We start from the raw sequence: 238268 nt of genomic DNA, 5'->3' as shown, positions 1-238268 counted from the left end.
CCAATCCTAGCTTCAGGAAGCTTCAAATGATATGGAGTTTAAGGGCCCCCACCTCAGTGTCTTTGTCTTGTGACTCACCCCCTCCTTCTCTCCAGCAGCTCCAATCCTAGCTTCAGGAAGCTTCAAATGATATGGAGTTTAAGGGTCCCCACCTCAGTGTCTTTGTCTTGTGACTCACCCCCTCCTTCTCTCCAGCAGCTCCAATCCTAGCTTCAGGAAGCTTCAAATGATATGGAGTTTAAGGGTCCCCACCTCAGTGTCTTTGTCTTGTGACTCACCCCCTCCTTCTCTCCAGCAGCTCCAATCCTAGCTTCAGGAAGCTTCAAATGATATGGAGTTTAAGGGCCCCCACCTCAGTGTCTTTGTCTTGTGACTCACCCCCTCCTTCTCTCCAGCAGCTCCAATCCTAGCTTCAGGAAGCTTCAAATGATATGGAGTTTAAGGGTCCCCACCTCAGTGTCTTTGTCTTGTGACTCACCCCCTCCTTCTCTCCAGCAGCTCCAATCCTAGCTTCAGGAAGCTTCAAATGATATGGAGTTTAAGGGCCCCCACCTCAGTGTCTTTGTCTTGTGACTCACCCCCTCCTTCTCTCCAGCAGCTCCAATCCTAGCTTCAGGAAGCTTCAAATGATATGGAGTTTAAGGGTCCCCACCTCAGTGTCTTTGTCTTGTGACTCACCCCCTCCTTCTCTCCAGCAGCTCCAATCCTAGCTTCAGGAAGCTTCAAATGATATGGAGTTTAAGGGTCCCCACCTCAGTGTCTTTGTCTTGTGACTCACCCCCTCCTTCTCTCCAGCAGCTCCAATCCTAGCTTCAGGAAGCTTCAAATGATATGGAGTTTAAGGGCCCCCACCTCAGTGTCTTTGTCTTGTGACTCACCCCCTCCTTCTCTCCAGCAGCTCCAATCCTAGCTTCAGGAAGCTTCAAATGATATGGAGTTTAAGGGTCCCCACCTCAGTGTCTTTGTCTTGTGACTCAACCCCTCCTTCTCTCCAGCAGCTCCAATCCTAGCTTCAGGAAGCTTCAAATGATATGGAGTTTAAGGGCCCCCACCTCAGTGTCTTTGTCTTGTGACTCACCCCCTCCTTCTCTCCAGCAGCTCCAATCCTAGCTTCAGGAAGCTTCAAATGATATGGAGTTTAAGGGTCCCCACCTCAGTTTAAGGGTCCCCACCTCAGTGTCTTTGTCTTGTGACTCACCCCCTCCTTCTCTCCAGCAGCTCCAATCCCAGCAGCTCCAATCCTAGCAGTCACATGAGGCCTGGGGGGAGACCCGGATTCCGTTTGCCGCCCTGCGCAAGCTGCGGAGGGAATCACCCCCGGTCCACCTGTCGGTTCAGGAACGTTGTTTGTTCACACTGCAACAAACTTGGGCACATCACACGAGTGTGCCGGAGCGAAGTCCCTGCCTCACGGCAGCCTCCTATGTACCGCCAACAGAAGCCCAACCCAGGGGCCTGGCGAAATCAAAAAGGGCGCCCAGAGAGAAATCCACAAGTGTTTACCCAGAGAGACACTTACCAAAGAGCTGAAAGGGCGTATTCCCAGAGAGATTATACACAAAGAGCTGAGAGAGCGTTCTACCAAGACGCTCAACGAGAGTATTTTCAGGATACAGATGCTGAGATAGAGTTGACCCAGAGAGAGGAATTGCGAACGTATCTCACCACAATAAGTCAGGTCCGCACCAAGCGACCTAAAAAGCTGAAAGTCACAGTCCTCTTGGAGGGCTCTCCTTGCGAGCTAGAAGTTGACACAGGATCGTCCCTGACGATCATTTCATGGGCCTCCATGAAAAAGGCTATCCCTAGCCTCAAAAAGAGCCAACTACGCGCACCAGACATCCTGCTACGAGACTACCAGGGGAACCGAGTCCCCATCGTGGGCCAAGGCACGTTCCGAATTCATTTCAAGGACATCGTAGCCCAGCTGCCCGTGACCATCGCCAGCGCTCCGTTACAGAACCTTCTAGGACTAGATTGGTTTGAAGCTTTGGGATTAGAAGTCACCGGAATCAACGCCGTGGAGAACAGCAGCGCTGAACAGATTTTTAAGGAGTTCGAGGATGTGTTCAGCCCCGGTCTTGGTAAGTATGTGGGTAAACCAATTTCATTCAATTTAGACCCCAAAGTGGCGCCAATCCGACTTAAACCGAGACGAGTGCCTTTTGCACTCCGCCCAAAAATAGATAAAGAGATAGATAAGTTAGTAGAACAAGGAATCCTTGAGCCGGTGGATCACGCGCGCTGGGAAACTCCCATTGTGACCCCAGTTAAACCAGACAGGTCCGCCCGCATCTGCGCGGACTATAAATGCACAATTAATGTCGCGCTACAACAAAGCGCATATCCTGTACCAGTGGTACAACACTTATTGCACTCGTTGGGGCCAGGAAAGATATTTGCTAAATTAGACATGGCACAAGCTTACCAGCAGTTGCCCGTGGATAGCGCCATGGAGGAGGCCCAAACTATAGTGACGCACAGAGGAGCATTCAAATGCAACCGGCTACAATTCGGTGTGAGTATTGCTCCAGGTCTGTTCCAGAGCGTCATGGAACGGCTTTTGCAAGGGATACCAGGGGTCGTCCCCTATTTCGACGACATCTTGGTATCCGCTGCAAACGAGGAGCAACTATTAAAAAGAGTCAGAACTGTTTTGGCCAGAATCAGAGAGAAGGGTCTCCGCCTCAAAAAAGAGAAATGCCAAATTAACGTGCCTAGCGTAGAATTCCTGGGATATAGAATCGATGGTCAGGGAATACACCCCACTTCAAAGAAAATTAAGGCGATCCAGGACGCCCCCACACCACGAAATCAGACCGAGTTGCAGGCCTTCCTCGGACTACTTAACTTCTACAGCGTTTTTCTGAGACAGAAGGCGACCGTTGCTGAGCCATTACATCGACTACTCCAGAGGAACGCAACATGGAGATGGGGACGATCCGAAGCAGCAGCTTTTACCGCAGTAAAGCGCCTGCTCACCACCGACTCGCTGCTAGTGCAATACAGCCAGACGCTACCGCTGGTATTGACCTGCGACGCATCCCCATTTGGAGTCGGCGCAGTCCTTAGCCACAGGATGCCAAACGGGAACGAAGCACCCATCGCTTTCTACTCCAGGACTCTTTCATCGGCCGAGAGGAATTACAGCCAGATGGACAGGGAAGCATTAGCTGCTGTAGCTGGAGTAAAACGTTTCCACGAATACCTCTACGGCCGCGATTCTGAACTGATTACAGATCATAAGCCGCTGTTGGGACTTTTGGCGGGAAACCGCCCCACACCAGTCTCCCTTTCTCCACGCATGACCAGGTGGACTGTTTTCCTGGCCGCGTACTCATACAAGTTAATCCATCGACCGGGCTCCACTCTAGGACATGCAGACGCACTCAGCCGTTGCCCACTTCTGGATCTCTTGCCAGACCCCACTCCCGAGGTACCAGTGTTGTTAATTGACTGTTTGGACTCAGGACCGGTTTCTTCCTGCGACGTTGCCAGATTCTCTGCTAGGGACACTATAATAAAGCAAGTTCAAACCTGGGTTTGGAGGGGGTGGCCGAAAGGAAACGTGGGCCCGGAATTCAAGCTATTTTGGGGGAAACGTGATGAGCTTTCAGTGTTGCAAGGTTGTTTATTGTGGGGGGATCGAGTTGTTATTCCTTATGCGTTACGTAGAAATGTATTAGAGGCATTACATGTGGGGCATCCGGGGATCGTTAGAATGAAGGCGTTAGCAAGAAGTTACGTTTGGTGGCCCAACATGGACAAAGAAATAGAGGAATGGGTGGCCACTTGTGATCCATGCCAGGAATCGAGACCAGCACCCCTGAAGCGCCTGCCACAGAATGGGAGAAGCCTAAAGCACCCTGGTCGCGAATACACATCGATTTCGCAGGGCCAGTCCAAGGTCAGACTTTCCTTATAGTTGTGGATGCATACTCCAAATGGCTAGAAGTAGTCCTAATGACTTCAACCACGGCAGAGGCAGTCATTAAGGTTCTACGGCGACTTTTCGCCACTCATGGCCTGCCCGACCTCCTGGTCTCCGATAATGGGCCCCAGTTCACGGCCATGCAATTTGAAACGTACTTAGCAGGTCAGGGAATTCGGCATGCCCTCGTCGCGCCATTCCATCCGGCATCAAACGGACAGGCGGAGAGAATGGTGCGATCCGCAAAAGAGGCCCTCGCTAGGATGGGTCCAGGTGATTGGCAAACACGCATTGACCATTACCTCCTAATTCAACATATTACCCCCAGCGCAACGACGGGTAGGAGCCCCGCTGAACTACTCATGGGCCGCCGTCTACGGTCTCACCTGGACCGTCTTCACCCAAATTACTCTGCCACATCGCCCCCAGACTCTACAAGCAAAATTCGGAATTTTAGCATAGGGGATTCAGTATACGCCCACAACTATGCAGGGGGAACATTGTGGATGCCGGCAAGGGTCATTGGCATCACGGGTCCACGATCATATCTGCTAGAGCTTGAAGATGGACGAAATTGGAAAAGGCACATCGATCAACTACGAGGTCGCCTGGCACACTCAGACCTGCGGGCTGACGAAAACTATCTGCCAGCACAAAGTCAGCCACTCGAGAGCCCCAACACAGAGAACCACGACACCTACGAGCCCAGGATAGAACAAGAGGTCGAAGGAGAAACCGAACAACGCCAAAGCAACGAAAGCCTGCACACCCCCGAACGCGAAGCAGAAAAAGCAACCGATCCTGAAACCACTCCAGATCAACCAGAACTGCGGCGTTCCACCCGTGTAAGGCAAACACCCACGTATCTTAAGGACTATGTAACTAACCGGAATGCTCCGTCTAAGAGGGGAGGGGTGTTAGATATTAGCATATATCGCAGCAAGTCTCCTCTCTGGTCCGCCGCTACAGCGGGAAACAGGTATCGTTCTGATTGGTCGAGAGGCGTACCCGATCCCTATAAAAGGGGAACCCTCCGGCCACAGAGCAAGCTGGATCACTACTACTACTAATAAAGAGCTGATAAGTCACTATGTGTCCGCAGTCTGTTCTCTAGTTGCCCGAATCTAACAAAAACCATAAATAATAAGTTCATTTTTTCTGTTTTACACAAAAAAGTCAATAAAGGGTTTCCAATCAACAATCAACAAATATACACCATCTTTTCTCTAATCAAAGAAATCAATTTAGCTATCTCAACCAGTTCTATCACCTTCACCAACCATTCCTCCATTATCTGTACTGCTGAATTTTCAAAATTTGTGCATACAGTAATCTTGATGCAGTTATACAAAAAACCATGTTCCATGATTTTCCCCCAACTATTTGTCCATTGGTTTGAAAAGAAAAATATCTGGTCTCAGTTGTGCATTAATCTTTAAAATCCTCTGAATTAGTACATGTATTTGAATCAATTTTTAAAGCTTTTTTACACATCCACCAAGCATGATCGAATGTCTCTTCTTGTTCACATTTCCAACATAAATTTGAAGTGTCTTTTATACATTTTAGACAATTTGTCTAGTGATATATTCCAATGGTTCATCATTTTATAATAATTCTCTTTAAGACAAGAATACAGTATAAATTTTGCTTCTTTCAACCACATTTTCCCATTGTTCCATCTAAAATATACTTTAGCCCACTTCATTCTTCCATTTGTTCTTCTATTTCAAATTTAATAAAATTCAAATTTCAAGCAATTGCATTTTAGCAATTGCATGTTCATTGTTTTAGCAATTGTTTATCATTTGCACACAATTCTGTTTCAAACTCAGCCTCATAGTGTCAAAGCCATAAATACTTTTGTCTATTTTAAATCTTTCTAATACCTATTGTTAAGAAAACAAGTGACAATGTTCCTCTGCATTAAGAGGAAATTATATTTGTCTTGATTTTACATTCTCTTTGACAAAAATCTTATGATAAATTAGCCATTTCTGTTGCCTTTTATTTCTTGTCTTGTTTATTAAATGCTTGGTGTGGGAGAACCACAAAGGTGTTTTCTGCACAACCTGGGTTTACAGTATATTTATTCCATATTTTTAGTATGGAATGTCTAACATAATGGTTTTTAAAATCCACATTAACCTTGACTTTTTCATACAGTAATGCTCATGCCACCCAAATGTCAGCTCATGTTCTTCTAATTCCCAAGAGCAGTACCATTCTTCCATCCAAAACAAACAGCGAAAAATAATCTATATTACTGAACTGTAATTGACTCTGGGATTTGTACTCTGAGTTATGTAGATGAAAGCAATGCACCACACACACGGTCACACAAACATTTGTTTTCATTACATTGCTATTTAGCAGGACTTAATAGAACTATTCCAAACAAACTCAGTTGGCAGTAAAAGGCTATTACATAGATGTCCGGGACTAAGATAGCTAAAATGTTTGTTCGGTCATAATGCTAATGCCATATGGTATCACTTCATAGCCTAATATGTAGTGTCTATGACTTGCAATGCATAGCTTATATGTAATAAAGCTATAAATTATAAGTTATTGTCAAAATGTCATATTCCATTACTTTAGACATATGCTACAATGTACTGGAACTTTATCTCATATTTTAATAATTGTTTCTATTCTGCTTTAAAGTGCACAAAAGAGAGTATGCTTTTTATTTAATTTAAAGCACTTGTATTAATGCCAAAACAGCTTGCCGTAATCTACATCCAACCCCTGGTATTTTTGGTGTCATCCTTTGCAAAGAAAGCTTGAAACAAAGCCAGTATCCTCTACATTCTCATAGAGTTTGCTACTCATGAAGCGTTAGTTTGCTATACATAAAGTGTTAGGTTGTGCTGTGATTCCTTGATATTACTGCACATAGTTAATAAGTGAATAATTATTGCATATAGTAGTTACATAATATTACAACTTTAAACTGGATCCAAAGTGTTTGTGCATGAACAAAAATATTCCCTGCAATGTAGAGAATGCATACAATTCTGGTGATTACCTTTGTGAAGCAATGCAAGCATTTTCAAAGGATGTGCAATATGTAAAGTCCATTGGAATGTAATGAAAAAAATAATCTTAAAATTGAAAATTCAGTTAATTTTATTAAGAAATGAATGGATTTGCCCCTACTTGGACTTATCTTTGTGTCATTTTAGCTGATACTAATAAAGTACTTTTGAAAAATGTCAATTATAAGAAAAAAACGTCTGATAAGTAATAAGAACTGTACATTTCTCAGCCAGTTAGCCTGTCTCTGCCCTTTATATATACAGTATGCTAAAATAAATTAAGATACAGAATTATTGCAATATAGTATATGTAATTGTTCTCATTCAGAGGTAGTTTGGGTTAGAAATAGGAAGTTGGGCTATATAACAAAAGAGCTTTGCAATTTTGGATTGCTTAAATGGCGAAATTGATTGAATGAAAGTCTGGTAACCAAGTTTCCTTATTTGTTTTTCATTACCTGGATGAGTGGTTTCATTTCCAGGGCTTTCATGGCTCTTGCAATTCAAAATTGCTGCACACCACCAAAGATCTGAAAAGAAATATTTCAAATCATTTGGGGGGGGGGGAATCAGGAATAGCTTATTATGAATATAGGAAATAATATCTTATCAAAGCTGTTCACCTTGTTCACTAGGAACTAGTGTCTGAGGAAGTGATTGTTGATCTTATTTATTTTATTTCAAAAGTAAAATCTTGTAAGGCAACCAGCCCAAATAAAGCAGCCATTAAGCTTGTCAAATGAAACTTAGATTGTTACGGTCTATTTATTATAATAGTTCAGATTTAAATGTTTCAGGCTGGATTAGAGCTGTATAACAAGGGAAATATGGAAGGCACTATCAGTTATATGCCAGGTAGCTTGCTATCAGTAATGGGGAAACTATATTCCAAATAGTTAAACAGATAGCCATGAGTTGTGGTGGCGCAATAGTTAGAATGCAGTATTGCAGGCTGATTTTGACCACTGCCAAGAGTTCAATCCTGATTGGCTCAAGATTGACTCGACCTTAACTACTAGATTAGATTTAAAACTTAAGGTACTTGTCCATCTAGGTCATCAGTGTAAATATTGGCAGATGATCATTCAAGATAATGTGGATATAGTAGACCTTGTTTTAAATATAAATCCAAATAAACAGAAACAAACATAAACAGAAATATCACAGTTTGAGAGAATTTACTATTGCAAGTAGATGCAGAGTAGTAGACTTTCTTTTCCTTTTCTCTCTTCTCCTCCCCCTCCTCTGGAATCTACTCTCCAGCCCATCTTTAGGCTGCATTATCTCTTGCTGGCCCCAGAAATCCCTAAGCCTCCGTTAGAAAACCTGACTGCTAATCCATCTTGGATCACATTACCCGCCTGTCCCTAGCCAGGCATTTGTTTATGTAAAAAAAAAAGGTTGTATACGAACAAGCCAAAATAAATTTATGAAACTGACAGCTACTAGAAATATACTTATCAATCCATCTCTGTTTAGCATTGAAAATGGAATAGCAGTTCACAGACATGGTTCCACTCAAGTCAGGCGAACCTACTGACTTTACCAAAACAGACCAAGCAGGTTTATAATCTCCTTCATGTGCACACAATACAGGAAGCAATGGCAGGGCGAGAAAGGTACATTCTACTCTTGAGTAACAAACAATAGTTATATATGAAACAACCCAAAATTCCCAGATCCAAACAGTAAACATCTGTCCTTGATTATAAAATATCCAATTGTATCCATTCCTTCCTCTTTCAGTGTTGCTCTTTTCTGCTACAGCAGAGGTGGTATTCAGCCAGTTCTGACCAGTTCTGGAGAACCGGTAGTGGAAATTTTGAGTAGTTCGGAGAATTGGTAAATGCCACCTCTGACTGGCCCCACCCCCATCTATTCTCTGCCTCCCAAGTCCCAGCTGATCATGAAGAAATGGGGATTTTACAATAACCTTCCCCTGCCATGCCCACCAAGTCATGCCCACCAAGCCACCTCATGCCCACCAAGCCACCTCATGCCCACCAAGCCACGCCCACAGAAACAGTAGAATTTTTTTTTAATCACACCACTGTGCTACAGCTAACTGCAATTTATGCCTGCTTTCATTGGTTCCTTCTTATTCTTAATTAAAAGTTTATACTTCCATAGTTTCTTTTTTTGGCAACTTAGATAGTTTTTATTCTAAGCAATGTATGGTATTTATTTTACCTATGTTGCCACTGATCCCTTTACTATTTTCAATTGTTTCCACTTTTTACTTATGTTCATTCTGTACTTCATATCTTCAATTCTAGCTAAGTCTAACTTATAACCATTTTTCTATAGAAATGGGAATGTAATGTCACTTGCATTCCTTTTCTCTTGTTAGTGTCATAATAAATGAAATAATTAGTAGATAGAATGCAGAAGAGTTGATGAGATCTAGGAAAAAATAGAGGATTAGGGAATCTATTTCTATGGAATCCTGAAGAGTAAGAAAAAAAGTTAGTTTTCATTATCATTTTTTTCACCTTTTTCTACCACCACCCCTACTCTGAAAGATTATTATAAAAATAATTTCAACTGTAGAGGAATATTTTAAGCAGCTAGACGCATGAAAGATATCGAGGCGAGGAGGCTCTAACTATGTACAATGATGACGTAAGAATGCATGGCAAACTTATAGTTTAAGCAAAAGATATGTGTACAATGATAAAGAGCTGTAAATTCATCATTTTTTCCATTGATAAAGTAAGGAATATCAAATGAAATAAATAGGGATTTGCAAGAGTGCATACAATTTTCTTGACAAAAACTGTTTGCATTAAAAGCAAGATGAAGTGCTAATAGGGTATATTTCTTTTCAACTGGAAATAGTTACATATTTCAGAGACATGTTTTCATCCCAAAGCACGTAACTCCTATTAACACTAATTGGAGTTACACATGCATACTGAAAGAAGATATATCTCTTTCCTTTTTAAGTCACTTACAAAATGCATTAGAGTATTGCCAGCTGCCTAAAGGATCATACTGCAATTGTGGTTCTAATGTTAGCAAAGCTATATCAAGTACTGTATACAAAAATAAGGCCATCTATGTGAACATTTAAAATAGAAAAAGTTTCCTTGATAGATAGCACAGAAAGATGATGCACATGCAAAATATTACTAATTTATCATTAACTTCAAACTTATTTGGTTATCATATGGACAAAATATTTCTCATTTGTTCTCCACAAACTTTTAAAAAACATTGCAGTGTGAATCTACTCATACATATATTGCAAAGTAGTTTATAAAACCCTACAGTTAATCTGCCTTATGTTTGCTAGTTTCAGTAATCATCTCACTTTTGCTTTTATGGTTTGCAAAGATTGCACTAGGAAACAAGGTGCTCAAATATATCCACCTTGCTATACTATTTCAATTTTCAGGAGATCAGCACTATGATTCAGGTCTTCAGAAAATGTTGGTTCTCCTCATTTCTAATTTCTCATGTAAGACTTTGGTTCTCCACAATTGCCAATTTCGGGTATGAATGTATCTATGACAACAAACAACTTGAAGCACTGGCACAGTGCTTTTTGAGGAAAACGTTAGATACCATCATCAGGAAAGAAAGCAAAGGTTGTAAATGACCACTGGAATAGTAAATTAGGAAATAACCATTATACACTTTCTACAAGTTATTCTAATACAATATAATATGCTGACAGTTTGATGGGCCATGTTATCCACTTATAATTGCATGATATAAATGAGTGTCATTTTCCTATTTTCAAATCCTGCAAAATGCAAAAATGCTGTAACTAAATATGGACACTTTTTTAGTAAATGGGAAAGTAGAAAGCTACATAGTAAGCTTCTAGGATTACTTGAAGGAAAAAACCAAGGGAGTGGCTTCTATGACCTATACAGACACTGGAGGCAACCCCCCTCCCACCTAAGTACAATTTAGGGCTTTATTTAACTAGAAAAATACAATTATGGGGAGTGGTATAAATAGGAAGGCAGTAGTAGTAGAGACAGCAGTGATGGCAGCAATTCCCCAGATTTTTGATTAACCATACCATCATGGCAACTACATTATGAACATACAAGTCCTCCATCGCAAAGATTTTATAATAGCATGCATGTCAGGCTTCCAAAATTGCAAATTACTTACTAGCCCAGAGAGAATACAATAAAAGGAAATTTAACATCAAAAATGTAGTATAGACTTCAGAAACATACCACATATATTTATCTATTTTTTATTAATTTCCATTTTACTGTTATATCCTGAATACTGAAAATTTCAAATGTATCACTCACTATGGTTAATTAGTAAAAATATGCAATTTAGCTCCTGAAGTAAAAAATGCATTTAGGTTTAAATGTTTAAAGACAGTGTGACTGTTTAAAGGTTTAAAGACAGTGTGACTGTTTGCTTGAGGCAGTAAGTTTGCATGTGTATGTGATAGACAGAGAGACACATAAAGTATGAAATCTATAAATGCCTAAAGCCTAATTTACGTGCTAAGCTTGTGAATGTGATCTTTTGAGGCATCTATAACTCTCTGCAGGAAACAGAAGGAGCTTCTCATCTTCCTAAAGTTTCTGCTGATGCAGTCAGTATGCAGCCTTGGATTAAAGCATCTCAGTATGTCTTCAATGAATTAGTAATTACCTCCAGCATTATCAACTGTAGAAAAAGCTTTTTATCTATCTAAATATAGATATGTATGTTAAATAAGAAAAGGCGAAAGCAAGGCTTTACACATAATGCACATCTGTTTGGCGCTGAGGGTAATATTACTCACAGAACTGTAAAAATGATATAAAACAAAATGAAAAACAACCATCTTCAGGGTACAAGATCTCAATTTTTTGACTTTAAAAGTCAACAAACTTCAGTTTCTGTCAAGCTTCCTTTGTACATGTCAAGTTTCATAATTTTAGGTAAGGTGTCATGACTCTATGTATGGAGATATTATTTTAAAACATCCACAAAGTCTTATACTGGCCCTACATATCATGTCATAGAGGTGTATCTTTGAAGAGGAAGATAAAATACAGAAAATAACATTGTTTTAATATTGTTTAGAAATTCCTAATAGAATGATTATATGAAAAACATTCTACTGTTTAATTTAAGAGCACTTGTTATGATGTGGGATATCAGTGCTGCTCATTTAATTGGGAAACAACATTTAGCAAAAAACTAATTCTTCTCCCTCCCCCTCCCCCAAATTACTCATCTCTTCTCCATCTTTCATCTACTTCCTGAAAACTGTCCTGGAAGGCTCCAAAACCACCACAGTAAATTCAGGAAAATCCAGATAGATTAGGAAGGTGATGCTGGCCATACAGCAAGAAGTCTGTGCAAGGTTAATTTTTTTCTGCATATATTAAGTTCTGCCTTGATACATGTGAAATGAACTACAAATACTCAGCTATGTCATAAGCCAAGATATTTAAATTAATAGTGCAGGATCCAGGGCTAAGTTAAGAAAAAGATATTGGGATAATTTCATACATTTTGCACATGAATGTCTGTATGTAAAAGAGGGTTGCTTGTCAGCTGAATAGAATTCAGGATCCTTCTGCAGTTTATATATGGAGCTTAAATCAACAGATAATTGTATTCTGTTTATACTGCATTTATTCACAGATAAAGAAAAATTCTGTTTGTGAAATGGGAGATTAAAATTAGAGTATCAACAAATAAAATGTAGTGGGAGAAACATTTTACTTTAGGTAGACTGACCGTGCAGTATCCTGTAATGTTACCTTGTGAAATATAACCATTTGACCTCACAATATCATTTTAGAGCAATCTGCATATTGTTTAATTGTTTTCATACATATATATTTCTTGAATGCCAAACATTTGAGGGGATTGAGTCCTATATCTTTTTGTAGTGAGTACAAACTACTCTGAATCTTAATGAGATTAATGGCATTCTACACACTAGAGGTGGGAAGAAGGGCCTTGAGTAGTACATATGGATTGAACACAGCATAATCAGTATGTTGATTGCCAATATTGTACTGACAATTATAATTACCTGTTGGGACCACAGACTTTCTGGAGACCTGAACCAGAAAGTCCATTAATAGTTTTCTTTTTCTTTTTGTTTAGTCCTATCAAGTCAAACTCCAGAGACTGTATTAATGTTTTCCCATCTCAGTCTATCCCTATTAATTTACAATACAGAACTCTTGCAAGGACATTCCAGTACCATTCCTAATATTGTCCATCTGAATCATTCATTGTCTTATTGTCCCAATTGTGGTCACTAAACAAGGACCACCTTTACCTCTGTTGAAAATTTCTAAATTGTTATTTTATGATCTTATCTTTAAATGTTCTCAAAACAGTCTTAACGCTTTTAATTCCTTGTGTCTCTACTGGCATTTTTGTATAATTATTCTTGAGTTGTCTTACTTTGACTGTAGTTTTTTAATTTTTCTAAAATGGTCTCTTTTCTTGATATGTCTTCATTTGTTGACAATCTTGATTGAGAAATCTTTCCTTTTCTTTCTTTATTTTTATTAAACCCGCCATTTTGTCACTGTATGCCCTTCTTTCTGTCCACGTCTTTCCCTGGTTATCATGACTGCTTCTTCTGAAAGCTATCTTGGTTTTCACACTGTCTCTTGTTTCTTTCCATAAAATCTCCATGTAAAAAAATGTATTGAATCTGTTCCTCCCACTGATTGTTATATCCTGGCTGTACATCTTCTAAGTTAAAACTTGCTGGTATAACAACCTTCTAGTTTTAAACCTGTAATTCACAGACTGTTTCACAACCTGCATCTGAAAGTTTCCTGGCTGACTGAATTGCTGTTTTCCATCTTCTGTTTCATATCACATTATAGACATTGTAGGAGGAGACCCACATTACTTCTATAAATATTTGTGTCTTCAAATCAGTCTTGACTCCTATTGACTACCTGACATGCCCCTGAAGTTTTCTTGGCAAAGTATTCATAGATGGTTTGCTAAAATGGTTATAATTATTTTTACCATCATAGTCCCCTAATCATGAGGGTTTCTAACTCATTTTCGTGCTAACATTTGAAAACAGCATTAGAACAAAATTTATATGGTCTTCTTAAGTTTGGGACTTTCCATCTTTAAAACAAGATGAACAAACAACATTGACAAAACACAGTTTTCCACACATTGTCCTATCTCCTATATTGTGAGCTGAAAAAAATAACATGGTTTGGAAAATACTGAAAGATCTTTAAATACTCCGGCAGTAACTGTTTAAGTGTTTCTAAACAAATATAAGTATGTTAAGTTGAGCCTGGTAAGTCTTGAGTCCTGTCAACTGCATGGACAGTATTTTTGGCAAGATTTTTCAAAAGTGGCCATATCTGTGTTTAACAGAAAAAGAATTTTTAAAAATCCTATTTTTGAAATCACAAAAATGGAAATAGGGATGATTGAATATACACTTAGATTATACATAATTCTAACACAAACAATTAGTATTTTGGGGGGGATTCAAAATACAGAAAGTGAGTGCCAATAGATACTAAGTGGCTGATAAATCAAAAACTAGAATTGATACCCTTTCCGAAAGCAAGAGATATAATATGAATAAAAAAAGAATCAATAGGTTTTTTGACTTATTTGAGGTTTGGAACTAGTAGGAGCATTAATTCCACCCCTCCTCATTAATACCAATCATAGGTTACAGTTCTTTCCCATAAATAATGTAGCAGGGCTATCTAGCAATCTGTGGAGACAGCAAAACCAGTTTAAGAGATTATTTTATAAATAGTCAAGTAATGCCAAAAGGTATTGTAAAACAAAAATTGGCATTGAGCCTTGTCTGACTACTAATTAATGAAATAAGTCTTTTTGTTAAAAAATATAATCCATAAAAGACCATTGTGATTACTAGTAGCCTTTGCAAATATTTTGTCAGAACATCCAGAGTCCTCTAAAAAGCTAATGTCCAAAATATATAATATCCGGTAATAACTGGGATTAATTTGTCTCAAAGAATTATAGACATAAAATGTAAAATATATCTGATTTGGAATGGATTATACTTCGAAAGAACTCTACGTTATCTATCTCATTAGCTCTTATCACAAATATTGAAGGGAATTATTTACAAGGGATTCGTGGAGGGTATTATACCCTTACATAAATTGCTAAAATTACTGAGAAACTGGATTGCTTCCTATTCCAGAATCTTTTCTAAAACCATTTTGAACACCTGGAATCTATTTTCTATATAGGAGTCTAATTTGGATTGGATGTTACTTTAATAGTACATCAAATTAAGATTACACTGTCATAGTTTGCACACTCTGTTAAATCTGTTCTTGATATTGGAATGTAGGTTGACATTTTTTAAATCTGTTAGATATTGTGTCATTCATGATTTGCTGGAATAGCTTGATTAGAACCTTAACTGATTCTTCCTTTGTTGCTTGCCATATTTCACTGGGTATTGCATTGGTTGCTGTAGCTTTCTGAGTTGGTAATGACTGGGGTACTTATCTAACTTCAGATTTTAGTGGTAAAGGTAAAGGTTCCCCTCGCACAGATGTGCTAGTTGTTCCCAACTCTAGGGGGCAGTGCTCATCTCCATTTCAAAGCCAAAGAGCCAGCGCTGAAGATGTCTCCATGGTCATGTGGCCAGCATGACTAAACACCAAAGGCACACGGAATGCTGTTACCTTCCCACCGAAAATGTGTGTTACATTTTCAATTTCTTTACAGATATTGGTGTAATACTTCTTAGTTATAGAGAAGCATAAATAGTTCTGGCTTTCCTGACATAATGTTATTTTCTAAATAAAGTTTATATTTATGCATATTCCATAGATGCTTCAACTTTAAGAATACTTTCTTTAAAATGTTATACTCTTAAATTTATACTTTCTCATTCGTCATGATTTCCATTGAATAAAAATATTTGCTATCCAGCTAGTAAGGTGTTCAATATATGTCATCTTAGAAGAGTAATTTATTCCTTCACTTAACATATGTACAAAATGATTCTTATATGAGGGGTAGATATGTGAGAAAGGAAAAAGAAACTACCATATCCACAACCCTTTCTTACATATTTTTAACAAACAAGGAAAAATGGTGAAGAACAAAAATTTAAAAGATCATAAAAGATAAACAAACACAGTAACAAAATTCAGTCTGAAAATACATCCTGAAAAATTAACAGAGTTGCCTTAAGATTATGGACAATATAATGGTAATGGACAAGGTTACTTGTAAAAAGTTCTAAAATGCTTTGTGAAGTATAATTCATATGTGTGACACACAAAAACAGTGAAAAAATATGTGATGAATACACAGCATTATCTATACCAGGGGTGTCCAAACTTGGGAACTTTAAGACTTGTGGACTTCAACTCCCAGAATTCCCCAGCCAGCATGGCTGGCTGGGGAATTCTGGGAGTTGAAGTCCACAAGTCTTAAAGTTCCCAAGTTTGGACACCCCTGATCTATACGCATAAACCCCAGTTCTTAATTGCTAAAAAGAAAAAGCATGCTATCTATAAAGGCGTCCAAACTTCTAATACAAAAATCCATATAATCACTAGATGTCAACAAAGTTCCAACAATACTATACATTAATCTTAAATTATAACGATACATATAATTTACTTGGGTTTGAGGAGATCTTCTGCATGTAGCTATCACCTATAAATTATGGTATTTGTAAGGTTCTGAGAATGGTATGAGAAATACATTTGGAAAAAGAAAACTATTATTATTTTCCATGACACACTTTCAGGAAAACATCATAGTTCTGTGCTATTGATTGTTGAATAGTGATACATTCCTCTAATGTGACTTTACTAAAACATATTCATTTATGTGCCTTTAGTAGAGTGGTGTGCATTTGGTATCACTACTATCCCAGCTGTACAAAAGCTGAGGCTATCACATAACAGTGGCAAGTCTCCAGGGAAGACGACATGCACAGCACCTGTTTATAAGTGTTTAGCTATTATTCATATTTACCTTCACCCTACTTTTGCTGCAGAACATATTCATGTCAGAGTCACTTCCTACCATGGCATCTCTAGATCCGTAAAAAAATATATTCTTGAATATCTTCTGTGGATATCTGAATTCATAATTCAAATGTATTCACTTTTATCGTTATCAACCCTCACCTTCTGGAGTTATATGATTCAGACATGATTTGATTTGAGATAGGAAGCAAGAGTACGTTTCCAGTTGAGTTTAGGCTTCAAGATTTGATGGCATAATTAATTCAATTTGAATTGCTTCAAGATTATATTTAAAAATATATATATCAGTAGGCTATTAATGGGAAAGTATCAGATGCCTGCAGCTGCCTCAGCACCTTATCTTAAAAGATTTCCCCTTTTAAGGGGAAATAGTAAGATGAGAAATACATAGCACATCAGCCTCTAAGTAATGCAGAATGAACCAATGCAGAAAATATCCTAGTTCACCTTAAAAGTTAAAAACTCTCAAAAACTTTTAAAAGCTTTCACATTTCTTTTCACTTTTTGGAGATGCCAGACATGCAGAGTACCCAGGACATGCATTTGTGGGAGTCTCTCTGAGTGTGGGGTTGTATTTTGCTGTCTCTCTCACTGGGTCTTCTGCAGACCCTGTAGACTGTTGGCATCGATTAGGCAGCTTACTCTTCTTGGGAATGGCCCTGTATCAGTGACTTTGATGAACTTCTGAGCTGAGATGTTTGACCTCTTCTGAATTGCATATGTCAGAATGATGGCTTGTTGGCAAGATACCCTTCAAGTTAGATAGTCGAAACAGGTTAGCACAGTGAGATACCAGACCATAGGGAAAGAGACTGGCGCAGCTAAATATTCCTGGAGAATCGTCACATTTATAGAAGTTACATCATTATATAATGTCTATAATATCCCCAGAAGGAAAAGAAAAAAAACAATAGAGTGCTTCACAACCACCTGATTCTTCTTCTTCTTCTTCTTCTTCTTCTTCTTCTTCTTCTTCTTCTTCTTCTTCTTCTTCTTCTTCTTCTTCTTCTTCTTCTTCTTCTTCTTCTTCTTCTTCTTCTCCTTCTCCTCCTCCTCCTCCTCCTCCTCCTCCTCCTCCTCCTCCTCCTCCTCCTCCACCACCACCACCACCACCACCACCACCTCCTCCTCCTCCTTCTCTTCCTCCTTTTTCTCCTCTTCTTGCATGCAGGGTCCGCTTACACCAATGCAATGCAGGTGATCTCTCTATTGATTTATGAATCTGCTGAGTGATGGGGTGATTTAATTGTAGCCTACTTGAATCAAAGCAGCCCTTCAAAGTTTTGCCAAGGTATATTGGCATTTGTGTTGATATCCTGTTTATTAGTAACATTTCTTAATTTTCATTATGAGTCATATCAAGTACAGTTTGTCAATATGTTGTCTTTTAGTTTATACTTTCCCAACAGATTAAGCCAAATAATCCATCATAAAGTCTCCTTCTAATGATTGCCATTCAGTTACAATGGAAGGGCTTTAAACTTACACTTTAAAAGAAATGGCTAACTACTGATTGGTGAACGAATAAACACTAATTCAGTAGCTGACTAGGTTCAGATGCAACTGTTAGATTTGAAATCAGGCTGAGAGCTAAAGATAAGATTAAATACGACATGATGATGAATTTGGGAATGATTAAAATAATACAACCCATAACTGTAAAATCAAATTGGATAGTAGTGGTTATGGGAAGATTTCCGTAACCAGGAAATATTCCCAAAGAATTAGGATAGCTGCATACAACAAGATTTATAAGTATGTGTGATCAGGTTTTACTGCATTAATACTAGAATACTTAATATGGAAGAATTGATGTAGTTCTGTTTATGAAGGGAATAAAAACCTGCATTATAGATATCATAGCTGATCCACGTCAACAGTTTTCAGTTACAATCTAATCCTTCTTGTTCAGCATAGATGAAATCCCAGCTGAATACACAATTGAGCCAGAATTCTGACAAATGCTTGTATTATATTATTCAGGGAATTTGAAGTATTTAATTAGATAATTCGGTTCTGAACAGAAAAACAGGAAGTCTCACTTGTTGAAATGTTTTCAGTATAAATGAATTAGAAATAAAGCTACATAAATTCCAAATCTGTTCTAATTGAGTAAAAAAAGTAGTCTAACATTTTACAGTGAAGAAAAAAAATTAACATAGAACTCAAGCAATTATTAACAAGGACAAAAAGAATATATGGTCTGACAGTTGATATTTATAATACTGTGGCGTAAAAGAAAAAATATGCCTTATTCCTATAAATTATTCTCTTTCATCAATAACATTTGTTGTTTTTCTTTACTTACAAAATTTAAATTGATAGTAGTGCAGAATTCTCAGCTTTCATATTTTTCCTATTATATTTATGATTTTTGTGGACTGTTTTATCCAGAATCCATATTATATGTAAAATGGCAAAGACTGGAAATGTATAACCCTTTGAAACTTCTGCAAGTACTGTAATAATAATATTTTACCTGATGCCATAAATCGAGTCTAGAGTTCCAGTGAAGATGAACATTCCCACAGTCCTGCATTGTTTTAGGAAGTCACAAATAATGACAACACAGAGTAACTTATTCCTTCCTGTTTTCTAACAGACAGTTCCTACAAACTACTTCTCATCATAGCTGACAACTATTATACCCCCTACTAGATCGCCTCATTTGAGGAGAGGAAACACAGAACTTTTGAGGTTATTCAATTACCAATAGTGTCAGGCAACAACCAACATTTTGTTCAGAACCCAATTTCAAAACCGCCCTGTGAGCTACCTTGCCCTTTGGTTGCCAGGTCTTGATAAGTTCCCAAAACATTTATCATTTCAATATCAATATTCATTATTCTAATCAAATATACTTGCCTCTTGTAATACTTGTTTGTGGCAATAAATCTGAACATTTTCCACATCTCAAGCCCATATAATGATAGATAATGCTTCATCTTATTCCTCTGGAAGTTGAGAGATCCAAAAACATCAGAATTCTGAATAAAAGAAATTGGAAACTGTCTTTGTAGAGAAAAGAAAATATATATACAAATTCTATAAAGTATCATTAGAACAATAAGAACAAGAAAGATTATTATTATTAATACACTACGTATATTTATTTGGACACAAATATCCTTGTTCTCAATAGGGATTATTTCTTTTAAAAGTTTAAAATGGTAGTTTAAAAAGAGCAATTATATTGTAGAAAAGAACGGCAGATCTATTATTTTAACAATTTTGGACAAGGATACATGTTTTCAGTAATAAAACTTCTATTAATTTAATGTACTGATTTTACAGACAAGTAAAATAAGAAGAATGGTCATGTTATCCTTTATAGAAAAGATATTTGATACCAGTAGGAAAAAAAATAAATTTCACTGTGCTTTGAAAAAGCCATAATCTTGATATGAACTGAATTATTCCTATATATGCCTACACAAATCTTTTTAATAATTACCTAATAGAATACTGAATCAATAAAAAACAAGGCCCACAAATTAAAAAGCTAAGATTTTTTTTAAAAAAACCTAAATTACAAAATTTTCTGATCCACAGAATGGTTCCTGCTTGCATCTCTGGGATATTAATTCCATAATGCTATAGAGAGACCCTATAACTACCAGCTTGAGATAATTCTGACCCTGATAGTGATATGATTAAAACACATGGAGGAGAATCATTTATATAAGAGGAATAAAAGTATTCTAGCCCAAACCATATCATTTTTATCTTTAAAATTTAAATTTTAAAAAGAATATAAACTTACAGCACAGATGGGCAGAATACTGGCCATAATTAACCTAGGTTGAAAGGAATCATTAAGTCAATTTAAAAAACTGAAGAAAATATAGGCCTTCTAACTTTTCACTAAACATCAACATGCCCTTGAATAATTTATGCGTAATAGGCATTTTTGCCTCTAATGAAATTATAAAGCTTTCCCGAATACTTGCCAGAGAAGATTCAATATTTTTTATGTTCAGTTGTTACAGTCAGTAAGTTATTTATTTATTAAATTTATTTGCCATCCATGTCATGCTTCAGGCAACTCTAAATGGCTTACATCAAGATAAATAGCATATAGTAACAATTATAAATATAAAATGGAATATCCTAAATTGGTAATACTGTAAAGGGATAGAATGGAAGGAAAAAGAAAGGACTGCAGATGAAATTAAGGAATACTGAAAAAACAAACATTTAGATATTTGAGAACGTATGTATGTATGTATGTATGTATGTATGTATGTATGTATGTATGTATGTATCAGTGGTGGGTTTCAAAAAAATTTTGGAACCTACTCTGTGGATGTGGCCTCCTTTGTGGGAGTGGCTTGCCGGCCATGTGACTGGGTGGGAGTGGCTTGCTGGCCATGTGACCGGGTGGGAGTGGCTTGCTGGCCAAGTTCAGAGAACACCAAAGGACCCCACAGTCCTCTCCCTCCTTATCTTTTTCCTTTTTGTCCTTCAACTTCTCCTCCTCCTCCTTTCCCCACAACCCCACTCCCTTCTAGCAGTGATGATGTTACTTAGTTTGGTAATGAAATGTCTGTAAGAATACCACCAAGCTCAGAAAGCAGCAAGGATCCCACTATCCCCACCTCCTCTTTCTCCCTTTCATTCTCCTTTTTGTCCTTTCAACTCCTTCCTCCCACAACCCCACTCCCTTCTAGCACTGATGATGTTACCTAGTTTGGTAATGAAATGTCTGTAAGAAAACCACCAAGCTCAGAAAGCAGCAGGGATCCCCTATCCCCCACCTCCTCTTTCTTCCTTTCATTCTCCTTTTTGTCCTTTCTACTCCTTCCCCCCCCCCCTTCTAGCACTTCACCAGCTCAGGCGCGACCGGAGAAGTTTCTCTTCTCAGAAATGTCTTCAGTGGAGCGGTGGCAGCCTGCGTCCCTTTCAGGAGCTCCACTGAGGAAACTTCTCCAGTCGCGCCCGAGCTGGTGGAGCAAAGGCAAGCGCCGTCCCATCACCAGGGAGACAGTGAGTGAGGTGAATCACGTGGTTGCTCAGATCACACGGGCGCAGCCCTACCGGAGAAGTTTCTCTTCTCAGAAATGTCTTCTCGGGCTGCGCCCGTGTGATCTGAGCAACCATGCGATTCATCTCACTCACTATCTCCCTGGCGACAGGACGGCACTTGCCTGTGCTCCACCAGCTCGGGCGCGACCGGAGAAGTTTCCTCAGTGGAGCTCCTGAAAGGGACGCAGGCTGCCACCGCTCCACTGAAGACATTTCTGAGAAGAGAAACTTCTCCAGTCGCGCCCGAGCTGGTGGAGCACAGGCAAGCACCATCCTGTGACAGGGGCGGGGCAAGAACTTACTTCCGGGTTCATTGACCAACAGGATCGTGCGATCCGGTGCGATCCGGCAGAAACCCACCACTGGTATGTATGTATGTATGTATGTATGTATGTATGTATGTATGTATGTATGTATGAATCTACTTGTGAATAAAGTTTTGTTTGTTTGGAATACTATATTAGAACAGAATGTATTAATACCAAAACAAAAATTTATTTATGATTGAAAAACTCTATATGTGTTTTCAGGCAAATCTCTTTCCATTCTGTTACAGATAGTCCTCATTCAGCAACCACTCCTTCAGCCACCGTTCAAAGTTACTATGGAACTAACAAGGGGACTTATGATAGTTCATCATAGATGTGACTATTGCAGCTTCCCCACAGTCACATGATCATGATTCAGGCACTTGGCAACTAGCTCCCAATTTTGATGATTGCAACATTGCAGAATCACATGATCACCATTGGCAACCTTCACTGCTGCCTTCCAACAAGAAAAGTCAGTGGGGAAGCAGAAAGAGGTTGCGAATGGTGATCATGTGACAATACGGGTTTTCCTAAACAGTAGCAATTTGGTCTGCAACAACTGCCATTGTAAGTCAACATGGTCACTTGATATTATACGTTGCAATGGAATTGCTTTTCTTTATTACCATCATTAACAACAACTTTAGGATTTATATATACTACCTGAAGCAACATCTGGTTCTGGAAATGTTTGATTTGCTACCTGAAGCAATACCTGGTTACGGACATATGGTTAGAGAAAAGTGTAAGAACTGTAGAAGCCAAATGCTGCCAAAATAAACATATCCCTATTCTTGTCCAGATGCTCTTACAATTTTCCATTTATGGTGCATGACTTCTTATTCCAATTAGCACATGGGGTTTTAGAATAATGGATGCATGAAATAGTTTCCATTCTGTTGGTATATACGCTTATGCTGAAATTTATCATCACCATCTTGAGCTCTGACATGAAAATATAAGGAATTTACAGTTGAATGGTTTCAAAATTCTTTTTTATTCAATAGTATCTACAGAGTATGCACAACGATCATTTAATCAGTTACTGAAATTCAACTGGAATGAAATACAACAACTGCTTCACAGTATATAGTGCCACCCTATATAGAAAAGGAAGTAAGAAAATACCATAACTAATTGAAATTGCAAGGAGGTAGGAAGAATGCAATCATCCCTTTTGGAATTTAGCCAGATTAACATTTTATACTTCTATGATGGGTCCCATAGGAATTTTGACAGCCTTGGATCTTGGTTTTACATCCCAGCCTATAGAAGCTCTAATATATAATGTTTGGCTTTGACTTATGAAAGAAGGACATGGAAGAGTTCACAAGTTCCTATACCATTTAGATTACTTCTTATCCAACAATACCAAAAGCACTTAGACATATAGCGCTTCACAGTGCTTTATAACTCTCTCTAAGTAGTGTACAGAGTCAGAATATTACCCCCAACAGTCTGCAGCCTCATTTTGCCAACTGTCTGTCACCAGGATAGTCTTTTGTTCTTTTCTGCATTATGCAAACAGCATTAAGGTCGACAAGGATTACAATACAAAAATTACAGATTTATTTGTTGTCTCATGCCTTTATGTTGAAAGACTGTTCAATAGCAAGTATAAGGTACAATACTGGGTATTTTGTGTTGTGATAACAGTAGTAGATAAATAGAAGCTACTCCCTAAAAGAGGTTTCATGTCTTTTCATTAGGAAAGGAAAGCACAATATTATATACACAAACAGGATGTACAAAAAGTCAGGTCCGTGGACAATTTATCATATAAATTACATTAAATATTGGAATTGGTTGCTATTTTGTTTTAAACACTTCCTTACTCTTTTGACGCATGACTCATTATACTAGCCTTAAATGCCACTGAGATTTCTATTTAATCAGCAAACATTCTGACCTTCACTAATGAACATTTTACTTGCTTAACTATTTGCATACAATATTATTATATTATTATAAAAAGCCAAGAAATATTTTTTTAAAAATTGCAAATATACAACTAATATGAGTTTAACATTTAAAATATTATGTAATTATTGTTAACTTCTCCTATATGAATTTAGAAAATGTATGGTTTTCCGCTCCATTAAATAATTGCCATATATGGTTTAATAAGTTAGAGCATGATTTAAAGGGGCTAAATAGGAACCAAATAGAACTGATAAAGGAAGAGATGATACAAGTAAAATAAAGAAGATATGAAAATATTTTGTTAAATTCTTCATCTGTACAGGGCAAAATATAATTCTATATACAGTTCAGAATCAAATTAAATTATTAAGTCCATAAAATCAAATACAACAAAAATTAGTTGTTTGTCATAATACATGAAAAAAATTGGAAGAAAACTGATCATTGGCATTTAGCTCAACATACATTTATTTCCTTTACCATAGTACAGTAGTATAGTATTACCAAACAAAACTATAACAAAATTATATATGTGCAGAAATAGTTTCTTTCAACAAAATTCAAGGATTGTTTGTCTAGAGAGACATTAGTATCTGAGAATGTGGATGCCAACTTACCAGCCCTTTTATTTTTCTTCTAAAACTGTTCGTTTGGAATAAGAAAGTATGCTGTCTAGAGAACATATTTCAGTGAAGCAAAAACTGGAATATCTTCTGTAATTTATAAAAAATTCCTGGATTAGATATTAAGAGACTGAATGAAGATTTTTTAAAAAAATGATTAATAAATATTACAGGTTTATGAGGGAAGACTTCCATAGGTTAGCATTTTGCCCCAAATCAAAAATAATAATATATCTGTTAAATTTCTGGTTACATCTATAGTAAGTTATTAATTCTTTTTCCTATCTATATTTATGGTAATTACTAAATTGCATGTATATATTAATTTGGAAACCACTGACATTATTCATATAGTTTTCCTAAATAAAAAACCTGATTATAGTTTTAAAAAACCTCATTTTTCCATAGTTTCTAGTGGATACTTAAAAGCATTCATTATACATTTTCTATTTGGTAATTCAATATGATAAATATTGATAAATAGTTACAAATACAAATACATACAGTCTTCAACTTATGACCATGCATTTAATTGCAGTTCAAAGTTATGATGGTGCTAAAAATCCCTGCAGTCACATGATCACAGTTTGGGTGCTTGGCAACAGGTTCACATTTATGATTTTCCATCATCCTTCAGTTACTGATCAATCTGTGACTTTCCAGCCAGCTTCCAACAAGCAAAATGAGGCGGGGGGAACTTAATTTGTTTAGTAATCATGTGATTTATTTAAGAAACATAGTAAAAATGATAATAAAATTGGTCAGGCGATGTGATGATTCCTTTAATGATCATATTGCTTGGCAACTAAAATTTCAGTCCCTATTCTGGTCATAAGTGAAGGACTACCTTGAACATACAATGTAATACAAGTATTTTTTGAAAAAAATAAAATACAAGTTGAGTATGATTTTAAATTTAAAGAAAACATTGAAAGCAATGCTTAACTTTTTAAATATGTACTTTTTATCATCTCCAAATTGTAGAATTTTCCAGAGTTTTCCCCTTTGCAAAGGGCAAGACCCCAGAAGAAAGAATCAATGGATCGGAAGCAATATGGATGAGAAAAGTTTAAATATGGATAAAGAGAGTGCCTACTTAAAACCTGTTAAGGTTCCTTCCCTTAGGAGTAGATAAATCTGTTTTTTGGGAAGATGCTACCTCATCAGTAAATTACTCAATTAAATATTTCAAAGCAGAAGTATTTGAAGAAGCATACTACTCAGAAAGGGCTATATTTTGGACTTAAGCTTCATTTTTCCAGTAATCCCTTTACTGGTATGATTCTTTTTGATAATTCTCCATCTTCTTAAAAAGTTAGAATCCAGGGTGGTTTATGCCAGTGTGGTTTTCCAACTAATTTGCCTTCTAGCCTTGGGCTTTCTAAAGCAAGAAGTGTTACCTGACAGTGGATGTTTGGTATAGCTTTTCAGGTAGAATAGGGCATTTCAGGCCACTGTAACTGGCAGTATATAACCAGGAGACTTTCCATGCCAGCAAACTATTTATTCATCGTTATTTGCCGGTATACTGGAGAGCTTTCTCTTTAGCCTGCTTTAAAGACTTGCCTATGCATTATTGGAGGGAAGAGAGAATCTATATCTATATATATAAAAGCCAAGTACCACTCACTCATCACGAAATCTCCAGAACTGTAAAGCCTACAAACTTGAAATTTGGCAAGTATGTTCCTCTTGACTTCTAGGGGCTTTTCGAAATGACCATCAGATCATTAATATTTCTTATACAGTAATTAACACACTCTGATGCTAAGGAGTTCTACCCCCCTCCCCACCTGAAAAGAACTCTGTTCCAACTGCCAACTGCCTTAAATTAACACGCTCTGATGCTAAGGAGTTAGATAATCTACTTCCCCTCCCCACCTGAAAAGAACTCTGTTCCAACTGCCAGTTGCTTCACATTCTGTTACCTCAATTCCAATGGCAGACATTCCATTCCTTCACTCAAGAGCAGTCTGGGGCTCCTTACAGTATTAAACATTAGTACTTCACCAAAATGTCTACACCTTCTACCTATGGAACTGCTTCCAAACTCAAGGTGGCAGGAGCGATATTCCCTTGCGTGTTTCAATTACCAACCACCACTGAGCCAATGGATTGTGAACCAAACTTATCCTGCATAGGCCAATCACATAGTTCTGTTGTGAAGCACGGGTATCCAGCTAGTATTGTACTATTCATTTTGCAAATTGAACTTGATTCTTTGGTTTGGAGGAAATTGAGCACCTAGCCCATGAGCTCCTTCAGTGCCCTATGTACAGTGATTTATAATCCATCCTTAAACTTTAATTGACCACCAGAAGTTCCCTTTTGCCTTGAGGACAATATCATTTGTTCCTTGCTGTCTGATCAGAACACTAACATCTCTGGGACAATTGCAGAATTTATCTCAGTTGCCATTGCTTTATGCAGGAAAGTGTCATAATTTTCATATTAATGTATAATTTCATTTTGTTCTTCTTAGTTTCTTACATTTTATTCCATTATTTGTGTCCCATTATATTCTTATTTCTAACTGACAAATATATGATTATACTTATACTGTAGTGGATAAAGAGTATGGCTTGAAGGAAGAAAAAAGATTGGCCACCAAAGCAATAATCAGATAAATAAAACTTGAGCTCAGAACAGGACAGTAATTTGTGAAAATAAATAGCCTCAGTGGTTTTTCCCCCATCACTCCCCAATTGTTATGAAGATAAAAGAGGGAGAAGTAACACAATCAGAAAGCAATAATAGCTGTTCTAATACAAATAGGTTCAAATTGCACATTATTTGTTTCTTAGCTGCTCTACCTGATAGGACTGACATATATATACATTTACATACACAAAATTTCATCTCTATATATATTTACATAATAATTTATTTCAGAATTTCAGTAATTTACTGTAATAGCACACTAAGTATGGATAGATATTAAAAGTAGAACGTTAAAAACAGAATTGCTAAAAAAAAATTTTTTTTAAGTAAAACACTAAAATTCTGCCTCTAAATTTACCAGTGAGCCAGTTTGATACAGTAGTTAAAACAAACAGGCTATAAACTGGGAGATTGTGAGTTCTAATCCCACCTTAAGCACAAAGCCAGGAGGGTGACTTTGGGCCAGTCACTCTGTCAGCCCTGGGAAACAGGGAATGGCAAACTCCTTTTGAAAAACATTGGCAAAAATACAGCAGGGACTTCTCCAGACAGTCGCCAGGAATCAAGACTTAATTAAAGGCATCTCCCACACTCCAAAAATTTTACCAGGCCAACTTTAACATGTTAATGTTTGTTTAGAAAAAAACTAAAACAATCACCATCCAACTATTTAAAAATCTCTCAACACATTCCAAGCAATGCTTTATGTATAGCTGGGGTTAACTGCTTGTGAATCATATGTTGTCAGTGCTGTATTTTGTCAATAGTTAAACAGGCTAAAAACTCCCCAAAGTAGGAAGTACATATAAATTTTGCTCTAATACTATTGTCATACATTGGCAGCAAAAGGAAGTATGGTGCTAGGAGAACATTATAAAATCCTGATACATAATTAAAGAGCACACTATTATTTTTCAATCCAGTATTCTTTAAAGTTGCTTATGGGTATTTTGGGGTGATGTCTGCCTCTTTCAAAGCCTAATTGTCTTTAGAGATGGCTAAATCTATTAACAGAAAAATGCTTTTAGTAGACCATATTAAACACAAAAACTAATAGATCAAACTACAAAGGACACTAGAGGAAGGAAAATTGGTGAAGGAATACAATGCATATCTAGGAAACATGCTTTTTGTGGTGTCAGTTCTCTGGAACACCATTCTCTTTCCATTGTTTTGGTCCCTAACCTGGATATGTTCAAGAGAACTCTGAAAACTTGACTTGTTTTCCAGGATTAGAATAGATGGCAGGTCCTGGGAGACTTTTTATGAATACTTTTCTTCTTCCATGTATGGTTTTTAAAAATTGTAGCATATCATTTTTATTGTATGCCATCCATAATCATTGTAGAATTGGATGGCTTATATATTTGAAAAATAAATAAATTCAGAGAACTTAATTTGTCTCTCAACTCCTCCTTAAAATTGAAGGAAGACAGACAGTATAGTTTCATTCCAGAAAAATTTATGCTAGAACCACAAACCTGTTTATTATCTCTTATACTGTATGTCTTATAAGGCTGTGCTTGAATGAGTAAAATGTTTTTCATTTCTGGGCACAAACAACAGAAATCCTATCAAAATATTTTGGTACAAGGGAGGAATGTTGGCCATTTAAAGCCATTCAAATAATTAAATCTAATATGACCATGTGTACTTCCAATCACTACAGTATTCTCTGGACAATTAAGTAAAAGCAACAGATTACAAAAATATGTGACTTACATTGTTTTATGTTTCTCTAATTCTCTAGGTATACTGAAGACCTATCAAAACAGATTAATAGGATTTGGGGCTTTTAAATTTCTAATAAACATTGGAAACAAATCAGCCCAATAGTTGTTACAAAAATTCATAAAATAATTCATGTCAGCTCTTCAAAATCTTTTTAGGTGGAGAGGCAAGGGTATCTCCCCATCTATGCTATACTAGAGGTTGTTCTTGGTTATCTATGGTAATTGGGACTGGGAACTCCATTGCTAAGTGATGAGGTTGTAAAGCATGATGTCACATGACTGCATCAACTTGAAACAGCAGTTCTGGCAATTCTAGCTATGGTCATTAGGCTATTTGCAAGGTCACAGCTTAGAGAATCGGTTGCATGTTCATTTGTCAGCACTATTGTAGCTTTGAATAGTTGCTGAATGAATGGATGTAAGCTGAGAACTACCTGCAAACCATTTTTAAATGGGAAAACTTTAAAAGGAAATAAAACAGAAATAAGAGTAGTATTTACCCTAAAAAATTTTTTGCACAGATATCATTTCAGAATGGTTAGTAATAATTAACTGATTATAATAGTCATCCATATGACTGAGAAATCCAAAAGATTGCCATGATTTTACTTTATTCTATGGTAGACTATACATATGTCAAATTGTAGTATTAGTATTTTCTTTAGGTACTACCAATGTTGTGAAATAATTATGTCAGAAATTACATTAGAAATCATGCAATGAATTTTTCCTGTAATCTTCTGATGATATATTACATACATTTAAAATTGTCAAGCAAATTATCACTGAAAATTGATAATTTGATTTTTATATACTATATCATAATAATAAAATATTCAGAGGCAAGTAAGACCTTTGCAAAATATTCTATTCCTTCTTTTAAATAAGTAACTCTGACTTCAAATCCATTTATTTGTGTGACAATTTTGATTTTCTTTTTTTACATTTTTAGTAAGTTGCTCTAGTATTACTTTATTTAATGGTAACACTATGCACAAATGCTGATCCTAAATATATCCATTGAACTCTAAGTGACTTCTATTTATAAATAGGATATATGAAGCTATTAAATCTTCCTTACAACAATCTATCCTATGCCAAAATAGTTGCTCTGATTTTTTTAATTTACAGCTGAAAGACTAGATACTCAGAAAGCAACTTAATAAAAATGGTACTGTACATTTGTTTTATAGTTTTCATCTTTACACATAATGCCAAGAAAAAGTGAATACTCTTGATTGGTACCTGGCTGAACAGCACAGCAAATGATTGGATGAGTTCAAATTAATGTGTATTAAATTGGGTTCTGGTAAATAGTTCTGGTTCTGGTTCTAAATTAGGAATACGTCCTATTCTAAACAGCATTCAAAATACAGTATTCTAAAAAGTTAAAACATTTTCAATTTGTACTTCCTATGTTCTTTGTCAGATAAAATGGACATCATTACTAACACTCATAATATGGCCAATCCAAACTGGATTACTGGAATGCTACACTCATTATCAGAGTTATGCTTCCTCATCATACATTATTTTGAATTATACACTCATTCCATTTTATCATTTATGGACACATAATTAAACCCTTGTTTTTTATCCTTTAAGTAAAATGTGAAGATTTAATTTTCATTCAGGCTTTAATCTGTAAAAATACTAAATTATTATACTTATGTTTGGTATTTCCTGCTGTACTACATGAGCCAAAAGTAACTTATAAACGTGTGTTTATATGAAATACCTGGATACTTTCTGGAGTTTCTGAGTTGCATCGTATGTTTTACCTGTAAAATGACTTGGGAATTAATTCCTAAGTCACAAAGTATGAGTGGGAAAATCATGCCAATAATGCTTTTCCTGCATGTATGAAGGAGAGAAGGAACAGCCAGCAAGTCTTCCTGGAAACCCAAGAGAATCTCTGGAATATACATTTGCAGATTGAAGAGATGTTTTGAGCCTCTCTGCTCTCCCACAGCAACTTTGGATCCAACTCAATGTAAGTGCAAGTGTCTTAGAAATTGATGGAAGGAAGTCATAGCTAGAAGCTGACCTTTGAGTTATTTGTTTGGTAGTTTTTTGTCCATTGAATCTCTCCATTTCTCATGGATAAATAAATCTTTATGAAGTTTTCTGCAATCGCTGGTGCTTTTCCTGATACAAATATTTTATCATATATATAACAGGCACAAATTAAAACAAAGGGTTAACTGCAGACCCTGCCACTTGTCTGATAAAGGCAAAGTATTACATTATTTACACAATTAATAGTTTCCCTGATGAAAAACAATGTATTTGTAATGGTTCACTCCCCAGGTTAATTTCTTTAAGTATGTTGTACATAAACAGCTTGGATTGGTTAACAGGGGTACTAGAAAATCTTATCTATCTATAAGTTATCTCCACCCACTGTTTAACTTAGAGGTTTACATGAATGCTAAGAGAAAAATAAGGTTTGCACAATGGCTATGTGTACTTCATTTGAAAAATGTAATTACATTTGTTTAACTTAAATGGATGCTTCAGAAACTCAGTGAATATATTACTGAATACTTGTATGCATGAATTAACAAACTCATCTTGGCTTGATTGTAACGATGCAGCTGTTATGTTTGTTCGTTCCAGTATTTCCGGAAATAATCTCCTACGTAAGTTACAATATCCAACTACTGTGCTTCTATTCTGTTCTAAGTGATGACTTAATAATGGTTCATAGTTGCATGACATTTCATTAACAACACTAGTTAAAATACTACGTATCTGCCAATAACATAATTAAAATGAATAGGCTCACTTTCATCGATAAAAAATGTTTACTGACATGCGTATTTCATAATACATTAATATTGGCTTAATTTGATTCATGGTACTTCCTTAAAAGCTTATATCAAAATGTGTTGTATTCAGTTCCAAAATAGTAGGCATTATATTGTGTATTATATATTATAAATTAAAATATTATCACAATATGATAATCAGAATGTCAGTTATATAATTAAGCACATAAAGCAATTAGTTTGGAGCCAGAGACTGCATAATAGGAACAGAAAGACACATCCACTGGCTCACAGCAGCCCTGCCAATTTTTTTAAAATTTCCCCATTCTGCTGTAGTTGCTCCCATGCTGTATAATCCCATATAAGAATATAAGAGTAATTAATGACAAGGGTAGGAAATCTTACTTGTGAGTATAAAATCCTATGGTTCCCATCCATTGGCATGAAAATTACAAGATACAAGCCTTATAATTATGAATGTTCAATCTGCATTTAGATTATGTGTAGAAAGATTCAAGGTTATTAGCTTCAGCCTCATCACTAGACTTTCAGTGTACGGTTTGCTCACATACATTTTTCTCAAAATACATGTGTGCACATTAACATTTACTTCTGCAGAATAAAATGGAGTGGGGGAATCACATTCATCCTGCAATGGTCTGATTCAGGCTGCTGATAGTAGTAGGTACATACATAAGTCCCATGCAAATGGAACCATGCAATATTAAAACAAAGGATTGTGTCTCCATATATTCACATTGAAAATCTGTAAGGTATGTAGGTAGTTGTCTGAATTTGATTTGGTCCAAGAAGCACTATTTTAATCTTGTGCTTCGTTTATACAACCTGTGAACGAACTTCCCCTTGACTGAATCAATAACAATGTGACAAGGGGAACTGAATGATCTTTCACTAATGGTGTGCATTCCCATTGCTTACAATAAGAGAATGTTATTGAAATGCTATTCTAATTGTAGGCAATCATTTTAACAACAGGAAACCCATCTGAGTAAGAAACAAAATGATCTTCTATTTTCCATCTCTAATTTATTTAGGGACTGCAACAATCTTGCTAATAGTATATCTATGCTAAACCATGTTTTAAAACAAATTATTCCTCTTTTCTCTTTATAATCTGTCACTTTTTCATACCATGAAGAGAATGTGAACATAATTGAAATGATCTCAAAGGTGTTTTTAAAGAAGCAACTGGATTTTCTTGTTTTTCTTTGAAGATGTTTCACTTCCCATACAAGAAGCTTCTTGGATGAGAAGCAAAACGTCTTCAAATAAAAACAAGAAAGTCCAGTTGCCTCTTAAAAAATAACCTTTGGGACAACCATGACTGGATGATTTAGAATCTCCACAGATATAATTGAAATTATTTTTCTTAGCCATATAGATATGTATATGCCTTGCCATTTATGCAGAGTCTACAATTAGTTCCTTTTAACATTAAGTTATTACTCTTTCCCAAAACTAGAACAACAGCAGCATTGAAATATATGCTATGTGGAATGCCTATTATTGTGTTATATTCTGAAAGCAAGTAAATGTCATATCAAAAATCAGAATGGATATTTGTTATTTTTAGAGCCTATTGCATGATTGATGTCAATATTTGTCAACTACACCAACATAGGTCCACAGTTATCCACAGCTTACAAAACACACACAAAAAATATTCAATAGCCACTAAGGTCAACCTTTTTTCATCTTGACATTCCATTCCATTTATACTTAACCCAGATAGATCTAGGGGAAAAACACTGCTTGTACTTTGTAACTCCTGCTTTGAATTGCTCTCTCTCTCTCTCTCTTCTCTTTTCATTTTAATTTACCTCTTGCCAAAGCCTCTCATCTCAGAGTTGTAGGTTCTTAGTATCTGTATACCATTTGTATACCAGCCACGTTTTCCAAGTTATCACTTTCCAAAGACTTTACAACAAAGTCAATTTGCATACATTAACATAAATCTTAACAGGAGGAATGGGAATAGAAGCCTTCTACTACTACAAAGTTTACTTCATGGAGGCAGACCTTTTTAAAATTATGGGAGGTGTGGTGTGGTGGAAGAAAGTGGATATGTTACCGTGAAAGACCTAAATTGGTGAATGTCGACTTTCACCGGTGAATATCAACACATACCAAATACGTCGGTGAAAGATCGAATATTTCATTACATTATTTTACATTCGGACCCTCACCGGTGTATGTCGACAATCACAGATATGCTCTGGTGGAGGTCGAAAAGAGAGGAGCCGAGGTGTCGAGAGGAGCCGACAAAGAGGCGACTGGCTGTCTCCCGCCAAATCCTTTGTTCTGCTAGGAGTCACGTGAAAGACCGAAATTGGTGAATGTCGACTTTCACCCCTTGGAGGTCGAAAAGAGAGGAGCCGAGGTGTCGAGAGGAGCCGACAAAGAGGCGACTGGCTGTCTCCCGCCAAATCCTTTGTTCTGCTGGGAGTCAGTCAGCTTTGTCCGTGTTATGCAACGTTTGATGGTGCGAGCAATGTTTTCTTAATTTTTTTACGACACCCTAATTTATAATCAATGGATACTGCAGTGAATCGTGATCTTTTTATTGAAAAGTTAAATGCATTAATTGCGGGGAAACGAGAAGACAATTGTTTTTATTTTTCTCAAGAAAAGTACTCTAAAATACTTTCTGAAGTGGTTTCTGCTAAAACTAAGTGCAATACACCTTTGGATTACAGACGATTAAAACGTTTTGATGTTTTAAAAATTAATGATGAAGAGAAGTTAATTGTACCATTAAAACAAGGAGAAACGAATATACAGTATTATGTTACCAATGAGGAATTGTTCAGTATACTATATGAAACTCACACCAGAATAGGCCACGGAGGAAGAACACGTATGCTTAAAGAATTGCAAGTTAAATACAAAAATATTACATATGAAGTTGTAATGTTGTATTTAAATTTATGCAAACAGTGTCAAATGAAACACAGTGCACCTAAGAAAGGTATTGTTGTGAAACCAACGGTCAGTTCTGAGTTAAACTCAAGATGTCAAGTTGATCTGATAGATCTGCAGTCAAACAGCAATGGCGAATATAAGTTCATAATGGTTTATCAAGATCATTTAACTAAGTTTGTCCAGCTACGACCTTTGAAAACTAAGAGAGCTGAAGAAGTAGCGTATCACGTTCTTTCAATATTTTTAACATTTGGTGCTCCAGCAATATTGCAATCAGTTAATGGTAGAGAATTCAGTAATCAAGTCATATCCGAACTATGTGCTATGTGGAAAGATGTTAAGATAGTTCATGGAAAGCCTCGTCACAGTTAAACACAAGGCTCAGTTGAAAGGGCCAATCAGGATATACAGAATATGCTATCTGCATGGATGAACGATAACGATACAAATAAATGGTCAGATGGTTTATCCTTTTTTTCAATTTGCCAAGAACACTACATACCACGAAGGAATACGCCAAAGTCCTTATGAAGCCAAGTTTGGCGTTAAGGCAAAAAGAGGCATAGCATCGTCTTTTTTGCCTAGCGAACAAATCGCAAATATTGAAACCGAAGAACAACTCGAAGAAATTGCCAATACTTGTGAAACCGAAAAACAGCTTGAAGAAACTGTTAATACTTCTGAAAAAAAATTGAGCGGTGGTCATACGGAAAACCATATTTCAAGGAAAAATATTGAAGAGGACCTGCATTCTACTACGTTTCCACATCAAGTTCTAACTGGAAAACACGAGTTAATTTCAATAAAAAGAGCGGCCTCGAAAGAGAATCTTCTACTGCAAGCAAACAAAATGTTACGCACCTCACAAAAACAATTTCCTCCTGCTCAAATTGGCGATAGTGTACGAATACAAGTCCCTGATGTCGACCGTGGTCGTACAGATAGCCGAAATGTGTTAGCGGTTGTTGTTGGGATAGAAGACTCCGACTTCTTTAAACTGGCAAATAAAAATGGTACCCTCAAGCAGCTTTACACACGTAACCAGTTCGTAATTTGTAAAGAAAAGTTACTTTCCATAAATGAGATTTCGGTTCAAGAAATTTCGCTGAGAGAAGCAGCTGCAGCTAATTCGAGAAGCGGCGGGCAAGGCTATACACGCTGTCATTGCAAAAGGAAGTGTTCCACAAATAAATGCAGTTGCAAAAGCAAGGGACTTCTGTGTAATTCAAAGTGTCGTAATAGTTTCAGTTGTTGCAATAAATAAGTTTTTAATCACATAATTGAATAAGTTTTTTTATTAATATTATTTTCTTTTCTTATTTAAAATGTACTGTTTGTTTTAAGTTCTTGGTCACTCCTCTCGCAAAGAGAGGTGAAAAAGTTACGTCACCCTTGTGATATTTTATCGCCACTGAAATACGGAGAAGAAAATATAAATCTCCGACATGTCCAACATTCACCATTAGTACTTGGTGAATGTCGACATTGGCCGGTGTAAGTCATAAATAAGGGTATTTAGCAAATATTTCGGACATACACCAAGCGACTATGTGAATGTTGATATTCACCGGTGAATGTCGACATTCTATAGATTTCGGTCTTTCACTGTAACAGATACACAGGCTACCTCTTAGTTACAGATATGCCCCAGTCCTTCCGCTGTCACATATCTTCTGGCATTTTTCCATTGAATAAGATTAAAATCTTTTCCCCATTTGTTGGAGCCATGTAACTGCTTCTCTGCCAGTACTTCAACTGTTTAAATTAAATTCAAGATCTTATTGTTCAGCTGGAAAAACAAACAAACAAAATTTGAAGAGATAAAACATCAGTTTAGGAGAGATTTTCTACTTTCTATTAGCCACTTTAGTCAGGCTAGCTGCAATTTCCTATACTACAAAAATTAGAGCCACACATTTCTATTTTGCTTTGTGTATATATTAACAATTTTTATGTAAATATACTTATTTAACAATTTGTGATTTGAAACATAAAGGTCTGGTCTGTTAAAAAGACAAACGCATCTTTCACACATTACCCTATGAAGCAATTGCATAACCAAAACGATATTATTACTTATTTATTAAAATATACCTCAAAATGAAATATATATGGCTTGCCTGAACACTTTCTCCACTATATAATTCAGTAACATTGTTTTTATTTTTAAACCTACATTTCAAATAAAAAGTATTGATATCAATTCTGTATTTATGCATTACAGGTCTGTCATATTTAAACCTCCTTTTTGACAAAATTTATTGTGAACCTATATCTTAAGACCTTTCATTTTTTGCATCTGTTTATTAATAACAGAAATAACTGCTTTGAGCAGGTGTGAAAACTTTTATCTGAGCCCTTGTAAAACCCTAATTCAGTTTCTTCTATAAAGAGTATAGAAGAGTTTCAAAAAGTATAACACAGAACACTTTTAAATATTTTAAATGTAATTGTCATTATTATGAATGTATATTAGTCATCCATAAAGTATACAAAACAAAACAGGGATTTTAAAAAAGAAATTGATTTTTTAAATAGATCCTACTGTCCACAAGCTAGAGTCAATAAGTTTAATTTGAGGTTTTATTTTTATAATGTACACTTGCTGAGCCAATGTTGCCATATTTTGACAGTAGAAATCTGGGCAATCCCTAGATGGCAGCAAAGAGAAGCATAAAATGATAGTGATAGTTTGGATTTTTCCAGATATGGTAGCCCTATGCTGAACTAATTGTTGCAGATGTAGTCTATAAAGTCTTCAGTCACACAACTGAGCAACATTTCCCTGCCAACTGTTGTATATCAGATTCACTGCAGAAAACCATGATAATTATAAAGTAGTAGTATCAAATTCCTAACAGTAACATATCTCCACATTAGTTAAGCTATTAATACGACAATCATGATTGAAATTGTATATTTATTTGAAAAAAGTGTTCGATGTCCCTTCCATGTCTGCTCAATAACATTTTTAAACACTAAGTGCATTGCTTGCAACTCTTGAAATAAAAGAAAAAAAATGGTAAAATAATTTTGAAGTTATTATAAATACTAATTAAATTTACCAATTATAGGCTCATTATAAAGAACTGGTATAGAATGATATCAGGCACCGTCTGCTCTAATGTTAAGATTAAAGAAAAGTCCTTTTCTGAGTGATATTTATAAATATTTATTCTTAGACTTGATCATTTAATTTACCTCAGTGACTTCAATTTTATACATAGGGAATCAAGGCATTAACATGCATTCAATATGGCTGCCCTGTAATTAAAAATAATTTAATGGTGATTAAAAAATTAAAAACAAATGCTCAGCTTTACAATTGCAGTAGAACGTGATTGACCAAAATTAATTGAAACGGTGGCTGTAGAAGTGATTTAAAAAAACAAAAGCCAAACAACTCACACCACAGCTTATTGTATAGGTGAATACAGTCGGTAAGGCTCGGCCATAGTTAATCCATCATTATAAAACAATCAGTGGAACAACTTGCCCCTAGTTGTGGGTGCTCTGACATTGAAGGTTTTTGAGACTGGACAACCATTTATTTTAAATGATGTAAGATTTCCTATTTGGCCAGGAGATTGGACTACTAAACCCTCAAAGTCCCTTCCAACTGGTAGATTATAATATGCAAATTGAATCACAAGCTCTGAGTGTCTGTGACGAGAGTGAAAAAACGACCAGTTGTTATGAATTCCAGATAAAGGGAATGAAAAAAACGGGATTTTCATTTGAATCCCTGGTTCAAGTTTGAGGTAAGCTTCTTTCATTCCATCCTGACTTTAAGTCATTACTAGTACTACAAGGCTGGTAAACTCTGTGCTACTAGTACGTCTGATCTATTGATCCCCAATTAAGGAAGGGATGAGGAACCAATGGTTCTCATCTTGCAAAACTTTTATTTTCCCAAGCCTGAGTCAACGCAGCCCAAACTCAAAAATATTGGGGTAGTGGTTCTTAAACTGTTTGAACCAGTTATAGTTAGTCTTCAATTTACAGCTACAACTGAGCCCAAAATTAATGTAGCTAAGTGAGGCAGCTGTTAAGCACGCTTTGCCCCACTTTACGACCTTTCTTGTCACCGTGAATCACTGCACTCGTTAAGTTAGTAACCCTGTTTAGTGAATCTGGCTTCCCTACTGATTTTGCTTGTCAGAAGGTTGCAAAAGGCGATCACATGACCCCAGGACACTATAACTGTCATAATAAATGAGTCAGTTGCCAAGCACTTGAATTTTGATCATGTGATTGTGGGGATGCTTAAGTGTGAAAAATGGTCCTAAGTCATTTTTTTTCAGTGCCATTGTAAATTTGAACAGTCACTAAATGAACTGTTGTAAGTGAAGGGCTACCTGTACTCCTTTTCCTATCTCCAACACTGGGATGTTCCTCCTAAGAAAAAAACAACAACTCGGTGTTTATCTTATTTCTTTATTCATTTGTTTACACAAGCGCCTCAGCAGGAGCAACAGTCCCAAAAAGGATCCTCAATTCAGAAACAAGCAATTTCAAACTGCTTCATCATCCCTTTAGGGTTATTACATCCAGTTTAAAAACTACTGTGACTGGAGTCAACCTTCAGAAATCATTGCTCTGCAGCATAAAAAGAAACTAACCTACATTCACAAGACTATGTTAGCCCAAAACTCATGGGGCAAAAACCTAACCACAAATTAACCACACAAGCCGAGTTTACACATATAATTGGCTTAGCTATACTGTCTGCTTCAAGAGAGTCTGATACTGACTCCTGGAATATTTGGCAGTTTTAAAATGTGTTTTCTTCAGAGCTCATTCAACCCTAAACCTGGATTATTAAGTGTCTTTAATTGAAACAATAGCTACTTTCTCTGGCTTGACCAATCCCCATCCCACTCCTTAAATCTTGGGAGACTTCAAAACTCCCACCACACCTTATTTTAGCGTTTTTGCCCCTAGCTTTCTGTCAAGACTTCAATCTGCAAAAAAAAAAAAAAAAAAAAAAGGTGGAAATTAATTTGGGAGATCTCCCCTCCCAGATCTGAGGTAAACTTATTTTATTCCATCCTGATAGTTACTACAAACTTGGCTATTAATGTGTCTGGTCTAGGTCAAATGCAATTTGTTCCACAGGTAGGCACCAATGCATTTTTTTTCTTTCCCGCTGTAATTATTTTTATACATAACTCAAGGCAGTACCTTAATACTAATTTAAAACTAATACAATCTCACATTATTATCCTGGGACACATATATTTGCCTTCATACCTAAGACTCCTTCCTCCTCCTATTTTCCCTATAACAAACACCTTATGAGATGAGTTGGGCTGAGAGGAGAGACTGGCCCAAAGACACCCAGCTGGGCTTTTATGCCTAAGGTTGGACTCGAACTCATGGTTTCCTGCTTTCTAGATCAACACCGTAACCACTACCCCCAAACTGATTCTTACAACCTTCTGGGAAAGAAAAAGGCAAAAAGGTGGATTCATCTATGGTTCTTTTTCATTGGAGTTTTCTCCAACTCTCCTTCCTGAATGCCTGCAAGGCAAGAAGCCTCTGGTTGCAGATGGGAGGGAAAATGGGATGCCTTGTCTAGCTACGGAAATTAGACAGGATGGATGCACACAACCAGTGGTGGGATTCAAATAATTTAACAACCGATTCTCTTTGATTTCTTCCAACAACCAGTTCACCAAACTGCTCAGAAAGTTAACAACCGGTTCTCCTCAAGTGGTGCGAACTGGCTGAATTCCACTACTGCACATGACCTTTTTTAAAAAAAGACTTTTTCTTGGGGAAATTGTTCCATGAAACAGCTTTCTCCTCGGTGTGAATTGGTAGGCTAGTTAGTCCACTTTTCTACATGAACCTATGAAGATTTCCTTTGGATAAATTTCCAACTTCTGGTAACTCAGCAGCAAATAAGTCTATTTAACACATAGAATAGCACCTGTATGTGCTTAATTGGTCCCTAAGTAGACCTAGTTTCACTGAGGCTTATTGTTGCAATGTATCTGACAGATTAACATGCACATTACAGAAACAGATTGCGCTTGTTCAGCATTTCTTAAACTTTTTGCTGGCAGAATTCCTTTCACTTTTAACACTTAGAGAGGACCTGCAAAAGAGCTTATTTGTATGTAATATATTTATCAACATATAAAGTTGACTCACTTGTAGAATATTGAATTGTGCAAAACATATTAAATCCCATTAGATATTAGCATATATATTTTTATGAAAAAACTATTGCTTAAAAATAATAAATAAGGAGAAGAGTGGATTGTTTTAAATTTTTGCAAATACCTTTTGTCAGATATTAATTGGGGAATAATTTTGATTTCAGAGACCCTTGAGACGGTCTTGGGGAATCACCAGGACCACACTAAAAATGCTGCTGCACAGTAGCCGAAAGCCTGGTTCACACATCCTGCTAATTTGTACTGATCGTATACCTTGGTTTTCATGAAATATTCTGCTAGTCTTTTTGAAACAATTGGACTGTGAAACTATTATGCCATTATGATGTTACCAAACGAAGATAATTATGTCCAAAATCTGTTTTTACACATACATATTTTATTCAAGAGTATCTTACAAAAAATAAAAAATTACATTGACTGTATTTTATATCAAAAAGTATGGCAAACAAGAGAAATATAAAATTATATATTTACCCATTTTGTGAACAATGCTTATGATGTAGAAATGCATATTATAGTTAACAGTTTCTCCTGTTATTTTTTACAAGGTTATCTATAAATAAAAATATGCAGCATTAAATACGTACGTCCAGCTGATATGAACTTGGAATATTCATATACAGAAAGTACAGGTTATTCTCAATATAATCTTCACATGAATTTCAAACCAAATTCTAATACAGTAAATATAGCCAAATACTAATTTTAAAAATATAAATGTCCATAGTATAATATGTAAAAGGGTGAAATATGGTTTTAAACAGTATTTTCCATTCCTTTCTAGTTACGGTGGTATTTTTGTTAAGAAATGAGTAAATGGACGACCATGGACACAGCTGTTATGTTGGGTTCCAAGTTGCTTCCTCATTCTGTTTATGGTATTCTGTACATCTTCTTCTGATAAATATAAAGGCAGTTTTCGAGATAATCGGACTGCTTCTCCCTGTGGAATGAAGAATATGTATACTAAGTGATGGTCACAATGTATTTCCAATATATTCTTATAGTACAGAGAAATTTGGCAAGTGGTGATCTTCTATTACACTATTATCTTTCTTTCCTAATTACACACAGGGACAAGACAAATTTTCACAAATAAATACAATCAAATTGACTCTGTCCTAACTCCAAACACAAATCCAAGAAATGAGACCATGCTTTGTGTTTCTTACATTGCCTCCATTGTAGAAGCTATAAGTTTTAAAATGCAGTTATATTATTTATATAGTTATATTATTTAGTTATATTATTCAAAATATGCATCTCATATAACAGCAAATTAATACTAGATAATACAAGAAATATTCCAATTATTTAAATTTAATTACTGCTTTTACTATAATTGTGTTACCCCTCAGGGAGCAATATCTTATAGTTAAGCATTAAGATGTGGAACAATCTTTTGAGAATACAACATTCTTACCTCCAAATAGTTTACCACTTTAAGAGATCTGCATTCACAGACTTCTTGTGCATTATTATTTATCACAGCACTTAGAATTTCCTTCAAATCTGATATACCATAATATGGCAGACAGCTGGTCATTCCTTCTATTTCCAGCTCACTTTCCACAGCTGAAGTACCTTACAGTAAAACAAATACATGATACATGGAATAACTGGATATAGTTTACATATTATTCTGATTTGTATATTGAAATAGGTATACTGCCAAGCAATGCCCTTAACAGCAGTCCTAAACATGTGATTATACTACAAACACACTTAAAATTTGCACAATACCTTAGAACAGGACAAAACACTATTTCTTTAACTAGTTTTAAAGTAAAGTTTTGCAAAACTTAGCATCTTGTCTGTCCCCACATGCATATATTGCTATGATGATTTTAAATTTCTTGTTATTGTAAATTTTAGTAGAAATTGAAAAGGTTTAAATTTGTTAATAAAACATGATTTAAAATTCAAAGATTAAATCATTTGTTAAATGATTCTCAGGCAGTGAGTGCTATTGTGATCTTAAAGAAAGAAGGTAATATGCAAGAAGTAAAGTAAGAAACCAAGATAGATACCTGGTATTATCCTTATCTTAAATCCATTTGCTACAAGCCTGGGATCCAACAAATAAGATGATCCATCAAATCTTGCACTTTCTCTAGACATACTGCGAAGCACTTCCATATAATGAGAATCACTAAAAAGGCTACAATAAAAAATTACATAAGATAGCATTCTTAAAAAAGAATTTTAAAAAGTATTCCAAAGGGGTATGTGTTAAGGATTGTATCACATTGTGTTTTATTTTTACACATATTTGCGGTTAGCTTATAATATTTGAATGAAATGTTACAAAAAGTCTATTACAGGTAGTCCTCGACTTACAGCCAATTGTTTAACAAAATTATGACAGTACTAAAACAACTGATTTATGACTAATTGTTGCACTTAACAATCCTCAGTGTCCCCATAATCATATATTAAAATTCAGGTACTTGGCAACTGGCATGTATTTATGACAGTTGAAGTGTCGCTGGGTCATATGATCACCATTTGCAATCTACTCAAGGGTTCAAACAACCAAAGTCAATGAGAGAAGCTTGATTTTTTTAACCAATGTGTGATTCATTTAATGACTGTGACAAAAGGGTTGTAAAATCAGGTGCAATTCAACAACCACACAGCTAAGCAACCGAAGTTTCTATCCCAATTGTGGTCGTAAGTTGAGGACTACCTTATAATGAAACCCCTATTTAGCAGATATCATTTAGCAGAGTACAGAAGCATTGAACACAATTTTACAATAATTACAATAATATCTAAAACCAGAGAAAGCAAAACAAGGAAAGAAACTAACCAATAGTTTGTTTAGAAGTCAAAAACAGAAGGCAGCAAGCTGTAGGCAAGTCTCTTGATTAAAGAAAAAACAAAGTTGCCTGCACTAGAGGGCAGTGGGGCTGACCAGTTCTTCATGGTTTTATCAAACTCACAAAAAACTTAGCAGCTAAGACCTGGTAGGTTATATTACCCCAGATATGTAAGGGCTATGGCTTTTTCAATGGCTTCAAGATGCTTGGTTGGAGAATTAGCTTAAGCCTTTCTTTCGTCTAACTGACAATGTAGGGACCCAAGATTTAGAGAGTGAAAATGATTTGGCTATAATTTATCCTTGAGCCTAGGAAGTCCGTTCCTAGGAAGACATCTGTGAGCTTGAGAATCTGTACTTCCTAACTTGTTTGATAAAGGCCTGACAGTGGGAGGCTATATTAATAAGAAGGCTTTCACCCAAACATAGCAAATACAGAAAACTATTAGAAGATGAAAGTTTGCTACCTCAATTTAGGCATATATGGAAAGTGAGATTCAAGAAAATTCAGGCAATTTCTGTTGACTCCAACAAAATCATACTAACTGAAGAGAACAAAAAAAAATGCATATAAAAGGTAAAACTACAAATGAAAGAACAAATCTAAACAAACTCTGAGAACGTCACATTTTTGCTAGAGCAGACGATGAAAGGATTGAAGTCGTGCCCTTTCAGCTTGGCACCGAGGAAAGAAAGGCTTCAGTCAAAAGATTTTTCTATCACTTGCTGAATGTGATTTATAGAGACCCCCAATAAAAGAACATGTACTCCCATCTCATACTACAACTATTTCACAGAACATGATCTGTTAGCGAACAAAGATAGGTCTTCTCCCTGACTTGGCACTATTAGTTAGCATTAGAGCTTGGGTTAAGTCAGGGGAATGCATCCAGGGCCTTTTTAATCCTGTTGTTGCTGCCAAAGGTTGGCATAATAGTACATGCTAGTGGTATCAGCCTCTCTGAAGACTTGAAGTATTTTCCTTAGGGTGAATGAAGCCTTCTAAGAATCAATGGAACAGTCTACAGTGTAAAATGTGACTTTTGCAAAGGTATACTTAGCTATTGAGGAGGGAATCACAACTGCTACAACAGTAGATTGAAATAAATATAAATAAATGGTGGATTTATTACATCTTGCAGTTAACCTCACAATACTTGATGTTTAGTGAGTTGCCTTCCCGTCCTCTGGCACTTTTGAATCTGCCTCAGATAGAGCTACTCCCCAAAAATCCAAGGCTGAGAAAGTATTCGCTTGTGAAAATGTGCTGGATCCAAAGGTCAGTGGGATGTTGTGCTGCAACAGCTAAATGAAACTGCCAGAAAATCCTGACAGAGATTCTTTTTAGGAGAGCAACCCCATGTTCCATGTGCTGAATGAACCATTTGTGACCTTCTGACATTTAAATCTTACAAGTAAAGTCAATGGGGAAGCCAGATTTACTTAACAACCATGATACTACCATAACAACTTCAATGATTCACTTTGCCACAACTGTGGTAAAAAAAGTGTCAAGTTTCCTAATGATGCCGTAAAGGTTGTAAAATGGGGCAAAACTCACTTAAGAAACGTCTCACCTAGCAACCTAAACTTTGGACTCAATTCTGATAGCAAGTCGAGAACTACGTGTAATGGGACTCTGTTCCTGTCCTAACTACAGATAGTAACACCATACACAATGCTGCTTAAAAATTTGAGAATTCTTTTGAATTTTCTAAAAGATTTTAAACTAGAGACCCCAATTAATCCAAAGCTACATAATTGTGTGTGGCAAAAGCATTTTAACCTTTAGTATTATCAGTGCAATTGAAGGGGAGATTAGAATCAGACTTTCCAATCAATGAAATGATAATTAAGTTTATGTTTAGAAGGTCCTTAAATTCCCTATCAAGGTCTGATCTTTACAATGCAAGGATGTAGATATGTCATGGCTTGAACAAACATTTCAGAGGATGACCAAAAAATATTGTGGTTTCTAAACTTTTCATGCCATTCATCTTTTTGGGGGGAGGGAGGGGGAGAATTGCTTTAAGCATTTTAGAGAAGCAACAGAATCATTTGAAAACTAACAACAAATAAATGTAATGGCATGAAAATAGCTCCTGTATGTTCTACAGTTAAGGGTAATTAACCTAAAACATTATGAAAATCAAACCATCCAGTTTATCTGGGAATCCTAATCAGTATTTAAAAAAGATATGCATTTCCTGAACTGCCATATAAATATAATTTTTAATTATATATTCATTTTAATTCATATTTTTTTAAATACAAACTTAATATTAAATGCCTTATAAGGACTGTTATTGTACTAACTATTTATGCCTGTTCTATACACCTAACTCTTTTGAATTTTATAATCCAAAATACATTTCATTACTAAATGGTTCTATTTTGGCTTGTTTACTTGTTTCATTTTATCATGAATACAAATTTAGAAAATAAAAATAAAAATAAAAACCTATGCTTTCCTGTTTATTTAAGATAGATATACTTCTAGAATGTCATTTTCACCTTACCTCTCAGTTAATGTAATAGGAGTGTCCAATTTCTCTATAGGAAGCTTATGATTTTCAATTAGCTTTTTGAAGAGAAGAGCTTCTTCTATTCTGTAAGGATTTAGCATCTCTATTTTTTCCTCAGAGGCAAGTATCCATGTATCAGGAAAATTCGGAAGGCGAATTAAGCAAGATTCCTCTTGATCTGCCTTTTTATGTTCAAGCCTTTGAAGTTTTTGTTTGAATGCATCCATGGAGAAAGGCAGTTGTACAGTTTTTATTGCTTGGTAATCATCATGCTTCTTTCTTATTTGCGAGTTAAAAAGTGTGTCCAATTTTTGCTGATTATTTAAGCAGTCTTTTAGCTTGATCTTGTGTCTTTTCTCTCTCTCCTTCGCTGATGTTTGTACATTCTGACACATAGCTTTTCTGCTTTGCCTGTTGTATCGTTCCAGATCTTTGCCAGCTTTTTCCTCATATCTTTCATAAAGAAAGAACAGAATATATGATTGTGTTAGAACAAAATATAACAAATACATAATGTATTGCTTTTCATTATGAAAAACAAATTTCCTGCTTCATTTTAATAGCTTTAGGTCTCATTAAGTCATTGTATTTTCAATAACAATATCTTTTTAATACAAATATGGGGACTATATTACAGCTACAGTTCAATTATTTGGATTCATTTATTTCTGTCAAAAAAATATATGTGTCAGCATTGCGTTCAGTAATAATGGATTTAGCCAACATTTCCCACAAGGAGTGAAGAGAACCAAAAACAAAATGGATCCCTCCACCTCCATATACAGACAATTGTTGTAGTCCTTGACTTTCAACAGTTTATTTAATGACTTTCAAAGTTACAATGACACTGAAAAATGAGACTTGTGACCATTTTTTAAAGTTATGGCCTTCGTAACAGCCCCATGATTATGTGATCAAAATTCAAATGCTTGGCAACTGGTTCATATTTATGACGGTTGCAGTTGTCATGTGATCATCTTTTGCAACCTTCTGACAAGCAAAGTCAGTGGGGAAGTCACATCCACTTAACAACTAGGTTATTGACTTATAAACTGCAGTGATTCACTTAACAACTGTGGCAAGACGGGTCATAAAATGGGGTAAAATTCACTTAACAAATGTCTCTAAATTTGATTTTAAGTTGGGACTACCTGCATTTTACATAAACGCAGAAATGAAGTAGGGCAAAAGGGAAAAATCCTTTTGCATGCATTAGTCCATTTGCAAATTGCTGGATGCATATTTTACCACATGCACAAAATAACTTTTCCTCAAAACATTAGCCTTTACTAGCACCTTGGGAGAGTTAGATCCAGAAAACCATGAAGTTTACTTCCTTCTTAAATGTTGACTTGTCATAAAACAAAGGTATTAAATTGAATTGTATTTGCAGCCACACTTATCAAAAACACATCTTACCAAACTCAAAGTATTTTTTTAGTTGTTGGATTTATATCTATAAATCCAACAACTGACAAGAATTAAGTTCAACAATCTTACTTCTTTTTTTCTTCCTCATTCAATGAGTTCCACACTGCTTCCATTTTCAGCAGTAGTTTTTCTGAGTTTAATTTGGAAATTTCACTCAATGACTCAGGAGAATAGTCTTGAACGAAAAGTTCGAATGCTGACATGGATTTCCTGATAACCTTATTGCTAATTAAGTCATAGGCTGTAATCTGACCCATTTTAGCCTTTATCACATTTGTTTTTTTAACAATTTGATTGTTACTTTCTTCTTGGAGTTTTGCTAAGCCACTCTTTTTCTTTTGAGTAGTTACTTCATCCATATTTGGAATTAAAATCTGAACAGGTTCCAGATTTTCTGCCCTGGAATTTTTAAATGCATTCCCCAGACTCCATTTATCAGCAGTGATTTCAGATGAATCTGCAGAGTTTTTGGCTCCTTCTTTTTCTTCTTGAAAACTGTAATTTCTTGAATCACTCTCCATGCTATTTTCACACTGAATATCTATTGAAGTATTATCATCTAGATTAAATATTTTCTTATTCTGTCGATCTTGACAAAGTACATTATTTGGTTGGTCATTCTGAAATTGATCATATCCAACTATTTCATTATCAGGTATTTCAATTTCAGTAGACATATCATGAGAATAATGATTATACATTCTTTGTTTGCCAACTAATCTGTTTTCCTGTACATTTGCTTTTTGTATGTCATTACTAAGTGAATATTGTGAAGTACTAGCAAGTGGATTTATTCTTGTACAAGATTTGCTTATAACTTCTTGTTCGGCTTCATTAATATCTTTTGAGGTATTGTTGGTTGTATTCATTTCATTAGATACAGAGCTATTTAATGGTCCATATAATGATATCAAACTCTCTTCAATAGCAAGACAGACAGATTCCTAAAAAATAAAAGAAATAATTCAATAAAAATATATTTCTTATTGTTGCAGAACATTATATCAGGCCACATTTTGGAATTTTGCTCTTCTTAAAATTCCAAGCAAATTAAAAGAACACAGTCAGAAACAATTATTTTCCAGAGTGAGTTTGCAGGATGGGCCAGAGATGGTATTATCATAGCCAATTGGCCTCGATACTGGGTTGAAGCTGAAGCCGTGCTTCTGGGCTTCTCTCCTCTGACTCCAGTTTCAATCCAGTCTGGCCAAAGAGAGGTTGTAATTCTTGACTCCTGAGCCGATTCGACTTTTTTCTGGACCATCCTCGACTCATCTTGCTTCCTTTTCACAAGGAGACCTTTCCTTCATCCATCACCAGTCCACAGATTTCCCACGTGGCACCTTCCCACGGTGCTACGGGCCCTTATGGCCGAGCCTTTTGAACCATTGGGGACAGTTAGCCGAAAGCTCCTCACTTGTAAGGTTGTGTTCCTGGTGGCTATCACCTCGGCTAGGCGAGTCTCGGAGCTGGGGGCTCTCTCCTCCAGGGAGGAGCTATGCACGTTCCATAATAACAGGGTAGTGCTATGCCTGGACCCCACTTTTCTGCCCAAGGTAAACTTGGTCTTCCACCAGGCGCAGGAGGTGGTTCTCCCGGACTTCTGCCCAGACCCGACCAGGGAGAGGGAGCATTGTTGGCACAGGTTAGATGTAAGAAGGGCCTTATGGATTTATCAAAGGCGGACAGTGGAGTTTTGTAGGTCTGAGACTCGATTTGTATCCTTCCAACCCTCGTCGCTAGGGAAGAGGGTTTCCCCGCCCACCATTAGCCGGTGGATCCGTCTGGCCATTGCTCTCGCCTAAGAGGCGCAGAACTTGCCGATTCCAGCTGGCATCATGGCCCACTCCACCAGGAGTGCGGCCATCTCGGCGGCCTGGGCCTCCCAGGCCCCTATAGAAGACATCTGCAGGGCAGCGACGTGGGCGCCCCCGTCGCCTTTCATCCAGCACTACAGGCTGGATGCCTTCGCATTTTCCAACGCAGCGTTCGGCTGCAGGGTCCTGCAACAGGTCTTGTCGGATCAGAGGGCCCACCTTTGGGACGAAACTTGGGTATGTCCCATCTCTGGCCCATCCTGCAAACTCACTCTGGAAAATGACAGTTGGTCTTACCTGAACTGTTATTTTAAGAGGTGTTTGCAGGATGGGCCAGTTCCCACCCTAGGTTAGATAGATAGTATTGGGGGGTGGAGGTGTCTCCTTTGTGACTTGTTTTAAGGATCTCGGGTGCACATACTGCATTGAAACTGGAGTCAGAGGAGAGGAGCCCAGAGGCGTGGCTTCAGCTTCAACCCAGTCTTTTTTTTTTTTTAAACAAAATTTTATTGGTTTTTTTAAAAAATAAACAAGGAAAGGGGTAGTGGAACAGGTTACAAATTTTGGCAGTTACATTGTGCAGGAAATGGACCCCCCCCCCAATCTCATAACTTTCATTTATTATACATTAGATTATTACTACTTAATAATATTTTGTCAGCATAGAAACTTTTACTTTATTTTTTTCCATGAAGGCCTGAGCCTCTGTGGTTGTATTAATTCTAACTCTCGTGTCCTCCCAGAATATTAGCATACCTTCCGGCATCAGCCATCTAAACCACACCACTTTCTGGTATAATTTCTTCGCTAATAGCGAATAGTTTTTTCTTTTATCTCTCACTTTCTTAGGGATCTGTTTCAGAATGGCTATTTCTCTATCCTGGTATTTTAGTGCTTGCCCCCTTTGTGCACTCAGAATCTCATCTCTTGTGGTCTTTCTAAGGAATTTAATGTGTACCTCCCTTGGAACGTTGTATGTTCTGGCATATGCTGAGTTTACTCTATAAACCAGGTCCATGTCCCACCCCATCTGTTGTTTGTCTTTTTTAATGTATTCAGCCAATAGGTTTGTCATAATATCCCTTAAATCTTCATCATCAGCCTCAATCACATTTTGAAATCTAAGATAAAATGACATTCTTTCAAATTCCATTTTTATCTGGTGGTTCTCAAGTTCTTGGTTCCCCTTCTGCACTCCCCTCACCTCCCCCATCATCTCAGCCGTCCCCTCCTCCAAAAGTTCCAATCTCTGTGAGTTCTGAATCGCCCGGTCTTGGTTCTCTCTAAGCTGTTCATTCATCTCTTTTAGTTGATTTTTTAAGTCCTCCTGCCCCTTTAAGAGTTGTTGAAACATCTGTTGAAAGTCCACCTCAGAAAGCTTAGGCTGAAGCAAAGAAGTTGAAGTCTGTTGTCCACTGGGGCTGGACGTTGAAGATGTTGGGGCGGAGACAGCATAACCCGGCTTCCCCGGTGGTGGTCTTTTAGATGGCATCGTAGTAAGCAGAGAGATCACAATGTCAGTACAGAGAAGAAACAATTAGGGAGGTAGACCACCAAGAGATGTTACGAGGCAGGGAGTCCAGGCAGATAGGGACCTTTCTGGATTCAGCTCCTGGCAATAGAGCAATAAAATCCTTTGTTCCAAGCCCAGGGTAAACTGTAGCAAGAGATTTATCTGAGTGTCACGGAGACAAAGACAAGATGCCAGAAGCTTCTGTGGGTGGAGTCAAGTTTCAGTGTCTGTGAAGACGATGGAAGTGTGCCATCTTGCCCTGCCAGCTCCGAGATCAGGAGGCAACAGACCAAAAGTTTTCAAAGTTTTCAGATCATCACCTCATTTTCACAACTGCAGTAAAAAATCTGCCTTTGCTATGAGCGTGATTTTGTTGCAAGGCTCCCCCCCCCCTCCTCTGGGGGCAGAGAGCAAAACCGTTTAAAGCCGCTTGTCCAAGGGGGGGGAAATCCCCCTCCCTCCAATCACACTTCCCCAAAACAAGTTGAAAGTTAGTTCTGAAAAAGCTGGCAATCCTTTTTTTTTCCAGTCAAGTAAAGGAATGGGGGGAGTTTCCACCTCACCGCACAGCAGCTGCGTCCTTCAGATCTTGCTTTTCTTCCAGCTGCCTCATCGTGAAGACGGCGCGGCGCCTCCCCTCTTGCCTCCCGGTGCCTAGGGCGATGCAGGGAGCCCCCCCGCCGCCGAAGGGGGTCCCCCACTACGCCGCCCCCTCGGCAGGAGCCCCTCCAGGGCGTCCTGTGCCCCCCGGATCAAGGGGGAGCCCACCAGGAGTGCGTGGGGCGAGCAGAGCCTGCCCGTCGTGATCCGCAGCCGGAACCGGAAGTCCAGCTTCAACCCAGTCTTGAGGCCAATTGGCTGTGATAATACCATCTCTGGCCCATCCTGCAAACACCTCTTAAAATAACAGTTCAGGTAAGACCAACTGTCATTTTACTGCATCACCATAGTAAAATCTCTAGTATCGAATTGCATATTATGAAAAAGAAAAAGACTTAAAGATTCTACCTTATTATGTACTAATACTTGAGATTTATCTGGTAGTAAATTGACATCCACAGCAGATGGAGGAATAGTAATGTTGAGAAAGAATATCGGGAACAAACGATTAAAATCCTTGTGTAATATGCTATAGTACTGTTGAACAAGCTAAAATATTCATAAAAAAGGATAAAATTACTCAATATTTTAAACTTTAAATTAAACACAATACCAAATTATTGCTAGAATCTAATGGATTACTTTTCATCAAAGAAACTATGTAGGGAATATTTCTTTTCTCTATGGAACCTTTCCTGTATAAAACTGCTCCAGAGGATCTTACAAAGTGCTATAGCAAATCTTTGCTTCTATGACACTGGATTCCATATTATACTGTTTATTTATATCTTTAAGTATATATAGAATGAATTATAGTCACATAACTAGGAAAGAAATAGCAGTTTTATTAGGTTGCAACTATATATGTATATATATATATATATATATATATATATATATATATATATATATATATATATATATATATATATATATATATATATATATATATATATATATATATATATATATATATATATATATATATATATATATATATATATATATATATATATATATATATCAGAGTTAATATGGGAACTTTTAATATTATCTTAGGTTAAAGAGGAGGAGGACCTAGGTAACTAATTTCAACAATTAAGAACTGTCATCTCTATCCCATGCTACAGTGGAATAAAATTCTAAAATTGAAGGGAATTTAGAAACAACTTGTGATATAGGTTTGCATTCTAAAGTACAAAGTTAAAACTTGAGTTCAAGTCTGGTATAGCTACTATTTAATTTAAACAATGTTTTGTAAATTGTAAAAATATGATTGAAAAGGCAGTACCTTGAGAATTTCTTTTTCATACACTGGTCGGCTATTTATAAAAATGTAACTTCTTTCTGAGTTCGAATGACCTGTCAAACCTCTATCTGAATCAGGCTTTGGAACAAAGCCATTGAAAGATATCTATAATGATAATGAATATATCACAAAATGATCATTAACTGAATCACATAGAACCTTTAACAAAAATCAAGTAATTTTGGTACATGTGATAAATTGGTAAATATTGGTATATAAATATATATGTAAATACAGTTTTTTCAATAATTTCCCATGTAATATTTTACTTTTCCATTATTACTTATAGAACACAGAATCAAATGGTTGGAAGGGACTTTGAAGAGACTTAATCCATCTATGCCAACTTTACTTTATTTGATCTGTTACTTATCTAATAATGAATTTATTTTGGCTCACTTCCTTAGTAGTTTCCTTTTTAAACAGCAGTGACAACAAAATAAGCCTTTTCTGTGTAATTTACTCAATATTAAGAATAAATACATACTTATATACTCATTATCCTATTCTCTTCAAGAACTTACAGGAAAGAAAGTTCTGGAATGGCCATCATAGCTGACAATATTTGAATGAACTAAAGATTAAGACTCTGAGAAGTTAAGAGAAAGTAATATAAATTTGGTTTATATGTTGTTACTTCTGGCAAACCTTTATGGACTTTCTCCCGACACCAGTACTGAAGATGACGCTTTGTGGATTTGTTTATAGAGAAGAGATGGGATATAGGAGGAAAAGTTTATTTGTAATATTAGAGGGGATGAAGAGTCACTAAATTTGTTATACTTGTAATGAAGTTTAGAAATCACTTTTGTATATATTTCTTTTCTAAATTGTATTTTACTTTTTTTCCTCCTCACTCTGTCTCTTTCATTCTCTTTTTTGCACCTTTTATTCTATTTTCTTCTCTTTTTAAAAGTTTAGTTTGTACTAGATTTTACTATTGTAAGCAAATTCTTAATAAAAGTACATTTTTTTTAAAAAAAGGTTGAGTTGCTGATAAATAAGTCCATTGCAACTATAATCAATAACCCTGACATCAATATCTGGGAAGATCCTGGAAGAGATAATCAACAGAAGTGAGGACACATATATCCATCCCATCAAGTCCAAAGAAAGTCCGGAATGGTATAGGATGGGTATGGGTCGTAGGCAAGAGATTGGACTAGAAAACCTCCAAAATCCCTTCCAAGTAGAATGTTATTCTACATTCTATGCAAATATAGAAGTAAAATAATTTAAAAAGTAAAAGGCTGATTTACTGAGAAATAAACCCACTGCAACTTCAATTATACCTAGGGGATGGGGGACGATCATAATTAGGAAGCATTCCTTCAGATGATTCGGATTCAAGCAATTTAAGAACTTAAAAATAATATAGTACAGCAGTGGCACAGATAGAAAAAATAAAGACAGTTTGATCTTTGGGATTATTCTGCTACCCTGTTTCCCCAAAAATAAGACCTCCCCAGATAATAAGCCCAATTGGGCTTTTGAGCGCATGCGCTAAAATAAGTCCCCCCCTGAAAATAAGCCCTCCCCAAAAATATTGCAACACAGCAGCAGCCATGAGGTGACCATACTCCTGCACCTCAAAAATAATAAGACCACCCCACTTAATTCAGCAGTCAAAAGAAAATAAGACCCTGTCTTATTTTCAGGGAAACACGGCACATTCTCTAGGGTATTTTTATATTAGTATTATTGAAATATGGATGTTTTAATGTTTATGTTATTGTCAAACCATTACTCAAAGACAACTCAAATGACAACAAATGATTAATATTAAATTGAAATAATACTGGGAATAAGTAATTTATGTAAAGGCTTAGAAACTTAACTCCAGATCTTCACGATGCTGCTGAAAAGGTACCATGTTCTTCATAATAGCAGGTCCCACTACTTCCATGAAAGCCATTTTATGATCTAGTACCCTGTTCTTCTGCCATATGATTGTCTGAAAGCCAAATTTATAACATTAAATTGAATGAATATACATATATATATATTTATGTGTGTGTGCGTGCATGTGTATGTATGTATGTACGTATGTATGTATGTATTGTGTCACAATTCGATTGTGGGTTCGATTCCCAGTAAGGATATGGCTAGCTGATGAGAGCTAAATAACTTGAAATAGATCTATACTAGTCTCCCTTTATTTATCAGCACAAATGCAATATGTGTGTGTGTGTGTGTGTGTGTGTGTTGCATTAGTGCTGATAAATAAAGGGAGACTAGTATAGATCTATTTCAAGCTATTTAGCTCTCATCAGCTAGCCATACCCTTACTGGGAATCGAACCTGGGCTGTATTATATATCAGGCAGTTGTATTAGCCACTAAGCCACAGGCTCTCCTCCTTTATCAGCTAAGCCAGGGAAATAGGTATGTATTGTTAGTTGATAAAGGAAGAGAGCCTGTGGCTTAGTGGCTAATGCAACTGCCTGATATGTAATACAGCCCAGATTCGATTCCCAGTAAGGGTATGGCTAGCTGATTAGAGCTAAATAGCTTGAAATAGATCTATACTAGTCTTTGTTACATTTGTGTTGTAACATTTGTTACAACACAAATGTAACAAAGGCAACATAAAAAAAATGGCTTTCTGCCTGGCTCCTAGGGTGAGCCGAAAGACAGAAAAGGGAAGCAGTATGCTCCCTCCCATATTTGGGCATACCAGGGGTTGTGACACAATACATACATACATACATACATACATACATACATACATACATACATACATGTGATATGGATATATATATATATATATATATAGATCTCACCTGCCGAAACGTTGCAAAGACAATCTCAACCTTACACGGGAAAAGACCCGAATACAACAAAACCAGCATACCTACACCCGTGAAAATCTACGAAAAAATAAATAAATATATATATATATATATATATATATATATATATATATATATATATATATATATATATATATATATATATATATATATATATATATATATATATATATATATATATATATATATATGATGTATGTATGTATGTATGTATGTATGTATGTATGTATGTGTTGTAATTGTACTGATAAATAAATAAAGGGAGACTAGGATAGTAAAAATAAAAATATGGTTTTCTGCCTGCATGGTCTTTGTGATAAGCCGAAGGACAGAAAGAGGGAGTAGTGACCTTCCTCCCATATTTAGTCATACCAGGGGTTGTAACACAAATACATATGTATGTATGTATGTATGTATGTATGTATGTATGTATGTATGTATGTATATGTATATGTGTGTGTATATATATATATATATATATATATATATATATATGTGTGTGTGTGTATATATATATATATATATATATGTATGTATGTATGTATGTACGTATATATATATATATATATATATATGTATGTATGTATGTATGTATGTATGTATGTATGTATTAGTGTTACAACCCCTGGTATGCCTAAATATGGGAGGAAGGTCACTACTCCCTCTTTCTGTCCTTCGGCTTCATCACAGAAGACCATGCAGGCAGAAAACCATATTTTTATTTTTAATGTTGCCTTTTATATTTGTGTTATATTTGTACTGATAAATAAATAAAGGGAGACTAGTATAGATTTATTTCATCAGCTAGCCATAGGTTGTAATACTAATACATACCTATTTCCCTGGCTCAACTGATAAGGAAGTGAGCCCGTGGCTTAGTGGCTAACACTCCTGCCTAAGATATTTACAGCCCGGGTTCAAGTCCCAGTAAGGGTATGGCTAGCTGATGAGAGCTAATTAGCTCGAAATAGATCTATACTAGTCTCCCTTTATTTATTTATCAGTACAAATATAACACAAATATAAAAGGCAACATTAAAAATAAAAATATGGTTTTCTGCCTGCATGGTCTTCTGTGATGAAGCCGAAGGACAGAAAGAGGGAGTAGTGACCTTCCTCCCATATTTAGGCATACCAGGGGTTGTAACACTAATACATACCTATTTCCCTGGCTCAACTGATAAGGAAGTGAGCCCATGGCTTAGTGGCTAACACTCCTGCCTAAGATATTTACAGCCCGGGTTCAAGTCCCAGTAAGGGTATGGCTAGCTGATGAGAGCTAATTAGCTCGAAATAGATCTATACTAGTGTCCCTTTATTTATTTATCAGTACAAATATAACACACACACACACACATATATATATATATATATGTGTGTGTGTGTGTGTGTGTGTGTGTGTGTGTGTATGTATGTATGTATGTATGTATGTATGTATGTTGTATTTGTACTGATAAATAAATAAAGGGACACTAGTATAGATCTATTTCGAGCTAATTAGCTCTCATCAGCTAGCCTGATATATTAGCATCAGCTAATATATATATATAGATTTTCACGGGTGTAGGTATGCTGGTCTTGTTGTATTCGGGTCTTTTCCCGTGTAAGATTGAGATTGTCTTGGCAACGTTTCGGCGATGTCTCACTTGCCATCTTCAGGCTGCTGTTTTCGACTCACATAAACACGAAGCCGAAAACACCAGCCTGAAGATGGCGAGTGCGACCTCGCCGAAATGTTGCTAAGACAATCTCAATCTTACACAGGAAAAGACCCGAATACAAGACCAGCATGTGTGTGTGTGTGTGTGTGTACACACAAGATCTACTCACAAACATAGTATGGAATGGCACACTTGTCCTGGGTTTTTAACATTCTGTTCCTAAACACATGTACTTTCTTTTGAGTACAACATATGCTGTTGGTCCTTTGGTATATATTGTGTAGCAACTGGGCTGTCTGTCTAGAGTTCCTTACCTATTTTGTTATCTAGTAACAGATTTTTAACAACTGGGACATCTACAAATACGCAATTGTATAACCCTTAAAACATCTACAATGATTTTGGCTTTTTGATTCACAAATACCATAAGTATGACTTGAGGAAGAAGTTAGTCAATACATTTATTACTTCAATACATTCATTACAAAACAGTAATTTTACAATTGGAAACCCAACAGTTGAATGTTAGTACTGCACACATGGTAAAATATATCTCACCTAATTCTAGTACTTTAATTACTACAGAATCCTAGTCATTTTCAAACTGAGATAAATGTTAGTATAAGAGTCCAGCAAAAAAAATTATACCAAATTATATCTTATTAATAAATTCATATGTTCAGTTCATATTAAACCAGGTTTACAATGCATAAAATAGACAGGGTTTACTGTATTTGTTTAAAGCATGGCATTCAAGTTACAATATGCAAAAAAAAAATCATTGTTCAGATTTATTGTAAATGTTTTATTATTTTTATAAAAGTATTTTCAAAAAAGTAAAATAATAAAACAGTCAAAATTAGCAGAATTGCATATATGCTGCTTTCAATTTTACTTCACTTCATGCATTTATTATAATCATTATATGGGAATAAAGAGAAAGAAAGTGGTAATTTGCAATTTTTGTACAAATCTGAATGAAATTTACATAGGATAGTTAATCAAGTTAAATTATTGTTGCGTATGTTATTGGCAACTCATGAATTCACTTGTAATAATTCATTAACAATAATTGTCATATACAGAAGAAACATTTACTTTTTTTCATGCTCAGAAATTCCCAATTCTAACACCTTTGAAATAGTACAGCAGTAATAATAAATACATACAAATCCAATATATCTACTTTCCAATCTATAGGGACTATTTAATCTGTCTATGACTGAAGTTAAACTAGCATGCAGATCATTATCAAGAAAGAAAGCTATAGGAAATCATGGAAAATTGACAGAAATATGGCAAGCAATAGAAAACGTTCAGTAAAAGATCTAACCAAGCTTTGCTAACAAATCTGTAGAATGACACAGTCTCCAAGGGAGTGGAAGAAGTAAATCAATATTCCAATACAGAAAAGAGAGACTTAGATAGGAGACAGAGTGAGCAAACTAATATACAATAGTCATAATTTCACACACATAATTTCGAACCATCGAATTAGAACCTTACATAGAAAAGGGGATGGCATATGTTCAAACTGACTTTAAAAAGAGCAAGGAAGAAAAAACATAATTGTCAATGCATGCTGCACAACTGAGATAGTCAAAGAATAAAAAAAATATGTCAATGTGTGCTTCATATTGAAAAGCCTTTGATTATGTTGATATCGAAAAGTCTTTGATTATGTTGATCATGTCATACTGAGGAACGTCCTTAGAAAAAATGAGAAAGCCGGAGCATCTCAGTGTTGTCCTTTGAAACCTATACATAAATCAGAAAGCCACAATAGAGCAGAACCCAGAAAAACAGACTGGATTCAGGTCAGAAAGGATTAAGAATAGACCATATACTCTTTTCTTATTCAATATATATGCAGAATACATACTGAGGGAATTTGGATTAAAAGAAGATGAATATGGTTTTAAATTGGAGGAAAAATAACCATATCAAATATCAATAGCCAATGCTATGCTGATGACACTATTCTAATAGTTGAAAATGCAAATGATTTGCAAGCTTTAGTAATGAAAGTCAAGGAATACAGTGAAAAAAATGGATTAACATTAAATATAAAGAAAATAACAGGCCCATAAACCAGTCTTAGAATTGACAGAAGTGGTAGCATCTGGGTTCTCCCTTTTAGGATTAAATATTAACAGAAAGGAACCAGCATTTAAGAAATACTCTGCAGATTAACACTTGATAGAATAGACATTAAGGCCTTAGAAAAGACATTCAGATGCTGAGATCAGGATCATGAAAGCAATGGTTTTCCCACGACATTATGGATGTGCAAGTTGGACTCCGAAGAAGAGGATAGAAATCATTTAGATGCTGGGAATGTTTTTTGAGAATACCATGGATAATCAAAACTCTCAAGTGGATCATCAAATAAATCAATTTCGAATTCTCATTCAAGCCTCAAATTAGCACACTTTGGACACATTATGCGAAGAGAATTTTTTTGAAGAAACCTACAGTGATGGAAGTGGTAGGAAACTGAATCAGAAGAGGATAATCACCAGCAGGGTAGATGGACTTCATTACGGGATCAATGGGTGCAACTATGGAAAATCTGAAGAATCAGATTGGAGAAAATCTATGTAGTTGTTAAGAGCTGACATCCAACTTTAGAACAATGAATGAATAAATGGATGGGTTTCAGAATCTCTGGATTTTCCTTCTATACCAGAGAACACCTACTAAATCAAACTGAATTGCAGTAAGGTTCCTGCATATGCAAAATCTCTTACATATAATGTGATTAATGCATCTTTAATTAATTAAGGATAGACGATTTACACACTTTAAAATTAAGATGTAATATAATTATGCCAGAAAGAAAATAATAAAGTCCTGCAATCTTGTAACAATGGAAACAATTGTTTGGGATAAAAATAATCATGGATTAAAAATCTTAATAATTAAACATTTCATTAAATTTAGTTTAATCATCTAGACTGCATGTAAATTAGGATGCATGTGATACAATTCACAGCGAGGAAAAGCAAGCAGGCCAACTGTAGAGCATGGCAACCTGCTAAATACAAAACAAATGCAGTTAATGTCCTAGGCATTTATATTTACTTTTTAATCCTAGATTGGTACCATTTCGAATTAAGATTCATAGTCTTATTGAATTTTTAATAAAGTACTTCAGTTTTTGATAAAGTACTATAGTACATTTATGATTTTTTCATTCTATCTCACAACAGGTTTCCTGAACTGTTTGATTTATAGCCTTGATTATACTCTGAAGATTATGCTATAAATACATTGTCACACCCACACCCACACCCACCGTATTTTCTAGGTCATATAAATCTGGGGATCATGATGAGCCAAGAATGAATCTGACTCTAGGCAGTATATTGACACTGCAAAAGTACGCTATCAAAATATACTATTACCTACAGTCCATCTTAGGTTTAGTGAAAGCTAGCCAAATATATCTTCCCTTCTCTCTGCTTCATTGAAGATTATAAGAACTGACAGTTTACAAAGTGGACCAGAACAGCCATGGGTATTAAGAATCGGGGGCATCTTCCCCAGGTAGAACCCATCCTCTGGCTCTTATTTAAATGTCCCCTGTCCATCACCACTTAGATGTAACATTAGATGTAACCCTAACCCTAACCCCAATCCTCCAGATATTTCATTACTCCTTAACAATGGCCTCTTGCTTCCTTTACTTGTGTGTGTCCTCCATCCCAAACACAAAACCCAGTCAACATGTGGGTAGGGGGTAGTAGCAGGACATGCAGTGCTTCAGTGCTCGCTTTCAGCATAAATGGGGCCCCAACCAAATTAAAATGAAATTTAATTAAGATTATGACTTAGGCCGCCCACTTTTATTACTGGAATATAGAGCCTAGTTCATCAAATGTTCAGTATACTCCTTGACCCTCTAAAACTTAAGTATTCCAGAAAATAAGTTATTTTCTGCATTCATTTTGTTTCAAAGGCAGTCCAGTGAATACTTCAATAGATAATCCAATAGATATTAACAACATCTGTGTACCATGCTAAAATATAAATCCTAATTTAGTTCATCAGAATTGAGAGCTGGTTTATTTGTTGGGGGAATCTACTAATCATAGTTCCTAGCTTGGATGAAACAGAAAGGATGCCTAAGCATAGCTTCCTAGTTTTCCTCACCGTTGACACAAAAATGGATCATATTTAAATGGGTATATTCATATTGTACAATTCTGATTTCCTGAACAGGTTCTTAATTTTTTTCCCTTGACACTAAGTAGAACATAGCCATTAAGGTTTTAATCCTAACCCAACTCAATTTGCAATGTACTTCAGAGTCAAAATATCTCACGTTTTTTTAATGTAAGTAAGTCACTTCTAGTCCAGATAGATTGCTTAAGAGGCCAGATCTAATCCACAGACTGCCAGATGGACATACCTGTTTAAAAGTTCTAATTTTAGAAACTTGTGTTAAAAATTTGAAAGCAGATGGGACCATGTATACCACTGAAAGCTAATGCCTAATGAAAAATAATACTATCATCAGGAGTTGTTTGGATCCATAGAAGCACTGCAAAGTACTTGTAAATTCCTAAGATGAATTCAGTGTCCTCAATTAACAAGCCACATTTAAAAAGTTGTTTCTTAGCATACCTTGTGTTACAAATCTCAAATCACAGCACAGAATGCTATCAATTGGGACAATAATAAATCCTTCTTGTCTGCAGGATTTGAAAATTAATTTTCCTACTGGATTTTCCCACTGTCAGTGCTAAGAACAGATTCTGCCTGGACTGGCAGACTCAGATTTCTCCTTGCTCATCTGAACCCTTCTTTTGAAAGGGGAGGTATTCTGGAGAAGCAGATGACAGAAAAGATTTGGACAGATGAGATGGCTAATGAAAGAGACCACTAGAGATCCAAAGTCTGAAGGAGTGCAGACTGCTGAGCCACTGTATGAATAATTCTAGCAAAGTTAAGCAAAAGCCAATCACATCCTACTAAAAATTAAGACTTCCCTTTTCCATAGCAGGGGAAGCAGAGTAAACAACATTGACATGAAAAAAGAATGAGATCCAGAAACTACAAATTGCAGGTCTCTTCTGTAAAAAGTTGTTTGTTTATTCTCATCTCACCCAGTCTCTCATAGCTTCCATATATTGAGTAAGGACCTCCACTCTATTATTGCAGGCAAAATCAATGGAAGAAGATTTCTAGCAGTTTCATATAGATGTTAAAATAATATGGATAGTCAACCTTGAGATACCTTATACTGGAACAACCATGACTATTCCTCTCCTGTAACTATGGACTAAAACTCTCTACTGAGAAATACCATAAAGAGCACATTCACTTCTTGTAACAGTCCAGAAGTAGTGGTGGGATCCTTCTGGTTTAACAACTGGTTTGGTAATCGTGTGATTCGTGTGTGTACACAGTTTTAACAAAACTTACCTTCCACGTTACTTCTGGGGAGTAACACAGCTGAGGTGTGGCAATCCGCTCTGCCGTGCAAATCACTGAGAGGATATAGGTAAATAAAGCGCAGGGGGGGGGGGGACCTGATCGTCGGAGCAATCCGGTTCGCTCCCCAGCTGATCATCAGAGGTACCAGTTTGTTTGAACCAGTCTGAAGTGGCTGAATCCCACCCCTGTCCAGAAGGATATCATTGCTGATGATATTTAACACTATTTGGAAATCTATCAGGTCTGAACTGAATTGGGAGGAATTAAGATACTCTGCTTCATCTAGGGCTCTCTATGCCCCACTACATTTCAAAAAAGGGCAGCCTGGGGACAGGAAAAAGTTATCTAACATAGTTGAATTCAGAAATAATTTTAGGAAAGAGTGTGAGCTGATGTCGCAATGATACAACATGTGATCTTGGAGCTCCAAGTTCGCAGTCAATATTTCTGCTACTGGACGGTCCTTTTGGTCCTAAACTGTCCTGAAGAGACAGTGATAGAGAAGAGTACGTCCTGCTGATCTCAGGGGCACCGCAAAGTCCCTAATTGACCCAGGAGAAGCTCTTTTTCCGATGGCAGAAACCCAGCTCTGAAGCTGCTGAAGTTGGGACAGTTCCAGAACGGAAAGAAAATGGAAGAGAAATTGTGTTGGTTTGGTGAGGAAATTTTATTATTAGAAAAGAGACTACCCAAAGAAAATTAAAACTAAATTAAAATTAAAAACAAAAGAAAACAAGCGGCGAAATTAAGCTACATTAGACTTAGTGTGTTATCCTTTTTTAAAATTTCTCTTTTTACGAATGGAAGTTCTGCAAATGTTTTCTATTTTTTAAATTGGAAGGCTCAATTTTTCTTCTTCTACTTTTTCTTCTTTATGTTTTCTATATATACTGGTGGATTGAAAATTTGTTTTTTTTTTTCTTTACAAAGTTTGATTGGATTTTTTCTCCATAAGTCTGCTATTTAAAGAGGGCTGTAACAGCAGAGAGAGAGAAAAGTAACATTGTCACTTTAAGGCTGGAGGCTTGGAAACATCGTTTTTTCTTTCTTCTCTTTGATTATTGGAGTTACACTTCGAAGCCTTTCAGTTTGTTTATTGAGAGTGATAGTGGAAAGAGCATGTGGAAAGAGCATGGATTGTTTACACAGGTGCTCTTTTGGAGTTTCTATTAGTAGCTGGACTGCAGTGAATATAAAGCTTTGACCTGAAAGACTATAATGAATTTGTTTGGAATACAATAAAAGCTTTGAATGCTATAGTGGCAGTGTTTATAAGCTGGAAGGATGGCGCAACATAAAAAAGAAACATTAATATTGCAAATGATTATGTTTAAAATTCATACAACATTAATAATTAGTCTACTAATCATAGTAGAGAAAATTGAGATGAGAATGGATGATGCAGAACAAAGAACAGCAAAAAGAGATGGAAAAATTGAAGACATTTATCAAAGGAAGAAAATTGAGGACAGAGTTCCAAAAATTGAAGGAAAAAAGGAACAAAGATATAAGAAAATTGTTGATACTGACAGCATACTGAGTGTGGTTGGAAATAGTAAGAGTGGACTATGGAAAGGGGAGATAGGTGAACTGGAACTCTACCTCAGACCTCAAAGTACAGAAGAAGAAAAAAGAAAATTTGATGGAAGTAAATCTTGAAACATCGGTGATAACCAAAGGTAAGTTGATGAAAGGAATAGATGGAGGGTTTCGAGTGCTCATAGGATATACAATGAGCAACAAGCTGCAAAAAGAAGTCCGTAAAAGACCTACTAAGAAAACAACCAGAATATTAATTCCACAAATGACACGAGATATAAAACTGCATAACTACTGGAAAGACACAGGTTGATGTAGTGGAAGTTTACAATAAAAAATAAGTCAAACTTAGTTAAATTTATAGTATATATATATATCCATATAAATGAGTAATAATGATAATAATACATATATAGGTACTAGTTTGAGGATATGAAATTTTATACAAACTGCAAATGAGGACTATGAGAGGAGATTTAAAAGTATTTGTTATTAAATAGAATCAGTTTTTATTTAGAATATGTTAGAAAGATGAAATGTTATTGGATGATTTTAGGAGGATTTAATGGAATGAATAGAGTTTTACTTCAAATTTAGGATATTTCATACAAAAGGATGTAGAAGCAATTTATAGTCAAATGAATGTTTAGTAATTATAATATTTTTTATATAATATACTGGACTGATGATATGAGAATTTGTTTCAAATGAGTTGATAATTTGTGATTTTACATACATTTGAAAGTGAAGACTATGGAAGTGATGCACAAAAACTTTACAACCAAACGACATGCTGTACGTGATTGAAGAAGGTTCTATGTGTTATGTATTGTCTGTCTTTGACCAAAAAGGAAAAATATTTTTCTTTTCTTTTTTAAAATCAAGAAATGATATGCAAAGATTTTTGGGTTTGTGGAAATATCACCCCAAGAAAATATAAATTAAGAGCTGGAAGAGACACCTGCAACAATAGAGAGGAGGAAGGGAAATGAGAGGAAAAGAAGAGAAGAGAGAGGTGAGGAGAGGAAGATGGAAGGGAGAAATAGAGAAGGAGAGAGGGCAGGAAGGGGAAGGGGTAGAGAGAAGTAGGGGAGAGGTAAGGGAAGAAGGAAGGGAAAGGAGGAAAGAAGAAAGTAGAGAAGGGAGGGAGGAAGAGAAAGGAGGAGATGAGAGGAGGGAAGGAAGATAGAGAGGAGGAGAGGAAGATGGAAGGGAGAAGGAGAGAGGGTAGGAATGGGAAGAGGAAGAGAGGAGGAGGGGAGAGGTAAGGGAAGAAGGAAGGAAGTAGAGAAGGAAGGGAGAGAGAAAAGGAAAGCAGAAAAAGGTGGTGTCAAAATAGGCGAGGGATGGTAAACAAAACAACCCGAATGGAATATTACAATTCTATAAATGGAATGACAAATGTATTAGAATTAAAATGTTTAAAAAAGAATAATAATTATGTGAATGTATATATAGAGAACAAAAAATAAAAAACTTTATTTTTTTAAAAAAAAGAACTTTAGGAGTAGATACATTATTGCTTCCATCAAGGTCAACAGTACCATTTCTTTTTGTAAAGAGGCACTTTTCATGTACTGTATCCAACTGCTTATCTCCTCCTAGTTACCAGAAGGAGCCAGAGAACATGGATCCACCCCACCCCCATCCCAAAACGTAGAGCTAATATTACAAAAAATCCTACTCATTTCCTTGGATTCCACAAATTGAAAACATTTTCAGATAACCTTGCAATATTTTCCCCCAAACCACTCACTATATTCTATCCAAGTGACATCCACTTTTGAGCTAAATACAAGTGATTTATTCACATGGAATCTCACAAATACGTTACAGCAGAGTGCAGAAGAACCATTCCACTTATTCTTCCTGAAAACATTCTGGGTAACCTTGAACAGAACAGTGCTGAATGAGAATTTGTAGATGCAAAACACACAGTAGAATAACCACTTTGTAGCTCTCATTACCATTGTATGTATGTATGTATGTATGTATGTATGTATGTATGTATGTATGTATGTATGTAAACTATTTGCACATCTCCCATATAAGGTGATTTTGGGCAGTGATAATTATATAACATACAGGTGTTAGTATGTCATGTCCCTCTGACCATATACAATCTTTGTCTTCTAATAGTCTACGCTCTAAGCAATTCTGTCACTTCACTTCTTGGAGTTTCCTGGCAAAGTATTAGGAAATATGTTGGCCTGCATGCTGTCCCTTTCCAGATAGCCAATCTAGCATTTTGTCTGAGGGAAGGAAGATGACAGAACATACCACTCATCACTCTCAAAGCTTCTGCCTCTAGGCATCATCTCTCTCCCTTTGCACCCAGCTACCAGTTAAGACTTCAAAAAGGCAGGTATTGTGTCTTGCGTCCTACAGAAGATGTCTCCAATATGATTTGTACATGATACAAATGCAATTCAAATTCAAATGGCCATTCTTGATCAGAGCCAGCAAGGAAATAACAAAGAGACAGGAATACTGTCTCTTGTCTTTTTCTATGTGAAAAAGAAAAATTGACTGCTATCCCAGTATAATGCTCAGCACCTAATATTTATGTAACCAAACACAGGAGTAGGCAAATACAAAAATAAAAAAAGCCTACAAATTTCTTTCTCGTGGTATTTGACAAAGATGTTTGCTCTTTCCCTCAGGATTTTAAAATAATTGATATGCCATGCAAGATCTGAAGAAACACATTTTCATATTTTACATTGAACCTACTACTATACGTGCAAGCAGCTAATATAATTTTCTGCTGTAAATGCTATGATGCCGTTTGAAAAAATGTGATGGATGAGAAACAAGATGAGTGAAGCAACTGGTAATAGGATACAAAAATGTCACCTTTAGGTCAACACTTCACATTCAACCTGTTGGGGAGTGGTGTTGTTACATTAAATATTTAACAGCTGGGAGACAGTAAGATGAGTTGGTCTCAGTCATTTCCTAGTAGACAGGTGTCCATCTTATCCACATACACTTACTAATCAATAAGATTTTTCTATGCTAGTAAGCAAGCTTCTTCTTTTCTTTTCACATAGATATGTGCTCCCATTTTTTTTATGCAAAACATTCCATTAACTATTTTAGTAGAGCCCAGTGGAAAGCAAGTAAAATCCTGGTATTTCCGACTTGTGTTAACATATCTACATGACATGAGAAATCCAGTTGTTATAGTTAGCCACAAGCTGCCATCTCAAATTACCGTATTTTTTGGAGTATAAGACACACCGGAATATAAGACGCACCCAGGTTTTGAAGAGGCAATTTTTTTAAAAAAGTAGGTAGGTAGATAGAGGGAGAGCGAAAAATACAGTAGATAGGGAGAGAGAGAGAGAGAGAGAGAGAGAGTAGATAGGTAGGTAGGTAGAGGGATAGAGAGAGAGAAATAGAAAGAGATAGAGAGAAATACAGTAGATAGGTAGGGAGAGAGAGAGAGTAGGTGGGTTGGTAAGTAGATGGATAGAGAGAGAAAAATAGAGAGAGAGAGAAATACAGTAGATAGGTAGGGGAGAGAGAGAGAGTAGGTAGGTAGGTAGGTAGGTAGAGGAATAGAGAGAGAAATAGGGAGAGAGAAATAAAGTAGATAGATAGGGGGAGAGAGAGTAGGTAGGTAGGTATATAAGTAGATAGAGGGAGAGGGGGGGAGAGAGAGAGAGAGAGAGAGGGAGGGGGGAGGGGGAGAGAAATACAGTAGGTAGGTAGAGAGAGTGTGTGTATAGTTAGGTAGGTAGGTAGGTAGGTATATAAAGGGATAGAGAGAGAGAGAAATACAGTAGAGAGAGTAGGTAGGTAGGTAGATGTTTCCAGGTGTATTTATCTATGTACTGGAGAAAGAAATCGCTGACAACCTGTAGCACCTAAAAACTCATCAACCACTCTAACTCAACAGCTTTCCCAAAGGGGAAAAAAGGGTTTGCACTCTGCAAACCTCCCCAAAACAGCCCATTTTTCGCAAAAACAGGCCCGTTTTTTTTCAAACAAAAGGCATGAATAGCCTTGGGGGGGGGGGGAGCTTGCAGAGTGCTCCTGGAGGGAGCAAAAAAGAGCAAAAAATGGCCCTTTTTCGTGAAAACAGGCCATTTTTTGTCAAAAAAAGCATGCATAGCCTTATGGAGGCTTATAGAGTGCTGCTGGGGGCTGGGAGGGGAGGCAAAAAACGGCCCATTTGTTGCTCATTTCTGCCCTCCCCAGCCCCCAGGAGCTGTCTGAAAGCCTCCATAAGGCTATGCACAGCCATTTTGGTGAAGAGGTGGGGCTTCAGGAGGAAAAAAAATGCTGTATTTGATGTATAAGACGCACCCAGATATTCAGCCTCTTTTTAGAGGAAAAAAGGTGTGTCTTATACTCCGAAAAATACGGTATATCATTTTAAAAGGAAAAAAAGTATGACAACTCAGTTGTATAAATAACCTTCCATAGGATCCCATTTTGGAATGGACTGAATTAAGCCAACATTAATCCTAATTTGCTTCACACTTACAAAATATAAGCAACAATTCTTGTATCACCCAATCAACCTTGCTATTGTTTCTAGTAATTTTAACTAATTTGAAATATTTAAAGTGGCAAAGGATTTGAAACTATTTCCGCCAAACTCAAATGGAAATTCAGATTCCTAGACGCCCCCTCCTTCACAGAGCAAAAAGCAGCTAAAATTTCCAGGTAGTGAAAATATAGTAGGATTTTTTTTACATTCATTAACAGGCAAGAAATAAACATCTAATACTCCCAATCCTTTCTGCTTCCAATTACAGAAACCTAAAAAAAAATCCATAATAAAAATGTAAGAAATGACCTTCCTGTGATCATTATATTATTCAGTTTGCTTTCAAGGAACATGATGATGAAAGAGGAAAAATATCTCTTTCTAACACAACCACACTGGCAGGAGTATCAACATTATCAGTATTCAAAGAATGTCTTGGCAGAATAAACCTTCACAAAAAGATGACACACAACCTAATCTAGGAAGTCAAAATAGCAATAGTTCAAGGGTTGTCTGTTCAGCAAACCATTATTTAATACAAAACAAAATTCTTTAGAAAAAAAATATAACTATCCCATGTTTCCAGGTTATAATATGATATGATAAAATAATATGAAAATATCAAGAATATTACTAAGAAAGCAAGCCAAGAGGCATTTTGTTAGTTTGTCAATCTATGGCAGGGATGTCAAACTTGTGGTGTCACAGCGGCATCACGTGACATATCGGGACTTCCCCCCCCCCGTCACTAAATTGGGTGTGGCCAGCACCTGAAGCATCTGGCCCCTGGGCCATGAGTTTGACAGTCTTTATCTATGGGGGAAAGGGGGGAGGGTATAAAAGCACACGCGGTGCTTTAAAAAGTTTTCAGAAATGAAATGAACAGGAATAGGGGTGAAGTTATGGAATAATATCAATCTAGTGACTTTTTGAATATCCTTGAGTTCTTAACCGTTCTTAATGTACTAGAGCAGTGATGGCGAACCTTTTTTGGCTCATGTGCCAAAAGCGGGGGAAGCGCAGGGGGGTAGTGCGTGGGTGTGCCACACCCATAATACTTTGTGCACGACCCCCGTGTGCATACATGCACGACCAGCACTCCCCCACATTTTTGGCATGCTTTTTTTGCCCTCCCCAGGCTCGAGGCTTTATAGGAGCCTGGGGAGGGCGAAAACAGCCCCCCCGCCCCCTGGAGCTTCCCTGAAGCCTCTGGAGGACGAAAAACCGGCCCTACGGGCAAACCGGAAGTTTGGGGATGGCCTTCCGGTTTGCTTGTAGGGCCGGTTTTAGCCCCCTGGAGCCTTCAGGGGCCTCCGGGGGGCTGCCCTGAAGGCTCTGGAGGGCAAAAAACAACTCTACAAGCAAACCGGAAGCGACTTTTGGATTGATCGTAGGGCTGGTTTTAGCCCTCCAGAGCATTCAAGAGACCTCAGGAGGCTTCCCTGAAGGCTCCTGAGGGCTAAAACCGGCCCTACGAGCAACCCAGATTCCAGTTTGCTTGTAGGATGGTTTTTTTGCCCTCCAGAGCTTTCAGAGAAGCCTCCTGAGGGCTCCTGAATGCTCTGGAGGGCTAAAACCAGCCCCACGAGCAAACAGGAAGTCAGCTGACAGGGCAAGCCTCATGTGCCCTGACAAATGGCTCCGCATGCCACCTGCGGCACACGTTCCAATCGGTTCGCCATCACGGCACTAGAGCGAAGGAAAAATTCCTACCAATTGTGATTACACCATGGTTATGCATTATTTCAATACATCTTAGAGAAAGAGGCTGGCCATAAGAGATCATATGTGATTTTTGGAATCAACCAATGACAACAACTATATTTCTCCAGTTTCCAATTACAGGGAATAGTAACATTTATGTATATTCTGGTTTTATTATCAATACAATGTTCCTAACATGTTTACAGAAAATACATATTTATTGTTAAGTCTACATATATCTCCAGAAACAATGACAGTGCCATAAACGCATCAGCCAAATTTCTATAGGACGTTACATATCTGATGAGATTCCAAGAGGATAAATATATGTTAATATGTCATAAATTAGTTTACCACATGATGTACCATGTAATGAAAGCATTATATGCAAAAATAAAGTTCAGACCCATTTTTAGAACAGTAGAACAAGATTCAAGGCAATAATAGTGTGCCATGCTCTATTCACTATTTATTTATTTACTTACCGTAGGAGATTTAGATGACTACCCAAGTCCCTAAGGGTGACTGATTATATTAAATAGTCAGCTATATTTTTTTATTGGTAATTTCATTAAAAATTACAAACTAAAAATACAAACTAAAAATAAAAGTCTTTTCTTATTCTTCTTTTGTTTCTTTTAAAAAAATCTTTATACTTACATTTAAAATTTCTTTCACTAAAGGACGAAGGGAACTCATGCATCTGTCAATACAAATATTCCTATTAGCTGAAAAGCAGCTTGTCCAGAGAGGAATTACAAAGAGTCAGTCTACTCGCTGGTTCTTTATTTCACTACAGTTGTCTCCACTTTTTAGCTAGTCAGCTATGTCCAATTCAACATTATACTCCCATCTATTCCATTCCCAAGCTCAACTATTTTTCCATTTTGCTGTTGTCAATTAGTAATCCATGTGTACTGCATATGTATACCGTATTTTTCACACTATAAGACGCACCCGACCATAAGATACACATAGAAGAAAAACAAGGAAAAAAATCTGCCTCTGCCTCCCAGCATCCATCCAGTATTCCTCTGACTAGCATCCTTGCAGCAAACAGCAAACAGCTTGGTCAGCTTCAGCACATTATCGCAGCCCCAGCAAGTGGCTCGTCAGGGCTCCCTCCATTGCACCCACCACCGGTCAACTGAGCAGAGCTGCCGCCAGCGGGAAATGCTGGAACCTTTGCTACCGAGCAACTGATTGGTGGTTGGATCGGCTTCCCGGAATACCCTGATCAGCTGTTCTAGGCGGCGGGGATTGCTGCCGCTGATCGCCACTTCCTAGAACAGCTGATTGGCAGTATTCCAGAAGGCCAATTCAAGCGCCGATCAATTGTTTGGCAGCAAAGACTCGTGCGTTCCCTGGCGGTGGCAAACGGTCGCAACGGCGAATGCTGCCGTCGCACCAACCCCCCTCCCCCCTGCTGCTATATTCGCTCTATAAGATGCACATACATTTCCACTCATTTTTTGGGTGAAAAAAGTGTGTCTTATAGTGCGAAAAATATGGCAATTATATAATGTATAATGTCCAATGAGTTGCCCCAGCATAATTTCATAATTTTCCCTAAATACTTTTGTACTTCTGCAATAGTGACTTATTACCCATTCCTATATTACACCAGTGCCTCAGTTTTGTTCATGATAATTCTGTGGCTACATACATGCCTGTATATCAGAAATTGAGAGATATGTTCATAGCATGTAAAACTTTGGATGGCTTTTGTGACACACGAATGAAAGAGTTTACAATAACATTCAAAAAGTAAACTTAATTCAAAGTTTCAAACATCCAAAGGCTTGATGTAGGAGATGGCGGCCAAATGTGTCATCAGTCATGAGTCCCTTCATGACCACAAGAGATCTAAGTCCAGCCCACCTTGAATTCCTTATCTACTGCCAAATTGCTTTGATCATTAGTTTAGATTCGTGTAGACAGCTTAATCTTGCAATAAATCTTTATATCCATCTGAACTGCCTGGATCTCCTGATTTCCCTCGGCGCTTGACACTTATAATACAATTTCAGATTCAGAAACATAACTGTAATATTTTGTCTAACATTATTCCCTTTCATTTCCAATTCCAATATTTCACTTTCTACATAAAGAAGATGGATTCAGGATTAGAATGTATACATACTAACAGATTTCCATGAGTCCTATATTGCAACTACAGACTTTATACCAACATAAACTTCTAATATACCAATTTCAAAAAACATTTAAAGGTTGTCCATGATCTCTAACATTCATACTACTCTAATTATTCATTTAGATGCCTAATTTCAGCCTTTTATAATATCCTATATCTTATCTAATAAGATCTATATCTTCTAATCTTCTATGCTATAAATGTATAGGTAAAGGTTAAGGTTCCCCTCGCACATATCTGCTAGTCATTCCCGAGTCTAGGGGACGGTGCTCATCTCCGTTTCAAAGCCGAAGAGCCAGCACTGTCCGAAGACGTCTCCATGATCATGTGGCTAGCATGACTAAACGCAGAAGGTGGTCCCTATTTTTCTACTTGCATTTTTACATGCTTTCAAACTGCTAGGTTGGCAGAAACTGGGATAAGTAATGGGAGCTCACTCCATTACGTGGCGCTAGGGATTTGAACTGCCGAACTGTCAACTTTTCAGATCGACAAGCTCAGCATCTTAGCCACTGTGTCCCATAAATGTATAGATGCACTCATGTATAAGTGTCACTTAATAAAGAAAAAAATGAAAAGCTAAGACAATTTCCTTCAAACTTTGGAAGAAAAAAAGCATATACAAGAATATATAAACCTGAGTAGTAGAACAAAAGAAAAATAAAATGTAAAGAGCAGTCTAAATGTGCTCTTACATATTCAAAACCTGTATATTTTATTCAGATCAGTTTATTTTATCTGTACAAAATGATGGTAGTAAAAATCATGGAATGCAAAAGTTAACCATAATAATTAAATGAATTTGTTAATTAAAAGTCTATTCTAGGTATTTATTTTTTTGTTCCAATTAGTGCCATAGCTAATGAGCGACCTCTTGTGTTAAAGTTTTAAAACTATGCTTTCAATAACCATATTAACAACGAAAAAAAAGGCAACAGGCTGAAATAAACAACTTTGCAACTTGTTAAAATAGTTTTGATCTTTTGCTCAGATCTGATTATTCATCACTTGTGAAAATATATCCAATTTCATTACACTACAATTCTCAATGGTTTGTTCAAATGCTGGTATTCCAAAATTATCTTCTCACTATTCTTGGGTTGCTCCTACAACATTGGCAAGAAACATTTTATTTCCTCCTTAACTGAAACCATTTTTTTTTTAAAAAAAGAATGCATTGGTGAAAATAGAAAAAATGCCTACAAATATAAGATTATGTTGTCTGGACCCATTTCAAGAAATTCAGGGGGAGGTGGGGGAAAAGAAAAAGAAGATGACCAAGCATTGCATGATAGCATATGTTACATACTTCCTAAAATTGTGGCCAAAATGTGCAATCTATGTTTTAGCTTTGATATTCAAGAACTATAAGTTTCTACCCAGTTGACTCTGAAAGCTATGAATACCTCTTATATTTTGACCCTAACTTGAGTCAAAGGTAAAAGTTATACCCCCCACAATGTAAAGAAATATTTGTCCTTTTTTTCCTTTAACTGTGTTCAGAGGCGTAATTTTTTTCTGCAGTATCATCTCAATGCCATGGAACTACACGAAACCAATTAGGGCCATGAACAAATCAGCTGAAGGTTAATAAACAATTTGACAGGGGACAGGGAGGTAACTTTCCATTGCAGCAAATATTTCTAAACAATTATGAATTGGATTTATTTAGTCCTAAGATTGCTTTAGCTCTTAGTAAACATACATCAACAATGTTCTTTCCAGGATCATATTTCTTTTTCATTAAAGAATATTATCTAAAATGTTCAAAAACTAAACATACATATAAACATATAAAAAATAAGTATTTTTTACAAGAGTAGGAACATGAATGTTTTAAATTTCATCTGCCCAATAGATGTCACTCTTGTCTTTAATTTAACCATGCAGAGATTGCGGCAGGGTTCTTTATTGAAAAGCAAAAGCAGATTTTGATTATGAGAAGCAGCAATTTAATAAATTTATTACCTTATTATGTGTAAACATTATCCTCAGTTCTGGTTTTATAATGCCATAGGCCATCAACAGCTTCTGAGTTTTTTTAATTTCTTCCTTACATTTCCTATCTGTAGAATAAAACTGTTTTCTTACAGGCAGATTCTTGAACAGCTTTTGAACTGTTACAGTTGTCCCTACCAAGAGGAGCAAAGGAGAAGAAAAGCAAAGAAAATTAACTTACAGAGACGCTCTTTCAATTATATTAATGTATCCTTCAAACTACATGATAAGTGCCTTTAATGACAGCATCTACAGATTTTGACCTTGGCTGCATCAATCGGTTCTGACAATAATTTAACCTTTTAGCTCTTTAAATTGAGAAATATCAAAGTAGTTGCAGTCAAGGTATACCAAAAACAGCTATGGTACTGCAGTGATTAGAATGCAGTATTGTACAGGCTAACTCTGCTCACTGTCAAGAGTTTGATCCTGATCGGCTCAAACCTTCCAAGGTCAGTAAAATGAGGACCCAGATTGGTGAGGGCAATCTGCTGACTCTGTAAAGCACTATGAAGCAACATACAAATCTAGGTTCTATTGCTAAAAGCTGTATTATATCAGCAAAGTTAAAAAACACAAGCAATAACAATGCAAATAAGCAGAGATTCTCAAATTTTGCAATCTACAAGTTATTAAAATTTCAAAGAAGACTGACCCTTTTCATCACTTTGATGCCATAAATTCTGAGATTTTCCCCTAACTAAAGTTAAACCCCTCAAGAAATGCAGTGGTTCTAGAATGTAAATGATGCTATAGAGCAGTGGTGGGCAACCTTTTTTTTCAACTGAGCCAAATCTCGCCAAAACCACGATTGAAATTTATTTTGAGAGCCACATTTTTAAAACCGAAAATACATAGGATGGTACACTGTTTTTAGTTTCAATAAACTCTGGCATTTGAAGCACGCAAGTCTTAAAGCTGTCAAGTTACAAGATCCTTGCATCCCTAACCCTTTAGGAAAAAAAACCCAAGGGGTCTTCAAACCTGACAGCTTTAAGACTTGTGGACTTCAACTCCCAGAATTCCTCCTCCAGTCATGTTGGCTCAGAAACTCTGGCATTGAAGCATGCAAGTCTTAAAGCTGTCAAGTTGCAAGACCCTTGCACCCCTAACCCTTTAGAAAAAAAACCCAGGGGTCTTCAAACCTGACAGCTTTAAGACTTGTGGACTTCAACTCCCAGAATTCCTCCTCCAGTCATGTTGGCTCAGGAACTCTGGCATTGAAGCATGCAAGTCTTAAAGCTGTCAAGTTGCAAGACCCTTGCACCCCTAACCCTTTAGGAAAAAAAAAAACCCAGGGTCTTCAAACCTGACAGCTTGAAGACTTGTGGACTTCAACTCCCAGAATTCTGAGAATTGAAGTCCACCAAGGGCATCAATCATATTAGCTCAGGGATCTGCAAAATTGGCTCTTAAGACTGGTGGACTTCAACTCCCAGAATTCTGAGAGTTGAAGTCCACCAAGGGCATCAATCATATTAGCCCAGGCAGGGATCTGCAAAATTGGCTCTTAAGACTGGTGGACTTCAACTCCCAGAATTCTGAGAATTGAAGTCCACCAGTCTTAAAACAGCCAACTTTGCAGACCTCTGTGTTAGCCCAAAGCCTGGCGCTGGGCGGGCCTTGCTCCCCCATTGGTGGAGCCCCAAGAAGCGAGGAGGGAGAAAAAGAGACGGAGGCAAGGAGCTTCTGCTTCCCCTGCAAAAATCTTATCAGGGAGCCGGCGGGCAGTAGCAAATTAGCTGATCACGCGGCGTGATCGGCTAATTTGCTACTGCCCGCCCGGCTCCCCGGTTAGATTTTTGCTGGGAGGAGGCGGGGGGGAAGCTCCTTAGCCTCTGTTTCTTTTTCTGCCTCCTCGCTTCTCGTCCCCGCCCGACTTCAGGATCCTCCCTAATCATTGTGGGTCGAAAAGAAAAAAGGGAAAGGGGCGCTTGTTTTGAAGTGCCCGAGAAGAGGGAGGGGAGCGGGCGCCCGGCACACAGAAGAGCCACATTAAAGTGTGTAAAGAGCCGCATGTGGCTCGCGAGCCGCGGCTTGCCGACCACTGCTATAGAGCACTGAACGCCAAGACAACTAGACACAAAAACAGTTTTTTCCCGAACATCATCACTCTGCTAAACAAATAATTCCCTCACCACTGTCAAACTATTCACTAAGGCTGCATTACTATTACTATTAGTCTTCTCATCGTTCCTATCACTCCATCTCCTCCCATTTATGACTGCAGGACAGTAACTTTGTGGCTTGCATCCTTACGATTTATATTTATATTGTTTTCTGATTGCTTATTTGTACCTTATGACTATCATTAAGTGTTGTACCTTAGGTACCTTCATTCTTGATGAATGTATTTTGTCTTTTTACATATGCACCAAAGACAAATTCCTTGTTTGTCCAATTACACTTGGCCAATAAAGAATTCTATTCTGTTCTGTTCTGTTCTATTCTATTCTGAGCTGTGTGGCATTTCTTGGTAATAAAAAGTTAGAAAATTTGGTTCTACTTGTTTTATTCAGAAAACTGAAAAACATAAGAAGAAATAGTCAGATATCGTTTTTAAGTATGGATCATGAAAGCATGAATACTGAACTATCAGCCTTGAGATCTCTTCCAACTCTACAATTTTGATTCCTACTTAAAATAATCATTTTTGTTATCTGAGACTAAGTCACTGAAACAATCAGAACTTGCTTTCCTCTTTTACACAACTTCAAGGGCACACCTGGTCCTTTGCTGTAGTTTTCCTTCTGCTGAAATTTTCATTGCAGAATCCCTCATGTCTAGAATTTTATATTTTATGAAGAGTTATACATATTGAATGTATATGAGTACACTTCATGAGTAAAATCTCAATTCGGTGTGTGTTTTAATTTTTCATGTCTGACTCATCTAGTTATTTTGAAAAATCACAATTTTGTTTATCTGTTCAAATTATAAAATGTTATCCAACTGTTGTTGTTATCTTATCTGAAGCAGAAAAATCACAAGTACTCATGTCCCTGAACTAATGCTCTAAAGATAAGAGGGACTAAAAGCCATACCTGTTCCAAGATGAGATGGCTTCTGAGAAATTATATGACCACTTCTATCAAAATTGTACTGGGTGCTAAAATCATCAGCAGCTGTCTTTGTTGTAATAGAAACCTAACAATAAAGAATCTAATGTCAAGTAAACAATTAGGAAAAGATATATGTACATTCTATTACCTATGTAATTCACACAAACCATGAGGAAGATAATTATTATTTATTAAACTTGTACGCTCCCCAAGTCTCATCAACTCTTTGCAGCTTACAATATCATGATAATCAACAATGATCGTTCCTAAAAATGTAAAAATCATTCAGAAAATTCTTAACAGATACATCTTCTGCACATGTAAATAACCTGGAAAGGACTTTGACACAGCGTCTCTTGATCTTTAGGAGAAAATAATACTTTGATGTTTCAAGTCAAATAATCCTCAAATCCTACACAAGATCTAATTGTTTTATGAGTCTTCTAGGAGCAGAAGCAATATGCTTCTAAATATCAACTTATAGAGAGCCAACAATCATTATTTATCTTATAAGAAATACAGTTTTCTGCCTCTGAATAAAGATCTTTTAATATTCCTCTTCTGTTTGGAACTGTACTGTGCTAAATTTATATACAAAGGTATTGCGAGATGGTTATGCAGATTGTAAATATAAAAAGCATTTTTATGTTTGCCTTGTCATACTTAGATGTACAATTCCATTTTTGTGCACTGCATTGTGTTTTGTTCATCTCAAATTTGAGAATGCCTTTGAAAATGAAGGGAATTGCAACACTGAAAACTATTCTAAAATCTGACATACAAAAGAGCATTCACAGCCTGTCCAAATACACCTAAAATACACCTTTAAAAAGTGTGTATTTTCGAAAAAATTATGTATCTTGGCTTGAGTAAATGGCTTAGCCAAAGCCTCTGTATTTATTTAAAAAGCCAACTTTCTATGTTGTATTTAGCTTGCTAAGCATTTGTTGTTTACTAGACGCTGCTGATGCCAATCCATCCTATTGTGTGTGGAATTTTAAGAGTGGAGGGAGTAATAATTTTTTTTTATGTTGATCTCATTTGGTTTGTTAAAACATTGGCACAAATGCACTTTGCCTATGATCATGTGCCCTATTGATGCAGTTCATGATGCAGTTGCTATTACCCATATTATTATTTTGGCCTCTTTGTGTGTTGATTTGTTTGGCTTGTTTGTTGACTTTTATCTCTTTTTGTCCCACTGCCCCTTCAAATACTGTCCTTTTTTTTAAGTAAACAAAGATTGTTCCTTTCTATTCTTTGCTGAATTTAAAAAAATATGAAAATATAGGTAGGGCATAATTGGTCTGAACAGAGCTGCTCTTTTCTTATTTCATTAAGGTTCAGCAAGACTCATGCAGCAGCTATGTGCAAACTGCTTTTGTTTTGGCAAGCATTTATCAAAGTGTCCCCCCCCCCAAAAAAAAACATGTTGAGTTGTAGAAAAATGGATAAGAAAAAAGGAAGGAAGGAAGGAAAGTCCAGTATATTGTGTGTATTGGGATTTTGTTCCTCCTTCAATTTCAGATAGCCTACCCTGAAAATAACTGAAAAAATATGGGAGATAAGCTGTGTGTTTTTTATTTTTAAAAATGACAAGATTTATTTCATATTTTCTCAATTAGCATCTGATCACTGCAGTCAGAATTCAGCAATGCCTTCTTCTCATGTTTTCTGCTTAACCATTGGGCAAACCCTGTATCCTCTTCATAAATTCACCCCCCCCCCCCAAAAAAAAGGTTAGGAGAATGGCATCAATAACTGGAGTTAAAACAGCTGAGATGGAAATGTGTGCGCTCAAGGTTCCTCCCTTTCATACATGTGTCGACTTTGAGGGGAGGGCTGTGACTATTATCTTGTCATTTTTTAAAAAACAATTTTTATTTGTGTTTAAACAAGGACAAACAAAGACACACACACAAAAAACCATCTTCCATTACAAATTGTAGAAAATGTGTCAGTTGGTTACAGTATTTCCATGCATCTCTTCCATAGTCACCACCTGCTTTTCATATCAAATCGCATATTTTAAATTCACCTATATTCATATCACAATTATAGCTCAACCTTAATTTGACTATAATTGTTTTTACGTCCTTTTATATATAATATTCAAAATCTAAAATAGGATTATATGATAACATTTCCATTAAATCATCCTAAAATCATCCAATCACAATACATCTTTATAACATATTCTAGATAAAGCTTTTAAACCTCCTGTCATAATCTCCATATATTGTTTATATAAAATTTCATATTATCAAATTAATATATCTATATGTATTGTTATCATTAATCATTATTTAACTATAGCTATTGTCGCTTCATTTTATACATACTACTAGTAAACTAAATTTAGCTTAATTTTTATTATACATTTTCATTGCATCAACCTGTATCCCTCCAGCAATAGTACGGTCTTATATCTCTTGCCATTTGTAGCATTAATGTTCTAGTTACTTTCTTAATAAATCTTGTATAAACCTCCTTTGGCAACATGCTGTTCCTTTCGTATCTCACAAAAGCTTGAAACCCAACACCTGCTCTTTCCATCAGCTTATCTTTGGTTATCACTAGTGCTTCTGTCAAGATTTCTCTCCTTATCTCTGTCAATTTCTCTCTCTTTTTCTGTGCTTTGAAGTTTGGGGTAGAGTTCCAATCCATACATCTCCCCTTTCCATATTCCGCTCTTGCCATTACCAACCACACTCACTTTGTTGTCAGTATCCACAGTTTTCTTATCTCTTTGCTCATTTTTTTCTTCCACCTTTTGAACTCTGTCCTCCACTTTCTTCATTTGGTATACATCCTCAGTTTCTCCATCAGATTTTTCTGTTTTGTATTTCATATTCTCCAAACTCTTTTCTGTCACAACTAATAGATTTTGAATTTCAAACTAATAATTTGCAATGTTACAGTTTCTTTTTCCTGCCGGGCCATTCTTTCAATTTTGCAGATACTGCCACTATAGAGTTCAAGGCTATTTTAATAAACTTTAAACAGGTTCATTTATTATCTTTCAAGTCAAAATGTTGTCTTCTCTCCAATAGCTAGTGATAGAACTTCCAAAAGGCACCTGTATAAACAACTTGTGCACTTCCTACTATCACTGTCAGTAAACAAGCTGAAAGAATTTTGAATCTCAAGTGATCAAAGAGAAAGAAGAAAAAACAATGTATCCAGCCTCCAGCCTCTAAGTGGCAGTGTAACTGCTTTTCCTCCTGCTGTTACAACCCTCTTTATAATCCTTCTTATTTTCTTCTTTATATTCCAAGCTTAAGAAAGAAAGAAAAACCCTTAAAGGAGATCAAAAACAATCCAATCAAATCAAGCATTATATAAAAAAGGAGAATTTTAATCCATAGGTATAAGCAAAAGTGAAAAAAAGAAGAAAAAATTAATCCATTCAGTTTAAAAAATAGGGAGCCCCTGCAAAAGTTCTATCCTTTAAAAAAAGAAGAAATTAGAAACTGGATAACACACTAAGTTCAATGCAGATCAATCTCGCCGCCTACAGTCTTTTGTCTTCAATCTTAACTTAATTTTTTTTCTTGGATAGTCTCTTCCTCTAATAATAAAATTTCCTCACCAATTTGACATACTTTCTCTTTCTGCTTTCTTCCCATTCCGGAGCTGTCCCAACTTCACCAGCTTCATTAGCTGCGTTTCTGTCGCCAGAAAAAAAGGTTATTCCTGGATCTTTCAGGGATTTTGCGGTATCCCTGAGATCAGCAGGGGATACCCTTCTCAATCGCCGTCTCTGCGGGACGGTTTAGGTCCAAATGGACCGTCCAGCGACAGGAATTCGATCTCAGAAGACCAAGATCGCACGTCGTGCCATCGTAACGTCAGCTCTCTTCTCCCTATCTTGTCATTTTTGAACACCCTCTACAGACACCGTACTTATAATATACAATAGCAGAGTTGGAAGGGACCTTGGAGGTCTTCTAGGCAGGAAACCCTATACCGTTTCAGACAAATGGCTATCCAACATCTTCTTAAAGACTTCCAGCATTGGGGCATTCACAACTTCTGGAGGCAAGCTGTTCCACTGATTAATTGTTCTGTCAGGAAGTTTTTCCTCAGTTCTAAGTTGCTTCTCTCCTTGCTTAGTTTCCACCCATTGCTTCTTGTTCTACCCTCAGGTGCCTTGGAAAATAGTTTGACTCCCTCTTCTTTGTGGCAACCCCTGAGATATTGGAACACTGCTAACATGTCTCCCCTAGTCCTTCTTTTCATTAAACTAGACATACCCAGTTCCTGAAACCGTTCTTCATATGTTTTAGTCTCCAGTCCCACTTAGAAAGAAGTGGGATTGTACATGCAAACCCCAGCAGATATGTTCTCCCAATAGACTATCTGTATTTTGGATACCTTAAAATCAAATGGGTTAATGTTTCACTTTTTCAGAACTGTAGCATTTGGGTTACAAAACAGACACAAAAGCCGGTAACTATATTAGCCTTTTACCTGTGATATGCTACACATGGAGCCCAGAGCTTCACCACGAAAACCATACGTGCTCAAACTTTCAAGGTCCTCAGAAGAACTTATTTTTGATGTGTAGTGCTTCATTGCCATCACAGGAACATCAATTGCCTTAATCCCATCACCATTATCTCGTACCTCAATCTTTTCAAAACCATAGTTCTCCTACATAAAGAAAACATTTATTAGTTTCAAGCTACAGAGAACATTTTATGGAGTTATTTGATTCCAAGAACACCTTTACAGAAAGTGCAATTACAATTAATAAGGGTCAATTCGGTTTTCTGAATCTGAAACTCTATCAATATTTATTATCAAGTAATTTATGTCAATTTCCCAACATAGGCAACTTTGGAATATCAGAGTGTCAATGGTTTGAACCCGCACCATCTTAGATAGAAAAACCCTGCATGTAAAATATGTGGGATCATGCTCTAATCTTTTTAAAATAGTGGACAGAATTCTTGAGGAATGGCGCATTCAATAACTTGTTTGAAGTTATTGAAGGAAACGATGCAGAATTACTGAATTAGCATAGTACAACTGCTTAATTCTAGAATAATGCTGCATTTAGATCCAAAGTGGGTGAAGGTAAGCATGGACACCCACATTGTGTTTGTCAAGAGTCATTATGAAGATGGTAATAGCAGATCTTATCTTGCTGCACTATTGCCACTTCCTTCACTCAAAAAACTACTTTGAGGGCTGATGTGGTTATTATGTAAATTCAGGAAAAGGTGTGCCTCCTTTAAGGAGTTGTTAAATGTACAATGAAGATGCCCATGGGTGATCAAAAGCACCTGTCTACTTCAGACACAAATATTGCACACATGTAGTTTATTCAAATATCTGACCATGGAACTCTTTAATTTGTATACATTATTCTCACACCTAAACCACACTATGTTTATTGAAGTTAATTTGAATCTCAAATGCAATTTCTGCTTGACAAACAGACTACAATGCCTAAATCAATTAAATGTTTGTCCTGCACCCCTCATCCACGACTGCAAACAGAAATAGAAACTATCAGCTCACAGTATATCCTTAAAGAGTGTTAAGGTTATAAAACTTTCAAAAATCCTCTTTACTCTGAATTACCGACTACTAAATATCTATACAAATTTAACCTGATTGTACATATTGTTCAAAATGAAAAACAAACAAGTAACATAGTAAACCTGTTTGTCATTAGAAGTCCAAAATCCATCTTTTCTTACTTTTATTTGTATTCTACATCAGTGTTTATACCGCAAATCAATCTCGTGTAAATACCTAATTTTATTTACCACATACACGCAAGTAAGATGAGAAGATGGATATTTTTAAATTAATTAATAAATACATAAGCATTTCCTTTGTTTCTCTTTTTGGAAGGATCTACTCCCTTGATCTATATTTAGACTCTAAATTCTCATGAAGTTCATGGAAATAGCTGCCTTATAAATAACTAGATAAAAAGACAACTGACAGCACTCATAATATATCTTTCAGAAAGATGGAGTCTCAGACTTCATTCCAGTATAGCTCGAGGTCCTGAATTAGAATTGAGCAAATTTAGGTTCAACTCCAGACTGTCTTCTGAAAAATCATTGGACCTTTCATGACTTCTCTCAAGACAACCTACTTCACAAAGTTGTTATCGTGAGAAGAAACCTGGAGGGGCAAATTCTACTCAATGCTGTACTATCCTTCTAGAGGTAAAGTGAACTGTAAATGACTTCTTTTCAAATTACAATTATCATCGTTCTATCATTGTATGCAACATTTTTAAAGAAAAGGACTACTGCCACTTAGTTCTGTTAAGTCAGGTTGGGGGAAATGAATATTGTAAAATATTTCTAAAATTTCATACCTCCCTCTGAAATCAATCTCTTTTTTTCTTTTGCAATTACAAAAGTCTTCAATTAAGAGTACAATAGAACCTCTGGTCACAAACCCTTCTGACCACAACCAAACTGGGTTCCAACCAAAAAATTCACAATTTTTTTCCTGTGGTCGATCTCCCCTTCTGCACCATTTTTTTTTGTAAGCGCCAAATTTCCAAAATTAGGTTTGGGTCACGACCAAATCGGGTTGCGACCAAAGTTATGGAACGAATTATGGTCGTGACCAGACATTCTACTATATTTAAGTGAAGCAAGTCCTAAAAAATTAATGTGTTTCTATATGTCATGTAGAAACATATTGAACAAATATTTTCAGTTAAAGCTACTCTCTGTCATTTTGATTAAATAGCTATTCCTAGATATTAAAAACAACCTTCTAAGTCAAAAGTATAAACAATGAATGTAGTTAATTTTTCTACATGAAAAGTAATATTTAACTATATGATTATTACCAGTAGAAGATAATATTTGCAGCTAAGGGTTGAATTGTGTGGTCCTTGGTACTCTCTGAGTTTGGTTGTTTTCTTACAGACATTTCATTACCAAACTAGGTCATGTTTTCTTGTAGATGTTTCATTACAAAATTAGGTAACATCAGATGTTACCATCAGATGTATATGTTGTTTATCTCTGAGGCTGATGTTTACTTTTTGGTTTACTTAGGATGTTGTGGAGTGCTTTAGTTGGTTTGTATACTATGGTTATGCCATGTGGTTGTAATAGTCTGTTGAGATGTTTTTGATACATGGCAGTGTTATCTTTATAACAGTTTATGTTGGTTGGGTTGTAGTGGTTGAGACATGACCAGCTGCCCTCTATCTGCCATAGAACACAATATTCTACAGAAAAGCCTCATTTACAACACAGATGATGCTAATACATTAGAATTCTATAGAGACTTAGAAGGAACATTTAAATCACAGGATGTTCCATAGAGATCTAAGACAGCATAAGACTGTCATACATCAGAAGAAGATGACAATAGAATCAACTCAAATCCAACATAGAAACTGGACAATCAGATCAAGAAAACTCTCAGTGACTTATCCAAAATGAGGAAATCACAAAAGGAGAACAATGGTTGATCAAAAGCAGTGGACCTGTCCTTCTGTGCCTCTATGGATACCTCAAAACACAGAAGCCACAAGTACTTCTCTGCCCTATTGTATTGTTACCAGAACTCCCAACCTACAATACTACTAAATTTACAAAATAGTTTGAACTTTTCACAGAGGGAGGCAAATACTCCATCAACTCCCACTAGAGTGTCTCCAAAGAATCAATAACCTGATAGATGAAGATGAAACCATGATCTCATTCAATGTCACAGTACTCTTTCTATTCAGAGATTTGGAATTAACAAAAGAATCCAAGAAGCACGTTACACAGCGCACCCGACCTAAATAAATTCACCAAGATTGAAATCCCAAAACCATGAACTTCATCAACTCTACTTGACTACATACGTTCAGTTAAATGAACAAATATGCCAACAAATCACCCACGGGGGTCACTGCTTTCATGATTCACAGCAGGGATTGTAAGAGACTCCTACAATCCATATATCATCATCACCATCATTGATTCTTTTTGTGTGAAGCCCACAGGGCAGTAAGCTTCTTCCAATGAAGAAGAAAAACCTAGTGCAGCGATGGCTAACCTTTTTTGCCTCGTGTGCCATGGGGGGGGAGCACAGGGGGGTTGTGCGTGGGCATGCTGCACCCATAAAGCAATGCACGACCCTCCCAGTGCGCATGCGAGGTGCTCCCCATTTTTTGCATCCTTTTTTCGCCCTCTCCAGGCTCCAGAGGCTTTATAGGAACCTGGGGAGGGTGAAAACAGCCTCCCCTGTCCCCCCCGGAGGCCCTCGGGAGGCTTAAGTGACCTTCAGAGGCTTCCCTGAAGCCTCCAGAGGGCTTAACAGACCCTACGAGCAAACCGGAAGTCCGTTCCCGAACTTCCGGTTTGCCCATAGGGCTGTTTTTTTGCGCTCCGGAGGCTTCAGGGAAGCTCCTGAAGCCCCCGGAGGGCCTCCGGGGGGTTCTTTTCGCCCTCCCCAGGCTCCTATAAAACCTCTTGAGCCTGGGGAGGCAGAAAAAGGGTTTCCCACCCTGTAAAACTCTGACCGCTACTGAAATAGCAAGTAGAAACCAAATCTGTATAGCACTTTTCTACATATAACCCAAAGTATGGATCTGATATGTAAATGACACCTTTGTCATAATTAAAAAAAAGAATAAATCAGAATGGAAACATGAAACTATCAATATCTCAGAAATTACCAACAGACTATTACAACCATATGACATCATTGTCGCATACAAACCAACTAAAGCCCTCCAAAACATCCCTGATAAACCAAATGACCTCAAAACAAAAACCAGGAACCATCTACAATAAACAGTGCAAGAACTATAATAGCTATTATGTAGGACAAACAAGCAGAAGATCACCAGAGCACATCCCTGAACACCAACTATAAGTCAGAAGACATGATGAAAACTAATTTCACAATATGTGGATAGCAGTGACGTGCGGTGAGGGTTATGGCTGGGGAGGCTGGTGACGTCATCAGGAAGGCGGGGAATGGGACCACGTGTGCAGCACACGTGGTCTCATTCTCCGCCTTCCTGAGTGAACATTAAGGGGACCGCGGCGTAGCATTGCTTCCTCCACCGGCACCAGTCCCTTCCGCCCCCCACTCCTTCAAGGTCTCCCACCAACCCAAAGCCCGATCCCCAGCTCCCTCGGGCAAGGTTTGAGCGGGGTGAATGGGAAAGCAACGAAAGGGGCTGCGCTTTCACCCCGCTCAAGCCTTGCCGCCTGCAGCCACCGCCCGCCCTCGCTGCCCCTTTCGTTGCTTGCCCGCCCGCCTCTAAGGCACGCCAAAGCCTCCTTCGTCCCCTCCCAGCGCGCGCCCTTTTTATTTCCCACGACACCCCCCCCATTTCGGGAAAGCTTTCCCCATTGCCTGGGGGGGTGAGGGGGGTGGCTCCTCTCCCCCCACTCCCTCCGTCCCTGCCTCTCTCCTCAGCCCCAAAGCTCCGTCCGCGCGACTCACTTCCAAGGTGGTGGCTGCTCCATCCCGCTCCGGCTCTGGAAGCGACCGAAGATCAGGCTGCGTCGCTCGCTCGCTCGCCGGACTGCTTCGGCGCCATTCTGGCTACCTCCGTCCATCCACGCCCGGGAGCTGTGGAGGCAGAAATGTTGTCGGCGCCTCCGGATGACGAACCAGTCGCTTGCTTTCGTCATCGGGAGGCCGACAACATTTCTGCCTCCGCAGCTCCCGGGCGCGGATGGCCGGAGGTAGCCAGAATGGCGCCGAGGCAGTCCGGTGGACGAGTGACCGAAGATCTCGCTGCCTCGCTCGCTCGTTCGCCCACCGGACTGCTTCGGCGCCATTCTGGCTACCTCCGTCCATCCGCGCCCGGGAGCTGTGGAGGCAGAAATGTTGTCGGCGCCTCCGGATGACGAACCAGTCGCTTGCTTTCATCATCGGGAGGCCGATAACATTTCTGCCTCTGCAGCTCCCGGGCGCGGATGGACAAAGGTAGCCAGAATGGCGCCAAAGCAGTCCGGCGGGCGAACGAGCGAGCGAGCGAGCGAGGCAGCGAGATCTTCGGTCACTCGTCCACCGGACTGCCTCGGCGCCATTCTGGCTACCTCCGTCCATCCGCGCCCGGGAGCTGCAGAGGCAGAAATGTTATCGGCCTCCCGATGACGAAAGCAAGCGACTGGTTCGTCATCCGGAGGCGCCGACAACATTTCTGCCTCCACAGCTCCCGGGCGCGGATGGACGGAGGTAGCCAGAATGGCGCCGAGGCAGTCCGGTGGACGAGTGACCGAAGATCTCGCTGCCTCGCTCGCTCGTTCGCCCGCCGGACTGCTTCGGCGCCATTCTGGCTACCTCCATCCATCCGCGCCCGGGAGCTGTGGAGGCAGAAATGTTGTCGGCCTCCCAATGACGAAAGCAAGTGACTGGTTCGTCATCCGGAGGCGCCGACAACATTTCTGCCTCCGCAGCTCCCGGGCACGGCCGGCCGGATGTATATAATATTATATATATATAGTATATAATATTATATACTATTATTCCATGAAGAGAGGTGAGGCCCTGCCTCCCTTGCCTCCACTGACCGCACGTCACTGGTGGATAGACTTTACCATTGTTTCAACTGGGAAACTGTGAGCATTCTAGACCAAGCCATGTCTAAAACCGCTAGAGAATTCCTGAAAATGTGGCACTTGGTCAAATCAGCCATCAAAAGGCACATAAAGGTAAACATCTACATACCATTCAAAAGAGATAATCAAAAAGCCAAAAAGGATGAAAAAAAAAAATCAAAGCACTCGTCACCAGCAACAATCTTCAGATAAACAGAGATTATCACCAAGATTAACACTATACCAACAATCAAGAAGTAAACAATCCTCCATATAGGAACTACAACTCAAACAAGCTAACATTAAACAACAGCCTAATTAAGAACACTCTCACCAACACAGAAAGGGCGAAGTCACTAATATATATAAAGAAAAGCAAACTCCCTTCAAGGACTGTTGCTGATACCTAGTTTGGGGATGAAATGTCTGCAAGAAAACAACCAGCTCAAAGAGCACCAATAATCCCACACTATGATTATGTATTCTTAAAAATGAAACATGAAATCAATAGGAAGCCCTATATAATTATATGCTTTAAAATCAAGAATGTATTTGTTAAAATTAGTATTTGCAAAACTGCTAGGTCAGGAGTGTCAAACTCAAGGCCCACAGCAGTGGTGGGATACGACTGGTACGCCCTGGTATGGGCAACTGGTGCCTGCTGGGAGCACCAGGTACTGTTCCGGTACGGTGCTCTGGAGGGCCCACCCGCCCGTGCTCCTTACCTGTATTTGAGCTGTTCGGGGCTTCTGTGCATGCGCACAGAGCGTAATGAGCAGCTGGAGTGTAGCGGGCGGTAAGTAAGCATGTACGTGCTGTGCTGCATGCGGTCATGTGGTGGATGCCCAGCCCCGTTGCACCGTACCAGCTGCACTGGGATCTGGAACCCACCACTGGCCCACAGCCACATTTGGCCTGCGGGTTGCTTAGATCTGGCCCGCAGGGCTGCTCTGGAAACAGTAAAGAATCAGCCCGCGGTGCCTCTGCCACTGGTGAGAGCTACTCACATTTTTAGTCAGTTTTACTTTCCAAGGAAATATGGTCTTCTCACCCATACTTTCATCCCAATTTTAGTCTTAAAAAAACTTACCAACTTAACATCAATACTGGTTGCATTAGCGTCCAAAGAATTCTCTACCAGTTCTTTAACCACACTGACAACTGATACAATGACTTGTGAACTAGAAAGAAGTCGAATAGTTTCTGCTGGTAGTTGTTTCATGTTTCGGCTTTCAGGAACGGTTTTCTAAAAAAGATAAAATCACAATTTAAGAGAGTATGATACTGTCTTTTTTAATTGTTCTCTTCTGTACAGAGTTGAAGATAAAAGCATAGTGCTATGTCAAATTACTGAGCAATAATTTGGTGCATTTTGCTGCCATTTTGCTGAGGAAACCTTTCACATCTGGAATTTATATGAGCAGTTTGATGTACCTGGTACAGCATCTTGCCATGTTATTTCAGGCTCATTTCAGATTCTTCATTCTGAGAAAGTGGATAGGATGACCAATGGATTGACTTCTGCTACATGTAGTTTACACCTGTATCCTCCCTGGCTGTTTCTGCAAGCACGTGTCTGTATGAGACGGTCTGAATGTAGGAGGTGGTCAGCATCTCTTTGAGAAAAGGAGGTCACTGCTCTTGCTCACCAGAGGCAGTGGTGAGCATCCTCCTGAAGAGCCCTCCTTGGATTTAGCCAGTTTAGAAACTTTCACCTGTTTTCCAACATTCTCATTGTAGTAAGGGTGCTAAGTGGCAAGATTGCAACTGCAGCATTCCTTAACATGGTTTATGTAGGTTCTTTTAGTCAGGGTTCAGGCCTGAGTTATAGATGGAAATACACTGGTGACTGTGGTGTATGGCCTTCATCAAGACTTGGGTGGGGAAGTCTATTCCTCCTGGACTTTTTACATAACATGCTGGTTTTCAGTATCTTTGACCATGTTGTCCTGCTACTGATCATCTTTATGAATTGGGAGAAAAAGACACTGTTTTGTCCACAGAGTGCTGCAAATTTTCCAATCCTTCTCCCTGTTATTCAGCATCTACAGGAAGCATTTGGAGAATGACCTACTGATTTAGGGTGAGGAATGATGTAATACCCAATTACACAACTCTGTCCCAGGCAAAGGTGGGGATGCAGAAGCCCTGGCCAGGTTTCTGTAAGATTAAAGACGTGAATGAGAAGAAACAAGTTGAGACTGAATCTCTGCAACATATACATATTGCTTATATAGAAACCAGCAAATGTTTTGCCTCTCCTATGGAGGGAATTACTTGCCCTGAAGGAGATGGGAATCCTTCTAACCCGCAACTATAGGTAGAGACTATGGTTACTTGGGGTATCTGTCCAGTTTTGGCTGGTTTTCTTATTGCATTTCTTCCTGGAACATGGGGCCCTGCCAGGAGTTACCCATGTTCCTACAAACTCTAAAATTAACCTCAATATGTTCTACTTGAAACTGCCTTTGAAGAATGACTGAAAGCTTCAGTTGGTGTAGAATGCAGACACCTGATAGGTGAGTCACTGGTGCCATCTAACATAGTTTGTATGAGTTCCCTGGCCTTCCACATAGAAATAAAAATGCTGGTTTTAACTTGGGAGAACCGTTTATGGCTTGGCACCTAGATCATGCAAAACTGCTTCGCTTTAGGTAGCACCACCATCTCTTCAATTTGCAAGAACATGATGATTTTCTGTGTATGCGCCATAATTGTGGACCACTTTATCCATGGAGATGCAGATATACTCTATTTAGCAGTATCTTAATCAAAACGCAACTTTAATTATTATTTAAAGGTTGATTGCTTATATGGGTGGTAATTATATTTGTTTTACATTTTAGATTTTTGCATAAAGGTAAATGCAAGTTTAGACCATATCAACAAGAGCATAATTTTGGAATTATAGCAAGTTCATCTACTTTCATTACACTCAACTTCAGCTATGTTTAGTTTACTTTAAGAAGGATTTCCAGAAACTGGAATGGATCCAGCCAACAAGAACGCTCAGGGATTAGAAAGTTGTATGAAGACAGATTAAAGAAGTTAGTAAATTTAGCCTTGATTGGGGGATACTGCAGCAAAATATCTGAAATATATCCTCTTAGAAGATGATCAGGACTTATTCACTCAAAATTTTAAACTTTTTCATTGGCTTTCCATAATTGAAATCCAGTATTAGAAATTTACTTAAGTCTAGATAGCATCTAATGAAAACCTATATGTAAATTATAGCAGCACAATTGTGCAACAACAGTCAAAATTTTCTTTCAGAAGCCTGAAAACTGCAGACTCTCCTCATTGCAGAAAGAAAGCTACGCTCTTACATCATATGGTTTATCTTCAAAGGCATTACTTCAGCTTTTAAAGAGAAAGCATGGTAGAGGCTTAGAAGAATGTTTGGAAGGCCGGTCACCAGATTCAAGGCTAAATTGCAAATAGTATTCTTAAAGAGAATAGTAAATGCATTGTTTTAGTATCTGTTATTCAAAAGCTTAGCTTTAATGCTAAACCACAGTCCAGCATTTTAAGAACAACCTACTTAGGCTCATGGTTCACATGGAGCAGCTGGCCTTCTTTGGACTAATCTGCCTAGCTGATGATGCTACAAGCTGCCCCCATTTGCAAACCATTCACAGGAACTGAATTACCCTCCTGGTGATCTCCAGACACTGCTCATGTACAGAGCTTGCAACAAACATCATGCAGGCACTACAAACGAGAACCCCTCCAAGCTCTGGAAAGAATGGAGAAAGGTAAAGAAAACTGCTTGTGCCATATGGCATGAGAAGAGTGACTTCCCCTCTTGGCAGTCAAACAAACTACGTGAAGAAGCCGAGGGGAATATCAAGACTGGACTGACCAGCAAAACTTGCCACAATCAAAGAGGAGGAACAAATATATTGTATAAGGGCAAATGTACAGAAAGAAAGAGCAGGAGGAAGAGCTTCGTGAGGAAAAGGATGATTATAGGAACCTAATCTCTCCACACCCTGCAATTCCCTTAAACTCAGCATCTCATTATTTCCAGTTTTGTTTTTATGCCGGATTATGAAGTTCTTTGAATCAAAGTACTGATTTGAAGGCTTTAATCCAGATCTAGTATTTTCTGAGTGCAACACACAGCTGCTTTACTGACTAGCGTAGCATAATGTCTTCAAGGAATGTTTTCAAGTGATTCTTCTGAGAAGCAGATCCAAAGAAGATTCTCATCTATGAGTAAAGTATTTCCCTAAGTAGTTGGCATAGGCCTAATATATGATTTAGCTTGTTGTGCAAACGCATCCTAACGTAATCTACAGTATTGGTATTCAGCCTGTGCCATATGCTACCTAGATAGAGATACCTTTAAAAAATAGCTTGGGAACTGGTAAGATGTTAAACCAAAAGCAAATACAGGTCAATCCTTGACTTACAACAGTTCATTTAGTGACCGTTCAAAGTTGTAACAGCATTGAAAAAATAATTTATGATCATTTTTCACATTTACAACCATTGCAACGTCCCCCGTTTACATGATCAAAATTGGCAATTGGTTCGCATTTATGACAGTTGCTATGTTCTGTGGTTATGCGATCACCTTTTGTACCGTTATGACAAGCAAAGTCAATGGGGAAGCCAGGATTCACTTAACAATCAGATTACTAACAACTGCAATGGTTCACTTAACAACTGTGGCAAGAAGGTTTGTAAAATGGACCAAAACTCACTTAACAAACGTCTCACTTAGCAACATGAATTTTGGACTCAATTGCAGTCGTAAGTCAAGGACTACTTGTATATTGTACCTGCTACATTGCTATGATTTCTGTGGTTCAATTTAAAGTGCTGTCATAAACCTTCAAGCTACTCAAGGGACCATGTAGAACCACTGCAAGTTTCCTGCCCTCTTAGACCAGCATTATAAACCTTATTTGGGTAGTTATCTGTGCAAGAAACTAAACTGAGTATCATATGAAACATGCTTTTTTTCTGGTGGGGTTGAAACTTTGCTTCAGCTGATATTTTAAGAATCCAATTATCCCAGACTTTCAAGCAAGCTCCAAAATTTAAACAATTACCTTAATTTATGGTTGATTTAGGACTCTACTGAGGCCTATGGTGTGGTTGATAGTGGCTGGTTTCAGTTTTCTGTTTGCACCATGGTTCTGTTGTGATAAACACAAGATTATCATATTCTTTGAAGTATTCTTTGCTTTTTTAAATCAACTTAATTGGCTGAACTGGAAAAGCAATTAAAAAAATAAATAGCTGGAAACACTAAAAATCTGGCTCAGGTAGAACTCAGTTGGTAGTGAATGAACAGGCATGGGCATGCAGAAGAATGTTATTTTCTTGGCTAATAATAAAGGAATGGTTTGCTATTATGTTTCAGGGATGCCTTTTCAACTTCTCAGTCCAATTGAAACATCTGGCGTTTCCTATCTAAATAGTAACATCCACCTCTACTTATGCCTTTCAGGCTTAAAGTCACTTACTATGATAATGCTAAAAAAGGCAAAATATCTTTAAACAAGCACAATGAAGTCAAGGTTATTGCCAAATAGAGTAATATAGGTAGGAATACATGGAAATAAATCCCAGAGTTCAGCAAGGCCCTCTGTTTTTACTAGGCTTTTTGTTCAGCAACTGTGTTAACGCTTCTTTTATAACCACAACCTCTTCCAAACTGAGATTTACAGTGAATTTTGGATTAGTCCCAAACCAAAACGCAACCTGTAAGCAGCTCTGCCCACCATCTATTCCACCTCATCGCAGCAATGCATTCCCGGTCTGTAACTCGCCCAACGCCAAAGAAGCCAGGCAGCCATTCAAGAAAAAAAGCAAATTCAAACAACGGGTATAAATACACACGGCTTGCACCGAGCAAACCGGAGAGAGAGGGAAAGAATTCAGCCTCGGGGGTGGGGGGTGTTTTTGTTCCTTGCTCCGGCTGGGCGGGGGGGGGGGGGAGAGAGAAAGGCTCGCCTGAGCCACGTGACCTCCCCAGGCCTATCGCACCGGGGCACCCACGAAGAGCGAGCGAGGCCTGAAAATAAAGCTTTGCCAGAAAAAAAAGGACCGGCCGAAAGCCCTACTGTACTTCCTCCTCCGGAGCGGTCAAAGGACTCTGGACGCCTCTCTTTTTCCGCCTCCTTCGGTACCTCGGTGCCCCAGCTTTCCCCGCCGCGTGCGCGCCTGATAAAGGGCGGGGCTAACCAGTGGCCCAAACTCCTCCCTCCCTTTTGCTTTACAGTGGAACACTTCAGAAGAAACCAGCGAAGGTTTGGGAAGCGGGCGGCTCGGCGCGGGATTGTTTCCCCGGTTAGCGAAAAGGTGCAGTAGAAAAAACGGGAGGCGGGAGGTGTGGGGTTCTTTCTGGGCAGTTGTGGACTACGGCCGGGTTCCTGGGCTAGTGCAACTGGTGTGCGTGGCGGGCGGCGGAAGGTGTGTTGCAGCGCAGGGACCAGCTGAAGACAAAGCGGTTGCGCTTGGATGGGGAAACAATGCCGTAGCTCGGCACCCTTGACGCGCAGACAGTCGGGCCTCTCTGCTTTCTGCTCGCCCCGAAGCAATAATAATAAATAAATAATAATTAATAATAATAACAATAAATAAGGAAGCAACATTGCTATCGGGTTTTTAAAAGCATGATTTAAGCTTCCGTTTGCCCGATTTCGCTTGCTTGGCGTTTTCCGAAAAGAGCGTGTGTGTGATATATATATGCCTTGTGGTGCTGGATTGTGCAGGAGGTGCAAAGAAATGAACGTGGACCATCTGAGACATCTGCTAATTTGTAATTTCTGACACAGGGGTCTTTTGTTTAGTTGTTAGGAGACCTTTCTAACCAGCGGCACAAAGAAAGAGCTGCTTTCTGATTTATCTATTCAATGGACTAAAGGTTAAATTCCATCTTAATTTTAACGCGGATTTTAAAAAAAAACTGTTGGGAGAGCTGTGTAGATTGCATCCAAATAATAAATATATATTGCTTAGAAAATTAAGGTCAAGTGATACACCTAAATTAATTAAAGAGGAAGGATATTTGCTGTTCACTTATTTTAGATTATCCTTGATTGTATACGTATCTCTCTAGTTGAATCCTGAACATACGGTATATGTTTTAGGTCTCTAATTGTGCACAGATTGTGCTGATCTTACCGTGACTGAATTACTGAACATGACTAATTTTCAAATAGTTGTAGGGTGAATTTTAGTGTAAATCTTGTGTATGTGGGTATGTGATTTATGTGTTATTCTTGTTTGCCTTGTGCATCATATTCCTTTAAAATATGATTTTTCTTTGTATTGGATGCTCATGTTAAAACATTCTAAATTGGTCCAATAGGATGGATATGAGGGTGTGTACCTACCACAGAGATAGGACTAGTTGAATAGCTTATGTTGCCTTCAGAAGTCAAAGAATATTCCTTAAGTTATCTGCTTGTAACCAGAATGATAAAAAAATACTATTTTCAAATAAAACAGGCAATGGAATCTTAACTGCCAATGTATTCAACCTAAGTGTATGTATGAGAGATGGTAGACAGGAGACAGGTAAGAAAATGAAATACATGTCAACTCATGAAAATATCTGGGTTGACTTGCAGTCAGTTGGTCAAAGCTGATGTAACTTTTCATATACAATTTTGGGGAACAGCTCTTCCCCCCCTTCTGCAATAGGTAACAGATCTAGCAATTGTTATTGACATGTAAGATGATATTTTCTACCCATAAAATTTTCTGTAAATAACTTTCCATTAAGCTGATTTAAAATAAGCAGTCTCTCTATTTTCAGATTGATGTCTAGGATTTGTTAATTGCTTTTTAGTGGTTTGTGCACCCAGTTATAAGTATTCCCGAATAAGAATTGGTTGTGTTTTTTTTTTAAACTTGAACAAATTCCTCTAGTATAGGAAAAAATAAATAAATGGAAAATTCTTTATTCTGTGGAAGGCTCTAAAAATGAGATTGTATTGATTGCAATTATATAAATGTCACTTGTATTAATTTTTTGATTGATATTTTTATTGCTATTTAGATTATGGGTGTCCAAACTTTTGGCTTGCCTAGGCCTCATTGAGTGAAGGGGAATTGTCATGAGCTGCATATAAAATATATAATACAAATGACATAATAATGTTAAAAGTATATGATCGCATGGGGCTTTGTTACCAGCTGTATATGATCTTATGGGGCTTTGTTATTAGCTTCCAGGCTGATAAGCAGTTGGGCACTGCTTTAGATTTTTTTTAAAAAAAAGTTAAATTGTTTCAAATTGTCTTACAGTGACTAATGTTGCTGGAACACAACATTTCAAATACTTTGTACTGTTAATAGGTAGGATGCTGAGTTATTCTTATGCAGCAGTTGATGACCTCTCCCAGTCTGACAGTGGTATGACTAACCCGGAAAAGCATACCTTACGATGCACATTTTCTTTTCCAATATTACTTTTCAGAATTAAAGCAAAAAAGATGAACGTTGGGGTTGCTCACAGTGAAGTCAATCCCAACACGAGGGTCATGAACAGTCGAGGAATGTGGCTCACATACACTCTTGGAGTTGGTTTGCTTCATATTGTCTTGCTCAGCATTCCTTTCTTCAGTGTTCCAGTGGCTTGGACCTTAACCAATATTATTCATAATTTGGTGAGCATCCTAAACTGCAGAATGCATATATCTGTCCATCTTAAGCAACTCTGGGTAGTTCCCAATTATAATAATCATTATGTTATAATAATTCTACAATTGCATGGTTGGTTGCACTGTCAACCAGATGTTTATATTGGATTTGGCATTTTTATCTACATATTGATTCCTTCCCAAGGACTGGGAAGGACCCGGGGTAGGCAGATGTGGTTTGATGGTATTAAAGATAATTGTTGAAGGAAGGAAGCTGTTCCAATTAAAGCTGCCATTTGCAATTGACTGATGTTGATTTTGTCAATGCTGATGGTATTCAAATGGTGCGTCGGATGTTTTGGAATTGCAGCCCAGGCGCCTATTAATATTGGTATTATCTTTGATTTCTTTTGTTATAATTATCATTTTAATGGTATACAATCATAATTATTAGAATAGATTGCATTCAAAAGAAACAATAGAACAAAACTAAGAAAACAAACTAGAGCACATTCCATCCAGCAGCCAGTACACAGCTAGAGGTCAACACCAGAAAAGTCAGTCGGGAAATAATAATTAAGGAACTGCCATGGAGGAAACCACACCACCAAAAACTGGCAGGACAAGCTATTCTATATAAACAGGCAGCAAATCCCACATTCACTTGATGATATTTATTTATTTTATTCATTCAATTTCTATAGGAGCCCAACTCAACCAAGTGATTCTTATATAGTTGGGTAGTGAAACATCTGCAAGCAAACAAGTAAGCTCAAAGAGCACCAAGAACTCCACAGTTCAATCCTGACCTGTATAGGTAGTCCGCAAATTATGTCCAAAATTGAGCCCAGAATTTCCATTCTTAAGCAAGACAGTTGTTTAGTGAGGTTTGCCCCATTTTACAACCTTTCTTGCCACAGTTGTTAAGTGAATCACTGCAGTCGTTAAGTTAGTAAGACAGTTGTAAAGTGAATCTGGCTTCCCCATTGATTGTGCTTGTCAGGAGGTCACAAAAGATGATCGCACGATCCCAGGACACTGCAACCGTCATAAATACGAACCAGTTGCCAAGCATCTGAATTTTGATCACGTAACTGAGATAGTCTGCAATGGTTGTAAGTGTGACAAACAGTCATAAGTCACTTTTTTCAGTGCTATTGTAGGTTCGAATGGTCACTAAATGAAGGGTTGTAAGTAGAGGATGACCTGTACCTAATATTACACTGTTATCTTCTAATTACAAGAGACCCACTTAGGTGTAGTGGCTAAGGTACTTGGGCTACAAATCAAGTATGAGTTTCAGTCCATCTGAAATAAGGTGACTTGGGCCAGTGACACTTTCTCAGCTCAAAGCTACCTTACACAGCTGTTATAAGGAAAACAGGAGAAGGGAGTCTACTTTGTGTTAGAAAAATTAAAGGTGGGATATAAATTTAAGAAATAAAATTATAGGAGTAGAAAGTTAATCAGATTTCCATTCTCAGTTATCAGTAGAAAATTTCCTGATGATTAAAGCATGAGTTTTGACCAAATGACCTGTTTTGGATTAAAATAGGATGGAGAGCCTATTAGGATGTTGTTTATCTACAGTTCCCAGTAGTCATAATACTAATATTAGGTAGTCATAATACAAATATCAGAATTAATGTCCATGTGAAAGATATTCATCTGTTGCAATCCTGTTGCATCTAGAAAGCCTTAAGTTTTCCACTCCTGAATTAGTGTATGAAACTTGGCACAAACATGCACCATATACTTAAGCATATATTTAATCATATTTCTCTGGCATTGGACCAATGGTACACAAATAATGAATGATTGGCAATTGTTTTAAAGTGAGGGGAGAAGCATATCTCTTAAAGTTTAAGTAGGTAACTACCCTGTAATGCCCCATTGTCTCTACATTTGATTGTGAAATCAGTCACTATATTTCAACTCTTTTTGTCACAGATTGAGTTTGAAAACTGTTCTCTCTCTGTATTTTCAGAAAACAGATGTACAAGTTCACATAAGCTTTGTTAGTCTTATGAAATCAAAACCAAGAATCATTGGCTTCATAGGATTTGTGTAGAGTTATTGCCTTATTTTCTAGCTTTAATGAAACAAGTTGCTAGGGTGGAGTAGAAGTAACTGAAATCTGGGCCAGAATAAAATGTCTAATTGGATTAATCTTTCTGTGGGCAACTTCATCTTAGTATTCTTGTTCAAATATTTATTAATCTAATGACAAATCACAGAACATATTTTAAAAGTCTGGTGCTTAATATTTCAGATCCTTCACTCAGATTTCATGTATAGTTAATAATGAAGCATGGCTAACTTTGGCTTTTGTTTTGGATGGGTTTGTTTGGCCTTTGCAGGGAATGTATGTATTTTTGCATGCAGTAAAAGGAACACCTTTTGAAACGCCTGACCAAGGTAAAGCAAGATTGCTGACACACTGGGAACAGCTGGATTATGGCGTACAGTTTACATCTTCACGAAAATTCTTCACAATCTCTCCGATAATTTTGTAAGTTTTGAAAATACTACACTGACTGTTCTAGCACTCTGCAGATTTAAAACAAATCTTTTATTTGGTGTGGCATTAATATTGCAGTGAGCGAATCAGTATCTAAACCCTGCAAATTATTTAGAATCAATACGTTCTATTATTCATGTATCTCTGAATTGGTATGCTTTTAAAAGGAAGAAAAATATGTTTCTGTAAACAGTACTTTGGAATTTTTATAATGGAAGTGTCAGTTTCATGCACAGTAATTTGCAGAGATATACAGAGAAGTACTTTATATTGCAGAATTGAAATAAGTAGGGTTTTTTTAACTGGCATTCATTCAAAACAAATATGACATTTCAAAAATAGTTTGCAGTTGTCTGTTGAATTCAAAATGCCACCGCCTAACCTTTCATTATTTTACAAATAAGATTTCTCCAATTAACTAAAACTTAATATAAATAATCAATGTTACATGTCTCAAATCAATGCTTTAAAAATAATAATTTTGCAACATTCCAGATACTGTATAGATATCTTTCAGCTAAGGTTCCTTAGTTATTATGCTATTTTCAAATAAATTTTCCCAGTATGACTTTCTGAAAAATCATATAAAAGAACAGCTTAATAGTGTTTGGTTGTTGGATACTGTTTTCAGTCATTCCGTCTTTTAGGCTGCACATAGATTCTTGCCTGTAAATATGCTTTTGTTATATTGTTTTTAAATACCAAAATAAGACAGTACACTCCTGCACTATCAAAGATTTAATGCTAAGATATTAACCTGACATCTTTGCTGGCTGCGATCGAGTCAGTGTTCTAGAAACAAATCATGTCCAGATCTTTTTGTTTTACATTTTTCTTTATATCCTAAAGTCTGTTACTATCAAACCTAGATGCCTGTAAATATGAGAATGCTTGCATGGTGAAATAGCCTGGTTGTTGGCTATGGTTATTATCATGAAATAAATTTTCTGTGGGGATAAGCATACAATTATTAGTAAAATATTCTTAAAATTGCAATCTGTACTCCAAAACTGCACCAGGTTATTTATTTTGTTTTATTTTCATACTACTCGGTCTCCAGTGGAGCTCTTGCAATTCACTGCATAAAATATTAGGAGTCAATTACCAACCTGTTTTCTCGAAGTACATTTCAATGCTGCAATTAAAACAGAAACTCTGAACTCTTTTGCTTCTTTCATAGAACATATATACTGTAGACTATACAGCCCTAGCATTTCATGAACATAGCTTTCTGCTGGGTGGGGCCAAAGCGAGCCAAAGATATCCAAAGCCTAGATAAGGGACAGAAGTGAAAAATCAAGGGACATTGGCAGCTACTAGGGAGAGAATAAAGGAAAGGTACTAAGAAAATGGAACAGGTGGGGTGAAAGGATTTGTTTGCAGAAGAGTGAGCTGTGACACACCTCAGTGCCTCAGCACTTCAACATTTGTTCTGCCTGGTGCAATCCAAAACATTCCATATTTTCCAGTAGAGTGGAGGGAGGGGTCACTGAAGGGTTATTACAGCCTGATTGGTCCATTTGACTGAGAGAAAACTTCTTAACCTTCGGCTTCTCCCGTTGGCTCCCAGTTTCCTCTCAGTCAACAAGGTCCAAAAGACTCAAATTTGGTTCCCAGTGATTGTGAGTACTATATTTAGAAAAATTAATTGGTTCAATTGGACACTTTAAATCAAACAAATTGCTTCGTAAAATAGAGCTGGCCCAATAGGACAAGCTATCGCAGTCCTAAATAGGCAGGGAAAGCAGCGCGGAGCAAAGCTCTTCCCACCTTACTCCCTGCGGGCTCTTTTCCCCCCCGACTGATTCCTGGTGACTCGGGCGTGCCGGGGGGCTTGCAGCTCATTTATCCTCCCCCGAAACATTTCCTTGCCTTGAAGCCGCAGCGCCGGCGGCCCTTTGCCGCGCGTGAAGACCGGCAGTCATTAAACGAGACCGCGCAGTCTCTACCGAGTCGGCGGTGCCCTCGGCGGCGGCGCGTGAACGAGACCGGAGCGCCAGCGGCTCTTGCCGGGCGTGAAGACCGGCGGAAGTAGCTAAAGGGCCGAGATCACTTGCCTTTTTAAACGGCGAGCCCTACAAGGTGCGGGGGAGGCAAGCGGCAGGCTCGGGCGCCATTTTAAACGGCCGCTCGAGAAGAAGACCAGCAAGCCTCAGCGGCGGCCATTTTGGACACGTGTTGGGCCTAGCCCTTCCACCCTCTACCGAGCCTCCGTCATTATTCAAAGCTCAAGTTGAGAGTTTCTCCCAGCAAGAGGCTTCTAGCTGCGACTGCTTCTTCTTCTATAATCATCAGAGCACGTGAGTGGGGCGATGGCAGCGAGATCTGAGGCAGTTCAAACCGCAACTCCCCAGGCCCAGGAAGATAAGTCAGGCCCCACTGCCCCAGCCAGGCCTCGTGTTTCTAGGCCTTCTGCGGAGGATCGCCCCTCCAGAGCCCTACAAAGGGATGAGCTTAGGCGTTCCAGGGCAATCGAGAAAGCGATTGAGAGGGCAGAAAAGAAGAAGGTCAGGGATCCCAGACCTAGATCTAGATCTCCCAGACCTGAGGCTCATAGTCATTCCCCTTCTGTCAACAGGGGGTTCAGACCTTCCTCTCCCTCTTCCTCTTCATCCAGATCTGTTAGGAGTGAAAAACGGGGGGCTTCTCCCCCTCCCCCAACTTCCCCTGGGACAGGGGGCTTGGATAGAAATGATCCTTTAGAGGGCCCCTCTGCAGGCCCCTCCCGTAGTAGGAGATCCCACAGGGATTCAATTCCTCATGACTATGATTCTGATTATGACGAGGAGGATCTAGAACACCTCCCTGAAAATCTAAAAAGATTAATTTCTGCAGCCATTTCCAGGGGAATAGCTCAAAGAGACAGACCTTCCCGGCATAATAGGATTACTCCGTTCAGCAGGGCCAGGTCTAGGAATTCTTCCCCCTCCCTCATGAGCGAGGTCTCTTCTAGGGGGGAGGCCGGTCGTCAAGACGACTGGGGTTTCTCTGAGGAAGAGGATGCGGCCACTGATCAGCCCACCTCTTCTAACTTATTCATTCAGGCCATGTTTAAACCCCTACTGAAGAAGGCTAGGAGAACCACCAAGGTGGGCACAGGGGACCCCACAGTGCCCCCGCCCAGGGACCCAGACATGGTGATGTTCTCAAACACGGCCACCAACAAGGAGGAGATCCCTGCTCCTCCTCTGTTCTTGGAGGTGGCCACCAGTCAGTGGGCCCGACCTTCGAATTTTTCCCCTCCTGGCAGCAATGATAGGCGGGCTTATAATATGGAGAAGGCCTTTTTACAGGCAATTCAACTTCCGGCTATAGACCAACCCATAGCTGCCCTGGTCTCATCCTCCCCGGTGGTCTCCGGGGATGCTGCGGACAAACTTAAGCCGGAGGATAAGAGGGCGGAGCTTACCCTGCGGAAAAATTATAAGGCTTCCGCTTGGGCAATGCGGGCGGCGGCTGCCGCCTCGTATTTTAATCGCACAACAGTGATGTGGCTCCGCCAACTCCAGGATCGTATCCCGATCCAGGATGATCGAATCCATCAAGATCTGACCAAAATTATGGCGGCCTGCCAGTATTCGGCCGACGCGACCTTGGATGCCATGCGTTTTGGCTCCAGCGCCTTGGCCACCTCTGTGGCCTCACGCCGGCTCCTTTGGCTTAGAAATTGGCAGATCGATAATAAAGCCAAATGGGATTTGATAGCTGCCCCCTTCACGGGTCCAAATTTGTTTGGGTCTGCCCTAGACCCAATTCTAGTGGAGAATAAGGAAAAGAAAAAGGTAATGCCTACTTCCACTAAGAAATCCGAGACACGCAGTCACCCATATCGCAGGCCTCCTTTCAGAAACTATGACAGGGACCAGGAGTCCCGTTTCCAACAGTACAGGCAGGATAGGCCATTCAATAGGCAAGGCTTCCAAGACCGCTCCAGATACCAGTCTCAGTCCAAGCGGCCTTTTCGCGGGGGGGGCGGCCGCCCCTTCCGCAGAGGGAAATGACTCAAATCCGAGTCATCCCATAGGCGGCCGCCTGGCATTATATGCGGACAAGTGGGACTAGATTACAACAGACGGTTGGGTCCGGGCGACCATTCGCCACGGCCTAAGGTTAGAGTTCCTCTCCTATCCCCCGAGGCGCTTCAAAGTTTTCTCCCCATCCCGGGATCCGGAACGCCGTCATCTCATGGACCTCGCCGTTTCACACCTTCTGGAAATCAGAGCGGTGGAGGTCGTTCCGGAAACGGAGAGGGGGCGGGGCTACTATTCAAATCTATTTGTAGTCCCGAAGGCCTCGGGGGGTTGGAGGGCTATTCTCGACCTGAAGCGCCTGAATCAGTATCTAGTTTACAGGCGCTTCAAGATGGCCTCCCTAAAATCAATCTTGCAGGGCATTCGAAAGGGGGATTACATGGCCTCGGTAGACCTGACGGAGGCCTACCTACACATCCCCATCCTTCGGTCTCACCGTCAATTTCTGAGATTTTCCCACAAAGGCAGACACTATCAGTACCGGGCCCTGCCATTCGGCCTGGCCTCGGCCCCTCGGACGTTCACCAAAGTCCTGGCGGCACTGGCCGCTTACCTGAGATCCATCCCAGTCAGGCTCCAGTGTTACCTGGACGACGTCTTAGTGCAGGCAGGGTCTCTTCCCAGGGCCAGGGCAGACCTCCAGCTGACCATCCAATGGCTCCAGACACTAGGCTTCTCAGTGAATTTCCCCAAGAGCCATCTATCCCCATCCAGACAGATTCTGCACCTAGGGACAGTGATAGATTCCCAGTCGGGGTGGGTCCGCCTGTCCCCAGACCGCTTAGACAGTCTGACGCAGTTGATCAGGTCAATCAGGACAAAAAGGTCCGTTTCCACCCTGACATTATCACGACTCCTGGGGAAGATGGTATCCTGCATAGGGATAGTTCCCTGGGCCCGCCTGCATCTGCGTCCCCTTCAGTGGGCCTTAATACCAGCCCAAAGGAGAATGATGAGCAACTCTCTACGACCGCTTCGCTTAACGTCGGAAGTGAGACGCTCGCTCAAGTGGTGGATGTCCCCAGCATTGCGACAGGGGGCCTCTATTTGGGAGCCGGAGAGAGTACAAGTCACGACGGACGCGAGCCTTTACGGCTGGGGGGCCGTGATGGGGTCCGACATGGCCCAGGGACGTTGGACTGCCTCGGACCTCAGACACAATATAAATTGGCTCGAACTCAAGGCCGCGAGACTGGCCCTCCAGACTTTCAACCGCCAGCTACAGGGGCGACATGTCCTACTACTTACGGACAATGTAGCGACAAAAGCTCATGTAAATCGGCAAGGCGGGACTCACTCCCGAGCCCTCTGGCGGGAGGCACAGACATTAGGCCTATGGGCGGAGAGACACTTGGCCTCCATTGCGGCAGAACATATTGCGGGGACGTCCAATCACCAGGCAGACTGGTTGAGCCGGGCGACTCTGGACAACGGCGAGTGGCAGCTAGATCCAGAGTTGTTTCGAAAGATCTGTCTCAGGTTCGGCAACCCCCTTGTGGACCTGTTTGCCTCCCCCAGCAACACGCAGCTGCCGAGATTTTTCACCAGATTCAAGACCCCAGCTGCAGAAGGAGCGGATGCTCTCAGGACCCGGTGGCCTCCGGGTCTCCTCTACGCCTTCCCTCCCCTTCCCCTCATTCCCAGAACCATTCGGAAGGTAGTCACAGAGAGGGCTTCCGTCATTCTGTTAGCCCCATATTGGCCGAGGAGACCATGGTTTGCGGACCTGGTCCAGCTCTCGGTCGTAGATCCCTGGAGAATTCCACCGGAAGAGGTAGTCTTGTATCAGGGGGTCTTAGTTCACCCAGAGCCGCAGTGGCTGCATCTGACCGCGTGGCTCTTGAGAGGGGATTGCTGAAACGGAGGAAGCTGTCATCGGGGGTCATAGCCACCTTAGAGGCAGCTAGGAAACCGTCCACAGTGAGGATCTATAACGCCACCTGGTCGGCCTTCGCGAAGTGGTGTAACCCCAGGGGGGTGGATCCAGCCAGGGCCACGGTTCCAGACGTTCTAGAATTTCTTCAAAAAGGATTAGAGGATGGGTTGTCCCATAATACCCTCAGGCGACAGGTAGCGGCCCTATCCACTATATTGGGAGGGGAGGGTCCCTCTACCCTCTCTCGCTCTCCGTTGGTGAAGAGGTTCCTTAAAGGGGCGGCCAACATCCGTCCGCCTCCGGTCCATAGGTTCCCTACATGGGACCTTACCATCGTCCTGAAGGCACTGACGGGGTCTCCCTTTGAACCGCTCAGGTCGGTTCACATGCGCCTCCTATCACTGAAGGTAGTATTTTTAGTGGCCATTACATCGGCCAGGCGTATCTCTGAGCTGGGGGCCCTTTCTGTTAGAAGCGACCTTTGCATGATCCACCAGGATAGGGTGGTATTGCGTTTAGATCCTTCGTTCATACCGAAGGTCAATACTCTTTTTCATAGGGCCCAGGAAATTGTCCTACCAAATTTTTGCCCCAATCCAACAAGGGAGAGAGAACAGGCGTGGCATCGGTTGGATGTACGCAGGGCCCTCCGTATTTATCTGAAACGGACGGAAGGCATTCGTAAGACCGAGGCGTTGTTTGTCTCGTTTCACCCAGGTTCCCTAGGCAATAAGGTCTCGTCTTCAACTATTGGGAGGTGGATCAGGTTGGCCATCGTTGAGGCCTATGGAGCCTCAGGCAAATCTCCCCCGTCGGGGATTACGGCTCACTCTACTCGTAGTGCGGCCTCCTCAGCGGCCTGGGCCACAAGGGCGCCCTTCGAGGACATCTGTCGCGCGGCCACCTGGGCCTCCCCTACTCCTTTCATAAGACACTACCGCCTGGACGCTTATGCCTCGGCTGAGGCATCCTTTGGGCGGAGGGTTCTCCAGCGGGTGGTGGCCGATCCTCCCCCTGAGACCCAGTCTCCCCTCCCTGGGACGTAGCGTGGGTATGTCCCTTCAGTGACCCCTCCCTCCACTCTACTGGAAAAAGAACGTTGGTCTTACCTGAACGTTTTTTTCGGGAGAGTGGAGGGAGGGGTCACTCTCCCTCCCTAGTTAGATAAGACAGGGTCTGGGAGGGGTAGGATCGGGTGGCCCGGGGCGGCTTTCCCTTGTCTTCTTACATCATGCAGACGCTGACCTGACATCGCGGAAACTGGGAGCCAACGGGAGAAGCCGAAGGTTAAGAAGTTTTCTCTCAGTCAAATGGACCAATCAGGCTGTAATAACCCTTCAGTGGCCCCTCCCTCCACTCTCCCGAAAAAAACGTTCAGGTAAGACCAACGTTCTTTTTGAGTGATTTTACCAAACTTTGGCAGAACCACTGGAATTTAGTGGTTTGATTGGGGTTGAAAACAACACCTTTCTCATTTTTTGTACACGCCTCAAAATATATTGCCACCAAAATGGGCAAATTGACTAATCCTTGCTCTAATACAAGCAACTAAGTGCAGGTAGTCCTCAACTTACAACCACAGTTGAGCCCAAAATTTGTGTTGCTAAGTGAGACAGTTGTTAAATAAGTTTTGCTGAATTTTATGAGCTTTCTTGCCACAATTGTTAAATGAATCACTACCATTGTTAAGATAGTAAGATGGTTATTAAGTGAATCTTGCTTCCCCATTGACTTTGCTTGCCAGAAGGTCACAAAAGGAGATCGTATCACTCCCAAGACATTGCAACTACCATCATAAATATGAACCAGTTGCCCACCATCCAAATTTTGATAATGTGACCTTGAGGATGCGGCAATGGTTGTAAGTGTGAGAAACAGGCATAAATCACTTTTTGCAGTGCTGTTGTAACATTGAACAGTCACTGAATGGTTGTAAATAAGCAAGGTTATTCCTAATCAGAGATGAAATTATTACTTATTACGTATTACTCAAATAAAAATATGTTTTTCTTTATTTCAAAATAACATATTTTGCTCTTCTTTACATTTTAACTTTTTATTCATGCTGATATTCTGTTTCTTTTTTTTTCTTTTCAATGCAGGTATTTCTTGGCAAGCTTCTACACCAAATACGACCCAACACATTTCATTCTGAACACCTCTTCTCTCTTGAGCGTGCTTATTCCTAAACTGCCACAACTGCATGGAGTTAGGATTTTTGGAATCAACAAATATTAAGCAGGAGATGGGCAGTGTGAGCATTCTGATCAAAATAAGCCCTGGTTTGATCCTAGTCCTTGACAGAAGGAACAACAGCCTGTACTATGTATTATTAGATAAGTTTCACATATCTTTGAAGACTCTAGTGCAAAGATGCTGATGCTGTTCTTTACAGGAGAATCAGAGACCATCAGAAGATCTACTGATCTTATAGACACATCTTTGGAGCACAGGTTTTTGTAAATAGCTGGGCAGGCCTAGCTCTCCTAAGGTAAACAGTGTGGACTGGAAATAGGCTGGAGTAACAAGAAGTGAAAAGGGATACGAATAATTGTATTGACTCATAGTTGTAATCTTTTACAAGTCAGCAACAATAAGGAAGGAGGGGAGGGAATAGCGCAATTCTTTGTTTTCCAGACTTCAATCAGTTATCATTTGGGGTCATTTGTTTGGCTACTTTTAGGGCACGATTTTCTACCCAGCTTGAGGTGTTATAAAGTTAATGAGTTGCTGTGATTTTCATGCCTTATCTATCCATGAGTCTTTTAATCAAGAGTGAATTTTCCAGTTTGAGATCTTTGAACTCTGGGGAATGTCATGTCAACTTTTCAGGGGTTTTATAAAGAATTAAATTAATTGATATCATACAACTTGTTTTCCAGTAGGTGGTTATTCTCATTCCACTGTATCTGAAAAAAACTTTCCTCATAAACAAAAGAAAATTCCTAATGTCAGAAACTAGCAGAAGCTACTAAATAAACTGGAATCTCTAATGTATTAGTTCACAATGAGAACTGTAATATGTTAGTAAAATTCTAGGAAAGGTAGTAATTCTGAACACAAGTTTTATGTGACAAGAATTTCAAACATCAAGCAGAGCATAACTTCTCATTGTGGAGCAGATTTGAAGATTTGGAAGAAATACTTTGGGCCTCATAGAAATCTTCATTTTCTTCACTTCACTTCATTTTACAGCAACCTGAATATTCGAAAGCAAGACTTTAAAAAAATGCCTCTGTTTTATGGAATCCGCTAATTAAATTTAATGTGACGTATAAGTGATCCATATGGGAGCAATATAGAAGGATGGACAACTTTCACAGATTATGGAGAAATACTGTGCTTGACTGAGTTCTGCTAAGGCTTTTTCCGGATTGTTTTCAAAGCATGCACAATCCAATCACTGTTTCCGCATCGGAAGGAACTTAGTAGGAATTCAATAGAGAGTTGTGTTTTATATCTAGCATTGTAGGTTTTGGAGCCTTTTAAGATCCTAGTTTCGGAAATGTTCAATCTTGCCTAATGTTGACAGCAGAAAAATAATGGGTTATTGAACATGATTAAACTAACCAGTAGTAGCTCTGCTTAGCTGCTTCTCTACCCACAAAGACCCTTGAAATTAGTGCAGTGGTGATTATGCCCTCCAAGTAAGAACTGGCTTCTTTCAGGTAATTACAGTTTCTCCCTGATCTTGCTTCTTGAAAAATATCTTTTTGAAATATTCATGTTTTATAATAATAAACTGAATGACTTTGAACTGATCATATGTATGAGTCACTGTAAGTATAGTTCACTGTGATAACAACACTCTGTACAAATTGCTGTTAAACTCTGTAAATAGAATTAGTGATAATGTAGGAATTGTATTTTATTAATTGTATGCAGAACTGAGTAAAAAGCCTTTTCAATAGTTACATAAGACATTGATGTGGTAGGTCCGACCCCCTGTCTACGGTAGTACCCGATTTCTATGCTTTACTTCAATTAAAATAACGTGTCCTGAAAAAAAATTGAATTTATTTTAAAATCGAATGATGAATTAATCATTTTATTCAATGAGATATTAAAGCAGGTTATTCAGCATGTAAGAAATACATCTAATCATGCTTGCCTCTTACAGGAGCTATGTATCTGAAATGCAGTTCCTTGCCTCTCATTTATTTTTGTTCCAAGCTCTGAATAATGAAATACTTTCTCAGTAAAAACTGAATTCTGCTAGCTCAAATTTAGCACTTATTGGGGTGATTGGATTATTACATAGCTGTGCATAATATAACTCCACTGAAGGTCTACTTATTTTTGGGTGACTTGCAATACCAAAGAACTAAAATTATCATGGAATCCATACCAGAGTTCTCCAGATATTGTTGAAGATGTTCATTAGGACTACAGTACCTAGTGCAGGGGTGTCAAGTTGGCGGCCCGCGGGCCGGATGCGTCACATGGAGGCCACGCCTACCCCAGCTCCACGAAGGGAAAAACATCACAAAATGTCATGTGATGGCAACATGATGTTACGGGTTTGACACCCGTGACTTAGTGCATCCCCTAGTACCGGGATGGCGAACCTATGGCACACGTGCCACAGGTGGCACACAGAGTAATTTGTCAGGACACGCAAGTGACTTCCGGTTTGCTCGTTGGGTCCTTTTTAGTCCTCCAGAGGCTTCAGGGAAGCGTCCTGAAGGTCCCTGAAGCCTCCGGGGAGGGGGAGGCTGTTTTCGCCCTCCCCAGGCTCCTATAAAGCCTCTGGAGCTTGGGGAGGGTGAAAAAAGCATGCAAAAGAAGGGGAGTGCCTCTCATACAGGGTTCGCTGTTGCATTATGGGTGTGGCACACCCACGCACGACCCCCCTGCCTCCCCCCCTTATGGCACGCGAGCCAAAAAAGGTTCACCATCACTGCCCTAGTATGTCATACCAGGACCTTGTGTTCTCTTTTACCCCATTGATACATCCTACTAATAGAACATTTTTATTAAGCTTGCTACGAAAATTCTGTCCTTTAGGCCAGGGTTCCCCAACTCCTGTAAAGGCTGTGGCTTGTTCAGAACCAGGCCACACAGGTGGCAGATGCATGCAGACACGCGCACAAAGCTCCCCTTGCACGAGTGGTAGCCACTTTCCCTTGTACACGAACCTTGTGTGAGTGGCAGCACTCTTGCGTTTGAGCGCAAAGTTCCCATCATTCATGTGTCCACCAGTCACAAATGTAGCTGCGCATGCTTGCATGCATCCACATGCCATTCACAAGGAACTCCCTTGCCCCCACCTCCCACGAGCAGCCAAGCCAGAAAGATTGGGGACCATTGCTTTAGACCATTATTTTACCTATAACTGAAACATGTCCAGACTCATAGCTCTTAACCAGTAATAACATAGTAAATCATCATATAATATTTAGATGTTTTAAAATATAGTCCTTTCTTGGATTAAAGGAATCATTGTTTTGAAGAATTTCCCACATTTTCTAGCTAACTTCTTAATAATTCCATAAATTTGCTTCAAGGTCCAGTCAGTGTCCCCACAGTCATGTAATCAAAATTCAAGAACTTGGCTACTAGAATATTTAGAATGGTTCTAATATCTTGGTGTAATGTGATCATAATTTCTGATGAATGCTTCTGACAAGCCAAGTCTATAAGGGATACCAGATTTGCTTGACTGCAGCGAAAAAGTCCAAAAATTGAATGTGAAATTACGTAATATTTGCATCACTTAGTGACAGAGGTTTCAGTTATGGCCGTAAGTTGAGGGCTATCTATAATATCTATCAATTATATCTGCAGCAGAAAAAACAATTTGGACATCAGATTTTAGCACAAGTGTGGACAATAATTCTAAAATAGTTTCATGTATAGTTGGTAGACATCAACAAAATTAAATTGTTATATTTTGAATAAAATATGAATATGAACCACCTTTGGTGGGAAGGTAACAGCATTCCGTGCGCCTTCAGCATTTAGTCATGCTGGCCACATGACCAGAGACGTCTTTGGACAGTGCTGGCTCTTAGGTTTTGAAACAGAGATGAGCGCCGCCCCCTAGTCGGAAACGACTAGCATATATATGCAAGGGGAACCTTTACCTTTTTACCTAAGGATTCAAAATCTAACTGGACAGGTTTATATGCTAGATGTTTTCACAGCAGTGCTCATTTGGAGCACTTAATGGTTATGTGGAAAGAAACCATGGGGCAGGGCAGCTTTATGGTTTATAAATCCTGTTATAAACCTTACCTCTATCAACCCAAATGGGTGTCACTTATTGAACAGACCAGTTTAATATATGAAGGTGCTGGAGACTCTAATCAGTTTGGATAACACAATGCATCATAAACCAATCAAGCTCATTTTGCCCTGTTACAGAAATTCAGCACACGTAACAGCTTAGTGAAAATTAAATTAAAATTAAATCACATAAATTTAAAAAAAAACATGTCAATTGGAGAAAGCATGGATCTGTAAGGCATTGGCCCACATGTGAAGATAGCTATAGTATAGAACAGTCTCTGATGCTGCATGTACACCAACCCAGCTGGCCCTTATTGTTGAAAACATTACAATAGCAGACCACTACAGAGTGGAAGGGGAAATCGAAGTTATCGCATCCACAACAAATCTACTTTGTGTGTCTTGGCTCCCCGGCCATTCAAAACAAAACAAAACATGCAAGCGTCGCCTATAATTATGCGTCGAAAACCGACTATGCGTGGAACCTCTCCATAACTGCCCATTATTATTTTTTTGTTATGGCTTCGTTCGAAAAGACGTATCTAATTCCATCAAAGGTAATCGTTAATTTTACTATGCCCTCTTCCTTCTCAAAACAAGCGTCCTATGAAATGCAAGCGATCTACGTTCACCAAACCGGAAATGTAGGGTGTTTGCCACTCTGAACCACCCTCTTTACCCTTGCCGCCTCTTCTGAAGCTGAGAGGTTGGGGGGGGGGGTTTCCATGGCTTGCTTTGTAATTCGATTGGCCCTCGTCCCTCACGTGACCATGGCTTTTCCGAGACTCGGGCCATCTCCCCCTCCGCACATCGCCGGGGCCGAAGGGAAAAAAATTCTTCCGTGGAGGCTGTACAATGGGCGGGTGCCCCAAGGGTGAGGTGATATGCGGCGGGCAGGGGGTGGGGGTGGAAAAGTGCATTCGGCCGAGAAAGCCTTCGGAAACGGAGCAAGTGCTTTTGATGTTAGGGATGCCCCTCTTGCTAATGTAAGCTTCTTCCGTAGAACGCCTCCGGAAAGAAAGCAGCTAACCTGAATGTAGGTTGAAATCCATAAGCCACGTGCTGGAGACTCTGCACTGCACTCTAGCATGTGCTTCCTATCTAGGTGCCTTTTTAAAATTTGTTTTAATAGGATGCAAAATAATTCAATCTCGGATGTGCTTTGCGGGGGAGGGATGGAGGCGTTTCCGAGGCAGCGTTCTTTCCGCGCTTCTTAAATAACAGCTGCTTGAGCGCATTCTCTACCCAGTATCATGCTAATTTCACTGCTTCCCACATAAACGCATCTTGAGATTGAATTGAATTGAATTCGTTGTTGGCCAAGTGTGATTGGACCCACAAGGAATTTGTCTTTGGTGCATATGTTCTCAGTGTACATAAAGAAAAATAAAATAGAATACATTCATCAAGAATCATGAGATACAACACTTAGTAATAGCCATAGGTTACTAATAAGTAATCAAATTATACTAGGAAACAAATGAAACAATATAAATTGTAAAGATACAAGCAGCATGGTTATAGTCATAAGTGGGAAGAGATAGGTATAGGAAAGAGAGAGGTAATAGGAAGGATGAGAAGAAGAATAGTAATACAGTCTTAGTAAATAGTTTGACAGTGTTGTGGGAATTAGTTGTTTAACAGTGATGGCATTCGGGGAAAAACTGTCCTTGTGTCTAGTTGTTCTGGTGTGCAGTGCCCTATAGTGTCATTTTGAGGGTAGAAGTTGAAACAATTTATGTCCAGGATGTGAGGGGTCTGTAGATATTTTCACAGACCTCTTTTTGGCTGTGCAGTGTACAGGTCCTCGAAGGCAGGTTGGTAGCAATTGTTTTTTCTGCAGTTCTAATTATCTGTTGAAGTCTGTGTCTGTCTTGTTTGGTTGCAGAGCCAAACCAGACAGTTATAGAGGTGCAGATGAGAGACTCAGTAATTCCTCTGTAGAAACTGAATCAGCAGCTTTTGGGGCAGTTTCTAAGCTTTCTGAGTTGGCACAGAAAAAAACATTCTTTGTTGTGCTTTAAAACATGTGGTTAAAAAAAGTAGAAATTGTATATACAAGAGAAAAGGGAAACCAAAGCAGAAACAAAAACTAATAATTGTACAAAAAGAACTGAGTGAAGAAAAAAAATATTCAACAGATATCTGAAAGATTGTTAACAGTAAGCTCATAACACATTTCCAGGGTTCACAGTATAGAGGTTGCCAATGAGAAGTGACTGTCATTAGATCAGGCCTTTGAAATGACCATCTTTATTTCATTATGGATTAGTGCACCCCCTGTTGAAGAAGAAAGTGCAATTTACTGCCTAAATTTATTGCCTAAATTAATATCATTCCGTGACTGAAGATAAATAATGTCATTTCCTCATCAGTAATCCTTAACTGTCCCGCAGGATCAATCAAAAATCACCATGCCCTGTAGAATAACAAGATCAGGCATTATGACGTTACAGTGCATGGGCAACACAACGGCTCTACTCTATCTTCTAAGGTTAGGGTTCTTCTAGTTTCAGTGCATACTATTGAACAGAGGTGGATACTCTGCAGAGCACATCAAATGTCCCTTTTCAAAGCACAGAGGCAGCCATATCCTCTAGATAGCTCACTGCTTTCCCAGGTGTGTATGTGGAGTACAAACAAGATTTCCACTGGGACTGTTAGTAAAGTGAAATGGCCGTACATGTTTATGTATCAGGTGATGGCCATAGTAATTACAACAACATTTCCAGAGAATGCAGAAACTTCAGCACTTGAAAGAAGATTCTTCATTCTTATCAAAGGAGCATGATGGCTCATTTGGTTAGGATGCTGGTTTGACAAGCAGCAAACCTGTGTTCAAGACCCAAGTGCTGCTATGGAGTGAGGTAAGCTTCCGTTCTTTGCTCCAGCTGCTGCTGGAGACATGAAAGGAGCTCCCAATTAGGCGTCCTCAAGACAATGGTGACGTCTCCAGTTATTTCAACCTGAAAATGCTCCAGTGCTTCTGAAACAAGTATGATGAGATTCTTATCAACACATTTCTCAGTGAGTGCCTGCCAATGTTATCAATAGTCATCAGGGGGAATAGTTTTATTAGACTTTAGCAATAAGAGTATTTACAAGACTAACCATTTTATTACCCCATGGGTTCTTTTAGAAGAATGTGAACTGAGATCCACAAACACATACGGATTTATTAGTATTTAAGACTTAGACCTAAATTTAGAATATAACTTTGACACTTTGAATGTACACTAATTGACATACATTAAAATGAAATTTCATTGCATACAGCTCTCAAAGGGTCTCCACCTCCAATATACACTACATAAACATGACAGAATAAACAAACAAATAAATACAAAATTATGCATATATTCACATATATGACACCGAGAAACAACACAGTTAGGATGCCATAAGACTGAGATTTCTTATAGCAATCGGACTTACACTTATAGACTCCTCCACAGTGCTTTTCCAGCATTCTCTGAGCGGTTTAAAATGTCAACATATTGTTGCCCCTCCCTCCCCCACACACACAATCTGGGTCCTCATTTTACTGACTATGGAAGGCTGAATTGACCTCAATCCCATGAGGATCAAACTCCAGACTGGGCAGAGTTCGCCTGCAATAGTGCCTTCTAATCACTTGCAACCAGGGTTCCTCCTTATAAGTTATAATTCTGCTACAATTCTTATATGATCTATTATTCTCTTCTGTAAATGAGAAAATGAGCTATTTATTTAAATGTACCTGTATTTTTTAGTTATTGTAGCCCAGAGAATAAGTTGCTTGAACCATTTTCACTTTTCATGTTGCTGTCATATCAGCTGCGGATTATATTAGCCCACTTATATTTATCCAGCTTAAAGAACACCTGACTCCTGAGCAACTCTTACAAATTAAAAAGCCCAGTAGGTATAAAAAGAAATAATAATCCTTGGAAGAACAGTACAGCCAACTATTGAGCCAAATTAGGGATTCCACAACCACCCTATTCCAAGGCCGGGAAGATCAACCATGTTTGTAGTTATTGCCCCACCATTGAGGTAGAAACTGCACAAATATAACTTATTCCAGAAAGCAGGCACTTCAACAGTGAAGGCAGACTTCCTGGGTCCTGAAAGATGACAGTTAATAGGACCCATAGCGCATACACCGTTTGATTGTAACAGGTGGGCTGAAACAGTAGGAGATGAGCAGTCCAACAGAGAACCCAGGTTGCATGAAAGGCTTTGAATTGCGCATTGGAGAGAAAAATTGCCCTTTAAATATTTAAATATAATATTTAAATATTAAAGTAGCTTGAGTGTAAGCTAAGAAGGCAGAAATAAAATTAGATGGGGGAAATATCAGAAAATAAATTGTTTATAGAATGAATAAAAATAATAGAAAGATTAGAAGTTACAGATATAAGGCATTTTTCTTTTATATATGTTTAAATAATATAATGAGGATTACTATTTGATTAATATGATAGAGATTATTAACAATGTTAGCGGGAATTGGATCAATATAAACAATATCTAGTTAAATTTGTTCAGATATAATAGAGAAACGTTTAGATTAAACAAGAAAGATACAGATGAAGATAGAGACAAAGATGAGGAGTTAGGCATTTTTTCTTTATGTATGTTTGAACAATACAATGAGGATTATCTAAATTTGATCAGTTAGAGATTACTAATACTGTTATTAGAAGAGATGATGTTAGGCATTCTCCTTTTATGTATGTTTAAATAATACAATGAGGATTCTATAAATTTGATAAATGTGATAGAGATTATTAACAATGTTAGTGTGAATTGGATGAATAGGAATGATACTTAGCCAAATTTGTTCATATATAATAGAGAAAGGTTTAGAATGAACAAGAAAGACATAGATGAAGGTAGCAATAAAGATGAGGAGTTAGGCATTTCTTGCTTATATATGTTTGAACATTGTAATGAGGATTATTTAAATTTGATAAATGTGATAGATATTACTAATACCATGATTGTGAATTGGATTAATATGAATGATACCCAGAACCAACCCTGTTCACACACAAAATGGATGTCTATTAGAAAGGCTTTGAATTGCACCTGGAGCAAAATACACTATATTGCCAAAAGTATTCGCACACCCATCCAAATAATCAGAATCAGGTGTTCCAATCACTTCCATGGCCATATAAAATCAAGTACCTAGGCATGCAGACTGTTTTTAACAAACATTTGTGAAAGAATGGGTCGCTCTCAGGAGCTCAGTGAATTCCAGCATGGAACTGTGATAGGATGCCACCTGTGCAACAAATCCAGTCGTGAAATTTCCTCGCTCCTAAATATTCCACAGTCAACTGTCGGGTGGATTATAAGAACGTGACTTGAATGTGCAGAAATGGACAAAATGACAATAGAACTAAAAGAAAGAGAAGAATTGGACTTCTCTAAAGTATGGAATAAAATGTACAAGTGGCTAGAATCAGAAGCCAAAACAGGAAATAGAGAATACAAATAGATGGAGATACAAATAATGAATATTACTATAAGTGTTAATATTATGCTTGCTACATCATAGGACAAGGTTATAGTGATAGGAAGGCAATGCAGAAGGGAGAATTATAAAAGCTAAGCCAGAAAGCCGATATTGAAAGCTGTACAATTACTCTATACTGTTACGTATGTTCTGTGTTTTGTCTTGTTTTATTGTGTTTTCTTTTTTCCTTGTTGTGTCGTCTTTACTGTTTTTAAAGATTAAAACATTCAATAAAAATTAATTTAAAAAAAAGAACGTGGAAGTGTTTGGGAACGACAGCAACTCAGCCACGAATTAGTAGGCCATGTAAACTCATCCAACATCAATGTGTGACCTCACATCTGCCCTTCTGGAAGAATGGTCAAAAATTCCCATAAACACACTCCTAAACCTTGTGGACAGCCTTCCCAGAAGAGCTGAAGCTGTTATAGCTGCAAAGGGTGAACTGACTTCATACTGAACCCTATGGATTAGGAATGGGATGTCTCTTATAGTAAGTTCATATGCGAGTAAAGGCAGGTGAGCAAATACTTTTGGCAATATAGTGTATGTTCCTATCACTGCCTGCACTGCATTCTGGCCAACTATAGCTTCTGTATGATTTCAAGGGAAGCCCCATATAGAGCAAGTACAAATATCTCATTGTGAGTGAGCAGGACATGAGTTCTTATCTGAAGGAACTCCTAATCCAAGAAAGCGCTACTAACACACTATCCATATATCCATGGATAGGTAAATATAGCTGATTGGTTTTGTCATAGTTAAATTTGAGTCTGTTCCTAAAGATGAAGAGGAATTTCACCTTTCAATACAATAAGACCCAAAACTAAAGAATGGCTTTACCAGAAGGAAGATCAAAGTTTTGGAATAGATCAGCCAGAACCCAATGGAAATCCGGTTGAATCCAATTGAAAATTTGTGGGCAGAGATGCCCTTGCAATCTGATAATTTGGGATCTTTACAAGGAAGAGCGGGCAAAGATTTAGCTGAGAGGCTCCTACCTAAAAGATTGGACGCTGTCCTAAAATCAAAAGGAACTTCAACAAAGTATTAATTTTGGGTGTGCATCTTTATGCAACCATATTATATGTTTCTTTTTCCCTACAAGCTTTTGATTTGTTTTTAAACTGAATTGTACAGCTTTAAATTCTGAAGTGATTTATTTTGGTCAGATTTTTTTTTTTTACACATTTCAGAAACCTCGAATTTTAGCAAGATGTATAGACTTTCTGTAACCACTGCACGCAAGAGTATTTTCTCTGTAGGATACCAAATATAAGTAGTCCTTGGGTTATGACCATTCATTCAGTGACTTTTCAAAGTTACAACGGTACTGAACAAATGATACTTAACAATGGGTCCTCATAGTTCTGGCCATTGCAGTGATTATGTAATTGTGATCTGGGCACTCAGTTTGCAATTATAATGTTTCACACATTAGTCATGTAATTGTCATTTCCGATGTTTCCCTATAGCTTTTTACAAGGTCATTGAAAAAGCCAGCAGGAAATCAGAAGTTGCTGTCCTCATTTAACAATTGCAGCTGGGGCTGCCAGAATAAACATCACTAACTGGTACGGTCACATGACGTCAGCTTTACGACCAAATTGCTTAGTGACAGTAATTTTGGTCCCAATTGCCATTATAAGCCCAGAACTATATGTACTGTTTAGGTGTAAGACAACTGTTATTTATGTATTAGATTTTTATAATGTGATCTATTTTAATTGCCCATCTCTTTCAGATCCCTTAATTCTGACATTACTTTATAATTAACTAAGGCAGCAAGTATACATAATACTCCTTCTGCCTCCTATTTTTCCCAGAAGAACCTGTAAGATGAGTTGGGCTGAGAGAGAGCGTGAGTGGCCCAAAACTACCCATCCAAATTTCATGTGTAAGGCAGAACTAGAACTCGTAGCCTCCTGTTTTCTAGCCTGGTGCCTTAACCACTAGCTCTCCAGTTAAATTTACATTAATTTGAAACATTGAAATCAGAAAAAAGGAGTTCTTTTATAATGTTTCTTGGGGCATTAGAAACTGTGAAGCATTGCTTAGTATACTTATATATTATTAGTCTATTGTTTTTTCTTTTTTTCTGCACTTATGATTATTTTTCAGGCTTGCAAGGGCAAATAGGTAAATGTTTTAAGAACCTGCTTGCTTACCATTACAGAGGGAAAGTAGCATTATGTTTTGTTTTGTTTAGGATATAGATAAATTTTAAAAACACATGGAACTGGTTTGTTTCCCTCCCTTCTTCCACATCCTCCTTTTTGTTCCACGTACCACATTTAGAGTAAACAGTATGACTCACAGAAAGTAGCTCTTTGAAGTTCATTTGTCACTTGAAAAAAATACAAACAAAAAGAACAATTAACAATATATATTTTAAAAATTGCATTAGTTGGATACATTATCCTAATCCTTTTTTCCTCTTGGTGTGGTAGCTTTTTGTTTACATATATCTCAGTTTTAAGCTATACATTAAACCTTGATTTTCCAGTACACCTACTTCTGGTTACCATTCTGTTCCTGTGCAGAATACATCATCTTGAAAAATATCAAAACTGGTTTTCATACAAATGGTCATTGCTTGTCCAATTCATTTGGAGGATATCAGGTTAAGAAGATTTTGTTGGAAAATGCTGTTAGTTATATAGCTAATAGTGTACACCAGGAGTGGCAAACTCATGGCCCATGGCTGGATACGTCATGCACTGGCCATGTCCACCCACGTTTTAGCGAAGGGGGAAAAAGTTGCAATACATCATGTGATGACAATGTAACGATGCGAGTTTGACACCTCTGGTGTACACTCATAGAAATGGTAATTCAGTGTTTTTTTAAAAGAAAAAAGCAACATATGGACATTAAAACAATTGAATAATGAGATTATGATCTAATTACCTTGTTTAAAACTAGTGAGGACAGGAAGCCTATGCTAAGATTGCTCAGAGTTTGCTCATACTCATTAAAACCATTGCGTTCCTGCCATGAAGAATCAGATATAATATTTCTAGCATGGATAATTCCTGTATTCACATTCAATTCTAATACTGTGTTTACAAATATTAATCTTCCAGTTTTTATGTTCATTATAATTGAAACCTGGCTTTAGTGGGAAACAGTTGTAAAACAAACCAATATTGATTTAAAAAATAATGCATTTGTTATTTCTCATAATTAAAATTAAGGTGCCCTGGGATTTCTGTGTAGTAGTGTGGTCATATGGAACAGAAACAAAATAAGATGGATTTGAACATGTTAAGCCAAAATGTGCTTTGGGATTAGGATATATTTTAAAAGGAATATTAAAGGGTTTTATTTATTTGTTTTGGAAATCTATAAATTGGGTGTCCCAAAGGTGCTTTTTCAAAAGGCAAGTGGACTTTCTTTGTTTTATTTGAAGGCATTTTGCTTCTCATCCAAGAAGCTTCTTCAGTTCTATAATGTCTTCAAGCAAAACAAAGAAAATCCAGTTGCCTTTTGAAAAAAATACCTTCTAGGATAACCATGACCTGGCTGGATGGCTGAGAACCTCCATAGACATATGAATTGGGTGGTGCTTGAAATCTAAATTATGTATACATATGCACCTATTGTGGATATCAAGGTTGGGGAGGCTGTATGACCTTTTTAAAAACTATCTTTCAGGACCATTGAATGTGAAAAGGATATATTGAGACAGTTAAATGGGTGCTGATTTCAAATACAGAATCAGCACAATTCAGTTGCTGGTCTACTGCTGAAATCCCCCCTTGTTGAATTTGCAATGTGTCAAAATCCAATTCTGTAAGCATAATTTTTTACATGACCATCTTAAAGCATAAAGACAATATATATACAATAATTCAGTAATAGTGTAATGGAAGTCACTATTGATTGTAACTGAACCCAAATTACCTGCAGCGGTCTTTGGATTTTCAGGTACTGTTGCGAAAATGAGAAATATGGAATTAAGCTATTTAATTCACTTTAATGGGAAACCACATGAGAAATACTATTTTATGTAGATTTCTTATTTCAAATTTTGTCTATCTTAGGAGACTCTGAAATGCAAAATGTGAATTCATAAAGCCTATTTGAAAACGATGGCTTTGACACAGGTAAAACACTGTATATTGAGTATTTTCAGTTATTTTAAAATGTTTACCTTATTCAGCTGATTTCAATGCTTAGTTTTTACATCTTATTGTAGATAGAAATATTTTCCATATGGATGACAGGTTTTATGTATAGGCTGCACTTCATGAAGGGCAGCCAACCCATTTTTTAAAAAAATTACAGAATTCATTCCAAATGTAAGGTTTACAAAACGGGCAAAGTTTGTATGGATTTTGTGTTATATTATTTGTTGCTGTAACAATAAGGGCTCCAGATATTCAATTCAATTTTTTGCAACACTAGCAATAGCAACCTATATTTACTGTATTTACTAGCAGGAAGAATTATATTCCAATAACAGATTAGCACACTTCTGAATGCAAGGAAATGACAGGAAAATGTTCCACAATTTTGAAGGAAGATACCTTGACTTCTGTTTAATGATTGGATTACAGGTAGTTTTTTACTTACAATCATAAGTGAGCCCAAAATTTATGTTGCTAAGCAAGCTAATTAAGTGAGTTTTGACCTATTTTACAAGATTTTTGTCACAGCTGTTAAGCAAATCACTGCGGTTATTAAATAAATCACATGGTTGTTAAATGACTCCAGCTTCCCCTAATGACTTTGTTTATCAGAGGCTATCTGGCAAGGTTCCATATGTATTTTAGTTCTAAGTTCATTCAAAACATTTAGCATACTATGTGTATGCTATTTATACCTGTTGTGGTATATCAGTCATACCTTCCCTCTAAATCAAAAACAAAAGAACTACTTTGTGATTTCATCATCAGTTTAAAATGTGTAGGAAACTGATTTTAGTAGATATTGTTCTAAAATTCATTTCTATAGTTTCTTTCTAGGGGTCCTTATTTTCTGAAATCTTTAACAGCGCCCAGTTTGGGAAGAACGTTGAAGAGTCCTATATGTTCTTGGAATAATTTAAGAAAGGTCTCCTTTCATGGTGGCAAATCTGTTTCTACTAAAATAGTTCTGGGAATAGAAACCAGCTGTGATGATACAGGAGCTGCTGTGGTGGATGAAACTGGTACCATTTTAGGAGAAGCATTACATTCTCAAACTGAAGTTCATTTAAAGTAAGTAATTCTTATTGTGGGTAAAAATATGTTTCAGTTGCTATAATTTGCCTAACTGTTGCTATTTGTGTGTGACTGTGTACTATATAAATATTGCCATTTTTATGTATTCTTTGCATTTTTTTCTGTTTTGGAAATCTGATCCTACTTTGCTTTAAAATTAGGACTTTGAGCTAGGAGTTTGAATCACTGACGCACTAAAGGCATCTAGAGAAAACATTTTATTACAACTTAATAAAAAACTGTAAAATTTGATTTTATGCTGCTAAAAATTGATTTTTAGAAAAGGAACATTACATGCTTGTAGAATCCTCCTTTGGGAGCAAGGAAGAAGTACAGTTAAGAAAATGAAAACTTACCAGTAAATGGAATATGAACTATTTCATATCATGTTTTATATCTCCATTCATAGATATCTGGAAAATGGCCCGTAGTTCATATTAGCAAATTATGTTAGGTTGCTGTCACCCTGTTTCTAGTTTTCTAGGCCATTCTCTAATGACCGATAATTAATCTCAAGCTTCATTGCTGTTAGGGAAACTATACAGGTAGTCCTCAACTTATGACCACAATTGAGCCCAAAATTTATATTGCTAAGTGAAAAATTAGTTAAGTGGGGTTTGCACCCTTTTATGACCTTTCTTGCCACATTTGTTAAGTAAATCACTGCAGTTGTTAAATTAATAATACAGTTGTTAAATGAATCTGGTTTCCCCATTGACTTTGCTTGTCAGAAGGTCGCAAAAAGGGATCACATGACCCCGAGACAATGAGACCGTCATAAATATGAGTCAGTTGTCAAGCATCCGAATGTAAATCATGTGACCATGGAGATGTTGCAACAGGCATAAGTGTGAAAAATGGTCATAAGACTCTTCCTTCATGGCTGTTGCAACTTTGAACAGTCACTAAATGAATTGTTGTAAGTTGAGGAGTACCTGTACTGGCAGTATTTGTCAGTAGTGTAAAGATAATATTGCAGAATATTAGAGACGGGGGGGGGGGGAGAGGGGAAGGTGACTGGCAGGACATCAATCCTTCTGCACTATTATTAAATGAAGCTGGGTCCTCATTTTTTACCGACCTCGGAAGGATGGAAGGCTGAGTCAACCTTGAGCCTGGTGAGATTTGAACTGCAGAATTGCAGGCAACTGGCAGTCAGCAGAAGTAGCCTACAATACTGCACTCTATGCCAACATATAAAACATGTTGATTTAATTACAATATTATTACATGTAAATTCTTATCAGTAATATATTAAGATGATATAGTATATAATATGATTATGTTATAAAATTATTAAAACCAGGCCTGTAGATTTCACATGGAGATGTGTATTTATAATTAGAACAGGTGGCATTATTCCCCCAGTAGCACAGCAGCTTCACCAAGAAAATATCGCAAGGGTAGTACAACATGCAGTCTCAGCCAGTGGCGTCAACATGGAGGATATCTCAGCTGTTGCAACAACTGTGATGCCAGGACTTGCATTATGCCTTGGAATTGGATTGAAATACAGTTTAGAACTGGTGAAGAAGCATCAGAAACCTTTTATCCCTATTCATCATATGGAAGCACATGCGCTCACTGTCCGACTGACGGATCTCGTCACATTTCCTTTTCTTGTCCTTTTACTCTCTGGGGGTCATTGTATACTGGCAGTAGCACAAGGAGTTTCAGATTTTCTTCTCCTTGGACAAACAAAGGACATCGCGCCAGGGGACATGCTTGACAAGGTGATTCATTTTAATATAGATTATTGACATATCAATATTTTTAAGATGAGATCTTTTGAGTAATAAACTCAAACATCCAAAAGTTGAGTAAGGCTGGTACACTGTCAGGGTGTTTGCAGTGTGACTTCTATTAGGACATAACCCAGGAGCAAAACACAGCACACTGAGACTTAGACATTTAACAGTGGTTTACATACAACATATACAGAAATATACATGGTAGCAAATACCTGACAAGTAATCAATCTTCTTCTTAACTATACGGAGAACTTAGCAATGGATACCAGACACAAGGAGAGAGATACACAAAGAGAGAGAGATACATCCTCTCATGGCTTCCTTTATATAGACAGCTTCTTAAAGCGGCAATACATCTGCTGACTCATCCTCATTTCTGGTCAGCTTTAAACCATCATTACCCTGATGTTTAAAGTGATGAAATTACTCTTCGTGTTCTCAATAATTTCTCACTTCTATAAGATTAAACATTATATTTTGGTGGCAACTTCTAGAGGTTTTCACATTTGGGGGTCCTCTGTATATGTATTGTTTTAAGCAGGTGTAGATTGCCCTTGGCTGCAATTGTTTCCCCAGCATCTTATTTCCACTCACTGATTTCTATTTCACCCTTTTAAAAAGCCCCACTTGAGTTCTGAAGGGAATTGATTTTGTTCCATTTTCTCAATAAACCTCTCCACCTCTAAAACATTCAGAAAACTGGCCGAAAAGCTCCATTTAATCTGGAAATGGCAGGGTAACATAAACCAAAGCCTGCAACGCCCATATAACACACAGGCAAACGGTTTGATTCCATCAGTGGCCTGAGTGATAAAATCGACATAAAACCCACAATACAATCTATCCCAGTGTTGGCGAATCTTTTCAGTACCGAGTGCCAAAACGGGAGCGTGCATGTGTGGCAGCACTGGAAACCAGAAGAAAAGCTCCCTGGCACGCATGTGCACGCCGGGAAGCTGGGCTTCCGATTTCCAGCATGCGTACCAGGGAACTGCTCTTTCAGTTTCTGGTATTCCCATGTGCGTGAAAACCAGCTGGCTGGCGCACACACGCACAGGAACCCAGAAAAACAACTGGCGACTGTTGGCGTGCTCGGAGAGATAGCTCTGCATGTCACTTTCGGCACGCTTGCTATAAGTTCGCCATCACAGATCTATCCATTTTTTTAAAAAAAAATGATTAATTTTATTGACATAAGTCAGCACAGTTCATTTATATATAAACTTATAAAGCATATTCATTTGTGCTGCAACATGAAAATCCACATCACTTATTTTGTCAAAACTACACGTTGGATAAGCTAATAAGAAAGATTGCTTTAAAAAATTAATGTAAACTTGAAATATTCCTTGAGTCTGTTGTACACAGATATATTTTTCTTTTCCTTTTTTTTTAAAGGTAGCTAGAAGTCTTTCCTTACATAATCATCCAGAGTGCTCTGGCATGACTGGTGGGAAAGCAATAGAAACCTTGGCTCAGCAGGGTAACATTCTGCGATACAAATTCACAATCCCCATGCAGCGATACCGTGATTGCACCTTCTCTTTTGGTGGTCTGCAAAGTGAAATCACTAGAAAGATTTCAAAAGAAGAAAAAACAGAAGGTATTTGCCCAAAGAGTCACAAACTGTATGGGTTTCAGTGGTGGGTTCCGGATTGCGTTGCAGCAACCAGTACAGTGCAACGGAGCCGGGCGTCCACCTCATGAACGCATGCAGTGTGCGCGTGCATACTTACCGCCTGTGATGCTCTGTGATGCCTCCGCGACGCTCCAGCTGCTCGGTGGAGCGTTGCACAGGCGTCGTACACTCTGCGCGGAAGCCCCGAAAACCTCAAATACTTGTAAAGAGCGCGGGCGGATGGGGGCCCCTCAGGAGCACCCTAGCAGAATGGTACCTGGTGCTCCCGGCAGGCAACGGTATGCCCGTACCGGGGAGTACCGGTTGTAATGCACCACTGGTGTGTTTTGTTGCATGTCTGCTTTGAAAAAAATCTTAAAGGTAAAGGTTTCCCTTGCACATATTTGCTAGGGGGGCAGTGCTTATCTTCATTTCAAAGCTGAAGAGGCAGCGCTGTCTGAAGATGTCTCCATGGTCATGTGGCCGGCATGACTAAATGCCAAAAGTGCACGGAACACTGTTACCTTCCCACCAAAGGTGGTCCTTATTTTTTCTACGTGCATTTTTACATGCTTTCAAACTGCTAGGTTGGCAGAAACTGGGACAAGTAACGGGAGCTCACTCCGTTAGGTAGCGCTAGGGATACGAACCGCTGAACTGCCGACCTTCTGATTGATAAGCTGAGCGTCTTAGCCACTGATCTTCTCTGATGGTAATTCCTGCAGGCCTTCAGGAAGGGCAACATCTCTCCTGTCTTCCGGACCTTGCCGCGGCAGCCCTGTATACCATGACTGTTCACATTGCTGAGCGAACCCATCGGGCTATTCTCTTTTGCAAAGAGAAAGGAATCATACCCCCAGGGAAAGAAACTTTGGTAAGTTCTGTGTGAAGGTTACACCTTTCATTATCTCAGATTCCAAGACTGACTACTTCTTGTTCGTGGAAAATAGTGAACTGGCCAAGGAACAGACTCCAAGTAACATCAGGATTTGCTACCATGAAGGAAGTAAAATATTTCAGGACTGAACTCTGCTTACAGTTGGGAGAAATTAGTTTGAAGAGGGACTGTGCCCACCTGTTTGGCTGCCAGATATTTCTTAATTGCATCCTGGGCATTATAGCCTTCCTCTCACTGCTCTGCATCCCTTGTTCACCAGCATTTATTGCTCGCACAGGAATATTGATTGAGAATTTTCATTTCTATTTTAGGTTCATTTTGGTATCAGGTATCTTTTTTTAAAAAAAAGCTCCTAATATAGAAAGTACCAGATTCGTTATGATATTTAAAAAAAAACCTTCCAGAGATTTTGTTTAAGAAATAACTTCTTTTCCACATGTTAAAACAAAATGAGCTTAATTCAGATTATCTGTTAGGAAGTTCTTATTTCAGAGGCTTCATTTCTCTTCTGGGGAAAAATTGTTTAATTTAAGCAATAAATCCTAATAAGACATCAGAATTTCATTTTTAATGTGTGCCAGTGTGATCACAGAAAAAAGCAACAATAAAGATTGTCCTACCCTACCCTACCCTACCCTATAGCAATAGAAACATCAATAGCACTTAGACTTATATACCCCTATATAGTGTTTTATAGCCCTCTCTAAGCGGTTTACAGAGTCAGCATATTGCAGCCAACAATCTGGGTCCTCATTTTACCCACCTTGGAAGGGTGGAAAGCTGAGACAACCTTGAGCCTGGTGAGATATGAACTGCCAAATTGCAGGCAGCCGGCAGGCAGCAGAAGTAGCTTGTAATACTGCACTTTAACCACTGCACCACCGTGGCTCATCCTATCCTGTCTTGTCCGGTGCTGTCCTATCCTAATATCCAAAGAATTTTAAACAGTCCAGCCATGGCTAGAGCGTCAAGTAAAGCATGGAGAATCACCCATGTTGTTGTATTGAGACTTTCAGGAGAGATGATAGTTTAAAGCAAAAGCTCATCAATTTTTTATCTGCTCCAAGAGGCTAATGTAATTGTGATTTACAGCTATTTGAAAAGACCATCACTGAACCAAGCATTATTGATTTGTGAAGCTTTGGGTATTTCCATCATCTGGGGTTTGATGAATTAGTACATTTAGCTCCATACTACAGTTATTAAAATACATAAAGTGAAGAGCATTTGGATTCCTCCTCAATAAAACACAACTACCTTCTGTGGAATCATGTATGTTGACAATAGAATTGTTCTTCATTTAAGAAAAAAAATCCAGACACATCTGCATATTTGAAAAGAAATTTAAAAAATTTAATTAGAAAAAGAATACTAATGTCTTGATCTCCAAGGAAATTTTGTAGGACTTTAACAGGACTGGATTAGAAATAGTAGTGTAATCCAAATGCAAGTAAAGGAGAATAGATCTCCGGACAATCCATGCTTCTAAGTAAATAAATAAATGGCTGAATTTTTTACATAATTGCCAAATCTCATAGCAGTTCAGCAGACTTGTCTCTCCAAGAGTATAAGTATTGTGGCAACTGAGTTTCCAACCCTGTGGTAATGAGGATTTACATTACAGCATAAAAGTTTATCTTTTTTCTCTATCATATTTAATTCTGAAAGACATGCACTAATAGACTATTTACTATTATGGGGCTTCTCTTCCAACTTTGTTTTCAGGTAGTTTCAGGAGGTGTCGCAAGTAACCAATATGTCCGTAGATCTCTGCAACGTCTAGCAGATGCTACTAATTTCACATTGGTGTGTCCACCTCCAAGGCTTTGCACTGACAATGGTGTTATGATTGCATGGTAAGGAAATATTTTTTTCACTTTTGAAGGAGATGCATTATTGCAAAATGTTATGATTTATTTCCAAAGCATATGTGCAAGTCATAACAAGTTTTATATGGGCAACATCATATACTCTTTGTGTGTGTGTGTATGTGTGTGTGTGTATATATGTTACTGTGAAAGTCCGAAATCTGGTGAATGTCGACATTCACCGGTAAATGAAAGTCCGAAATCTGGTGAATGTCGACATTCACCGGTGAATGTCGACATTCACATAGTCGCTTGGTGTATGTCCTTATCCTCTCGACACCCTTACCCTAATACCCTTACCCTAATACCTCGGCTCCTCGCTTCCTTTTAAGCGTCTTCTATTCGCGGACTTCTTTTTTTAAAAAACCTGCGATCCTGCGCGGTTAGAACGAGTAGTTTCCAGGACCGCGAATTGAAAAGCAAAAGTAAAGCGTTACGCTGACTCGTTATATATGTCACCGTGAAAGACCGAAATTGGTATGTGTCGACATTCACCGGTGAATGTCGACATTCACCGGTGAATGTCAACATTCACCAACATTCACCGGTGAATGTCGACATTCACCAATTTCGGTCTTTCACGGTGACATATATATAATATGTCTTTGGGGCACAGATAGTCCTTGAGATACAGCTGTAATGGAACTTGCCCATTATGGTCACATGTCATAACAGTGTTGTTATGAAATGTTTCACCAAACAACCCACCCCCCATCCCTGCTCTCTTCAATGAATCATTAAACTAACATGTGGTTTGTTAAGTGGAGTATGTGGTACACTCTGGTTGAGGAGACAGTTGTAAGCCTAGTACAGGCCCAGGCCCACCTGCCCTGGCCCTCCGAAGGCTTCCTACACCCTTGAGATGTCCATGCTTCACTTCTCCCTCTTTGGGTCCTGACAGGTCTTTTCCCACTCCCATCTTAGGCCTAATTCCAACCATACCAGACTAAACATTCTTCTCACTCACCTTTCAATTACCTTTTGAAGAGTTCCAAGGCCTTCCAGAGTGCTGGAATAACTTGCTTCTTTGTGCAGCCGCATGGTAAGATTCTGAAAGTGGCCGCCATTTTTCCCCGCCCACAAAATGGCAGCCGCATTTGGGTGGCTGCCACATGGCTCAGGACAAACTGCTTCATTTTGCTGCCTTAGCGAGCTCTGGACAGTGCTGCAGAAGCTTTCTGCAGCAGTCAAAATCTTCTGCAGCACTGTGCAGACCTGTAAAGCACTTTGTCTGGCAGCTGCCATTTTGCCACAAGAGGGCAGGGCAAAATGGCAGCCACATTTGGATTGCAGCTGTGCAGGCTGAGGACACATGGCCTGCCCTCCTTCCATAAAATGAGATCCAAAGAGCCTCAGAAGGTGAGTATGGTGCATGATGGGATTGTGGAATTCTGGGATGAGGAAGAGGCAGGTACTGAAGCATCCCTGTGATGGGTTTTAAGGGCAAATGACTGCTGGGCTGCTGAAACTAAATATTTGAGATGCATTTCCTATATAGAATTGGTAAATACCTATATTATGCACTAAGGCCTCTCCAGCATCAGAGTTTTCCAGAAAATAAGTGCTGTCTTTTCCTTTTTTGATAAAAAATGTGAAGAAATCAGAGTTTATATTGTAAGAAAGATGCCTCAGGTTCCTTCTTATAGTCAAAATAATTAGATTATCGTATTTTTTGGAGTATAAGATGCACCGGAATATAAGATGCACCAAGGTTTTGAAGAGGCAATTTTTTTAAAAAAGTAGGTAGGTAGATGGAGGGAGAGAGAGGGAGAGAGAAAAAGAGAAATACAGTAGATAGGTAGGGAGAGAGAGAGTAGTTAGGTAGGTAGATAAAGGGAGAGAGAGAGAGTGAAATAGAGATAGAGAAATACAGTAGGTAGGTAGGGAGAGAGAGAGGGTAGGTAGGTAGGTGGGATAGAGGGAGAAATAGAGAGAGAGAAATACAGTAGATAGGTAGGGAGAAAGAGAGTAGATAGGTAGGTAGATGGATAGAGAGAGAGAGGGAGAAATACAGTAGGTAGGTAGATAAAAGGATAGAGAGAGAGAGAAATAGAGAGAAATAGAGAGAAATACAGTAGGTAGGTAGATAAAGGGAGAGAGAGAGAAATAGAGAGAGAGAGAGAAATACAGTAGATAGAGGGAGAGAGAGAGAGAGAAATACAGTAGGTAGGTAGGGAGAGAGAGTAGTTAGGTAGGTGGGTAGGTAAAGGGATAGAGAGAGAGTGAGAAATAGAGATAGATAGAGAAACAGAGTAGGTAGGGAGAGAGTGTGTGTAGGTAGGTAGGTATGTAGAGGGATAGAGAAATAGAAAGAGAGAAATAGAGTAGATAGGTAGGGAGAGAGAGAGTAGATAGGTAGATAGATAGAAGGATAGAGAGAGAGGGAGAAATCCAGTAGGTAGATAAAGGGATAGAGAGAGAGCAATAGAAAGAAAGAGAGAAATACAGTAGGTAGGTAGGGAGAGAGAGAATAGGTAGGTAGATAAAGGGAGAGAGAGAGAGAGAAATAGATATAGAGAAGTACAGTAGGTAGGTAGGGAGAGAGTGTAGGTAGGGAGAGGGATAGAGAGAGAGAAATAGAAAGAGAAAGAGAGAAATATAGTAGATAGGTAGGGAGAGAGAGAGAATAGGTAAGTAGATAGAGGGATATATAGAGAGAGGGAGAAGTACAGTAGGTAGGTAGGGAGTGAGAGAATAGGTAGGTAGGTAGATGTTTCCAGGTGTATTTATCCATGTGCTGGAGAAGGAAATCGCTGACAATCTTCAACACCTAAGACTTTGTTTCTGCTGGCACAGCACTTAATCTATGTAATTCTCATCAATCAGTTAAACAGCTTTCCAAAAGGAAAAAAAAAAGTTTTTGCATTCTGCAAACCTCCCCAAAACGGCTCATTTTTTGCGAAAACGGGCCCGGTTTTTTCAATAAAAGGCATGAATAACCTTGGGGGGGCTTGCAGAGTGCTCCTGGGATGATGGGGAGCCAGAAACGAGCAAAAAACAGCCCATCTTTCATGAAAACAAACCCGCTTTTTGTAAAAAAAAAAAAAAAAAGCCAAATTTTTCATGAAAACGAGCCCGTTTTTTATAAAAGAAAAAAATGCATGCATAGCTTTATGGAGGCTTATAGAGTGCTGCTGGGGGGGGGGGGGCAAAAATGGTCCGTTTTTTTCTTATTTCTGCCTTCCCCAGCCCCCAGGAACTCTCTGAAAGCCTCCATAAGGCTATGCACGGCCATTCTGGTGAAGGGGTGGGGCTTCCTGAGGCAAAAAAATGCTGTATTCGATGTATAAGATGCACCCAGATTTTCAGCCTCTTTTTTGAGGAAAAAGGGTGCGTCTTATACTCCGAAAAATACGGTAACAAGAATAATATCTAATGGAAAATAAGACAGTATGGTTGAAGACTGCCAATAATTTTTTTGTGGCCAGTGTGATAAATCTTTGTATTCATTGTAAGATAACAGAGAAATGAAATAGTTTTACTTATGGTACTTGCATAAATATTTTGTTTATAGGAATGGAATTGAAAAGCTTTCTGCAGGATTAGATATCTTACATAATGTAGAACATTTCAGATATGAACCAAAGTAAGTAGTAAATTATTTCATTGAACTTTTCTTGGTCTGCTTTATGGTCTATATGCTTCTCAAAATTAGAAAAATTGGGATTTAAAAAGATGATATATATTGCATTCTTTAAAAATGTACCTCCAAACCATTCCCCCTTGGAGTCTCCAAGCTATGTTGGAACTCAGCTTCCAGAATTTCTTTAGCCATTGCACATCTACAAAGCATGAGACTGGGGAAGGCTAAGATAATTTGTTTTCCTAACAGAGAAGGCCTGTTAAGGGTTACACATAAATTGCAATCCCTTTCCTTAGTCTAGGTTCTGGTTTGACAGTTTGGTTTGTTTTTCCTTTAGATAGAATGTTCCATATTTGATCCGGAGCATTTGGATGTTATCTAAAAAGCTTGTAATATTAGGAAAACATGCCAAGTTTATTTTTGCATAATTATTGTATATGATTAATAATTATTTGGCATAGAATATGTTCTTCCCTTATCAGATAGATTTTTAAAGACTTACCCTCTGCTAAGATGGGTGGCCGATAGATTTAATAAACTAATAAATAAATCACATTATTTTCCCTACATAATGTTCAAAATTGTAAAGTATTTCTTTTATGAAACTGGTAAAAATAATATAATTATTATTTGAGAAAGAAATGCCTTTAATGGTGTTCAGTGGTACAATAGCGCTAGCCCCAGTTGGTATGTTGAATGACAAAAAGGTATTTGCATAAATTGTAAAGAGAGTTTGTAAATTGTAAAATAGAGAGAGGTGTATGTATTGTTTCAATGTGGTTTATACAATTGTATAAATTACTGCTTTTATAGTAATTTTCATTATATGTGGGAGGGTCTTAGAGAAGCCATATATGCAAATATTTGTAATATATAATTAACTTTACATTCTTGAATTTGTGTTATGTGTTTAATTATAGTGTTTTATGTTTTCATTTAGAGCTCCACTTGGAACTGATATCTCAGAACAAGTAAAAGACGCTTTCATCAAAGTGCCAGCAATAAATCTAGCAGTATGATGTTTGGCATTTTTAAATTATTTGGAACAAAGTGAATGTCATTTTCAAAACGTTTTTAATGGGGACTCCAGTGGTTTAATGGTAACTATTTGCAGAAGTAAAAGGAATGAATGTTATGCATGTTTGGTCCGAATTGAAAATAATACCCTCAAAAAAGAAGGGGGCAGAGGAGTAAGTGCAGTACCCAGCTTCCTCACTTAAGTAATCTTGGTTTGCAAATTTCAGCTGAAATAAATCTTCAATATCCCACTCTTTCACCCAATATAAATGAGCACATGTCAGTTCTTTACATCTGTTTATATATGTATTCAAGTGGATATAACTGCTAGAAGCTACTTTCCAGAAAGTATAGAGCAGGGGTGTCAAACTGGTCAGATACGTCATGCATAGGCCACGCCCACCCCACTCCGCAAAGGGAAAAATGTCACATCACAGCAACATGACGCCGCAAGTTTGACACCTGTGGTGTAGGCCTGACAAAAAAAGTCACTTTGGTTCAATTAGTAACTAATAATTACAGTTGCTTGTAAAATAAGGTTCTCTCTTTATCAAATGGATTGATCTCTATCAATATAAATAAATTATTCTCTCTCTTGGATGAAAATCATTCCAACACACAGAAATATACAAACGTATGCACAAATAAGACAGAGTCTTATTTTCTTTTGACCCCCGAAATAAGTGCTTGTCCTTATTTTTGGGGAGGTCTTATTATTTTGAGGTGCAGGAGGCAACAAGCGTGGTCACCTCATAGCTGCTCCTGTGTTGCAATATTTTCAGGAAGGGCTTATTTTTGTGGGAGGGCTTATTTTAGCACATGCACACAAAAGCCCGATTGGGCTTATTATCCAAGGAGGTCTTATTTTCAGGGAAATAATGTATTTCTTTCTCTTCTTTCAACAAAAACAGCTAAAAGGTAAGGGGCGGGGGGGGGGAGGAGGAAGGAAATAGAATAAAAAGAAGGAATAGCTACAATGGTGAGAAGAGTGAAAATACTGTAGATGTGAGTACAGGTAATCCTTGACTTACAGCCATTTTTGTTTAGTGACCAAAGTTGCAACAGCAGTGACAAAAGTGACTTATGACCGTTTTTCACACTTATGATGGGGCAGCATCCCTGTGGTCACATGATCAAAACTCAGACGCTTGGCAACTGGCACGTATTTATGGCACTTGCAGTGCCTTGGACTCATATGATCATCTTTTGCGACCTTTCGACAAACAAGGTTAATGGGGAAGCCAGATTCACTTAACAACTGTTACTAACTGAACAATGCAGTGATTCACTTAATAAACTGTGGCAAGGAGTGTTGTAAAATGGAGCAAAACTCAATAATTGTCTTGCTTACCAACATACATTTTGGGCTCAACTGTGATCATAGGTTGAGGACTACCTGTAGCAGAAATAACAGGAGAGCAAAGGAAACAATTATGTGAGTTTTAAAAAAAACACATTCATAGGTAAACAACACCCAAGATTTGAAGTTATCCAAGATTTGCAGCAGTACTTTTACAGCCATTTGCCTCATGCAGAGTGCTTGTTTTCTAGAGCGTATCAGTGAATGTACAGTATTAAAAATTCATGTCCCCCCCTTTTTTTTTTTTGCTGCGGTGCTATATTTGAAACAAAGATATCTTTTAATTTACCGTGATTCTTCATATTAGTTGCTGTTCACACATGAAGCCATACCTTATTGCCAGTGTTTTTATGTCTGTCTTCTATATCAATTTCTTGCGGTTGTTTTCTTCCCAATTTGGAATAAATCCATTAAATCCATTATAGATGCAATCATATTTTTATTTGCATGAAACTGCATGGTAACAACATCTTTTCTGCTACTACAATATAGACAATAGGTTCAAATTTTCTCTTCAGACAAAGTATATTTTAATGTCTCAGCATTAACAATTCTTGGTCTTGAAACTTGTATGAGGTCAGAGGTGGTTGTGTGTGGAAATTGATAGTGTCCAGACGCTGGTGTGCGGGGTTTTTCTGGAGTTTTTAATCTTCCCATTATATGTGTATTTTGGGGGATTAAAAAGAGAGAATCCCTTGGACGAAACTTCGCTTTGTATACTTTAACACCAGTACCTCGAAATTTTTCTAGAAAATAAAAACACCACTTTTACTACTATCTATCAGTATTATCTGCAGAATATTTCAGACTGTTCAGCCAAATGATGTTGCAACTAGGAGTAGGAGTTGGAGTACTTGTGGGCTGGATCCTTATTCCACCTGGTTCATTTGAACAGCTAGAAGTGGAGTGAGTAGCTGCATTGGAGAATGGTTCCTGCCACCTTGGAAATGATGGTGAAGTGTGCCCTGGTCAGGCCACCTCCAGCCACGTTACATAATTACTGCCTGGCATCCAACCTTCCCTTTTTTGGGAGGGGAAGTCTGGAGAAGGTGGCTGGGGAAGCAGATTGTCAGACCCAGATATGGAATAGAAACAGCATTGGTCACTTTTATGGAAGGAACCTGGATAAAGGAGTGGACGGCTCCTGATCCTTTTAGATCAGACTTGACAACTTAAAAGATGTTTGGGCTGCAAATTCCCCAGCCAGCATGCCATGACTTCCAAGTACGCATTTTAAAGCCGCTTTAAATCAGCCACCAAGCTCATGAGCCTTCGAGAACAACAGTTTGAATTATAAGAAATTTCTGATGGAAAGCAACTTTAGAAGGGTCTACCCACATCACAAGTTTTATTAGATAATGTATTTTGTTTTACATATGCCTAGCCCATTCCACACAAGTCTATCTGGATTAGGCTGCATATTTAACCTTTCATATATATTTGTGTGGTTATCAAATGCTTTCATGGTAAACATATTGTGCATTGACAATAAAGGTTTGATTTAATTTGATTTCTTGATTTGTGTACTGCATTATATCTATTAGATAGGCATAAATTACCTCGTATGTGTACAGGGACAGCAGGTGGTCCTCCATTTATCTCCAGGCTGAAAATAATAACCAACTTTTAAGTTAGGATGCTGATAATTTATCCTCTGTAAAGTACTTACACTAAAGATCTGCAACCATTCTTAAATAATGCAGCTTGAGAATTCCATTAACCATTTTTTCCTCCTGTTTAACAATTAAACCTAATATAACCATTCTATGTTTCTAAACTGGTATATGTTTACTTTGATTGAACCTCTCCATTATCTATAATTTAATTCAGCTGCTAGTGATGCCTCAATAAAAATGCAAGCTTCGGGACTCTTGTCTGCTTTATTAGTTGACTATTCTTCTCCTTAAATTTGACAATGATTACATGATAGCAAGTTTATGAATCCATGGTTGATGAATGTTAAACATTCACAATATTTATAGAAATATTTAACATCAGTCCTGATGTAAGATCTCAAGCTTTCTAGTGTTTTGTGCTTAGTAAGATATGTATATTAAACTCTGAATTAAACTGAACTTCAATAACATTTAATTAAAATTAATTTAAAATACCACAATTTCCTAATAAAGACAATTATGAAAACACGAATAGCATTTTTAAAATGCTATCAAATGCTATAAAACCCAATGCTGTAAATGCTATAAAACCAAAAAGGACTACACAGCAAATAGAAAAGGAAAATGTGTTGTGGAATCCAGAAAATTCAGCATGGTCTTCTCTCAGGTAAGCATGCTTGCAAAAATCCAAGTGGTTTTGTTTTGGAATAAAGTCCTACTTCCAGCCAGAAATAGCCTTTCACATATCAGGGCATTCATTGCTTATAAATAAAAATGTTTCATTTTCTCAGTCTTAGAGTAAAGTCTCAAGCCTCCATATTTTGAATGGTTATTTCCCAAACATCCATGTGATTCATTCTTTCAAATAGAAATATATTTCTTATATATATCTACTGGTATATCTAGTATATTTATATATAAAATGATGTGCACAGTATTCTGAAACTTCACTAAAATTTTAAATACGGTTCATACCTGAGAGATGGGAGCCCAACTTTTTTCTGTCTCCTAAATTCCTTTACAAAATCCGAATTTATTTTTGCATCTTTGCTTAGATTTATTATTAGCCTCTTGAATAACTTGGGCTTATTCCTACATTGTACCAATAGATGGCGATATGCAGTTCGGTTAAATGTTAGATAGCCAAGAGCACATGCCACAGCTGAACGAACCTAGAAAAGATATCCACATTGTAGAAATGCAATTGATTAATTTTGTTTAGGATCAGTGAATCAGATTATTTTACAGAAGGCACAAAGCAAGGGAACTAGGAAAACTAAAATAAAAGTCCTGGATTGCAGAAAACAGGACCTCTGTATACGTCACTTCTGTCCATTATTTGGATATATCTTTCTCTGTTGCCCAATTTTGTATGCGTGAGTTTGTGAGCACTGTATTACAGTTTTGATGAACCGGGATGAGTTTGATATCTGAAAATTACAGTCTAAAGATACTAGAGCGATTAACAGGTCCAAGAAATCAAAGAGCTCAGAGTGAAATGAACACAACAGTACAAGACAACAGTACTACATGATGTGGTGCTCCACATCAAGTGTGAGGGAGAGATTCTGTTCTCTAATGAACAGTAAGAAAACTTATCAGAATTTTAAATTCCTACCTCCTCTTCCTTTGCATATAAGTGATAGCAAAGACGTTGGACGGTTCCCAAGCTTGTGATTGCTTCTGGAATGCCTGCCCTTGTGTGGGCCAAGCTAGCTAATAATTTCCCTAGAGGTGGGGAAATGGAATTAAAGCATAAATATTTGTAAATTGTGCAAGTAAATTATATCCAATACAATTCAGTACAACTAGAACGGGGGTCAGCAACCCACGGCTATGGAGCTGCATGTGACTCTTTCATCTCTCTGCTGCGGCTCCCTGTTGCCGATCAACTCCACAATTGATACGGCTTTCGGTTAGGTCAGGTAGAGGAAAAAGGATGCTGCGCTAGGATGAGGGAACCGGACTTCCGGTCGGCTCCAGAATTGAACGGGGGACTTCAGTTTAGGACCTTTGTGGCTCTTTGAGTGTTTAAAGTTGCCGACCCCTGAACTAGAACTTCCAAAGCATCAGGCCAGAGTTTCTCAAATTGTGAACCAGGGTGCCTTATCATGGGTAGCAGGCCACTTGAAATGGATTTGGTTTTCATTTTTTGAAAACCTTGCCTAGCGCAGATAGAATGGAAGACTAAAAATATGATTTGGGCTTTGCTTCTGTCTTTGCCTGCATTAGCTTAGTGGGCAGTTGTGGAACTTGTGAGATATAGATTAACATTAAATGATTAAAAGTAGCATTTTTAATTCCTATTCCACTTTCTCAGTACTGATGGAAATTTTACATATTCGTTTATCATTTTATGGAGTTCCAGAATTGCAAAATCTGAAAAATTCTGTATCAATCAATTGTGATTTCTTAAACATTTTAATGAAACAAGACTTTTAATATACTATAGCTCAATTTTCATTAATTTTGTTTCTCTTCTTTTGGCATGCTTAGTCAGGTGAAAAGTTAGGTATGTTTTAATTCAGTTAACCATTTCTATAGGTGGAGATGTGCACAGTGTCTATGAAGGAATCAAACTTCGTAACTGAAATTAAGGAAGGAATCAACATTATGCAAGCACAGGTAGTAGAACAAAGTCAAACTAGAGTCTTGGACTTTAAGAGAGCTAATTTCAATAAACTTAGAGAGAGCTTGGGAAGAATTCCATGGCTGAGAATCCTCAAGGGGAAAACGACTCAAGAAGCTTGGGAAATTTTGAAAAATGAGATTACAAAAGCTCATTCTAGCACAATACCAATGAAGACGAAAAATAACAGCTCCCAAAAGAAACCAGCATGGCTGCATAAAGAACTCTTGACAAATTGAAAGACAAAAAAGTTAAGTATAAAAAGTGGAAAGAGGGGGACATAACTAAGGTAGAATATCAGCAAATAGCCCGAGCCTGTAAAGACGAAGTAAGGAAAGCTAAGGCTCACAATGAAGTACAAAATAACAAAAAAAGCTTCTTCCAACATGTTAAAAACAAGAAAAGGGTTAAGGAAACAATTGGTCCATTGCTGGGAGAAAGTGGCAAGAAGGTGACAAGCAACGGAGAAAGCAGAACTATTTAACTCATTTTTTTGCATCTGTCTTTACACAAAGGGATAAAACAGTCCAACCTATCAAAAACAGCACCACAAAAATCAGATTAGGAACACAAATTGAAATAGGGAAGAAAATGGTAAGTGAGCACCTGTCTACCCTAGATGAGTTCAAATCACCAGGACTGGATGGATTACACCTCAGGGTTCTGAAGGAACTGGCAGATGAGATCTCAGAACCACTGAATTATATCTTTCAGAGATACTGGAGCATTGGGGAACTGCCAAAGGATTGGAAAAGAGCTGATGTGGTTCCCATCTTCAAAAAGGAAAAAACATAGATGCAGGAAACTTTAGACCTATCAGCCTGACCTCAATACCAGGAAAGATTCTGGAAAAGATAAGCAACTAATTAGTGAACACCTAGAAGTAAACAAAGTAATAGCCAAAAGCCAACATGGGTTTGTCAAAAACAGATCATGCCAGACTAATCTTACTGCATTCTTTGACAAAGTGACAAAATTAGTGGACCAGAGGAATGCCGTCGATATAGTTTACTTGGACTCCAGTAAGGCATTTGATAAGGTAGACCATAATCTACTACTAGATAAAGTAGAAGAATGTGGGTTGGACAGCATCACCACCAGATGGATTCGTAACTGGCTGACCAACCGCACTCAATGTGTAGTCCTCAATGGAACTGCGTCTACATGGAGGGAAGTAAGCAGTGGAGTACCCCAAGACTCTGTTTTAGGCCCAGTACTCTTCAACATCTTCATCAATGATTTGGATGAGGGAATAAATGGGGAACTCATCAAATTTGCAGATGACACCAAGCTGGCAGGAATAGCCAACACTCCAGAAGGCAGGCTTAAGATACAGAAGGATCTTGACAAACCTGAACATTGGGCACTATCTAAGAAAATGAAATTCAATGGTGAAAAGAGTAAGGTTCTACATTTAGGCAAGAAAAACAAAATGCACAGGTACAGTATAGGTGGTACCTTCCTCAATAGTAGTAATTGTGAAAGGGATCTTGGAGTCCTAGTGGACAACCATTTAAATATGAGCCAGCAGTGTGCAGCAGCTGCCAAAAAATCCAACACAGTTCTAGGCTACATAAACCGAGAGATAGAATCAAGATCACATGAAGTGTTAATACCACTTTATAATGTCTTGGTAAGGCCACACTTGGAATACTGCATTCAGTTTTGGTCACCACGATGTAGAAAAGATGTGGAGACTCTAGAAAGAGTGCAGAGAAGAGCAACAAAGATGATTAGAGACGAGACTAAAACATGAAGAACGGTTTCAGGAACTGGGTATGTCTAGTTTAATAGAAAGAAGGACTAGGGGAGACATGATAGTAGTGTTCCAATATCTCAGGGGTTGCCACAAAAAAGAGGGAATCAAACTATTCTCCAAGGCACCTGAGTGTAGAACAAGAAGCAATGGGTGGAAACTAATCAAGGAGAGAAGCAACTTAGAACAATTAATCAGTGGAACAGCTTGCCTCCAGAAGTTGTGAATGCCCCAACACTGGAAGTCTTTAAGAAGATGTTGGATAGCTATTTGTCTGGAACGGAATAGGGTTTCCTGCCTAGGCAGGGGGTTGGACTAGAAGACCTCCAAGGTCCCTTCCAACTCTGCTATTGTATTGTATTGTATTGAAATTGACTAAAATTTTGACACAGATATTTGCTTATTTCAGGGATATTTGCCAGAAAATTGTCAGGTACATTCTAGTGGATTAACAGCCATATAATTACTTCAGTGATATAACTTAGGCACCAGCAAAGCAAATGGGCATATATTTATATGTAGGCTTTGTTTCAAAATAATAGAAGCAAATATTTATCAGACTATTTTGTTACATCAATTTAGTCATATATTTATTATATTTTTTATCTTGCCTTTATTATTTTTATAAATAACTCAAGATAATGAACATATATAATCTTATTTTCCCATAACAACCACCTCCTGAGGTGGGCTGGACTGAGAAAGAGTGACTGGCCCAAAATCATTCATCTAGTTGGCATTCATGCTTAAGGCGGGACTAAAACTTAACTGTCCTGTTTTCTAGGCCAGCACTTTAACACTGGCTGTCTATTTTTAATATATTTTTCTTGTTTTTATAATTTTGTTAATATATTCCAATTAACTATTTTCTATTAACTGCCTGAAATGTCATAAATTAATCTCTTCCACCACCATCCCTTTACTCCTAGGAATTCTCCCCTTCCCTGAAATTGCTGTTTGACCCCAAAGATGGCAAATGGTATCCTTTGGCTGAAAAGGGAAGGGGGGAAAAAAGAAGGGAGAGAGTTAGATACTATTTTGGTTATTATTTAAAAAGAAAAATGACTTGACCATTAAGATACCATGATTTACAACCTATCTAGTATGGACTAGATGAGTGTTTCTTAAATTTTTCATCTCAGAATAATTTAAAAATTATTGCGATACCAAGAGAATTTTGTTTGTACTCATACTGTATTAAAAATTAAAATGGATGTCTTCACTGTTGCTACTGCTTCTCGTGATTTTTTGACAGATTTTAATATGGTATTATTTTTTAATATAGGCTAGCAAATAATTTTGATCTGAGGATCCTGACGGGATGTTGGAAACCTCCAAGGCTCCCAGAACCTTACTTGGTGATCTATTTCTTCTTTTCATACTTCTTTCAGAGTCAGTGTGGAGTGATTCTGTATATATGAACACAATCACATAAAGCCTTCTGAGACTGTTGAAGAAGGATACCACTTTAGCAATAGCAGCAGCACTTAGATGTATATATCACTTCATAGTGCTTTATAGCCCTCTCTGAGAGGTTTAGAGAATTAGCATATTACCCCCAGCAATCTGGCTCCTCATTTTATCGACCTTGGAATGATGGAAGGCTCAATCAACCTTGAACTGGTCAGGATTGAACTGCTGGCAGTTGGCAGAGTTAGCCTGCAATACTGCATTCTAACCATTTCACCACCAGAGAATAGCTCTGTTTCCTTCATTAAATCTTCGCTCTTAGGCCCCGCATTATAGTTAATAATATTTTGTCACTACAATGATACTGCACAGTATTTTAGTAATGTACATTTCCCCTTTTACAACATTAGTTACCTGTTAACACTAAAGTGGCTGATTTTTCTGAACATAGTAGGTCAACCAAGGTAGAAATTCCTCTTGCAGACAAAGTAACTTGATCCACATCAATTATAATTTTTGCTAGTACTACAATCTGAAATAGAAGATACTTTTTGACACAACAGATAAAACAGGTTTCCTGTAATTTTGCATTTTTCCCCATTTCTTATTTTTCACAGTATAATACTCTAATCATTTTAGTGACAATATTAAATACACACAGTACTGGGAATTTTATAATTGCAAAATCTTAGTAGTAGGAGAAAAAAATCTGGATTAATTAAAATTGGGGGTAAAGCATTTCATATTATCATCATTACTACCTCATTTTACTTTATTGGAAAATCGCCATATTCATTATGCTTCAAATTTAAACATATTTACCTTTCACTAAATTTCACATAATTTAGTCAATTTTAATTCTATATAGATTTGCAGAAGATTGCCTGTATAACAAGATAAAAGCCTACAATTCGAGTAAAAGGGCTCAAAGTGTCCAATAATGCCTAAGAACCAGGAATGAGGAACAAAGCAGGCAAAATGTTCTCAAAATATTAATTAATCTTCTAGAAATATCTGAAGTGGTTTGAATCAGCCATCAAACTCCTCAAAGATTTCCTGAAAAATTTAAGATTTTAACAGACCAACAAAAAGTAGAAACGAAACTCATAAGAAAAGGTTCCCTGTAGGCTGTTTTTCCAAACATTTGTACTATGATATAAAAGCCCTTGCTTTTCATCATATCTAACTACTCCATTTTCTACAGCAGACCAGAGGTGGTATGCTGCTGGTTCGCACTGGTTCGGGCAAACTGGTAGTAGCAGCAGCATGTGACTCTGCCCACCCACCCAGCCACCCAGACGTCTTCATGGACCTTCTGTGCATATGCAGAAGGTTCTGTACATGCCCAGATGTGTGCGTGCTTATGTGCTCCTACTACCGAACTGGTAGTGAAGATAATAGAATACCATTACTGCAGCAGACCATTCAAAAAGAAGGAGCCACCCTAGATCAATGCATCACACATCCCATCAATTTAGCCTGCCTCAATCTGTGGAAAGCCTTCCATTAGAAAAAGTTGCTTTGGAAGGCGTTGCAATCCAGTAATTAACCAGTTTTATGGGAACTGAGGGGAATTAAGCACCTGAAATTTTCAGAGAACAGCATTTAGGAAATCTGGTCATAATCTTTCCATATGCAGGCATTGTGGAAGTCTTACCTTTTTTGGATTGCAACAGAATCTTCCCAACAGTGAAGTTCAAGTTCTATGTGGCATCTCCATTCTTCCAGCATGCTTATTGATAATTGTGCAAAGATAATTCTGAACTATACATGCAATACCTAGTTTTGTACCTGAAATGCAGCCATTGCTCTATCTGTCTCTACATTTGAGTCCAGAAGAGGTTCAAATATATGGATTGATATTGGTCCAGCCTCTAAAATCAGTATCTGCTGAGTAGGATTATTGTAAGCAAAAATTGCAATAGCATATCCTGCTCGTAAACGGATATCCTTAAAACAACAAGAAAATAGTAACATGTAAACATTGTTCACATTTAGATATTGAGATTTTTTTTCAAACAAACCAAACCACCGTATCTACTTTGAATTCCAGGAGAGTTAAAAGGATTTAATTTCTTTTTTACACTATTAATTTAAAGTTTTGATATTCTGTTCTTTATCTGGAAAGGCACTCAGGATAGCGTAAGTAATTTAGCATTCCTGTCTTCAGAATTGCAAGATATAATAGAAAATGATGGAAGAGAAAAAGAAAAGATAATAAAAAGACCTTTAATAAAAAGAAAAAGTGATGCTGTCAGAATGAACGCTGTCTGTTATTAAAATGGCAAGAGGATATCCATGTATATAAAATGTGCATAGTTACTTCCAATACACCTGTATATTTAATTGTCACCACTTAATAGACCGCATACAAATGTAATTATTAAGTGACAAAAGTTCTTTGTTCACATGACATATAACATTGACCCAGTTAAGTTAATTCTGGGTCTAGTATACAATATTTACAGGTTTTATAGGATTCAATTTACTCTCCCACATTAATTATGTCATCTAAATATCACATCTCAATTAATTGTTCTATTTTGCATAATAAATAGTTACTTCAAAACAGCAGGTCTACAAGTCTTGTGCTATAAATTTTGCACTTTATTCCCATCTAATGGTTGCTTGGAGATTTGCATCCCAGATTTTATATTCAAGGAGCCTTTATTCATCAAATGCATTTTTCAATTGCTAATTGACTGCAAGGCTCAAGCAAACAATTACTTCCTGTAAACAATTACAACTAGTAACTAATCCACTGAGATAAAGCCTTCACTGGAGCCTCTCTCATTCAAGTTCTGAATAGTTTTACCCACCCCACTCCTCCGCATTTTCAAAGGTACACAAACTACAATATTTCAATTAGAGATTTCGATATAAACCAATATATAAGACATAAAACAAACTAGGTATCCCTTCAGGAAAGATGCCAGTGGATGCAACACTTCCCTAGAACAGGTTATCTACTGATGTCAGCCCAAGCCATTACCTGTTTTAGTACCTAGTAGAGGGTACCTGTACTGAGAAGGAGGCTATCCAGCCATGTTATCATCTATTGCTAGAGGGGGCAAAAATTAAATCCTCCTCATTCACACAGGAAGCACACAGCAGGAGGTGTGTCACTCCTTTCCCACCAGATGTAAATCTCACAGGCACACCATAGCATCATCAGTACTAGAGTGTAAAGACAACCGAAATCTCCAGAAATATTTATTCTTGATACCAGTATGTCCCAGTCCACATTCAAATGTAAGAAAGCGCTAGTTTGTGAAGGGAGAGCTTGTGAGAATTCAGCCTCAGTGTTTTGGACCACATCATTTCTTTCAGACATTTGTTAGATGTTTTGAATAAGGAGAGCTTGGTGCCATCGGCATACGAATAGTATTGCATGTCCAAGCTCCTGATGCTAACTTCAGCAGCATTGTATAGATATTAAAGTGGGATAAGTAAGCACCTTTTGGAATCCTGCAGTAAAACTGTCAGGGTGCCAAGGACCATCGTCCAATATTACTCTCTGAAAAGTCTCTTGCAAGTATGACTAGCATCACAGGAGGACGGTGTCTTCAAAGTGGATCTCATGGAAATTATTCAAAAGGATAATTGATGAGACATCCACAAACCTCAGAAGAGTGTTACTTCCTTTATCTCTTTTCCGCAAAATGTCATCTACTAGTGTCAATAGGGCCAATTCTGCTCCTTATCAAAAGAAGAAGTGCATGTTTTGTGGTCTGAGCTTACTCCAACCATTTTTGTGCATCCTCGGAATCCCAGATGTACCCACAGCCTTAGGAGTTGAAGATTCTTAATTTATTGTTTGATTTTATAATTTGAATGCCAAATATTTTAGTGAAGTCATTACCTTATCTGGGGCATAAAAAAGCTTAAGGACATCCCGATAACTAAAACCTTCTTTGTCTTGTAATACAGTCTGCAGACTGCTATTCTTTAGAACAATGCAAGCCAAGGAAAATGCAACTTCAACCTAAAGATTAATTAGAATTGGAAAAATTAAAACTTGAATTATAATACCTTATGAAGTGTGGAAAAGAATTGTTACGGCTTCAGGAAATCTACCTTTGATGCCTAAGAATATTTGCTTCAGGAAAGAAAAGAGCCTCTTTCTCAGCAAAAAAAAAAAAAAAGTAAAATAGTTATATATCTTTGCTGCTATTTAATGGTTGTCTAGAATTTTTGCAGCTCAGATCTGGTGCTGTAACCCTATCAGAATGTGACATCTACATTTTTTCTCAACCTTTTATATCATTACATTTTAGAAGAAAAAACAAAAGGAATTACACTATATAGGCATGAAGCATATCATAAAACTTAAAATTAAAAGCAAAAAATCTTTCTATGAGTTTAAAGTGTTTTATTCTTTTCAAATCCCCATATCTATGTGGTTTTTCTCCTGTTCTGTTTATCCTAAAATGTCATGCAAACAGTTCTAAGTATTGTAACAAAGTGTAAATGCATAGAAGAAAAATACACAGGCATAAATATTGTAGAAACCTTCCTTATCTGTGCAAATAACAAATACGTCACTGAATATTCTAATATTCATAGGGAAAACTGCAGGATCTAATAATCTTTAATATTCCTTCTCTTTATGCATGTATACGTATGTGCCAGTATGATTTATGATTCTAGTGCTGAGGTGAAATAGAGGGCCCACTAGGCCAGGATTGATCATAGTCATGATCTATTCTAGGCTTTCAAAGCTAGCTAACTATATGAAACGCTCTTTCAGGATCATTATGTCATTAGGATATGACTATCCACTTCTGTTCCCAGGAAATCAGCTACTGGTTGTTAAGACACTGCCCACTTGATTTTAGGGTGGTTTTTTTTTTTTTTTTGGTAGCTATATATATTTCATCCTCTAACTTCATTCCTGCACACTGAAATAATATTAATATATTATCCATATTTTAATTAATGCTGATATTATGGCAAAATCAAATACAAGGTCTTAAGACTGAAGTTCTATTATCTAATGTGATAGGCTTTTTATCAGCGGCTAGAGCAGCTAAGGCTGTCAAACTCGCGGGCCGTGGGCCATATGCATCACGCTCTGGTCACGCCCATGCCCGGTTTAGCAAAGGGGGGGGAAGTCACAATATGTCACATGACTATGCTGTGACAATGCAAGTTTGACACCCCTGAGCTAGAGTTTTCAACATTCTGCAAATGTATTTTCTTTTATATTATTCAATGAAGCAAAACTATTAAAGCTATTCAAGAACTATAGCTAGTCCTAGTTTAGTGACCACAAATGGAACCGGCAATTTTGTTGTTATGAGAAGTAGCCACTAAGTGAAACTGCAGCTATGTTTATATTTTTAGTTCAGCTTTCCTTTGCTTTACAGATCAGTGAAGGTTATAAATATGGGGAGTGATTGTAAAGTTATTTTTTTCATCACCATTGTAACTGAACAGTCACCATCTGAGGCAGTTGCTAAATGAAGTTTCTCTAGTTTAGAGCTGTATGATAAACATTTAAAACCCACCTTTATCTGAAGGGATAGATGAGTTTTAAGTAAATGAACAAGTATTGGCAATGCTCCTTCATCCACTACATTCTCTTGACTAACTGGATTGCTTATATGAGCTTCACCTAGACGTTTGATGTCAGGCAAAGAGATCCATACCAAAGATCCATAGAAATAAAAGAAGGGGCGGGGGAGGAAAGTTAGTACAAGCAAAATATGACCCCTTAACTGTTCTTTACTTTTAAGCAAACATATGCTAAATGCTGTAGCTCAAATCAATGGAAGGTCCTCATGAAGCAAAACTTAGCAAAGCTCTTTGAGTCCAGAAATGAGGCATGTTTTTCTGTCCAAGAATAAACAATATATGAGAGCCAATTTGATGTAGTGGCTAAAGCACTAGAAAGTGGAAAACTCGGAGTTCTAGCCCCACGTTAGGTAGCAAGCCAGCAGGGTTACTCTGGGGCAGTCACTCCCTCTCAGCCCTAGGAAGGGTGCAAGGGCAAACCACTTCTAAAAAAAAAACATGCCAAGAAAACTGGCAGGATTTGCCCAGGTAGTTGTTATGAATCAAAACTGGCACGAAGATAAATAAATAAAATCTAACAGCTCCCAAATTAGGAAACATAATCTTGTGAGAAGTAGAACTAGGATTACTTTTAAAGTTTTAAAATGCTAGATGAAGAGATTTTTAAATTCCCAGACATTAAAACATATTTTAGGATGTTTAGAACTTACCATTATTTTACTACTGGTTTTAATATGTCATTACCATCAGTTGCATTGATTTTACCTCAGAAAGCTAGTTTCACTTTAGCTTTCTTATTAGACCCTAGTAATATCCTGGGTTAAAAAAAGGGCCAGATAGCAGATTAAAGACGAGTCTGCAGCTGATATCTCTACAGTACAGTACTATCAGAGTACTGTATTCTGTACTGAGTTAGAAGGATATATGGGCTGACTAATCTGATTTAAAGGAATCCTGTATATTCCAAAGATATCACTGGAAATGATTATATTAAGGTCTATTCTTGAATAAAGTCTTCTAGAAAAACTGGTATTAAATACCCTGTTTCCCTGAAAATAAGACCTCCCTGGATAATAAGCCCAATTGGGCTTTTGTGCGCATGCACTAAAATATCTCCCCTGAAAATATTGCAACAAGGCAGCAGCCATGAGGTGACCACACTTGCCGCCTCCTGCACCTCAAAAATAATAAGACCTCCCTGAAAATAAGGACAAGCGCTTATTTCAGGGGGACACGGTATAGGTTGCTAGCAATAATTTCATACCATCTGTTCTGATGATTTCTTTAGACTTACTTTTTTTTTTTTAAAAAAGTAAATCTTACCAAGCCAACTATAGCCTCAAAAGCTTATACCAGGAAATTCAGAAAAAGAATGAACTAAATCCCAACTGGGCTATAGTTGGTTTTGTGAGTTACAAAGTATGTAGATGTAGGATTGCAGCCATTTTGATAACGCATCTGTTTTGTGAAGGGGGTTGCCATATAGGGGGAAATAGACTGCTGCAGCTCTCAAACCTGTCCAATATTTTATAATATTAAGACTATTGTTTCCTAGGCCCTTTCATGGTTCTTACTCAAAAGCTTTAATACTGTTATACTTTGGGAGCAAGAGAAAAGGAACTACAGACCGATACACATTGTGCCTAAGGCTTTGATCACACTGAGGAGGGTGCCTTCTGCTATCCTTCCACTTCTTAACAGCCGGACCAAAGGGGCGATTCCATTCCCTTCGCATATTTGGTTCTGGTGAATTTCACTGTCCTTGCTAAGAGCTATGACAGCTTCTCCTCCTTCCAAAACAACAAAAGTAACAAATACACTTAGGAACTTTTGAACTCCTATATGAGTTTGTGCCTGTATTGCAGAACAACAGCAACTTACCAACGCACTGCATTTTATCAGATGGTGATAGAAGCATGTCTATAATTAAATTATATCCAATCTGTTCTGCCATGAATTTCTGCTGCTTCAGGGTTTGTCCAGCTAGGGCCCAGAGGGTTACAGCTCCTTGTTCTTTCACCTTCAAGTGAAAGGCCTGGAAGTTGAACCAAAATGAGAAAGCTATATGTGAAAGCTTACGAGCATAACCATATCTACTCTATAGGAAGATGCTTTTGAACTCTGCTGTTGAAGAAGACTCCTGATAGTACCATGGACAGCCAAGAAAACTAGCCAATGAACGATCAAACAAACCAATCCAGATCTCACTTGAGGCACAAATCAGCAGGCTGAAATGATCCTACTTTAAAACCTTTATGTGACGGGCCAGCTTTCTGGAGAAGTCTCTAACATGGGAAAAATGAAAGGAAAGGACCACAGCAGCCAGGTGGGTGAACTCAGTTATTGTTGGGAGACCTGAAGGACCAGGTTAGGGGATAGATAATCATGGGATGAGGGATGTGATGACTGAGTGGCTAAGACGCTGAGCTTGTCAATTAGAAGGTCGACAGTTCAGTGGTTCAAATCCCTAGCACCGCGTAACAGAGTGAGCTCCTGTTATTTGTCCCAGCTTCTGCCAACGTAGCAGTTTGAAAGCACATTTTTAAAAAAGCAAGTAGAAAAATAGGAACCACCTTTGGTGGGAAGGTAACAGCATTCTGTATGTTTTTGGCATTTAGCCATGCCGGTTACATGACAACAGAGACATCTTCAGACAGCGTTGGCTCTTTGGCTTAGAAACGGAGATGAGCATTGCCCCTAGAGTCAGGAACAACTAGCACGCATGGGCTGGGGAACCTTTAATTTTACCTTAGCCATGGGAAAGTCTAGCTATGTAGTCTTTAAAAATTGACAGTACTTGATGACATGCTGTCATTATCATCCCTTATACAATGACTTGGGTCCACTAAAAAAACCAAAACACTTGCCTTCAGGAGCTTCAGAAGGAACGTGGTCACAGATTTGGATAGAAATCTCATCTGGATAATAATGTTGCCTTCACAGAGTGCCTCAATTGCTGTTGCTCCTTTAACCTGGACACTGATTTTCCTTCCTCTGAGAAGTTGAATTAGAGGATCAATAACATTTGCCGCCACAATAGCATTCTGCATTTTCATATTCCCACGACAAATTTCTGCAATTACTGCTGAGGCCACTGCCACCAGGACATCTTTAAGCAGAAAAAAATACAGGAATAAAAGCCAGATATGTCTGGCTTAATCTGCTTTAATCTTTTAAGGACACTCATTACTTATAGTAGTAATGACAATTTACAGATTGAATACTTCCTTTTAAATGATTTTTTAAAACTTTTCTGATCAATGATAAATCACCTCAAATTCATCAATGAATCCCCAAATGGTAATCACTATTATACCTATGATTTTGAAATAACCATTTACTGTATACCCTTCATGTTATCTTCCCATTTTAAAACAAGAAGCTATAGCAGGTTATCCTCTTTATACTGGTATTGATGTGCCAGGAGTATATATTTTCAATGTTCATGGAAAATTATGGAATAAGAGGCATAAACTATAGATGTTAGATTTTTAAAATATTAGGGTGCATCCTCTTGTTTTATTCTTTATTATATCTATTTCCTGATTAAAATTTACACTAAAATGCTTGACAAAGACTTGTTGCTGTACTTAGATAATGATGTTACATTTTTCCCCCTTCAAAATATTAAAGTCAGTTTTCCAGCACTTGTAAAGCAAGATATTCCTTAATGGGTAATACAAATGAAGGACAGAACCAGGAATAAGAAGGTAAAAATTTCCTAATAAATGTATTAGGAAATAAATGTATTAGGAAATAAAATTTCCTAATAAATGTATCTATTCCCCTTTGCACTGAGACTTCAAAGACTGCATTTTATTGTTGAGTCTAACTATGTCTGTTTATTAGAAAATAGATACTGCTGGTGAAACAGATGTCTTCTCCTGGAAGTCCCATCACTCCAGAAGTAAAAAGAACTAGAAAGGTAAGTGATCAGTAAGCTATGTCATTCCCTTAAAACCGATTAGCCACTTTTACTATTTTTGTTTTTACCTGAATCTGAACGTAAGAACTGGACAAGTGGTTCAATACCATTCATTTCTTTCACTTTCAGCTGATTCTCTTTATTATTCTTGCATAATACTCGGATACAGCTCATTACATTCACAAGCAGATCTTGTAAGTCATGGTCCAACAGATTGATGAGAGCAGGAATTCCACCCTACATTTTAAAAAAATATAAGGGACATAGGCAAAAGTAGAATAAGAGCTAAACAATAGAGCTGACAGTGAGAACAATTAATCAGTGGAACAACTTGCCTCCAGAAGTTGTGAATGCCCCAACACTGGAAGTCTTTAAGAAGATGTTGGATAGCTATTTGTCTGAAATGGTATAGGGTTTCCTGCCTAGGCAGGGGGTTGGACTAGAAGACCTCCAAGGTCCCTTCCAACTCTACTATTGTATTGTATTAATACAATGGGCTGAATCTAACAAAAATCTCAATTTTTCACAGGGTGGAAAGGGAATTGTTCCTATTTACTCATTCTCTCCAAAGTTCTTGAGATCTCCTGGAATATGGGGTGGGAGGAGTGGTGTTTGTGGTATCTTCCTTAATCTTGATGGATCGGTGGGTTGAAAGGAAGGGAAAAATTCAGTGAGGACCACTCTCCTTTCTCTACCAACAGAAATATTCTATCAGAACTGTAGCATAATAAAAATAAACACCTCTGGATTCAAGTCAATCTGTCATGTTAAATACACTGTAGTTCACAAAACAGAATCCACCTTCAAGATTGCATACTTTCAACTCTGAGGAGCCTTCTCCTTTCCTCCTTCAGCTCATCATATGGCCACTTTTCAGCACATGCCCATTTTTAAAAATGAATCAGTATTTTTGTTGTCCAAAATTGATTTTAACATTTCATATCCTAAGTCAAGCAGAATCTCAATGATCAAGAGTAACCTTAACTACAATTAAAATTAGTTCAAGTTGTATCTCAGCAATTATTAACATTGGGGCAGAAATTCAGTTCAGAGCAGGGATGAAATTCAGCAGGTTCAGGAGAACCGGTAGCAGAAATTTTGAGTAGTTTGGAGAACCAGCAAATACCACCTCTAGCTGGCCCCAAAATGGGAAGGGAATGGGGATTTTACAATATCCTTCCCCCAGGAGTGGGGAGGGAATGGGGATTTTGCAGTATCCTTCCACTGCCATGCCCACCAAGCCACACCCACAGAACCGGTAGTAAAAAAAATTGAATTTCAACACTGGTTCAGAGGCTAGTATAGAAAGAAAGGGTTACAGTCAACAGGCATATTCCTGATTTGTCAAATCAAGTCAACAACAACAACAGAAGTCGTAGTTGTGGCTGCAATGTCAAAGCAGAACTTAGAAGCGGCCAAATGCACTCAGACAGGCCTCTACTTTATAATACTTCTAAACATCAAACAAATCTGAATAATGTCACAAATAATAAAAGGTGTGTTCCTTATCATGGAAAAACACACCCTTATTATTATTATTATTATTATTATTTTTATTATTATTATTATTTTATTAAAGAAGGGTAACTGCAAAAGTGAACATTCCCCTCCCCCCCCCCCCGATTAACTTTACCAGTTCAGCGATGATGACTTGATTATTATCCAGCTGGGCAATATCATATAAAAACACTGCACAACGAGACAGCAATTCGGGTTGTTCCATAGACAAGAGCTTAATTAACACAGGAATGCCTCCAGCTTCTACAAAGGCTCTGACAATTGAGTCATGGGTGGAGATGTTACTCAACACTCCCAGAGTGAGGCACTCCAATTTGATGTCTTCGCTCTTCAACAATCTGATTAATGAGGGTATGGTACCTGCCACCGAAAACAAAAACAACCCACCAGTTACAGCCATGCAACATGCCATGAATCTCTCCAAGGTTCTGACTTCTTTAGGTGACTGTAGCAGAGAGGGAAGGTGAATTCCTTTGGTTAAGAACTGAACAACTCAGAAAAGCAGGGGGAAATGCAGTGAAATCTGAAGGAGGAATGACTGGCACTACAGAATGAATATATACATATATGGACAATGGGATGCAAAACTGGGTGCCTGAATGTTACAGCACATTTTTTTAGGAATCCTGACTTTAGTGGGATGCTATTTGGTTCTGCCTGAGACCGTAAAATGGCTTGGACAGCCATTATATGAATTTATGCAGATAGGTAAGCCTCATAGAATATGCAAATCCTTAAACTTTGCTTTCTATTTTCTTCCTTGCTGCTGAAGCAATAAGGTAAAAAGCCTTTTATGCTTTTGCCATGGGAAAGCAAACAATAAAGTAATAAGCAATATTTTCTCTGTTCTTCCCTTTTCTTTTTATTTATCCAAGCTCCCCATTTCAATGAATTAATATTTGCATATATTATATCAATTTCTTGAAATGCCTATTTTTGTTTTGAAAATTTGCAAATATACAATTTTTCAGATAATTGTTTCAGTTAAGTCCTTTGGTAAGTTATTTCCAGAAATATTGTTAATATTTGTACAAACTTTTCCCTAGTATAAATTTGTTTGATTGGGAAAGTTATTAAATGTAACATCAGGGTTATCAAAAACCCCTGAAGGAACTAGATGAGCTATATTCCCTATATTCTTCTTCACTCAGAACTCATCTAAGTGCCTCTGTCTCAGATAAAAAGCCCAATTGAAATGGCTCCATATAATCAATATCACACAGATGTGTTTGTTGCTGTGAAATTATTACCTTTTCCTTTTTTTTCTTCAGAAATGAAACGCTTGAGGCTAGACTATTAATTGAAGTGACTTCCCAAGTAAAGGAAGAGTATCTTTTCAGAAAGCTTTAAGAAACATTTCTTTTAGGCAATTTAGCTGGGTCACTTTAAATGACATTTGCCCCCCCCCCCTCCTGGTCCATCCCTGCTAAGCCTAGTGGTGGGTTGCAGGCAGTACATCCCGGTACGAGTGTACTGGCGCCTGCCTGGAGCACCGGGTACCGTTCCGGTACGGTGCTCCGGAGGACCCCCCGCCCACGCTCCTTACCCGTCTTTAAACTCTTTTGTGCTTCTGTGCACCGTGTGTACAGCGCCTGCGCGACGCTCCACCGAGCAGCTGGAGTGTTGCGGAGCGTTGCGGAGGCGTTGCTGGATGGTAAGACACATGCACACAGTTCACGCTGCACACGCTCTGCATGCATTCATGTGGAGGACGCTGGGCCCCATTGCAACCATACCGGTTGCAACAGGATCCGGAACCCACCACTGCTAGGAATTATTTTTTTTCTAGGAAGATGATAAAAGGGTCACTCTTGTACATCACTGCTATTATTCAAAGAAAACACCCAATCTAATAGGCCGTTTTGTGTATGGTTATGGATCCTTGGTCATAATGGAGAAAATTAAATCCTGAACTATTTCCTAGCAGGGAATTTGAGCATGGACATTAATATGCCTTAGGACACGAATTTTAGGTAACCCAATGTCATGCCAGCCATCTCAGGAAACCAAACTGTTAGGCTACAGATAAATAGTGTACCAGAACATCCCCCGCCCAACCTTTGGGGCGCCAGGAACTGGTTCAATACAGAGGGCCATTTTTCTGCAGGCCAGGGCGGGGGCGTGGTTTCACGTGCTGCACAGATCGGCCTTTGCTTGCTTGCACAGCCTGGTGCCTGGTGGGCCGAGGAACCAGTGTTTGACCATGGCCCAGGGGTTGGGAACCTTTGTTCTAGAAGACAGAGAAGCAGGCTTGATCTCTTTCACTAGGTTCATTATTATTAAAATAACTCTGAACAGAAAAAGTGACAAATGATGCACATGATATCTTACCTGCCTGCAATATACAGCTCCAGTAATGATCTTTGGCAAGACAAAGTACTTCTAAACACTGTATTGCCATTTGTTTCCTAATATAGGCTTCACAATTCAGCATACCTGTTAAGATTTTTAACAATAATTTGTTAACATTTAACAGTTGCACTAAAACATGGTCAAGCCCATGCATTTGCCTTACTTCTGGCTTACAACAGTGTTTTTCTTTATAGTCTAATAGGAAAGTGAATGGTGAATACAAGGCCTGCGGTTCTCTTATTGCAGAGATTTTCCAACTGTGGGCTGGATTATAAGCAAATCTGGGGAAGAAATTCACATTAGGGGTATGTGTGTGTTCTGCCAACAAAACAGCATCATTCTTAAAACTTACTTCTGCTTTACTGGACAAACCAGCAGCCAGCTTACCCAAGCAGAACCTGAAGTAAACTTGACAGGGTCCTACTATAATTGGGTTAAAAGCCTCACAGCACATGCCCCAGCAGCATTCACATCTGCTCTGCCTGAGTAAGCAAACAGAACAATCAAGGGTTTCCAGAAATCAGGAAAATATATATATATATATTGATCTAAAATCAATAGGGAATAAGTTCAGCATGGCCAATACATTTTTAGTTTTAAATTTGGTTGTCTTATTCTTTATTTATACATAAAGGGATTGATTTTATAAATTTGGAAGTATCTACATTTGTTTTATTTTACATACAAATTCTTTTTTCATATTAAAAGTCAGGAATATGTTTATTTCTTTCCTAATCCAAAGTCCATTAGGTTTGTCCGTGAGGGTTACATTTAGGCGTCATGGCGCCCAAAACTTTGAGAACCCCTGTGTTATTTGATAATATTACAGCCCTGTGGTGACACCAATTACTCATCCAAGTAACCCTAACCCTCTCTAAATTACACTCCTAAGGAATTTCTGCCCTATGGGTCCTGTTAACTGGAATAAGCCATTTTAAGAAAATTCTGCCAAATCTGGCAACAGCTGGCAAAGAATTCAATTGGGGCAGCAAATTAAAGGTTCTCCCAATGGACACTTCCTTTGCAATTGTCCCAATTTTCCTTTCTGGAAGTATCAATGACCAATTTCTTTCCTTTGCATGGAGAGGTCTTATTGGACATACACATGCATGCACATACATACTGTATGCAATGAGTTCTGGCCACTCCAAAATTGCACCTGCTTCCAGGACAGTGCCAGGACATGAGGCCTGCAGGGATTCCAAGGGTGGTCTTCTTCCCCAACATGGGAGCCAGAGCGCTGGAAATCATATTGGGAAAGAAGAGAAGCCCACTCCATCTCTCAGCATCCCTAGGCTGCACGGCTTCATCCTGAAAGTGGGTACCATTTTGGGAGCAGCCACAATTCAAGCACAATTCACCAGTTGTTGTGGGAAAGATTTGTGGGCGATTCTCAGGGGTGGGAAGCGAAAGGACAGGCTCCATTACAGTTGTAATTCGGGGACTACCTATATTTATGAAAAGAAAGACAGGGTAAAAATCAAATAAATAATAAAAATACATGTGTGAATGTTCACACACACACACACACACACTAAAGCTTTAAAATGCACATATATGCATGCTGATTGCAAGCCTTAATTTTTTTTTTTTTTAAAAAGATTTCTTGCTTTTTTTCTATTTCTATTCTAACATATGCTAGAGATACCTTTAAAATGGTGCCAAAACAATGCACCTGATTTGTAAGCTAGGGCAAAGCATTTTTACCTCAATTTACTGAAAAAATGAGGAGCATGAGCAGTCAATTTATTAAAAAGTCTGTGTGAGGGGCAATCCAATGAAAAAATAGCTCAGGGAAAGAAATATATGAAAGAAACGCAAACATATTCTTAGTAGGTTTCAAATCAGCAGCCTTCTTTGGAAAGACAAGTATAATAAGAGGTATAGTATTTAGCACTTTTCTTATATGAGGCTCTAGAAGACCATGACATCCACTGACTGAGTTAAGGAGACAGTCCTACCTGTGCAAAATAGCCACTATTGAAAGCACAGTGGAAAATGAAGACTTTCTTCAGTGATGGGTAAATCATGAATACAGAATACTATTGTCTTTTCCTGCTATCCCAAAAAGGTGGCTTGTATTGATGATGAGGCAAACTAGCAGTAGAGATAGGTCCTTTGCAACATTATCTTTGTTGAATGGGAACCTCTCATCAGCTGCTGTAGCACCTCTCCAGAATGTTTTCTTTTAATCACAACACCCTCATGTTGTCACCAAAAGAGAGCTTTAGTCATCCAGGAGAAGGACAGCAGGGATCTGGCATATGGATTATGGCTCAGTGATTAAAGAGCTTGTCAGATGCAAAGCTGACAGCACGGGTTTGAGACCCAAGCACCACATGACTGGATGAGCTCCCATTACTTGTCTCAGCTCCTGCTAATCCAATAGCTCAAAACCACGTGAAATGCGAATAAATAAATAGGTACCACTTTAATAGGAAAGTGACAGTGTTTCGTGCATTTCAGCTTATAGTCATGCTGGGCATATCATGGATCATGGAAGTGTCTTCAGGCAATGCTTGCTGCCTTGGCTAAGAAACAGAGATGAGCACCATCTTCTAGAGTTGAACACAACTGGGCATGGAAAACCTTTACCTTTTTAATCTCACCCTGAAACTTTCCAGTGATTTAATCAGAATTACTATATAGGGTGCTTACCAACAAGAGTTTTCCAGACTGGGAGAGCAGGGTTATTTAACTCAATTAGATGCTTCAAAACTTCTGTGTGGAAGTTCAGTGCAGCCAAATGTATTATGTTATTTCCTTCACCGTCTTTTTTTAGCCAGTCGGCTTTAAGAGAAAACAAATACTTGATACTATCTAGGGCTCCAGATACAGCTGCAAGCAAAAGTGGCGTGGAATGATATCTATATATAGAAAAAAGAACAAAATACTGTGATATAAAAAAAAAAACCTGAACCAAATCAAAAGGAATACACTGGATTTTATTTCGTGTACAGGTATTTCTTGACGTAGGATGAGTCGCGTAGCAATCATTCAAAGTTAGGATGGGCTCCCCCCAAAGTTATTTATGACCCAGTTCCAAAGCTCCAATGGCTGCCACCCCTGGTTACGAGACCACTTGTTGGGCAAAAGGAAACTGGCCTGCATTTACCACCATTTGCAGTGTCATCCAGTCTGTGACTGCATTTTACCACATTTTTGTTGAAAACGATTGTTTACAAATATGTCCCCTAGTGAACAAGGGCTTCCCTTCAAAACCATAGTCACTTTACAACCACAGCAAAAAAAGGTTGTAAAAACAGGTCTGGTCATGTGGTCACTCACTTTTATGACCATCATGACTTAGGCATATTGATAAGTAAGAGCTAAATGAGGACTCTGAGACTATCAGATGAGACTCACTTTTCAGTTGAACCATACCAAGACTCAAAGGCAAGTATCATCTAAGTCAGAGGTGTCAAACTCAAGGCCCACTGGCTGGATCTGGCCAGTGGAGTAGTTAGAACTGGCCCGCCAGTCCACCCAGGAAGAAGCAAAGGACCAGCCCGCGGTGCTTCTACCAGCAGAAAAGGAGCTCCCGAGCTCTGTTTTGCTGGCAGAGAATTGCAGGAGGCCATCGCAGCAGAGCGCTTGGGCCACCACAGGTTCCCCAACCTGAGTGATGTCAAGCTGGCCACGTTCCCCCTGGACACACCTAGCCCAGCCCTCCTATGGTCAAACACAACCCTGATGTGGCCCTCAATGAAATTGAGTTTGACACCCCTGATCCTTGTCAAGTGTTACGGTTTTTACCCTCCTTAGAAAAATTTCTGTAAGGAGGCTAGCAGAATTTCATGTCCTTTTTTAAAAAAAAGTTCTATTTCTTTCCCTTCGGGGAGAGGGGGCAGTCTATAAATCAAATAAAACTCAAACTCAAACTAAACTATTTCTGTTCTAATAATATTACATTCCCCTCAGCTGATCTTCCTACAATTTATTATTAAAGCAAGGTGTCGAGCTAGATAAAGTTTGCACATAATAAGGCATGGGAATTTTGACTCAGGAGCGACCTTATTTGACTTATTTGAAGATCTGTGCATATACAGATAATCCCTGATTTATGACCGCAATTGAGCCCAAACTTTCTGTTGTTAAGTGAGACAGTAGTTAAGTGGATTTTGCCTCACTTTACAACCTTTCTTGCCACTGTTATTAAGTGATCACTGCAATTGTTAAGTTAGTAACACAGTTGTTAAGTGAATTTTGCTTCCCCATTGACTTTGTTTGTCAGAAGGTCACAAAAGGTGATCACATTCAGTGGGACACCAGTTGCCCAGCACCTGAATTTTGATCATGTGGCCATGGGGATGCTGTAACTGTCATAAGTGTGAAAACGGACATAAGTCAGTGCCTTTGTAACTTCGAATGACCACTAAATAAACTACTGTAAATTAAGCACTACTTGTATAAGCATATGTATTCATTGAGTGGCCTCACACTACCTGCCCAGATTCCTTAGTATCATGACTTCAATTGTTGTTCCATGTTTGAGGACCAGTTGCCAAAATTCTTGCTTCCACCCTCTCCCCAAGCCTCTGTTCAGGCTGCCTTTCCACTGAAGCTCTACCCCAGAGCCAATGCAATGCAGCCAGAGGTGGGTTCCTACTGGTTCGGATTGGTTTGGCCAAGGAGGCACTCAGTAACTCAGCCTGCCACACCCCCAAACTGGTTCTACTGGCAGCTCCATAGGCGCCGCCATCTTGTTTTTTGCTTCTGAGCATGCGCAGAAGCATTTTTTAAAACTCCTGTGCATGCCCGAAGTGCGTCCCTGAGCAAACCGGCAGTAGCAGAAGCCGGAACCCACCCCTGAAAGCAGCTAACAGCTGACAACCACATCCAATTACTGTATATAGCTGCCCAAAGTCACTTCATTGAGTTGGATATCTATAGAAATTGAATAAACAAACAACCAACCAAATAAGTAAATACCCCAGTTCTTCTCACTCTGGCCTCCCTTCTGGCTTCACAGCATTCCAAAACCAACCCAATCATTCTAACCACCTTCCTCATTCTCAACTCTACCAGCTTCCTAAACCCACCAAGCAACCTGTCTCTGGTCTAGACCCCACACTTCCTTCCTGGACCCCCCCCCTCTGCTTACTCACAGAGATTGAGTTTCCGCCTCTATCAGGGCTGCGTCTTTTCGGTAGAGGACTGTGATACAGGACACGTTGTCATAATAGGCAGCAAAATGGATTGGCAACCATCCTCGGTCATCGGGTATTTGGTAATCTGCTCTTAAAGCCAGAAGGAAATGAAGCGCTTCAAGGGAACCGCACTGGGCTGCTAGATGTAAAGCTGTGGGTCCCCAAGCTGATAGACAACAAGAGGCAAGAGTGACCATTGGCCTTGAGGAAGGAAAGCAAAAGCTCTATAGAGTAGAATGGTTACATACTAGCTATGTATCTATGCGCTGTTCATTGCTGCAGCTCTGGATGTCAGAAAAGCAACATAGACAGATAAGCCTAAAACGAACTGCATTCCAGCATTTAATCACTCAAAACAGAACCCAAAATATACTTTCTGCAAATGGCGGGCCAAATATACATGATATATATTTGAAAATCTGGAACGGATGTGTTCTTACAGTCTGATTAAAAGTGTAAGAATACTTTATGGCAGACTTTTCTAGCTGAGGGTTCCACTGGCAAATTAGGGATGACACACCAAAAAATAGGCAGATGGTGGGACCAGAACAAAATGGAGTCAACTTGGTATGGAGACAGGCAAAGGTGGTATTCTGCCGGTTCTGACCGGTTCGCCCGAACTGGTAGCGGAAATCACCCCAGCTCTATGGCATCCCGTTTAGGACATTTTCTTAGGCAAAGCGCATGTGAGGAAGGCGGAGCTCATGTGCTGACGTGGCACATGCAAGTGAAGCGAGAGAGCTAGCGTGCGCTTGCCCCACATTTGCAAACTGGTAGGGAATACCACCTCTGGAGGTTGAAAACAAATTTTGATTTCAGAGTGAGAAGACCTGTGGTATTTATTTGTTTTCAACCTTTCCCCATTCCATGTTGACTCCTTTCAGGTCCCTCCATCTGGCTATTTTAATTAAAAAGAGTGAATTTGAATTCATGAAACATATTTAATGATTTTCATTTGGGTATTGTATAAACAGAAGATCTCAAGCGACACTAGAAGCTGTTGCAGCTCTGGTACTACGGCTTCCCTTTTCCATTTTATCTTATTCTTACATACAACATATGTATCTCAGGGCTTGATATCTTGTAGTTAAAATGCATGGATGATTAGCACCTTAATATGCACAAGCAAAATATCAGTGTCAAGGATGTTTAATTATACATAATTTCAAAGGGACAGCTGAGAATACATAATGTTATTAAATTCTTTTCTTTGAAATAAATGGATTAGGATCAACATGCTTCATTTGAATGGATTGTACTCAGGATTTCTTGAAATAGAATAAAAAGGGCAGTCAAATGTGAAAGCAAGAGAAATAGCTTGTTTGCATTTGATACCAAGCCAGATGTAGTGCAACTAACTTAGATTTCACAGGGTGCCAGTTAAGATAATTTTTAATGCAATTTAAAAAACCTTAAATCACTTCATTATCATATTCTAATTGTATGATTGTTTTTTTTAAACTTAGAAGTCATATCTCATTTTTATGTTGGATCTCAAAAAAGGAGGTTATGGACCTGGAGAAGACAACACTGCAGTGTGTATACAGGACAGAAGTGTGGGAATCATTACCAATATGTCATATCCAATGGTACATTCTGTACTGCTATTTAAGAAAAAGCATTATCCTGCTATTCCACAATTCTCCTCTTAACATAGAGTTCCACACAATGGAAGAAACTGCAAGAGTACAAAGGAAAATTGCAAATGGGAAATGATTACCAGTATCTTCTGTAAAAAAAAGTCAGTGTTTGAATAAGGAAATTGAAAGAAAAATGTGTCTGCAAATATTCTTAATAGGTACAATGTTAATCTTGCATTTATTTACAACTCACAACTTCTTTCTCCAATCATGATATCCTTTTCTATGAAGGCAGGTGGTCCTGAAAATAAAAGATTCATTTTCAGGTCACTGTTATAATTTGTACAGGTAGTCCTTGACTTACAATCGTTCTTTTAGTGACCATTCAAATTTATAACGGCAGTGAACAAAGTGACATGACCAATTTTCATATATTGCACCATCCCCATGTTCATGTAATCAAAATTCAGGTGCTTGGTAGCTGGCTCATAAGACAGCTGCAGTGTCGCAGAGTTGTGTGATCACCTTTTGCGACCTTCTGACAAGCAAAGTCAGCGTGTAAGCCTGATTCATTCAACAACCATGTTACTAACTTAACAACAGCAGTGATTCACTTAACAACTGTGACAAGGTCGTAAAATGGAGCAATTTAGCAACTGTCTTGCTTAGCAACAGACATTTGGGGCTCAACTGCGGTCATAAGTCAAGGTCTGTCTGTCTGTCTAGCTATCTAGCTATCTATCCACTACTGTAGCTATAATATGATAAAAGCTACATTGACATTATCACACTTAGCTACAATGTCATTTTGACTTAATATTACATACAAAGAAAATAATCTCAATTATTCAGAGTTTTCAGAGCTTTCACAAAATGCTGTAAGTTTCACTTTAAATTAGTTTGCCCCTCCAGCTGGTTATTGAGCAAAATTGATTTTTTGAAATGATTTTTCGCATAACATCAAATCTGCATTTATGAATGCTCTCCCACAACGCTTCCACTTATTGGAAGATCTTTGTCTGACTACTGCTAAATAGTATTGATTATAGAATATGATAGCTGTTAAAGCTTTATTTTATATAAAAAGAGGATAATAGATTTATAACATACCACTTTTTGTTTCTGGTTTTTGAAAACGTTTTCCTGGGGGGAAAAAAAACCAATCCAAATTATGTTGATATGCTTATTGCTACTGCATTTTATATGATCATTTGTGTTAAAGCTCTTATAATATGACAATTAATAAATAATGAATTAATAACAGATTTGGCACAGATACAAAGATAGACTCTAAACATTACCTACTCATTACTAGGTAAAGATTGTGGAGTGACAATCTTAGGGTGATTTAATAGGTGAGGATTAAATGACTATTGTGTATGCCTTGAAGTTTTAATTTAATTTGTTTTTTTTAAAGAAACGTTTACAAAGGCACAGTTCATATATTCAGCTAGGCCATAATGTGCTTTGACTTTGGTTTAGCCCTTAACTTGAAGCTTAGCCTTTAATGAGTTTACTCAACAAACTATGGTCATCAAATCCTGACAAAGGATGGTTTTGTGTGAACCCAAACCTTGAAGCAAACATTTAAACCTTGGGGTGCTTAATTAGGATAAAAATTAGATGACAGAATGTTGAGAACAGATATTGAGCTTGAATCCCACATTGATGTTATGAAATCTATGGAAGGAGCAAAACAGGATCTCATACAATTTGGAAAATAAAACGAATGACATCCTAAAGAATGAATACTTTGCAGAATGGAAATTAATAAAGGAGAAAAGCAACCTAGAACTAAGAAGAAGTTTCCTGACAGCTAGAACAATTAATCAGTGGAACAACTTGCCTTCAGAAGTTGTAAATGCTCCAACACTGGAAGTTTTTAAGAAGAGACTGGACAATGATTTGTCTGAAATGGTATAGGGATTCCTTCCTGAGCAGGAGATTCCACTAGAAGGCCTCCAAGGTCCCTTCCAACTATTCTATTCTATTCTATTCTATTCTATTCTATTCTATTCTATTCTATTCTATTCTATTCTATTCTATTCATTTCTATTCATTTCTATTCATTTCTATTCATTTCTATTCATTTCTATTCTATTCATTTCTAGTTTGTTTTATATGGTTTCAAAATTCAGACTTTTAGTGTTTCATATAAATGGGAAGGAGTAGGAATCTGGTACTCACAACTTGTTGGCACTATCTTATCTTTCTTACCTTGGCTCACTGGAATAGAACGCCTTTGATTAATAGTTAGGTGTAATTTAACCACCTGAGCTATAATTGCCACACGGTTGTAAATAGCGGCATGATGGATGTATGCATAACCATAATCATCTGTAATAGCAAGACTGTTGATGGAGGTCCTACGGCAGAAGGTAAGGAAGATGGCAGCCAGTCCTCTATCAGCAGCAGATTTCATGCCAAAAGACAGGCTCTAAAAACACAGAAAGGAAAACAGTGAAGGTCACTCATATTATTACCTTTCCAGTTATGATTCCTTCTTGGTTTCAAGTAGTTGCATATGATGCTATAGCCTTGGGCGGGGGAGGGGTATAGTAATTTTAAGATAATTGTGGTAACTATGTTAACACAGCAGAAGAGGAAAAAACTGGAGAAAATAACAAAATACAAAGATCTGCAAATAGAAGTCGAATGACTGTGGCAAAAGGAAATAAAGGTAGCATCAACATTAATAGGTGCCTTGGATGCAATCCTAAAACAACTGGAACACCACTTGAACAGTACTGGAATGGATAAAATCACCATCTGTCAATTGCAAAAGGCAGTTTTACTTGGAACAGCTTACCTCCTGCCATGATACCAGTTTAACACCAGTTGCCTATTTCAGGTCCTTAAGAAGAACTAGATGGATTTTAAAAAATGCACCCAGTCTAAACATCTGGCTGACTGTTGAACCAACCATTATAAAATAATATGCTTTGTTTCTTTTTTTTTCTGTTGTGTTTTTTCACTTTTAAAGCGCATTTTATATGTTACTATTGAGAATGTGTTTGTAGTATAATCGTGCCTGTATTTTGCTTCTTCCCTTTTTCTTTTCTGTTATTATTTTTAAAAGCAATATAAAGTAAAAAGATCTAATTGTGATGCTGAAATGTATTAAAAATATGAATTTTGACCTTTATTTAAAAAAAGTTGAGCCAGGGCCTCAGCAAAAAGAAAAAAAAAGTTCAGGATAGCTAGCTGGAAACAAATTTACAGATCTGAAATTGGATTCATGGAATGTGTTATCAACTGATGAAATTATTTACATTCTAAAAGTGATACGGCAGCTGGAGGGAGAGATAAGGAAGGGAATTGTGATAAATGTCGAAAGAAATTCTCCCATAGATCTCACACACTGCTCCCTCCAGTCGTCAAGAAAAAATATTTTCTGAATATGAAACTGGCCACTGGTAGTTTTCTTTTCAACTATCTTTACTGGAAGATGCCATTACACCACAGAAAGACAGATTCGAATACTTCTCTAGCATATGTGCACATCTATTAATTATCTGCCTCAATTCTCAAATGAAGCTAATTAGGTTGTTTTTTTAAAAAAATGGGAGTTTAATTTCCAAGACCACTTTAATATTGTTTAGTTTGGCCCTCCAGTGCATACATTGCTGGAAAATGAAACAATAAGAAACCAGGATGCCCACTCATCATTTGAAAATGGCAACATATAAATGAATTAGCACGAATAATCCAACAATCAGAAGGTCATTTACAAAATTGCACTGGGCTTTTGAAAATCTAGTAATTTTGCACCAAAATTATGAACCCTTTGATTATTATTATTGCTATTACACAGCTGATGAAGTGTAGAAGCCCTGTTCTATTACGGGGGTTAAATACAAAGTCAAGGAACAGAAAGGAAAAACATTTGCAGAAAGAGGACAGAAACTGGGTTTGAAGAACAGTAATAAAGATTTGTTTGTTTTGGTGATTAATACATTTGTTTTAAGGTAATTGTCACAGTAATAAGAATATAAATGGAAGTTTTCACAGACTTGTTCTCTAGGATATTCAAACCCTTAAAACATACCTTACATTTAATAGCTTTCCTATAGCCAAATCTTTTCTTGAATTGTTCCATTGCTTGCGAATCACTTAATGGAAGCCTTTTTGGCTTAAGGGTGCTTATCACTTCATTGATAGCTCCCCACCACTGACTTTTAAAAAGCATATAAAAAGCTTCAAGCTCAATGCCAATTACGTAATATCTGTTTTGAAAAAGAAGCCACATTACTTTAATAAGCAAATCTTTTAACACATCATATTGTGTCTATGTATTTAACAATGCTTCTGGAAGGATGCATGACTAATGATCTTTCAATCAAGCATAATCTATATTCACCAGTCCTAAATAAAGCTATTTCTACTTCATCTCTGACAGGCAAATTGGCGGGGGGGGGGGGGGGCAATCTAACAGTCTCCAATACTTGGATGGCAGTTTAATTAATTCAACCCAATCAACCTGCCCAAACCCAATGGCCTGCAGATTTCTTAGACCACAGCTTTGTAGTATTCACTTTGTAGATGTGAGTTTTAATTAAGCCAAGCTATTTGGAAAGCAGCTAATTAGGGAAAACTGATTCATATACAGTACCTCCAGTGAGGGAGAGGTGACATGAATATACTAGAATACAATTACCCAGTTTCCTTGAAAATAAGACCTCCCCGGATAATAATCCCAATCAGGCTTTTGAACACATGTGCTAAAATAAGGCCTCCCCTGAAAATAAGCCCTCCCTGAAAATATTGTAACACAGCCACAGCCATGAGGTGACCATGCTCGCTGCCTCCTGCACCTCAAAAATAATAAGATCTCCCTTAAAATAAGACCATTTCAGGGGTCAAAAGAAAATAAGAGCTTGTCTTATTTGGGGGGGAAATACGGTATATTTTAATTTATCTCACCTTCTCTTCCTTGACAGAATATATGGTTCCCATATATTTTAACTTGAAAAATTATAATTCTTGTTACTAATTTCAGAGAGAAGAATTCAAAGTCGATCAGTAAATCTTATGGCTTGTGAGAAATTTTAACCTGGACCTCCTAGCTAGTCAAACTCCATACCAGGATGGCTTTGCAGAGAGATTCTATGGCAGTGGTCCCCAACCCCCAGGCCACAGGCCATTACCAGGCTGTGAGCTGTTAAAAACCAGGCCTCCCAAAGTGTTGGGTGAGCACATGGGAGCACATCTCCTTGTGTGAACAACGGGTGAGCAAAATGGAGTTGCGCAGTCACACGTTTGCCCGCCACTTGCATGAAACCATTCCTCCTCCCCCCCCTTGCACTGGTCCGCAATGCCGGAAAGATTGGGGAACTCTGTTCTATGGGGGTTGGTGTGTGTGTATGTTTGAATGAATGAATGAATGAAGAGGGAAAATCTATTTCCCAGTTAACATTTCTGATTGATTGTCAGCATTTGTAATAAATTTCTGCATTTTTATGTGCAGGTATCTTCAAATTACAGCCATAATGGAGCCTGACCATCATGGTTATAAGTTGTAACTTGAATCACTCACATGACCGACATGATTTTATAACCTTGTTTGTGGTGGTTGTTAAGCAAACACCATGGTTATTAAATGACCCCGGCCGTAGTTAAGCAAACCAATGGTTTGCTATGGGCTTTTTTTTACTGAAAACAAGAAGTAAAGTGGGTTTTGCTAGATCCATTGTAAAATGTAGTCTCATGATGGCAGAATGCTGCAAATAGCTGTAAATGTGGACTCTGAGCTCCCAAAATGTGATCACGTGACCTCCAAGGGAAGGGCAGCCATTAGAACTTCAAAACCAGGACCCAGATTGTTGGGGGCAATCTGCTGACTCTGTAAACTGCTTAGAGAGGGCTGTGAAGCGGCATATAAGTCTATGTGCTATTGCTATTACTAAAGGACTCAAAATGTTTCAGCTACTTTGAACTTAATCTAGTGAATTTTCTAAATGAATGGAAATATTTCTGCATGGTCTTTACCTTTTGCCATCAAATTCCATTACTGGGATAGGATAATGTTCTCTGTAGGGTGCATCTGGGTCCAGCAGTTGAGTAAGGTGATTTATTGCACATGTGTGCATTTCATCATAGGCAGCCTATAACAAGAACATGATAAATATATCTGGTGAACATTTACAAATTTACAATGTAAATTTGCAGATTTACAACGTAAATTTGCAGATTTACCATAGATTTTCTGTTATTGTAAATATTTTACCTCTATTTCTTTTGCAACCCATTCCCATATTTTCCTCTGTTCTAGAGAGGAACATCCCACATAGTATTATAATTTGCAGGCTGATGTATAGAGAAATTATAATGAACAACAGGAGACAGTTAACAAAAAAAATATTGTATGTATGATAATTTTGGTTGATTAAGTTTTCATTACAGAGCTGAAAGCCATTACAGAAATCTGGATCTGAGTGTGTCAATTATCAGAAAGTATTCTGTGCTGCTGATTTTTTATAAATACCCAATGAAGCTGATTTCCAGAACTCTCAATATATGAAGCAGAGCCTTCAGATTAAATACTACTTAACCTTATAATTGAACTCAAATTAGCCTCTGTCCAAAATTGAGGTAGAAATTCTCTCTCCTTCTCCCTTTCTCCCCTCCCTCCCTATCTCTCCTCTCCCTCGCCTTCTCCCTCTTCTCATCCACCCACCCATCCATCCTTGAGATAGAATAACTAGCACTAGTTTTTGTTGTTTAAAAAAAACAGCTTGGTACCTTAACCTCTTTGGAAACTTCTTCAATTGAAGGGGTCCCAACATCAAATTCAATGCCACCATGGAGATGGAAATACTGATTCTGGGCATACAAAAAATGTTGGCATTTGAAATCTGTTCCAAGTAAAAATGGGGGTAATTCACGTTCAGTTTTAACTTTGTCATCTATTAAAAAAAGGAAAAGCAAGAGTTTGATTTAGAATGATGATTGTCATTATTAATCAATCTGTGTTACTGATTTAAAAAAAAGGAATTACACTTTTCAGGTAACTTCTAGAAACTATAGTTTTCAGTATTTTCATCAAATGAAGAGAACTGCTTCTTTGGCAAATTAGTTATTGCTATAACAAGAAAGAAAGAAAATGATACTGAATATATCTAAATATGTGCTTGCATTTTTAAAGTACATTGGATTCAAATAAATCCAATAACTTGATTTTCAAGTGAAAGGGGTTCTGGAACATTACTTCAAAAAGTCAATTTGCTTGGAAAATGAATAAAAATAGAGACAGGAGCTGACGTCGCAACGATATGGACGTGCTATCTCGGAGTTCTGAGATCGCAGTCGACACTTTTGCTGCTGGACGGTCCATCTGGACCTAAACCATCCTGAAAAGATGGTGACAGGGAAGAGTACGCTTGCTGATCTCAAGGACATCGCAAAGTCCCTGATTGATCCAGAAGTCCTCTTCTTGCCGGCGACAAAAAGCACAGCCTCAAGCTGCTAAAATCGGGACAGCTCCGCAACGGGAGGAAAGTGGAAAGAGAAAGTGTGTCCATCTGGTGAGGAAATCTTATTTTTATAAAAGACTGCCCAAAAAGATTGAAGTTAAATTAAACTGGTAAAGAAAAGGAAATAAGTGGCGAAACTAAGCATTATTGGACAGTGTGTTATCTTTATTTTTTTTATTTTTTTCTATCGATGGAAGTTTTGTGAACATTTTTTACTTTTTAAAGTGAAAGTATCAGATTTTCTTCTTCTATTTCTTTTTTTACCTATGGATTAAATCTTTTCCTTTATTTCTACAATACTGGTTGGGATGGACTTTTTCTTTTTCTTTTGTTTCATTTAAGAACTTGTTTCTACTAAGCCTGAAACATAAAGAAGATTTAAAAGGAATATAAAGAAGGTAGTAATCTTAGAGGGAAAAGAAGTTACACTGCCACTTGGAGGTTTGAGGTTGAGACCTGGAAACATTGTTTTTTCTTTTCCCCCTTTGATCATTTTGACCTTGCACTTCAAAGGCTTCAACTTGTTTATAGAGAAGAGCATGGGTTGTTTACGCAGGTGCTCTCTGGATGCTTGTTGGTAGTTAGAAAGAAGTGAAAACAAAGATTTGTTTTTAAACTAGAGTGTCAGTGTTTACTAACTGGAAGGATGGCATGATTAAAAAAGAAACCATAACATTACAACAGATTATGTTTGGAATTCAAAAATTATTAGAAACAACAGAGAGAATTGAGAAGAGATGGGAAAATATTGAAAATATAAATTTTAATGTGGTAAAACCTGATGGAAAAATGGAAGATATTCAGCAAATGGAAAAATTGGAGGCTAGAGTCCTAAAAACCCAAGGTAACTGTGGATATTGACAGTGAACTGAGTGTGGTTGGAGATGGAAAGAGTGGAACAAGGAAAGGGAAGATAGATGGAAAGGTGGTTTACTACAGATTTCAAGGTATAGAAGAAGAAGAAAGAGAAGAATGGATGGACTTAAGGAGGGAAACTTTGACAAAAACACTACTGATAACCAAAGATAAGCTGATTAAAGAATCTGATGGAGGGGTTTTGAGATTTTACAAGATATGTAACAAGCAACAAGTTGCGAAGAGAAGTCCAAACAAATTTGATTAAGGAAATAACCAGAAGATTAATTCCACAAATAGCAAAAGAAATAGGACTACACTATTACTGGAAAGACACAGGTTGAGATATGAAAATTAATGATAAAACATGTTAAATTTAGTTAAAATTAGAGCATTATGTTAAAAATGTAATGATAATGATAAAGTTAGGCAAATAATTGATAATGATAACAATGTATACATATATATTGGTTTGATAAGAGGAAATTTGGTATAATTTTTAAATAGTGAAAAAAGGGGGCAAAGTAAGTTAAACTTAGTCAAACTATTGTTAAATAAATGACTGATAATGATAATAATGTAATAATTTGTATTGACAGGATAAAAGGGAAATTGGATATAAATTGTAAACAATGATTAAGATAAGAGGTCTAAAATTTTTGTTATTAAACATAATTTTTGTTTTGAATGTGTTATAAAGGTATAATGTGGTTGGATGATATTGAAAATAGATAAGGGAATGCCACTATGTTGTTTTGTTTTAAATTTTGGAATGTTTGTTATAAAGAGATGTTAAAACAACTATAGTCATATGAATGATGTGGTATGATGATAGCAATATATATAAATGTATGTAACTTGATATGAATCATAGGTGGTGACTGTGGAAGGGATGCACGAAAGTTTTTTGTAACCAATTGACACACTTTCTACAATTTGTAATGGAAGATGATTTTAAGGTGTTTGTTGTGTTTATTCGAAATATTTAAAAAATCATTCAAAAAAAGAAAATGAATAAAAATCACAGTTATGATCCCAAGTGTATTTTATTAAGTTAGGTAAAAGGCAAAGAATCCCGCTTGCACATATGTGCTAGTCATTCCTGACTCTAGGGGGAAGTGCTTATCTTCAAAGAACCAGCGCTGTCCAAAGATGTCTCCGTGGTCATGTGGCCAGCATGACTCAATGCCAAAGGCGCACAGAACACTGTTATTTTCCCACCAAAGGTGGTTCCTATTTTTTCTACTTACATTTTACATGCTTTCAAACTGTTAGGTTAGTAGAAGCTGGGACAAGTAATGGGAGCTCACTCCGTTACGCAGTGCTAGGGATTCGAACTGCTGGACTTTCTGATCGACAAGCTCAGCGTCTTAGCCACTGAGCCACAGCATCCCTATTTATTAAACTTTTTTAAAAGCCTTTTATATGACTACTCAGAGAATTACTGATTTTATAATAGAGAACATATATATTTGGGACAGTAAATGCAAGCATTTAAAAGGAACTAGCAGTATATAAAGTTCTTTTGTAATTCACTAAAATTTGTAAGTCAAGTACACAACTGAAAAAGGTGCAACAGTAAAGAAGAATCAACTGATCAGTATAAAGCAATCTATTAATATTAAGAATAGACAATGAAAAAATATTTCTCCAAAATTGTAAAAATGTGTGTTAGCTTCCAATATAGGTTTTCATTCCATTTTTATCACTCAGTTTTTTTAATTCCCGCCACCTCCACCCTGGTCAGCTTTTGTAGCTAATGAGCTTCCTCAGTGCTCTTTGAGTTGCTTTGGGAGGTTCCTAATATTTTGGGGTTGTTTTTTTTTTTTAAACCTGCCAAATCTGCATCCTTTTAAGTATTGCCTCTATTTTTGTTCTACACCCATGCTATCAGAAAGAGAGACCAAATGGGTTTTCACCACAAAATGTCACTTTTCTCCTCTCTTGGCAGTTTTTATTTGAAGCAGATGAAAAAAAAAAGAGCTTATTGGTCCCTGCTCACTGACAGAATTCCTTCATATTCAAAACTATTTTTAACCAAATATTATAGTACCAATTTGCAGGCAACGTAGTGGGACGTGAGACTTTGCATGTACAGTAGCTAACAACGATGATGCCTTATAGCAATCCTGCAAACTTATGCCCTTCAAATCACGCTCTTGGCTTTCCAGAACAAATAAAGAGCATATCACTTTTGACCAGCAAAAGGCCAACAAATGGTGACATTTGCAGGACTGCTATAAGCCATTATGTCTCAACCCAGCCTTTCAGTCTGTAAAAAGAGGTATAAGAATTTATTAAAGTCAGGAGTTCTTATATACTATTTGTTCGGCCTACCAATGATTAAAAATAAGGCAAGGCCTCCGGCTCACAATTTAGAGCCCCCCAAATCAAGGAGGAACCAAGATGACTTTTCAGAGGCTTGCTTGCAATAGCAACACTATTCAATAGATACAGGATCAATGACTATACTGTATGCTGAATTCTGATAGGGCTAGTGATATTTTCCCCCCCTACTGCCTCATTTCTTGCCTTGGAGCAGGTAAAGAATCTAACCAGTTTCTGAGACGTTTGACGAAGGCAGTGGTGAAAGTCATTTTTTTTTACTACAAGTTCTGTGGATGGGGCTTAGTGGGCGTGGCAGGGAAAGGATACTGCAAAATCCCCATTCCCTCCCCACTCCTGGGGGAAGGATATTGTAAAATCTCCATTCCCACCCCACTCTGGGGCCAGCTAGAGGTGGTATTTGCCTGTTCTCCGAACTACTCAAAATTTTCACTAATGGTTCTCCAGAACCTGCTGAATTTCACCACTGGACGAAGGCCTATTTAAAAAGTAATATTATCATGCTCCAGACTACAAGTGAGAAAGGAAATTCTAATTTTATACTTGTTATATCTTTCTCAATTTCTGCCCTTTATTGCTACATATTGTTTCTGAGGACTTCTCAATAGCTTTTTTTTTTTTAAACTAACCCTGATACAGCATATGGCAATTTATCTGACTAGGCAGAGAATAGATTAGACTCTAGTCCAGGGGTGTCCAAACTTGTGAACTTTAAGACTTGTGGACTTCAACTCCCAGAATTCTGGGAGTTGAAGTCCACAAGTCTTAAAGTTCACAAGTTTGGATACCCCTGCTCTAGTCCCAAAGGTGTTTCTTTTCAAAAGGCAACTGGTGGATCTCCTTAGGTTTTTTTTTCTTTGAAAATGTTTCACTTCCCATCCAAGAAGCTTCCATTAGAACTGAAGAAGATTCTTGGAATGAGAAGCAAAATGTTTTCAAAGAAAAAAAAAACCACCAAGAAAGTCTAGTTGCCTTTTGGGGAAAAAAACCCAAATACCTTTGGGACAACCATGATCTGTTTGATTGAGCATCTCCATAGACTAGACTCTAGTCTACTCAAGCCCATTTTGATGGGGTAGTTAGTGATATGAACAACTGAGTGACTGTTATCTAATGCAACGGTACATTGTAATGACACTGCCCAGTTTTTTTTCCAGCTCAGTGATACCATTTTCAATGGCTTACTTTGACTAAGAAATGTTTCATTTTATTGTCTGACGAAGAAACCTGTTTCAACAAACACGGCATACTCTTTACCTGAATACGGCTGAAGAAGCCGGCTTAAGTTTGGGACTTTGTTTTTTCTCTTTAAATTAATGATAAACGGGATGAGAAAGCTTATCAGCTTCATGTATGCTATGTTCTTTTGAATGTCTTCTTTTTTTTCTAGGTGCTTTTTCAGAAGTTTGAGCTGAAGGGTGAGCCTCTGCTGTAGTCTCTTGTATGAGAAAGCATCAAGATGATCCTCGGTCATTCTAATTGCATTAGAGAGGTTGTATGCCGCATCGAATAGGAAGACATCTTCATACTGTTGAATCTTTGTAGTGGCAAATGTCAGCTTAAGTATTATATGGTCCGCAAACTGCATAAAGAAAGTTTTTTCTTCTGTGCTATTAGGATTGTAAGTTGGATCTTCATTCATGTTTTCATCATAGATTCCTTCAAACTCAGGCTCTTTTGTAATGTCTATTAGACCTATACAATATACATGCACACATAAGTTCTATAAATACTATATTAAAGATAAACATATTAAAATACAGATATATCCTATAGCAGGGGTCTCCAACCTTGGCAACTTTAAGACTTCAACTCCCAGAGCAAAGCTGGCTGAGGAATTCTGGGAGTTGAAGTCCCTAAGTCTTAAAGTTGCCAAGATTGGAGACCCTGTCCCTGTCCTATAGGTTGCGAACATGCGAAAGAGGCTTTCACCCTGCAGTGAATAGAGAGTGGCTAAAGTGATGATGGTGCTGTTATATCCTAGGCCTCTTTAAAGGAAAAATAAAGTCAGTTATATTCATGAATGTCCAGCCTTAATCATAAATGAGATTTATTGAAATCAGTGGCAGTTGTATTAGATACAGCTCACTAGTCTCAAAGATTTCAGAACGCCTTCTCTGTGGATGATGTTGCTTGAATCCAAACTATAAACCGAAGAGCATTTTTTTTAACTCAAAGGGACCATATTTCATGTTAAAGATAATCCTTTTTCACCAAGCATTTTAATGCTTGATTTAAAAAAATAATAATGAGAAAATTAAATTTACAGAACTGTTCAATTGCTACATGCAAAATATTTTGGCCATCGATCTCTAACTATTGAAAGCCTTGCCAGCAATACTTAACTATTTTCTTTGGAAGGTAGTATAAATTTCCCTCACATTTGAGAGTACCAGAAAAACCAAAATAACACCATGTTGAAGGAAGGACCCAGAGTGAGTAGCATGCATGCACAGGAACAACCAGTTAAGACCAATCATGTCTAGATGATATAAAAATCAAATAAATAATAACAAAATAAGGGAGCTAAAACAACCACAAGGCACTTTAGCATACTTAACAGCAGTGACATACGGTGAGGTTTATGGCTGGTGAGGCTGGTGACGTCATCAGGAAGGCCGGGAATGGGACCACGTGTGCCTTTTCCCTTTTTTTTCTTTTAATGATGAGAGCGGTGAGGGTCTGCTTCCCCTGCCTCCCCTGACCGCACGTCCCTGCTTAACAGTGGCCAAGGTTGGCCCAAGATGAAATGAAGGGCTCTACAAGGACAGCCATTGGTGTGTGCAACCCTCTGTCGAATATCTTGTGTTCTCCAACCTTCCTTTCATTACCTGCATTGTATTATAGTGAGGCTTAATAAGTGTGAATGTGTGTTTCAGCAACTGTATTCAATACAGCTAAGAGGTTAACGGGAACTCTTTCTGCTTTATGTTTTCCTGACTCCTCCATTACCGAGTCTGGGAGATGGTGCTCATCAGATGAGGCAACGGGAACAAACAGTGGACTAATAAGTAAGGGGTACAAGGGAGGGCAGAGTTTGGGGAAGTATCTCTACTGGAGCCACATTAACAGTGTGCTACTTTTACAGAAGCAGAGCCTAGCTATTAAGCTGAGGACCCAGTAATGGATGAGTGTAGTTATTGGAAGTCTGGTCTGACTGCTACCACAAGTCCTGGTGGAAGGGCCTTGGTGACTACAAAGGATGCTGAACAATTGCCTGGGATTAGGTACTCAACCATTTGGTTGGTTTTGGACACTCAGGGATTTGGTTAAACTTGCTATCTGGGGAAAAGATGAGGAGTGACTCTGGATGGAAACTCTGGAGTGGGAGAACCTGGGTAACAATCTCTTCAATGACTACTCTAGGTGCTATATGTGTTTTTTAGGTGTACATTTGCAAGCAGCCATGAGTGACTGAAACTTCATAATATGTATTCATAACATGCATGTATCGGAAAATGTACAAGTTATTTTAAGTGATATAGTTTCATCCCGATTACTACTTCCTATGTACATTGAACCATGTTTTTATGCAGTGGTCAAAAACATGTTGACCAAACTTACCAGCTTGACAGAACTCTGTCGCAGGTGTTTTTAATGTTTGGGGAACACCGTCTTGATCAATATCCATGGTAGAGCGCCAAAGTTCCGAGAACCTTACCCTTTTTTCCTTGGGCATGTATACCCCATGCCAGAGGGCTTTCAACATATAGTCAACAGCAATTAATATTTGTCCTATTCTTGTATCAAAATACGCTGGAGGAAGTGAACAAGAAGTACTCTGATCATAATTGGCATCTAGACTGATAGAAGGGATTTGGTTCAGGCAATAAATGCCCACAGCCAACTCTCTGATCATTTGATGAATTTCCCGACAGTCCAGATCTAAGCCTGGCTCCACCGGCATAAGTACAATAGCTATTTGGGTATTGACGCTTTTCATCTGACTCAGAATTCCACTGGGAAGTTCTAATGGGTGACGCATGTCGTCTTTGGATGCCAGCCAGCTGCAGAATGAAGTGGTCAGCAATTCCTGAAGCTCACTTCGGTCGTACTTCTCAAAGAAGGCACTAGCATTTCTCTGTGCTGCCAGGTGTGCTAAGTAGGTTGCCTCATCTGCTTGCTCATTTCTCAAGGCTTGCTTCTTAATTGGTCTCAACATTCTTCAAAATGTTCTGTTCTGCTGTTTCTAAATGTGAATTATTTGGGAGGAGTAAAATTGAAATGAAGCAATATAACATTTGCTGGAAGAAAATATATGAAGGGTCCTTGGTGCTCTCTGAATTTGGTTGTTTTCTTGCAGACATTTCATTACCAAACTAGATAACATCATCAGTGCTAGTAAGGAGTGGGGTTTGCTCACATTTTATATTCTCGTGGCTTGACTTGTCGGTGGAGAGGGAGTTGTACAGGTAGTCTTCGACTTACAACCATTTGTTCAGTGACTGTTCGAAGTTACAACGGCAGTGAAAACAGTGATTTATGACCTGTTTTCACACTTACAACCATTGCAACATCCCCAAGGTCATGTGATCGAATTCGGGGGTTTGGCAAGTGGCATATATTTATGACAGTTGCACTGCCCTGTGATCACCATTTGTAACCTTTTCCAACAAGCAAAGTCAATGGGAGAAGCCAAATTTGTTTTACATGATTCACTTAACAATTGCAATTATTGGCTTAACAACAATGGCAAAAAGATTGTAAAATGGGGCAAAACTCACTTAACTCTCTTGCTTAGTAATGGCAATTTTGGGCGCAATTCTGGTCCTAAGTCGAGGACTACCTTATATAAAAATATATATTTTATAAAAAAAGAAAGCAGTGAGGTGAAAACCTCACAGTGAAACCCTACACCATGGTGATGATATACAGCTATAGTACTTTACAGACATTTCAGGTCCCTGACAATTTGGTGACTCTAGATGTTTTGTTTTATAATTCTTATGCTGTCTGGGACAGATCGATATTGTAGTCCAAGATATTTAGATTGGAGAAGGCTGGGTTAGGTCATAATTCTCTGGTTGCTTAAAATTAAGTATGGAAGTCCCACTTTAAATGATTATTAAATAATATAATTATGCTTTAATAATTTTAACTTGGTACTTTTACATTTAAATGATTGCATCAGTGCATTGCACACCTATAACTATTGTTCACTTGCTTCACTGCTCACAATAAAATATATTTAAATTATGTATTATTTCAGTGAATGCCGATGTCAATGTCTTTACATTGAAGGTAAAGGTTCCTCTCGCATATATTTGCTAGTCGTTCCGGACTCTAGGGGGTGGTGCTCACACTGTTTCAAAGCCAGAGCAAGTGCTGTCCGAAGACATCTCCATGGTCATGTGGCTGGAATGACTAAATGCCAAAGGCTCATGGAACGCTGTTACCTTCCCACCAAAGGTGGTCCCTATTTTTCTACTTCAGGTAAAAAACTGCTAGGTTGGCAGAAGCTGGGACAAGTAAAGGGAGCTCACTCCGTTACGCAGCACTAGGGAATTGAACCACCGAATGTTTGATCAATAAGCTCAGCATTTTAACCACTGAGCCATCTATACATTAGATTATTACTAATAATGTTGTATTATTGTGGGCACTGTGTCTGGAGATTACCCCCATCTCAAGAACTAATTATAAGGGTTCTTTTAAATCAAGAAAGAACTTGGAAACAGTCTGAGAGAAGAAACGGAGCACCATTATCTCTGTGATGGCGAACTATAGCATGCATGCCCAAAATGGCATGCGGAACCTTGTCGTCTGGCACTCAAGGTATCACCTAATCCTCTTCCGAATATGTAGCGCACATGCGTGTATGATGATCAGCTGGCCTTCGTGTGCGCGGCAGCGCCAGAAACTGGAAGAGCTGGTCTCCTGTTTTCCGACCGCCAGCTGATCCTTGCGCGTGCATGCGCGCCAGTAATCGGAAGACTAGAAGTTTATTTTCCATCACGCGCATGCCCCCTGGGCAGCTCCTCTTCTGGATTGCAGCCCTGATGAGCGTGCGAGCGCTACCTTTTTGACACTCGGTGCTGAAAAGGTTCGCCATCACTGATCTATCTCTTTAACATCTTCAGAATTAAGTGACTAGAATCCTCAGAGATATGGAAAAACTGTTCAGAAAGACTGGAGATAGACTTTTTTTTTAAGGAAAAGAACTATTTTTGAAATTATAGGGTAAAGTCTGTTTATGTTATCCCTAGTAATTATACAAGCTCAGTTCTTAACTGTTTTATGCAAATTACAAACTCTACATTAGAAGACTAGCATCATCATAATCTGTCCTGAGTTTTTTATTTTCCTTTGCATTTTTTTTTAATGGAACCTCCTTTTAAGTTAGGACCAGAGATCTGAATATCTTTTATGAGACTGGCTGATCTTCCAAAAAGAAAAGAGGGGAAGATATGGTTGATGTTTTTTTACCTCATCTCCCTAAGGCCAGGAGGTCGTGTTATAGAATTTATTTCACTTCTTTCTAATTCTTTTTTCCTTTTAATTTTTCAGAAAGCAATACAGTTAACAATAGCAGGGATACTTCCAAGCAGACAGTTTGCAGTGCTATTAGTCAAAAGATGTGTGACTGTTCACTTATATAAGTGCCTTCTTCACTTATATAAGAAAAACAAGAAGTAGCACTGAGTTTTACAGTAGAAGACTACAGAGACAATTTGGTGTAGCGGTTGAGGTACCAGACTATAAAGCAGGATGCTGTGAGTTCAAGTCCCACTTTAGTCATGAAAGACAGCTAGGTGACTTTGAGCCAGTTATTTCTCTCTCAGCCCAAGTTACCTCAGAGTTGTTCCCTGGAAAGCAGGAAGAGAAAGGTTGGTATGTTCACCATCTTATTTGTAAAAATACTAAAGGCAAGATACAAATAAAATACATTTTCTTTGAAGAAAATAGATTGACTATCAAACAATCTTTATTCAGTCACAGACCAGCAGTTATATGGACTATGCAAAAAAAAATTGTCTGTACATCTGTGCATGAACGCACAAGGACAAATTATTAAACTATGCTATAGGACAGCGATGGCGAACCTTTTTTGGCTAGCGTGCCACAAGTGGGGGGAGCGCAGGGGGGTCGTGTGCGGGCGTGCTGCACCCATAATGCAACATGCGACCCCCCCCAGTGCGCATGTGCGCACAACGCGTGACCCCCCATGCTTTTTTCGCCCTCCCCAGGCTCCAGAGGCTTTATAGGAGCCTGGGGAGGGCGAAAAGAGCCTCCCCCGCCCCCCCCGGAGGCCCTCCAGAGGCTTCAGGGACCGTCCGGAGGCTTCCCTGAAGCCTTCGGAATGCTTAAAACCATCCTCCGAGCAAACCGGAAGTGACTTCCGGTTTGCTCGGAGGGTCGTTTTAAGTGCTCCGAAGGCGTCAGGGAAGCCTACGGACGGTCCCTGAAGTCTTCGGAACGCTTAAAACGACCCTCCGAGCAACCCGGAAGTCACTTCCGGTTTGCTCGGAGGGTGGTTTTAAGCGTTCCGAAGGCTTCAGGGAAGCCTCCGGACGGTCCCTGAAGCCTCCGGAGAGGGCGGGGGAGGCTCTTTTCGCCCTCCGCAGGCTCCTATAAAGCCTCTGGAGCCTGGGGAAGGCGAAAAATAGCTTTTAAAAAGGTGAACTCAGCTGGCCAGCAGGCGCATGGGCGCTGGCCAGCTGACAGGGCAGCGCCTTGCGTGCCCTGACAAATGGCTCCGTGTGCCATAGGTTCGCCATCACTGCTATAGGAGCAACAGTGTGAACTTAAAAAAATCAGTGAGCAAAAAAAAATTGTCAGAAAAATTCTTGGACAAAAAAAAAAGTAAAAGTATGGGAGATAAAAAGTTGAGCGGGCTTCCGAAACATGGAATAAAAAGTTTGAATGCAAATAGCAAGCATTCTGATTTTCGAGCCATCTGCAGTTTAGATGCAGGAAACCAAGCAGCACCTCTTCAAAATACTTTTATCATTAAACTGGCCCTCATACGAGCTCTTTAGGTATTCCAGAAATATGTCACTGGGTGTACACATTGCACCAAGCTGTAGACTGCTTGGTTTTGACTGAACATAATGCATGGATATAGTCAATTGTAGTTTAAAAAACAGATGGCTTGAGGTATGAATCCAGCCAGGAAATGAACCAGGAGGATTGGGTAGTGATATACATGCTGTAGATTAGAGTCATGTGTATTCCTACCATAGTCAAGCCATTCCTTCTGATTAGAAATCGTCAAACATTTTTACGTAACATTTTTACTTCAGCCTGAGGGAAGGGACAAGAGTGAAAAGAGAAACCTACTTTCTTCATGTTCTTTAAGCATCTCGACTGAAAAAAGAAGGCAGAAAAAGCAGTAAGGCACCTAACCATTTAAAGGTTACCTCTGCCAAATCAGGGAATAAAACTAACAGAGACCAGAAAAAGAGAAAAATTCTAATAGGTCTCTGGAAATTCAATCCCAGATAAGCAAGGTGACTGAAACACAAATCTACGCATGTAAATCTATGAATAAATGACTTGCCTTTTGTCCCAAGACTAGAGAGCCTCCAGCTCACATCCTCAGCTCTTACATGGTGAAGAAGGGAGTAGAAAGGAAAGACTGTCACTATGGATACCATAGAACAGTAAAAGAATACCTACTATTGGTGAATTTACAGCTTTTGGGAGCAAAGAGAGCGCTAAGCTTTTTCAGTAGTAGCACATGGTATAAGGTTTTTTAGGAAAAAAAACGTGGGCACCTTCAAGATGACCAAATAGATTGCTACAGAGCTGGCATCGCATATTGTTGCTCATTACTTTGTTTGTTCTTATCTGGCGCAGATGAAAAATACCTGGCGGTTGCACTTTGTCAAAGACACTGAGTGATAGAAGATGCATGAGATTTTTATACATTAAAATTTCATTTCCAATCCAAAAAGGAAGAGCCAATAGTAAAAAAAACTAACAGATTTAGAACTATCCATTAATAAACATTCTCTCAAAACAATAGCTGGGATTCTGAGGACTCTACTGCAGAATACTGGATAGACAATGAAAATATCCAGAATAAAAATGACAAAACATTGTTCTTTGTAGTTTGAATTCCTCTATTGTTATTGAATTAAATAAAAGTTAGCATCATTTAAGAAACTTAAGCATAAGAGAAAAGTCTACTAAATGGTAAAGTGGACTGTAGCTTACAAACATGCCATTATGACTTTATGTTTCTTGTCCAGATACAGAATAACAGCAGTCTGTATAAAGTTAGGGACAGTTTGTATACCATGAATATTTTATTTAGAGAAACAAAACAACAGATTGTTTTGTTAATATATGACTGTCTGGGTATTGGATCTGAGTAGGAATATAGTATTACAAATAAATCATAAAGAAAATATTACAATATATCCAGTCCTTTATTCCTACTTTGAGGGCCACTAACTCTTAATCCCTTGAGTAGCTTCAAGTTTTTATTGTGGAATCTAAACAAGCAAAGAAACTGATTTGATTAACATTTCTTTGAACTACGTAGCATACAATATATCAATAAATAAATCTGTGACAAAAACATATAGGATAAAATTTATTGCAGGTAATCCAAATAGTTATAACTATAACACTTATTTTAGTGATTATTTCTGTAATTCTTACCTCAATGGGAAGCCCCTGCTCCTATGTATAAAATTTTAAGAAATAATAGAAAGACTCTGGTGCTTATTTCCAATTAAATGTGCAGAATCCTATCCTAGTGTAACTGTATCCAAGGTCTTTGAAGTTTGTTAAACAAAAAAAAAATATCTCTTGAAAAAGTAGCTGTGGACTATATATATATATCTAAAATTATTCTCTTGAAGCTGTCTGAAGTCTTGCACATTTGTCTGATGCCTTTTCACTGGTATTTTCCATTTTTGCAATTCGAGAACCAAATTGCATGGCCCGTTTTGGCAAAACAGCAGAGGCCGTCAAACCAAGCTCAGCAGCTACTAGACGCAAGAGCAATTTTTCTCCGATCCCACGAGGTAGAGCCAAGTTTGCTTTTTCCCATACAGGAAGCGAGTTAAGAAATGATACAACCTCTTCATCAAGAAAGGGAAATCTGAAAGGGAAAATTATAGCAAGAAAGATGAAATCAAGTTTTATAAAGAAATGTAAATAAAGCTTTCTTTAATGAACTGTTTAATTAATTGTATATATATTTTTAAAATGCCCATTTTTAATACATTCATGTACAAAACATCGTTAGTGCAAAACTGTTGGCAGCTACTATCCTGAATACTATAACAACTGTAGTTAATTTCAATGCTTTAGTCCAGATCAATGTAGAGGAAAGTAAAGTCTTACACTTACAGTAGGCAAGAAAAACCAAAAGTACACATATAGACTGGGTGAAACCAGGCTTAATAGCAGTAACTGTGAGAGGGATCTTAAGAGTCTTAATGGATAACCAATTAAGTATGAGCTAACAGTGTGTGGTGGCAGCCAAAAAAGCCAATGTAACCCTAAATTGCATTAACAGAGGGATACAATCAAGATCAAGTGAGGTATTAATGCCACTCTAGAAAGCCTTAGTTAGACTACACCTAGAGTACGGCATCCAGTTTTGGTCACCACCCTATAAAAAAAAGATGTTGACACTCTAGAAAAAGTGCAGAGAAGAGCAACCAGGATGATTAGGGGACTGGAGGCTAAAACATACAATGAACTGGGCATGGCTAGTCTAGCAAAGAGAAGAGAAGGACCAGGAGAGACATGAGTTGTGTTCCAATATTTGAGGGGCTGCCATAGAGAGGAGGGAGTCAACCTATTTTCCAAAGTATCTGAAGGCCAGACAAGGAATAATGAATGGAAATTGAACAAAGGGAGATTCAACCTGGAAATAAGGAGAAATTTTCTGACAGTGAGAGCAATCAACCAATGGAACAGAAGTTGCCTTCAGAAGTTGTGGGAGCTTCATCACTGGAAGCTTTCAAGAAGAGACTAGACTGCCATTTGTCAGAAATGGTACAGGGTCTCCTGCTTGGGCGAGGGGTTGGACTAGATGACCTACAAGGTACCTTCCAACTCTGTTAATCTGTAATCTGTTTACAATGCATTGAAATATTGTAAATTTATTTTTATAATCACCCATTTCAACAGGTGTATTTTTTTTTAAATGAAAAGCCTCCTTAAGGACCCAGATAATGCTACTTTAGTCTCAGCACTCTTTTCCTAATGCTATTTCACAGAATTTCTTGGATCTGAGCCACTGAGTTTGTTTGCACAAAGAAAAGAAAATCGATCATAAAAAAATATTAAATATTGTTCCATGTTCTCCTCCACCCCAAGAGAGAAATGCATCATAGTTCACGTCTGTAAGAACTTCACAAACAAATCTCGTGGATATGTTTGTGAAGTTGGATTCCCATTCCAAACAGTTTTTTTTCTGATATGGCAATTATTAGTACTGAATTAATAGCTAATAATGCTATTGAACTCTGGGATATTATCTACCAGGAGAAAATATTGTATTATGCATGACAAAAAAGTACTTTTGAAAGTAGATTCTGCCTTCTTTTACAATAACATGTGAATTGTTTCTTCCATTTATCTATTAGATTTTGCTTCCTTTATTCCTTATTATTATCTGAATTTTAATATGTCCAGTCAAGGACAGACTTATCTGTTGCACACCTGCTTACCTAGCTTCTTTGCCATGATCTCCAATAACTCTATCATCTCGACCCAGATTCCTAGAAGAAATACGACTGAGTTCCATTCTTAATTCTTCAGCCAAACCCTCAAAACCACTTTTTTTGAAGCAAACACGGTGCCTGGAATACCCTGCAAGTTGTTCATCTGCTCCAATTCCTGTAAGGACAACCTGTAATGAATATAGAAATACCACCTGTAAGGAGCAGAGAATACTAACACAGACATCGTCATTATATTCCAAATAAATCTAAAAGTAATTTACAATGGAGAATCCAATTCATACAAGTTGTTTCACGGATGAAAATCTAGCCTCAGCTACAAGATGTAGCATGGTTATATAAAAACCACAATGAAAAATATTTACTAAGACTTCTAATAATACAAAAAAGAAAAAAAAAGATATTAAATGATTTGTTTTTGAAGCCTGATCATCCAGAAATATAACAAAAGAAATTAAAATTGTAAACTCAAAAAACAAATTGTGCATAATAGTATAGGGCCCAAAACGGACTTTTTTTTGTTTGTTTCTCTGCCACAATTTCCAATGCTAAATTCAATGTAGCTGCATGTATCTACTTCCTTGTATACTACAAACATTATCTAAGCCTCTTTCATCATTGGCAGCATTTTTTTACCACAAAACACTCTTAATTTTAGAGTTATGGGGTTGTGCATGTAGTGTAAGTTGTGTGTAGTGTGACTTTTAGCATGTTGGAGATTGGTCCCATTAGACACCAATGAGATTAGTCCCTATTAAGTAGCATTAGGCTGTAATGCCAGTTATGGAGTTTAAACAGTTTTATGCAATTTGAATTGAAAAAAATGGAGATGGTCAATAATTTCATACCTTTGCAGGGCTTTTATATGGTTGAACGGCTCCCTGATTGGTAAGCAGACCTTCTCCTCTGGAAGCGAACCACACCGCACAACCTATACTGTCATCCAAAACAGTATCCAGTGGATAAATTAAGTGTCTTATATGTTTCACTCTCATTGCTTTTAAATCCTCGAGCGTGACATTGATTTCCACAAAATTCCAAGTTCTTGAAGGATTAATTATCTTTAATTCTTCTAAGCCTGCCTTGCCAGTAATTCTATCAGGAGCATTAAAAGAAGGAGAAGAGTCACCGGTTGCAGTATTCTTGACATTTAAACATTCCTGACAGGGGGGAAATTGTTTCTTCTCTTTGCTGCATTTCTTAATGGAATTGTTTCGGGTACCTTGGCCTGTAACCTCGAAGGCCACGTTGAGGAGATCAATTGGTTCCTCCAACGGGACATACCTGTCAGCAAGGGCAGCTATAATCATGGAATCAAGGCCACCAGAAAAAAGTATGGCAATATAGGATTTCTTCAGGTCTTTATCTGATGTTTCTTCTCTGATTGGATCACTGTTTCTCATTAGGCATAAAACCCGTTTCTTTACAGCTCTACTCAATACATCAATAAACTGATGGACTCTTTCCTTCCTGTGATGTTCTGTAAGAAATTTTTGAAGAACTTCCACATCAGCTATAGTCGAGGGAAAACTAAATAATTGGGATTCTGCTGTCATGTCAGGAAATTCCTTATTTAAAGGAATGACAGGAGCTATCAAAGAAGTGGACATATTCATCACAAGAGACACATAAGCAGGTAAAGATTTAGAAACCATGCTTAAATCTCCAGGGGCTACTTCTCCAACTACATTTTGTCTGGGAGGAAATCTCCAAGGATGTAACATTAAAGAAATAGATTTATGAGCAACACAATCCTGCAGATTCATCTGAAAAATCCCTGATGCTGGAACTTCCAGCCACGGGTGATGAGAGGCAGAACTAACAGAGCTCAGTGCAAGAACAGCATTACCCTCTTTATTAAACTGCCACAGCAGACTTCGACGGCCAAAATAGTCCCTGCCAAACCATAAGCAATGTCTGGATGCCTGATAAAAAATGAAAGACCATGGACCTTGAACGGAGGACAGTGCTGTCAAAAAATCAGAGTCTCTATTGCAAGAGCAGAGTCGGCGAAAAATAACTTGAGTGTCATTCTCTTCCCTTTCCATAGAAATTCCACTGAAGATTTCTCCATTCCAAAGGAATACATTACCAGAGTCTTCCAATGGCTGTGAAGTCATTGGCCCCCTTAAATGAAGTACATGGCCAGAAAATAAGCACCAATATGGAAGATGAAATACAGTCTTTTCCAGTTGTTGGCTTCTATCGGGCCCCCTTCTTTTAAGATTATTTAGGATATCTTCTTCCAAGATGCTACTTCCAGGGGCATAAGCAGATAAGCTGATCACACAGCAAATTCCACACATTGTAAACTTGTACTGGACTTATTTATTTCTTGGTCTTGGTCTTTTCTGGGTTCTCTATTTCTTGATGAGTCTTCTTTAGTTCATCTAAAGTAACTGGGGGGGGGGGAGGGGAGAGAATATCTTGCTTTTAACGTATTAATTAAAAGGTGTAGAGAATCATTCAAATATTTAAAGTAGCTTATAAATACATATAAAATTAAGTTCAATGCAACTCCAGTGTACACGTTTACCATAACCCATACCTAAGAATCTGCCTTACAGTCCTTTCAAATACACTAATCCAGTGCATGAACAAATATCAGCTGCATATGTTTCACTACCTAGCGAGACCATTGATCTGGTCAGTTTTTCAGGGACACCTCAACCAAAGCACAGAATGGAAGAAGTCTTCTTCACTGTCACTGCCTTTGATTGACATGGAAAATATAGCAGTAAGAAAAAGCATTATTATTGGAACAAACTGTCAAAATGGTTTATGAATGAAACTCTCCCCAGAGATAATGTACTACCATTTAATTCAAATGATTGAAAGTAATCCTTTTCTAATTACAGTAATGTAATTCCCTTCAGAATATTTACTGCCCCATGTATAACTGAAATAAAATATCAGATCCTTATCTGTACAAAAACCATATTTAATAATGAAACCTCCCCCTGTTATATATTATTTAGCTGATTTTTTTAGTCTATTTAAACATTAATCTTTTGGTTCCATGTAAATGCCATAAAAATATATGGTAATTAAAATTTTGATCTATAATCTTGATTGCAATATCCTCAATTAGCTCAAAATCAAATTGACAGAATTACAACTGTGTAGCTAGATGGAAAATTATTATACTGAGTTCTGGAGTTGCCTAATTAACATTATTAACTTAAACAATAGTATGTAACTTTCAGGTTCCAAAAAGTTCGAGATACGTTCCTGAAGATTTTCAGGGAGGCTCTTGTATATGTATTTCCATTGTTACATGATGAAAAAGGAAAGAGTCTTCTCTGCTATAGCATTACAGAACTGAGGATCATTCCCAAAGGGAAGGGATGAGCAATACATGACCTTCCAGTTATTACAGAACTATTTTAAAAATATATTTAGAATTGTGTTTTATGACTGCATTATTTAGCAATCAAAATTCCAATCTTAATTAGCACTGTTAAATGAAGACTACCTGCATAGGCACATCAGGGGTGGGTAGCTGCCGATGTTACTGCTTGCTTCGCTTGCGCGCACCGCACGTTACTTGCGCATACGCTGTTGCCTGTAAATTGTTCTGCACATGCACAGAACATTAGAAAATGACTAAAAACATGCTGGCAACGGCATGGGTAACTCTACTGGTCCCTACCAGTTTGGCAACCGAGTCCCAATTTCTACTACCAGTTTGGCTGAACCAGTAGCTTACCCACCTCTGATGCACATATTATGTTTCTGTACATGTAGCATGATTTTATCACTTCAGATAAAAATAATCCATTGAGCATACAAAAATGCCAACATTTTATACTAGAACCCCACAGTGTGAAAACAAAAATGTCAATTCATCTCACTGAACAATATCAACTTTAATATTAAGTTATATATTCTAAAATGTCTAAAATATAAATATATCTGAGGAACATACTTTTGCATTCGGAGAGAGTTTGAGTTTTGTCTGCTAGAAAGAATATGTTGCTGTTTGGTTGTTGTCTGTATACTTTCTGCAAATTAAAAAGAAACAATCTGAAAGGTTCAACGTTAAGAGATAAGACTTTTTCTAGTTTTATCTTTCCATTTCTGAGTTATCTCTCGCTGAGATTGAAAGTAGAAAATCTATAGAAACAGATGTAAAATTCTCTTCTTCAACCAAAACAAAGCTTGCTTCAAACTCCCCATTTAAAAAAAAATCTGCAAGCTAGCTCTATTTTTGGAATCATATAATATTATTCTATCTTTCATTTTTTAGACACTCGTTAAGATGGTATCAGTTTAGGGTGCTAAATAAGTAATAAATGCCAAGAAAATACACAATCTCTCGCAGTAAAGCAAAATCTGAAAATCATTAAACATAACTGTAGGATAGTAGAAAATGGTAAGAAACAAAAGGCCATTGCAAAATATTTTACCACTTTCCATAGTGCCAGAAATAATGGGACCAGATGTATTGCTGAGTGTAACACACTTTATAAAATGTGTAAAAGAGAAGGCCTGCTTCCTGGTCCATATATCCATATATGTAGGATCCTTAGCAGATGCTCCTTAGATGCTTGAGCACAACATGACAATGATAGTGATAAAAACAGTTTCCATTGAGCTCAATAGCTGTGGTGTATAGGGCTTCATAGGCAATAGCATTTTCAATTGAAGCTAAAAGACTACTGGCAGCCATTGAATAACGACAATGCAAGTGTGGTTCCAAAGAAGCAAAGAAGGTTCCAAAGATGCTACCATCCCAGCCACATTTGGCAGCAGATATAATTTCTGTGTTATCCTCAATGGTAGGCATATGTAGGTACATTGAATAGTCCTGGTCCATACAACTTTTGGGGGTTAAATTTTCAATACATCATCCTTTCTGAGGTTAAAAATTAATTCCTAGCTGGATTACATCAAAAATATGACTCTCTCCCCCACCCCACCCCCCTTTCTCTATTTAGTAATCCTTAGTAACAGGTGTAACTATCCTCTGTAATCATGGAAGTAGGAATTTGCCAAAAAAATCAGTTCCTACTCACAGCTTTGTAATTTTGTAATCTAAATTTGTAATCTAAAAATGCATTCACCTTGCATATCACTTTCATGGTACAGTGTGTTTATTACAGATCGATTTACAAATTCTCACTTTATATGTGAAATTTAAAATGTTCATATCAACCGAATGTTAATTATTTAGAGTATGGTTTCTATTTTGCACAGAAGCTATGCTGTAAGAATGCATACATGTGGAAGTGCTCTATGTTGCATACTGTGATTTACACATTTATGTATTACTTTGACTGTTGCACCAAATAGATTAATTCTGGTTTATCAATAATAGTCATTATCACTAGATATATATGTATTAGTTTTATGGAATACTGTAACAATATCAACAAATGGGTGATGAGCAGATGGAATTGGATCAGAACCTGTTACCAAATCATATAAGACCATTGCAATTCAACCAGCTTAATAAAATAATATATTTTAGAGTGTCAGCATAGTTACATCTGCTCATTCTATATTGGCATAATGCTCAAATAAGTATACATATCAGTTATAAATTCCTTTATAATTATGAATAATCTATTATAAGACTGTTATAGGCACTTACACGGTTCTTCTTCAAGTTGGAAATTTCATCAACTACAATTTTTTGCTCTTTAATCTGCAATTAAATGATGGGGAAAAAAATCTCATTTCCATGAGAAACAAGCCCAAGATTTCCAAGCATAATTTGTAAATTAGTTTTTTAAATTTTCCTAACATATATAAATATACTTTTTAAAAACTAAAATAAACACATCTTATTTACATGCATCAAGTTTATTCCATCATAAAAACTGACAAAGTGATGTCTATTTAGAAACTCTTGTGTAGCATCTTCACACAGAAGTGTCAACCAATATGCAAGTAAGAGATGGCCCCACTATTACAGACTGAGCTATCTGATAGGCAAGAACAATTCTCTTATATCACTTGCAGCCTATAGAATTTACTTCTCCAGGAGCTATTGCTTAGTCTCCCCTCCATTCAGAAAATACTTAAAAGCCCATCTTTTTACCAGACATTTAACTTTCAATTGCCTTATAATTCAAGCATTTGTTTTAATTTCTGTTTTTAAATTTTTGAATTGTTTTATTTTTTTAAAAAACTCCCCACAGTACTCAGATGAGTAGAAGCACAGAATTCAGTTCAGATAAAATATACATTCAAGCTGTTAGGGATGTAACCCTAGGCTTGGCTTGGCAATGTAAATAAGCCATGATTGTAACAAATGTATCTGTTACTTTAAATGATTCACAGATGTAATTGGCTTGTTACCTCAAGCAGCTATAAGAGGGAGCCAGTATGGCTGTTAGCTCTGTTTTGTTAGAAGCTGACCAGGTGTATTTTGAGGTATTGTGGTTTGCTACTGTTTAGCTATAATTTGTGTGTTAGATTGACTATTTTGATAACTGAATTACTGAACCGTGTATGACTTGGACTGTTAACCGGACTCTGAATACCTCTATATTTGTACATAGTAAACTACTATATTTTTATACTATTCAGTGTCTCTGTATGCTGGTTTGTGCGTGTTATTCCATATCACTCTCATTACGCTTCTCTGCATACTCACTCTTCTAACAGGAAGCTCAATTACTTAACACAAGCCATGTCAGAAAATAGTATCGCATAAACTTCTATCCCAAACGTGGTTAAATGATTCAGTTAATAAGAAAATTTGGACTGTTATGGTTAGAGATTGCATCCACTATAATTACAAATAAGTTCTAAAACTCAGATTTTAAGACATTTACTATCATCATATGGATTCATATGACAAATCTATTTTCCTCCATCCAGCAATTTTTTTTACATTCACCTATAATTTTTGCAACATGTCGAATTGAAGATATTTAACACTCCAGCTTCAGCAAGGAGCAAAAAAAATGTACATTTTTGACAAGTCCAAAATAACCCAAACTAAATTTCTATATTAAAAGAAGCATCTTCATCTTCAGTGGAAATTGTTCTTTTAAAAAGATGAATATATTTTTCAAAGAGAAGTTATTATTTCAACAAAGTGCACTACATTAGGCTGCATATAAGCCCCAAATCCAATGAAGCCTGATCCTTAATGTGTGTTTAGCATAGTCTGGGCTATTAAACTGTTGGTATCACTAGACAGGATTCCTTTCTGAAAGTTACTCCATTGCATCTCCTGAAAGCAGATTTTAGTACTATTTTATCAAGATTCTACAGTTAGCAGTTACAGATGTAAATTGTCCATATTAGTGTCTCTCATTCTATTAATTTCATTGTTTCTCCACTGACCTTTCTGTTCAGCTCTTCTTTATCAGGCAACTTTGACCCTTCCCCCCCTTCCCTTAGTAGTGCTTGGCTTGACATCTGCTCCTGTTGAGTGGTCAGAAGCAGCCCAGTGGCAGATATAATCATTTACTGCTCCTTTGTCAGGTTAAAGGGGACAGGATCTCAAGACCTGAAGAAAAGCAAGAAACCAAAGTAATTCCCCAATTACATTCACAGCCAGTACCCAATGCAAAATCTCTCTGTAAAAGGAGAAAGCTGCATATTTTTTGTGAATAGGTGTGGAGATAAAAGCATTTGAGTTGCTTTCACAACCAAACCTCCAAGATGCCCCCCCATCCCAATTCTTATGAATTGTTTGAAGGGGCCTGGTAAGAAAACATTCACAACAAGCTGAGTTCACCCTTAGAAGTGCCAGGAGGATGGATGTGCAGGAATCTTTGGCTGAGGAAACCACATTGTTACTATTCACTGACCACATCCCAAAGTTAGTAGTATGGCTAGCTGGCACCTGCCCTATTTGGAAGGGATAAATAATAAGGTAAGCCAGATACGTTTATCCTACTCATTCGAATATCATGCTGTAATTTACACGTCTGCTTTTTCCTTTTTCCTGCCTTTGCAATGTAGTGAGCTGTTACTAATAATAGCTATTACCACTAGTTACAATATGCACGGTATAAGCCTGTATACGGTATATTCTGCCTTTGCTCAGGGCTGCCAACACACTGCCAAGTCTTAGCTGGGAATGCAGGAAATACTGTTTTAGTGACCACAGGCTAATAAAATTATGTTGCACCTTCAGAGTGATATAGATACGATATGGGAGCCAAATTTTGGGCACAACATAGGTGAGTGTTCCCTCTTCTTTTTCTATATATTCTTTATATTCTCCAGCCCAGCAATATGAATTGGTCCCCAAATTCTAGTTTAGCCATGAAAGCTTAAGGCTGGGTGTCTTTGGGCCAGTCAATCTCTCTCTCTCTCTCTCAGCCCAACTCACCTCACACTGGCAGGAGTCTCCAACCTTGGCAACCTGAAGCCTGGCAGACTTCAACTCCCAGAATTCCCACCAGCAAAAGCTGGCTGAGGAATTCTGGGAGTTGAAGTCCGCCAGGCTTCAAGTTGCCAAGGTTGGAGACCCCTGCTCTATAATGCAGAGCTGGGGAACGATGGATCCGTTATGGTTTGAGGATCTCAAGCATGGCTGAGTCAGGAATTCTGGGAGTTGAAGTCCACAAGTCATAACTCCTGCTCTAGATTATCCTCAGACCTAACCTCCCCAAAACACGCTTCCGCCCCGCTACCCGTTCCTAAAAATCTGTAACATATTATAATCTGGTTATTTAATTCTGGTAGCCATACGTACAATTTTAAGTCCACCCTCCTGCCACTCTCGTCTGTTTCTCTTTGGGACTTTGAAGCAGAAGCCATTGTACGACCACTCTGATTTTGATTGGGTGCGCGATATGACGATCACGCATTGCAACCAATGAAGTGAAGCTGGCGGAAAACGCAACACGAGGTGCGAAAAGGATTTATGAGAAAAGGCCAGTGGAGGAGGGGCTTGTTACCTTTATCATAGATCTATTACAAAAAGATTAACGCGTATCCTAATTGATACATTATACTACTTGATATTTTTTTTGCTCATCCAATAAATCCAATATGCGCCACAGAATGTAAAGCTTCCATACGCCATTGAGTGTTGATTGGAATCAATTTTTCTGGATTCTTTTGCTTTAAGACTTGCATTGCATTTAGGACTAGAGGGCTGGAGGAAGTCAGCAAATAAAAAAGGCTGTTTAAGAATGACATTCAAACTATAAAATTTGGAGAATAATTGTATCTTTGTATTGAGCGAATGGCTTATCTTTCTTGTGGGGACCCCATTTTTGCAATCATTTTGTATTTTCCATCTTTGCTCTAACTTAAATGTTTTGGGGTGGGTGTTTATTGACGACACATCCCTGCAACTTTCTCGCCCAAATATTCCCGAAGCGGTTTGCCTTTTGCCTGCTTCTCAAGGCTGAGAGACTGACCCAGGGTCGCCAACCTGGCTTTTTTTGTGCCTTTTAATCATTACATCAAACTAGCTCTTAAATGCATTGAATGTATGTAAGACAGCACGCAGAGTGTATTTTGAAGCAATTCATACAATCGGCAAAATGAATAACAAAGCATTATTTCTACTTAGGTTTCAGTTCCTGAAGTTTCATTAGCCGATGTACTCAACCGAGCCCGGAACTATTGTACCCAATCGCGAAAAAATATCCTCGGCTCAAATAGGAAATTTGACACAGGGTGTTCTTCTTATGTTTATTTTTTAATGAAATTGGTTTACCTCCCAAGGAGAGAACAAAAGCCGGAAAACTCTAATCACTTGCCTATATACTACGTGATCGAAAAGTTGCGTTTAAAAAAAATACTTTTTAATTTTTGAACATTTAATCATCAAAAAAAGGCAGCACAGGGAAATTTGACACAGAATGTACACTCCACTCTGCTCACTTTTCTCCAGAAGTCATCTCAGACTACCTCATCTGCAATTCAACGATGTCGCTCTACACTCCTGTATATCCATATTTTAAGCCTCTATACATCTTAAATGGCAAGTCGGGGGAATCACATGGAAGTTACGAAGATACGGCAAAGACGCCGCAGCTGGATTGTCCTAGGCAAATTTCTTGCTGCCCAAACTCGAATTGCTTCTTAGCTCAACTTTAAGCAAATCCATTCCACTTTCAACATGAAGGCGGGGTGGGTGTGGCTTCATGTTGAAAGCGGAACGGATTTGCTTAAGAAATCCTAACCGGGACAAGACAAAAGACACTCTGTCTAACCCCTCTCTATGTCTCGGTACTTTCATTGGAGATATCAAAACCTGAAAGCAAGAAAACGGAACACCCCGCCCCCTTTTACTTCCTTTTATAGGAAAAGATGACCCAGTACGATAGAGCTACAGGAAATACTTCGGCTAGAGAAGTAGCGACTGTTCCTTCCTGGATTTCCTGGAGGCGAGGGGCACAGAGGTTGGAGGTCGGCTCGTGTGGGAAAAATGGTGGCGCGCGAGGAGCTCCGCGTGGTTCGCTGCGGGGGGAGCTGGCTGAGCGGGAGCCGCGCGGTGTTTTCTGCAGATTCGAAGTTAGTAGAATTGGAGAGTTGAAAGCGCTTTTCTTTTCTCTTCGGCGGCGAGCTTCCATTACGCGAGAAAGCTGCAATTGCAAGGAGTACGGCGTTGATTTTATTGACATGTACTTTGCGCGTGTGCAATGCACTTGTAGATAAAATGCTTGCACTGATGCATCGGTAGACCCGGAGCTCAATCAATCTCATTGTGCACGGACAAATAAGTTAAAGTTATATAAGCGCGGATATTCACCTAATTGTAGTGATAATGTTTTTTTCTGGGTTAGGCTGTTAATATCTTAAGCAACTGCTTTTGAGCTGCAAAAATCTACTCCAAAAAAATTAGATGAATTTGCAGTCCATAATGTCCCTTAAAATGGGGAAAGTGCCATAGGATCTGTATTTGGAATTCGACTTGCCTCTTAATGATTCTTGCTGTAACCTTTAGTCTTTCTGAATAGAGAGTCTAGATTTAGTTCTCAGATCAGTATGTTTAAGCCATGTAAAAATAGAGGCGCATCTCTTTTTTTTTTCTTGTAGACTGAGGACATCACTTCTCTGGGATTTTGGCTTGTAAATTTCTGGTGGTGGGTCTATGTTTTATATGGATGTGAAATGTAAAATGATACAAGTATATGGATCTTAATAAGTTTGTTATTGCTTCATATTTATTGAAAAAAACATTTATCCCATATTCTGCTTTTGAACGACACACCCTAGGTTAGCGCAGAGTTGTAGTGCTGATAGATCACATAGTTTAGTGGATTTTGAGCACTTTTTATTTTAGTCTTTTAGATTTAATGTTAAAGATCTGAGGAATCATGTTTTCTAATTCTAGTTAACATACATATGCTGTTAGAATTACATAGATGCCTTTTACATTAACTTTTTAAAAAATCATTTACAGGTATCTCCTCTGTGCTTCAGGTGACTACATTAAAGTCTACAGTACGCTTACAGAAGAATGTCTACATATCCTACAAGGCCACAGCAATCTAGTGACAGGAATCCAGTTGAACCCTCAAAATCATTTACAGGTTATCATTTTTAACTTAAGTCTTGCATGTCATTTCATTCATACATCATTGGGGTAGAGGGGCATAAAAAGGGCTTATAATTGAAAATTGGAGTTTGCTGAAAATAGGATTAACTGTCTATCACTCTAAACTTGTGAAGGCTGTGTATGGTTTTTACTTTTCACTGTCTAGAAAGCTATGCTTACTTCTGGATCAAATTGCTGGCATATATCCGTCCAACTGTAGCATGATTTGAGTTTGACACTTCTCTTCTGAGCCAGCAGCATTGACTTACTAGTTTCTTGTACAGCTTAAAAGTTCCATATCATTTGATGCCTGTATAGTTTAAAGCAAATTAGGGGAACATTTGGTTTCTAGATTTATTGGATCTCAATTTCCATTATCTCTGATTATTGGGCATTCAGTTAGGACTGAAAGGGCCTCGGGAGTAAATGCTGCTATTTATGCTATTTATGAGCCTATGTTTTGATAGGGACCAGGAATAAATATGTTCACATGATTTTTAGTTAAATGAATGATTTTACCAAATACATTAAAATATCATATACTATAATGTCATAAATAAAGCAGGAGCCACTAGGAGTACTGAAACTCAGCATTTTTTCTATATGTATCAAAATTGAAACTTCTAAATCACTTCTTTTCCCCCCTCTTACTAGCTTTATTCATGGTCTCTAGATGGCACTATTAAACTCTGGGATTTTATGGATGGAATTCTTATCAAGGTTTGTTCAGTTTTCTTTTCCTTTAATCTTTTATATAGCATTCATAATTTATGCTCACAAAGATATCAAACCTTAAATTAGTAATCAGATTTGTACCTAATGAAGCCAGAAATATTATTTTGAATTCAGCAATTAAATTAAGTAATATGCATTATCTATAGTGGATGATATTGGTTGTGATTTTTGTATGGTGGTGGTGTTATAATCTGCTGCTTTCAGGCATCTCATATGTTAGTTAATGTAAATTATTTACTGCACATGAAATGTGATCCAAGACATCATTCAAAATAGCAAACAAAATTTATCCAGAAATTCAAATGGCTCCCAATGATTGTGAAAGACATGAAAAGCTGGCTGTTTAGGAGATCTGGGGGATTTGAGATGATGTGGATTTTCTTTCCAATATTGAAGTATTGCTTAATGTCATTAATGTTGTCAAATTTATATATTTGGACATACGTTCATATTAGCAGGCATTATTTTTATTTTAGTATTTTATTACTGTTGTAACCTGATGTACAGATGCCAAGTTTTATGTTCCTCAAGTGATTGGACTGGCTTATAAGATTAGGAAAAAATAGTATATTGTATTATATTTGGTTATGATTGTTCAGTATGATTGTTATTATTACTATTTTCTTGGAGTAATTTTTGTTAGTATTAAGTTGACTACTGTGTATATTTTAGGGCTTTTTAAAAAATGTTTTACTGTCACTGTTTACAGCTATAGAAATTCCTGTACATTTGACAGTGGAATAAATGGAATAGGTTTTCTCTACTTACTGTATGTAGCAAGTACAATGTAACTTGTTATGCACAGGGCCAGGATGTGAATAGAAGTTTCTTAATATATAGTCTATTACACTTTCAGTTTGTTCTGATACACTTGTCGTCCCTAAATGACCATTTGTTCAGCAACCTCTATGGGCTTTTTTGCTGATTTTCTACTAGCAATGTCAATAGGGAAACAGGCAGGAGGTGGCAAATGATGACCACGTGATGTCCTCATTTAATGACCCATAGTGATTTGCTTAATGACAGCAACGAGGAAGTGCCAGAACATTGCAAATGCAAATCAACTTGGTCACATGCCATCACATTTACGACTACATTGCTTAGTGACAGAAATTCCAGGCCCAATGGCTGTTAACTGAGGACTACCTGTAATTTTGCAGATTTATTTTTTTTAAAAAAAATAATTCAGGTGGGAGGGTTATCCATTTTTATCACGTGAGATTAAGGCTGCTTAATAATGAAAAGAAATGATCAGTTTGAATAATGTGCATAACAATCCTAGAAAGATTTTAATATAATTTGGAACACTTTCAGTTGTAGGGCATAAGAACAACTATGTTTTAATCAAGGCAAACCAAAATAATACACACGTTTGGAATTTGGGGCAGGGAGTATTTTTCTTGTTCTGCTTTAAGAAGCTACTTGGAACTTAGGACAAATTATATTTCTTGCCAGAATTTCACCTTGAGATTGGCTGAAATGTAATAGAGATTTTGTGTTGCTTTGTTGTTTCCCTCCAGACATTTGTTGTTGGGTCTAAGCTCTTTGCATTTTACACCCTTGCAAGTTCTGAGAATTCTGCATTTATCATCATTTCAAAGCATAACGATGAAAAATCAGGTATGTTATAACCATGTCCTTTTTCTTCTGTAGATCTTATGTTCTCATGAATCTCTTTAAAACTTTGGTTAAAGAATGGAAGGCTGGGGTAAAATAATTCACTGCTTGTGATACTCTGCTTTTTATTATGAAAAATAAAAGTAGGCATGCATAAGCTCCTACAATCTCAGAATTGCTTACTTTATTTTAAGGTTATTCTCCTCTCTCTATTTTAGGATTGTTAATTTGTATTTGACAGATGTATACTTGTTCTGTGAGGGACACGGTGGCTCAGTGGCTAAGACCCTGAGCTTGTTGATCAGAAAGGTTGGCGGTTCAGCAGTTCGAACCCCTAGCACTGATAATGGAGTGAGCTCCCATTGGTTTTCCCAGTTTGAAAGCATGTAAAAATGCAAGTAGAAAAATAGGAACCATGAACTAGCACTCCATGCGCCTTTGGCGTTTAGTCATGCCAGCCACATGACCACGGAGATATCTTTGGACAGCACTGGCTCCTCGGCTTAGAAACTAAGATGAGCACTGCCCCCTAGAGCTGGAAACGACTAGGACACATGTGTGGGGGAAACTTTACCTTTTCCTTTTATACTTGTTCTATACCAGTTTCAAAAACAACGTGAAATGCTGCGGTTCATGGAATGCTAACAGTTTTGTTGTGATGTAAATTTTTATAAATCAGTGACCTAAAAGGCAACCTATGACAATGTCATTCTTCTGGGAGAATTAGAATAATATAATCATATGGCTCTTGGAACCTGTTTGTGAACTTGTTAATAAGCATTTATGGTTAGGGTAATGTTGACTGCCTTCCCATGACAGATGAAGTGAAGAAGCATCATGAGTTTGAAACCAAAGTACATTTTTCTAGATTTAGCTCCATTTCTTTATCTCTCCAGAGAGAATTTGGAGATGGGAAGGGCGGGTTACGAAAAAAATTATCTTGTGAGTTCAATGAATGTGTTCTATAATTCAAGCCATGGGAAAAAGTGGCCTGATTTGTGCATTGTACTAAGTCATAAAATGCTGTTTAATTTTGATTCAATATTATATATGCACCAATTTATTAATAAGAAATATTTCCTTCAACAGATAAGTTTCAGCTCATGACAGTGAAACTTCCAAAAACACCCGATCAAGAAGTGGAAGCCAATGACCTAGAAATGGTTTTAGATGGTGTGAGCCAGTCACCCAAATGTACTGCATTTGGAAGAGATGTGTGTATACTTTCTTTACTCTTAAGCTGTAGCAAAAATGGCTGATCCTGTGGGGATGGGATAGTGACTTGGCAATCCCCTCTGTTGTCACTGATGGGAGGACACCATCAGTCCTTCCACTCTTTCCCGAAATTTGTCCTGCCTTTTTTTGATGATTAAGTGATCAGAAATTAAAAATATTTTTTTAAAAACACAATTTTTCGATCAGATAGTGCAGTGATGGCTAACCTTTTTTGGATCGCGTGCCAAAAGCGGGGGGGAAGGCGGGGGGGGTCGTGTGTGGGCATGCCCACATCCATAATGCTATGTGCGCGACCCCAGCACGCATGCACCTGCCCCCCCTGCTTTTGGGCTCCTTTTTTTGCCCACCCCAGGCTCCAGAGGCTTTCTAGGAGCCTGGGGAAGGCAAAAACAGCCTCCCCTGCCCCCCTCGGAGGTCCTCCGGAGACTACAGGAGCTTCCCTGAAGCCTCTGGAGGGCAAAAAACAGCTTTACGGTCAACCCAGAAATTAGGGAACGGTGACTTCCGGTTTGTCAGTAGGCCGTTTTTCACCCTTGGGAGCCTTCAGGAGGCTTCACTAAATGCTCTCCATCCAGTTCGTGATTTGGAAACGGTTCATTTCAGTGACAGCTGGGTCGCATTATCAAACATGAACTTCTTGGTGTTTTTAACAATGGAATGGGCAGCCTAATGATTTCCAGATGTCTTTTTCTACAACTTCTACAATCCAATCTCATGTGTCATAATGACTGAGGCTGATGGAAGCAGATGCAAAATATGTGCAAGGCACCAGATCGCCGACCAGTGCATGAGGTCACTTTTTGGGGGTTGCTTTAAATTATTGGGTTTCTCTTGGAGTCCCCTATTTGTTGTCACATGCACAACAGTTCTAATTATTTTTGTAATCAAATGAATGTTTTGAACTTGACAGAAATTTTGACTTAAAGATTTAAGATCTTGACAGAAAGGAAATCCAGGTTTATACGTTGCACCAAGTTATATTTTTTCCTTGATTTTGGCTTATTGTAATTTATGCGTGCATCCATATATTCTAAAGCCCTGGTTTGCAACTTAAAGTGATCTATCCAACAAATTGCTTAAGCAAAGTAAAACTTAATTTGAAGCTGGTTGAAGTTTCCAACTATATTTTCATTATGACAGGGTGAATATGTAGTATCAGTCTGGAAGCTTTGTCTTGTGGTTTGTTTCTTCAAGAAGAATAAGATTTACAGGTGAGGATTAAAAGTGTAAGTTGACTACCGTGTGATATCCAAGGCAATATGTCAATCAGCTATTCTTCTTTATTTCCTCTTTTACCAATGTGGATGTTGAGGGATGAATCAGTTAATTTGATTTTTTTTAAAAAAAGAATATCCAGTTTGGGTTTAACCAGTTAATTGATTAGATTTTCTGAAAGGATGTTTGGCTACTGCAAATAAAAATCATTTATAAACCAATAATGAAAGTGCTTTTTTGAAGTTTCTGACTTCATCTTTAAAGCCATGAATGACAAGCGGCAGGATACTCTTGGGACCACCTCTCTGTGAGGGTGTCTGCCTGTTCCAGCAAGTTGGATAGGGTGAACATAGTCCAGTTTCTTTCCCTTGAATATTTCTGCTCAGTGGGACCTTTTGGAAGGCCACTATCCTGCTGCCCTTGTGAAAACCTAGGAATCTTTTCCACAGCCTTACTATGCAATAGGACAGTGATGGCGAACCTTTTTGGCATTGAGTACCCAAACCAGAATGCCTGTGCATGCATTTGCGTGCGCCAAAGAGTCGGAAACCCAAAGGCCCGCTGGCCAGTGCGTGCTTGCCTGTTTGGGGCTGTTTTTGGCCATTTTTCAGGCCGTTTTCAGGCTGTTTTTCAGGCCGTTTTCAGGTACTCCGGGGCCCATGAAAACCAGCTGGCCAACCCCCCCCCCCTCTGCATGTTTCTGGCTCTTTTTTTGGCTGTTTTCAGGACCGTTTTCAGGCCTTTTTGGGGTTGTTTTCCAGTGCTTTTGGGCTGTTTTCCGGTGCTCTTGTGCCCACGAAGACCAGCTGGCCAGTGTGCATGTACGTGCTAGAAACCAGATTGCGAGTCGTAAGATATCCATCTATATAAAACTTTTAAAGAAAAATAAAATTTGGGGATCAAAATGCATCCTCTCTTAAAATTTGAGTTCATTTATTTATGCCACCCCACCTTGCCCTGTTGCGAGTTGTTGTTATGACTTGTTTTAAATGACAACTTGCAATTCGTTGTGTGAAAAACGCATCCCATGGTTTACCTGTATTGCGGCTGACCCAGACTTTAAAGGTTGATGTGGATATTGATTAAACATTTTCTATTTTGCCTTCCAAGAATTCGTTATTAGAAGAGAAAGATGTGGAAAGGCCAAGTATCTTTCAAACTCCATCCTGAAAAGTCCCAGAATCCCCAACTCATTCAATTACTGGAGTTCATCCTATGCAGTGACTGCAGTGAAAGAGAAAGGAAAAAAAATAGATTAAAGGAGAAATTTAAAAAAAATATCTATGCTCGTCTCCATAGAATCCATTCCCACTTCCCAAACTTTTTAGACATACAATTGTTGAATAATTAGGTTGAGAGATAGTAGGACCGCTGAATACCAAACAAATGAATTGGACGCCAAAATAGATACAGAGACTGCAGCAATCTTCTGAATCGGTTTCAGTTTTTGAGTAGCCTTCAAAGGGTAATCTCGTAGAGGATGTTGCAGTCTTTGTGCTGTTATGAGTGCTGCATTCTTGTGAGAAGGTGGCTCTTGCAGTTAGTGTTTTCATTTTGTTAATCTCTTGGATAATTCTGCTTAGCAGCTGCACTGACTAACTGTATCTCCTTCTTTTTGAAGCTTCTCTATAGGTAAAAATCTTAGGAATGCTTCAACCAGCCATTTCACCTGCATAGCCTGTCACCCAAAGGAAGACTGCATAGCAAGCGGACACAAAGATGGCAAAATTCGTCTTTGGTGAGGCAAGCATTTGTTATTCTTGGGATTGGCAGCGGTTTCTAAGCACATATTTCCTGAAGAATGTAAGGGCAGAGCATAAACCTCTTGCCACCAGTATGCCTAAGCGAATGGCAAAACTGTACTGTCTAGATCAAGGGCGTCCAACATGTTGGCTTGCCTGGGCTTCATTGAGTGAAGAGGAATTATCTTGGGCTGCATACAAACCATACATAGTTAATGTACTGTGGGGCAAAAAAGTATTTAGTCAGCCACCAATTGTACAAGTTCTCCCACTTAAAAAGATGAGAGAGGCCTGTAATTGGCATCATAGGTAGACCTCAACTATGAGAGACAAAATGAGAAAACAAATCCAGACAATCACATTGGCTGATTTGGAAAGAATTGATTTTTAAGTGGGAGAACTTGCACAATTGGTGGCTGACTAAATACTTTTTTGCCCCACTGTGTATACAATAACAAACCTCCTTTATGATCTTGTGGGGTTGCATTGCTAGTTGTCCAGGGCTGTTTGCAGTCTGCAGGTGGTTTAGGTAAAGGTAAAGGTTCCCCTTGCACATATGTGCTAGTCGTTCAAACTCTAGGGGGTGGTGCTCATCTCCATTTCAAAGCCGAAGAGCCAGTGCTTCCCGAAGAAGTCTCCGTGATCATGTGGCCGGCATGATTAAATGCCGAAGGTGCATGGAATGCTGTTACCTTCCCACCAAAGGTGGTTCCTATTTTTCTACTTGCATTTTTTTTACGTGCTTTCAAACTGCTAGGTTGGCAGAAGCTGGGACAAGTAACGGGAGCTCACTCTGTTACGTGGCGCTAGGGATTCGAATGGCTGACCTTTCTGATCAACAAGCTCAGTGTCTTTGCCACTGAGCCACCACGACCCTATCACCAAACACATGTAGTTAATGTTGTATACATAACAAACCTCCTTTACAATCTTGTGGGGCTGCATTACTAGTTGTCCAGGGTTGTTTGCAGTCTTCAGGTTGAGCATGCCTGGTTTAGAGCTTGATAAAAAGCTGTTTTCAAATGAATTGACGAATTCCAGATGAGGATATGTTCCATGCAGACTGCAAGATGGCAATGATTTATTACAAAATAAGAAAAATCTCACTCTAGAGATTGCAGGGGTATTCAATCCATTACAGATCACAAGATGAAAAATAAAATTACTAATACTGTCATGCCCACCTTGAAATACCACATCACTGACCGCTTTGGGCAGAGAAATTAAAAACCTTAAGCCAATGAGCCTTGACAATAACCAACATAGTGCTCATTTTTGGAAGACTTTTGTTGCAGATATTTCCTCTGCTGGTAGCTTAAATGTATTAAAATTCCTAAATTTTAATCAGAGGTCATGGTTACCCTTCATGAGAATATGGGTTAATAATACGGCATGCCGGGCTGCATTCATAACATAAGGAGAAAGAATTTTTTTCAATGGTGAAGGCTTTCACAATTAGAGGACAGTCTTCTGACAAATAATACAGATTTGCAGGGATACTATAGCTAAAGCTATTTTATCTTAAGGGATGGGATTTGCCTTCAGGTCATTCTTGGGGCTAATGACAAATATATATATATATATACAAAGCTATCTACTCTTGATAAATCAATGAATGACAGTAGGAGGCTTTTGGTTCTTAATCCAGTTTTGTATATGTAAAGACAAAAAAATCAAATAGTTTCAACACTGAAAAAAAGACACATTTCATTGTACATTGGGCTCCACACTTTATTTGAAATACTAATTGAGAATGAAATAGAAGGCTTGTATGCTTGCTGCAAGGCACCATAGGCGTAGTGCCTTTGATCCCACAAAGTTCATTGGGATGGGATAGTAAAAAAAGTATAGATCAGTGGTTCCCAACTTTTTTTGGCCATGGTATAAATTGAGGCTTGTTGTCTTTGGGACTCCTGTACTCTTCTCTCTATAGGGGACACGGTGGCTCAGTGGCTAAGATGCTGAGTTTGTCGATCAGAAAGGCCGGCAGTTTGGCGGTTCAAATCCCTAGTGCCCCATAACGGAGTGAGCCCCCGTTACTTGTCCCAGTTTCTACTAACCTGGCAGTTGAAAAGCACGTAAAAAATGCAAGTAGAAAAATAGAGACCACCTTTGGTGGGGAAAGCGTTCTGTGCGCCTTCAGCGTTTAGTCATGCCGGCCACATGACCACGGAGACGTCTTTGGACAACGCTGGCTCTTTGGCTTTGAAATGGAGATGAGCACCGCCCCCTGAAGTCGGGAACAACTAGCACATATGTGCGAGGAAAATATTTACCTTTACTCTTCTCTCAGTCAAATGTAAAGGCTTTGGGCTTGAATAATGCTTATTAATTATCCTTTTGCATTAGTTTACAGCCAGGCAAGTGATGCACATGTGATGCACCTACATTTTCTTTGGTCTGGTCTAGGCATAATGTAAGGGAAGTAAATATTCTTATTTTGCAAGCTTACAAATCAAATATTTAGCACTGATGCCTTCAGCTAAAATGTCTTTGGATGTTCAGACTTCAGTGTATTCAGTTCTCTGTATTAGCCACACTGGCTGGCTAGAGAAAGAAATTCACACCACTGGATTGGGGAAGGTTGATTTAACACTTGACCAAAGTGATTTGTACATTAGCCCCTTTTTAAACTCTTGAGAAGTTGATTGCAACTCTGTGGTTTTTTTTATTCCTATAGGAGAAATTTTAATCATAAGCGAGAATATACATTTTCCACAATGCACTGGCATCACAATGAAGTTATCGATCTTGCTTTCTCTGTAGAAGGTAAAATTTCCTGAGTTATGAAAGTCCAGTTTTAAGAGAGAATATTTTGAAGTATCCTATATGCTACCAATCTTTGAAGCGCACATATTGTAATGGTCCATAAATATGCAGACAGCTGAAAATGTGCTACAAAGGCATCAAATATTCCTACAAGAAAAACAGTTTGATATCCTAAATACAGGTAGTCCTTGGATTATAACCATTCACTTAGTGACTGTTCAAATTTCCAACGATGCTGAGAAAAGTGACTTATGACTGTTTTTCACACAACAATAGCAGTGTTCCCAATGGTCATGTGATCAAAATTCAGACACTTAGCAACTGACTCTCATATCTATGACGATCGCAATGTCCTGAGGTCATGTGATCCCCTTTTGCGACATTCTGACAAACAAATTCAATGGGGGGAACCAGGCTCACTTAGCAACCTTGTTCCTGAGCTAACAGCTGCAGAGATTCACTTGCCATCACTGGCAAGAAAGATCGTAATATGGGTCAAAACTCACTTTACAAATGCCTCACTTAGTAACAGAAAAGTTGGGCTCAAATGTGGTCATAGGTCGAGGACTACCTGTAAATCTGTCAACGGGTTTAGAAGTGGTTTCAGCAGCAAAAGCAGAGTTTTGAAATCATGGTTACAGATTGATTAATGGCAAGGTAATAAAATGGTTACGCCTGTTTTATATCAGTGTATGTAAACAGGGAGGTTGAGCCATTCCCTAAGTAGCTGGGGGAAAATCAGCTCTCTCTGTTGGAAAATTCTGGACCTTGCCAAGCACTTGAGATGGCCCCTGCCTGTTTATTTTATTCTTGGCTTCTTATTTGAACAGGAAGCAGGAGGAATTTTGCTGTGTGGCAGCAGAACATATTTTTCTGCTAACGTAAGCAAAGTGTAAGGTTTTGCTTGGAAAATCCTGTTTCTTATGTTAAAAGAAAAGCCTTAATCCCTTGTTAAAGTAAATGTTAACTATAGCATTAATAGAAGTTGAATTTCAGTTTGTGAGATCTATTATATACAGAGAGATAAAAAATATATAATGATTATACACCTTTCCAGCAGAACCTTTATCATACACAGTGCTGCACAATGTGGAGGGAGTCAGTTCATTGAGTTCATTCCTCAGTCAGTTTGTGCAAGATTGTGGTCTTATCCCTTTTTAATTCCACTTAGTATGACAAGTTATTAAATCCTCACAGGATCCAAATACTTGTACAGACTACTCAGCCAAAGCAAGAATTGGCTTTATTATTAGCTACTAGCCGATAACCCGGTGTTGCCCGGGTATTTATTTATTGGGGAAAATGTCTGGACCAAATGTAATTTCTAATGTTGGATTTTCCCCCTTACCAGAGGGAGCCCCCTTGTGGAGTACTGTGAAGCCGTTACCATGGCAACTCCACTGCACTATATAGTAGAAGCCATTTTACGGCACAACAGGCTGCATCTTAACAGAACACACACCTCAAGTATCTTACCCCCAAAGTATTTTTTTTCCAGAGGGTAACTCTTCTGTGTACCAAGTTTGGTTGAAATTGCTCGAGGTGTTCCATAGTTATGCTGGAACACACACACAAACACACACACACACACACACACACACAGCCATTTTTATATATAGATATAGATGACGTAAATGTAAAATAATTTAAATCACTTGAGTAAATTGAAAAAAAAACCTGTTGCTCAGTTGTTCTTGGCTTCTTATTTGTTATTTTTTAACTACAGAGCCAGGGCCTGCGGCTGATGCTTTGCAATGCAAGGTCTGTTACCAACAAGGCCCCCCTCATTAATGAGTTGATCTCAGAGGGGGAGCTAGACCTTGCAGGGATAACGGAGACCTGGTTGGGCCACGAGGGTGGTTTACCCCTCGTGGAAATGTGCCCACCAGGTTTCCGGGCATTCCATCAGCCCCGGGCCCTGGGTAAGGGTGGTGGGGTGGCGGTGGTTATTCGGGAACGTTTAGAGCCGAGGGAGTTCACTGTCCCTCAGATACCCGGGTGTGAGTCCCTTGGTGTGAACTGGGGCCCAGGGAGGCAGTGGGGCTTGCTGATTGTATACTTGGCTCCTCGCTATGCATCAGCAGCCCTGCCCGAGCTCCTCGAGCTAATCTCAGCGACGGCAGTTGAGACTCCCAGACTTTTGGTCATGGGGGACTTCAACTTGCCGTCAACGGGAGCGGCTTCCGAGGTGGCTCGGGAGTTCATGGCTTCCATGACGGCCATGGACCTGACCCAATTAGTTCAGGGCCCCACTCACGAAGGGGGCCACACACTGGACCTCATTTTTGTATCTGAACAGTGGACGAGTGATCTGGGAATAGGGGACTTAGTCATCACGCCCCTGTCATGGTCAGATCACTCATCCCTCCGGCTGGACTTCCCTGGCGCTATCCCCCACCGCGAGGAGGCGGAACCAGACTCTACAAGCTGGTACCGCCCCAGGCACCTGATGGAATCGGACAGATTCCAGACGGAGCTTGGGCCAATACCTGTAGCCTTGTCCCGCTCCCGCTCCGAGGACCTAGTGACTGCCTGGAATAGGGCGACGACTGGGGCCTTGGACCGGGTTGCGCCTTTGCGATCTCTCCTGCGGCATCGACCCACCCGGGCTCCTTGGTTCACTGAGGAGCTAAGGGTGATGAAGCGCCACAGGAGACGCCTAGAGAGCAGGTGGAGGTCCTCACGCTCCGAATCTGACCGAACACAGGTAAGAGCCTATTTGCGGACTTACCTTGTGGCAATAAGAGCGGCCAAGCGTAGATATTGTGCCGCCCTTATTGCGTCCGCGGATAACCGCCCTGCCGCCCTGTTTCGGGTGACCCGCTCCCTTTTATCGCAGGGGACGCGGGAGACACCCTTACAGGGAAGAGCAGAGGAGTTTGGGGAATATCTCCAGGACAAAATTGATCAGATCCGGAGCGGATGGACCTCCGTCAGTGGACCAGACGAGCCGTCAACAGCGAGTCTTGAGAGACCATTCTGGGAGGAGTTTGACTCTGTTGCCCCCGAGGATTTGGACAGGTTGCGTGGACGGCTGCGGCCCACCACATGTTCAATGGACCCGTGCCCCTCCTGGCTGGTACTGGCAGCCTGGGAGGTGACACGAGGCTGGCTTCTGGGCCTGGTGAACGCCTCATTGGGTGAGGGATACTTACCAACCGCCTTGAAAGAGGCGGTGGTGAGACCCTTGCTCAAGAGACCTTCGCTCGACCCAATGGAGCTAGCTAATTACCGTCCAGTCTCCAACCTCCCCTTTTTGGCGAAGGTTGTTGAGAATGTGGTGGCGCAGCAGTTCCCACGACACCTGGACGAATCCGACTATCTAGACCCACGCCAGTCCGGCTTCCGACCCGGGCACAGCACAGAGACAGCCTTGGTCGCGTTGGTTGATGATCTCTGGAGGGCCAGAGATAGGGGTTGTTCCTCTATCCTGGTCCTATTAGACCTCTCGGCGGCTTTTGATACCATCGACCATGGTATCCTATTGCGCCGGTTGGAGGGGATGGGAGTCGGAGGCACCGTTTTGCGGTGGTTCGGCTCCTACCTCTCTGACCGGAAGCAATGTGTGTTGACAGGGGGGCAGAGGTCGTCCCTGAGGCCACTCACTTGTGGAGTGCCACAGGGGTCGGTCCTCTCGCCTCTCCTGTTCAACGCATATGTGAAGCCGCTGGATGAGATCATCCGTGGTTTTGGGGTTGAGTACCACCTGTACGCTGATGATACTCAGCTGTACATTTCAACCCCAAACCACCCCAACGAGGCTGTCGAAGTGATGTCCCGGTGTTTGGAAGCCGTCGGGGTCTGGATGGGGGACAACAGACTCAAACTCAACCCCTCCAAGACCGAGTGGCTGTGGGTACCGGCACCTCGGTTCAGCCAGCTGACACCATCGCTGGCCATAGGGGGCGAACAACTGTCCCCTGTGGAGCGGGCGCGCAATTTGGGCATCCTCCTTGATGCCCGGCTGTCAATGGAGGACCATGTGGCAGCCGTGGCAAGGGGGGCGTTCCACCAGGTTCGCCTGGTGCGCCAATTGCGCCCCCTACTGGACCGGAGTGCCCTGCGCACGGTCACTCATGCGCTGGTGACGTCTCGCCTGGACTACTGCAATGCCCTCTACATGGGGCTTCCCTTGGGACGCATCCGGAGACTGCAGTTAGTTCAGAACGCAGCCGCGCGGGTTATCATGGGGAGTACACGTTACTCCCACGTAACACCTCTCCTGCGCGAGCTGCACTGGCTACCTGTGGCCTTTCGGGTGCGTTTCAAGGTATTGATTACCATCTTTAAAGCGCTCCATGGCATAGGACCTAGTTATCTGCAGGATCGCATCCTACCACACACGTCCCTGCGACCTATCCGCTCACACAGGGAGGGACTCCTTCTGGTGCCGTCCGCTAGGCAATGTCAGCGGGCGACACCTAGGAGTAGGTCCTTCTCTGTGATGGGCCCAACCCTCTGGAATGACCTCCTCCCTGATATTCGAACTACCACCGACCTCCGTTCCTTCCGTCAAAAATTAAAGACTCACCTATTTCAATCAGCTGGCCTGGCACTCTCTTAGTTTTACCTCCCGGGGATATATCTTAATTGGGTTTGGGTATTTTAATTGGGGATGTTTTTAGGGTTTTTATAGTATATTTATTTCTTGTACAGCCTTATCTCCTCCATCCAAATGTATTTAATTGTTTTATATTATTGTATTTTTATCTGCATTTGACTGTACACTGCCCCGAGTCCCTTTTTGGGAGAGGGGGCGGTTTAGAAATCCAAGAAATAAATAAAATAAAATAAATATTTTTACTGTAAGTTATTATAAGTTATTCTCTTATTAGTTGTTAATTGATTCATCTGCCTTCTGACTCATTTATTTTTTTTGTTTGGAACAACAGGCACTAGCCTCCTGAGTGGTGGGATTGAATCAGTGCTGGTTCAGTGGCGAGATGGGTCAGATGCTAAAAAGGAATTCTTGCCTCGTTTAGGAGCCATGATACAGCATATCTCTGTCTCACCTGATGGAACTCTTCTTTGTACTTCACATTCCGATAACAGTAAGACCAAATCAGGAAGATTTGTAATTGGTTTTGATTTAACATATGACATTTATTATAAACGCAATAGCACTGAGACTTATATACCGCTTCACAGTGCTTTACAGCCCTCTCTAAGTGGTTTACAGAGTTAGCCCCTCTTGCCCCTAACAATCTGGCTCCTCATTTTATCGACCTTGGAAGGATGGAAGGCTGCATTAACCTTGAGCTGCTCGGAATCGAACTCCTGGAGTGAGCAATGAGTTAGCCTGCAGTACTGCATTCTAACCACTAGCCAATCACAAACCTCAAATGATCGCTTAGAACCCTTCGAAGTTACAGCAGACTCCCCCCAAACCCCATGACCTAGTCCCAAAATTATGGCTCTGGAATGGGGAGTTATTGGGGGGCCATGGGATATTTTGGAGTCCAATTTCCATAACTTACTGTGCTGATTAGACAAGCTAGAACTTGAAATCTTATCAAGATCTGGTAGCTACCTATACTCCATCAGTGTTGTACAGGTGGGAGTTAGCTACTTAGAGTGACTTATACTAGAAAATGGTCCTGTTACCTTATTCTAAATTAATTTTGATTTTGAACAGCCTTTAATAATAGCTTTGCATTGCATAGGTCTACTTTTGAGGTCAGGTAGCATTTGGTTAACTTCAAAGTCTTATCCTAGAAAGAGGTTTGCTGGCCTCTGTCAAAGCTGCTCAACAGTACTGTTGGTTGCTGCTTCAACCAAACTGTTCCAAGACTAATTACAGAAATGATCCCAAGATTTTAAATGCCATCAAAAGCAAGCTCTTTTTCCTAATAGAAGTATCTTACCGTATAGTACAGAGATGTTAAACTCAAGGCCCACAGGCTGGATTTGGCCCATGGGGTGCTTAGATCTGGCCCATAGGGGCACCCTGGAAACAGCGTAGGATCGGCCCGCGGTGCTTCTGCCAGCAAAAACAGAGCTTGAGAGGGCCATGCATGGCCCTCCTGAGCTCCGTTTTCACTGGCAGAGGGTTGCAGGAGGCCGTCACAGCCGAAAATGGAGCTCAGGAGCCTGTTTTCACTGGCAGAGTGCTCAGGCCACCACAGGCGTCCCCAACATGAGTGATGTCGAGCTGGCCATGCCCCCCCCCCTTCCAGGTCAAACACAACCCTGATACAGTCCTCAATGAAATTGAGTTTGACACCCCTGATCTAGTAGATATTCTGAATTGTCCAATTGTAGATGATAACTTTACTTTTTGTGAGCCTTATTTCTGATGTATATTAACTATTTTTTTTAATACACACAGAGATAGTAATCATACATAGCAACTTGAAAGTTTCTGCGGTAATCCAAGGATTAATCAAAGGTATGTAGTGTAATGTTTGGGGATGGGGGTGGTAGTGGTGTTGAAATTGTGTTTGTGTTTTAAGGAGAAATGCCATTTTTTCTTTTTTTTCAGGCAGTGATGTCAAGACTGGCTTGATAGTTGATCCAAGAACGAAAGCTTTAGTACTAAATGGCAAGCCTGGACATCTGCAATTCTATTCCCTGCAAAGTGATAAACTATTGTACAATGTAAGTTAAACTAGCAAATATGTGATAAAGCCTTGTAAATCCAGGCAGGTTATTAGCTTACAAAAGAGCTTCTGTTTCCATTCTAACAGCAGAGAAGGAAAATACCCATTATTGATCTCATAACAGGCTGAAAAAAATGTATTTTACAAGGTAAACTAATAGTAGGGAACTAGAACTTAGCAGTAGGTTTGTCTTCATCTACTCAAGGAGATAATGGAAAGGAAGAAGCTTCAAGGTTGCTAGTGGATTGTTCTAGATCAGGGGTGTCAAACTCAATTTCATTGAAAGCCACATCAGGGCTGTGGTTGACCTCGGGACCAGGCGAGCATGGTTGACTGGGTTGGTGTGTCCAGCTTGAAGCCACTCACTGGGTCCAGCTTGAAGTCCAGCTTGAAGCCACTCACTGGGCATGGCTGATGAGTGTGGCCAGCTGGGTGGGTGTGGCCAGCTTGATGCCACTCCCCAAACTGTTGGCATTGGGTAGATCGGGCCGAGGCGATATGGGTAGACTGGGCTGAAGCGACAGGGCCGGCCCCTTAAATTTTCCAGGACAGCCCCATGGGCCAGATCCAACCACATTGTGGACCTTGAGTGTGACACCCCTGTTCTAGTTATTTACTAGACAAGTTGTTAAATATGTGTCTTTTAAATGCAATCCTCAAGGTAGAGGGAACAATGCCTTGTTGCTGAGGGAAGGTTCTTTTTGTGTGTGAAAATTAAGGGAGTTGTCTCTGTGTAAGGGATAGCCATGAGTTGTGTGATGATGTGAATTGGGAGTAGGGATGGGAATGTAATAAGCAGAGTGAAAAGGAAGAAGGTGAAGAACTTCAAGGTAAGTTTTGCTGACATTAGAAAAGGCTACATGATATGGGGGCAAAATGTACACTCTGCCATGTATAAGTACAAGTCATTGATGCCATTAGGATAAAGGGTCAGTGGGCTGAAAGAGCGTTTGAGTTTCTGAACAGAATCAAATAAATATGGTGATATAAAGTGATATTGATGGTTGAATTGTGCACGGAGGTGTGCAAAAGCTTTGAATGGAAGATATACAAGTAATACAATACTAATTTTAGAGTGCCTCCTTTCTTGTACAAGCGTCCTCAATTGACAACTACAATTGAGGCAAAATTTCAGTTGCTAGGTGAATTTTGTCCCATTTTACGACCTTTCTTGCAACAGTTGTTAAGTGAATCACTACAGTTGTTAAGCTAGTAACATGGTTATTAAGTGAATCTGGCTTCCGCATTGACTTTGTTTATCAGAAGGTTGCAGAAGGTGACCACATGATCCCCGGATCAATGCTGTTGTAACTTTGAACTGTTACAAAACAAACCGTTGTAAGTCAAGGACTAACTATATTGCTCAGTTTAGAGGAGATTGATAGTATACCAGCTGCAAAGTCTTTTGTTCTGATTTGTTTTTGACTTGCCTCCAAAGATACCTGGACTTAGTCAACTCTTTTGCTTCTCTCTCTTCCTCCCTCCCTTCCTCCATCTCTCTTTGAAATACATAGCTGGATGTTGTGCAGCAGGAGTATATTCATCAGTCCGGTCTTGACCAGATTGAGTTAGTGAAAGCTGTGTTTGATTCCAAAGGCGACTGGCTGGCTACCGTGGAACAGCGGCAAGGAAGTGGCAGCGAGCTTGAGATGCAGCTGAAGCTCTGGGCCTACAATGAGCAGACACAAAGGTTAAACATGTTTGAATTTATGTTGGCAAAGGGAGTCATATTACTATAGTTGCCATGTTGCAGAGCACTAACATATCCTGAGATCATTTTAAAGCCTAGATTTTGCTTCTAGCCATGGAGAATGAAGGCCAAGCCGTCAAGTATCTCATGAGCCCAGGGACATGCCACTTTTTCATGATTGGCATTTTTGTGGTGTTATTTTGAGCCACAGGGAACAGAGGCCACGGGGAAGCAGAGCAGTGAGTTCATGACATATTGCAAAGTAACTGTTTTTTCAGGGAGAGTTAGCTTTGCAGGAAGAAATCGGTGATTTGTGTTAGTGTGCTGAATTATTTAATCTTACATTTCTATCCTCTGCATTCCCATCTACAGTATGACAGTCAAAGCGGTGAAGTTCAACTTACCTATAGCAATAGCACTTGAACTTATATTCCACTTCACAGAGCTTCACAGCCCCCTCTAAATGGTTTATAGAGTTAGCATATTGCCCCTAACAATTTGGGTCTTCATTTTACCCATCTCAGAAAGATGGAAGGCTGAGTCAACCTTGAGCCTGGTGAGATTCAATCGGTCAAATTCCTGGCAGCCGGTGATTAGCACAAGTAGCCTGCAGTACTGCACTCTAACCACTGTGCCACCGCAGCTCTTAATCCTATGGGCATCAATCTGGAGAAGGCTGGTGTACTCCATTACTGATTTGTTAGGCAGATTAACCTTGTTCTCAGTGTTTCAGCTATTTTTATATACTGGCATATATTTTTGTCCAAGTATAAATGTATATAATTTGCACTAAGTTGACCATACTAATTATCAGTACTTAGAAAACCAAATGATGACATTTCTGGAACTAGTAGCAACCTACTAGTTCCAGAAATTTCTCATTCCCATTCCATTTATATAGTTAAAATAATACAACAGATGGTTTCTGATACTTGGGTAATTCCAGTGATACCTTTAAGTTACCACCTAGTTTCAATAAGTAGAGATATGTCTTACAAGCATTACATTACTGTATCCTCTTTCTAATGTTTGAGCATCTGGGTTTGATAGAACAGTGTTACTGTATAGGAAAGATGCACTCTTCTATCAGATCTATTTAATGTAGATGAGAACATTGAAGCAAGGTTTTAAAATAAGGTAATGGCAAAGCAGTTGGGTGCCGTATCCCCCAAATTTATGGATATTTAGGTGTAATTCATCAGGAGTCAAGCCCAACTCAGAGGCAACTACTTCATTTTATATCAGGATGGCTTAAAACCAGATCTGTTTCTTATACAGACTATTTCTGTCAGTGGTACAGCAGTACAGAATGTACCACTTTTATTTGAGGATAAAAATACCACACCATCAATTGGAAATTATAATATCCAATAATTATGCCACCTATTTAATGTGAATTAAATGTTTAATATATCAACCCAGCATAATACTAGTACATGCCTTGAAGCCTATTTACTTCATGGGAATGCTTTAATATATTTTTTCTTTCTTTCTTTCTTTCTTTCTTTCTTTCTTTCTTTCTTTCTTTCTTTCTTTCTTTCTTTTTCTTTCATTCTTTTTTTCTTCTTTCTTTCTTTCTTTCTTTCTTTCTTTCTTTCTTTCTTTCTTTCTTTCTTTCTTTCTTTCTTTCTTCTTTCTTTCTTTTTGATGTTAGCTTTACTCTAAACACACGAATAAATATGCCACATGAGGACAGCATAACAGCGATGTGTTTCCGTGGCACAGATGGTTCTGAAAATGAAACCCCAGTTCTGGTAACAACCAGCAATGATGGGCACTTCAAGGTCTGGATGCTGCTGGTGGATAAAGACAATGAAAGTAAGTAAAATGGGGAGAGTAGTAGCTTTCATTCATTTGCAACATGAATAAATATATATATTTTTAATATCTAGAAATTATCTCTACATAGAGAGACATATCTATGTCACTTAGCACTTCTATGTACAATGGAATTTGACCATTTGTGAACTTTGCAACTGGAATAAAATCATATATAGTGCAAGAGAAAAAGACTTTAGTGTAGCTATAATTGAGTTTCTCTGTCCTGCGCCTAGTTGGTGGCAACTAGGATAGGAATTCCTACTAAACCTGAGATTCTCTGTAACTGTATTTTCTTACCCCTTTACATTCAGTCATGAAAGCTTGGTGATGTTTTGTGAGGCCATTTTTGTGGAGATGTAAGATTCTCCCCCCCCCCCTTAATTTTAAGTTTCTGCGCTTTTCCCTGTTTAAAATATCCTAGTGTTGTGTTGTGTTGTTTATACTTGAAAGTTATTTCTGATTTTCATAGCCTGGGCACTTAAGTGGAGGTAGGAGTACCTATTTAGAGAAGTTTCTATCTTGCTATTTTGAGTGATGTATTTGGGTTTTTTGTGTGTGTGTGTGTTTGTTTCTTGATGTGGCACATCCAGATGTTATATTAAATGTACATTTCATGACATCAAATTCTCTCTTCCACGTGGTCTGAAAGGAGATGGATTCCAAGAAAAACTGCAGCTGTGGGCCCAAATTAATGATTGTAAATAGTGAAGTGAAATTAAAAGTGAAGTCTGTGGATTTATGTTTGGGTCAGGCAAACCTACCCATTTGTGTATGATAACCTACGATTTCTCTTGAACCAAAGTGCCAGCAAAAATACATAACTTAAACATGGACGTGCTTTTAGCAGGATTCCATTTTGTGTAGAAAAAAACCTTAACTTGTATAGTTTGGTTTTCCCCCCACTTTTTTTTGCTTGCCATGGCAAATATTACTCCCACACAGCGGTCTCTTGATTCTATTCAAGTGGACAGAAATCTTCCCAGAAATGTGTGGTTTTTTCTGCTTCAGAAAAAAGAGAGAATAGTATGCGATTTATGTGGAATTGCTCTGCTGACTACCAAGATGACTAAGCTCTCTTTCTCTTCCAGTGAAAAAAGAAAATGGGGCCTCCTTGGTCTCACATTAGTTTGACACTGCCCCATTGCAAGGAAAGTTTTTGTGCAAGGAAAGGAGCAAGTGAATGCAATTGTTAACCTCACAAGCAAACCAGACCAAATTTGTCAAACTTAAAATACTCACATGATATTTTTTTCATGCCATACAGCTAACATTTATCCCCTTTTCCTAAATCTTTGTGCCTCTTCCCCAGCAGATGAAAGCATAACTTGGACCTGTGATTTTGTAGGAAGTTATCATAATTATCAAGCTACGCATTGCTGCTTCTCCGAAGACGGCTCTTTACTTGCGGTTAGCTTTGACAAAACAATCACAGTGTGGGATTCTGAAACGTGGGATTTAAAATGCACTTTCTGCCATCCTCCAGGAACTATAATGTACGTACTTGTATGCTTGTGGCTCTTATTGCTTTGCTTGTTTTGTATTTAAATCACTTTTTAAAAACTCGGTTTGAAAAGTGTAATGTTGCGGTTTTCAGAAGTGAGTCTGAAATGTTCTTCTCAGTTTACAACCTCCTCTAATTAATTTTAAGAACAATGTCTGACAACAGAGACAAAAGTCTTCATAGATTAACTCATTTTCTGTGCTTGGAATAGCATATCCAGTATGTATAATTTTAGCTTAGGCTGGGATCTTTTCTTTAAAAGATCAAATTCTTTGGGTAAGAATAAAATGAGGGAAAAGAGATAAAGGGAAAAAATTGAGCTAAAGGAATGTAAAATTGCTCTTCTATGAAACTGAAATGTACATTGGAATAACAAGCAAGGTCACTGGTCCTCCCTTGTATTCATTTCTGAACCCCAGCCATAAAGGGAGCCTGATTAGCACGGATGATTAAATTGACAATTCATTATAACTAAGGATCATGTCTGTATTTGTGTTTCTTAGTAAATAGAGCACCCTTTTTAAGTGTGAGTGCTTGTGATACAATATTCTTAAATAGGTAAATTAACAACTATAGTTCTCAATGCAGTTGAGCCCTCAAGTCTGCTTCAATGCCTCACATTTTTCCTGCTAGTAAAAACCAGTTCCTCCTAATTTACTGTCCCGTCAGCAAGATGTTTTCAGCAAACTTCTAAAATTGATCATGACCTCCTGCCTGCCAGCACTTGCAAAGGGCATTGTTATCTGAAATGGTATTAACAGAACCGTTTGCTCGGAAGGTGTTCTTTTTCAAATGACTTCCTTGAACCTCTTTGTGTAAACATTTGCCTGATTGCTGTGGGAGGTTTGAATGGTACAGTTGTAAAATGGAATTTGTTCCCAGGTCTGCACGTATCGTTGCTGCTAGGAGATGTACGTAAAAGGACTAAAGTTGCTCAGTGGTGAAATTGGAAGGCTTTGGCTAATCTTAACCCCTGAACGTCCAGCTGGCTCGGACATCAGTGACGTCCTTTCTTTTGCAGGGACTTTTTAGATGACCTTTTTTATAAAGAGTTTTATTATTTTTCAATTACAAAAATAAACATCCCATCTTTTCTTATGCAGTGTGTTGTCTGGGTACAAGCATCTCTGTGCAACATTGTTCCTCTTTTGCCACATCTTTCACATTCATATTAACATTATTTCCCCAAGTTTAGTATTATAATATATTGAGCATTTAAACGTTATAAAACTCAATTTTTCTTCTTAATATCTTCTACTAATAATATCATATTAACATTAAACATCATTATTCTCATCATATACATACTAAGTTTTCATCTTATTTATATCTCTATCTAAGTATATTGTCTACTTATTTTTTTTAGCTTTCTTCATTTCCAAACTCCTTTTTTATTCTTCAACCATTGGTAAAATATTTCCCAAATCATATAATACTCAGTTTGCTCTTTCTCCTTACTTGCTAATGATAAACTGTTCATTTCGGCACATTCTAATATTTTCCTTATCACTTTCTCATCAACAGGAATCTCTACACTTTTCCAATGTTGTGAAAATACAATTCTAGCCATGGTTAATACATGAATGGTTAAATATATATTCTCTTCATTATAAATTTCAGGTAGAATTCCTAGCAGAAATGTTTCTGGCTTCAGTTCAATATGTTGTATCATTTAGATGACCTTTTTATTTACCATGTGTTAGATAGGTAATAGATAGGTTGCTGTTGAGTATACAGTATATCGTTTTGAAATATATCGTTTGCCAGCACAGGAGTCTTACAACCAAATTTGAGAAATGAGTTTCTGAGATAGAGCCTTGTTAATGTAGAGGGGGCATATTATGAAATACCTCACTGAATCGGGAATGATCAGCTCTTTCCCCACCAGTTTTCAATCCTGGATGCTGACGAACATAGCAGTAAATGTTACTGGCACGATTAGAGTTGGGAAATTATTCTGACCTTTTCTTCCTTCCTTTAGGAGCCTATGCTTTGGGAGGCTCATTTGTTCCAAATATCTCCTTGGCACCACCAGCAGTGGCTTTTTGTGCTGCTGGAACCTGCTGAATTGTTCATGTAAGTTTTTAATTTCTCGTATCTTCTTTTCTCCTTGGCATTTTATGCTACAGGAACACCATAGTTGAAAGAATTGGTCAGTGCAAACAAAATCCTTCAGTTTTGATTTCATCTGGGTAAAGAAAACCCTTTGAGTAAATGTTTAACTATAAATGGCAGGTTAATCCACTAGCACATGCACTGGATTACTCTTGCTAACTACCAGCTGCTTGCTATTATTAATTGTACAATTGCCAAAAGATACTGAGTTAATCTGTATGTTTTTGACGAATGGCCAAGATTTTTGTTCAGCTTAAAACTAGCTTTTTAAAAAAAGGAATTAAGTCGAATTATTATACAAAATTAGATGATTTGTTTTTTACATTAAATAGAAATTGAAATGAGTACCATATTTTTCGGACTATAAGACGCATCTAGATTTAGAGGAGGAGAACAAGAAAAAATAGTTTTTTGCCTCCGCATGTCCTCTTTTCGCCCTCCCCAGCCCCCAGAAGCACTTTGCAGGCCAAAAATGGGATGTGCAGATCACTGAAGAGTATTTCTGGGGGCCGGGGAGGGCGAAAACTGGATGTGCAGAGGGTTCGGGAAGCCAAAAATGACCCCGTTTTTGGCGAAAATGGGACATGTGGAGCACTGCAGAGTGCTCCTGGGCACCGGAGAGGTTGAAACGTGACATGCGGAGGGTTCGGGAGGTCAAAAACAGGCCTGTATTCGGTCTATAAGACGGGCCAAAATTTTCACCCACTTTTAGGGGGGGAGTGCGTCTTATACTCCAAAAACTACGGTAATCTAGCACCAACGAACTTATTCCATAATTAAGATGCTGTTAGTAATCATGTTAGAGTTATTTTGCTAGTCCTGCATGAGGGAAACTCAGTGACAGAGTGGATAGCCTGCAGTGGAGCTCGTAGAGGGATAACCGCCTGTCCCCTTTCATTGCTCTCCTATAAATTCAGAGAATTGGATGTTTGAGAAGCTGCAGGAGAGGTGGGAAGGAAGACCTATTTTAGGAATAAATAAAAGATTTACAGAAATTTAGGCAACTAACAAATCAAAAGGCCACGAGACAAAATATTCTAAAATGAAACAAGAAGAGGACTAGCAGAGTTGCATAATTTGGGTGCCTCAATCATCTCCTGGCTCTGAAACATTGAGCAGATCTCTCCTGACTTTTTGAGGAGAAGACTGCGGTGTTAGAGAGTGATCTAAATAATATGAAAATTATGCATTTTGGTTTGTTTTTACTCTTGGCCGAAGTGTCATTGTCTTTGTCCTATACATTTAGAAAAAACTAATTGTCTAGTTTTCTCTAGAAAAAGTAATTGTCTAGTTTTCTAGGGACGTGGTGGCTCAGTGCCTAAGATGCTGAGGTCGGCAGTTTAGTGGTTCAAATCCCTAATGCCACGTAATGGAGTGAGCTCCCATTACTTATCCCAGCTTCTGCCAACCTAGTAGTTCGAAAGCATGTAAAAATGCAAGTAGAAAAATAGGAACCACCTTTGGTGGGAAGGTAACAGTGTTCCGTGCACCTTCAGCGTTTAGTCATGCTGGCTCTTCGGCTTTGAAACGGAGATGAGCACCACCCCCTAGAGTCGGGAACTACTAGCACATATGTGCGAACGGAACCTTTACCTTTTCCTTAATTGTCTACTGGAGCATATTTTAATATATTTTGTTATTAACTCAAAGAAGACTAATAGTAAATTATGCACTTAGTTGAGTTCTAAGAGTTCATGATTTCAGAATGTGAATCTATCTGCTTATCCCATGCCACTTTGGTAACATGTATGGTCTCTCCTTTCCAAATGAATGAAACAGAATCTTTAGGGCTGATGATGGCCAAAATGTGATTGATGGATTTCAGGATACTTTTGAGATTCTGTTGGGTAACTTCAGGCCAGCCATCATTGTAGAATGTCCTCTTACCCTCGTTCCTTATGCAGATCCTACTCAAAAAGTTGTGTTTTAATTGAATTTGCCCCTCTTGCAAGTTGTGCCTTTTCTAGAAAAAAAATGTTTTCATAATCTGTGGTTCTTTTACTGACCTGACTATTTTTTTTCTTTACAGTGGAATGGAGTGCCCAGTTACATGTCAACATTCTTCAGCCTGATCATCTGTCTGAAAACATAGCCGCAATTTCTCAGCACTCAGAATATTCAGATGGTGAGAATAAAGAGGTCTTTCTACTTTGTGGAGAATGGTTGATCCAAGCTGTGGTATTATCAAGCCTAGAAAAATATTTTAGATTTAATGCCACTTAAAACAAATTTTTTAACTCGGCTGAACCTGGATACTTAGATCCTACCAAAAACGTATGGGAAATTAGATTTTCAATCTTTTCTTTTGCTTTTCCTTTGCTTTGATCCTGCAGAGGGCTGAGTCCTCTTGAATATAAGTAAAGGTACAGAGGGACACTGAGGTAGAAATGGATAACTGCCAAAAATTGATTAAGAGTGGAAATTCTGATTATCCTAAGATAATCAAAACCCAATTACTCACTGTATTTAGAGTAAAGGTATCTTACGTATAAAAGGAGTTATTTTCCTTTCAGGGTATGTATCTGTTATTAATTACTTAATATCTTACTGTTAAAGGAGCTTCTGGTTTTCAGATGTTTACTACAGAAGAAGAAAATATGAGAAGCTAGTAATCTTGATACCATCTTATTATAATATTGTGTCACTTTATGAATAAGCCATTTTGTGTGAGGAAATAACAGAAAAAGTACAGAGTACTATGTCTGAATCTCATTGTTAAAAAGCTGTCATGGGTTGAAGTGAAGGCTATATAAAAAAATCGTAATCTTTTTTACCGTTCCTTTTCCTGAACAATAACCATCTCTACCTTGATTTCCTCCAAAAGAAGAGATTAGGATTTTGAACCAGCATGGTAGCTGGAAATTCAAGGAGTTGTTAATCCCAATCTATTAACGGGACTAGTTGGGGAAGGCTCATTGTAGCTTATTTCTCATCAAAGAGTTGTCATCTGGCTGTGGTTTTCTCATACCATTAAAATTATAATGATGCAGCTTGGCTCTTTACTGCCAGATTAATTGTTAAATTGTCCTTCATAAAAGATCAAATAACAATATCGAGGCTGGGGCTCCATGCTTGGGATCGTTGCGGCTTTGTAACTCAATGACTCTTCAACTCCGAGTCAGAAAAACAGGAGGGGTTGTTTTCAAAGGCTAAAAATATTCTTCTCTGCTTTAGTGTTTGTGTTCAAGCCCAGCGAACCAGGGCCCTTGTGTATCCAAAGAAATGTCTGCAGAGGGAAAGTCCAGTGGGCTGTCTTTGTTCCAAGAGAGGTGCCTGAATGTATTACTTCCGAAAAATATCAGTGGCTTAGCCAATCGCAGTTTTATTTTCTGACCGAAACACATGTAAGTGCTGGCTTTATTAAAACGACTTAGAAGGAAATTTCCAGTCTCCCCAATAGACTCTCATTACAATATTGTCTTAGTGGTAGTGGGAGATAGAAACAAGAAAAAAAAATAACTTAAAGACACTGTTTCCTGACTACTCCTATGTCTATTTAATCCAGATTTTTTTATTTATTTTAAATGTTTTTAATATTTTTAATTGTAATGTATTTTTTTTAAATTAAAAACCTCCCCAGAATTATTGACTGAGATGGACATCTATAGAAATTGCATTCATGCATATTATTTCATGGGACGCGGTGGCTCAGTTGCTAAGACGCTGAGTTTGTCGATCAGAAGGTTGGCAGTTCAACGGTTTGAATCCCTAGCGCCACGTAACGGAGTGAGCTCTCATTACTTGTCCCAGCTTCTACCAACCTAGTAGTTCGAAAGCATGTAAAAAAAATGCAAGTAGAAAAATAGGGACCACTTTGGTGGGAAGGTAACAGAATTCCATGCGTCTTTGGCATTTAGTCATGCCGACCACATGGCCATGGAGACATCTTTGGACAGCGGAGGCTCTTCGGCTTAGAAATGGAGATAAGCACCGCCCACTAGAGTTGGAAACGACTAGCACATATGTGTGAGGGGAACCTTTACCTTTTATATTACTTCAAGCACTAATGACGCATTCTGCATGCTTGTTTAGAAATAGGCCCTATTTGTTCAGAGGCTCTCACTCTTGCAGCCTAGCTAAAGTATATTGAGCCAGCTGTAGAAGTTTTGCTCTGTCAAATGTTTTGACATTTATGGGCTTCTCTGAGCAACCTGCATTTTGCATATCTCTTACTGTGTCAAGATATAGGTTATTTTCCTGCAATCTAATTCCAGCCAGCAAAACTATGCTGACATGAAATTAGGCCTGTCTAAATCCCAATATTGCTTGGACTTGGGTTTTTTGGCAATGTATTCTCCCCAACAGTACTAAAAATGTGTCATTTGGTCACAAGTAGAGAGAAGGGAAATTTCCTATGATAACATTTGAAATGAAAGGCATTATTCCAAATAGTAGCAAATATTTTTTTCCATTATCCCCCATGTTTTAGTCACAGCCACATCTCATATTTAAATTCACTAGTTCTATATCCATATGCTTCTGGACTTTGAGTGGTGTGCCATTTTAAAAACTCAACGTAATTTGAAGGATACCTTTCCTATCTGTAATCTTGCTTTTCTTCCCCTTCTGATTGTGTAGGAATTAATGACTTTTAGCACAAAGACCCCAGAAGAGAGACTTACGCCTTCCAGTAGACAGGTATTAATTTTTGTAGCTAAATGACTTTATGAAAATCCAGTTTGAATGCTGAGTTATATTTCAGAGTAGAATGCAATGTCGTCTTAAGATGAGGCCTACCTCAGTGAGTGCCTCAGAATCCAAAAGGTGGTGTCAAAAATTTCCCCAGCTTCATCTACAACACTGCCTCCTTTCATATTGTTCTTAATTTTTCATGCCTCATCACAGGATACTTGTCTTTCACATTATTTGGCCAGGATAGTATTGAATTTTTTTTAAAAGATGGCAAACATGTAGTCACCCTGTATTTGTTATTTTACTTGACTATGGGAAAGGTTGAGACGCCCATCTACTGCTACATGGAGGATGCCAATAAAGATGAATAGTGAGAGTTGCCAATTAAGTTTTGAATGCTTAAGTAAAAAATGATATCTGCAGATAATTTTACCTTTGTTTTAGTTGAAAGAGTGAGGGTTGCCTAGAAGAAAATACTGCATTCAAGGAATGGTCAAGATGGGCACTATATTTAGTTTTTCCAAATTAAAAATCTATTTTAAATAGTATAAACATATATTATAATTTACAATCAGGTTGTTAAGATAAAGCAATCCCAAATGACAATTGGCCTTCATCTTAAGGACTTACAGTACCTTTCTTGGCGTTTTTGGGCTCTTAAAAGTCATGGAACAGGTGCTAAGCCAGTCATGAATTGCACCAATCTTCTGGTCAAGTATTGCTAGTTCAACTTTGCCTTCCTCATCTGGTACCTCCCAAGCAAGTTGAGGGATACTTTCTGCAGTTCATTCTGCTAGCAGCATATTATAGATAGATATTCTAGTTCCACCAAGGTACAAAGGCTGACCTACTTAAAGACTGCCTATCATTCTATTGCACCTGATTGCTGAACAAGCATGCACTCCAAAGATAAACTACTGTTTTCTTGTTTTGTACTGCTTTTGGTAAATATCTGTGCCTTGCTTGAAAATTGCTTGCATATGCCTTAATGTAGGTGTATTTCCCCCCATGTTTCCTTTACAGTTAGCAGTTGAGGAGAGCATCTCCATGACTCCTTTTTACCTGTTATTGGGGAAGCATCGGCAGCAAATGAAAGAGGGAATGGATATTGGGAAAGTTCCTGTGCAGAACCTGCTAGGTCAAGAATCACCTACTGTTAAAGAAGTAAGAATGGATCTAATCCATACTCAGAAATGTATACATTTACAATGACCTCTTAAGAAATGTGCTCTAATCTCACCTGCCTGTGTTTTCTCCCCAGCTGCTTCATACTCCAGCACATGTATTACCTTCAGCTTCTTTCTTATGTCCTCTTTTTATTCACTCTTTGCTGGTGCCTAGAACAAGGTAAGTAGGAAACCTAAAAGGGATAAAATACTAAAATGTAATTGCCCTGTTTTGGATGAGATACCCGTATAGGCTGCATGTGTCCAGAGATTTCTAAAAATGAAACAACTACTGTCACCCCTCAATCAATCCCAGCAATCCCTTGCTGGGATTAGTTTTTTTTTAATATATATATTTTTATTGTTTTTACATTTAAAACAATGCAATGCTGCGGGGTCAGGGTGATCATTCACATTATGTATGTATCACATTATATATTCACATTATGTACAGCTAGTTTCAACCATTAACAGTTATTCTACTTAATACATTGTCTGTCCTTCTGTTCGATCGCCATATATACGTTTGTTCCAGTCTTGTCATCTTGTCTTATACCAATCATAAAATCTATTCCATACCTCAAAATATTCTGATTCCCCTTTATTTTTAAGTTCCAAAGTGAGCCTATCTGCTTCTGCACAGGCCAACACTTTTCTGATTATATCTAGCTCTGATGGTGTATTTTCTTTTTTCCAATGCTGTGCATAGGTTATGCGCACTGCAGTCAGTATATGTATAATTAGATAGAGTGTATCTTTCTTAAACCCCTCCGGTATTATGCCTAGGAGAAAAGTTTCTGGTTTAAACATAATTTGTTCTCCCACCATTTGTTCTAACCATGATTGGATCATTTTCCAATATTTTTTTGCCTCATTGCACGTCCACCACATATGGTAGAAGGTGCCTGGTGTTTTTTTACACTTCCAGCAATTTGGGGCCAAATTTTTGAACATTTTAGATAGCTGTGCTGGCGGGAGATGCCATCTGTAGAACATCTTGTAAAGATTTTCTTTATACGCCTTGCTGGGATTAGTCAAGGTGCAAGATGTGAAACACCGCATGTCTTTCCTTTGCCATGTTTTTCTTCTTTGGTCACTTACCTTTCTGTTCTGAATGATGGAAAGTAAATGAAATATCAGCTCAAGGTGGCCCAAATCTCATGCGCAACCATGCAGGTCAGTGTGTTCCCTTTTTTTCCAAGTCTTGCTTTTCGAGTTTGGATCACGTGGTGATTGTTATGCTGATTTTTTTTGACAAGTGGACATCTCTGCCAATAACCATAATGCCTTCAGGGCTGTTCTCTCTGCTTTCATCCAGATTGTTCTTTACTTTTTGGAGCTTTTTCCAGGGAGGAGGGGATTCAATCATTTGAGTATGTCATTAAAGATGGTTGGTGAATGAACATGTGAATTCATGGATTTCTTGGAATACAGGTAGCCCCAGAGTGCTAGGCATACTTAGTATTTGGATTCTTCAGAGTGTAAGATCCATACCCTGGATTTGGTTGTAATCAAATCAATCTCGTGTTGATCAGATTTTCTGCAGGCATTTTGCTCGAAGTCCCAGGAGATCGCCAATCTCCAACCCTCTCGATTTCAACTCTTACCAAACCACAAATAGCACAAGGGAACTCCCACTGCATGAATGTACTCTTGCCAGGAGATTGTTCTGACCTAGGCTTCCACAGCACCACGAAGCCGAGTCCTTGTCCTGATAAACCCCTTTTATTTGATTTACAATGAATTCTTCTCCAGCAAAGTCCTGGCCCACAGTCTTTCAAGATAGTTCACAATTACTGACCTTTATCAGGCTTGGAGAGTGGCCATGCCGATATCTTTCAGAAGCTGCAACACTTGGCAAGAATGCAGGAATGAACTAATTGTCTCCTGCAAACACCCTTCCCCTTTTGCTGCTCTTTTATTCCCTATGGGAGGGGCCATTCACCGTCCACCTGTGGCTTTACTACCAAGTCGACCCCTGTTCTTTAGCTGTTCCCTTTGGCAACTCTGTGCATGCACACTCTGGGAACAGACTCCAGCTGTTTGTCTGCCTCACTGATGTCTGACTCTGAAGGCAGCTGATAACTGTTCGACAGCCCTGGCCCCATCTCTGCCTCGGCCACAGAGCCCTCCTCAGAGCCTTCCCCAGACTCCAGGACTGGCCCATGTTCCTCCCCAACCTCCTCATTGTATGAATCTGCTACCAGCTCTGCTGTCGGGCCACAACAATTCATTAGGATCTCGGTGAACAAATGATGTGTTTTTGAGACAAATAGAAGACACTTTACATAATTCTGTTTTTTTTTTTAAACAGCACCAGTGAAATTGCTGATGAAGCAGAAATGCTGAGTGACAGTGAAGAGAAGGAATCTGAAGAGGAATCTGAAGATATTGAAGTTGTCCCAGAGGTTTCCCAGACAACAGAGTGCTTTGGGGAGGGTGTATCTAAATTATCAAAACTTCAGGAAAGAGAACTTCGTAAATTAAGGAAATTGGACTATAGCTGGGCCTCAGGACTCTAAACACGTGACATGGACTTCTTTTTTCTTTTTTACATATTTCTTCCAGTAATTTAATAAAGTGCCAAATAAAAGCTAGCTTTCTTTGTTACTTTTGCCATCGATATAAAGTACATCTTCAGGGAATTCTTGGACACCATCCTTCATAGGCTTGGAGCATGCTCGTCTAGAAAAAAGAGTTTTGTGTTGAAAACAGGACTTTTTTTAGAAGAAGATCTTTCCTTTTTATGTGTTACTTTCGGCCAAGATTCAAGGGCATTACAAAGCGTTTATGTAAATGCATCTTATTTTAGACATAGGATGCATTTACGTGCTCGTGTGTTTAAAAAAACCTTGTGGCATAACATGGGGGCTAAGGGATCTTTGCTTGGGAAGAAAAGCAGCAAACGTTCTGAGCTGAAAGAAGTATGCGCTAATCTGCATTCCTTAAATGTTTAGAGATGCCTGAGGCAGAGTTTGGAAATCTTAAGACGTTCAAAACAAACCCACTTTTGTCAAATGCAGACAGTAGGAATGAAATAGCTAATTAAGTAAAAGAGGTCATTTAGGATGGTGAAAAAAATCAACCTGTGCAAAACAGTTGATCAGAAAATTGATTCAAGCATTGAGAGGGAGAGAGAGAGAGAGAGACGGGAGGACGAGGCTCTCTGAATTTGATACTGTAAACACGTTGGTTCACAATGGTTTTCCCCTTATCACTGTTTCCTGCAGTAAACTACTTTAGAAACAAAAAAATGATGGGCCAACAATGTTTCTAAGCGGCATAAATCATCAACAAAGCTATTTTTAAAATAATTTGTATTAAAGTTTATAGTTATAAAGCTAAGAAGCTAAGAAAAAGAGGAAAGTTATTTCTAGTTCTCTCTAGTGTCAAAGCTTCAAACTCATTTTTTCCTCCTAATCAGCCTTTTCTCATGGAAAGGTTTCTTATAAAAAATATTTTTAACTTGTGACCAATTGCTTAATGTTTGTTCAACGTTACAACCAGTCTTCACACTCATGATTGTTACAGCATCCCTGTAGACATAAAATTCAAGTGCTTGGTAAATGGCATGTATTTACAATGATTGCAGAGTCCCAGGGTCACATAATTACAATTTCTGACCCTTCCAGAGGGGCGGGGGAGGGGAGCTTTTGACAAGCAAAGGGGGAGCCAGATTTGCTTAATGACCATATGATTCAATTAACTGGCAAAAAATTGGGATTCAGTTAATGACCACATTGCTTAGGATAGAACCTCTGGTCCCAATTGTGATTATAAGTTGACTACCTGTAATATAATTGATCCACTATTTATCTCATTTTTAATCATACCACAGATGAGAACATTTCTACAGTCCAAAAAGCTACAATTTTTTTCTCCACATGCTGTGATTGACACTAATAATAGTATAGCCTTGAAAGTAACTTGAGACATGAAAGGAGAGTCTCTTGTTTGAAGATAATCGCATGGCATGATCTAGGACTTAAAACTGCTTTGTGGATGATAGCTAATTCAAAATGAACTTAAAGTCCATGTTGCATCATAAGATAATTTCTTAAAGCAGCCAATGAATTCATGATTGGAGCTAGATAAAAATAATTCTGAGGAATGCTAACCACATAGAACTTGTTCTAAGGCCACACTTGGAATACTAGAATTTAGTTTTGGTCGCCACGATGTAGAAAAGATGTGGAGACTCTAGAAAGAGTGCAGAGAAGAGAAAAACAAAGATGATTAGGGGACTGGAGACTAAAACATGAACGGTTGCAGGAACTGGGAATGTCTAGTTTAATGAAAAGAAGGACTAGGGGAGACATGATAGCAGTCTTCCAATATCTCAGGGGTTGCCACAAAGAAGAGGGAATCAAACTATTCTCCAAGGCACCTGAGGGTAGAACAAGAAGCAATGGGTGGAAACTAATCAAGGAGAGAAGCAACTTAAAACAAATTTCCTGACAGAACGGTTAATCAGTGGAACAGCTTGCCTCCAGAAGTTGTGAATGCCCCAACATTGGAAGTCTAAGAAGAGATTGGATAACCATTTGTCTGGAACGATATAGGGTTTCCTGCCTAGGCAGGGGGTTGGACTAGAAGACCTCCAAGGTTCCTTCCAACTCTGCTATTATATTGTATTGTGTTGTATTGTGTTGTATTGTTCCATTGTTTAACTTTTTTACCTATCATTTATTGAGATGATTTACTAAAAAATCAGGGTTTGAATTTTGTATTAATTTTATATGGAAATGAATCAAGCTTTGAAGCCATGTCCCTATTATGCCAGACTATATTCACAGATTTGGTTTGTGTTCCTGATAGACACTAGAACTATAGGTATACATGGTGATCTGAGGTTTCATGTACTGTATAATGTGTTTATATGTCCATTATATAGTTTTACTGTGACGTAAAGGAAATGGATTTGTTCTGTAGAAGTTCAGGTTAAGGTTAACGGTGAGGTGGAAGCTGTTGAGGGTCTCATGAAATTGAATGTGATTCTTTTTAGTAAATGCAGATGATAAACACGTCATCAGTGAATCAATAATGTCAATAAAAGTGATTTCTGGGGTTTTAAATGTTGAAAAAGTATTCTAGGTGAGCTATGAAAATATTGGAATATTTTCAAACTATAATGGGCCTGGGGCTGTGCTACTGATTTGCAGGTTTATGTGTTTTCAAAGGTTAAGCAGTTATGGGTGAGCATACACCACTCTTGTAGCATCTATGGCAGGGGTGTCAAACTGGTGGCCCATGGGCCAGATGCGTCATGCACAGGCCCGCCCATCCCAGCTCCACAAAGGGGAAAAGCGTCCCGTGACGGCAACATGATGCGGCAAGTTTGACACCCGTGTTCTACCGTGTTGACATCACAGCTCAGGCTATTCAAATACTAAAGTATTAATAAGCTACAACCCAAAATGGATAATGATATTGCACTGTCTCGGACACTGAGTGGAAGGCCCATGCTTACATACAAACAGCCACCCAACCTGAAGCAGATTCTCACAGCAAGCAGAAATAACTGGAAGATGATGCTACGATAGACCAAGAAATCCACATTTGTTTTGCCTCCATAAAATTTACATCCCTATATTCCAGACTTCAATAACTTTACATAAAAGTTTGGAAGCATCCATGCATGTTTTTCTTTTAATGTGATGTATGCCATCATCAAGTTGCATCTAGAATCTTAGAGGACAAACCAGGCAGAGCATTTGGTCTAGTCTAGCGGTTTAAGGCACCAAGCTAGAAACTAGGAAACCATGAATTCAAGTCTGGCCTTAGCCATGAAAGCTAGCTAGATGATCTTGGGCCAGTCACTCTCAGCCCAATTCACCTCATAAAGTTTTTATGGGGAAAATACGAAGGAAGACCATTAGATATATTCGCCACATTGAGTTGTTTATAAAATTAATAAGGGTAGGATATAAGTTAAATAAAACATAAAACAACAGATGCAGGTTTGACATCAAGTTAGACAAAGTAATAGAACATTTTAGCTACCCAAGACACTCCATTACAGATCTCCAAGTACTGGAACAAAAAAATTGTTAATCTCCATTTCAAAGCCGAAGAGCCAGCGCTGTCCGAAGATGTCTCCGGGGTCATGTTGCCAGCATGACTAAATGCTGAAGGCGCACAGAACACTGCTACCTTCCCACCAAGGTGGTCCCTATTTCTCTATTTGCATTTTTACATGCTTTCAAACTGCTAGGTTGGCAGAAGCTGGGACAAGTAATGGGAGCTCACTCCGTTACACAGCGTTAGGGATTCAAACTGCTGAACTGCCTTCTGATCGACAAGCTCAGCGTCTTAGCCACTGAGCCACTGCATTCCAAGACATGATACTCGTAATTGCGCCCAAACCTTTTCATCTGAGTTTATCATACGGTATCAAGCTCTTCAACCAGGGCTACAATCTTAGATGCATCATATGGTATCAAGCCTATGGACAGCACAGGATTCCTTTGTGAGGAGTTCAAATAATGTTCAATCATTATTTAAGGTGAATGCCTAATCGGTGGGTTTTGGGATTATAGATGGACACGATACAATTTCTGACTAGTTTCAAAATAGAATATGGAATGTATATTCTTTTCTCTTAAGACTCCCACCCTTCAACAAACACATTATTAACTAATTAGCTTTCTGACACAGGAAATGATGATACTGTAGTAGTTGGCCTTGCACATTACAAACCAATAAAACAATTTCAGTGTGTTAGATTGCTTCATTTGTTTGTCAGTATTTAGGAAATACAACACTCTAGGAAAGTCTCCATTGAGACAATGGTATGATGCTAACAAAACTGTTACGTGTATCAAGTTCTGTGATTGAAATGCCAAAAGATTGGGTAGCGTCTGTTGTGTTTTGAGTTAATTGCAGAATGACTGCCATTACCTGCATGTTTTTCTACTGTACTACTGCCTTTGACATTCCAAATATACAAGAGTTTGTCTCCCTATTCATTAACTATTATTTAGAAATGTAATAAGCATTTGTCTTACGGGTAGGATTTTCTCAGACTAGATGAAAGGCTGTATGTAATGGTTAATGACAAGAAATGTGGCTACTAGTTTTTTCATCTTTGATTCTTTCTACATCAACAACTTTGGGAGATAAATGAAGTAAGTGTTAAGTACTCTGTGTAACATTATCTCTTTCTCTCTCTTTCTCTCCCCCCCCCCAGCTGGTTTTTTAATAAAAAATATTTTAAACACAAATACAAAGACATAAACTACATTTATACAACACGCCGGAATTTCATGTTCCTTCTTACAGCAGTTTTAGATCAGTACGTATTTTTATATACAATATTTTCCTTCATACCTTACCATTGAGTTTCACCATTTTTAACCCTCTTATTTCACTATCATTTACTTATCTACCAGTGGTGGGTTCCGGATCCCATTGCAACTGGTACAGTGCAATGGGGCCCCGCGTCCCCCATATGCAAGCGTGCAGCACACACGCGCACACACACAGCACATGCATGCATCCTTACCTCCATGACGCCTCTGCGGTGCTTCAGTTGCTCGGCAGTGTCGCACAAGCGCCGTACGCTCCATGCGCATCCGCGGAAGGGCAGAAGAGCTCAAATACAGGTCAGGAGTTCGGGCGGGCGGGCGGGCCCTCTGGCGCATGTACCGGAACGGGACCCGGTGCTCCCGGCAGGCACTGGTACGCCCGTATTGGGGCGTACTGCCTGTAAGCCATCACTGTTATCTACTTATATTTTGGCTAATTATCTCAGACAAATTTATCCCTCTTTTATGTATATAACATTTATCCTTTATTTATAATGTTTATCTTTCTTAGGTACTTATCATTAATCTTTGTTTCTTTCCTCCAGCCACCTGTACCATTTTTCCCATACCAAATAATATTCTGTCTCTTCTTTTCCTTGGATTTCTTTTGTTAACTTGTCCATCTCAGCAGTCCAGAATCTTTCTTATTATTTCATCTTCACTTGGTGTTGACTTATTCTTCCATCTCTGTGCGAATGCAATCCTAGCTGCCGTAATTATATGTAAAATCAGATATAGGGTCTCCTTTTTATACTTAGTCATTGTTATACCGAATAGGAATGTCTCAGGTTTCCAATCTATTTGATTTCTTGTTACTAATTCCAGCCAACTTTTAACTTTTTTTCAATATTTTTTAGCTGCCTCAGAAGTCCACCATATATGATAGTATGTTCCACGCGTTTTTTCACATTTCCAGCATTTTGGAGATATTGTTGGTGATATTTTTACTAGTCTTGCCGGCGGTAAGTGCCATCTGTAAAACATTTTATACTGGTTCTCCTCGTATGCCACAGACATAGTCATTCCTAAATTTGTCTCCCCAAATTTCCCCAAATTTTCCAATTCTATATTGTAGCCAAAGTTCTAGTTTTGTATGTTAGGCAGAAGTAGAATTCATAGTCTAAGGTCATGATATGAATACAAAAGGGGCAAGCCTTGCATTGAGATGCAATGTGCCCGGTGTCTGGTGGCCTCATTGCTACACCACACTGACTTTTCTATAGTATTATAGACTTATCAAATCTATGTCTAGTTACAGTCCTGTGTTCCAGGACTCGGAGTGTCTCTCTGTGTTTCAAGAGAGTTCCTGCTTGTTGATCTACCCTACCACGCAAATCACTCCCTGCAATGAAGACAGGACCTGAGGATTTCTGCATGCCAAATCTATGCTTAGTTCCTGCATTATCACTCTCCCAAAGCAGTATCTTGCTAAGAACAGAATAGTTTTAAAATTTCTCAGGTCATTCCAATTACTCACAACTAAGTTGTCCTGAAAGGAGCAATCAAAAGTGTTGGAACTGGTAAAGCATCTTGACCATACTTCTGTCACCTCTAGATGTGAGTTTAAGAACACTAACATTCATCAAAATGAGCAATTGTAACTGCAGTTAAGATTGGCTTTTCACTACTGAAAAGACGGTTGGCAATTTTCATAATTTCCTTCTGCGGTTCTTTGCATATCTCACACAGCATCCATGGGATTTTGCGGTAAAGTTTTGACATTTTCCTACACGTTCCACCTCCTTTATGTATGAGTAGAAAGTCTGCAGCTACAAAAGGCCTGTGACCACCACTATGATGGTGCTTTCATCATTTTGCCTCTCTTTAGATGTCATCCTTCAGGAATTCTGACTCAGTCTTGGCAGGATCACTTCACTTCACAGAAGATGGAATGCTTGAAAAGCCTTCCTGTAATTTAGTCACCTGTCCACCTCAAAGTTTACCTATCAATCTTTCATAGAGAATGTTCACTTGATGTTCTAGGTCAAGTTTGGACATACAGTAGGTATCTGCAAGTTTCTGCATAATGAAGAAAATGGCTGACGTGAAAAAATATCACAATGCAAACCTCGCCCTTTTGCATTCACACCCTGATGTGAGACAAGTATGTCAGTCATGGGATTTGTCTTGTGGCGTTATGTGTGCATTTTCACTTCCCCGTTTCCTTACAGAGGCTTATGAACCTGGAGCTATTAGTTTCTCTTGACATGGGAAGCTATTTAATGTCAAAACCTGTAGAAATCCAAGTTAAGTGTTTAAAGGCACTTCTTTTTGTTTCCCTTAAAATGAAGAACTCTAGCATTATATGGTTATTTTTCTCATCATCTTGGCTGTTTCACTTCCTCCACTAAATCTTCCTTATGATTAGTATCAAATCAAAGCTTCCTGGGCCTTCCTCTAAAGGAGAAAGTAGATGGCGAAATACCTCAGGATTCAGATCATGTTCGGTCCAGCTCAGGTTCATCACCTGAGGTAGCAAAGTTATTCCTTATGTTATATGGTTGTGGGGGTTGATTGAATGATTAAAAATTACAATTTGCCAGGGCACGCAAAAGTAATTCATAGCCAAGGTAGTAGCTTCCACTTCACTGTGAATGGTGGCCCTATTCTGAATTAGGTTCCTGAATACTTACACCCAACAGTAAAGAAAACAAGAAGTGCTACTGTATGATCCAAAATGTAAAGGTGATTCAGTGATGTTTTTTAACAAGAATTAAACCTATTTCTCATTGTAATTGACAGATTTAAATATTCCATCTGGAATTTATTCATAATTGACCAAGTTTCAGCCAAACACTAGACTTCTCAACTGGGAGGCTGTTCCATGAAGTCATAGGCCATGTTGTACACTGAATATATTGTATTCATCTATAACTTTGCAGAGAAAATAACAAAACAAAATAAAATCAACATAAATTTCCAGCAAGCAAGTTGTGAGCTCAGAACGCAAAAAAAAATGGCATGTCTTTGTACCAGTAATATAATCTGAGTAGTATACTTAGGAACTCACATTATGTATGTCTAGATCAGGGGTCAGCAACCCGTGGCTCTGGAGCTGCATGTGGCTCTTTCATCTCTCTGTGGCTCCCTGTCGCTGGTCAGCACCACAATTTTAGGAGGACCTTCCAGTTTGGGGGAGGGGGGGGAGAAGCACGGTGCACCAGGAGCAGATTCTATGGCAAAAAGCGAGTTTTCCGGTTGGCTCCACAGTTGATAGGGCTTTCAGTTAGGACAGGTAGAGAAAAAAGGACACCACGCTAGGAGGAGATTCTATGGTGGGGGAACTGAACTTCCAGTCAGCTCCAGAATTGAATAGGGGCTTCTGGTTAGGACTTTTGTTGCTCCCAATGTTTTCTTTTCTATGAAAAATGGGTCCAAATGGTTCTGTGTGTTTAAAGTTGCTGACCCCTGGTCTAGATATACATTGCCTTAATTCACGGTTTGCTTACATATATTTTCCACAAGTGGTAGGTTTATATGAAATGCTGTGAACACAACAAAATTTAACTTAGTATCTCTTTGGATGGCAATGTTAAAAAATATCCCATGTGTGCATTATATTTATCCAACTTTTTATTGTTCTGTGTTTGTGCAAATTAAAGTATCTCTGTCCTCCATAAAGTTTGTCTATAGCACACTTCATATTTAATGTTCAAATTCCCAAGAGCTTTTGCCTCTCTGTATAAGTTGTGAAGTATCACAACTCTAAATGACAACTACCCAGAGGAAAAGTCATACAAGTGTTGTAGCAATCAATGCTGTGAATTTTCCCCAACCATTATAAACATTTCTCTAGTCAGAGAAAATGGGAGGTTGGGTGTCCCATAACACTCAGAAGGTCACAGATTTTACATTCTTATATAGATTCATAAAAAGACACATTCAAAATATGAAAATGTTTCCAAATAGAAATATAGGCCATACTGTTGGTCCTTGCTTAACTACCACTCATTCAATTGGTTGCAGCATCCCACAGTTAGGTGACTGTGATCTGGGTGCTTGACACCTGGCTCATAATTGCAGTGTCACAGTATAATTAAAATCCCACAACATTCTGCAGTCACATGGTTGCCATTTGTGACTTCTGCTGGTTTTCTACAAGCAAAGTCAATGGGGAAGCCGACAGGAGGTTGCCAATGATGTCTTTGCTAAACGAACCACGGCAATTTATCTAATAAACTCCAGCAAACAGAAGGGCTGGAGTTTCCATCCCTGTGCACTAGTTTCCATGGTCTCAGGAGTTGCATTTTATAACCACATCAATTAGTGATGGTAATACCGGTCACAATTGCTTCTGGATGTGACAATTTCTACATTTTCATCAGTGGTGGGATTAAAAAATGTTTTCTATCAGTTCTGTGGGCATGGCTTGGTGGGTATGGCATGGCTTGGTGGATGTGGTTTGGTGGGCATGGCAGGGGAAGGATACTGTAAAATCTCCGTTCCCACCCCACTCCAGGGGAAGGTTACTGAAATCCCCATTCCCTACCACTCAGCTGGGACTCGGGAGGCAGAGAATAGATGGGGACGGGGCCAGTCAGAGGTGGTATTTACTGGCTCTCTGAACTAGTCAAAATTTATGCTACCAATTCTCCAGAACTGGTCAGAGCCTGCTGAATACCACCTCTGGTTTTCATCTGGATAGATCAGATGCAAGTTTTATTGAAAGGGTAGGAAAGGCAATTACGGCATATTTTTTTTACCCATGCCAAATTGTATTTGCCAAAACTCCTGCGCAGCAATTAGAAGTATAAGATATCTGTCTTCCTTTGCAGCTGGACAATTTATCTTCTTTAAGATGAATTAAAGAGTATTTTGTGTGTGTTCTGAAAATGTTCTTGCTGAAATTCAGAAAAGGTCATGTTTCTCCTGGATTTGACTCAAAGAGGAAAAGTATTCCATAATATTATTTATAAGTATCACAAGACTTAACATAAACCAGATAATGTAAGAACTCCAACTAGTGATGTTTCTATTTTACAAGTTGAAACAGTTCATTGACCATAAAAGTTTGAACTTGTGAGTGATGCCACTCTCTTAGCTATATTTCTTAATCCCTCCCTGTAATCCATGCATTGTACTACTCTACTTGTGATTGCAGCTCTGAAGTAGCTACATATTTAAACATAGAAAGGTGTGGGAGAAAGCATGTCAAATTCATTCAAGTGGAGAACTTGCTGTATTTGGTAACATGTTGCTCTTGTGCCCCTCTATATCCTTCCTGCTGAAAACTGTCATTGTTTTGGAAAAAGAATCAGACTGTACCTGGAATTTGAAGTAGGATTTTCATTTTTTTGATGTCGGAACCCTAAGACATCACTCATCTACATTTTCCCCTTATTTTTAGTTTCTCAGGCTTAAGAGTTTAAAAAGAAAGGGGGTCTGTTATTGGATGGATGGGATTTCCTAGACCTGATTCTCTAGGTTAACGCAATGCCACAGTGGATTCTGAATGATCCTTTCTGCACCTAAGACCTTTATGATCTGTCTAGCCAAAATTTTCCTTCATCAGCCCCTTTCACACTTCTTCATTGGAACTAAAGTTGAACAACATAAAAGTAAATGAAGTAAACCAATGGTTCTCAACCAGAGGTGGGTTTCTGCCGAATTGGCCCAGATCGGGGGAACAGGTAGTGGCAGCGGTGGAAGGCTCTGCCCACCTACCTGGATACTTCTGCACATGTGCAGAAGTGTTGCACATGCACGAGGAAACCGGTAGTAAAATAAATTGAAACCCACCACTGTTCTCAAGCTGTGCTCCGCGGACCACTGGGGGGGGGGGGGCTGCAATTCCATTGCAGGGAGTCCAGGAAGGTTTGAAAAAAATGTTATGATTTAAATCTTGAGTTAAGTCTTGGTGGTCTGTGGCCATGGTCCGTGGCCACAAAAATATTTAAAGGGGGTCTGTGGTGAAGAAAATGTTAAGAAACACTGAAGAAAATGATAGAGTAAAAATTGATCAAGTGAGGAAAAACTGGACTCACTGTCAGACCAGAGGAATCCAAGTTGGACGGACTTGGATTCCTCTGGAGAGAACTTCCTCAGTGTTCGGAGGACAGAGCTTCCTCAGTGTAGATTTTTCCCCACCTCCCCCTTCAACATGCACTCCTCATTCATGCCTGGAACTTTTCAGCTAGTCTAGTTTTGGGCACAGATTTATTTATTGTTTCGGAAAACGAATAAGCTGACTAAAACAGGTCTACTGTCCTTCTAGAAATAGCTCATTGACGGGACAAAGGTATGGAAAACAT

General features: G+C 38.5%; 7 protein-coding genes across 21 annotated transcripts; 3 read left to right on the top strand and 4 right to left on the bottom strand.

Moving 5' to 3' along the window:
* Positions 1-41486: 41486 nt before the first annotated feature.
* On the bottom strand, positions 41487-94765 carry PMS1 (PMS1 homolog 1, mismatch repair system component). Of its 5 annotated transcripts, none has more exons than XM_081956114.1 (14): positions 94644-94765; positions 93622-93708; positions 89649-89804; positions 82488-82670; positions 77997-78099; positions 74923-75086; positions 54980-55094; positions 53123-53247; positions 52240-52380; positions 47971-48845; positions 46465-46923; positions 43155-43285; positions 42548-42708; positions 41487-42067 (listed from the first exon to the last, which is right to left on the bottom strand). In XM_081956114.1, the coding sequence occupies exons 3-14, from the start codon at positions 89778-89780 to the stop codon at positions 41909-41911; spliced, it is 2748 nt and encodes a 915-aa protein (XP_081812240.1). In that variant the 5' UTR covers positions 89781-89804; positions 93622-93708; positions 94644-94765; the 3' UTR covers positions 41487-41908. The 5 variants fall into 5 exon arrangements, with proteins under 5 accessions (XP_081812240.1, XP_081812239.1, XP_081812238.1 ...); XM_081956113.1 differs by having other exon boundaries at positions 94639-94747; XM_081956112.1 differs by lacking the exon at positions 94644-94765 and adding an exon at positions 94297-94428.
* On the top strand, positions 94747-108520 carry ORMDL1 (ORMDL sphingolipid biosynthesis regulator 1). Of its 2 annotated transcripts, none has more exons than XM_081956156.1 (4): positions 94747-94864; positions 97002-97191; positions 99525-99676; positions 107695-108520. In XM_081956156.1, the coding sequence occupies exons 2-4, from the start codon at positions 97018-97020 to the stop codon at positions 107828-107830; spliced, it is 462 nt and encodes a 153-aa protein (XP_081812282.1). In that variant the 5' UTR covers positions 94747-94864; positions 97002-97017; the 3' UTR covers positions 107831-108520. The 2 variants fall into 2 exon arrangements, with proteins under 2 accessions (XP_081812282.1, XP_081812281.1); XM_081956155.1 differs by having other exon boundaries at positions 94747-94876.
* A 3823-nt stretch (positions 108521-112343) lies between these two features.
* On the top strand, positions 112344-135036 carry OSGEPL1 (O-sialoglycoprotein endopeptidase like 1). Of its 8 annotated transcripts, none has more exons than XM_081939321.1 (10): positions 112344-112380; positions 118805-118903; positions 121376-121438; positions 122289-122533; positions 123882-124269; positions 125686-125890; positions 126631-126779; positions 128529-128659; positions 132186-132257; positions 133195-135035. In XM_081939321.1, the coding sequence occupies exons 3-10, from the start codon at positions 121424-121426 to the stop codon at positions 133271-133273; spliced, it is 1284 nt and encodes a 427-aa protein (XP_081795447.1). In that variant the 5' UTR covers positions 112344-112380; positions 118805-118903; positions 121376-121423; the 3' UTR covers positions 133274-135035. The 8 variants fall into 8 exon arrangements, with proteins under 8 accessions (XP_081795447.1, XP_081795446.1, XP_081795451.1 ...); XM_081939320.1 differs by lacking the exon at positions 112344-112380 and adding an exon at positions 112499-112697; XM_081939323.1 differs by lacking the exon at positions 112344-112380 and adding an exon at positions 112842-112859.
* Positions 129318-131806, bottom strand: LOC309385182 (uncharacterized protein). The gene is made up of 2 exons (XM_081939328.1): positions 129887-131806; positions 129318-129836 (listed from the first exon to the last, which is right to left on the bottom strand). Exon 1 carries the CDS (start codon positions 131403-131405, stop codon positions 130332-130334), a length of 1074 nt encoding a protein of 357 aa, XP_081795454.1. The 5' UTR covers positions 131406-131806; the 3' UTR covers positions 129318-129836; positions 129887-130331.
* Positions 135037-135121: 85 nt separating the features above from the next.
* Positions 135122-177154, bottom strand: ANKAR (ankyrin and armadillo repeat containing). The gene is made up of 24 exons (XM_081939319.1): positions 176322-177154; positions 174015-174452; positions 168826-168989; positions 168073-168188; positions 166133-166310; positions 164302-164521; positions 163195-163227; positions 162338-162385; positions 160463-160670; positions 158013-158221; positions 155334-155438; positions 153118-153362; positions 151553-151721; positions 150427-150668; positions 149441-149594; positions 149188-149349; positions 147553-147659; positions 145905-146027; positions 143834-143992; positions 142457-142574; positions 137866-137975; positions 137223-137419; positions 136191-136237; positions 135122-135377 (listed from the first exon to the last, which is right to left on the bottom strand). The coding sequence occupies exons 1-24, from the start codon at positions 176917-176919 to the stop codon at positions 135133-135135; spliced, it is 4395 nt and encodes a 1464-aa protein (XP_081795445.1). The 5' UTR covers positions 176920-177154; the 3' UTR covers positions 135122-135132.
* A 5131-nt stretch (positions 177155-182285) lies between these two features.
* On the bottom strand, positions 182286-191793 carry ASNSD1 (asparagine synthetase domain containing 1). Its single transcript, XM_081935177.1, has 6 exons — positions 191708-191793; positions 190004-190055; positions 188334-188409; positions 185254-186804; positions 184394-184575; positions 182286-182811 (listed from the first exon to the last, which is right to left on the bottom strand). The coding sequence occupies exons 4-6, from the start codon at positions 186709-186711 to the stop codon at positions 182556-182558; spliced, it is 1896 nt and encodes a 631-aa protein (XP_081791303.1). The 5' UTR covers positions 186712-186804; positions 188334-188409; positions 190004-190055; positions 191708-191793; the 3' UTR covers positions 182286-182555.
* Positions 191794-194496: 2703 nt separating this feature from the next.
* On the top strand, positions 194497-227307 carry WDR75 (WD repeat domain 75). 3 transcript variants are annotated; one of them, XM_081935175.1, is made up of 21 exons: positions 194497-194845; positions 195738-195867; positions 196527-196592; positions 198128-198227; positions 199314-199438; positions 200601-200671; positions 202297-202413; positions 205098-205186; positions 210079-210237; positions 211515-211574; positions 211668-211783; positions 213300-213475; positions 215130-215293; positions 216609-216789; positions 218779-218873; positions 220942-221037; positions 222087-222256; positions 223491-223550; positions 224568-224708; positions 224806-224891; positions 227025-227307. In XM_081935175.1, exons 1-21 carry the CDS (start codon positions 194760-194762, stop codon positions 227230-227232), a joined length of 2496 nt encoding a protein of 831 aa, XP_081791301.1. In that variant the 5' UTR covers positions 194497-194759; the 3' UTR covers positions 227233-227307. The 3 variants fall into 3 exon arrangements, with proteins under 3 accessions (XP_081791301.1, XP_081791300.1, XP_081791302.1); XM_081935174.1 differs by having other exon boundaries at positions 216606-216789; XM_081935176.1 differs by having other exon boundaries at positions 194722-194845; positions 195758-195867; positions 216606-216789.
* The last annotated feature ends 10961 nt before the right edge of the window (positions 227308-238268 follow it).

This window comes from Natrix helvetica (assembly GCF_964273705.1).
Source record: "Natrix helvetica genome assembly, chromosome: 1".
Taxonomy (NCBI): domain Eukaryota; kingdom Metazoa; phylum Chordata; class Lepidosauria; order Squamata; family Natricidae; genus Natrix; species Natrix helvetica.
Note: the sequence above shows the minus strand (reverse complement) of the source record. Positions and strands in the feature narration are given on the sequence as shown.

Coding starts and splice junctions, on each gene's coding strand:
- ASNSD1 (XM_081935177.1), bottom strand. CDS start 186,711: ATGTGTGGAATTTGCTGTGTGATCAGCTTATCTGCTTATGCCCCTGGA. Junction 184,576..185,253: donor CATATAAAAGCCCTGCAAAG/GTATGAAATTAT, acceptor TATTCATTACAG/GTTGTCCTTACAGGAATTGG. Junction 182,812..184,393: donor GATCATGGCAAAGAAGCTAG/GTAAGCAGGTGT, acceptor TTTCCCTTTCAG/ATTTCCCTTTCTTGATGAAG.
- ORMDL1 (XM_081956156.1), top strand. CDS start 97,018: ATGAACGTTGGGGTTGCTCACAGTGAAGTCAATCCCAACACGAGGGTC. Junction 97,192..99,524: donor CCAATATTATTCATAATTTG/GTGAGCATCCTA, acceptor TGGCCTTTGCAG/GGAATGTATGTATTTTTGCA. Junction 99,677..107,694: donor ACAATCTCTCCGATAATTTT/GTAAGTTTTGAA, acceptor TTTTCAATGCAG/GTATTTCTTGGCAAGCTTCT.
- LOC309385182 (XM_081939328.1), bottom strand. CDS start 131,405: ATGGATAAATACACCTGGAAACATCTACCTACCTACCTATTCTCTCAC.
- PMS1 (XM_081956114.1), bottom strand. CDS start 89,780: ATGAAACAACTACCAGCAGAAACTATTCGACTTCTTTCTAGTTCACAA. Junction 52,381..53,122: donor ATGAAAAAGAAATTCTCAAG/GTACTGCCTTTT, acceptor TGAATATTTTAG/CTTGTTCAACAGTACTATAG. Junction 48,846..52,239: donor AAGTATTAGTACATAATAAG/GTAGAATCTTTA, acceptor TTTATTTTTTAG/GAATCTGTCTGTCTTGCTAT.
- ANKAR (XM_081939319.1), bottom strand. CDS start 176,919: ATGTTGAGACCAATTAAGAAGCAAGCCTTGAGAAATGAGCAAGCAGAT. Junction 151,722..153,117: donor AAGTCATCATCGCTGAACTG/GTAAAGTTAATC, acceptor TTTAAAATGTAG/GGTGGAATTCCTGCTCTCAT. Junction 147,660..149,187: donor CTTAGGCACAATGTGTATCG/GTCTGTAGTTCC, acceptor TCAAACGTCTAG/GTGAAGCTCATATAAGCAAT.
- OSGEPL1 (XM_081939326.1), top strand. Junction 122,534..123,881: donor CAAACTGAAGTTCATTTAAA/GTAAGTAATTCT, acceptor ATTTATAATTAG/AACAGGTGGCATTATTCCCC. Junction 125,891..126,630: donor AAAAGAAGAAAAAACAGAAG/GTATTTGCCCAA, acceptor TAATTCCTGCAG/GCCTTCAGGAAGGGCAACAT.
- WDR75 (XM_081935174.1), top strand. CDS start 194,760: ATGGTGGCGCGCGAGGAGCTCCGCGTGGTTCGCTGCGGGGGGAGCTGG. Junction 205,187..210,078: donor TCTTGCTTTCTCTGTAGAAG/GTAAAATTTCCT, acceptor TTGGAACAACAG/GCACTAGCCTCCTGAGTGGT. Junction 211,784..213,299: donor GTGATAAACTATTGTACAAT/GTAAGTTAAACT, acceptor TGAAATACATAG/CTGGATGTTGTGCAGCAGGA.